The sequence below is a fragment of the Odontesthes bonariensis genome, chromosome 2 (assembly GCF_027942865.1).
Source record: "Odontesthes bonariensis isolate fOdoBon6 chromosome 2, fOdoBon6.hap1, whole genome shotgun sequence".
Classification (NCBI taxonomy): Eukaryota; Metazoa; Chordata; class Actinopteri; order Atheriniformes; family Atherinopsidae; genus Odontesthes; species Odontesthes bonariensis.
This window is the reverse complement of record NC_134507.1, coordinates 17,944,778-18,172,011: the sequence shown is the minus strand read 5'-3', so window position 1 is coordinate 18,172,011 and position 227,234 is coordinate 17,944,778. Positions and strand designations below refer to the sequence as shown.

The following is a 227,234-nucleotide window of genomic DNA, read 5'->3' as shown; positions in this document are numbered from 1 at the left end:
AGCACAACATGCAAGGTAATACACACTTTTACACGTGGCCAGTAGATAAAGATGATGACCAGGGCTTGTTTTACATTAAATCCATCTTGGCAGTAAATACGATTATATTTCAGGCATAAAATCCAATATACAAGTAATATGTAGCATATGACACTGGATCAGGGTTTTGATATATGTTCTTTCTCTGATTATAACTGAATGTGACAGTTTCATATACTGCAATATCATAGACTCCAAACTGGTAACTTTAACGTTGCTTTGTCAGTTGATGCTAAATTAAATAGCCAAGAGTCACAAAGTGAAAGCCATCTAAACCAAAGTCGAATGTGCAGGTTTGCTTGAGGATGACTTAGAGTCATATATGAGAAATGAAGGGAATGCCAGGTTACTTAGTATGACGTGAATCTATTTATATTTCTGGCATCCGGTCAAACACTTCAGTGCTATTGCATATACACAGATGTGAGATTATACTCCATATATACTCCACATACACTTTCAGCATTGAAAAGGGGTACTTAGTCAATAGCAAAAAAATAAGTGACAGGATTGACACTTCCAGTGATAAAGGCCTGTGATAAGCTGTCATTATATTGTTTATTACACGGCACATTAATTTGCAATTAAGTCAGATAATGACTCCATTTGCACATCATTTTCACACATAATGGAGGTGAAGCCTTTAAATACGCTGGCAAAGCTGAAGAGATTGGGCTAAATTTGTTTCCTTTTGCTAAATGCGTACGGTGAGAAGCACAAGGCGCTCAAATTATCTCTAGTTCCAACTTTTCTGCCACCCGAGGAACCTTTTTTTGAGCTAATTTTTAGGTGAATGAAAATACTGAACCAATGTTGTTTTACATAATCTTGTTATATAACATCTGATTTCTTCATTCGTAGACATGATGAAAAACAGCAGGGGGCGTTCAAAAACTTGGACTTTTTGCAGACCAGTAACTAGAAGAATAAACATCAATAGTGAACAAACATCTATTATAAGGGATCATCCTTTTCATAAAAAGAAATTACTCACAATTGTTCAAAAGTGCATTTATTAAAGTCATTATTTTGGCACTTCAGTTATCATAACTGGTCAAATAGTTGACATAAAACAAGAGTGAGCATCTAAGAAAAAAGAGAATTATGTAAATTTACTGCCCAGCAGAAATTCAAATGCTATCATGTTTAACAGAGCAGTTCTATTTAGAAGAGTAAGTTTTCATATGACTTTAAAGAAATGAATAAATATCATTTTCACTGACATAAGGGAAGTTTGAATTTTGTGAAGAAAAAAAAAATCTGGTTTAAAAAGTAGTAATAAAAGAGCTCAACATAAATGCTTTTCACTTTAAGGGTAATACTGATAATCAGAGATGCTCACACTTTGTTTCATTAGGACAATATTACAAAATTAGATGGATAAAAATACATAAAGATGACATACAATATAAAGATATATATATATATATATATATGTAAAAAAAACATGCAGCACCAAAATGAGACTAACACAAAGCAGCTTTGGCAAAAACAGTTTTTCTTTAAGAAAAGGAGGAGAAAAAGGTTAATTTCAACAGCTCAAGGCATCGTCGATATAATGAATCACTTCGGACATGCAGTAAGCTTAAAATTCTTAAAAAGTGTTCAAAAATGACATTATAAACAAATAGAAAAGGGTTCAAGGAGCAGACACATGAGGACAACTTTCAAGTTAAAGGTTACTGATGGAGAAAATCATTCAGTCATTCTTCTGCACTCTGGTGCTCTCTTTGGCTTTGTTTCCAAGTCTCAACATGTTAATGCAAAGTCTCAAGATCTTCATCATGTAGACTCATTTTACTAGATGCCTTGTTTAATTTCTTAGTCACATTTGATCTGGCTGCTTGTTTTGGTGAAGGTACCAGGTTAGCCTTATTCACAAAATAAAAGCATTAGTTAGAGTAGTCTTTACATACATGTTCAGAGTACTGCCAGCTCCAAACACGAGTGCTAGTGCTTTTTCTCGAGGTAATTTGAGGGCACCCATCCTTTCCTTGGTCTACCATTGTCCAGAACCTTGCAGTACCACCAGCCATTGGGGTTTTTATCAAGAACCTCTAGATTTGTACCCTCGGGAAATCCCATGGTCTCCTCATCACCATGATAATCTGCGATGGACACGTACACCTCTTTGAGGTTATTATGGATGATGTGGGGCTTGGGTTTCACTGTGGATATAGGGGGGGAATTCTTCTGAGAGCTGAGGCCCAGCGATTCAGAGCTACCGGTACCAGATCTATTCCTATTTGGCAGTGCTATGTTGTTTGGTGCCAGGCTGCGAGGCACAGTGCCGAAAGAGGCATTGCGTCGCACTGTGGGGCTTGCGCGAGGATGGTCCGTTGAGTTGAGGGACTCGTTTCTCCTGAGAGATCCAATGGGACTGGGACCGTCTCTGATTGGGGCTGAGATGAAGACGGATTGAGGTCTGACAACCTGCTGCTGTTTGGTGCTGTTCTGCTTCAATGAGCTGAACAAGCTGGTAGGTTTGGAGAGTCCACCCGGAGGCTTGGAAGGGATGGGTGGCATGACCTTCTTTAGGTTCTGGTTGATGTTGTTCAAGACGCGCACCCTTTGTTCATTCTTCTCCAGGCTATTAGACTTGCTGAGGCTTCCAGGTTTAGTCGGGGTGCCATCAGATTCGGACTCAGCCATGTCCTCTTGTTGCCGGACAGCCTCCAGGTAGTAAGTTGGAGCCCAACCCTCTGCATCTCTCCAGCGAATGTACCACCAACCACTTTCCTGCTTCTCCAGCACTTCCACCTCTACTCCAGCAGGGAAGCTGAGCTCAGATTCTTGGACTTTCTCATATGCATCTGTAGTGCGATATAGGTTACAGCCTTCCATATCAGAATCACCCCGGCTGCCTTTAGAGTAGATAGAGGAGAGATCAGATGTGCTCTGAGATGAGAAGGAGTCCTCGGAGGAAATTACTGAAGCTGTCTCTGAGTCCTCACCTTTAGATTTGGTTCCGTTCTTTAGCTGACCTGTTGGCCGCAGCTGTCTTCTCAATGTGCTAATATCCATCTTCTCTGCACTGGATGCCTTGGCTAGCTGTGGTTTGGGCCTCACTACTGGCCTTTGCTTGGAGGAAGACTTGGTGGAAGATGATGCCTTGCCCTCCTCTTGGTCTTTCTTAAATCTTGACAGATCTGGCGTGGACTCAGTGGAGGGAGATTTGGGACTGGATGCCTCCTCAGCTTTGCCTGAAAACGGGGTCCCGTTCAAGTCTATCTTAAGCCTGTTACCTGCAGGTCTCCATCCACTTGATGTTGGGTTTGCAATCTTGCCAGTTTCTGACGAGACACTTGTCTTGGAGGAGTTTGAGTCCTTGCTGTACTGCCTCTCTGGGGTCTCCCTGAAGGGACGGAAGCCATCATTCTCATAGATACACTCCTCTTCTCCCTCTGCCTCCACCTCTGCTTCATGGCAATCCTCAAAGGACTCACCAACCTTAAAGGAGGCACTGTGAAGTGATGAAGCTGGAGAAGGCTTGGGGGACAAATGAGACCCCCTCTCAGTGGAAGTGTCCTCATTTTTTCCATCAACCAGGGAAATCTCTCCCCGAAGGAACTCAAACTCAGACTCCAAGTCCAAATCGCCAATGGCAGGAACATCATACTCTGGCTCTTCATACACAGGCCTCCCAGGAGATACAGGAGACTCTGGGGCCTCTGATCCTGGGCTGCTGGGAGTAGCAGTCTCCACTGAGTCCTGTTTTTTGACAGGAGGAGCTGGAGGGGGAACTTTTGGGCGGCATAGAGTGCTTGTTCTTCGATTTAAGTTGGGCTTTTTACGTTTATCAATATAGGAGCAGGGAGCCCAGCCCTCCTTCTCTCCAATATGGACATACCACCATCCACCAGAATTCTTCTCAATAACCTGAAGTACACAAATTACAAGTCAGCTTAGGTCTTTAGTATAACCCTTTTAATCTTTACATATATTTATATATACATATATTTAATCTGATATAGAATTCCTCTTGGAAAAAGCAGAACCGTTGCTGAGCTTGAATGAGTAAACTGTTGCAGCAAGAGTTATGTGCTTTGTGCCAAAGTTTATCATTAAAATTTGTCTTAATGTTGACCTTAAAAAGAGTACTTACCTCTGCTTTCTGTCCTCCATTGAAACTGATGCCATCAGATATACAAGACTGGAAATCTGCAATGGTGTAATACTCTGCTTCAACTGCAGGGGGCTCTGGAGGGGAGGGCAGCTGAAATCCCTGAGTGAAAATGAGAGGACACATAAATACAGGTAAGTGTCAAAGATTAAACAAATTCCAACTTTTTTGATCTGTGAGAAAGTTGTGTTTTGCATTTCCCTTCTTTAGTACTCTATTCATCATCTGAGGTCTTTCTTTTAGTTCTTATAGATAGTCAATAAAAGTAGTTTGAATTAAATGCACCATTCAAATGAGCTACAACTGTAAAATGGCGCTCACAAGTTGATAAAACCGTATTTTTAAAAATATAGTTTCTTCCAGCATAGTAACTAGAAATGGAACAGATTTGTATGAATTGGTATATTTACTAAAGTAAAGAAATCCCTATGGTTATCTACTTAATAGGAAAACATTGTGTGTTATTTTGCTTTTAATGTCCTTGTATTTGCTTGCAGTTTGCTTCTCAACCATGAACTAACACAGAGCTGTTTAAATTCTCCACAAGCTGTTGAGATGATCTTAAGCCACCAGTAAAAACAATTGAGTGGCTGAATTCCGTGAGGGAAGGAAAGATGGCTGAAATGTATAGCACTCTTACCAGGGTTGCATCTCTCCGAGGAGGGGGTTTTTGCCTGAGGACAGGAGAGCCTGTTGTAGATAGAGGATATTTATAAGAAATATAAAATAACCTCTCCACACAGACATATATTGAAGTTATTACTCAAGAAAGTAAAACCTTGACAAAGTCACGACTCACCAATTTCAACCTGATGTGGGGCTATGCGGGCTACAGCCGGTGTTGCAGGCTCTGGTTTGCTTTTTCCATCTTGCAGGACATTAACTGGACTGGAGTCAGTGCAGGGGATTGGCAGGCTGATCTCCCTCCTGGTGACCTGGGGACTCTCTGGGACACCTTCAGTCTGGACATCCTTCTCACTCAAGGCCTTCTTGTTAAGCAGGTTGCTGATCTCCATGATGTTTCCGATGATCTCCACTGGGCCTGTTACAGTCTTCTTTCGAGGGGAAAAGTCATCCTTCGCCTTCTTCAGGTAAGAGGCTGGAGCCCACCCTTCCTTATCCTGGTATCTGCGAGACACGACAGAATGTTAAAAATCAACAACTTTTTGTGATGAAAGCAGCAAAAAATATCCAAAGCAAGCAAACAGAGGCATACCTGATAAACCACCAGCCTTCTAGGTTCTTTTGAATCACTTCCACAATTACCCCTTTCTCAAAAGCAATTTCATCTTTGCCCTGGCTGGAGTAAGGCTGCACTGTTACGTACTTCTCTTCTGCCAGAGGAGAGAAAGATAGCAAAAACTTATCTTCGGAAAAAAAACAACAGAAAGAGAAAATGGTGAATATACTATGTGATCATACTGCAGTATTTTGCTCCACTTTCATGATATAATACAAGAGAAGATGTCTATCTCTCTTTAACTGGATCTGACTTCTGGCATTTGATTCAGCTGCCAGATGTGCAAGTAGGTGTGCTGTGTGCATGTGTTCAAATGTTTTTTGGCTAACGGGATTTGACTGTAATTTTTTTATTAAGCCAAGAAAACTTTATATTGCAGTGAATAGCTAGCTAGACATCATTAAGACTTGCCTTTAAAAAATATATCTTCTGCCATCCAAGCAGAATAAATTTATCTGGTATTACACAGATGGGATGCACTTTATATTCGGTAATTGTTTAGCAATGTATTGCATAACAAAAAAAAAAACAATTACACATTAAAACTGGCAATGCATTGTAACACCACTGTATTCTGAGCTCCAGTCTGACTTCCAACACAAATAAAGACCACTAGGCGTGCACTGGTGATGGAAAATAAATAAAAGACATATACACATCTCTACATTCAAAGCACTGCTGTTTGTTCCTATCAGCCAATGAGATATGTCAATGGGAGTGAAGAGGGGGCAAAAAAAATCAAATAAAGTTGATAAAAATTGCAAAAACAAAACAGATATCCTCTTTCTTCTTTTCGTTATGATCCCCCACAGCTTGGTAAGGACACACTGTGTGTGGACAGAAGAAATTGGAACACCAAAAGGTTCTCATATCAACTAAAGCTGAACTTAACACATGTTGCATAAAGTGAAGATTTTGTCACCCAAAACATAAATTTAACATACCGTACATACATTTTCTTTCTAATTTCTAATTATCTTCTCACTCTCTCCACTTATTTCTTGTCACCTTTATCCAATCAGAATACAACCACACATACCTCAAAATGTAAAAATTTCTCAGCCATATTATCAGTCACTCTAACAGAACTTGATTTGATACTAAGGATATTATGGACACTGAAGAACATGGAACATGCCAACAGTGTGACAGGGACCAAAGTCATTGTTTCCTGTCATTATGGCAATTCATGTCTAAACACTAAGAGCAAAGGGAGAGGAGGAATGTTCAAAAAGGGGAAGAGCACATAAAAAAAGTGCTGTTCTGTGGCAACATTGTGGCAAATTATCCCAATTTTCCTTTTCTCCACCCATTTCCATGGTTGTGTACGAGCTGAATGATTGTGGGATAGTAAATTGCTTCACATGCATAAACTCTATGGGTACGTGATATTTCTATAAGCTTTTATTATCCCTTTGCCCGGGTCTTCCGGGCTCTTTGTGTCAAGGTTGGCAGATGGTTTTCCTCTAACCAAACTTTTCCAAACAACATCCAGTAGTGGGATGAAGGGAAATTCTGAATCAAATGTCATGTTAACCACAACATGCATTGCCTGAAACAGTGTTTCGAACATGTGGAGTCAGCAAAATAGAAATCACAAACACAAAGGAGAATTTCTGTCACAGGATGGAAACAACACTGTCTGTACTCCAGAGAGCAGTTTGCACTGCCAAGAGCAAAGTTTGGCATATCCTCACTTCTCTGTCAGTGATCCAAATGCATCTCCTGGGCACAAAACCTTGTGCCCTCATAAGGAGAACATGTGCAAGTTAGTGAATGTGATTTTTCTTGCTAGCTAAGTGAAAAAGGCTCTTTGTTTATCAGTCAGTATTGGTTGCTATCTGCACCACAGCAGGATAAATGTCTGTTTCGGCTAAAACACATACTCATTAGAAATCTACATACATGCTTCATTTCCTCATAAAATGTAAAATATGGCTCTAAAATGCAGCCTTAGGCATTCCAAAGTCTATTACGCAACTACTTTCAGATGAATGGGTCGTGATTTTCTTTTCTTTCTTTCTTTCTGTGATTCTGAGAATACTGGTTTTGGATCACACTCTCCAACTATAATGGAAACAGTTACATTTGGGCAATTTTGTAACATAATTTGAGATTATCATCAATAATTGACGTATATAAAGTTGCTGATTTGACCTTTACTTTCCAGGCTCTTTTTATATTAACATTAATTAGTGGTTAGTTAAATGGGCTTGCTGAAAGACAACATGGGATGCAAGAGGGTACAAACATGTGCGTGTGGAGAGGGACAAACTGAGTGATATGATCGGAGAGGATAAATGAGACGGTGTGAGGAGAAAATCGACACACAAAAGGGGAGGGGGGAAACAAAAGTGAGGCATCATTTATGTCAGTTCACCTCGGCTCTGCTGCCGGCTGATGACACCTCCCAGCGTCCATCTCCGGTCCAGCCTCTTCAGATGAGCCTTATGTCGCTTAGTAACTGACACACACACACGCACACACACACATGGGGACCATATGACAACAAACAAACAAACAAACATGGAGGCATGATGAGCAAGCATAAATGTTAAACAAACACACAGCACATAAATGACATGGATCCAACCAACAAAGCCCCATTATTAGCTACATGAAGGACATAAAAACAAGACCACAGAACAAAACATGGTGGACAGTTAGAGTGGATGGATCGAGGTTACAGAGGATGTGTTAAACCAAGACATCTTATCTGAGGCTTGTAATTAGGATGTTGTTAGAATGGTTTTCTCATCCTGTTATGTTTGAGCATCTGGGACACACATTGCTGCAGCAGGAATGCTATCCAATTAACAGAGCAGCTGAGAGCACCACCTGTTGGTGTTGTGCACCTCAGAGGGCCCATATTTCCTCAGGTTCTGTTGATAAAACGGGGGAAATGGAAATCAGTTATGCCACCTGGGAAAACTTGTGTCCTGCCACCTGGTTGATGAGCTCCTCTCCTTGATTTTCAACAACAGAAATAACAAACAGTATCTGAAACTCTGATTAACATGAATGACTCTAAGTAGTTGTTTATGGGATTAAAACTGAAAAGAAAGTCACCCCTTAGATATTACAAAGTACTGGAAATTCAAAGGAATAGTCATTTGTGAATGGCTTCTTGCTTAGCGGAGAATATCTTATAAATAGGAAACAACAGTGAGCACCCAGTTAGCTTACTCTTACAAAGAAAAGAAAAAGAAAAATAAATAAATAAATAAAATAAATAAATCACTGCCTTCCTAATAAACATGTTCTACTTTATTAATGTACGCATTAAGTAAGACATTTTGAGCCTTTGACAGGCAGATTTGTTGGAGAAACCCAAGTAAGCACATCACTTCAGAGCAGCTTAACTGATGTAACCTTATACTAGTGTCATGCTTATCGTATCCTTATATAGACATTATATGCCCCTGCCAGGAAGCACATTTTCCAAAAACTATACATCTATTTTACATAAAGTATCAACAAAATAAGGATTGAAGCTGTCAGAGTTTTTGACATGTCTCCGTTTTGTTTTAGCTGTCTGAAAGAAACATCCAAATTCCAGTTTTCCCAGAAATCTGTTCTTTTTTTCCATTGACAATGCAATTCCACAAACTGCTGAAGAACTGACAAAGGGATGCTTTATGAGATTCATGCCATTCCCATGACTGACGAGTCACATAAACACCAATTACACTGACAGATTGTCTTTCCCAAAAACCCCAGGCAGTTAGCTCAGCTATCACACTCCAGCTACCTCCAACAGAACAGAGTAGATAGGTGTACTGAGTGTAGACCTTGGGCAAGTGTGTATGTGTGTGTAGGTATTCATTGGTGATATGTAAACTTTTGATATATTTTGTTGATAAAAAGGCATTCAGTGAGTCCAAACAAAGAAAATTGGGCATTTCGACATCCAAGAAAACGCTATCACTGTTTATCCTCATCTATTGTCTCATCCTTGAGTCATAAGATGTACAACACCAGAGGAATCCCTGGTACCATAGTTACAGAGTTTGTTTGGAAGTGTAATACTTGACTGTATATTTTCCATGCCTCCAGTTTGTAGGCCTTTCATTAACACAATGCTGATTAAATCTCAACAAATATGCTGCACTTTGATGCCTGTCAAAATGTTCGGACTGATTGTCTCACACCAGCTGAGCTTTGTTGGTTTCAGATTGAAGTGTTTTCTGCACCAACATTAAAAAGGAGATGAGGCTTGGTAACTGCACGACTCAGCGCACGACACGGCTATCAAGATGATTGGACGCCGTTTTTAGCTTTACACGACAGTTTTATATTCTGGCAAACCAAAGTCTGGATTAGTGTGTTTGCCATCAGGGTTTGCGATTCCCCTCCAGCCAGCTAACAAAAAACTTAACATCAACACTTATCAATCTGCGCTTAGCAACAATCTGTAATTATATGCAGACATCGCATGAAACATTATAACTCCCATCAGACCTTGCTTTTTTTAACTATAACTGTAATTCAAACAGCATGAAATATTCTGTTTTATTCAACACTGCCGAGATGAAAACACATGCCTCTTTCATGAGCTCACTCCATGGTGGTCATATCACTACATAGTCCACTGTGACTTTCCTGTACACAGCATTACTGTACAGCACATCACTTCAGACATTGTGGTTTGCTCTCTCCTGGCACTCTTTGCTGTTTACTCAGGTCTGAATCTATACTCTGTTAAAGCATGCTTATAATGGCAGGCAGACAGAGAGAGGTGTTCACAGCGGCTGGGCCTCAGCTGTCAGCGTAGGCCGGCTGTGGTGAAGCAGGGCTGAGTTTTCCCCATTTTGTCACAGATCAAAGGCTTAGTTTTGAGGGAAGAGGTGGTATCTGTGTGGGTATATAACACAGTGTGTGAGGTCGTGTTTCTGGGCGTGTAGGTGTGTGGATGGGTAGACACAGGAGAGTTTGAAGTGGCTTACCTTCCCCCACTTTGGAGGCCCCAAGCTCCAAGTCATCCCGTGTGCCGCTGTGGGAGTTGAGATAGGTAGCGGGGACCCAACCCTGCTCCTCTGCCGTGCTGACAAACCACCAACCTGTGAAAGCACATAATAACTTTAAGTTTAAGGAATAAAATGTCTTCATAGGTCAAAGTCAGATGAGCATAGATCTTCATGTCTTGCTTATACCACAATTAAATAATTGCATCTTTGTTTTTAGTCATTGAGCTCTTATTTGCATCTTAAATCACAAGAATGACCTAACAATGACCACGAACATCAGAAACCTCCTCAATCTCCCATCAGGATGTATAATCACATTCAGGACCAAGAACATCAGAGGGAACCCGTGATGAAGTCTTGTTTAAATCTGCATTTCATCAGGGTAATGAACAAATTTCAGTGGGCAGGACACTGCGGAAGTGCTTTAACTGGCCAAAATTTCCATTTGAAGTGTTTAATATGGTCTGAACTGGTCTCTTTTAGCAATACAACTTTCCTCTAACAGCTTTTTTAAAAAAAAAGTGTCAGCTGGAGAGGAAAACAGTAACGTTTCACTTTAAAATCAGACCCAAGACTGTATGTGTGATAATCTTAAGATCTTAGCTCTGTGCTAAACGGGCACCTTATCTCAGCATTATCAACTAAAGCTAGGTATTCACAGTGCAACTTTGAGCAGTCCAGGCCAGAAGAGTAATGACAAAATTGGCAATATCTTTTGGTATGTCTCACATCTTTGTCTTAGAGAATCAAAAAAGAAACATTGAGAGTGTCTTGTGCCAAAAAATTGACTCAATTCTGGTTAGTCAGAAATCTAAAATGGCCATCTGTTAATCTGACTGAGACCACAACCAAAGTCTGGTAAGCAACCAAAAGGAATGTGGCCGCATCAAAGAGGACAAAGCAGAACAATAAATAACTGAGATACAGCAGCCATGCATAGAAGCCCACTATGCAGTAGGTATTATCAATAAACAGTCTACACCAGTGTCCTGCAAATGTGAATTAGAACCTGCATGTTCAATACACTAGTTAGGAACAGCCTTCAAATACTTGCCATAACTATTATGCTAAAATAAGGAAACAAAAGGGTTGAAAAGGCCCAAAATATGTTGCCAAAACCATTTTTAGCTTAAGAATAGCAATTAATGACTGTTTATTTTGACTCTCTGGGACATTACAATAAATGTGGAAGTTGGGGTTGTAAAAAAAAAAAAAGTCTTATTGTCAATCTAACTATATATTTAACTATAATTCACAAAATGAGTATTATCCCATATTAAAGAAGATGCCAAATGACTGATTTATACCATAAACATACTGTATCCAAGGAATTAAGTGGGAAGTTGAGTAACTTTCTCATAAACTTCAGTGCAATCTATTTTGTCGACCCCTGTGTACAATTACAAGCAATTACAATTTAAAGCACACCGGCTTCACCTTTTAGACCACGTCCATTCTTTGTTTTAACTCAATGAGCATACACAGATCAAACATTTTTGTAAATTTATCATATCCATGTCCTGTGGTGATTTCTGAAATCTCACCATCTGCAGGCATGGTAAATCAAAGCTGTGTCAGCTCTCTGCAGGAGACCTCAGAGACAAAGCTGGCAAAAAAGCTGTTCTATATGTCATATGCCACACACACTCTATTTGTTGTGGTAACAGGAATACAATATGGCAAGCAGCTGTGCGGACAACCAATAAAGAGAATAGGGTTATTCCATAACAGTTCCACAGCTGGTCCAAACCTCCAGTATTCACTTTTCAATGAAAGTGCGGTGTTATGAGGCAGTGTGGTTGCACACAGTTGATAGAAAAAAGGAAAATAAAAAATTACAATAAGAACAGATGGAAGGAAGATGTATTCACTTCAATTTATTGATTTAAGGGTATGATTTGGAGGTTGGTCATTTTTCTCACATGGTTTCATGTAGTTATGGTAACAAAAACTTTTTGGTTTTAGCAATTTCACGATCAAATGAGTTACATAACTGACTTGGATTGACTTCACGGCTATTTTTGTGTGCCTGTCCACCAAATTAAAATGGAATTTTGAAGAACCACTGAAATTCTGTTGACAGACTAATGAATGTCTTTCTTAGTGGGAGCAAAAACAAAGAAAATCTTCCCAGAACTCTCTGTAGCTTTCACATAGTCTGTGTGATTCATGTGAAGTGTTATTTATTTAACTAATGAACTCGCTAAGCTACAGAACATAAAAACCATGATCAGCTGTACAAGTTGGGCTTTTTAGCATAGAGTTAGGGTGGGTCCAGATAGGACCATGTTGTTTGGCTCTGAGCAGCACTGGCTAACACTCAGATGTAACAAGCCATGTAATGTGCTCAGTCTTTGAACCAAAGCTCTGGCTTGAACAAAAGCTCCATGCTAATAAATCAGACTCAAACTGTATGCCCCAGGACACAAAACATTGTCCACAGCACTCAGTACAAAAGAACTTCAAATACTAATTCTCTCCGCAATGTAGTTGAAACATTCTGAGGGGATGAGCACTATCTTTACTTTGATTTTAATTAGAGTGACATCCTAATTTTAAATCATATTAAACTTAATGGCATCAAAATTGTGCAATTGCTCATTAGGTCAATGAAACATTTAATTAAATCTGATGTATTTCATGGCTAATGGAGGGCAACATCAGCTCTGTTCATGCTACATCGAATTAAATCGACCATTTTAGAGAAAGATGAAATTATTAAAAAGTGTAGAGTCAACTCAGTGCAAAGCTGTACTCTCACACAGACATTCCAACTGAAGGGAAATGTCACATTCACTTAACAAATTGACACTGGATAGAAATATAAGCAAATATAAGAATAAGGTGAAGGAGTGTGTTTAATTGAGAGCACTTGGCTGAAAGTCTGGATATAAATACAAAACAAAGACATGTGGTCACCTAAAAAGACCTGAGCAAATATATGATGTTACTAATGGCAGGGGAGGTTTCACCTATATTTTTCAACCATCCCTCCATATGGCAAGTGCTTAGACTGAGTTCACTGTACCTCAAAAGAAGCAATAAAAGCACCTTAAAAGTGCACGCATATTACGCAAGTGCTGATTTCCTGAGCACTGGAGGTTTATGTCAGACAGATTGCAGTTGTATGAAGTGTAGGGAAAGAAAACAGTGCTTCCAATCTTTCATCGTGTGCATTCACGCACAGAATGACTGCTCCACAGTCAGCAAAAAAAAATCATCAAAATACAGCTTTCAGAAACCATGGGGTGGACAGGAGCTCAATAAGGTTATACGTTAAGCTTTACAATTAAAATGAAGCACACCTTTTATTGCCATAAGCTATGCTTGATGTTACAATAAAACTTTTGGAATATTTCTCCATCAGAGCTAGGAAGAGAATGTTTTCCTTAACTTTTGCCTGGCATCATCATTTGAGAGGGTTAATATTTGGACATTCTTTACAAACACAAACCCTCAACTGAGGTCATCACAAAAGAAACAGCTGTTTTGTGGGTCTCCCGCTGCCAAGACAGCAATTTTTGCTGAATTACACAACCCTGACGTCTTGATGAAATCACTTTGGTAAGCCTGCGTGGATCTCTGGACTTTGTTAACCTTCACATTACAGTCGTATGTTTGACCCATATGGCTTCGGTATCGGCTTCTCACACTCCAGAGAATTTATTACTCACCAGATTTTAAGTCTGCAGTCTTTACTATCAGACAAAGGACTGCATAGTATATAACATCGCAAATACATCAAATGAGCTCACACTAATAAAAACCAACTGAGAAAAAGTGGTGGATTCAGCTGCTGAGAGGTGAAACGGCAGATAATGGAAATTAGATTAAGAGAGTTATGTGTCGTCCGTTCCTTCCTTCTGATTATCTGTACAGATGTGGGTGAAAACGGAAGCATACATAATGTCTGGAAACGTAGTATGTGTGAGAGTTTTTGCAAGACTACATCTATCAACGCAAATGTCTGATTCTGATCCACCAACGGCTTTGGTTCCCACAGCAGAGAAAACATTCATGCATTTCAAAGTTGTCAGAAAGTTACAACTGCAACTTTATCTGTGCTTGCTTCTTCTTTTCTTTTTTTACAATTCTTTTTTTTCTATTTCATTTTGGATTATCTCTATGTACCCATGCCTTGCTACAAAAATAAAAATTGGGAAGCTGCTATAGTTTCATCTTAAAAACAGACAAAATTATTCAACATCCTGACCAAATCTAGAAGCTTTCAAAGCATTTGAACACAATCTATTTTTGTATCCCCCATCGTTTTGGGGTCAGAGTTTACAGAAGAACAATAGCTAAACCCAGAAACCCTCAAAATAAAAATCATGACCGCAGACATTAAACTCAAATATCACAGCCTCTGAAAAGAGGAAAGCAGATGGTTTGTCTTTACAATGGGGTTGCACTGCTCTACAAGAACAACAAGAACAACTGGATGTTTAAAGGAGAGGTCAAGTTACAATTAAGTTTATACTCCAGCTGCCTGCTCTGGGGTGCAAAACTTTGCTCAAATTACAAGTTCCATCAATGTTTGAGCCCAATTATTTCCCAATTTTTATAAAAAAAGAAAAAAATGACCTAATTCAGGAGAGGAAACAGGAAAATCCAAATGCTTACAATTGACATTTGGGAAGTTGTCAATACAAATCTCATCTCTATCTATATCTAACATGACTCCAAAAACCATCTACACTGAAACGGTTTAAACTTACTTCAAACTTGTACTTAAAGATGAATTGTGCATTTACATCATCTTGAGAAGCTCAGACCATAAACTGGAAAGACAGTAGACTTCATGATGCATTTCAAGTGTTCCTCCTAAACTCAGAAATTAATATCTGGCACCAACAAACAACTCTTCAAAAAATGCTTATTTATCTCATAAATTTCTAAGTCCATAAATTAGTAATCATCATGTTGCTATTAGTTGGATTCACGCCATCAGTGTGCTGGTGGTCCTTTTAAAAGAAATCAACAATCAAATAGGTAATAGGCCTAAAGATAAATATTTTTGTCCATGGGTTTCAAATATCGCTCGCCAGCGCCACCCTCTTGTTCAAGGGTCTGGCCTTCAACTGGTTAAAAAGAATAGCACACCAAAAATAGTAATGAGGTGCTGATAAGTGGAAACATTCAAAATGAAAAACACTGCATTTGTCATTGCTTTCTTTTCCTTTCAGTGCGGAACTTTTTAATAATAACATCAAAGCAATGTAAAAACTGAGATGTTTGGACTTATTTCTAAAGCTGATATTACATTTCTAGCAATTATAGAGAGAGTGGAGTGCTAGAAGAGGGTGCAGGCTGTAGCTTTATTCTGATTAGACAGTTCATTATTTTTGTGTCCTCACCAGAGGGCTAATTATCACAATAATAAAATCAGTTTTTTACGTAACTTTGATCAAATCACCTTCAAAATTGATTGCGTAGAAGAAGAAAAAAACAGTTCTAAGGTTATTTGTTTAGAAAATATAGGGGATTTCCTGGTCATACGCTTCCTTCAGACTCACAGTCTCACATAACCTACAGTATATTCTAGCCCTGCAAACACAGATATTGAGAGCAGACAATATTTTTTAAGACCTAGTTGTCTCTCATACAGTATCTGCCATCTGGAAACTCCATCAGCTTTAAGACCCATGCTTCATTTTTACTGTAATCAGCAACAGATTCTCAGCTGCAACAAAGTCACTGGATTTATGCAACTTTGGGTTTTTTCCTAAGTCGAGTGGAAAACCAGTAAAACAAAACTGCAACTTACTAAGATAATCAATCACGTCTGATACCCACACAATGGTATGCATGACGGAGTGTGACACCATCGTGTCCTCTAACGTTCCTCGCAACTAACTGTGACACAATTAGGCTTGAAACTGTAATGGAATTACTCCTCCATCTACTATGACTATGAGAATCACAGATTCAGCATATGAAGAAGTTCTTTTTTTTCATGACCTGAAATGATGAGGAATGCAGAGGCTCAGCAGTCCTGCAGATATCCGACACCACTGTTGAGTAGAGCAGGAGAAAACCTTATTCATTTCCAGCTCCTGTATTTATTAACAGTAGATCTTGTATCAAAGCACAAGGGGGCAAGGCATCCAGCCCAATACACACGCCTTCAGTTTTCACAACGCACTGGGGTTCAATTACCTGGGTGGCTCTGGTAAGGGCGGGGGGGAGGTCAAAAACGGCACAAAACAACTTTTAAGAGCTAATGTTGACCCAAGGAACAACCTTCACTCCCTCCCAGCCTCTGAAAGGATCCCCTCATGGTCTTAACGACGCCGCAACCCACGGCTCATGTCTCTAAGCTCCACTGATTTGGAGACACAGCAGTCCTTGAGTGTCTGACAGCCCACCCCTTAAAATGCGGGTTCAACTCAATGGTCAATTCTTATGTGAGACAGAAGTATCTTTTTGCCTCCACTGACTGATTTCTGCTATTATTACCACTTTTACCACTACTTAAATCCTCGTATCGCTCCTTTAATCATCTCCCGTGCCCCTACATAATGCAGTGTAACTTAACAGTGGACACTTGTGTTGAAATGCCTCTTTGGAACCTCCCATTTGTTTTTTTTTCATACCTAAAATACAAGGTTAATTTCTTGAGATGGTCATTCGTGCTTCCTATGTTAGGCTGAAAGAATGTGAAGGATGGGGATTACTCTGAGTGGATAATGTGTCTTCCATCTGCTGCTGTAACGTCTGCTAAAAAAAGAAAAAAAGACATTTAACGCTTGGCAAGCTTTCCGTATAATGTCTTCGGTGGTTCGTTGAAAAGAATTATAGGGTTTTTCCTCTATTATACAAGGAAACATGTTCTTGCTGAAACTGCACATACCAAACTGGTAAACTGAAGGTTCAAGCAAAAGCAGCACTTGAAGCATAACGTTGACGCTGCCTTTTATTCTCCTCCACATAGGACACAGAAAAACTGTGGTAAACAGTCACTTTTGTGCTTTAAAGAGAGCATATTTTGGAAAAATCTTTTTTGGTGTGTGCTATCAGCTAAAAAACAAAGCCAAATTACTAGATTTGGATCTTCAGATTTGTAGAGTAAACACATGTCACTCTACAAGGTTATCCAGTCCCTCCCTCTTTATATCCGCTTAAATTCAATTTAAGATAATGCTGCATATGCTGTATCTTAGAAGTGGGACAGTTAAACTCTTTTGCTCTAGCTTTTTAGCTTAGTTATCAACATCAAGTCTCATCATTGTGAGAATGCATTAAGCATTCTCACTATTACATTCCTGTTTCTCTTTATTATTATTCCGTATTATTATTCCGCCGATTTTTGGCATTCAACTACTCCAGCATACTTTCAGCTATTTCAACAAATTTGGTATCAAAATGTTCAGCTCTTTCAGCTCTTGATGGGAAATATTTTTTGGTGTTTCTAACTTTTCAACTTTTTAAGATATTAAGCTTTTTGTTCAACTTTTTTCCCCATTAAAAGTAATGGTAAATCTTCAAATCCTTTCAAATCCTTCAAAACTTAACTAGTTCAGCATACTTTCAGCTAGAGACACCATTCAAATTTTAAAATGTTCATAAGACATTCAGCTATTACAAAATGTTTCATCTTTTAAAAATATTCGGCCAATTTTGAAATATGACAGTTTAAAAAATATGAAAATTAAGTTCTTCAAATCCTTCTCTTCAAATCCTTTCAAATCCTTCAAATCCTTCAAATCCTTTCAAATCGTAACTAGTTCAGCATACTTTCAGCTAGAGACACCATTCAAATTTTAAAATGTTCATAAGACATTCAGCTATTACAAAATGTCTCATCTTTTAAAAATATTCGGCCAATTTTGAAATATGACAGTTTAAAAAATATGAAAATTAAGTTCCTTCTTGGATTTTAGAGTGAGACATTCAGCAGTGCTGATAAGTTTCAACTTTTCAAACAAATTACTATAACTTTCATACAGTTTAACTGAGAGAAACAAATTATATCTTAAAATGTAGGAAAACCTGTCCTCTTTCAGCCAATGTAACTCCTAAAGAGCTCACATGGACAGATTTTGAACTATGAGCCTTTAAGCTTGAACAACTTCTCAAATTCTGAGGAAATCTGCCATTTTTGAATCAGCTTCAAGTGTTTCAAACTGCTTCCATTTAAATACAATTCACTCCACAGATGTAAAACTACTTTGCTAAGTTCCTCTAAGCCTTCTGCTTCTAATGGTGGTAAAATTATTTTTCTAGCTGCTCAACTTTTCTCACAAGATGTATTTGAAGTCAGTGTTCGGCGTCATTTCTCTCCCGCGATCGGCGGGCGGCCGTCTCATCTCTCCATATATGTTGTGTGTGTTCAACCTGCTTCGATTTAAATATAGTTGACTCCACAGATGTAAAACTACTTTGCTAAGTTCCTCTAAGCCTTCTGCTTCTAACGGTGTTAAAATGATCTTTCTAGCTATTCAACTTTTCTCACAAAACGTGTTTGAAGACAGTCTGCGCCTCAGATTTGTCCCGCGGCTGCAGCAGCTTTGCTCTGTGTCTGTCTATGTAGTCTTTAAATATGTTATATGTACTTCTTGTTTAACAGAACGAAATGGCTTAATGATAACACTACCGCCGTTTCGTGCGTGCGGCCGGGGTTCAATCCCCAGCATGTCAGCTCAAAACTAAAAAAAAAAATTTTGTAACTATTTAAGCATACTTTCAGCCATTTCAATTGTTTCTAGCTCGAAATCATTACACTTTCATCTTTTAAATGTCATTTCAACTTCAAACTCCTGTTTCTTCTCAGCCTTTTTTAGCTATAGCTCTTTCAGCTTTTAGCTTCTTTTAGCTTCTTTAGCTGTTTTAGCCTTTTTTAGCTTCTTTAGCTAACTTCTAACTCTAACTCTTTAGCTCCTTCAGCTGCTAGCTTCTTCAGCTCCTTCAGCTGCTAGCTTCTTCAGCTCCTTCAGCTGCTAGCTTCTTCAGCTCCTTCAGCTGCTAGCTCCTTTAGCTCCTTCAGCTCCTTTAGCTCCTTTAGCTCCTTTAGCTTCTTTAGCTTCTTCAGCTTTAGCTTCTTCAGCTCCTTTAGCTTTAGCTTCTTCAGCTCCTTTAGCTTTAGCTTCTTCAGCTCCTTTAGCTTTAGCTTCTTCAGCTCCTTCAGCTTTAGCTTCTTCAGCTGTTTTAGCTTTTTAAGATATTTTAGCATGGTAATTCAGCTCTTGCATTCTCACAGCTGTTTCGCAGGAACAGCTCTTTCTAGTTAATTATGTTGTTCACTTGACTTAATATAAATGAGCTAATAATGCCTTACCAGTACTTTATTTAATGTTTTGTATCCCAACCAGAATATCTGAATATCTCTAATTGGCATTCTTTCATTTTTTCATTTTTTACCAGTCGGAAGGTGGGAATTTTGATTTCCCATTTGTCTGGGAATATGCACCACCTGCACAGCACCAGTAGCAGCTTTTATTAAAAACAAAGATCAGTGAAATGTCGTCCAAACAAGCAAGAGTTCTATCGTTCGCCACTAACAACTTAAAACATCAAGTACTGGAGTCCAGAGTTTATGGAGCCGATATGTGATTATGATGATATAGGGATTATTATGCAAGTAGTTACGTTCTGCGGTGTGTTTGAACAACTTGAGCTGTTTAACATTTGACTGGTGTTGACAGACTGTGCCTAAAAGTGGGATTGATAGCTTACCAGCAGCCCATGGTCCGACTGAAGACGGGGAAAATTTCAGTATTTGAGACTGTTTATTCTATTTCAGTTTGGTGTGTGGTCTGAGCTTTCAGGCTATTTACTGTATATTCTCTCATACCATAATAATGTGGGCTAAGGGTCATTAAATACGAAAGGTCTAAAACAAGGCAAACCGGGGCAGAGTAAAGTCAAGTTAGTCACTTCACATCCTAAAATGATCTATATGAAAAAAGTAGTGTCTCTCTGTGTTATTTTGGCCAGAGCATGTCACAGACATTTTATTAAGATATGAAGGGAATTGTGTCACCTTGTGTAAAAGGGCATAACATGTCTCCTTTAAATTATCTACAATGTGCCTTGTATTAAAGCATCACAACACACCATTTGGTGCTTCAGAAAGAAGTAATTCATCATTCTAATAAGCTGTGCAGGTTGAATGTGAAGCCATATGGTGCATCCCAGAGGAGACAATAAATACTATAGACTGCTATCTTAAAAGACTGGAAGGAGAAACACAGGTTCTCTTTGCCGAGGTCATGTTCTTCCTGATATTTACGGCGCAGCATTTTGAGCTAAATGGTAGCCCCCGAAATGCAAACAGTGTCACAATAACTCGCATGCTGTAGTTCAGCATATATAATACTTTGTTCACCATCATGTGTACACGCCTGCACCATGCCAACGTTTAGCATGTGAACATGCCGACATTCACTAATGTAAAATAAACAACACTAAAGTGAAGTTTTGTAGGTTTTCTGTCATTAAAACAAAATGATGTGCTCGTGATGAACAAATACACGAGTTAACTGAACATTAAGTTTGTACCAAATGTACATGGCAACCTGTCAGATACTAAGACCAAAACACATCAAGAGATCAGATTTTGGAGAGCATGGATATCTAACAAATATTGTATTTATTTATTCATTTATTATGTTTCGTTCCAAATCTACAGCACAGCCTCAAAGCAGGGATGTAATCCAACGTTGCCAGGTTTATGAAGCGCTATCACAAGCCTTGAAAAGTGGCTGTGAAATAAGTAAAGAATATGACTTTCATCCATTGGGTTAGGTTTAATGTCTTTTTGCATAATTTTTTTCTTTTTTTTTTTATCTTAGATTTAGGCTACAAATCAATCAGAAGAGGTTTAAAAAAACATCCGAACCCTCGTAAAATGTCCTTCAAATGTTAAAAAGCGAAAGGTTAGAGAGAAAAATCACCTACAATCTACAAATGGCGCAAAACATGCCAGAAACAGCACTGTGCCACAATCTCGAGCCATCCCTCATTTCTTTATATTTTGCTTTCAATGAGCCAAACTTTCCTGTTCTCCAGGCTTTCTGAAGGACTCTCATTTTCTGTGAACACTTGCTGCTTTTTCACTCCTCTTCCGTTCAGTCCTTGTAACCGACTATTTTCAATGACTTGTTGAGTTTTTTGGTTTTGAACACTTACCGATTAATCATTCAAGCACAAAGAGGGAACCTAACTCAAGGAAAGAACAAGCGTTGCATCTACACATAACAGACTACCAAGCAAAGAACTCATTTTATCTTCAGGAACTTTGTTACTAGCAGCCAAAGAGACACAATTTGTTCCCATTTCTTTAGTTGCATCAACGAGAAATGCCAAAGATAACACAGTTTGACAGACATAAAACAGTATTTTGCACCAAGGTGATCCCCAAAGAGCTATTAGCTGAAAAAATATCAAGTGGAGTACAAAAGAAGAAATGGCTGGTTTAAAAAAAACTACCTACAGCAGATTGACATTGAAGGATTTTGTTCTCTTAAGGACATCATTTTCAGACAAAGGGATGCATCTGGACCTTCAGTTGATCCATCTACTGTTCATTGAAGCTTCATCATAAATGGTCTCCATGAAAGGGCGGCTGTCAACAAGCCGTTCTTATGGAAGGGAAACAGGCAGAATGAGCTGAGGGATGCCAATTGACACAAGAACTGGACTGAAAATCAGTGGCAACTGGGCCTATGGAGGGATGAATACTCGCCAGAGTCTGGACCTCAACATGACTGAAGCAATGTGAGATCATCTTGACATAGAACGGAACAAAAGGCAGCCAACATCTAGTAAGAGCTTTGGAGTGTCCCTCAAGAAGCCTGGACAACTATTCCTGAAGACTTCTTAAAGAAATTACAACAAAGTTTGTCTAAGAGAGTTCAGGCTGTGTTGAAGAATAATTAGAATCATTGGAATAGTACAAACTCTGTTTTTGCTTAACATACTGTATTTCCATTTATGTTTGCACTTTTCAATAAATGGATGCACCTATTACCTGTTGTCCTAAATTAGGGTTGGCTGAAGACTTCTGCAAATGTATAGCATACATTATGCCCTAATAATTCGATGCAAGACCAGTTACAAAACCAGTCTACGATCAAAGCAGAGGACCGACTGACCAGTTTTGCATTAGAGCCACATGTGCTTGCTAATATACAAAGAGCACAAACTGACTGAAATGGACTATTTATCAAGATCTGGATCATGCTTGCTATTGTACAAAGATACAATTCTATTGATTGTGTAAAATTTTACTGGGATGATATTTTTAAGATTAGCATTTGGTTTGTGTTCTTGCAGTGAACTTTAGAACATAAATAATCCCTCCGGCTAAGCTTAGCCTTAAAAACATCTTGCCCTTGCATAAAAAAATTATATAATAATTAATGGACGCATTATCTTAGTGGTACATTTATTTCATGTGAAGCTTAAGTGCTCATCCTGCATATTCATCAGGGCACGTTGACAGCCATAATTGTTTAATCTGCCGGTTGACTTCAGCAAGACAGTAAAAAAATTAAATAAAAATCTGCAGAATATCCATGTTACCTGCTGGCTTCTCTCAGAAGCTTTGACAAAATATGAATCATTACTGCTTGCAAAAACAAAAGGCAAATTGTGGTGAGAGAGGGTTCAAGCTGTTCCTTAAATCTCACTCACTCTCCACCCAGTTTACATAAGCTGGGTGGAGTGGTGGAGATACAAGCATACTATAACTACAGCACTGTACGTGATGCCAGGACATTTTGAGGGAGAGGAAGGGAATGACAGTGTGAGCTGACCCATCGAAGGCAGACAGAGACAAACAGGCACTTCTAAAGTTCATTTGGTAAATTCTAATTTGTATGGGCTGATCTTACCTTAGAACAGACATTAACACTTGATTGAGTCAACACAGAAAAACTTTAACAAAAAGGTTTAGGACAAAATGCCAAACACTGACTTTGAGATGGATAAAAAATGGCTGCAATTACAGCATTATTTCAACAAGTATGTGCAAATTATTTTTTCCTTTCCGGTATTCTCAATTAAGGGGCAAAGTTGAAACCACTGAATATAAAGCATCTGAAATGACTGAGTGAGATTCTAGCTTGATTTTACTTAACATCCCTCCAATACAGTGTAAACTGAGGAGGCATCCTGGAGGATCTATTAAGCCATTATAATGAACCAACCTCTCTGAACCTTTGGCAGGAAATTGCTTTTTCCATTTTCTCCCTGAGTTTCTTCATGCACAATCTGACTCCTGAGCCAGCATCTCCCCCTGGCAAACGCTCATAAAACAGACAGATGATAAAGCCTCAGAAGGAGTGGGGACAAATTCAATAATTAAAAAAAGAATATTTAACTGCAGCACATTGTTTTACTGGGTAAACGTTTTCATACCACTCCATTAGACTAAGCCTTTAGTTTTCATTGATGTCGGTTACATAGTAGCACCAGTGTTTTAGGAGTATCATTTCACAGAAACTGAAGACTACAGCAGATCATCCAGCTTTCCCTGGTCTACCGTGTTGATATACCACAACCGCACCTACTTTAAACCCAACAAACCATCGAGCTGTATAAACTACTGAAACAAAGACCACAACACAAACTGTATCTTCAAGCCAGTGCAACGGAAAATACTTGCTTGGCTCGGGAGAGCAGGCTGGAAAAGTGGAGAAAGCCGAGCTCGCTTATAGCTCTGACCTAGATTTGCTGATCTGTCAAAGGCATATATTATCTGATCCAAGGTAAGGGAAAGTTGATAACTGCACTGGGCAGCGGCCACAGCCAATGTCTGTGGTACAGTAGCTTTTACAGCAGGACTTCTGTTGAAGGCCTTGGGTCATGGCAAAAGTAATGCAGAGCTTTAGTTTTCCATTTCTAGATCTGTCACTGTTATACCCCTCGTACTTTTACACCTCTGTGCAAAAACCTTAGATAAACACATGGTTCTTAACACAAAATCAAATGACAGAATACAGCAATTTTCCACTCAGTACATCCAAATATTATGCAGGGAGACCCATGGTGGTTTAAATCTGCACAGCCTGAAAATCCATACAGCCCTTTTATCAAATGAGGTAGACACTTTTAGTACCTCCACTTCAGCATATGCACTATGCGACTGTGTAATACACAGATCAATCTGTCAGAAACCATTAAAAGGTTTGTACTTATCCTGCAAGGAAATGGATGCTAAATCAAATAAGTTTTGAAGTCATCTTAGCACACACCTGGACTTGTTAGTATTGGCAGTGAGATATGGAGGGATGTCCCCCAGCCAAATGGAGCAGTTTCTTCTGACTTCCATTGCAAACGGTCTGCGATTTCAGCTAAATGCTAGCAGTGCTGCTGGACACAACATTAGCAAAATGTCTGGAAAGGGGTTGTATTTATTTCTGCTAAAGTGTCAGTGTGTAATAAAACTGTCAAATAGCTTCAGGATGCATTATTAAAACCTTGCAGTCTAATGTTTTGCTTTCTAGAAACTCACAAGACACCGAGCCAAATTATAGATGAATGAGCTTAGCAATAACAACATGAAGGAAATCATAAATCTGCAAAGAGATTTGCACGAGGTCCACGCAGATCAACTGCTACAACTTTGCACAGTGGTCAGCCGAAACACATAATTGAAGGGGCCTCTTCTTAAAATCACAGAGCTGTGCAGTTCAAATTCATGGAGGACAGAACTCATATAAGGCCCCTGATAAAAGGGACTTCAAGGTGTTGGAAAATCTGCTTCACTGTGGCTCCCCATTGGGCTGAAATTCTACTGGAGCAGGATGGAAAAACAAATACATGAACCCTCGGGCAGGGCACGTGACACTTCAAAGCGTTCTGACTCCTTGGACCCTCTTCCTTTAGGCCAGTGTGGCACTCACACCCATTGAGAAACCCAAGTCAAACTGCCTTCCTGGTCATCATTTCCTCCTCCATCTCTCTTTCCCCTTCCTCCCCCTGAAGAACACATGAGTCCCATTACCGTTTTACTGTCTCAGCACACCATTAAAGCTAAAATGTCAGACCTTGTTACTGGATTATACCTTCCCAGTCACTCTTGTGCTCCATATGATGAATTTCTTTTAAGAAAAGGTACTCAGACAGGTGCTTAGATCTGACTGTTGGTGCTTTTTGAGAACACTAGGTTTTCATCTTTCCAACATTTTAAATGTAGATTTTACATAATGTATTTAATTTACAAAAAAATCCATTCAGTGTTCATATGTGTGGACCTGTGTGCATGCATGCAACTTATTTCCTACATAAAATGAAGTTGTGTGTTATATGCAGGAGACAAAAACATTAAAAATTGTTCATTTGAATCACATAAACCCTTAAAAACTGTTTGGCCCCGTCTGCAAACTGTTTCCAGAGGTCAAACAGCTGACTAAGGACTTTCTGCAGCTGGCATTTGTAAACCCGGCGTGTCCTGTTGGCTTTCCATTAAAGTGAGGTGGAATAATTAATACAAGTCTGGAAGACATTCCTCTTGCTGGAGGCAACATTCTGGCCCCCAGCCTAAACCAACAGTTGGAAAAAACAGGGCTGACTGGAGGCCAAAGCGAGCCTCCAGATGGGGCTAAGTAACAACTACCAAGCCTTGTACAAAAGAGGTGAAAGGGTTGAGTTTGGGGAAAGGGCAAAACTGTTTAAGGAGGACTGAATCATGTGCGAGGCTGTGTGCGCCTCACATACATGTAGCATGCATGCTGCTTATTGTTTTGATTACTCACCACTCTCGCTCTTTTCAATGACGTCAACAACCTCGCCTGCTTGGAGACTGATTTCTGCAGGCTCTTGTTTCTCGTAATTGGCCACCACCACATACTGTTCCAGGAGCATAGGGTCCGAAGCATCCAGACCTGGAGTTGATGGAAAAAAACATGCTGTCAGCCAGCTGCCAGCCATAGGTCCACGAGAACGACTGTTGGGCACTCGTTGTGCCATAGGCCACTTTGTCTGTAGGGCTCAGCCAATCACAATAATCACAGGGATCAGTGCATCTTCCCCAGAGTCTAGCCATAGAGCTGCATCCCTCTCCAGCCCAACATCAAGGGCAATGGAGATGCTGAAAATCTTAAAAAAAAAAAAAAAGACTTTCCCTCCAAAGAGTGAAGGATCAAGCTGTCAAGTGCAGAAAATCCATTCTATTTTACTAAAGTGACATCATCCTTATTGTCAAACAAAGTCATGTTCAGGTAAAGAGGTAAACAGTTTGAAGACGAGCAGCAACGAGCGAGCAGAAGACAGACGGGTGAACTACAGCTAGCTGAGGACAGGACAGTAAAGTCGAAGAAAGAAAAAGTTCCCCTGGAAAATAAACCATCTGCTAAAAAGCCTCCTTCTCCTCAGTTGGGGCTGGAGCTGGAGGAAGAGTAGGGGGTTGTGTACGCCAATCATAAGAGTCGGCACTCTGGGCCTTAAATAGAACCAGATGAAGGGGCTGGAGCTGTGCTCAGAGGGATGGCCCTGTGTCTCTATGAAACACTAGAGCTCTGACTACAGCGTGCAGCCCAGCCAATGGAACTCTTCCTCTCTGTACTTCACTAAGTTAACCATTTAAAAACCAGCAGTGACTTAGTTTTTCACTTGGTTTGTGCAGGAATTGCTAACTGGGTCAATACCCATCCCCTCACCAGCTTTCAGATCACAAACAAACAACAGGAGTGACCTCTTAAGAAAGAAACATGTGTTTTTTATTTGTGAAGGCATCTAAAGAACGTTTGGTGCCCAGTTTATTGCAAACCTCCACAACACTTTTCTCCCCTCCTCAAGAGTCAGGCTTTATTAACTGAGGCTGGCTGAAGCCTTAATCATGCAAAATCCTTAAAATAAGCATAGCTGAATGAACCGAAGCAGATCTAACAAGTGTCAGCTGGAATCCAGACACAAACCAGCTGATGCCAAGTTCACACATTAACAAGAGCTTCTGCTAACCATTGAGTTCAAAGCTGTTTGCACACTTTAGTTTCTCTCTGTGTACCTTGATACCACTGCTACAGCTACTATGTACCTTTATGTGAAGTTTGAATAACAAGCAAAGATCTACAAACATTGTTGAGATCTCAATCTCAGACATGGCCAAAGAGAGGCTAAATGCTTTCAGTCACTGCTAACAATTTACTACAAGGTAAGGTTAAACATGTGAGCTTTTTAGTCGTAATCAGCAAATATTTCCAGCAAAAAGAAGAAAAACAAAACCCCCATACACATTTTTTCAAATGGGTATAAACAGCCTCTGGGAAGAGTAATTGTTTTATTCTGGGAAAGGAAAGTGAGATCAATTGAGCCCAATAAATTTGGGGATTTGGGCTGGAATAAAGAATGACTGAGAAGGTTTCATTCGGCTGCCATTACTTCAAAGAGATGACCCAGAGACAGTCCCCCAGACAAGAGATTACTCCAAATATAAATAAAATTTTGCCTTCAATTTGGGAACAACATCTGAAGTGTCAAACGGCTAATAACTCAAAAAGTTTTCTACACCAACTTCATCTCATATGCTAAAATTGCCAAACAGACAGGATTACTGTGGTTGGGCTGTGGTTTTATCAGGCCTTATCTATGCAAGATGTTTTGTTAAACCACAAAATTGGGTGCAGAAATGACAGAAAGAACATTATTTAAACATTGCCTTCTTGTTGTTTAATAAATTACATGATAGCAATTACTTTATCTGGAATGAAAATCATATTAATTTTGACAGTTTTAATAGATGTGCATGGTTGAATAGCTTGTTGTAAAACACAGATGAATTAACCCTTAACAGGTACACAAGATGAGTGACTCGGTCCCTGTTAAGCTGTTTTTATTCATACATGCAAAAAGGTATTTTTGAGTATTTCCACATTTCAGGTCAGTGAACATATAAGTCAGCAAGCATTATCTCATAAAGGTATGACCTCTGTCAAATGACGTAAATGCAGCTTTCTAAAACATATAATTAACAACTGCTGCGCCTGAGCAGTAAACACGAGACCCGAGGTGAGTGAGTAAAGACTTTGTCAGCAAAGTCAATCGGCCTGAAAAACAAAAGCTAATATTTCAGCGTCATTCAGGAAATTAAGTGTTTTCCAACAGCAGGAAGACGGAGCCTGAACAAGGAGAGCATGTGTGAGAAAAATGAGGGGAAACAGAATGCAAGTCTAATTTCAAACAAGAGCTTCAGCACTTCATTTAGTCCCTACCTGAAAAAAAAACTTGAGATTCCTGAGCAAACACATGGAAAAATAACCAAAAAATTATGAATGAAATAATCAAACATCCAGCTTCCAGCTCCAGTGAAATCTTGCGGATCTAGAAAAAAATATCCAAACGCTTTACCAACTCTTGGTGTAAGTGAAGGAGTACTAAGTTTATCTTTCAGGGTTGTGGGCTACTTCTGAGGAAATAAGTCGAGAAGCACGTGTATGTCAACGCGAAAAGTATTAGTGTTGAAATGCATTTTGTATTGGTGTCCATCACATTAGTGCTATTAGCCACTTTCAGTGTTTCTCTCCCTTCGTTCAGATTTGTACATGTGTTTCCAGCTCTCAGATATCCTAACCCTATCCAGCCCCCAGCCCCTCCCGCACTCACCCATCATCAGCTCCTTCCAGAGATGATGACAGTTGGGAACCTTGCAATAACTCATCAGTAAGAGGAGGAAACCAGCAAGTCAAGTCAACTCATTTATACACAGACTTTCTTTCTATTGTTAAAAGATTTTGCAGGGTTCTACTGGACAGCAAATACTGTAATTGGCACCAGGTTTTATATTTTAGTGTTACATTTTAAGCTCTGAAGTGACTTCATGAGAGCAGAACTTGGCTGAGAGGAGTAAAATTTGGCAAAGTGCAACGCCTTTATTTGGTTTGCTGCGGCAGATGTGCAGCTGGATTAGAAGGGATGCAGAATTGTTCTTCAATGTAGTACAGATGTAATCATGTCACTGAATCAGTATGTAGCCCTGAGGGGGAGAAGAGTCAGACCAAAAAGTAAATACCACCAAACTCATCTTACTGTAAGATTTCATTTTACTAGGTTGAAGAATGTGTTCAATATCCTCATGAAATCTGCTGATTATCTCACATTCAAGGTCTCTAACAATGTGTATATGTATATAACGTGTAATAATGAAAAAACTAGCTGAAGTGAAGTTTGGAATAATGGGAAATTTGCTTCCTATAATTGTCTTTCTTGCCTTTATTAGCTCATTGCCACCTTTCATGAAACATGAAAGCAAGCTTAAAAGGCAACTTGGACTCTTATCCTGCCCTTCTGTGTTTATGTGATAATAACACAATTCTCTCTGACCTCTGGAGTTTTACACTTGCATACTGTCAACATCTACCCCCTACTGCACATGTTGTATAACCCTTACTCCACATACTTACTGTACATACATTGTACCAATATTTCCAATCCAGTTTTATACTTTATTTCATCTCATCTTTCTTACTCTTTCTGTCTAATATTGTCTTGCACAATCGCACTAAGACAAAGTCTTTGAATGTGTACACTTACTTGACGACAAACAATTTCTGATTCTGCTTCTGACTGTGTGCATACACCACAGAAGCAAAACTGGGACTTCTAAAAGAGTACAGGGTACCTTTAACTTCAGCAGAAGCACATATAACAAAACAGTATCTGTTCTAAACACTGTTTTGAGCAGGAACCTTAAGCTCTGCCTCCAGAGTGGGAGTCCACTGTGACAAATGGTCACTTATCAGAAACAGAGCAGCCTGTACTGGGTCTGCTCTGTGCGGCAGAGGGGTGGAGCTTCCACACAACCAGACTTCAGTGGTAACTTAGGGGGGGAACCTCTACATTGACTGTAGCTGACATGAAATTAACTTTTAGGCAACATTTCATCACAACATTCAATTGTGGGTTTGTGCTAACCCACATGTGAATCTCTCAGGTTCAGTGAGACTGCAGTCGTAAGTCCAAGCATTAAATAGCAAAGATAGAGAAGCTGCTGAAACAGTGTTTGATTGTTAGAGAGCTGATTTTCCTTAATGATTTGCAATGCCAGTTTAAAATCTTATCCATCTGGAAACCCAAACAAGCACACAGACCTTTCGACCCCCCCCTCTGCCCACAACAACGATGCATAACCACATACAGTACACACACTGTACTGAACATGCTGCTGGCCCCCAAGAGACCTGCAGCGCAAATAAAGACAGCAAGTCTGCACACTTTGACACACTCCCTCGGTCTGTGCGCTGACATGGTTTCCACTTGCCACGTAAACCTCCTCCTCCTCTCCAGCTGCTTTTCACATGCACTACACCCCCGAGCGCTGCATTTCTTTTCCTCTCCTACCCAATTTCCAAAAGTCTTCTGCTCATCTGGCTTTCCGTTTGAATACAGATAAGAGGCAATGGTTTGAAGTTGATAAGAAGCTCCTGAACCTCAGTGTCATACAACGTCAGCAGCAGCTAATCCTGTTTACTTTTAAGATCGTCATGACAGCACGTCCTTTCATCAGTCACTGTCATCTGAAAGTGATTTACACTAATAAGCTAAGTATCAGCAGTCAATCATGACAGCTCCCTTATATGTTCGAGAGGAGATAGCCCGCCTTTCTATGAACCATAAGTAGATAGTGCCTTGGCTGTGATGTGCAGTGAATTATAGACTGCTTCAACTATGTGGGGCTCAAGTTTGGGTCACAAACAATAAATGAGACACAGTTCTGAATTTGATCAAAAAAGTATAAAGAGCCACAGTTCAGGAACACAGCACCCTTTTAAAACAGCTCTCACACTTCTTAAACAACTTTTAGCAGTTCTCCGGAAAGAAAGACAAATCACCACAACGAGCAGGAAAACGGCAGTGTCATGAACACAAAGGCAATAACAAAACCAAAAGCAAGTGATCAGCTGTGAGTGAGCCTGTAATGTCCCTCTGCTTGCCAGGTAAACATCATCAAACCTCTAACCACACCGGTTTTGTGGTGAAAGGCTACATTCTCCGTTTTGGGGCAGGGGCTCAGCAAACTCTTATGGGAGACCAGAACCATGTAATTATGGAACCCATAAGCTGCAACTACAGCATAAATTCACCACAGACTCACTGCACTTTATCTGCTGTCCTGCTTTAAAAGTGAAATACCAGCCTTTAACCACTAATGTCCATCATGGGGACTATGGTGAAGGTTTCTAGATCAAGTATGGAGAGCTTGTTCAGAATGAGCTTAATGTTAACATTAAATTATCAGGAGTACTAGGCATGTAGCGTATCATCATTGTTTTTATTGGTAGGCTTCATGGAGGGGCTGAGGAACTACATAACTATTAAAACATTTTCTGTAATATCCAAACTCAGAATCAAACTGCAAGAGCTATGCATGAAAATGACAATATGACAAATTGTCCATGCATTTTAATTTAAGTGGGAGCAAGTCTAATTTCTTGCTCAGACTGAATGTAGGCTACAAAACGAGTGGACACACACACACACACACACACACACACACACACACACACACACTGCTGAAATAAGACAATTTTTCCATTTCACTATGTGGCTGGAATTTTCTGTTACATAAAGCCTCAATACCATGGAACACATTACTTTGGAGTCTTATTTCTTTTGGTGACAACCCCTGCACAGCTTCTTCCCAGAGAAGATCACCCAAAGGATATTTGCTTACAGATCATTTACTGATACTTTCAGAACCCAGCTTTGAAGAACATGATTGTGACAGAGTGCAGGAAGGATGGCCATTGAGACTTAACATCTGATTGCAGGACAAGTGTGTAATTTAGTAATGCATACGGGTATTCTAAGACTGCATGCACGCAAGTGCACACACATATAAATACAGAAAAACTGCACAGCTGTTAACTAAACCCCTCTCATACTTTTCCGGCTGCCTCCTACGCTCATATCCCCATGCTCAGCTGAGTCACTCGGTCTCTTTTGCACTCTAACACACACATATAAACACATCAACATGAACCCAAAAGCCAACGCTGGCAGTGTAAATGCAGAGACCCAAACAGGTGTTCTTGTCCCCCTAACACTGTTTTCTTAACGATTTCATAATAATGCACAAGTGTTAGGGAAGGACGTGTGAAAATGTACCTATGACATCATGATGGAGTTCACTTAAGAAAAAAGAAAACAAAATCAGTGCTGTAGATACATTTCTGTTGGATAATCATCTTCCATGGAAATGTATCTTCTGCTTATTTTGTGGTGAGCTATTTGTTTTTTTCATAAAAGGGAGGCAGTGACTACACATGACTTTGTCCAAACAAGAGTCAAAAACTGAACATGTTCATGAGATATGTAACAATGAAAGGCTGGCAATCTCCTCATGTGAGAAGCTGAAACCAAATATTTTGTTTAAAGATTCCTGTTTAAAGGAATGACAGAAATCACAAACAGATTATCACAAGAGTTGTAGCATTCATTTTGTGTTCACTAAATCGTTAAATAAGTGACCAAACTTTGCAGCTAGATTCCAGATATTCCTTTTCCTTCCCAAAAACAGAGGGTTATTGTTTATACAAAGAGAGACACTTTTTTTTCTTTCTATTTTTAAACTTTTAGTCTTCAACCCAGCCAATACTGCCATCTTGTCCTTATGCAGACACTTTGATAAGCAAAACTGGTGGAGTTCTCCTTTGGGTTTCATTAGTTTCGTGCAACTGTTTGAAAAATTATAGAATTAGTCATTTTCTCTGTTTGGAGCGACACTAGATATCACATTATCATTCAAGTAAACCGTAAAAACACTGAAGATACAGTACAATAAGTGTGTCAAACTGAAGTGTTGAATGAAATTAAAAGATTTTCTTACCTGACTTACGTTTACCAGAGCTCCCACAGTCTCTGCAAAAGAAACAACACCAGAGCAACATGGTCAGGGCAGGTGTTTGTCCAAGCGAGGTCAGAGCATTGATACGACTTGATCAATCTGGTAGCTGGGTAAGGCTGAATCTCTGAGACCATCCAAATGCAGTTGGCACACGACTGCCAGCCAAACCCTCACTGAGAATGCATGCAGAACTTGACCCACGACCAGAGGGAGGGGGACAGGGTGGGACACATACGGGCGAGTGCCACAGCAAGCATGTCAAGAACAGTAATAAAGCAAACCATCAGCTCTTTTGACTAATATACTGTCATGTGTGTAAATATCCGTTCAAATGGAGAACATGAGTGTGATGCAGCTGCCTGTGTTTAACAGAACGGCATTTAGTGACATGACAACAGTATCATATCTCCCTGTTAAGTCTCATTCATGTGTAGATGTGAAAGGCCTCTTTCTTAAGCTCGGACTGTGGCAAAATGCTGACAGAGAGATCATTCGTGTCAAAGAACTTGCCCTATGCTTTGACACTCATTAAATCACAGAGCAGCAGCGAGCTTCCCACTCGCTGGGCTCACATTTGCCGTCCACATCTGCATGTGGCTAAAAGCACTGACCTTCATCAGCAGTGCATGGATATTCAGACAAATGGACATTTCAGAAAATGCATACAGACAGACAAAACAAACCAACTAGGAAAACAGACACAGCATTTAGAACAATGCAGAAAACACAACCTAATACTTAGGAAAACTAAAAGCAGCAAAAACTGCATTGAGAATGCTACATGGGGTACTTGTTGCCATGGCGACTCAATAAATAGTGTTCCATGACTTGCTCGTGACTCTTAAGATGCTGCTCGCTGCACTATCAGGGCCACTGCATGCTGACCGCAAGCACATCATTTGTCTAATTTAACATTTAAAATTCAGCTCCATTCATCAATCATGAATTCAATCATGAAAGATTCATCAATCTTGTCAAAAACAAAAAATGAATACATGATAAATACATCTTCAATTACTCATTAAGTTGATGTCACTTAAATCTGATCTATCATCCCTAATCTTCTATGATGCAGGTGCGTCAATGAGAAGACTCAAGCTTGAGGGCCTTGTGTGGGCTGTTTGCTTTTCCTCGTTGAGTTAACCGAGCAGCAAACAGAGACAACTGAGAAGCTCAGGTTTGACACAGCTTGGAACAGACCCCTGGCTCTCTGGGGAGGCCAGCAGAAGGAGTGGAGCCATGACCAGTCATGGATATGATCACATGGTTGGATAAATTGTCTTCAACGGTCGCCAGCTTACAGTCTGTTCATCAACTTCAGTTCACAAAAAAAAAAGAAAATAAATAATAATATTTTTGCCATTTCTAATAGAGATTATTTCACCCTGTGGTACAAACATATTTTTTGACATTTGATTTGTTCTTAGAAGACTATAACAAAAATTTAAATGCACATGACTAGGTCTATATGCAGATGTCTTAATCAATACTATCCCGATAAATCAAATCAAATCAAATTTATTTATATAGCACATTTCATGTATAAACAATTCAAAGTGCTTGAGTGATAAAGACTACTATGACGAGATACTGTCATGTAAAGAGCATTTTGTGATTAACCAAACCCCAATAAGGCCATATTCAGGTAAAGGTAAGCAGGAATCACTATAAGCTAAGTGAAGTGTGCTGATCCTACTCACATTATCTTAACATGTATAGAGGGTTTGCATCAACATCACTGTTTTAACTAAACACGCACCCTGAGGAGCAAGGCATTCAACATGGCTGCCGTTGCTAGTTAGACTACAAATAGTGAATATCCTCTTAAATTAGGGGCTGTTGGGTTTGACAGGGAACATTGCAACTTACTGAGGAATTTGTTGACCACTGACATTAACATCTGTGAAGATATCAGGTTTTTTTTTATGTTTATATGCATCTCATTCATATGCTTGGAAAACTCAGGAAATTCACAAAGCCTGAAAGTATACAAAAGCCTTGATGGCTGAACATATGTCAAGGCAGGTTTTGTCAGCAAAATTATATTTGGAGAAAATATATAATGTCAACCAAATTCTGTACTAATTTCATACTTAAAGTGTATCGGTAATGTTGCAATGATCAACATTTAAACCTCATACATAATGCAGACCTAAGAGAGAGCCGCTGCACCCATTTTCACACATATTACAACTGGGAGATACTAAATAGCTTTTGTAAGTTTATCAAAATATTTCACACTAATGACTTTTATTAAAAAAAGACCTACTGATAATCTACGATTGTGAGCAGGGATTGCATGAGTCAACTGCACAACAGATCTTCTCCATTTTAGATGTGCTTTTGAGCAGCAGGATGGCAGCGGGCAAAAACAGGACATCATTTTGGGGGGTGTTTTGAGGGGTATGGATAAAACAAAGGCTTTCGATGGGCACAAATCATGCAATGGCGCACAGGAACGAAACATGGACATGACTCATTCATCAACAAGGCTCTGGAACGTGTACATGGGAATATGAATGGAATAGCCAATGTACAGTTCATTGAAACACTTCAGCCGGAATACTGTCTTTTTTTAAATATGATCAGTACTTTAAGTATCTTCACAAAAGACACTGAAGAGAAATAAGCAGGCATTATAGAAATGTGAATTTATCAAGCTAAATAACAATTTTTGGTGCAAAGTGCAGAATAAAGTGACTTATAGGGGCTTAAATAGTTGATTACACCAAGCCCGGCAGTCTTAAAGAAAAGACAACAGTGACCTCGACAAAAAAGTCCCACTCCAGAACCAGTGTTTGGTTTGCCCCTTCTGGGCTACCGTAATAAACTGGCCATGTAACAAGATGGAGCAGAAGGCCCAGCGCTTTTTGGGTTTTTTTTGGGATAAAAACTGCTCCTCGTAAAGTCATGAACAGGCAACAATTCTTATTTTCATGTATTTCTACACTAATCAAAACATAGTAATGAATACTTTCTTGCACGTCTACCAAGACCAACATTAAGCAAAACATTTTCATAAATAAATGTGATCCTCTGTTACTTAAGATTAATCAGATTTTGGCGCAACACTTCTCTGTTTCCAGATGTACGAGCGAATACAAGACAGCTGCATTAGAAGCATAAACGATACTCTTAATTTATTGTAGAAATAAAACAACCGTGAACACATTATTAAATTAGACCGCGGCAAAGTAGGAACAAAGTTGATATTGGATGTTCAAGCAAAATTCATACGGTCTAAAAATAATCGCAACTCAGCATCAATATGAATTTCATAATGTCAGAAAACAGGGTAAGACCAGCTTTTAACTAATTTAAGATCATAGCTTTAGGTGAACAAATCAAATATGTAATGGGTTTCAAAAAGAAAAATTCGCACATTATGGCAAGCACCTCAAACAAAATCTGTTTGGGGCGAAGATGAAAATGAGGTTTTGGGAGAAGTGACAAAGACAAAGTAGATGCTTGACCTGCTCTGCTTGCTCATGACCCTCAGCACAGAGGTGGAGTTATATTCCTCCCAAGAGGAGAATGAGGACACAGCTCTGGCTCTGTGGGCTTACCTCCTATCACTATAAAATCTAAAAGTTAAGAAGAAGATGCAAAAAATAACGTTGTCAACTTAACCCTAAATTGACTAAATTGACAATAGACACAAACAGAAGTTCTTTAAAATATATAGTTTGGTTTCCTCATGTCCATGGCAGAAGATGTATATACCATACTGTACACATGCACAGCAACTGAACACATCATTAAAAATCCAAGCCCATGAGAATCCATCTTAATCCTGACCTGAGAGTAACCATCTGTTTGCACATAACTAGAGCTCACCCTTTGTAGGTGGGCTTGTTAGAAAAGGAATGTGTGAGATATTAGTCCTTCTCTCACATTTTTCAGCCAAGTCAGAGGACTTCAGTATCTGCCCTACTCCATGTCTGCATTACACAGACACTGCATGACCTGCAATTTACCTCTGCAGGGGTAACCTCTAAATCTGCGGTCAACAGGCCAGCATCCTTGAGCAGCAAATCATTATGATAAAGCAGTTTTGTGCGAAAGGTAATGGTGCTGCTACAAGAGTACACATAACCCCAGTAAACTCATGCATACTAGGCCAAATCTCCTGTAAAACTTGGCCATGATTACACACTGATGTCAGTGTAAAAGAATGTTTGTTTGACCACATATCAACCACTAATAACTTCTCTCGTGCTGAAACACCGATGTCAAATTAAGCTTTAGGCTGCAAAGAAAAGACTTCCAGACAAAAAAAGTGCCATTCATACGACCTTGAATGCATTAATGTGTAGCAGTGTTAATCACATGGTGTTAACGCATTCACAATGAGGAGACTCATTCCTCATTTTAGGACAAAAAGCAGGTTCCCACATTAAACATTAAGCATAATACTAATACTTGGGTTTCAGTAGAGATCAATTTAGGGTCAGACATGTAACCATGATAATTAAGATTAAAATAGATCTCCTATGAAGGTAAAGCAGTCCAAAATCATGTGTGCATGCATGAGTTTTATTCACATGGCGGGAATCTTGCACCAACAGCAGGATCATATGGTTTGGATGGGAGCTTCAAAGGGTAGACTGCACTTTTAACCAGATTATTTTAATTGAATTCTGGGGAAAAATGCATCTTGCAACGATTAAATGTCCCACACGGTCTGTTATGTGAATCTAACAAAGGAAAAAATCTACAACTTAAAGAACGAGTGCTTTAAACTGTTGAATGAACTTAGACACTGTGGCGGTCGATCCTTTTCTTGCTTGGTTAGATTGGTCTTCAGCTGCAGAGCCTTGATATCATCATTATGAACTTGTTTGAAATTGCTGCTTGTGGCGCAGACTTGTTGTACGAGTCATGTGCAGATAATCTGAACAAATTTGAGAATGACATTTTCATTAACTGTACATTGAGTAATTTACCAGACGCTTTTATCCAAAGCGACAACATTTAAGCTGCAGTGCAGTAAGAAACCCTGATCTACACACTGAGGGCCTAATTAGTTTAAATCTGTCTGACTAACAGAGTGTAAGTATAACATGTACAGAATTGCAAGTAAGAGCAGATTAGATGTGTTGGGAGAGGAGGCGTTCTCTGGAGAAAAGTCTTCAAAATATTCTTGAAGGTAGAGAAGGACGCCCTGTACTCTGATAACTTGGTAGCCATTAGTACCACTAATGAGAAACGTCTGGATTGAGACTGCTGTGTGCACAGGGATGGCTGTACCAGACGACGTTCCTGAGAGGAATGGGGTAGCTGGGTGCAGACCCAGATCACATATGACACAGAGGCTGACTAAAATAAAATAAATAGCTGAGAAAAACTTAAAGCAAAAGAACATCGCCCCCCTGGCTTGCCAGTTTACTTTGTTTAGTTTGCCTTTTTTCAATCTAATCCTTTTTACTGGCATATCACAGCAGCTTAATCAGTCTGTACAACATCACTGCTGCAGCTGTAATATTGTTAAATCCAGCAACATTGGTACTCTCATGTCTTCTTGTCCCTCTCTTAGATAAATCAAGGACCGCTTTGTTTAAGAAAGACTGTTTCTAACACTTAGTATCAAATTTTATTTTCAATAGTTGTGTCTTTATCACCTAACTCTATGGTATCTAACAGAAGAACTTGAAATTCACAGTCAATTATTTTGGAAAAACTTGTGAAAACACATAGGCAGCTCCCACATGAAGATTGGAGCCTTCCTTGTGATTTTTTTAATGCTATGGGTTAGTATACAGTTCATATACTACACTGCTGCTGAATAACAGAGTCAATGAACCAAAGCTCCTCAAATAAATGGGACGTTAGTAGAAATGCATCGATTGAGATGAAATATGAACAAAGAAAAAAAAAAATTATAAACTGATATGATAAGCTGAAAAATGGAGAATATGGACGTTATGCTCATGTTGACTGGATTTAACGATTCTCTTTTCCTTTGCCCCATAGACTGGCCTCAAAACCGGGCATGGTTTCCAGGCTGAACACTGTTGCTCAATAGTTTGTTAGTTAGATATAAAAAATGTAGGGGACATTTCTCCATTTGGATGAATAAAGCTTTTTATTAGTGTTAACACGGTATGAAACAAACAAACAAACAAACAAAAAAAAAAAAAAATCACACTGCAGATTTGGCAGCAAAATGTGTTTTTCATTAAGCAAGGATAAACACACGGGTTGGCACTGAATGCATGTCTAATCTGTGCCAAACACCCTGAAGGCAACTGATGTCAAAATGATGGGCCAAATCCCTGCACTGCAAAGAAAACTAATATAAAGTTCCAGCGCTGCTTTATGACCAAACTACAATAGCAGAGTTACAAGAATCATTGATGACTAAAACTTCCACATGCCGTCATGACCATCTATTTGATGACACCTCTGATGGCTGTAGCGCTTTGGAGACTACAACTTTATCAAGAAGACAACATCACTTTGAATAAACTGCTCAAAAACTGTGCAAAAGCCTTCAGTGGCGAAAAACAAGAATTAGTTTTGCTTAAGACTTTCCCTGCAACAATGGTCTTTGAATCATTTGAGTAAATTCAGCTGTTGACTTCAATCAGATACCTAAATTATATCAATATATACTCTAGTCAACACTTAGTTACAGTTATCTAAAAACAATTCCTCCAGCCCTAATGATTAACTATCCAAAAGGTAAAAAGGAACTATTTCTTACACGGAGTCCATCACAAAGCCACACTGAACTTTTGGCCTTTATTCATCTGTTTGTTATCAATGTCTAAAATCCTAATCAGGCTTGAAAAGAAGAGCAAGTTTTTTTTTTTCCCAATTTGTGTTTCTGCTCACTCTCTGAGCAATTTAGTTTGCACAATAAGAGCGCAGAAGCTCCGCTTCATACCAAAGGCACGTTATGTTTAAATTCCCAAAAATGAGGAAAAACATCCTCAGCTTTAAAAAGCCTGTTGCGAGGCTCCCTCTTGTGGTGGAGCAGCATGAGACCAATCTATTTTTATTATTATTACGGTATATTATATGTGACGTCTGTTGAACGTTAGATGGCAGTGTTACACGAGGACTCTGACAACAACAGAGCTCAACCTACAGGGATTGAATAATGACGTGAGCTTAAATGCATAAAGCTTGCAACGTAAAAAAAAAAGTCCAGCTGAAGTGGCCCAGATCCAAAAGGCAGTGTGTGGGTGGGATGGCTTTTAGACTTCAACATCCCACTTTAAGCTGCACGGGACCGTCTCCGAGGCTGCAGGGGACCCTCTCTTTGAAGAGGGATTAACATGCATGGGTATTGAAGGTCAGAGGTGGCCGCTCAACAGGTTGCACACACTTTTTTCTACCTCAGTGTGCAAGCAAGACACAGCTTTTAAAGAGTAGAAACAGAAAAAAATCCCATAAAAGAGTAAGCTCAGCCAGCCTGTACTGTAATTACTCCCACTCTGACTTTGAACTGAATATGACAAATGGCTGGAATGAGGATCTTATCTGCCCTGAGACTTGAACTCGCTGCATCTCATGACACCACTGATCCTTCCTCATTTGTTCTGGCATCAGATGTCACCTCCCTGAAATCTTTATTAATAAAACACAGTGCTTCTCAACCAGTATCAATCAATCATCTCAGACACAGCTAAGCCTGCAGATCAGGGCAGGTCAGCAGCACAAATGAAAGGTCCCAGCTGCTGAACCACACAAACACAGACAGTGTTTACAACCCACCAGAGGGCAATGTTTGATATCTCGCAGCTCATATGACAGAGGGGATGCTAATGCTCAATAACAACTTGTGTTTTCTAGAACGTAGCTCCAGTTACTCACTCTGTGGGAGGGTTGAGGTCCTCTGAGTTGGTTTCAAAGAACTTAAGGACCTCCTCACTTTGGGAAATGTGGGAGGGAAGCTTCATCAGAGCCTGTTGGCGAGAAGGAAGGGAGAAAGCAACTGGGTGCAACATAAACACATTCGACAGATTGCATTTATGTTTAGAAACATTTCCATTATACTTGGAGAGGAGTATCAGGTATGTAAAAGTTTGTGCGGTGAGATCAGAGGACAAGGCGGAGATGTAAAGGGTGTGGAGGGGAAGGAAGAAGACTCTGGGCTCAGGGAGAGGGTTAAAACAAAGGAAAACACACAGGGGCGATTTATTGAAAGAACCAGCTTGAGTCCACTGCGGGAGATTCTGAAAAGAAACTCACAGAAACAACATCTAAAAGAAAGGTTCACAACAAATCCCAACTAAATGAAAACTGCTGCTTCACTTGGCAACCCACCTGCCCAACATTCCCTTCTCATCCCCAGTGAATGTAAGACGGGCAGGTCTGCGCTTACTACTAAACTTTACTGTAAATCTGCTGATTCATTCTTACCCCTGCATGCCCCAGTTCCTTTGTTTCCTTAGCAGGCTGCCTATTTAGGTTGGTGACAGGAAATTGACCAGGGCAGATAGAGCAGTTGCTTTCCTGTTGAGGCTGGTGTTGGGAGATAAATCCTGAAGCCTGCCTTGAAAATACTGCGGCAAATATTCAAGACGCATAAAGTGCTCTTCCAATCAAGAAAACTATAAGAGGCCTGTCCTAAAAGTGCTGGACACAAACTGAAAAAAAAAAAGAACATTTGTGAGGACTTTATAAGACATTTAGAGTTCTGGCTTACTTTGCAGTAATTATCCAGGTGCTTGAGTCTTTTGACAGCAACATCTCGGATGTGACTGCGGCGAAACAAGACTTTACCTTAAGAGAAACACAGCAAGGTCAGTAGACTCAACCTCAAAAAAAGGAAACATTATAGTCTTAGCTCATTAAAGTTGCTGATGGGATGTAGATGCATTACCGATAAATCGAAACTTCTGCTTCGTGTAGGACTGTACAGCTTTTTTCAACTGCGTGTTTTTTTAAAGTCTCTTAAAAAATGTTGGCCTTTAGTCAACTGCTACAAATCAAGATGTTGCGTGTGATGCCAGTCAAACTGTCAAACCTATTGGTGCCGTCTTTGATATCACCGTCTTTGCTGTCTAGCTATGCCAAAGAAGGGAAATTTGGAAAAACTTCTAAGACAAATCTTGAATGACGTAGAAAGACAATAACCAGAAAGAAGAGTTGTAATTGTAATTGGTAAAATGCGGTTACAGCTAAGACTTGGAAACTATTTACTGGGTGAAACCAAATGAAGGAGGGTTTTTTTGCTTTTTGCCAGATTGACTTTTCAGTTTCACAGGAGGACATGTTGGGAAATGTTGCGACATCGTACATGTGAGTCCTCCATAAAATGTGTGACTCAAAAAGAATAATACAATCAAAAAATGTCTTTAGTTACGATAACATCAGTGGAAATGTGCAGCATTCCCAATCATCCAGGTTAGCTGACTGTGCTACAAAGCTAGCACAAGTCTTTTTTCCAGAACTGATAGGGCTTAAAATAGGGGGGAAAAAGTCATTAAAAAATCCACCAAAAACACATTTTCTGGTGCCCACATTTGATAAAACTCCTAAGTCACAAAAGTTCATCCCATTTTTTTGGTGGCTTCAGATGGTTGGCATCATGACACTAAAGCCTTTCCCCCAATTTTTTTAATTACTGGACACTAGTGTTGGGTTTTAAGATCAATATATATGACCTTTATGAGGATAAAAGTAAGCCATCTGTTGCCACACCCCAACACCTTATGAACAAGTTAAAAGGAGTCTCTGTGATGTTAAAAGCCTAATCTATAATGTCCATAGGCTATTGAGTATGTTTATTCTTTTTAAGTGTCATTTAATCAAAATCTTAGGTTACCTCTCCCACATAAACCAACTCTTTGTTGTCAACCACATTTGGTTAGTTGGGCTGTGCTCAGCCTAAGTGAGACTTTTTTTATTAAGGGACACATTAATGGGAACAAAGAGGAACCCCTCCACTAATTGCTCTTTCCTTAAACACTACTTTCAGGCTACGGCTACACGAAAACGAAACGAGGTTTTTTTTGAAAACGGGTTCGAAAATTCTTGCGACCACACGGAAACGCGCTGCTGGTCCAGACGAAAACGATGACACGAGGCAGTACACACGCCGCTGTGTCACGCCACGCAGTGAGACAATAGAGAAGTGTTAAAATTGGCTCCCAGCGTCAACGTGTGACTGACGCAAAAACGTTTTAGCTGTAACAATGGAAACGAAACGAGGCCGTTTTCAAACTTTCCCACTCTGGAACCCGTTTTCAAAAACTATCGTTTTGGGGTAGTGGGAACGCCGGCTCCGTGTGGCCGCGACAGCGAAACGATAAGAAAAAGTATCGTTTACAGTGAAAAACGTTTCCGTGTAGCCGCAGCCTCAGACTCACCAAGGACTGAACTCTAACAGTATCTAATAGCATGAATCCCACTAAACAGCTCCCTTTTATGAAGTTTTGCTGTGTGAGGGAATACAGCTCACCCCATGTATGACTTAAAGAGAGATCAAATCAGACTCGAGCAGCTCTGCTTGTCTAACAAAGGATCTCTTCACTACTCTCCTCTGCTCTGGCCCACAATGAGTTTATCAGATTAGACAAATCTCCCACTGAAAAACCTCCTACTGACATGACTGGCCACAAATTGATTTGGCCTGAGTGGAATATGGAAGCTGATAAAACAATGCAAAGTGGTAGGCCGTGCTATGGAATGTGGAGGAGTACCAACAAATAGCAGTTGTGCATGAAAATGTCTTGCGGGGCTCCTAAGCATTGCAGTCTTTTGAATTATTCTAAAACAGATGGTGATACTGACAATGGTTACAGGGTATAGTGTGTTTAGTGGTTATCACCTGGCAAAAAAGGAATGATTCTCTTTTTGGGGTCCTTCTGTCCTCCCTCAATTGGGAATTTGTCGAGGATTCGCATCTATAAACGCGACGGAGAGAGAAAAGAGTGTTCAGAAACATCTCAGAAACATCCTCTTTAGCACCCCAAAAATGTGCATTCCACAATAATAAGCCTTAACTGTCTTTTATCTTGTGTTTATGAGGCGGAGCTAACAGAAAAAGACAAACAGAAGCCATTGTGAACTTTCAGTTGACCTCATTGTTACAGTACATGTATTCAACAGAGTGTAATTACATGTCATCTGAAAAGTCACACAGCTAGAAAACAGCCTCACTTTGATCACTGGAGCAGCAGACAGGGCAACATCCCCCACACTTATCTGAAAAAAGCCCTTAAAAGAAAGCCATTTAAGGAGCTCTATAAGCCACCGGGATAGATAATGGATAATTAGCACTTTGACGTTAACACTTGATACATCTGTCCATTAACTGGATCGATCTCTTGAGAGATTAGGTACAAGGCTGGACAGCGAAAAAAAAACAGCATGCAGTGTAAAGTCTTTAATGTTGCCAGCATGTATCCGCTCAGACATGTATGCGTCCATCCTTTGTGTACCATATGCTTCACATTATGCATGATGTATGACTATGTTTTGGTGAGTTCTGAAAAAAAAAAAAAAATTGCAAATGTATCAAGTATGCATCTGTATCACAGACAAGAGTTTCTAGTTTCCTTTTTCAATAAATTACACCCATATCATGAATGCACATGAGAGCATCCTACAGTGTCAGCGGGCTTGAAATCCAGATGTTGCCCCGCCTTGATCGTTTAGCCTTGCCTTGTTCCAGATGTGCTCTGTCAAACGGCGAAAAGAGTGCGAGCGTCAAGCTAAAGCACTCTCAGCTGGGAGGAGGGGAACAGGAGACAAGTCTCTATCTAAGTTGAGCCAAAAAAGAACCAGGTGGACAAACAGAATCCAATTTGGTGGGTGACGTTGGATCCAGTCTGTCTGGACCTGTAGGAGTTGTTTGTAGGACTTTTGAAGTAAGGGGTGGTTTTGTTTCCCATCCTGTGGTTCTTTTTTTTCTAATCTCATCTGCTGCCTTTGCTAAATCTCAAATTTTCTCTCAGAGCATGCCATTTCCCCCTCCTCTGAACTATGCACAGCTAGCAAGAAGTGGTTTTCTTTGAAAAAAACAAGTCATCTTTATTGTGTTTTAAAGGGAAGGCAAAGGGCTGAGCACACAGAGTCAAAACAAACAGTCTTGGTAAACCAAACCTGCACAGTGGGTTTCAGTAGTAAGAAATCTGATCTTACCAAGATTAGAGTCTTGTTCTTTTAAAACTGAGAGGGCAAGAATTGAAATATGTACACAAACCAGAATGTTTTTCTTTAGGATACGTTGACAAAAACACAGTTTTATAGCAAGGGCTGCAATTTCCAAAAAATCCCAGTTGTTATAACAGTACATTGGCAACTGTATTGTTTATATGACACACCAAAGTGCACACTCAGCTTCACAGCTGAGTGTAGCCGGACACTCCCTCCAAGATGGGAAATTCACTTGGTGCTGACAGTAAGGCTTCTCCTCCAGAAGTGAGGATGACATCACCCCACAGGACCTGCCTGCGAATGTTCACAGCCCCACAGGACAGGTGTAAAAGCTATTTCTATGGCAACAGCCAAACAACTTGGAACCAAACTCTGCAAGAAAACATTTCGCAAATCTTTCATTCTGAGAATGCAGGGGCCACAGAAGCCGTAATTAATCCATATTTCTCTCCTAGAGTCTGTCCAGGAAAACTCAGAAGTGCATTAAGCTGCAGGCTGCCCGCAGGGAAAATAAACATGTTCTTGCAGAAACAGGTGCTATGATGTAATCACATTTCCCTGTCCTGCTCCAAGAGGTTGATAATAACTGTAGTGAATAAATTCCTGAAGATGGGAACGGCATAAATTAAGGAAAAATAGTAAAAGCAAAACAGCTTCTGTAACAGTAGTGATGATCAGTTGAAGCTTTTTTACTTAACTGCACTCACATGAGAAATGAGGGAGGAGCAGACTACAAGAGACCACACTGTGAAGCAGACAAAGAAATGGTTCTGTGTGGAATCTCAGACATGGGGAAGTTAGGAGGAATGTTCGAGTGGGAAAGCTATCTGATTCCATTGCGGGGTTGAGTTTTGACACCTACTTGATGGTTGTTTACTGCAGAGAGATTGTTGTGCAACAATCCTTCAGAAACAGGGGACATTTATTTGGGATCCAGATGAATAGTAAAAAAAAAGACTGCTCCTGTAGTTTTTTTCTGAGCACTTTTCTTTGACCATGCTTAAAAACATTACAAGATTAAGCAAAGATAATCCAAAAAAGGGATTAAGATACTTCTCTGTTTTGTTCCAATTGTGCTGTTTCGTGGAGGATATATTTATGTAATAATATGATATGCAATATAACTTCATTGTTTCATTATGTAGGTTGATTAAGTAAAAAATAAAGAAAAAAGCAGGCTGCCTTAACTTAAACTTGATTAAACTTGATTAAACTTGATTTTGAAAACGGACGTTTATTGTGCTTTTACGGACCTTTCTAGACATGCGCATGACTTGCCGTTCTGAAGCAGGTTGAGAAGAATCAAAATTAGGCAAATACTGGAGACAGCAGTAAACATCAAAAAAGCGGTGAGGGGGGTTCTAAAACATTGCAGACGACTCAGAAAAGAGGCTTAATGTTGAAAATACCGGAGTTCTCCTTTAATGCTTTTAAATGTATTTTTTTCTCTGCTACATGTAAACAAACTTAAAACATGTTACTGTACTGCAAACAGACAAAGAGCAAAGGGATAGAAGAAAATGGTAGGTGTCAGTTGACAGACATAAAAACAAAAGCTTAGTGTGCCTTTGGAGGACACAAGTCTTAGATTACAGGCATTAGAAAAGTGAGGCCAGAGGTTGGCTGTAATGGTTCATTATTACTGAAATAATATGAAGACATGATGCTATGAAATAAGTAGCTATAGTTGTCTTTTCCGAACCTCAAATTTCTTTGTTTAAATCTATGGCTCCAAAGTTGTTCATTACCCAAAACCTTGACCTTTTTTGAGCTCAAACTTCTTCTTTATTTGTCTTAGCGTGATTTCAACTGCATTGTTCTATAAAAAGTAAATCTCTTCGACTTAATTGTTTGATTGTTTTGAGGACCATCCATGTTTTATCAACTGTCAATGGGAAGCTGCTTATCGAAGTCTTTCTTTTGACGGCAGCTAAATGAAACATGAATCCTGAATTTTCTTGCTGGCATGCTTCACTGTAGACATATAAATGTCTACGTTCATTTAAGCACAAATATAACATTTTATCCCCTTAACTATTTTGTATGGACAGCTGCAGACTGTTGTTCTTCACGGATTACCATGGCCAGACAAACACACCTGGGCAGCAGGGATCTATGGATAAGACTAATGTTTACATAGACAGGAGAGAAGCTCTGTTTCAATCAAACAGAGCAGGGCTGAATTTTCCTGGCTATTAGCAAGAGACCAGAGAACAAAGGGTTTCCTGCACCAGCCCACTGGAGCCACAGGGCTGTAGAGAGCAGTCTGGCTGAGAGGGATATCAGACAAGAGCTAGAGACAACCTTTTACAAGGAAACTATGTGATAAAGTGTCAATTCATCTAGGTTTAAACCCCTCACACTGTTTTTAAGACTATGTTAAAGTTTAGATTTGCTTTCTTGCCAACAAAAAAGCTGTACACTAGAGTCTTTGTTTAAAAAAAATGCAGATATTTCTCTCAATGCTTTAGGAGTCAAAGTTCCCATGCTACATTCTACATTCTGGCTGAGGTCATGTTTTTCCTTGCCTCTGCTGACTGGATTTCCCCCCATTTCCATATTTACAAGCTGTCATCTTAAATGAGACCTTTCATGAAACGCACTGCTTGCAGCAGCTGAGCAGATAGAAGTGACCAAAAGGTCACACTGACCTCATAGGATATAATGTGGCAGTATGATGAAGACATATGAAGGCGATTCCTGAAAGAAAATGTCAAACTTTATGGCTTTTGAGCAACTTCCTGAGCTGATATGAATTACACTTGTAAAAGCATTGTGTTACTTTGCCTGTGTACCATACCTGCAAATCAAAGAACTTGCTGTATCTCCGGTAGATGACATGGGAAGTGGAGTCTGAGTAAGTGACATTGATCAGGTACACCTGTGGAAAGCAAAGACAAGAAAAGAGATGGTTTGGAACAAAGCATCTTTGTCAAAGACACTGCAGTACCACTATAACCCTTATTACTTAACTTCAAAGGTTCACAGAGGTCAAACAAACTCATTAGGTTCCTCTGTTTAAGTCACACATTGGAAAGCTATCAGGTCATTAAAGCCATTCCTGATGAATTACATCACATTTGAGCGTGAGTGCATTTAACTGAGGGTGGTTTATACTTATTCCCCTTCATCCACCCATCCATCCATCCATCCATCCATCCATTTTCCTCCACCCCCTCCAGCCCTTCTGGGGGGACACCGAGTGATTTCCAAGCCAACTGAGTTACAGTCTCTCTGGTAGGTCCCAGGTCTGCCCCGATGCCTCTCCCCGGTAGGACAAGTCACCAGGGTAGATGTCCAGAAGGCATCCTGACCAGATGCCCTACCTACCTCAACTGGCTCCTTTTTTATGTGGAGGAGCAGTGACTCTACTCCAGGCCAAAGAGCTGGTCCAATGTTCCAAGACCAGGACAAAAACCACATTGAATCTGAGGTTCAACTACCTGCCAGACTTTCTCTCCAGGACCCCGGAATAGATTTTCAAGGCAGGCTGAGAAGTGTGATCCCCCTGTAGTTGGAACACACCCTTAGGTTCCCTTTTTAAAGAGAAGGACCACCACCATGGTTTGCCAGTTCTGAGACACTGTCCAAGACCTCCATGCAATGTTGCACAGGCGTGCCGAACAATACAGCCCAACAACAGGGTAGGTCTCATTAGTAGAAACTCTGCCCATCACAACAACAATTTTGTAGGGAAAACTGCCTACACAAGCTGAAACTTAAACAGGACTAACACTTCCAGAGTCATTGCCATCTAACAAATCCAACATAACTGCCTTTCCCAAAATAAAGCTTTAATTTACCTCAACAAACAACCAAGCATGCCCAGAGGTTCAGAAACTGACAGCTGAATCTAATACTCCGTGGACATGTTTGGCACCGAGTGTTTACGAAAGTAGCTTTTACACATATGGTGGCAAGCTGCAAGGAGATCAGGTTTGAAATGCAATCTTTTGTTCTGCAAACACTTTACTGTAAAATGAGCATGCAGTGAGGAAAACAAGTTCTCCATCGGCTCGCTAATGTGATACAGACAGCCTCATCAAACATTCTGAATTTAGACAATTCTTGTGAAGATAAATCCCTGAGAAACCATGAACCATGTTTATTTTTTGTGACCATATAAGATATTTCACAGATAATCTACTAATCATTCTGAAGTAATATCTTGATAAGAGGGGGAAGTAATTGAGGGGGTTTCAGTGAACATGCCTGATACACCAGAGGCTTTAAAAGTTTTATGTAAAAGAATTACACTCTTTACTAGGGATTCAAAACAAGTAACCTGAGCACAACAAATGAATGCACATTTGTGACTCTGTGTGGGAAGAGCTGCATTAAATTACCATGACTGTTAGTCAAAACTCTGCCGGCAAATTTTTCTTCCAAATATTTCAGTCTGTATAAACGTGGGTGTTAAATACAGTGTGTAAACAGGAGTTTAGATACATTGCTTCTACTGTTCTATAGCTCATGTGCTGCAAGTCTGTGGAAGGAAGTGACACTTGAACAGTGGGAACAGAGGACAAAGGGCTGCTTCTTTCCTCTCTCAAACAGGACATGCATTTCCATTTGCTTAGCTCATAGATAATTACATTTTATTTTTTTCTTCCTTCATAGGGACTTCCCAGTGGAACCTCTCATCCGGCTTTAATCCCAAGAGAAAAAGTCTGTGCCATGAGTTTAGTGGCCTTGGGGAGTCTCCGTCAGGAGGAGATGGACGATGCAATTGATCTTAACTCTCAGGTTAATTATTTCAATTGAAGCTGATGGACTAATTGATTTTTGCAGTCCCGCTGAGACATGTCTCATGGCTCACTGCATCTGAACACTCAAATCAGTAAGGTGACACCATAGCAGGACAAAGGAATAAAACTAGTTTGGGGCCATACAATTAGTTGTAGCCACAGTAGTGCTTTATGCTCAATGCAAATTTTAGAATGCCAACATGTACACAGTGACAACATTAACATGATGCTTAGAGTAATCGTAAAAGTAGCAAGTTAGCTTGATGGAATTCTTAACCGATATCAAACACAAAATTCAATTTAGAATGGTCGTACACCAAAATAGTGGACAAACTGAAATATTGAGTTGATGAGGGAAAATTCGCCATGTTAAACTTTATGATTGTTGAGTTATGCCACGATCATCAAATTACTGTCTATTGCCAGCAGTTGTCACCATATGTTCCGCCATCCATCCATTTTCTATACCCGCTTAATCCAATTTAGAGTTGCAGGGAGGGCTGGAGCCTATCCAAGCTGTCATTGGGCGAGAGGCAGGGTACACCCTGGACTTCACACGGCCACATAGAGACAAATTAAACAAACAACCATCCACGCTCACACTCACGTCTAGGGTCAATTTAGAGCCACCAATTAAACTAACATGCATGTTTTTGGATGGCGGGAGGAAGCCGGAGCACCCGGAGAGAACCCACGCATAAACGGAGAACGAGAACATGAAAACGCCCCAGCCGGGACAGTGGTAACCACTACACAACCGAGCAGCCGTCACCATATGTATCATTGTAAATTATTCTTAGACTTTTAGTCTCAATAGATTAACATATATAGAAAAGTGTAACAATTCTGTTTATTTATTTAGTTTAGTTTAGTCTTTGTTAGACCCAATCTATAGGAAGTGTAACACAGAAGGGTGAATTAGGAACTCTTGTAATAACACGCATCAGATTTTACATTTCTATTGGACAATAGAGCTGTGAGATCAAGTACTGATGAAAACAAATGACTGTTTAACAACTGCTCAAAATGCTGTTATCACAACTGAAGCAAGTTTCTCAGAAGAACTGGAATTTTTTAGCAATGAACCTGCACATTTCCTGCTATTCTTGTTTTGCTCTCCACTATCAATGCTAAATTAGAATATATAAATGTACACACACTTTATATATACACACATATATATTAGTGATGCTCCGATCGATCGGCTGCCAATCATGATCGGCCGATAATGCCCAAAAATAGCCTGATCGGCGATCGGAAAAATACGCCGATCAAAAAACCGATCACGTGACGTAAATTACTAGCGACCACTTTCTAATGTGGTACGTGACGTGTGTACAGAACGGAACAGGCAAAACCTCTACAGTGCATCTCGACAACATGACCTCTCCTGTTTGGAATTTCTTCAAAGTGTGTCAGAAAGATGTGAAACTTACTGCGGTCACGCCATCTGCGCTTCGGAGAGGCACGGTCGCGCTAGCTACACTTGAAAATCGAGTGCCCGTTTACATCGCATTGTACGGTAAAGCCAGAGTGGTGTAAAAAGATTTTAAAAGTATTACTCTATAGCTCTGGGTAATGCGTGTGAGCAGATTTATGGTGCATTCAAGTGCACCCCGTAAACTCAGAAATCTATATCGAAGTTGATCTTTCATTTGTTGGAATACATACAACCTGTCATTACTTGGATGTTTTTTTACTACATTCTTTTTAATGATTAAAACAAAATGATAGAACAAAATTATTCAAGAATATTCAGAATCCAACTCATTTCTGCATAGTCAGATTTGAAAACTTCATTTAGAACCAAATCAAAATGTTCTCTGCCGACTCCACCAGATTCTTGTTCTACATGTCCACAGCTACCTCTGTGGTGATTTTCAAGTCATTTCACTGCATCATTGTTTAATAATCTGATGCTGAAATCATACCCAGTGGATGATGTATTTGGGCAGATTAAAATATTAATAGAAAATAAAAAAAACAATTGTTTTCTGCAAACTCCACCAGATTCTTGTTCTACATGTCCCCAGCTACCTCTGGCGGTTTAATTTCTATAAATGGTGCGCTCTCTGCTAGATGAAAGACATGGAAATGTCCGATTCCTTCCGTGATCGGCAAAGATCGGCAATTGGGCAGATCATGATTTTGGTGATCGGTGATCGGTCCAAAAAAATGCTGATCGGAGCATCACTAATATATATATGCATATATAGGGCATTGGATATTTCAACTCGTGCTACTTTGAAACATTAACAGTTGTACTCGTCATAAATGGTATGATACAGCTCATCACTGCTATCACAACTGATACAAGTTTCCCAGAAAGATACCAGCTCTTCACCAGTCAATCTGCATGTTTCCTGTTCTATCTGATTTCCTCTCCATTATCTATGCTAAATGTAACTGAAGGAAAAGCAGTTTCATTATTTGGGCCTGAGTCACTTAACTCCACAAGCCGCAGTCATCTTTCCTGCAATCTCACAGTCAATCAAAGGGAGAACCATAAGAAGTTCTTTTGGACTCTCAACATGATCAGGTAATTATTGCAGACTATTAAATCTTATTTATGTGAGTTTTCATTGCTCTAAAAACTAAACATTAATATATTCTTTATGACTTATCCTTTGTGTTAGCTCTATTCATTGTCTTCAGATTAGCTTCCCAACTACATTTAGATTACATGTAAATTTTTTAACCCTTTTTTGTTTCTTTTAGTTTTTGCTTGTTTATTATATACATTTTGGTGTAGAAATTTAAACATGCCATCAAGGCTGGAGTTAACTTTAACAATTTTTAAAAAGGGCCAAATGCGTGTTAACGTAATTTCTTTCATGACGTGCAGGGAGCAAAACCCTTGATCCTAAAATTGACATTCATTCATTCATTTTTTTATGAAAATTACTTAAATTTGGATGACATTTTCAATCAACAAGGAAAAACTATGCCAATGTCAGGGACAATTTCTAATGATGTATTTTATTTACACCTAAATATCCAGTATTGACGTTTGATATTCACTTATTTAGCCTCAATGGTTTGATTTGTAATGATGTGAATGAATTATTTAATGAATGAAAATTGGACAAAGAAAGAGACATTTTACTGTTCATGCACATTCTGACTGGGATCAGTTTTGGAACCTACGTCCTTAGTGTTTACCTTACTAGTTTTCACTTTGTTACAGCACATTATGCCGACTGAATGATCTCATTTTAACAACAGTTTAATTTTTCTCACTGCAGATATTCAAGGGTGATAAACATTGCCTCAACATTCTTGCTGTTGGGAGCCCTTTACGCTGTTTTTTACAACGGTAGAGACAACATTGAGTTAAAAAGCTTCTTCATCGGTTGCCAAAAAGACGTAGGATTTGAAGGAAACAATGGCAGTTCCTCACATGATGTGTCCTCACTGCCAAGATGCCAACAAAACATGAATGCTTCCAACATTTTAGGCTTTGGCTCTCTTTCTCGTGATATTCAAGACTTTCTCTACTATCGCCACTGTCGCCATTTCCCCATGATACTGGACCTCCCTGACAAATGCGGATCATCTGATGAGCCAGAAGACATCTTCCTTTTGATCGTCATTAAAAGCTCACCGGCGAACTTTGAGCGCAGAGAATTGCTGCGCAAAACATGGGCTAAAGAGAGGCAACACAGGGGGTTGTCGATACGAAGGATCTTCATCTCAGGAACATTAGGTACTGGTTTTGAGAGGAAGAAAAATAACAAGATCCTTGCACTCGAGCATCAGGAGCACAACGACATCCTCCAGTGGGACTTCAATGATTCGTTTTTCAACCTCACTCTGAAGCAGATACTCTTTCTCGAATGGATGGAAAGACATTGTCTGCATGCTCGTTTCCTGCTAAATGGTGACGATGACGTGTTTGCCCACACAGACAACATAGTTGAGTATCTCCAAAGCCTCAGGCACAACAACACAAGCAAGCATCTCTTTACTGGCCATTTGATCACAAATGCGAATCCCATTAGATGGGCACAAAGCAAGTATTTCGCTCCAGTTCAGGTGCATGAGCCAAACCATTACCCACCCTACTGCGGTGGTGGAGGCTACCTTTTGTCAGGCTACACAGCTTTAGTCATTTACATAAAGTCCATGTCCATTCCCATTTTTCATATTGATGACGTGTACATGGGAATGTGTTTGGAAGCTGCGAAACTTGTACCTGAATCCCATCCAGGTGTGAAAACACTAGATAACGTCATACCCTCCAAACAAGAAGATAAATTTGATCCTTGTTATGTTAAACAACAGCTCCTGATTCACAAATTCTCTCCCATCGACTTGTATGTTACATGGCATAAACTACATAGCCCCAGACTGCAATGTAATGTCACAGTTTAAAGGTGGTAAAATGGCTTTGATGGCTCATGAAAAGGCTTTTAACTGTTTTGCTGCCATTTCTCATTAGTTGTCAATTGGTCTTTTCTTCCCTCCCTTTTAATATTGTCTAATCTTCGTGGCTGAACTGTCAGCCAGAAACACAGTGACAGTGTGCTTCTTATGGCAGCAGCCGGATGTAACAGAAACATGTAACATGGGAAATACTTCCATACAGGATATGATAAAGATAGTGTCACTGGGTAGTAAAGTCAGTCTTGAGTGTTACATATGTGTCTAACCACGTCCACGTTTGCGTTGCAGAGGAGTAGACCCAACTGACACCAACTCTTAAAACCTTTCTTAGCATAAACTGCGTCTTTTGTTTGTTTATTTCTTTAGTCTTGTGAAGCATTTAATCACATCAGCAGTCAGACATGAGTTTCACACTTCAGACGACAGCTCACTCTCACTTCTCATCTCTCTTTGTTATTGCACTTACAAACATGAATAACATGCCCTTCATGTGAGCGTGATGTAAAGACCATAAATCAAGCACTTGCTCGAGAAAAAGGCAGCAGGCCCAGTTCATATAGCCAATTAGAAGACTTAATAGTAAATAAACATGTCTGTCACACTTTTGTCTGCCCAGATGCTGGTTAAGTCTTCAAAAATTACTGGTGGCTTGTAAGCAACAATCCAAGCATCCGCTTTTTCTCCCACTGTCAGGACCCAGCCTGCAGGCAGAAAGATGCTTGTTCATCTGAAACTACAGGGAGCATTTCAGATATTTACAATAACCTTTCTCATTCCTTTTAAAACTAATGTAAACGTGCTGATAGTTTTTGTTTTTTTCATCTAAAACTAATTGTAGTAGTAGGTCTTTCTTGTGCTTTAAGCTGAGTGCAATCACAATACTGACCAAAACAATGGCAATATGAATGTGTAACAGGTCACTATGGTCACATCCCAACAGCCTTACAGTTACTTCTGAAGGAAACATTAGGTTTTCAAGAGTGCGTTAATTAATTAACATATGAGAAAATGTGCCCAGGGTTAAGGTTATATTTTCAATGCAATCTAGTTGGTACATTGTTCTCTATTTTATATATATATATTCAGGTTGATTGACTTGCTTTTATTTTGCTATTGAAAAATATTTGTGAATGTAACCTAAAGTAAACACTGACATTTTCATTGTTTTAAAAAGACAAAGGATCAAGTTAGATGCCACTCATCCACTCAAAGCCACCGCTAACTTTCGGGGCGGATCAAGAGAAAAATCTTACAAATCACCAAAGTCATTCGGAGTTCATCGAAGTTTATCCAAGAACACATCACAAAGACAACAGGAGTAAGCGACTTACATAGTGTTTGGAGGGGTTCCTCCTCTTTTGCACGTCCACCACATTAACGTCAAGGACAGTGCGGAACTGCATCTTGACGGACCGAATAGAGTTTGCACCAAAAAAAGAAAAAAAAAAGGCTACAAGAAATTATGTTTACCCATGAAAATCTAAGCGTAAAAGAGAGGCAAAAGCGTTGGACTCGTGCGCACACCGAAAACAAATGTTAAGCGGATGAGGCGGGGGGCAGATAATCCTATCAGACACTGGGAGCATCCATGAATTGATGGGGTCAAAATGGTTTCTTGGAGCTTCTGAACTCTTTTTGAGACATGACAACGCAAAAGTACTGCCGTTTTACTCAGACTTCTCCTCCCTGATAAGGGGCTGCGCCGCTGCTGCTCAGAGCAGAGGGGCAGGCGGCCGCGCACAGGGCGGTCCCTCCTCAGCACACCGGACACACTTCACTGGACCCTTCAAGAAGGGGTGAACTCAGACAGTTTTGTGTGGGACCACTTTTATTTCTCATGTGGAACCGAATGTGGATTAACTTGCAAACGCTATTGTGGCTTTCACTGTCATCCCCATTTCCCCCTGAAAGCATTTTTTCTTTTAAAGCAAGCACATGATCCAACAGACATGCCTCAGGGTTCCTCTCAAATATGCACATTTCTAACTTTAACCGGACATTTGCTTAAAGGACTCTGCTGCTCTCTGGTGGAGGAGATGCGAGCAGGAAGTTAAGCACGACACTAACGTTCAGATACTTTCCCCCCACATGGTGGCGCTGCACAACATTTTGGATCATTGTGCAGAGAGATCGGGGGGGGGGGGGGGGGGGTGCGTTTATGGCTGTGCAGTTCTGCAATGTTTCAGTATTTCATTTGATGTCGCGATGGCATTTCCAAAGTTGTGTGCAGGAGATAAAACCGACGGAAACTGGGGGAAAATACAAAAGTCTTTCAATTTCCCTCCAAAACTCATAATCCCCCTTGAAATAGAATGGTATTCTAGATTTGGATTTGGTGAATTATGTTTCTTTTCAAGATAGTCTTTCAACTGAAAAAACTAAAACAAAGACCACACTGGACCACGAGTCACAGGGGCAATAAACACAGCACATTTACAAATCGCATTAATGTAGGGTTTGTATCTAAATAGAATAAAGCCCTCAACAATGTCAGTGATAACAACTGCCATGGGGAAGATCTTTTGCCACACAATTTGACATTGTCCCTTGATAAAATTGCTGAACATTGCTGGACCTTGTGAAAATAGGCACAAATTTTTATTTTTGGTAAATCATTTTCTATTGCATTGTACCTTTTCTTGAGATTTTCTGCTGGTGATTTTCACTGATTTCTGAAACATTTTCTTATAGTTTGGTTGCTATGCTTCTGGGATTATTTCTGCTTGTGATTCTGGCAATTGTTCACATCTGTTATGATGCATAACAATGGAGGCAGGGAAGTTGTTAACCTGTTGGAGCAGCTTACTGAGCTTAGTCAAGCAATGCCTGGAATAAGACCAATAATGGGGTTCAAGAGGAGACGTCTAGGATACAGAGCAGGAACAAAATGGAGAAAAGGTGGAAAGAGGGTTAAACCATTTCCTCCTTTGATCATCGTGTAAGTGTGAGATCGCTGACAGATAAAATGGAGACGCTTGGACCCCTGATGAGGACACAGCAGGACTATTAGGAAGGCAATGTTAGTTTTTCATCGAAACATGGCTGCAGGAACAACTCGAACACCTCTCGACTCAGCTTAAAGTCTATACGTGCAGAAAGAGAGATGTTGAATTGTTTGGTGTGAGTTCCTGTCCATGTTGTCTCCTGAGAGAGTTCACCTGTTTTACCTCCCAGTGCTGCATGTGTGCTCATCAGCTACAAAAAAATATATATACCCTAACCTACTGATGGTGACCACTTAAGATGGTCTTTATAAGATGCCAGAAGCTAAAAGTGGTTGGAAATCACTGGTTTAAGATTCAACATTGTGATGTTTTTCTTTTTCTTTGCTGTGTTTGTTTGTTTGTGTTGTAATTTAAAAAGTTCGCTACATTATTCATTGTAAATGAGCATTGTGATAATATTGTATTGATTGTATTGTATTATTGTGAAAAGAGCACTTTTAAAACAAAGAGAGTTAAATTCTGTAATATAAAACTGAAACAAACCCGGGGCAGTAAAGTAACATAAAATGAATGTTAAACACAACGGGTGAAATTTGTAACAGTGATTTAGAGGGTTGAGTCTTTTATAATGGCAGATCTTGTATAAATTAACTGATTGACAGATTGGAATCATCCACTGCGATCACCTGTAATCCTTGAAATCAGATTATATTTACCGGATTACATATGATATTTCATTGTTTGCCTTAAATTAGTTGATGGATTTGGAAACTTGTTGGAAATGTGAAAATAAAACGACAACCAAACTGCGTCATCTGAGCCTGATTAATTACTGTAAATTGGGCGGATTGATCACTGACACGGTAACACATGGGTATAAAACGGGGTGAAACACGAAAAAAGAATAAACAATTTTCTATTCACTCCTCCTCATTACGACATTAGAAAAAAAAAGTAGCATGCGTGATAGAGACGAAGGAAGGAGCTGAGCACGTCCTGCTGAGGACGGAGATTCAGGAAACTGACGCAGATGCGTCAAGCCAGCCAGTAAAAGAGCAATATCAGCGGAAACAAGCCCATCTATTCTCCGAAATAAAGGCGCCCAGTCTCTTGTTTCGTCACAGCAACGCGAATATAATCCAGTAATGCATCTTTGAGTTTGAAGAATTTAATGGCGACAAATAGCGAATGAGACCGACGTGTAAACCGCTGTTATTCTTGACAAAGTTTCTTCTCCCAAACAATTAATCCTCAAACATCGCAAACACGCGGACAAAGTCTCTCTTAACACTTTCCCGAGGCTAAAAACATAAAGCTGATATCACGCAGTAGCTTTATTTCAGTTGAATGTAAGTTTCGTTCGTTCACTGACGTTTAAAAGTGAATTGAAAGTTGCTTAAAAGGTGATTAAAAGCGTCTCGCGTGGTCGTTTATTCTGAAATTCCAACGGAAATTGGTATGTCCGCGCGCGTTAGCTTGATGCTATTCCGCTAACTTCTAGTGTGATCAGCCAACAAAACATAGGTCTGTTTTGTTTTCCTAGTAACGTTAGAAGATAAAATGTCGTGTCGGGTGCGATGATATAGTCAGTATTTTCCGTTTGAAATGATTTCCGTTTGTATTGAACGGAAACGCTAACTCCTCTCCTCTCCTCCTCCGCCTGCGTCCAATGAAGGCTGCTAGCTGTGATGTGACTGTGAAGAACTGCCGTCGAGGGAAGTTATAATTGACATTATCGCAGCTGAATGGCTACAATATCGGCCCGCCAGCATTCATTTAACGCCTGCATGGCCTTTTCCGCTGGACGTTTGAGCTCCGTGAGCAGGTGAAACCGCTATATTTTCTTGGCGGAAATAACCGAGGAGACCGCATCCACAGCACCGTAGTTCATCTCCGGAAAAAAAGGATGTCATTTTTCAATTTTCGGAAGATATTCAAGTTTGGGCCCGATAAAAAGAAGAAGCAGTATGAACATGTACACAGAGATGTAAATCCAGAGGACATATGGGACATTATTGGGGAGCTGGGAGATGGAGCTTTTGGCAAAGTGTACAAGGTAAGTTAATATGTTACGCTATATCCGCCCTCTAGTTTTCTAACCCATTTCTTAAGACACTCGCTTCCATTGTGTTGCATGTTGTTGCACAGAGGTCATGAGATGTAACGTGGACATGACAACAGCGATGGCACAGCTCGTGTCCAGGCCACAGTCTCTAGCCGAGGCCAGCAACTTGGATTTTCCTTGGCAAGTAACGCTGCGACAGTTCGCTGCTATTCTTGCACCGATTACTACAAATCTCGTCCCGTTTAGTGCGTGTAAAGAACATTGATCAGAGGGAGGCAGCCTAAACTTGCCAAGGAAGTGCGTCAGGGGCGTTTCTCATTTTTGGGGTTTAAAACGGGCCCTCTTGCCTACATAGGTTGCCAGGTTTTAAACAATATGTCACCCAGTTGCTCATGCCGTTGGTAAAACTATTGAAGGTGTGGTTCATTGCCACAAAAATAAGCAAATCATCGAAAATGTTGGAAAGTGCAATGTTAAAGTTGGCTCTCGGGTATCAGAGGACACACAACAGTTGGGAAAACAGTGCAGGTGTTCATAGAAGTCACTCCCCGTGCAAAAAGCTATAGGCTTTGTTTAGGAATTAGTTTGTTGAAACCATACACTGTTGCAGGTGCATGGGTGTGTATGCAAATGTATTGCTGTGGTCACAGCTCACATTCAATATCTTTTTGTAGTTTTACTAACACACAGGCTTTTATTTTTATGTTACCAGAACCACGAATAGGCTCTTTTAACATTTTTCTACTCATTTGAAAGACTGTAGTATGTGTGTTTTTGTTAGATATCCATGTAAAACCACCTGTGATCTCTGCTAACTTACTGTCCCAGGGTCACTTTTTCTTCCACTCTGAGAGCACACTTTGAATAGGTCATTGTTAAAAATTGTTGTCGCTCCGGCGGAGGTTGAATGCAATCTCTCTCTTCCATTATTTTCAGACCAGCTCTTTGGATGAGCTCTAAGAAAACATGTTAGGGGTACAGCACAATATATGGCCATCTTTGGAGTTGGGGAAATTTGTTTGCATTAACCTAAACACAAAGGTCCATGTTCTCATGTCTTGAATCATTTGTGTTGTTAACCCACGTTAAACAGTTTCCATCTGTGTGCACAACGTGCACAGTTCCTTCCTGTCTGGAACTCCTCTGATTGAATAATACCGTTAATGGCCTGTGTAAATCTTCATTTGCCTTCATTGGTTTCCCATTTGTTTGATCGTCTTGTTAGCTGGTTTGCTAACTCTGAGGGAAATCGGATGACCTTCTTGTTTTTCTCTGTTTAAGCCGTAAAGTAAACTAATATACAATACACCTGACATTGTACTCTGTTCCCACATGCAGAGATATGCAGAATAGATGCCTTCATGAGGTCACATTGCTATGAACTCGCACCACAATACATGCAGTCATTTCACATGGTTTTGATGGCTACATCCTTTAGGTGCGGTGGTAAAGTGTGAATCTTTTAAAAGTGAGGCAAGGAGAGGGAAAAGAGACCGAAGGCTCTATTGTACCTTTAAATAGTGAGGAAATGTGGCATTTTAAGGATCTAACACATACTACTCTGATAACTCTGTTTACACAGTGAGTCATTTCACATACCGGTGCTTGTAATATTGTGCTTGTGCTGTTCTATGAGGAATACGTGCTGTGTCCACGATGACTAAAGGCCACTGGATTTTCACCAACAGGCAAATCATGGCATCATGAAACTAACAGTTGTATGTATTAGGGATGGTCTGTGACAGGGACATCAGCCAGTACAAAGAGAAAGGGAGTGTGTCAGGTCAGTGTGTAAATATAGGATCTGACACAGCACTTAGTGTTAACACTCCCTCTTGTTTCTTTTTCCCCAACTCCATGACATTGTGTCTGTATCCATAAACATTAAGTCCACAACTAGCCCTTAGATAAACTTTACAGCTACTCATTTCATGATGTCTCTGTCATTTTAGTATCTTCACTCCACCCTAAGTTTGTTTGGGGGATTTGGTGGTGAGAGTATATGTGACAAATCGTAGGTAATTTAGTGAAATCTCCTCATACGTGACCCTGCTGTAGGTGTAACGAAGTTAGAGGAAAGAGAAGACGTGAAAGGGGGGAAAACAAGAGGAGGAAGTGAGCAAGTTTCACAAGATGAGCTTTTGATAGAGGAGGTAGGAAGATGATTGGTCGTTTTTAAAAATGTTTCGACTTAAAACGGATATTCTTACACCTTCAAACAATGTAAACAAGAGTTGCTGGTCTGTGGCCCCCTCAAGCAATGTCAGAAATATATTGTCCAACATATCCAGTTGATACAATCTCCATTTTATTTGTGTTTCTTTCAGGCCCAAAACAAGCAAAATGGGACTCTCGCAGCTGCTAAGGTTATTGACACAAAAACAGAAGATGAATTGGAGGACTACATGGTCGAGATTGACATTTTGGCCTCATGCGACCACCATCACATTGTCAAGCTGCTGGATGCCTTCTATTTTGAAGGCAAACTTTGGGTAAGTAAACCAGTGGCTGACTGAGACAAGTTTTTTTTTTCTCTCGCTCATGTATGGCGGTTTATTTCAAGGCAATGAGACAAAGAGGCAGGGGACCAGAAACGCATGGAGACTAACAAATTCATCACAAGCTTTAGTGTGTTAATAGTCCCCATTTTCACCTTAAACCCTGATTATAAATCATAAGAAGTGAAAGTGGTTCAGTAATGATGACAAAAACATAGAATTATCTGACCCCACTCCAACCTCTGTGTACTCATCCAGCTGTCTGGAGACATGGTCAGTAGATCTCATTGTGTGCACTAAGAGGCCCCAGAGCAATTAGGTCCAGGCAGGTGGTGTCATGTGACCACCCCTTGTGGACTGGCCACAACTGTAGGAAGATAATGGAGTGGTTTTGGTGGCTGGAGAAAGTGTCTGTGAATAATTCAGAGCTCCATGCAGGTCATACCTTTGCCCCCTGTCCTTAAGATGAATGAGTACCTGCCTCTGCTTTGCAGGCGTCAGGAGTTAATGTACGTTCTCTGCCCTTTTTTTTTCTGTAAAGGAAACTATTTAGCAAACAAAGCAAATATTTTGCTTGCAGCAATATTTGGATTGTGCACAGTTATCGGAATTAGCAAGAAGCTGTTGAGAGCTGCTATCCAGGACAGGAATAACCACTTTGTTGCTTCTCATTGTTTGAATCCTTAAATAGAGGACGGTGCTCAACCGTACCTTGTATTTTGTTTGTTTAAACAATCTAGTTGTCATTTATATAAATGCTAACCTACTTTACATCTCAATATCAGTTGTAGAAAATCTTATGTTCATTTAATGCACCCTGCCCTCGTGTAGTCGGCTCTATTTTTTTGGAAATAGGCGAATATGTGACCCTTGAAGTAAATTAATCTGATATCAGTAGGTCTGAGTGTCTTTACGGTGTTGTTCATACCACTGTCGTGTATTAGATTAACATATAATCACGGCATTTAGTTTAAGTGATAGATTATGCACACTTTTACCCTGCAGTTGGTAAAAAATGTGAGGGGACCACTAGCATACCTCTCAAAGTATTTCTCCTCATGTGTTCATTTGATACAAATACAGTGCATTTAAGTACTGTATGAGTTCATAAAGCAGTTGTTTCTCAGCCTTCCAGGAAATAAATAAAAATAAAAAAATACCTGGCTTTGTCTTCTTATTCTACTGTAATGCCAAAGGAAGAAATATTGTTTTCTTTAGAAAGTCTGCTGAAACAGCTGAGATTTGAGTCAAGTGTACATATACAGCATGCAAAAAAAACTATTTACTCTCTAAAAACATATCCCTTCCTGTAACGCTGCTGACCATCACAGCCCATCTTTAGTCTGCAGCAAGAACCAATGCCAATGTTTCAGTCTAACGACGGCTGAAATAAAGAACGGGAAACGTGTCTGTAAAGTATACTCAGTGGGGCTGTTTAGAGCCTGATTGATTGTCTCCCTGGAATGTCTCCAAAGTGCAATCATTATCATAGAAAGGGTCGTTTATGTCTTTTCAATAAAGGCCACGTTGTTTACCTACCTTGGATAACACAAGTTATTGCACAAAGAAAATAATGTGCTCTGGCAGTTAAAATGAGGCTTCATTTGCGTTGCCATTTTACATGTTGCCCTTGTTTATTTCTCAGATTCTGATCGAGTTCTGTGCCGGTGGTGCGGTGGACGCCATCATGCTGGGTAAGTCCCTCATTCGCTGAACAGAACAGGAAAAACAACATAAAGTTCAGGGTTTTTTTTTTTTCTTTTTTGCTCCATCCTTTAGTGCCAATTCTTTTTATTCCATCATAAAGCCTCCACTGTGGGATTTTTCTTTTTCCTTTTCCTCTGTTTGAGGGGCCATTCCAACTGTATAATTATTGTAGCTCGGGTTTCAAGGAGTGGTTAGGCCACTTCTGTGGCCTGTATTTTCTGTCTTGTTTTGGAAGCCTAAAGAAACACCTCTTATATGTAAATGAAGCCTAAAGAAACACCTCTTATATGTAAATAACCCTGACAAAAATACCACCTAATTCACTCTTGAATGTAGGTGCATTGCACTCTGTGCTCTGACTCAATGAGATTTGTAGAGTCGTGTATACTGGATGACGTAAGGGTGGAGTTTGTCCTGCAGTTGCTATTGGTTACCATTAAGAAATCACATTTGATGTTAATCTGTCCAGATGGCCATGTCTCAGTTTACTGTGTGCGTTATTATTAACAGAACTGGAGAGACCCCTGACTGAGCCCCAGATCCGGGTGGTGTGTAAGCAGACCTTGGAGGCACTGATTTACCTCCACGAGATCAAAGTCATCCACAGAGATTTGAAAGCTGGGAACATTCTCCTCTCCTTGGAAGGGGATGTAAAATTAGGTAAAACTCTTCTATTTTTTTTTTCTTTCAGTTCAGTCTCTTCACAACCAGACTGTGGACGCTGTTTGAGAAGTGTACAGCTTGGAGCTTATTTACCGCGAATCTGTATGAAGTTTAAAAATCATCGTTTGCTCTGTATGAAACATGTACCTTTAACTGCCACTTACCTTCCGGAGTCGATGATACAGTGAATTGGTTACATCATTATCCACGAGTAAAGTGTGCAGTAGCATCCATAGCTGCCGGCTCCCTGATGATTCATGTTCAGTAGGCAGAGGGTCACGATGGAGCCTGGCAAACAATAATTATCAAGAAATTCACCGGGGACATTGATGGATTTCTTTTCTCCCTCTAAGATGTAGATGCTTTAAGGCAGAAAAAAAGGTCAAAACACTTGGCTGAAATAGCTGCACAGCTTACAGATTTGCTGGTTTGTGATGGCCCTTGAGAATTTTTTGAAAGGAAAATAAATGAGGCTTTTCTGCTCACTTTTAAGGTTCACATTTAAAAGCTTAAAGTTGGCTCAGTAATTACTGTGTTGGTTGCTTGTGTTGTTTGTGTTGATTTCACTATTTAACTCGGAGCCGCCTTTAAGCTTAGCTGGATTAGGTGATGAAAAGAATCACTATTCATTTCTACTTTCAGCTGACTTTGGGGTGTCTGCTAAAAATACTACGACGATACAGCGGAGAGACTCTTTCATAGGAACTCCATATTGGTGAGTCACACAGCCTGAATATAAGAAGGTATTCCATCTGATAATTGTCTTGGCGCCTCCTGCAGCAGCACCGCAGGTGGGATAATGGAAAAGGTCTCATTCAGCTTTTTGAATGCACTTGGGTATCGGATGACTGAATACGAACTAAATAAGTCTTTAATTTTCATGATAACATTTTTACTTTTTTTTTTTTTTTTCAAATTATTTTTATTAAAAGGGATCTGAGGCCTTGAAAAAAGAGCTTTTATTCTAAATGCACATTCACTTGGGGCCCAGAAATCCACATTATGCAATTACACACCCGCTTACTGAGTGAATTTTGCAGGATGGCTCCTGAGGTGGTGATGTGCGAAACGTCCAAAGACCGTCCGTACGACTACAAGGCCGACATCTGGTCCCTCGGGGTAACCCTCATAGAGCTGGCACAGATTGAACCACCAAACCACGAGATGAATCCTATGAGAGTGCTACTGAAAATAGCCAAGTCCGAGCCACCCACTCTCATGCATCCCTCGCGCTGGTGAGATAGTGCGCCACTGATAACTTGAGAGGTTACAGACTGGAGATAAGGTTATGCGGAGTGTTTAATGTGGGGGAGCAGGATGAATTGTTAGTGTTTAACTGAGTGGCTGCAGGGGGAAGAAAGTCTTTATTTCGGGTCCAAAATCCCAGGCCCAGAGATGCCTTTTAATGTTTTATGGCTAACAAACGGATTTGTGAATTTTATTTTGAAAGGTCACCGGAATTCAACGATTTTTTGCGGAAGGCACTTGACAAGAATGTGGACAACAGGTGTAGCGCAGCACAGCTTCTACAGGTGAGCTGTCCCACTTTACTTACCCACTGGGGTCACAGTCCAAAGCCACCTGAGCATTCTTCATAGTAGTCAAGTGAAATAATGTCATTTATTTTGAGTATTTAACACTTTTGCCTATTGAGTTTTATTTATTTCAGAAAGATCAAGATTACTATTATATGCTGATGCGCTGTGTCCTCTTCTGTACATGTAGCATCCTTTTGTTACGTCGGTAACTGATAGCAAACCTCTCAGAGAGCTCATAGCTGAGGCCAAAGCTGAAGTCTACGAGGAGATTGAAGATGGCAAAGAAGAAGAGGATGAAGAGGAGCCCGACACACCTGTGGTGAGTAGTTTTATAGTTTGTATGTGTGTATCAAGCATCAGGTATCTAAACAGTTATATTTATATTTCCTGCCTATTTGAAGTTTCAGTGTGTCGCATTTAGTAGTGATATTAATAAGAATGCCCTCATTTGTGTAGAACCACGTTTAAAAAGAATACCTTAGAATGAGCCATTATTTATATCTGCAGAAGGTGTAAGTCCACACTCTTGTCACTGTAGGCCTGAAACAGACCAGATGCTGGCCATAGTGAGGGCCTTTTCCATTGTTCTTGTTGTTAGCTGCTTTGCTGCTCAACATAGTTAAATCATAGACACTACTTCATTTAAGGGAATAGCTGGGGATGTTTTTTGTTTTTTTTTAAAGATCATTGTTGTGAACTTTTCTATCACTTTCTGTTTTCATAACTGTTGGTTCAGGCGGCTCCGGGGCACAAGCGTGCACCATCAGATGTCAGTGTGGCCAGCTCAGAGGATGACAAAGTCCCACCAACGCCCTCCACACTCGAATCTGTTTCAGAAAAGACGGAAGCCGAGCCTGCTGAGGACCGGATCAGTGATAAGCTGTCTGATGAGGGACTTGGAACAAGCGAAGTCGATAAGACTGAGGAGGAGAAACTCAATGAGGTGTCTGATGCCAGTAATGAGGGCCCGGCTTCTGGACTAATTGAGACTAGTAAGGACTTTACCTCAGGAGATTTTACCCAGTCTAAACCAGAAGGAGATGAAGCAGAAAATGCTCCTGGTGAGTCTGTAGTATCGGAGCCAGCCGAACCTTTAGATACAGGCGAATCCCAAGAACTTGTCACAGGTCACACAGAAAAGGAGGAACAGGAAATACAGGAAAAGGAAACGGGAGATGAAGTTACCCAAGTGATAGAAGAACAAAAAGAGCCAGAGGAGGTGAAGCAAGATGAAGAAGTATATGCAGAAGAATCTGTGATATCACAAGAAAAAGAAGAAGATACACCAGCAACCATAGAGCCTCCATCAAAAGAAGTTCCACAGGTAGAGGAAGAGAGCAAAGAACCAGATGAGGAGATGTCCCAACACAAAGGGACAGAGGACAGATCAGAAGATATGGCAAATGGCATAGATGAAAACATGGATGCAGAGAAATTAGAATCAACTGTGATGGACACAAATGGAGATACAGACACAAAGTCAAGCATGGATGAGTCCTCTGCTGGGGTTCTACTAGAAAACCTGACCATAGAAAGTCAGTCAGAGGAAAAGCCAAAGGATGAAGCATCTGAAGAGCCAGAGCAGCCTCAGCAAGAGAATCGGTCCATAGAAGAGGTTGAACTGCAAGAACAAACACCAGCCGAATCCAATGGAGTCAGCGATGAAGTCAAAGACACACCTGAGGTTTTAGAACAAATGGCTGCATCTAATGATGTCCCTGTGAAGGAAGATCAGGAGAAAGCAGCTCATACGGATGAGAGCATCTCCCAAGACGCCTTCTCTGTCCAAGAGAGTGAAACAGATTCCGAAACGAAGACGGAGCACGGAAGCCCTGCTGTGATCAAGTCCGACGCGGAGAAGGATTCTGACTCTGGGAGCAGCTCCGCTGCCGATAGCAACAGCCTTGACCTCAATCTGTCCATCTCCAGCTTCCTGTCCAAAAGCAAAGACGGGGGCTCTGTGTCTGTGCAGGTAAACCAGTCTGTTCCAAGATTGCATCTTCTGTTATTGAATAAAGAGCACCACTATCATGCTCTCGCTCTCTAAAACATCCGTATTATTTTGGCAGGAGTCAAAAGTTCAGAAGAAGACTATGAAGAAGACTCGCAAGTTCATGGTTGACGGCGTGGAGGTCAGTGTGACGACGTCAAAGATAGTGACTGACAACGAAATCAAGAATGAGGAGATGAGGTTTCTGAGGTACGTCTGTGTCCAATCTGCTTGACACACTCTTTGTCTAAATATGGGATGTGACCCATTTAACATGCTTGCCTTAAATAGTTCATGTTCAATTCACATCTCCCACTGCCTTTTACAAATGCCAGATGGGTTATCTGCCATGATTAATGCTGCATTATGCCTGTCATCTTCCATGTTGCCTTTTAAAGACATGAGACCAGCTGCCCTGGCTCTTTATGCTCGTGTTGTTTCGAATACTTTTTGGTTCACGACATTTAGTTAAAGAAATAGATGGGAGACTAGAATATTCAATGCAGGAAAAGACTTCTCTTCAATAGAATATGAATGAGACGCTAATATGAGAATGAATCATTTTTTTTCCTGTATTAGAGGGGGAGAAAATCCTATCATTTCTGTATGAAGTGTTGCATTTTGGATTAGTAAATACGGTGGTACCTTGACAACGCTGTCGATGTGGTTTCTTTAGGCGGCAGGAGTTGAGGGAGCTGCGCCTACTTCAAAAAGAAGAGCAAAGGGCCCAGCAGCAGCTGAGCAACAAGCTGCAGCAGCAGAGAGAGCAGATCTACCGGCGCTTTGAACAGGAAACTACTGTGAGTCATTTTGTACCACCCAGTGGTGTGATGGGTGTACATTGTTTTTTTTTTGTTTGTTTTTTTTTGATAACTCCTTGAAAATGAGCTCCCTCAGCTCTAAGCCTATCTGAATCTAATCAAGGACATTTAACGAGAAAAACAAATCTCTTTAATTCTCTAATACTGTCTATGGGTTGAAGAAAAGCATATTTTAGTATCTTTTTGATCCTAAGATACTAAACACCTGCAGCCACCTTGTGTCTCTCGATTTATTTTTATTTATTTATTTTTTTACAGGCCAAGAAGCGTCAATATGACCAAGAAGTGGAGAATCTTGAGAAGAAGCAGAAGCAGACCATTGAGCGACTGGAACAGGATCACACCAGCCGACTCCGAGACGAAGCCAAACGCATCAAAGCCGACCAAGACAAGGAGCTCTCCAAGTTCCAGAACATGCTGAAGAACAGGAAGAAAGAGGTATGGTGTATGGTGCATGACTGTTTCTGAATGGACGTGCCCTCAGTTGTCCGATTGACCGTGTCTTTGGGAGCATCTGCATGTTGTTTACAAGCTGTTGAACCGTGCATGTGTTCAACAGCTTACTTCCTTTCTTCTGCTAAACTGAATCCATCTACTTCTGCGCCCTGCTGCTCTGCCTTGTACCGTGCAAATGAGGGCAACAAATAGGCTGTATTATCTTTCTCCTCAATTCTGTTAGCTATATGTTGTCGTATCAATCATTCATCTGCCCTAAGGCCTCTGCTTCCCTCCAAAGAACTGTTTTGCTGCCAGAATCTATTTGTTATTTTAGAGAACTATTTAATAAAAGTTCAAGCTTTGGCTGAGCAAACTCTAACATTCTTGCTCTGTCTTTATAAGCCTTCTTTAGCCTTTTCTCTGCTCCTTGGCCACTTTTAAAAGCTTTGCTTGGGGGCTTTAGGTATGCTTCTAACTGTTAAAGTGTTCTGTATGCAGCTGTTTTTAAAGGCAGTTGACCTGATTGGCTTTTGTGGTGCATAGTGAGTGCTTGGTGGTTGTTGTGGTGATTTCTGAGCCAGTTATTTATCTTATAGTATTGTACAAAAAAACAGCTTTGTATTGTAGAGTTTACTTTAAGCCTCAGCTATGCATTTTGTTGCTCTAAAGATACAAAAATAAGCAATTTACCTAGTGATGATTATGTGTCTTTTTTTTTTTTTTTTTTGTCTGTAAACTGATATATTCACTGTTGAAAATGTATTCAAACTGTGTGTTGAACTAACCGTGTCTCTTGTATGAGTGTGTGAGGTGGCTTTGGTCATGGGATGGCCCACTTTGTATGATCTCTCTGAGAGGTGTTGGTGTGGGAGGAGGTCTTTGGGTCAAATAATACAGGCCTTGCATCAGAGTAACTGAAATGGAAATGTGTCTGAGGAAGTAGTGCAACAATTAGATGATGAAAGGAAATAAACAAACGGATGTTTTCAATGTTTTGAATATATAACATTTTTTCTTCTTTTAAACAGTTAAGATCAAGTGCCGAATCAGTTAATGGAGAAAAATAATCAAATGAATCCTTAATGAAAGTAAATTAGCTTAAGTCCTTGATAAGTCGAGAAGTCTATTTATTTTTGTTTACCTGCTTTAAGTCGATGTGTATTTAAAATAAAAACTCAGATGCTTCTGCAATCTCCAGGTCAGCCAAACCATTCCAACTCAGTTACTCTGCTTTTTTTTAAATTTTTCTTTCTTTTTTTTTTTTTTTAATTCATCTTAAAAGTCCAAATAATCATGTTCTTGGCTGTGGGACCTAATTGAATCTAAAGCAGTGAAGGTGAAGCTGCTTTTGAGACTAACATTTTCTGCCATGCACCGATCGAATCCCTCTTTTAACACGGATCTAACTCGTGCAGGTGGAGCTGACGGCTTCAACGTGCTCCGAAAAAATGTAAACTTTTTTGAAGGAACGTAGAAAAGCGGGCCCTGGAAATAGAGCATGCTGACATTAAGTCCGTCGGTGGCTGGTTGTCTCTTTCCTCTCAGTGGGTCTTGCATGTCTCCCACTGTTGTTGGATGGCTTTGTTAGGTTTTTCAGAAAATACAGCACCAACCGGTCTCTGCATACTCACACACTATAGGTCAAACAGGAAGTTGGACAGTCACCCAAACACATGCGAAAAGAGCTCATGAAACGTTTAAAGGAGGACCTGTCGCTCCTTGAGTCTGCAGAGGTAAAGTGTTACCTTTTCTTTCTGTGAAAGTCCAAGGTGGGACTTTCTCTGTCCCTTTCTCTCTTTTCCCTCTGCCTTCGACCTGCTTCAAATGAACACAAAAACACAGTGAACATCTGTGCCTATAACTGCCCCCGATGTGCTCCCTTCCGAGTTGTATTCACTTGGTCAGTTATCCTAGATTTTCAATTGGTTGTGGGGAAAGATGCACCGCACTGAGCTGAATGGCTTTATGGCCATATTGGATTCACAGAATAGTGTCATTATTAGATAGCTGGTGGTGTATTCATGAGATTCAGTTAAAAGAATTGTTCATTTCTTCAGGTTTATCCATGGAAATACAAGGCTTTGGCCAACTCCTGAACACGCTAAGCCAGCCGGAAGTATAAACAGTAGAAGAAGCTCGATCAGACTGCCATGGCGCCGGCAGACCCCAGTAGATGTAGATGTTGACCAGCATATACTAACTCTAACAGGGTAGATTCATTCTTTAAGTCAATATTTTAAGCACAGGTGGAACAAATTGAATGTCTGCAACTTTCCTCAGATTCGAATATTTGCAGTTTATCCAAGTCCTCCATGAGAATAAAAAAAAAAAAAACAACTTCAAGTTTAAACGTGATCATTACCCAATATATGACATCATTTTAGAAGCATTGTGAAGACTTGACAATTTAGGAGTAAATAACCCCACCACCCTAACCCTAAGTCTTGAATACAACTACAATTCTCATCTTTGACTTTCTTACTGTTGCTCACTTTATGTCATTGTACACCTGTGAGAGGAAGTCACCCAGTGTAGGCTGCGTTGGAGATGGTGACTCATCAGTGTCTGCTCTCAGTCTCGCAGATAACTCGGAGCACACTATAATGTTATCGAGTTATTCCAGACATAACTTTTGTCTCCACAGGAGACGTCCGTACTTGGAGTCCTCCACCGAGCTTTTTCCTCTTGTACCTCTTTTCTATGAATAAGACATAAACCATGTAAACAAATCTGTTGCTCTCTTAACACTCTGAGCCAGTAGCATGGGGGGGGGGGGGGGGGGAATGCTCTTTTACATGCTGGATTCAAGTGAAATGTTCAAACTATGAGCTGCTTTCAAGCATGTCTTGACGATCTGAGTATTAATAACTAATTTGATGGCTTTGCCCCTAACATTCAGCCAGATCTGCGCTGTGCGCCCTAAACTCACTGACATTCCCAAAGAGGAAAGCCCATTTGTTTGATAACTGAGGGAGAATAAGGTGTGAGTGCTGGTGTTGTTTGTTTTTGTGGGTGTGTGAGAGATCCTCAGCCTGCTGAGTGCTGTCTGTCCCTGATCAGGGCGAGTGTGCTCTCCTCCGCAGGCAGTGGCCCAGGTTATGATACAGTCTTTTCAGTTATCCTCATGCGCACTCTTCAACGCTCAGATGCAGGATGTAAGTGCCCCCTCCCCCTCCTCCTCCACTCACCCCGTTTCTCTTCGTCTCTGGCCCATACTTAAATGTGTGTTAAGTTAAGTGACAGGTTCGTTTGTAGTGGTTCACTTCTACTTTAAGAACTGCACATGTAAGCATGGGCAGCGTTGGGCCTTTTTTTTTTTTTTTTTTTTTGTATCACTTTGAGTGTTCTCATTGTATTTGTGGAGTTGTCCTTTCCTCCTCTCCTGCTCAGTATTTTTCCTCCATCTGCTCTGTGTATTTTCTATGGTATAAATCTTGTCTGCATAAAACTAAGATTGAGTCTGGGATGTTCTGTTGTGGTGAAGCTGTTGATTCACCTCTGTCCAGATCCATGTTTGTACCTAAGGTCCAGTTTCATACAGACTGCCTTATAACAATGGCTGAATGTCACTTGTATTGTCCACATATGGTGTCGCACTTTAAACCATCTTCATTTGGATTCTGCAGTGAGACAGAAAATGTAAATTAGACTGGTTGTATTGGAGATTCAGCTGTAATACAACACAGATTATACGTGCATAGAGAAGAGCGAACAAGCAAATGATGGTAAGTGCTGGCAGTAGGAAGAATTAGTACATAAAAATGATACTATCCTAATTATTAGAAGACTGAGATGTGAATTTAGCGCCATATAATCCAGCCTTGCTGAGTAATTATAAGATCAGTTATTCTTCTAATTGTTATTCTCGACTTATTTCCATCCCACTTTGCGATCAGAGACGGTGGATGTTTGAATTAAGTTTAAAAATTGTAACACCCACGGTAATTAGTCATGCACGATGCAGGCTGGGCTTCGAACAACGTGAATGTTTACGTAGATTACTGTCCTAAATAACAGTGACTATGAATCTTCATCGAACCTTTCCTTCTTTCTTCACTTCCATTGTGGATCCTTGTCCTTCATGATCTCAGAGTGTCTCCTCTTCTGAGCCCAGTCAGTGGCGTGACACCTAGTGCTCTGTGTCGTACTGAGTTTGAAGTGGATGACTAAATGACATCGTTTCACCTCAGGCACTTTTGATATGCGTTTGTGCGTTGACATTTTATCGTGCTTTTCGTTGTTGGCTCTTTGCTGTCCCTCTTCAAAATGTGTAACGTTTCACCAGGCCGCTCCTCACTCTGCTCCTCTTCTCTCCGGCTCCTCAGGAGCAGGAGTTCCTACAGAAGCAGCAGCAAGAGCTGGACGGAGCTCTAAAGAAAATCATCCAGCAGCATAAACTGGAGATAGCCACCATTGAGAGAGACTGCCTCAACCACAAACAGCAGCTAATGAGAGGTAGGAGATGGAGAGAACTCCTGGGAAAAATTAAATCTAGGCCACGGCTTTTATTAGCTGATATGGTATAAAACAATTTTATAGACATGCAATTCATCACAGGGGATATAATATAGTTTTGTCTTTTTATTTGCGGGTATCCTTGAATACGAAAGCTGGCAAAAAGCAAAACAAGGTGATGTCTTTACATCACAGCTGAAGGCATTTCGTCTTTTGTCAGTCTTTGTTTCTGGGGGGGGGACAGTTTCCTTTCACTCTTGATTCTCTGTAAGTAGGGGAAGTGTTTGTCAGGGGTGACTCTGACCTTCAACCTGAGAATACAGTCGTTCTGATTCAGTGGACACGTTACAGCCTGTCCAACTTGCTCTCAGTGTTTTTGTTTTCATCCCTACATGGCTCACCAGCTAACATACGTGTACATGTCTGCTAACCAACACATCTATGTTTTTGTGTGCCTTCACATGTATTTTGCAGCTCGAGAGGCAGCCATGTGGGAGTTGGAGGAGCGCCACCTGCAGGAGAAGCACCAGCTGCTGAAGCAGCAGCTGAAAGACCAGTACTTCATGCAGAGGCACCAACTGCTGAAGAGACACGATAAAGTAAGGCTTACCAAAGATATTTGCATGGCGTAATTTCAATAACCCACGCTAAACGCAAAGCTCCTGTGTGTTTTATAGGAGATGGAGCAGATGCAGCGCTACAATCAGCGTTTGATAGAGGAGCTGAAGAACAAACAGACTCAAGAGAGGGTTCGCCTGCCCAAGATCCAGCGCAGCGATGCCAAGACTCGCATGGCCATGTTCAAGAAGAGCCTCCGCATCACCGCCACTGCAGCTGTCACCCCAGAGCAGGAGCGAGAACGAATAAAACAGGTGCACACACTGTGGGCTAACGTTCTTTTATCATTTAGTCTCGTCAGTTAAAGGAGAAGTGACTGAACATGTATCACATTTGCTTAGCAACTCTGTCACATTGGCTTACGGTCACCCCTACTGTTGGATCTTCCCACTGCAAATAGTTCTTTTAATTAATCCAGTCTGTCTGGATCTCAGGCCAGTAACTTTCCAGTCACCGTTTTACAAGCTTCGTTGGTTTCATCAACCTCAAAAGGTTATTTCAGTTTAGTTTTCTTCAGAGAGGACTTATTAAACATTATAAAAAAGCAGCAAGAAGTGTTCTACAATACTTTGCAGTCATAAAACAGATGTGTGACACAGAGATACTGAAAAGTGTGAGCATGTTGTATAGACAGGCAGCATGCTGTTTGAAGTATCTCAGTATGTCTTCTGCTTAGCACTTCTTGTGGCATGATCAGACCACCTATCAAAATACAGCTCTTTTGTGAAAACAAGAAATCACTTCAGGACTTTGTTTGCTGTCGTATTGCGCAGGAACTGCTGTCACAGCTGTTTGTTGTGTTTTGTCTGTGTGGTCCAGTTTGCTGCACAGGAGGAAAAGAGGCAGAAGAACGAGCGACTCCATCAACACCAGAAACATGAGAACCAGATGAGAGACCTGCAGCTGCACTGTGACTCAAACATCAGGGAGCTGCAGCAGCTGCAGGTGGGGCTGAAACACTGCATAATTTAACCTTATTCGCTCTTGTACTCTTTCGTATCAATGTTCCATGGTAAGTGTTGAATTAGGAGATGATAAGGTGTCATTATTTGACAGCAGAGGATTTCTTATGAGGCAACAAGTGCATAATATCGCTCCAACTACAGCAGCCTCAGTGGCCGATTGATCAAAGCTTTTTTTACCGGTACTAATACGTTTTACGGAGCTCACTCGGTAATGTTTAGTTGGAATTATATGAAGTTTGTTTTCAGAAAATGCCATTTCATCTTTGAGGTTGGCTGATGCTGATCTCTATGTAACTATTGAGTTACAATAAGTTATGCCGTGACATCATCCATTTTGACACCAGGCATAAAAAAAAGAACGATACTATACATTACTGAGTAAATGCAGCACGCTGTCTGAAGCGTGTAACGTTCAAACTAAGCTGATGTAAACATGGCAGAACATCGTGCTGCTCGTCTTGCTTCTTGTTGTTGTTTTAATTAAGTCTAGCTGATGTTGCAGATGTTAATACTCTGCCACAGTGCTCCTCTTACATCGGCTGACCTTAGAGCAGTACACACTCACAAGCTGTCCGTGCTAGCTCAGTAGCATTTTCAGCCTCGTTGAGCCTGACATTAAGCTTCATTTACAGCACGTCTCAGTGTTTCAGTATGACCTGAGGATTGCTGCTGCTCTCGCTAACGGGAGCTAAAGTTGGTAGCGGATGATCCGAAATGGATGCAACACACCCAGTTATCTAGATGATAAAGAGAAGGGAGTGACCCTTAGAAGCTCGCCAGAAGAAAATAGGAAGAAAATGAAAGACGTCACGGAAATGTCGAAATTATGAGAAGCAAACATTTTTTTTTTGGTTTGTATGTCACAGTGCATGATTCATGAATCCCGATGGCGCTGTTTACCGCCGTTTTCTTTCAGAACGAGAAATGCCACCTTTTAATCGAGCATGAGACCCAGAAGCTGAAGGAGCTGGATGAGGAACACAGCCAGGAGATAAAGGAGTGGAGAGAGAAGCTCAGACCCAGGAAGAAGGTTTTTTTTTTTTTTTTTTCTGTCCCTTTCCCTTTTGACTGTGATAAGTACTTTTCTTTACAAATTGTTTTCAACATAATCTGAACTTTGTGGTCACCCTGAAGCGTGTGGCTCAGTTGTTTGTATCTTCTGCCCCCTGCAGGCGTTAGAGGAGGAGTTCACGCGGAAGCTCCAGGAGCAGGAGGTCTTCTTCAAGATGAGCGGTGAATCTGAATGCCTTAACCCCACCACCCAGAGCAGAGTATCCAAATTTTACCCCATCCCAAATCTGCACAACTCTGGTTTATAGCCTGGTGTGTGTGTGTGTGTGTGTGCGTTTGTGTGTGCGTGCTACAAAATGGACTCCTGTCAAACATGTCTGTGTACACCGACTCCATCTGGTGGAGTCACATTATCTTTTTCTTTTCAGTGTTACTGCTAAACATGAAAATGTCTGCTTTGCTTTGATTCCACCATCAGTGAGACTGATGTGCCTACACACCGGTAACTCAATGAATCGAGTCTGATGTAATTTGCACTTTTTTTTGAGCATCTTCAGAGTTCAAAAGTCTGCAGTTGGTGGCTGAGGTCGGTCATGCTTGCCTGATTATTGTTAGCACAGCCTTTTACCGTGTAAATGATCTCCAGTGCCTCATACGTTCCTTTTTTGTTCAGCATTTAAGGCTCTTTCCTGTGGTTTTTGAGCAGCTTGCAGTACACACGGAGCCCCACCCCCGGACTGTTTTGCACGCAAATAACAGGTTGTGATTTCTGCTCATAATCACAAGATATTCAGAGATTTTGTTTTGTTTTTGTTTCATTTTACATAAGCTGGTGATTAAGTCGTCACTGAGAATCAGTTTGACTGCATGTGAAGTAGGTCTTACAGAAGAGTCAAAAGAAAACAGACCGTTGTTGTCAGACTGTGTCGTCCTCTGTGCGCCGTGTCTTATGTCGTCATGGGAGTCAAAAACAGCATCGTAGGGCTGTGCGCTCAAATGAAATAGAATATACTATGTAGTGTGCTCCGTACATATGAAGTTTAATCAAATACTGTGCTTACCAAGAGTTTTACCATCTTTAGCGACAGATGAACAATAATATATGTATTTATTTAGCACATAATGTCATTTCAATGCTGTAACCCCACCCCCACCTGTTCAGATAAACACAGGTGACTTGTTACATTTTGGAGAATCGTTCCAGTGCTTAAAACAAATCCCTTTGCTTCATGAATAACTTTGTGTGGCACTCTTGCGGACAGAATGACTCCTTTTTGTAAAGCATGACTTCTACAGGAATGTAAAGCTTGTTGATTTGCACTGTTTTTGCCACAAGAGCTAAAGAGAAGAATATGCAGTATTGAACCACGGAGAACGAAAACTCATGGAGCCGTTTCAGCATTTTGGCCTGCTTTAGTTTGCTTTTTTTTTTTCCCACAAATGATTCGAACATTTTCAATGAAGCCCTTACTATTTCACAAGCGCACCTGGCTTTCAAGCCTTTATCCCTCTCATATGCTGTGATTGCTCGTCTTGGGAAGCTCGAGTTCTTGTTGTATACATTTCAGTGTCTTAGGAGGGGGAAGCCTTCAGCTGTATTTCACAACGTTGGTTCATTTTGCCACCGATTGTCACCAGAGCAAGTTGTAGTTTCTGTATGTGGCCATTAACATCGACAAGAGTTTTGTCATGAATGCTGGATTTTTTTATTAGAGCTCTCGGCAACCTCCTCGTGTGAACACACCGTCTGATTAATGCATTTTTTTTTTTTTTTTTTCAACATGTCATCCTACCATCATGAACAATCTTGTTATATGCATTTTTGATGTCAGGTCAAATGTATTTAATGCATCTTTATAAACTGATTTTTTTTTTTTTTTTTTTTTCTTGTAAATAAAATATTGACTGTTCGTTCGACGTCTTGTGTGACGCTGTTCTGAGATCAAATTAGTCATGAAATCGTCAAGACCCGAGTGTCTAAAAATAGTTTTATTTTTGTGTCTTTCAAATATGACGATCAAACATGGAGTTCAATCGTGTAAAACAGAATCTGGGAACATCTTTTTATGATTAAATCTTTTTCCAACACTTAAAGTCATACAGAAAATATCAAATTCAGTGCTCTTTTACATCAAAAAATGTACAACTAAATCAGTCATGTCTTACGATCATCTGAGTCACTGTCTCTCAATCACACAAATAGACCATATATCAACAAACCTTTTCGGTAAATCTTAACACTCCCACACACCGTTTACATTGATGCTTTATGTATTCAGAGACTTAATTGTTGTGTAATTTGTATGGGATGAATGCACAATGGACACTTTTAAGACTTATCTAGTCCTTAAAACAATATAACCCTCAAAATGACAGCAAATATAAAAAAAAAATTTAAAAGTACACCAGATGCTCAGTTAAAAAATATGTGATGAAAATAAAAGCTCTGTCTACTTATTGCTTGAATATTCTCTTGATCAAAGAGCTGCCCCCCCCGGAAAAATGAAAGCAAGTCTCTTAACTCAGCAAAGTAAACATTTTAAGCCCCACCCCCCCAAAGATCAAGTCCGTGTCACAAAAACACTGACCAGCAGCTCCACTTCTTCTGTTGTAGAGAGACTAATGCGTTTTTATTTTCTTTTACTGATTTTTGTCTACAAAAGGCAACAATAAAGAGCATTACTGACCACTTACGTTGGTACAGTTACAAACGGTTTGAAAGAGAGAGAAAAAAAAGTGAAGCTGAAATGAAATCCATGGACATGATCCAGTGGTGCGTTAGCCCCTCAGCCACCGTTAGCCTGAGGGTGATGTTGCTGACCATGACGTGCCACTTTTTCTGCAGCGGATGAAAAGAATGATGCAGCATAACAAAGAGTTACATTATTTTATTTATTTTTTTGTAGTCTGATGTAATTTAACTGAGGTTACCTGCTTCCCTCTGCTGCCTGTATTGAGACTGGACAAGGAATGAGCCCGGTGCTCCAGGTAAACCTGTCCGACCTGGCTCACCTGTAATCACACACATCTCTTAGCTCGTGATCCATTAAAACATGCTCACTGAAAAAAAAAAAAGCAGTGTTGTGTCGGCTCATTTGAAACGCACCCTTTTCTCCTCTGGGTCCTGGGTACCCTCTCTCTCCCTTTGGTCCCGGGCCTCCTGGAGGGCCAGGGATGGTGCCGTAAGCTGTGCGAGAGCAAACCCGGTCAGCCGAGGTAGAGCAACAATTTCCAGCCACACAAGTTCGAGGCAATATGTTTCTATTGTTGATGCGGCGTGTGGGAAAACTATAATTATGTGTCCTTACTCCTAAAGAACTCCATGAGGTCAGCTGTGATATTGCCGTAGGACCCGATGACGCGGCTGTAACCGGGTGGTCCGGGAGGCCCAGGCGGACCAGCGGGGCCTTGAATCGCTCGCACGTTCATCCTCAAAGGACTGTCAACCAGATACTCCTGCAGCAGGCCCTGATCTGCAGGATGGTTCGCAGAAAGCACGCATGCGGTCATGTCAAAGAAATTCAGAAATCATACACATGCCGACTTTCATCGGTTTAGGAAAGAGGGGGAAGTTCTCTGATCTTTAACTTGATTCCTTTCATAGCTTCATCAAAACTCTGAAAATTAGATGTAACATGCTGGTTTCCTGCACGGCAAACTCACAGAGTCAATACAAGACAAACTATGCTTGTGTAACGTAAAAAAAAGTCTCTACATTAGGCAGCTGTGTTCTACTCACTCTTGATGTAGTCTGTAACTTTCATGGCAACGCTGGAGTAGTCCATTGTTTCAGCGAGCTTGCTGAGATCAATATCTCTCTGCTGAGAGCCGTAGTGGGAGCTCTGGCCCTGCTGAGAGGAGCTCTGGCCCTGCTGAGAGGAGCTCTGGCCCTGCTGAGAGGAGCTCTGGCCCTGCTGAGAGGAGCTCTGGCCCTGCTGAGAGGAGCTCTGGCCCTGGTAAGAGGAGCTCTGGCCCTGCTGAGAGGAGGTCAGGCTTTGCGTGTAGCCCTGGACGTAACCTGGCTCTCCGCGTTCTCCCTTCTCACCCCTTGGACCAGGAGGTCCTGGAGGGCCCACAATGGTCCGTCGAATACCGTCACCTGAGGGATACAATTAGCTCGTAATGTTTCCGTCGCGTTTGAACTCTTAACATTTATCACAGATACCGATCCCGTGTCTGTGTGTGGGCAGTTAGGGTCTTACTGGTCAGATACTCTTGAATTTCTGTGCGAATACTCTCCCGAGGGAAGCTTCCTCTATAGGAGACTGTTCCAGTGTAAGTGCCCGGGGGACCCTGCGGTCCCTGTGGACCTGGAGGACCAGGAAGACCTCTGAACCCGGAACCTGAAAGAGTGCAGACCAACATGAGCAGATTTTGTGGAACCCCAATTGTGCTAATGCAGGTAAGTAGCAGTAATTATGAAGAAGACAAAGACGCCCCCTGAAAATCGTGCTTTTTGCCATCTGGACAAGAAGGGGTGAACAGTTCGGATTATAAGGATCGAGAGAAGCTCTTTACTTCCTGTCAATGACTTCAAGCAAGTACAAGCGAAATGCAGTTTCTTTGCTGCAGGACTATGTCTACAAGGAATTTACATCCGTTTTGCTTTATATATTTATACATTATAAAGGAAAACATTTAAAAAGGCGATTCTTGTTTGACTGAGATTTTTCCCACTGTGGCTGGAATTACTGGGATCTGTGGTCTATGAATGATAAGCTTCTCCTGTGTTAGACTCACCCTGCAGGTATCGCTGTATATCCTCAAAGCTGTAGCCACGACCTCCCGCCCCCAGCACGGTGGCGGTGGAGACTCCCGGTGGTCCCTGAGGGCCAGGAGGTCCAGGTAGGCCTGGGCCACCCGGAGGACCAGGGGGGCCATGATGTACAGCGGAACGGATCCATGTGCGGAACTCTGGGCCTACGCGGATGAAGATATGAGGGAGGTCATGAGTTAGTGGCCTTTGACAAAGTGTTTCACAGCAGGAGAAGCAAGGTTGGTGTCTATTGATGAGAAAACCGAAAGATCTCACTTCTGATCAACGCAGAATAGTCTATTGAGGTCACAACACCAGAGCCTCCTGCACCAGGAAGCCCCGGAGGCCCAGAGGGACCTTGTGGCCCGGGTGGACCCCTGGCGAGCCCTCTCTCTGAAAAAAAATCACAATAAACCGATGGATTGGCGCCACTTTCAGGCACCACTTCCGCGGTTAGCGTCTTTTCACCTTGACCTGTATTTACCATTCATGAAGTTGATGACAACCGTGGCGACCTCCTCTATTCTGTAATTGCCTGAAGATCCTGATGATGTCCCTGGTGGTCCCGGTGGTCCTTGTGGCCCTGGCGGTCCTAACAAATACCTCCTCACATCGTCTCCTAGACAGATCACGGCGGAGACACACATTGTAGGCGCAGTCCACTCAGTGAAAGACACTTTCATACGACATAAGACAGAGAGCTAAAAACTCACTCTGAAGCAGGGCGATGAGAGCATTGACTGTCAGGGATCCAGAGGCGGGTCCGGGAGGACCAGGTGGTCCCGGAAGGCCCTGAACGCCAAAGCTTAGGCCGGAATCTGAACCTAAAATTACACACAAACACAATAAAGGTGGCTACAGTCTCTACTTAATACCCCATAGGTGTGCACCAATCCCGCTCATTCAATCGTGTAAATCCTCACGTCGCAGATATGCAATGATACGAGCAGAGATGTCCTCTAGAGACCCTGAGAAGCTTCCAGGGAGTCCTGGAGGCCCAGGTGGACCTGGAGGGCCTTGAGAGACACTCTGTCTGAATCTACCTGCACAGCACAAACAAAAACACGTTAAGAACCTGTTCTCCCCCCCCCCGGAAATCCCTAACCCTCCTTCAGAAAGACTCTTACTCAGATAGTCTGACATGTACTGCTGCATTTCCGTGGAAGAGGAGAAGGAACCTGGCACACCAGGAGGACCAGGGGGGCCTGCGGGACCAGGAGGGCCTGAGGTGACCGAGACTGCGCCTGTGAAAAAATGTGACAGTTAGGACCCTGAGGAGGACACTTTGACTTTTACAGGAAGAAAACACACTCGACTTTGTGAATAACATTTAAGAGTGTTTGGGGTTGATAGTTATGGCTTTCTCTACCTCTTGAAACGCCTGGAATCCCAGGAGCTCCAGTGTCCCCTTAAACATGAAATACAACACAAGTATGACCATCACGTGAGGCATGCAGGCAGTGAGAGTTAACGGGAATCCTAGTTTTCAGGTTCACCTTTGACCCCCGGCAGTCCTGGAGGCCCTGGTTGACCTGGTGGTCCGGCGATCCCACTTCCTCCATAACTCTGCACTGTAAGAATGAACCAAATGAACGCGTAAACTTGATGGTATCTCACGTGTTACTCTGTAACGTAACTGCAATGGGATGGTTTGCGTTTGGTTCAAATGAAGGCCTGACCTCTCTCAGAGCTTCCTGGTCTTCCTGGAGTTCCCGGTGTGCCTGGTTGGCCCTGTAGACCTGAGATATATAAAGAAGTTATTTATTCAGGCCATGAAGGAGATTCTCAACCATTTGTCCATCCACAAATGAAGGAAAAGTACCTTGGTATCCACGTGGTCCAGGAGAACCTAAAATAAGGATTGAGACGTCATGATAAAGTTGTAATAAAAGCAAACGAGGAATGCAGAGAGAGAGTATTACACTGTTCCATCACCTGTTGATCCTTTAGCCCCGGGCAGTCCGGGAGGTCCTGGTGGTCCCGAATAAAATGTTCCTGTAAGTGGAGCAGTGCTCATTGTAATCGTGTTAACGCATTCTGCAAAGCAGCTACTAATAACATGTCAAACCCAAACAAAACAAAAAAGCTTTGATCATACCACCGCTCGATGCAAAGCTAGAGTCTCCTTTGTCTCCTTTAGGCCCTGGTCTTCCATAGCCTGGAGAGCAAGAAGACAATAGATGACTTTGATAGAATGAAAACAAAAACACTGTGGGATCCAGTCGCCTCTGAATAAATGCTTGAAATAGACACTAGCCTGGCTGGCCTGGAGGTCCGGGCGGTCCTGGAGGTCCTTGTCTTGAATCACCTATGATGAAAGCATTTTCACAACAGTGAGAAACACATTCTTTTTTGTTTTTTTTTCTTTTAAATCTTCTGTAGAAGGCGATTCAAAGATGGTGTCAAATAATCCTGAATGAATGTGTTGACTGATCACATTACAACAGAGCAGGCTGTGTCATATTCACCTGGACGACCGGGAGGCCCGGGTGGGCCGGGTGGGCCGGGCCATGCTGAGGCTCCATGTTCACTAAACTGACCTAAAACAGAAAGAAATACGTTTAACGTTTAGTCACGAACTCTTTGTGTTGAAGCAGCCGGATGATGGGACAGTTTTCTTGTGCGGGCTGTTGAGCTAACAGAGACCCAGTTTAGCTTTTGCTCTTGAAGTGCATTTCAGGCATCTGTAACCCATAATGTCGGTTTCTAGACATAACAAAATGTCAGCTGGATCCAAACCGTGGTCATCAATCCAAGATGATGAGGACACGCAGACTAAGAGAACGCAGTAGTTTAAAGTTAACTAACTACTGTGTGTCAGTTAGACAGCAACACGTGCTCAAATAACCGAGAACACCTAAAACTGTAACTAGAACTACAGCGATGCAGTTGGAGCCGTCTGTCTTTCAGCAACACGGGGGAGAGGATTTGAACCTGGCTGAATTTTGATTGGCTGCAAAAAAAAAAAGAAAAATGCTCATTTAAAAAAAAAAAAAAAAAAAAAAAAAAATGTGTTTAACAAATTGCCTTGAAAGTGGTCCGATTCGCACCGTTAATGCCATCATCCACTTGATTGGAACGACATTTAAAAGCACCTTCTTCAGTTGTTACAGTTATTGCTCTTTGAGTAGACGGCCCTCAAAGCTCCAGCATTGGCGACCGAGAGCTCACGCCAGATCATCCGAAAATCATCCAAAGCACTCACTCTCTGCTGTGGACGAGCTTATCCTCTCACTGGTTCTGACAGTTATTCCAGGTTCTCCCTGGTCTCCCTTATATCCTCTGTCACCTTTAGGACCTGCGAACAAACAAAGCACAAAGTCTGTCAGCCTCTGTGGGTCACGGAGTCAATCTAAAAGCCACAATTTGGGAGGAATAAAAGCACAGTGACCCACCAGTTGAGCCGGGCAGACCAGCAGGGCCAATGGGACCTGAGGAGGTAAAACAAAAAAATAACAGTTTGAGGTTGGCGGAATCATTCAGAGTTCATTTGTATGATGATATCAGGAGTCAGACCTGATAATCCTGGAGGTCCTGCAGGGCCGGGGGGACCAGCAGGCCCAGGTGGTCCTGGGATGCCAACCGAAGTGGAGCCGGCTGGAAATTGAAAGAAATCTTTAACTGTCATCTCAGTAATGGTTTGTTAAAACACAAGTTTTAAGCATCATATTCCCTTACCTGCGTTGATGATTCTTCCTGCCTGACCGGGCTCACCTTAAACCCACAAATGCATGACAGAGATTGAGATTAATTATCAGCAACAAAATGGAAAATGTTGTGTTCTGAACACAGAAGGCGCTGTACCTTTAGCTCCAGGTTGACCTGGATTCCCTGCAATCCCTAAGAACAAGGTGAAGACACGTCGTCAGTGTGGAGAGCGTTAAACAGAGAACTAAAATAAAAGTATGACGACAGCATTTTGAATGAGTGTCACATCAATAGCAGAATCCTACCTGGTCGTCCTTGAAGCCCAGGCGCTCCTGCATAGTGAGACACATCATGAATATATTTGAAAGACTTACAATGATGTTAATGTACCTAAAGATGCATTAAAGTAACTTCACCTGGAGGTCCAGAATCTCCAGGAGGCCCAGTAGCACCTAAGAGTCCAAAATAAAAAAACAGAATTTATGAAGATTTGTGGATTGAATGACAGAAAAGGCTGGTTTCTAGTACGACTGTCACGTATTTTTAAATGTTGTAATAATAGTATTTTTTTTAAAGCATCTGTTTAACGTTGAATTATTTACCTCTTGATCCTTTCGCACCTTCTTGTCCTGATGGCAGAAAGCAGAAAATAAATCCACAAGATACCGACAGCCAATAGAGGCTTTACACTCAGACTCAGCTCTGTAGCACCATGATGGAGGATGTCATTTTATACAATCAGGCTTTATATTATCACTCAACATTAACTAATCCAGAAAAAGTATTTAAAAAAAAGCAAAAACAAATACAAAAAACTTTGCTTAAGACTTTATAAAAAATATTATATTCAGTGATAATCTTTTCATGATTTTTTCAAAAGATGGCTGAAACATGTTGTTTCGATCCCGCTCGTCGCTGTAATTAAGCTCAGATCATATTAAGGACATAGTTCAACATTTGGAACTGTTTATAGTCTGGCACAAAGAGACAAACTGAGAATCAATTCATTTGACCATATGCGACGGATTCTGTGACTCACCCATGGATCCTCTGGAGCCTTTCTCTCCAGCTGACCCAGGCAGACCTTGAAGACCAGGGTCACCTAAGAAAAGGAAGAGCTTTAATAAGAAAACCGAGACAGACTGCACGGTTTTACAGCAAGCCAGTTTGACCACTACAAAAGCAGCTTAATTCACCTTGTAGACCTCTGGCACCCTTTTCACCAGGTTCTCCTACAATAAACAGTTAATGAAGGTGGTTAAAAATATTCACTGATCCCACGAGTCCCGTAAAAAACCTGATTGAGTTGCAGCAAACCTTTGAGTCCTTGGAATCCAGCAAGCCCCCTGTCGCCTGCAGAGTGAGGGGAGTGACTGTGATCAATTCAATCCGAGAAATCAACTGCGATTTTCTTTGTATTAAGCAAGTTAAGAAAGTCTGTGTAAAACCCACCTTTAGCCCCGGGTAGTCCTGCCTCGCCTTGGAAACCCCGAGGACCCGGTTCACCTAGCAAAACAAGATTGAAGGCAAAGAACCGCTTATAGAAGTTTCAGCCAGTGCCACAAAATTTGAAATAGATCTAGAAACAGAATGCTTCTATGTAGGGCTGGGTGAGTTAACTCGTTATTATCGCGTTAACTAGTTAATTGTTTAACACTGACAAATATTTCATCGCGCATTAACGCAGGTTTTATTATTTATTTTATTATTGTAAAAGTCTGTTGCTCAGAGGCTTTTATTTTGTAAAAGTCTGTTGCTCACAGGCTTTTATTTTGTAAAAGTCTGTTGCTCACAAGCTTTTATTTTGTAAAAGTCAGTTGCTGTCTGCTGCGGAACCGGAAAAGAAAGTAATCGGCGGATCCACCAAACATGGAGAAGGGTACGGAACTTTTACTCGTCCATTTTCAAATTTAAAGTTCTTCCAGACGGCGGAGTCGACAGAACCAAAGTCATCTGTAAACTCTGCCAAGTTGAATCGTCTTATCACCGTAGTTTAGTTCCAGTCTAAAATATCACTTAAAGGCAAAACACACAACTGATAGCAGCAAGTCATTCAAGGAAACAGACAGTGGAGCGAGGCTTCTACATAAAAACTACAGAAAGATGCTAAAGTTAAAAGTGTGTTTGCACAACAAATGTTATGGCACTTTCATTCCTATGGCAGCACATTTAAAATAAAACTAAATGCTAAAACCTATACACTACTTTTGGATTCATTTTTGGATTTTGCGTACAAATGCGATTAATCGTGATTAATCAGGGAAATCATGTGATTAATTAGATTAAAAATTTCAATCGTTGCCCAGCCCGACTTCTATGTGAAATAGAGAAACGTACCTGGCGGTCCGAGAAGCCCAGGAAGACCTTGTGCACCTACGAGCAACAACAACAAAGAAATGATCAGTCACAGCAACATCCGGGTGGTTTTAGTAACCATGCACACCGATACAAGCAAACCTCATTTCCAGAAAAGTTGGGACATGCTATAAAGAGCTGAAACTGTCGTTTGTTAAGTCATTTAAACAACTTAAATGACCAGCTTCATTGCCGGATACTCAAAATATAAAATATATTGATTAAGTGGTGACAGGTGAGGGTGTCAGGAAAAGAGGTTTTTCCCGCCTTACAGCAAGATGAAGTTTAAAGTCTTGTTTTTACAAAGTTAGACTTTTCTCAGTGGATGAAAGCCAAGGAATGGAAAGTACTTTTGGATGCTCGTGATCTTCCAGGCAGGAATGAATGAAAAACCATCAAGCCAGCATATTCAGTGCAGCCAGATGAGCTCGAGAGCACCTTGGAAAACAAATTCTCTGAGTACAAGCTGATCTCAGATGGACAAAAAGACAGAGGACATGTGTTATGTGGTCGGATTAGTCCATGCTTCGGTGTGTAGACATGGGTCTGCCTGCAGTTCAGGGTTTGTCTCCCATGTTGAAAATGTAGGTATAAGAGGTAATATCAGACATCACCTGTGGACTGCTGAGCAGCTGACATGTTGTATTTAGGAAGAACGGACAGATTACTCTGGAAAAACTGCAGCAATTAGTATCCTCAGTTTCCCAAATAATGAAAAAGTGGAACTAGGAAGTCGAGTGATAGTAACAAAACCGTCAACATGCCTTCGGTCCCAACTTTTTGTGTGTGGTGCTGCCATCAAATTTTGAATTTCTATATATGTTCAAATTACAATGAAGTTGCTCAATAAAGACAATGGAAATTTTTTTTTTTTGGACTTGTGAATGAAAGGCTCAGATTGCTTGACGAATTGCAGCTTTAAGCTTTCAAGAATTTTTAGAACATTCCTCAACTTTTCTGGAAATAAGGTTTAAAGATGGAAAAAAAAGGCTTACACAAAAGCAAATTCTACATTTTATAGACAGTGATGTTTCATTATCCTGAAAGGTTAGTGAAATAACGGGAAGCAGAAGAAGCCCTGTTTTTTTCCACTAAGGCTGGATTCACAAACTGACTATGCTGTCACCTGGTGCTTTCTTTGGGTGATGCACCATGCAGTCAAAGATTTCCAGTTTTTACATGTTCTTTTTTTCTAACACTCTCAGATCTGACGCTTCATTCAAAAACAGCCTCAAAAACCTCAGGGTTTCGGGGGGCGCTTAATACTTACAATGTCTCCACCTCTGAATTAACCCTAAATCAATTTGAAAGGTCAAACCTTCAGCTTGTTACTGAGTTGGACCTCACATTCATCCTTTTTAAAAAATGAACCAAGTGTCTCTTGAAGATGTTGATGCAACATGTGCAACATTCCTGGCTTGAAAAGTAAAACGATGTATATGTCGTTCCAGGACACAGTGGGTTAAATGTGTGATGTATCATCACTGATCTCACCTTTTGGTCCAGCAGGGCCGGTAGGTCCCACAGATCCAGGAACCCCAGATTCTCCCACGGCACCTACACAAGCCAAACACAAGACCTTGCAGTGATATATTGTTTCTGAGTCGAGATAAAAAAAAAATGTTACTCGCATTGCTCAGAGCTCTGCCACATCTGTAAGGCTGAAATGTACCTTTGTCGCCTTTCAATCCAAGACCTGATGGTCCCGGCTCACCTCTGGGCCCAACTTGGCCCTCACGGCCCCTGATACCAGGTTGCCCCTCTGTTCCATGTTCACCTAATCAGACATTTTACATACAGACTTACTCACTCTGCATCAACCAAAGTGTAGCATCACGTATTCTGAACTGAGGCACCCTCTGTACCTTGACTTCCTTTCTGTCCTTTAGGACCCTCGGGGCCAGAATGTCCCATCCCACCTGGTGCACCTGAAGTCAAAGGTGACAGTCAGGAAAAGGATTTCAATAGGTCACTAAACTGCAACAAGTAAAACATAAAGCACGGCTGATGATTCGAGGAAAATGGCTTCTCACCAGGACTCCCAGGGAAACCAGGATCTCCTGTGAGAGGTGACACAAAACAACACCCGATTATGGTCAGAGCAGAATTCCACTTTCTGAATAAGACTTCAAAGTGATCAATTGTTTTGTTTCCTAACCTTTAAATCCAGGGTCCCCTGAAAAGAATACAAAAATGAACAATTGAAACACATTCCATCTTCATAAACATATAAACGATATTTGTTTAAATTTGAGTAAAAAAAGTATTACCTCTGGGTCCAGGCAGTCCCCTTTCTCCCTTCACTGAGGATGCTAGAACAGCTGAGGGAGAAACGATTTGTTTGTGAAGAGGAACATACTGTGCGCGCACATGTGTGTGTGTGTGTGTGTGTGTGTGTGTGTGTGTGTGTGTGTGTGTGTGTGTGTGTGTGTGTGCATGTGTGTATATACCTCTGAATTCCTGTGAATGCATTTCAGATTTTAACACCTGCCGGATGCTCATCTGAAGAACAGTATCATCTACGTATCTTCCACTCTCGGCGGTCCAGAAGGTGGTGCCGCCACCGAAGCCTGTACCACCGGCACCACCGCTGGAACTGGTACCAGTACCACCGGCACCACCGCTGAAGCCAGTACCAGTGCTGCCGAAGCCTGTACCACCGGCACCACCGCTGGAACTGGTACCAGTACCACCGGCACCGCCATTGAAACCAGTACCAGTGCTGCCACCGAAGCCAGTACCACTGGCACCACCTCTGGAACTGGTACCAGTGCTGCCAACCTTTCCGCCGCTGCCACTAAAGCTGGTGCCGGATCCTGTGGCACCACCTGCACCACCTGCACCACCGAGACCTACAGTGCCATCAACGCTGCCCTTGCCATCAGTGGTGCTGCCAGCACCAGCAGCGATGCCGATTTGTGTTCCAGAGCTCGAGTCTCCTCCATCTCCACCTCCTTTTGCCACGACGACTGTGGTCTCTTTGCTGGTACCTCCGCCGCCCACATAGGTGACGTCATTAGAGCCTGACCACTGACCGGTGCGAGCAGAGGCAATCGCGGCCGCAGACTCTAGGGTGGAAACCTTGTTCTTCAGCCTCCTCACGTCTTCAGCTGGAAAAAGAAAAAAAAAGGGTTTTAATCTGGATCTGGACAAAGCAAACACAGTATTCTCCACAAGTTAAGGATATAGGAATCATCTCCTACAAACTGTTTTAACATAAAGAAAAATTATTTTTGTTGATGTAAAGCACTGTATTGTTGCATTTATTCCTATCTTTAATACCGTATTATGTTCCCAAACAAAACTCTATAGATTTTCTTAGATACATCTACAAAGATTAATCTTTTTGTGTAGCTTAATCATTCTACAATTAATAGGATTCACTGCAATATATAATCCATGAAAAATATAGTACAGTAGTTATTTCAAACAAAATGACTATACAAGTCTATGTGATCACCAACATAATTTAATTTCCTAATGCGCAATCTAATGTTAATTATACTTTATAAAAGAATGGGTATATATCCATGGTGAATAAATGTGAACACTAATGACTGAACTGAATTGCAAATGAAAACAATCATGATTTTTGTCCCAGACTGAGCAGAACTCCCTCCTCAAGTAAGTTGAGAAGCTGTTTTAAATTTTTTCACATGTCCACACAATACCACAGCTAAATGAACCCCAGAGGGACTAGAAACTGGTCAGCGTAGGCAAGAAAACATGTCAGCCACACCACGCTGGTTGCACAGATGTGAGCCATATGTTACCATGGTTCATCGGGAAAAGATTCGCTTCGTCCACCTGCAGAACAGATTTCACCTGCATCATAAACTGCAGCCACAGTCGTTGGAAAGCACAACACACCTGAAACTGGAAGAACTGTGAAGACTCGAGACTTTCTGTTTTACTTAAGTGCTCTCTGTTTTATTCTAGTAAATGCCTGGAGTAGAAAATATTATCACTGATTTCCATTAACAACCAGCAAAATAAAAATAGTGCATTTCTTAGTTTAAAATCCTCCCTAATAATAGGAATCGTGAATTGTTTTTACATCTAAATCGAGCAGAAAGACTCAGTCCATCCACTGATCCACAAGATTCTCACCAAACAGCTAAAGCTTCATGATTTGTCCCTTCTGATCCCTTCTGCCTTGACTGGAATACTTTGATATTTCTAAACATGTAGAAATATAATAGCTCTGATGCATCAAATGGAACTACGTTCATGATCTTCATGGGGATATTTGGAGGTTTCCTCATGATGAAAATTGCCTGAAAATTTTAAGACCCACAAGCTCACAAACTGTTGACACTCATTTGATCATTTTCCTGTTCACTGTCACTAAAAAAAGTCCAACAGAAACCTTAAGATATACAGATATCAATCTACAGAAGACCAGTATATCTGACTAAACTGATCCTGAAGGTAAATGTACTGCGAAGAATCTGAAGTGTGAGTTTTGCCATATGTGTGTGTTTCAGTTCCCATCTGCTGATCGGGCTTTTGAAGCTTATACACTTAAAATCAAAGATTTTATAGATCTATTTTCAAGTTCTTGTTATCACATTTCATCGGTAGAAATCCACTTAAACAACTCTCTCGCAGCAGGGAAAATCTGATGTCATCAGGCAACAATTTCCAAAGCTGCTGCGAAGACAATGAATGCCAGACTTCATGGGAGTCAGAGTCCACGGGATCAGATTTCAAGAGAGAGGAGTATAGTCACTGTTTCACAACACTGTGAAATAACGCCCACAAGACACCTCGTGGTGGAGCACTACCAGCCTCCTAACTGCAGAGGGGCTGTGTTTTGGGACATAATTGTTTTCCCCATGATTGGAAATCCTCAGGTCAATCTTACCCAGTGCGATCAGGCCAAAGAGGAGTCCCAGCAGAAGCAGGGCGAGGAGCAGCAGACCGAGCAGCCACTTCCACCAGGAGCAACAGGCGTCAGAGCAGCAGCAGAATCCTCCACCACCGAAGACGCCGCTGTCCCTGCGAATCTCTGAAAACAGACAATTAAACTCTCACACCAAAACACTGAAAATTCCACCACCAAAACAAAGTTGTTGTTTTTTTTTTTTACTATCAACTGATCTTCATATATCCTTTTCTCAAATTCTGACATATCAAAAAGTACAGAAACACTCCCACTGGAGCTTTGCACAGCTGAAGTTTATGACATTATGACTTGTTTTGAAATTGTGTAATGAACTTTCACCATGAAAATGGTTGCAGGTTAATATCTGTTTAATTATTGATCATCTAATAGCGGCATAAATCAGTTGAAAATACCTGCATAAGTGGATTTGTCTTTCATGACAACTCCAGATGATCCATCTGATGGAAAAACAAATCAGTGTCACTGATTTACGGTCACAACAGGTGTGATTTACAAAGGTGTTTTTGGTGTCCACTCACAGTAGGAGTTGCCCGTCTCCGACTTTATTGGGACCGTGTCAATGTAGCTGGAAATGAACTTCTCCTTCTTTAATGAATCTCCCGACAGCGAACCTGTTAAATTAGATATGTTGTCACCATTACACATTTTTTTTCTCTTGTGTTTAAGACCTGAAATAAAACAATAAAAAAAGAATAACCCACAATGACATCCCCGGGGCACAGTGCCTAGTTACACAAGAGAAACTTTAGTGTCCAGAAGGGGGCAGTGAGTTTGTCACTCACCTCCTCCGACATGAACACCGCTGCTGGTGAACTGTTTCCCGCTGTCTTTAGCCAAAATGAGCGTTTCTGTGTCCCTCTTGGCTGGAGCATTCTCCTTTTCAGAGACCATGAACTTGTAGTCTCTCTTATAGGCATCATCACTTTGTGATCTCGTTGCTGACAGAAAACACATCCAGGAGATACACGATAATCTATGTTATACATTTGCTTCACAGCTTTTTAGCAGATATGAGGAAAATAAAACTGTTCCAGACTTACCTGTAGAGATTCCAGAGCTGATGACACCAGTGCCATTTGACACATTCTTCTGAACACCATATCCTGTAACTACAAACACATTCTCCTAAATAAATAGATATAGAAATAATGTAGTAACTAAAGTAAATCTCTGGGGGAAAAAAATGCCGTTTCAATTTAATACTGCTTGAGAAATATTTGATACTACCCAGACCTGCAGTCGTACCTCCGAGGTTGGCATTTATGTTGGCGCCACTGGTAGTAAGCACGGCGCCAGAGGTGGGTGCCAGATTATTCTGAAAGCCGTAAACTTCAAACAGAGAAAAAAAGTCTCAAAAAAAGACGGTTTCTCAGCTATCCAACATTATTTTAACATTTGTAACACTCAACAACAGTTGAATAACTGAACCTGGAACTTTGTTTTTGTTTCCAAAGAGGTATCAGATAAAAAAAAATGTGGATTTTGCTCATTTAAACTGTTGGGTGTGTATCATGTAACTTGATACTAAAGATGTCTATCAATGGAAAACATCTGTCAAAATGAATTATGCTCTTAACAAATATTTTCATTACTTCACAGCAACTCACGATGAGTCGACAGTTTGACTACTCAGATTCAACAACATGGACCTCAGGATGTGTTTTACCACTCTGTGCTAAAAGTGGTGACGCCTGTGTTCAGCCTAAAGCCGATCACTTGGCTTATAACATGCTACGGAGGTTCGTTCAGTTGCACGTTTTTTTTTTCTGTCAGTCAGTGTGTTTGTGTATTCACTGTCACAGGTCACATTCAGGGACGTCTGGTCTCACCTGACAGGGATGAGGGCGAAGTGAGAATAATCGGCGAGGAGCCTCCCGGCATGTTGTTGGTGCCGACCTGGCTGACCTGGTAGGTGTGGCTGCCGGTGTTGCCAGCGACAACAGTCGTGGAGGAGGAGGGCAGCGTGGTGGTGGACCAGGAGAAAGAGGGAAATGCGGAGTCCAGCGTATCATACTGCCCAGATCTCGCGTTGGCGTCATACTGCCCTGATCTCACGGTGGCGTCATACTGCCCTGATCTCACGGTGGCGTCATACTGCCCTGATCTCACGGTGGCGTCATACTGCCCTGATCTCAGACTCATATCATAGTGTCCCGATTTCAGACCAGTGTCATACTGACCTGATTTCAGACTACCATCATACTGGCTCGATTTGATACCAGCATCATATTGGCCTGAGTTTAGCATGACATCATACTGGCCAGTTTGGACACCAGTATCACGCACACCAGATGTCATATTTGTGTCATACAGGCCGGATATATCAATGGTGTTGAACCCAGTTGATCGCACACCAGAGCCATACAGAGTTGATGCTGCCAGGGATGAAAGACACAAAGATAAATATCAAGGAAGTGTCCCATGCTCAGTTTGTCTACCGCTGATGTACTAATAATCACACAATGAGTCCAGAGCAATGAATCTGAAAGACTAAATTCCTGAAAAAAGGTCACTTTACAGCAATAAAAGTTGTAAAAGTTATATTTAAACATTCCAAAATTGAAATTTTTCTTAATGTACAATTCCGTATACAACATTCACTGTCCTAGAACTTACACGGCTACATTTGTAACAACAAATTAGATGGTTGGAGCATCTTTCTATAGTTTTTTTCTTACTTTTTTTACTTATTTTTCTTACGTTAAATTAACAGATACGTTGTGTCTTTTCACTTATTGCATTAAAAAAACCTTGAAATGTCTTAAATTTACAACGTTTTCAAAAATTAAACACAAACATTTCTGTAACTAATCAAAATGTTCTTCCTCCTATGCTTAATAAATTGTGTTTAAATTCCTAAAGACCACCTGTTAGACCACCTCCTATTGACATTTTCTAGATTTCAGAGCCGTATGCTTAGCAATGTCAGTGCAGAACATGAGAATCCTCTCAGACCACGTTTCACCACTTGGGATGGAGACAAAGTGTCTATGAATGCACAGCATGCACATATGTGCGACTCTAGTAACCTAATATACCTGACTGAGTGGCCACTGAGATGGTCTTGGTCTCCACGCCGGCCATTTTAGGGACCGGCAGGGTGATGGAGGTACTCGAGGAGCGAGTGGGGCTGACACTGCTGGAGCGTCCCTTCAGCAGCTTCTTCACATCATCCAGCTCTGCCCCTGCCAAAGTCACACAAACAATCCTCACAAAAACTCAACAGAAATCAGGAAAAAAATAAATAGATAAAAAAACAACTGACAGCAGTATGTAAGGCACCGATCTTATGTTTGTTACACAGCAAACATGAGATCAGTGCCTTTAAATTCTTGGTTTTTGTGTTCAATACATTTAGGAAAATTGATTTTATTGTTAACGGTTAGAAAATTTAAATATATATCTCTTAGCGAGTTGTCTGTTATTATCCATATTCATAATTGCATCAGTATCATAATATACTGAATTAAGATACTGAATAAAATAGTTCAGTATCTTAAGACACTAAACTATGTGATTCAGATAATCTGATATACAGTAATACAAAGATGAAAGCTAAAATGACAGTGACGAAAAATCTGCAAAGCTAATTAGCTTTGGCTGGAGTTTATCTTTTTAGGTGTTCTGGATTTATTTTGGTTATGTCTTTTAAATGACTCCTTTTTCTCTCTCTCTGCTAAATACAGAAATTAAGTGATACCGACTCATAAGTGGCAGCTAGTGGAATATTAGTAGAAAGTGAAGCTTTCCTGTGGGGCTTTCCCACACACTGGATTTAACTGAGTAGTTAGCTGTGGACAAGTAAACAAAACTATAAGTGTTATAAATGATGAAAACACTGAGAATACGAGCTTTAATAGCTAAAATTTCTCTTTTGATTCTTTTTTATGTTATGTGTTGTTTGTTGCTCTCACACCTAGATCCTTTGGGGGAAAACCATTCTTTCCACCAACACAAACAATGCAACGTCCCATTCTGAGACCCAATTTTACTAGAGGGTACAGAATAACTTACATAATGTGAATTAAATAACAGTAGTTACTGACTTTAATCAACAGGGGGAGCAATGAGAATCTCTACAACTTTGACGCTCCCCTATTTTGCTTCAAAAGCTGGAGTGACTCATGTGTGCCGTTGCTGGCACCGCAAACGTGCTCTTTAACTTCTTCCACACATGGTCTCTATGTAGGTAGATGCATGGTCATCAGTGTTTAAACCGCACTCTTTCTGTATTTGCTGATGTATATCTTCTGTTTTGGAAAACTAGAGCACATGTGTTCCTAATTGAAATTTCAAGGAATGTGAGAGGTGGAATGTGACTTTGTCATATGCTGGGTTTTAAGCCAAAGCGTTTGACAAGCAACATAATTCAAAAGACACACATCCCGCAGGAAAAATCTTCCATAATCCATGTGGCTCTTTGAATGAAAGCTCAAAAAAGAAAAAAAAACTTTGCTGCTTTGTGAGTTATTGCATAACGAGAGCAAAAAGAATCAGTGTCTCCGGTGGTCTTACATCTTCCTGCACTGGGGGAGGCACTTTGTAATCTGGCTCTGATCTCACTCTCTGGAAAAAAAATCACAACACACACAATGGACAAAGGAACCCTGGTTCAATAAAAAAGCATGCCAGGACAATTCAGAGTCAGATGGTGCAGAAATAATGAAGGGAGGAGGAGAAGAATAATTCAGTACCTCTGCTTTCGCTCCTCCCTCTTGAGGTGCTGGAGCCTGAAGGGAAGAAAAAAGAAAGTAAACATTAGTAGTGTAACTCTATAGGTTAAAGTTTGAGAAAGTTAGTCTGCAGTGAGAAAGTATGTCATTCTATAAAGCCATCATGCTCACTCACAGTAGTTTCCATAATCTTTGCGTGTAAATTCTGGTGAGGAATTAGCACTGGAACTGCCTATAAAAAAAAAAAACAATAGTTAGCCCCTTAAGCTGGGCCAGTTTCCTTCACGTTTTCAAGCTTCTCTTTTAGGCACTTCTGATGCCAACTGCTTGTTTTGTTGCCAGGATCTCACCGTCGTAACCTCCTGAGCGGCTGGATATGGTCTTTCTTTCCCGGAAAGCTGGCGACAGGCCTCCTGATGAGCCAGCAGTCTGCACTCTTCTGGCATTGCCCGACGAGCTGGACCGGACCTTTGACACAGAGCTCACGAGATAACTGCCCCCACCTCTTCCTCTTCCTCCTCCTCCACTTCCATAGCCCTCTCCATCTATGTAGCTTCCCCCTCCTTCGCCTCCTCCTGAGGAGTCTCCTCCCAGGTAGATTCCTGAGGAGGAGCTGTAGCTACCGGTGTTCACACCGACAGAGGCTGGAGGGACAATGGAAAAATTTATATATGTATATTTGCTTCAGAGTCACTTGAAAGTTATTTGAAATTGGTAACTAAGTTGTTTTATTCAGGCACAGACCTAACATAAGCCTTTCCAATTTGTGAATCTACCCCACTAAATTCCAGAGTTAAATACGACACATTTTACTGCAAAAACAGCTGGAAGTGCATTAAACTGATGCACGGGTTTCTCAAAATGTGTGTACCATCAAATATTCATCTTAATAGCCACACTAAAATAGCATAAAATACTCACATCTGACTAGATGACAACTTTCAAATATTGACATTTTTACATGAAAACTGACTTAAAGTATATCAAATGCCTTAGTCACGCCTCTCAAATGAATGCAGACTTTTCCTGTAAGATGATGTGGAGCAAAGGCATGGAGTGACGTGAACAGATTACTGCGTAAGGAAAGTACAAGTTCCTTATCTGTGCCCACATTTAGTCTCTGGCACTCGTAAAATAGAATGAAATAGATCCATCTCATCTAGTAGCCACAATTGATACTTAAACATCAGCGCATAGGAAATAATCAAGAGTACAAAATACCATCCACTGTATCTAACTTTACTTGTAATGGAGTATTTCTACAATGTGATACTTCCGTTTCAAAATGCTTCCTTCATAGCTGCCTGCAAGTGCTTGAAAACTTCTCTGATGGACAAACCCAGAACTCTTTCTTTCTGCTGGGGGTTAAATATACAACATCCTCAAACTTTGTCCGAAGACAAACCCGCAACTTCCCAATTTTTGGCCCACGAGTGGAAAGTTGCCCTCACATGAAGAGAAGTAAGTTCCACTGCTGTTCTGGGTCAAGACATTCTTCTCCAAGCCCAGCCCTCCACCACTGCTGGACATATTCCTGTGACTTGATCCACTGGTTCCCTCTAGCAACGAGAAGACACACAGCAAAACAAGGAGAAGCCGTTACTCATCGGGTACTTCCTTTGAAACGGGTCGGGCTATAATTACCGCATTATGGTTTTAGTTTTTACTGACAACAATTAGGATACGCTTGACTGGGAGGAAAGAGACTCACTTGGTGGAAGAGAAGTCACTCTGGTTGTGGAGCTTACAGTTTCTGTCACGACTGATAAAAGACAGACAATTATCACCCTGTGCTTCATGTTTATTTTCATTTCTGCATCATCCTCCCTTCTATGGACATGCATCATGCTAATAATCCAGGGATGGCTTTTGCTCGCCCAGATGTGAGTTAATGTTACACAGTTTTCACCCCCTCAGTGCTGCACCAGAAACGTCAGCACCGCTAACTGATAAAGAAGTTTTGTACAGTAAATATGACGAGATGTTATTCAACACAATGTTATGGATCCTTTATAGGACACCAGAGATGTCAGTGTCTGTGTTGACATGTTGGTATTTATCCTCCTCCAGGAGGAAGACCCTCTAAAGAACTATTTAACCTCTTTCATGTCAGTTGCTCAGTATTTTTTACAAATTCATGAGCTCAGATTTATGTGGACAGAGAAAAACACTTCAGCAATGAGTCAGTTTCGCAAGAGACTTTTTAAACAGTGAGAGAATGGCAGCATCTCAATAATGACTTAATAACATTACTATTTGCATACTTAAAGGCTGACGGTGTAAATTAGAAAGAGGCTCATATCTTCTTATTTATCAACTTCACTTATGATTTCCATGTTAACTCTAAAATTATAACTTTTCTATTATCAATACCCGAGGTTGCTGGCAATAAATTAATAATAAACTACTAAAACAACCATTAGATCCATCTTATAAACCCGTATTAAAACACGAGCCACAATAAAGTAAGGTTAGAAGTCCCGAATGCTGGGTTAAATTACAAAGTATTTTATCTGCACTCTTCACTTATAATTGAATTAATTCATGATTATTTTTTTTTATGTTTTAATGATTTTATTTGCCTTCTTGTGATTTTATGTAGCTGTAAAGCACTTTGAATTGCCTTGTGTACGAATTGTGCTCTACCATTAACTTGCCTTGCCTAAATGTGTCACTTTAGTGAGATTAACTGATCACATCAGGTTCAAATCCTGTTAAAATGAAAAATATCGCACAAAAAACCTAACGAGCAAAAATGATCAATCAAAACATTTTTTTTTTCTGGGTAATGTGACTGTTTTTATTCTTGCTGATGAAAAAGGCCTCCTTCCATAATTAGCTCTCTTGGTTTTCCTCATCATGAGGTATAAAGGTGGCGTGCCATCTGAACCACCTCCCATATGATTCAGAAAAGTTCAAGGGGATCTTCGTGCGAAAATTGGACATAATTCTTTTTACTAATTCTTACGCCAGACAAGGCTTTCTCTCCAAGCTGACATCTATCCCTTCAGATGGGTGGCGTACTCGCCACATCTGAGAGTGTATGTGAATCCGCTTCACGTAACAGCGTCAGAGACATTATGATAAGCCCTGTGCAGATGTCCCTGTACTCAGCATTTTGCCATGACAGCGGGGAGATGATTTGTAGCACAGATGCACGAAATCTCACCTTCTGTAGATGCAGATGTGCCGCGCAAGTACTGAATGTGTCTTCCAAGAAGACTAAAAGGGGGCGCTATAACACACACACCTACAGGTTTCTGGTGCCCACAGTCTTCTGACAAATACGGGCTGAAAGTTAATGATAAGTCGGTGTAAATGATGGCTGCAGATAACTGATAAAAACGCCCTTCTTGTCGCAGGACGCATTTGGTTCTCCTGCGGCGGGCTGTTAAAATTTTACTGGCTTCGGTTATAGATAATGTACATTCCCTTTAAATTTCATGCTGCCTCTTTGCTTCTGTCCACCTTCCTTTTAGGGACTTCTGTCTGTTTCACAATCAAGGCTAGACCTGCTTGTGCTTCTGCCGTCAACTCTGGAAAAGCCTCCAAGGAAAGCTCACCGCAATCAGTGCATAAGAAGAATCTCAAAACTTATGAAACTATTTTTTTTTTCATGATCTGTAATTATCATGTCTGTCTCTTCTGAAAAGCATATTGTAACTACTGGTTTGAAAAGTGCCATATCAATTAAGTTTACTGGCTTCCATTTAGAGGTGACAGATAAAAGAAGCAGAGAGACTGATTATATGTTTCTCACAGATAGCATCAAATGTATAATCAGGGTTGGATTGACCTCTTTGTCCATCCCTGCGAGAGAAGTCTTGAGGGCTCGATGAGCTGCACATTGACATAGCTACTGGAGAAAAAACCCGGAGGCTGACTTGCACACTGAGAGGTGGAAACTGATACCATTGAAGGCATGCGTGTTAGTAAGGAACCCATAAAAAAAAGACAAAAACCATCACCAAGATGAAGGACTCCACTCATTTTATAAAAACTATATTCCATTTTACATCAGAAAAAAAGTTTCCATCTTTTGTAATGAGGCTGAGATGTTGTTTTTATTGAACATGTGTTTCTGCTGAGGTTCTTCATGTTTATCTCGATGCTTTGCATTCCTAAGCAAAATTATATTCACCAGACATGTTTCAGTGGTGGCTATCTCTCAAGTAAAAGCTAACCTGTCCACACGTGCACAGCTACAAACTTGAAACAGTGGGGGGGGGGGCGTGCAAGCTAGCGCTTTGTAGCAGCTTTGTCTCTTTGCAATTGGAAAACTTGACGGATAACTCAAGAAGTCTCACCCTTTTCTCCTGAGAACTCCATGTGCCTTGTTAACTCGTCCATCCCATCTTATCTGGTGAGATGATAATAAAAAAACAAAAAGAAGAAAAAAAACAGAAAAATCACCATGGTCATGCATGTTCTGTGTCAGCTATTTGTTCCTTAAGTGTGAAAAATGACATTTTAGCAACGGGGAACAAGCAAAGATCTGTGTCTGAATGATTTGGGTTAAAGACCAAGCTGCATGTTCACTGCTCTCAATTGAAATTTCATCCCACTCAACACAGAAAAATGTCAGCACATCGGTCACATGACCATACTCTAAAAGCCACAATCTAATGCTTTAGTGGATCTTTCCTCGAGTGACCTTTTTGGTGAGTTTTACTGCGACAGGCCCCTAAAACAGCTCCACCCTAACAAGCACCTCTTATGACACATTTTCCTCTCATGTGAAACGTGGATACCACAATAAAGAAATGAAGGATCATCTATATATTTCAGCAGGCTTTGTGTTTACTTTTGCTTCTTTGGAGACCAAAATAACAAAGGAACAAAAGGAGGCACAGCTCTGAAAAGACCATCCTCCTACCACACCCTGTCCAACAAGTCCATTTTTTATCAGCTTGTGCTTTATTTACAGCCCACTTTATCTGACATTTAAAAATAACTAAGCAGAGACACATTTTTCTTGTAACACGTGATGCTAAAAACCTAATTTCTCACCTGAAAATTGAAAAAAAAAAAACTAAAAATTGACCCTTTATAAGCTTTGTGGAAACTCCTTCTTATCATCTCATGAAAGCTTCCACAAAGTTAGCCTTCCTTCTGCAGCATGTAACTGATCTGAACAGTAATTATCAAGGGTTGATGACAAAAAAAGCCTGAAGAGTCCCGCAGTATATTTAGATGGATGTAAATAGCACGGCAAAAGTAGCTGTAAAACTATCCTGAGATCCCTGTAGCAGAAAAATGATCCCCAAAAAAAACCCCGGCTGGATTTTACACACACAAGTCGAGAAGTAGTTTAAGACAATGACTGCAGAGAGCTTTAAGCGATTGCAGCTTAAGAAACCAACTTGAAAGCCCATCACCAAACTCCCTGGGTGCAGTTGTTAGCCCACAGATGCGGCAGCCAGGTGCGAGGAAACGTCCGCAACATCCAGCTTGAGCAACTTTCAAGCAAAACAAGCACACAAACAGGTCCCCAGGTGGTTCTAGAGCACTGGAGCTATAGGCTACTATTAAAGTCCATACCTTCTGCCAATTAGAGCAAGTGTGGATGAAATTCCTCTCAGGATATGGAGCGACTGATCCACAACAGGAACAATGCGTTAATGTGAAGCTGACGCGCAGAGCGTGCAGGGATGTTCTCAAAGTCCTCGGTCCTTTTGTGCCTTCTCACTAAACTTTCCCAGGCGAGTCAAAACAGAGATTTAGGATCCGGTCCCAGCCGCGCCCACCAGAGCCGCAGCTTGGCAGCCAGGTGTGGTAAAAGTTTGATACAGAAAAGAAATCAGCGCCTGAGGGAACCAATTAAGTGTTCATTCTCGGCCCTGCAGACACAGATAGTCAAAAAGGAAACGAACTCCTCCTCTTGCTGCTACTGCTGCTCTCTGCTTCAGTTACCACTTTTTGAAACGGTCAAAGTTTTGGGAGGAGGTGGAAAAGGAGTGATCTGGGAGGTGGGATCTCTTCTTGAACTTTCTCCCTTTTGGACGGGACTGCAACCATTTCAGGTTCTGTTGATCTATTGTGCGCTATGAATCCATGCTGATGTTACTGGAACGCATCTGGTGCACACATTGGGAGGAGAAACACAGCTTTTTGATCTAAAAGCTATGGTTTCGGTCAGTGTGTCATTATATAACCAGTCAGTATTTCACAACATGAAGTCAAAAGAAGCAGTCACATCTCAGTATGCACGACAAAGTAACTTTAACTGACTGTATTTTGTGCAGATGTTGCAGGGTCGGCGTCCTAACCTCCTCTGATCAGTTCTTATTGTTTTCATGTGACTCTTATATTCTTCAAAAGCTTCAGCATGAGCCGCTGTGCACCACATACACACTCCCAAATGAGAAGACACGAGCTGTGTGTAACTCTGTGTTCATAATAAAAGCTCTCATTTGCATTTCTGCAATTTTGGGCCAAATTAGATGCTTTATTCCTCCACATGGCAGCCGCAAGCGTCCTCAGGTTCCTTCACCCACCACACCCTGCGCAGACATCCACCCACCCAGCATGACTCACAGCCAGTATGACTCTAATCTGCTCAAATGATGGAAAGCAAATGGCCCCAAGGACAGAGAAACGGAGGAGGAGCTGCCCCGCTCACATCCATGTGAGAGCTTGAATAATGGCAGAGCTTAACGGAAAGCAACAGATTCCAGGATGGTAAAAAAAAAAAAAAAATAGAAAAATCAAAACAGGAGCTGACCGGCTTGTGCAGCCTTTTGAAACACACTAATTCTTGTGCTGCAGACAAGAGCCTCTCCAGATAAGGTCTCATTATTTCTGCAGAACGGGAGGGCAGCAGTTTCCACAGTGTTTACACTCAGTTCAGCATGTTAAACTCTCGTTCATTACTCAAAATAATGGGACTTGCACACGTGATTCATTATGAATCTCAACGGCAGAGTGTTACAAGCAAACAATCTGTTCTGTAAACCTGACACCACACTCATTCTGGTTTAACGACAGCGCTGATGGAGTAGATCCTGTTCTTAATTGTGGGTTCTGAAGGATTCTGCACTTTTAGCTGAAAGATGAAATATCTGCAGACATATCGTCACTCTGGCTTTTTTTCTAGTTAACAGGGAAGCAAGAAAGACCCTTTCTAACAGACTGGAGGGGCTTTGAACTGGATTGTTGGACATTTCCATACAAATCTCATTTCCAGGAAAGTTGGCAGAATCTTAAGGCTGTAATTTGGTCATTTGTTTGAACCTTCATCTAAAAGACACAAATGATTATTTCCGGTGTCCTCACAGACCAACTCATTAAGAAAATATAAAACAATTTACAATTTGATGGCAACAGCACACTCAAGAGAAGTTGAGAAAGAGGCAAAATATGTAAAAAGGCTGAAAGGTTTGTAGAATACAAGTAACAACGTTGTGGAAGATTCTACAATTGGCAGATTAACTGAGAGATGAGCGTGTCGGGACTGAATAAAAGGAGCGTCCAATACAGGCTTAATCTTTCCAAACAGTGATGGGTCATGTCTCACCACTATGTCTCAAACTCCATCAGAATTTCAAAAAAGTTCCAAAAAGATTGCTTAATGCAAGGTAGTAAAGAACTGCTGTTCCACATCAACGGAGCATAATTTTGAGAAAATATTTCTGGGGACATCTCAGTTAGCATCAGATGTTGGATGGGTGGGATCATTGAGCCCCTCGGGCTGCATGAGAAACCATTAGGGCACCATGATCAATACAGCCACATGAGTTCAGAAGTATCTTGGAAAAGACAAAAAGACAGTGGACACATGTTCACTGGTCAGAGTCCACTGAGTCCACGATTCAACTGCTTTGGGGAAAACGGGTGTTGGCTTCTGTATGCCAAAGATAAGACAGAACAGGCCTCAAACTTTAGATTTCTTCACATTTTCTAAATACAACGGAGTTGGTCAGTGAACACACTGAAAATCGTTTCCTTTCTATGTGTATCTGTTAAATAAAGGTTCGAACAAATTTACAAATGACATATTTGAGTTTTTCTTTCTTTCTTTTATGAAATTTAAAATTTCAAGAAGTTGGATTTGTGTTTTCTAAAGATATACAGCTTAGCTTAATCTTTCCAAGGATGTCATACTTTGTTATAAGCTACGTTGGCAAACATGTCTGCTAATATAAATACATTCCAGGAGGGCACCACTGTGGGTACTTGGCTGTGAGAAAGTGCGGGCAAGCCCTTGAGGGAGCTTAACATTTATTTTTAAACCCCATTTAAAGTTGATTTTGTTCGCAAAACAAGACAACTGATTTTATTTGTTGGTCATTATCAAGCAGGAAAAAAACAAAAAAGAAAAAAAAAATCACATATTCTCAAATTCAAGCTGACTCTTTGGTTTTTATGTTTATGAATTGTGTGAATTTTTCTTTTTTTTTTAAGGTTTTTAAACATGCGATCAGATGTCTCCAACTGTGTTGTGATGGACCTTTTTTCCTCATTTAGTAGAACTTACAATTGGCTCATTTAGAAAAAAAACTAGTATATCATTAAAAAAAGAGTCTAATCTGTTCCAGACTTACCAACGAGGAACATTGAGGCCACACTGGCACAAAGAGCTTCATCACAAAAAAAAAAAACCCACATCTGTTTGGCATTGTTTTCTTTGTTTGTTTTTCTCAAAATTCAAAGAAATTATATTTGAAAAAGGAGTGCAAGTTATGATTGATGTTGTTAGCATAATTACTTACCTCCCTGACCATAACAGAAGACTCATTTAAGAGATGTTCAGTGACCACGATCATCCAGCTGGCACAACAATCATCAGGCAACATGTCAAACTGTTATTTTGAAACCACTTTATTTTTAAGCCGCAATTTACAAGCTCTTATCCAAAGCCAACATTTTGCTATCTCACAAGAGAGAAGGACAAGTATAAGTCATACAGCTGAGCCCCACACAAAAAGAAGCTATAAGTTACTACATAAGCAACACCTGCACTTTTCCATCAGTGGCATGTCGACGTGCCTGCTGAGGGAGGAAAAGAAAACATAAAAACCCCCCAAAATAGACACCAAGTGGCCTAAAAAAGCTCCAGGATCGCTGCATGTCTGTTGTCTTTAGTCACGTGTTTGCATTCGTTAGGAATGCGTCCTCTTAAAAACATTATCATCTGAAGCAGGTGCTGTAGGCTATTATTAGTGATGTTATGGCTGTGTCTTGTAGACAGGTCTTATGATGAACTATATTACTTATGTAAAACTGAAAGATGAAAAAATAAAAAAAATAAATGTTAAAGTGTTAACAGATGAGTTGCAGGGCTGAAACTTTACTGGATGATTTCCAACATAATGGTAGCAGGTATTTAATGGAAATCAAAATAACCTACTAACTCAAAATGCAAACCACCTTTTCAGCCGAACAAAGACAAGTGGTTCTTTCGTAGCTTGTTTCTTTCATCATAAAATGGTGGAACAACAGTCTCCAATCCTCCAGAATGTTACAAAACTATCCAAACCAGAATTAAAGAGGCTGGGCCAAGGAAGCATCTCACAGAGAACAAGTAATCTGCACAAACTGTGTAAAGAAGGTACACTCATGAATGCCAAATTGGGTTTTTTATGAAAGTTCTGGCACCCTTGCTGTCTCACATAGCCTCTAGATTCTATAAACCCCTATCAGTTCCTTCATAAATATTTCTGAGTAGAGAGCAAAGTATTTAAAGTGAACTTTTTTATAGTTGAAAAAAAAAGAAAAGAGAAAAGAGAAAAAAAGGCGCACACCAAATGGCCTGCTGACTCACACATAGTAATTATACTCAACCCTGAGCTCTACAAGATTCAACCATATAAAATGTAAAAAGAATCCCCAGTTCCCTGGGGTGTGTAGCATCCCACTGCCAAGTGCTGATGTTCAGGCCCAGGCAGGCAAGTTCAGAAGCCCATTTTACATGTTTGCACTTTTCTTTTCGTGGTTACAGAGAAACACCAGTCAGTGCAAAAATAGTGAGATATCACGCACAAGTGTGAAAAGAATCTTAAACTGTGGGTGTTATAAATAAGTCTCTTAAAGGAGATGAATCAGCTGATGAGAAGAGGTGAATCACTGTATGACTCAACCCTAGTAACAAGGCCAACAAGTAACACTAGACATGTCCACAGGCCCATAAAAGTACCACTTTTACTTTTTTTTTTACTTCATGCCTCACTTGAGCTTTTGAATTTCTCCATTCAGCTGTTGTCCATTGTCCGGTCCAAAATTCACAAGATTTAAACATTTACTTGCATTTATTTGTGTCAGTCCCAACTTTTTTTTTTTTTCAAAGACAGGTAAGCTAACATTTCTTTATCTCAATCAGTATCATCATACAACTTTCCCAATGAATCCTTTATGTTAAAACAAAAACAAATTGTTCTACAGGTGGTCTTGGTTTCATAGTAAGTAAGTAAGTAAGTAAGTGAGTAAGTAAGTAAGTAAGTAATTTTTATTTATAGAGCACGTTTAAAACAGTTTCCACTGACCAAAGTGCTGTACATATGATATGGCTAAAAAAATAGAAAAATAAAAGCAAATCAGAACAAGCAAAATATAGAAGCAAACACAAAGAGAGTAAGAAAGACAAATACAGAAATACAATTGACAAATAGACAGCACTAACAAATAAATAGCAACAGAACAGAAGACACTTGAATATAAAGAGAGGAGAGAGATGGAAAGCTAGGAAGCAGGGAAAGCCAGGGAGTATAGGTGGGTCTTCATGCTTGAATATACAAATTAAGTCATATTTAGATCTAGTTTTTAAAGGAATATCTTGAAGTATCGGGATACATTAAAAAAAATTGTGTTTTTGAGAATAAGATATTCTGTAAATATCTTAGCTGTGAATGAGCTATGAACAAATCTCTGTAAAACACCTTGGAATGTAAGAGCTGCTGAAAAAGACGTTTTTGACATGAGAAGACAGCCTTCCAAGATTTATTCTGCACTTTTTTTTTTTTACTTTCAGTTTCTTATTTATTTTCTAGAAGAAAACATGAAAAATCTCAAGCACCACTAAAGTGTTCATACAATTGATGAATTTTCTGAATTATTGTCTGTTATTTCAACTGATTTTAACCATTTTATCTTGACCGGGGATTTTAACATTCACATAGATAATATGACGGATGGTAATGCCAAAGAATTTTCTTCTGTGCTGGAAATGTTTGGTTTGTGGCAACATGTAACAGAACCTACCCACCATAGAGGTCACATTCTGGACCTGGTCATTTCTAAAGGTGTTGATATTTCTTCTGTTGTGGTTATTCATTTGGCCTTGTCTGACCATTTTTGTATTTTATTTGATTTATTGATCACTCAGAATGTTCAAACAACCAGCTTCTCAGTTAAGAAGAGTTACATTAATGACAAAACAAGTGTTCAGTTTAGGGAGGCCATAGCTATGTTACCAACAATGAGCGCAGAGTCGGTTGAAGGAATGCTGGATCATTTTAACTTGAAAATTTTGAATGTAATGGAAGCTGTTGCACAGATAAGAATTAAGAGTACTTTGAGCAAACAGAAAACACAGTGGAGAAACAACACTACGGTCAAAAACCTGAAAAGAGAATGCAGGAAAGCTGAAAGTAAGTGGAGGAAAACAAAGCTTCAGATTCACTATGAACTATACAAACAAAGCCTGCGTAGTTATAACAATGAGCTGTGCAAGGCCAGACAGCTGCATTTATCTGAAATCATTAATAAGAATGTCAACAATTCTCGAACTCTGTTTGCTATGGTTGAAAAACTCACAAATCCTCCTAAACAGTCAAACCCAGAACTCCTCCCCACAGAGAAATGCAACGAATTTGCCAACTTTTTTTAGCCAAAAAATCAAAACAATTAGACAAAACATTCACGCCACACAGACAAACAAGAAAACTAATCTGTGTCTAAAACCTAGAAATAACTCTGACGTTATGTCACAATTTAATATTGTTGATTTAAAAATCTTAGAGGAAACAGTTCAGCATCTGAAATCAACAACTTGCACTCTGGACATAATACCATCCGACTTTTTAAAAACTGTTTTTACCTCAGTAGAAAGTGATCTCCTACAAATAGTTAACAGCTCACTGGCATCAGGCATTTTTCCCAAGTTACTAAAGACAGCTGCCATTAAGCCACTCCTAAAGAAGAGAACTCTAGACGCCTCTTTGATGAACAACTACAGACCTGTCTCTAATCTCTCTTTTATATCCAAGATTATTGAGAAAGTTGTATTTAACCAGCTCAATGACTTTCTGAATGAAAGAGGAAATCTTGATAACTTTCAATCAGGAAAGTCCCCCAGGGGTCAATTCTTGGACCTCTTCTGTTTAACTTGTATATGCTCCCTTTGGGTCAGATATTGCAGAACTTTAACATCAATTATCACAGTTATGCAAACGATACACAACTTTATGTGTCTCTGTCACCGGATGACTGCAGCCCAACAGACGTACTGTGTCAGTGTCTGGGGGAAGTAAAAAGCTGGATGAGAGAGAATTTTCTACAATAAAAGTTGGGGTATGAGATCTTGGAAAAAAGGTTCCTCCAAGCCATATTTTTGAAAATACACAACCTTGCCTCTCCCTTCAACCCTCAAAACCTCGCCTTCAAAACACATGAACGAGTCACGAGTCTGTGAACGCGGAGGGGGGAGGGGGGCTGACAGTTGATTGGCGTGTTAGAATCCAATAGAAGTAACTCTCATCATTACTTCTATTGGTCAGACATTTCCTCTTGCTACACCCTCTACAATGGACTAAAATATAAAACATTTTATCCAAACATTCTATTTTAGTGGGTGCAATGGGGTCGTGAGGAGGTTTTCAGACAATATGATAAAAAATGCTCCAGAAAACATCACAGACCCCACCTTTAAATGAAGACAAAACTGAGATCATTCTGTTTGGTAGCAAAGAGAAGAGGGTCAGCGTTGGTAAATATCTTGAGACTCAGGACCTTACAATCACTGACCAGGTTCGTAACCTCGGAGTGTTGATAGACTCAGATCTGACTTTCAGCAGCCACATCAAAGCTGTCACCAAGGCAGCTTTTTATCATCTCAGAAACATCAACAGAATTAAAGGTTTCCTCTCCCAAAAACACCAGGAGAAACTCATCCATGCATTCATCTCCAGTAGACTCCAGTAGAGTCTAGTTTTTACCCGGACTAAGAGATCTAAACACATCACACCAGTTTTGAAATCTTTACACTGGCTTCCAGTCAGTCACAGAATAGATTTTAAAAGCCTGCTGATGGTTTACAAATCCCAGAACGGTTTAGGCCCAAAATACGTCTGTGATATGTTCAGAGAATATAAACCCAGCAGAGCTCTTAGATCCAAGGACTCAGGTCAGCTGGTCCAGTCCAGAGTCCAGACTAAACACGGAGAAGCAGCATTTAGCTGTTATGCTGCCAACAAGTGGAACAAACTGCCAGTGGAGATTAAACTTTCACCAAATGTAGACATTTTTAAATCCAGGTTAAAGACATTTATTTTCTGCACGGTATTTTTGAACTTATCTAGATGGTTGCTTGTTTTTAAATTCATTTAAATTATTTTATTTGTTTCTCTTTATATTCTTTTATGTATTTTAATGCTTCTTACACTCCCTGCTGCAATGCTTTTATTTTATGTGATGCACTTTGAACTGTTTTGTACATGAAATGTGCTATACAAATAAATTTGACTTTGACTTTGATAGATATAACTTTACAAAGGCGAGAAGTGAGATATGTTGCAGCCGTGTAAATACAATGTGCGATTGAGAAACAGCGTTTACAGAAACAAAAACTACAACCCCCAAGATGCAACTCGGTCAAACCTGATCAAATTCTGTCCAATCACTGACATTCGAGGCTTCGAACCGCAAAAATACGGAAAAACAAAAACTTCAAACTTCGGTGTCAGTTTTGTGGGAACGGTCGGCCGCTCTTCAGAGCCCACAGGTAGTTTTATCAACACTTTTCCGATTAAACTTTTGTTTTTTTAAATGTTTTCCTCTAGACATTTTGACTGGCTAATTTAACGCTAGGCTAATATTACCTCTGAAACAATTGGGTCTGCAGCAAAACAACAACAACTACTTTGCGACAGATTACTGCAGGTTTGACCGATGGAGATCACTCCCAAAGCAGCCAAAATAAAACCTGAGCATTCTTCACCTTGTGATTCAGTCGAATCAAGCCCCTCTGAGTTCAAAGTAGAAAAGGTAAGTATTGTTTGCCCAAATCAAATATGCCAGTTACCGGGATTTAAACCGGAATATCAAATCAAAACTACAAACAGCTGATTTTTATCCACTCTCTAAGACTCTCAGTTATCCGTAGCGTTTGCTATCTGTGATTGATTTCCCCCTGTCGTCCCACAGCATCATCAGAAGCTGAGCTCATCGCTGAGGGAGAGGCTTAAGAGAACCCGGCGCTCCTTCATCTCGCCCCTCTCTGTGGCCAAACGCCTTTGTGTGGATGATGTGGAGGAGGATGGTCAGCAAGTCTCGGGAGACTCCCATGAGACTACCTGGAATCATCCAGGCACCACACACAGGGCTGATGCAAACAGAAATGAAGTCAGATCAGGGAGTGACACGTTTTCTGGACACGTCCACGAGCCAGAAGAGTTTGCACAACAGCTAAAGAAGGAGGTTAAGGAAAAAACAGAAGTCCTCCGCAGACTCAAGATGGTCAAAATGTACAGAAGCAAGGTATCGGCCACATCTAAACTGTAATAAGATTCACTTTGGATGAACTGGATTGAAAATGATAATTTAATATATATTTCTCCCTAGAATGATTTAACTCGACTTCAAACCTTGATCGACAAGTGGCGGAGTTGTGCTCAGGCTGCGCTGTATGAGCTTCAGTCAGATGTCCCCATAGATGGACAAAAGGCCAACCTGTCCGAGCTGATTGACCTCTTTGGCCTGGATGACGGCATTCTGCACTTCGACCGCACAGAGGAGGATTTCGCCATGTCATAATAACTTTTGAAACGTGCAACAGTTTACAAAAGTGCTACAGAGGAGTAAATCGCATCTCAAATATTTTGCATGAACTCATTATTTTATTTGTTGTTGCCACGGTTCTTATTCACAAAAGAGGTACATGTTATGTTCTGTTAATTTGCCAAGAGATGTATAAATAAAATGGTGGTATATCTGTTGAGGGGTAGGTTTCACTCAGCTGTGTTTCAGCTGATCAAGTGAGGGGAAGTTCCTCACTGTCAGATGCCCAAGTTCTGTCCAGAGGGCATCTATGTCATCCGACTGTGCTCGGGCAAAGTCCTCCAAGTCCCTCCTCTGAACGATCTCCTGGTAGCGCTCTCCTCTTCTAGCTGTCTCATTTTCCTCAGTAGCTAGACACCAACAGAGAAGCATTATCAGCCAGAAGAGGAAGAAAACATCACCCCGCAGGGTGTATATTTAGAGCTGAAATGACTGTTTTCACTACCTGCTGCCTCACAGATGTGTCTCAGCTCGGCCACAGTCACCTGCATATCAGGGAGCTGCTCTCCTAAGGTAGCATTCTTCTCAGCTTTCATGACCGCCTGCTTGTTGATCCTTTCAATCTTTTTCACGCGATGCTGCATGCTCTTTTGATGAGTCTAAAATTGAAAATACGTTTGTGATCCGAAGAGCTGAGTGTTCAGAGTATACGTCACAGCACCGACTGACGAGATCACTATGATCACTGTTCTGTCACCTTTTTCATCAAAGCTATGCTTTTCTCCAAAAGGGCAACCTTCTCAGACATGCGGCTGTTTTGATCCGTCTTGCTGCGAGACTGGAAGGAAAAGAGAACAATTGAAGAGACAACTGAGGGGAAGAAAAAAAAAAAAAAGAGGAGCAGCAACGTATTTTGCTAACAAGAGTTTTCTTTTTGTCAATAGTCTGCATCTTTTGATGACGGATCCCAAAACAAACATGGCAAAACCATCGTAATCATCATAAAAATGCTCTGGATCACTCAGGGTGGGTTTATTTATATTCAAAGCTCTTCTCGCTCAAGGTTTTTGGGGCTTAAACAATGCCAGGAAGCCTCGCCACAGCAGGGATACCTGAACCTTTTGCCAGAGGAAACTGGCACAATGCCCCCCAGAGAGAACTAGCATACCAGCCTACAGTACAAACACACATCAATAGATGACTCGGGTGACCTGTGTTTTCTTTTTTCGACCACTTCACCTTTATCTCATGAAACATTTGCCTTTTTTTTATAATGCTTTATATTTTGAGAGTGTAATGATCTGCAGCCGAAAGCCAAGATATGATTAAACCGCCAGCCTTAGATTTGCTGTCAAATAAATCAGAGGACATTTTGTTTTTCTTCTAAATTTGGCTGCTTAAACATGACAAAAGATGTTAAAAGGGAATCAATTAAACAGACTTAAAAGGTGTTTTTACCAGACTGCGTACGGCTAAGAGGCTTAAATGTATTTTTTTTTTAAAAAGGGTGGAGACGCAACATGAACTAGGTGTGACTCTCCCACAAAAGATTATCTATCTGCGCCGGAGAATGGCAACAATGTTTTTGTTGGCAAAACACTGACGCTGCCAAAACCAGATCGCCCACCCTGATATCACACACAGACATTTGGCAAGGTGCGCTAGCAGGATGGATTTTTCGCTTCAAATGCAGAGGTTTCACATCGTTCAAAGCTGATGCAGAACTTTCTGAAAGTTCTCACACGTATTTATCATGTCAGAAATATTCACCGTGAGCCCAGCCAGTATTTATCAAAAAAGTCATAATATGTTAGAAACCCGAATTACAGTCATATCCTGCTGATCCTCTGAGAGTCGTAACATCTTGATGCCCCTCATCTTGTCGTTGAGGTCCTCTATCTTGTTCTTCATCACCTTGTGCTCCCACTCCAGCTGGATTATGCTCTTACGAACTTCTTTGCGCCCCTCCATTAAGGCCACCTTCTCTCCTGCAAGACTCTGATCATGTAGATGATTATTCTTTGCATTTGCCTCATTGTGGCACTTTTATGAAGAAGAAAGTCATCTTGCAATGCTGCATTTACGCTTTGATTGAGAAGAATAAGGAGTACCTGTGTGTCTGGTCACAGAGACTTACCCTGATGATTCCTCTGAGCTTGTCCACCACACTCCTGTGGTAAAGGATGAAGTCGGTTTCTGCGGTGTCAGCTGTCAGGTCTATGGTGGACACCTCCACCTGTCCCTGTTTGAGTATGACCTGGACCATGGTGTTTTTCAGGTGACAGTTCTTCTTCTTATGCAGACTACGGTGGAAGAGACCATTAGATGTACCATTCCTCTATAGAGACATGCAGGACAATTGCTGCACTTTTGTTTCACAATTAACTAACTCATTCAGTGAGAATTTCACACTTCAGCAGTGGATTTGTAGTTCAGTCTCTCGGATCATGATGCATTCACTATATTTCAAGTGCAAATTTCTTTTGCTTTTGGCGTTGTTATCATCAGTACTTTCAATCATTTGTCATATATTTGAGAAAGAAGCGAGATCGTTCACTTTTATGTTCTTACTAGGAACTTTCACGGGCGCTCTTAAATGTTTTGCGAGCCAGAAGTTGGACATTCTGATTTTCCAATTGTCACTGAATTCTCCATCAGTGTCTCTGCCATGAGTAAAAAAAAACCTTTTAACTTTGGCGAAAAGTAAATACTTCAAACCTTTTCAATTTAAACAAAAGACAGAGGAAGGGACAGATAGTGAAGTCCAGGGCCTGTGAGGCTGATATGTGACAGAGCAATTACGATGTAATCTTTGACTGGACTATAAAAACCTGCCGGGTGACTGTATTTTAACAACTTGGGCCTAGTCAATGTCTGATTCACAACAGGATTGTGTCAAAAACAGGGATCAGTACCAACTTTCCTGTGCAGATGAGAGACGTTCAAGTATTTGAGAATATAATTGCCAGTCAAATAATACTCTTTCAGACTGGTGTTTGGGAACTTAGGCTTGGGTGTGTGCTAGTGTGAGCTCTCAGGCTGTTTACAGTATAATTTGTCTTGTGGTAATGCTTCGAAGGTTATTGAATATTACAAATACCAAAGCAGCATACCACATGGAAGAGAGGGTTGGAGCGGAGAGTGAGTCACTCCACGCACAGAAAAAAGGTCAATGTAAGTGGATGTGTACATTCATTGTGGAAAGGGTGTTGTTGTGTAGTCTTACTGTGACATTTTAACAAAATCAGGTCAAATACATTTCATCAAGACCACCAACTTTTGACAAAAGGTCATTATGTGTCCCCTTAAAGAATACATATATGAACTGTGGCTCTGTTTTTAATTATGAGTGCTTGTATTCAGAGGGAACAACGTCAGAGTCGTACCTCTCAAGTGCTTCAGAGAGGTTTTTAATTTCTTGCTGCACAGCATTATCTTCATCTCTCCTCCTCTGCAGGAATGCTTGCATCTCAGCAAGAATCAAAGCTTTCATTTTTACCTGCAAAGGATATACCCAAGGCTAAGTGGATAACTGAAAAAACACAGAACGAAATACATACAGAAATATGACGTTTCCTAAATCTGTTTAATAGCTGGGCTGCTGAGAATTACAGTCATCCTGTCCAATCAGAGGGAAATAGGATCTCTGTCATTTGTAATCTTTAACCTCTTTGTTTTCTTACCTTTTGTTCACTCTGTACTTTTGCTCTGCGTATGAGACAAAATCTCTCCCAGACGGACGGGTTCAGGACCTCTGGCATGTTTTCTGGAGCATCCAGCTCCTCCATGGCCTTGAGCATTTGGTTGAGTGCATCCGGGGCCAGAGAACTGCACAGACAATTCTCTCTCGACAAGTTGGTTACGTTGTTGGTCTGGGTCCTTATCTTTTGAACCCTGAGGCATAAAAAAAAAAATCTTCTCCAAAAACTGCTGCGTGATGGAAAGACTTGTGTGAGGACCGCTGTTGAATGGTAAGAATGACAAACCTGGGTCTACGTTTGAACAACCTGTAGAGGTTATCAACCAGATGGTTTGGTAAATCAAAAAACTCCCTCCTGAAGTCTTTGTCAAGAACCTTGGGAAACACTGTTTGTATTAAATCTTATGCACAATTATTACAGTCATGATTTTTTTACACCATTGTATCAGCAGGCCTACTTTGTCGTCACCGACAACGCAGTCATACTCCTCATGAAACAGTTTGACCTCGTCTTCGTGTCTCTTCACCTCCGCCCCAGTTTCACGCTGTTAGATAAATGAATGTCAATAAGATGACAGCGGTACTGGAAATAGGACCTGCCTATCTTGGGGCCTTGCAGGTATTTGCTCTGCACATTTTCACTCTCTGAAAACATGCCTGGGCAATGGGAACACGTGTTAGAGTTACCACAAACACTGCAGTCCCAAATTCTGAGATTGGCAGTAATAAAATTCCAACTGTGCACAAGTTCTCTGACCTTGTATAACAACGTCTTTTCAAGTTTGAGCCTGAGCTCCACCTCGTGATTTCTCATGTCCTCTTCTGTGATCACCGAATCAACAAGATAGGCAATCTTGAGCTCTTCCTGTAAATCAACCAAAAATAACATGAAACGGTATTTTCAGTGGAGTTAGCCATATGTGTGTGTGTGTGTGTGTGTGTGTGTGTGTACCCGTGCGCTGCACCACCTGGTATATAGCGACTGTACATTTAACTTTCTTCTCCAACAGCGTTGTCGCTCTCTCATCAAACCTCTCGGTTGCATCTTTGGTGGAGTCCTGCAGTCTTTTCATTTCAATTTCCAGTGACTGCAATATGACAGAGTTCAGAGATCAATTATACCGATCATAAAATGAAGTCAATAATAATAATAATGACTCAAATAGAACTTTGAATGCATCTTCTGTGATACCCTTTTGTGTTGCTCCTTCTCCTCGTTGAGGTCTTTGGTTTTCTTTTCATACTCCTTGAAGACCTTTTTCTCCTCTTCACTCCAGTGAACGTTAGGTTTGCTCAAAACAAACTCAGGCAGAGGTATTTCCTGTGGAGTAAATTCAATAGAAGCTAAGTCCTCGTCATGCTGACTCGTCTAATTCAGGCGACACAGCCGAGAAAAGAATTCAAATTAAAAAAGAGAAGAAAAAAAAGCGGGGGGGGGGGGGACTTGACATCATTAGCTTAAATTAGAAGAAAACTTTGAAGAATTAACACCATATTAGTGGGTCATCAGTGCCATTTTGTGTCCATCACAAAAAATTACTTGTGTGGGATTGATTACATTATAAACATACCTCAACCAAAATATCAAACAAAATATGGGCACCAGGGTTAGAATTAATGTGAGTTTTCATTTTCGATTAATCTTCAGTTTGTCTTCTCAATGAACAGTTTAACAAATTCTATAAAATACCTAAACACTGTGGGGAAAAAACAAAACAACCACTTTGAACGACAGCTTGGACAGAGGTGCTAAAGTGTAGTGATATTCACATCAACATAATAGCACATGATGCTGAAACAAAAGATTGTTTGATATTGCCCCCTGATGAATGACGTCATTAATTACCAAAATAATTATTTTTTTGTTGATCGATCAATGAACTCATTTCTATGAGTACAACTCTATTTCAGAGCGATTTATTTTTGCAGACCTTTTTTAAGCCTGCTGATTTTTTTTGAGCAGGATACTCCATGATCTAATAGCTATGCCATCAATATCTTCAGTTCAACAATTGTGTAAGAAATTATGTTTGTTTGTTTCTTTTTTTATATAGATTAATCTATTACCACAATCACGTAGTAATAGAGGAACTACATTGTAATTTTTTACCATTTTCAAGATGTCCACTTTTTTAACTTCAAGCTCTCCTTCCATCATGTCATCCAAAGCCCTTTCTCTGACGTCATCCCCCTGCAACAGAAAGACAAAAAGCCATCAGTACAAAACACTGACCTACCTTTATTTACACTTTCATATGTAGAAGACATATGACATATAAGACATATATTCTATTGCTTTTAACAGAGACTGCTAAATGCTCTCTCACTGTTGTCAGTGACAATCATAAAGATGCTACTTGTATGTGAAGCTTTTTGAAGAATTTACTAATGGTGACCGAGACCGAAAGAAAAGCTAAAGCATTTATCACTGGAGCATACTTGGGCAGCAAGGCGACTCTGCTCCTCCAACTTCCTCCTCTCCTCCTCCTTTTGCTGCTCCGGGGTGAGGTGCTTCTCTGCTTTAATCTAAAGTGGAACAAAGGCGATACCTCGGGATGATAATCACATACTGCCTCACATTTCAGTGCAAAAGCAACAAACAAGCAAACCGCGAAGTGAACTGGTTGGACGGGACATGAGCGCAGTGACCTCAGAGTTGTCCACAGTGAGAAGCCTCTCTGGCCACTCGTCGTCGGTCAGGCTGGGTTCCCACAGTTCCTGATTCATGTCCAGATCCATCATGATCTCCCTGATGTGTTTGTTCCTGTCCCTGATGCGTTTGAGCTCCTGCACCTTCAGCCGATGCAGGGCTTCAAACTCAGTGTTGAAAGCCGTCTTGATGCGATAAATCACATCCTGCGTTTGGACATAAGCGAAAGACGCAATAATTATGATTGTATAACCGTGAATGATGGGGTCGGGACTGGTTTAAATTTTTACTTGCATTACTTTCTAATTGCATCATAATTACACTTTTGGTTCTCACCTGTAGCAGAATTATCTGGTTGATCCTCTGCTCTGATGTTTGAAGAATGAACTGATCATAGACATAAGGATTTGAATATCCTAACTGAGCTGAGAAGCTTCCTGTCAGAGTATCGCTCTCTGACCCATGGCCTTCCTCCCCCTGCTCTTTATCTTGTGTGCTGGAACTTTTCTTCAGGCTGCTCAGCTGCAGGTTAAAGACAGGGAAATACAAGTGTGTTGGCTAAAACACCAGCACTGAATCTGCGGCTAGAAGATAATAAACTTTATGAAAAGGATATTGCGCAGAAGGAAAATATTGCAGCTACTTGCTTTTAGCCACACAGCTATAAATCTTGAAAAGTTTCGACACTGCTGGACTGGCTTGTGTTCAAGCATTTCAAAAAGTCCCAGCAGTAAAAGGGCAGATGAAGAACTGAGATTCAAAGCATCAAATTATTTTCCTGCAGTAAACTTGTTTTGACTTGAATGGTTTGCCATAAAATGTACTTCCAGATAGTGGAAAAGCAAGTGGCAGCATTGCCATAGCTTTCAGAAAACAGTGCACTGCTGCATTTCTGCTTCTCATTCAAAACGGTAAACACGGGTTTAATTGCTTCTAACTCCTCACATGTGCTTCGATTTGCTGTGTCAAGATCTAAACCAGCATTTTTGCTTACGGTGCAGGCAGCCTTTTCAAAATTCCTTATATTCTGAACTCTGTGGAGGTCCTCCAGCTCTTTCTCCGTTCGCTCTTTCAGAGGGTAGTTCTGCACCGCCAGTTCAGAGTGAAAGGCCTGTGGTAAACAGCCACGAGTGATTCAGAGCCAACAAACAAACTAAGAAAATATATCACTCATTTGGAGCCAGCTTCTAAGCCATCTTACCTTGATGGCTCGGCCTTTGACCATAACAGAATCCCAGCATTCTCTCTTTAGGACATCACGGAGGTAACATTTCTCCACAATTTCCTGTTCAATTTCTGCTCTCACCTGCGCAGCGAGAGAACATGAAGGGCCGCTTTGAGGCGCTATTTAAGATCGATTGCATTCATGCCTGATTGTGTCTGCAGTACCTTTGCGACTTCCTGCTCCACCATGGCCTCAAATCTCCTCTGCTCCTCCACATCCAGATTGAACTGCTCTTCTGGGAGGTTCTCATTTTCACGGAGCATCTTCTGGATCTGAAAGTGTGGGAACCAAAAGTTTTAACACCTCTCCCTGTGTTTTACACGACTTAAGTATAAATGCAACTTATTTGTTCAATCAAAGTTAAACGCCAATAGGTAAAACCAACTTAATGCGGACTTTTATTCCTGTTGTTATTTTGGGGTGCTGCCAGGTTTTCTGTATGTCTGCTATGGTTACCTTTTCCTGCTCAAGAACCCAGGAGGGCCCTCCTGTGAACGGGTTGAAATAATGAACAAATGTCATAAAACCCACTCACGGTGTCACGTAACTCTCTGACGGTTTCCTTCATGATTTTCTTTGTCTCGAAATAGTGCTCGTTGTCTTCTTTTACAACCTGCTGACAATATACAAGTGGAAAGTCTGAAAGTCTAATCTTTAGGAATCACAGCACCTTTGCCAAGCTTCAGTTAGTTAAAATGGAAAAAAAATGAGCAAACAAACAGGGATATCAATCAATCTGCTATGACAGGATGCATTGTGGCAGAAAAGCAGGATGGATTATGCTCTTTTAGCATGCGTCACATGACCGGCAACATGTTTGACTGATGTTAATCTTTATCAGATGGTTTTTTTTCAGGTAAGAACATTCTGACAAATTTCTACAAATGCTTGTCTGCCTTGTGGCAATGCACAAATCGCTAATTGCTTTCTTGTCTCACGCTAAATGTAAATAAATCAAGCGGCATCATAAAGCAAACGCGTGCCAAAAACAAACACAGCTTTTTTCAGGACTAGATTCCACGCACAGGTAGAAAGGCAGCTTTCCTGGTACTCATTCTGCAACATCACCGAGAAACAAGAGAAACATCTCTACGCAAATAACAACATCCACGTCTCATGCTGCCGCAGCCACAAATATCAACGCTCATCACCGACCGCTTCTCGCCTGCATTCCAGCCATGTTGGGTGTGAGGGTGGGCCCCACAGCAGGCTACTGTAACTCTCATCCTGCTCCGTCACATCCACACATGTCCCTCCGCTGGCCTGCAGAGTGTTACGGACACACGGAGATAAAGACTGTTAAATGTGTTTGGTTTGACCTTTTGTTACATGCATGAAGTACAAGAACATATCACATTTAATTATGTAATAATGATAAAAGATTTGAGAAGAGAAAATTGTTAATAATTTGCAATACCAACATATATGCTGTCCTGTACAGCCAGAGTAATAATAATACAATAATAAGAAATTAGGTTTTTTTACTGTGTGGTTATACTACAATTTTTTCTCTCTATCATAGTAGCAGTGGGGTGTGATTAGAACTCAGAACAACTAATAGCTCTGAAAGTACATTACAACATACATAGATTATTCAGTTTTGGACAGGTTTACTAAATTAAATGAGCATTTGCTATGGTTGAAGGGTACTGTTAGATATTTGAGAGCAGAAAAATACAGCATAGTTTATGTATTGTTATGTCATGTTTATTTACAGACCAACAGAATGAGACAGCAGAGACTTAACTTTTTTTTTTTTTACCTCACTTCCATCTGTTTTTTCACTGTCACCTGGAGACCCTTGGCCCCATATAGGCAAATCAATGAGGAAGGGGTTTTCACTGTTGAATACCTTCTTCAAGGAATGAGCCACAGACTGACTATACCGAGTAGGTTTATCAACCTTTCTAGCATCCACAGATTTAATTCTGTATGGAGAAAAGAAGTCAAAATGTACAATAAATATGTGACGGTACTTGTCCCTGTAAAGGGCCAACAATAGCGATGCATGAATAGGCTGTTTTTCTTTCCCCATCAGTAGTACTCAGCTCCACGTTCACTTGTTCAAACAGAAATGTGGTAACAGGGACATTTTCATGGAATTTATCGTTAAGATTAAAATAGGGCCTCACCAAACATATAATTTAAATTCACATAACACGTTAAGCCAGTAGATTGGAAACACAGAAAAGCAACAAAAAAACAATTCCTGGAATTTTCGAAATAGCAGTAATGTGAGATTGGTGACAAGGTTTTTAAACCTAAAAGAGTGTGAGAGCAGGCGTGGAGGAGGCAGATGTGGAATGTGTGTGGGATGTTATTCAGAGGGAAGATGAGAATTTTATTAGATCTTTGTTTTCTTGCACATTGCGGTCACGGTTCCCCATGAACCTCAAAGTGCCACCCACTGGACTTTCAGTTGTATTTGTTTACTTTTGTTCCCCACGGCTTGTGGAAGTAGAGCGAAGACCAGCGTTCACTCTACGTCAAACTGCAGGTGCGACACACTACTGTGAGCAACAGTTCCCTCTGCTGTTGACGGCTGTGTATTATGTAAGCATGATGGAGCGCTTTACCTGAGATGACTGCACACAAGAGAGCCATCGTTGTAGCCAGCAGTGAGAAGTGTGTGACCATCTGCGGAGAAGGACACACTCCGAACTCCCCCAAGCCGGCACGAGTGACACTGCAGCTCCATGTACTGGTCCTGCAGAAGCAGAAACAGCATCATGAATCACGCCACAGGAAATGAGATGACAGAAAACAGAACGATTCCTTTTCCTTCTTCTTCCTTCTTTTGGAACTGTGGCATGGGCGGATTTAAGGGCGTGGTGATAAAGTGTGTAACACAGTGATTATGATTAACTGATTAAGATTGTCGACAAAAAAGAAAGAAAATAAAAAAAGAACCAGAATAATCATTCACCATGGAGGCAGTTTTTCTAATGCGCAGTAAGCCATCTCGGCCTACAGAGGCCAACCATAAGCAGTGAGGAGACAGAGAAAGGGAGACGGGGCCCAGCGGGTGACCCTTCACTTCCTGCTCTGGCTTTAACTGGAGCACACTTTGGCTCGAGACGCTGTCTGTGTCCTGAGAGGACAAAGCAAAGTGAGAGATAATGGTTTCATATATGTTAATGTGAAGATTAATACTTGATTGTGACTATGTATAAGAAGGAAGAAAATATAAGACCTCAGGCAGCCGAAATCGCTGAAGGGTCTTATTTCTGTGGCAGTACGCAAAGACTTCACTGACTCCAAGAACGCAGGATGTGAGTGGACGAGGCACTTTATATCTGAACACTTTGAGGACGTGAGCAGACAGACAGCCGTGGCGGTCTACAGAATCCGGACCTGCAGGACAGCAGAGGCACGTGGTAACGTCTGATGAGAGACTGATGAACTGCCTCTCTAGAAGCTGGTCTTGTCAAGTTTGTTTGGAGAATAAATGTTCTGGATCATATTTTTCTATAAACATTCAAATACACATTAAGAATTATTATCACAGGTGATTTTAAGCACTTATCAGCTTTGCTACATGCCAAGTTGACCTTAAAACACACTAGGGTCGACATTTCCTGTTGCACAACTTCTGTGTGGTGTAACTCACAACTGTGGTCACACCCTCATCTTGTGTGTTTGCCCATACTTCAACAGATTTATCTGTGTCATTGTTGTTCGGATAAGTTTTCAAGACTGCAGTTTAAAAAGGGAGTGTGTTCCTCGAAAGTGCCAAGTCATGCTTCTCTGTCTGTATTAGTGACCATGTATGTAAACATCAAAAACATCATCTTTAAAAAGTGTCATTTTAAACACCTTTAATCACTTATGCGAATGATTTTGATTTTGGTTGTGCTTTTTGGAAACCAACATGAAGTCCACCGTAAAGACATTTCGATGGACCAGTGTGGAGGCCCAGTAAAAGGCAACTGTATTAAACACCACTACAGATTTGTTTAACTCATGTAGAGGGTAAGTAGAGGAAACTACAAGACATAAACATGAAAGAAAACTTTGAGTTAGCTTAAATTCGATTACTCATCCCAATCAATCGCCTTGCAAATATTTTCTAGTCCTAAGAAGATGACTCAGCACCGCTCAGATGCTAAGTTAATCTTTCTCTTTTGATGAGCACTTTGTCATTCCTCCTGCGTACATCTGTCTAAATCTGCAAAGTCATGCTGATTAGTGGGATTGGTGTTAGTATTGAGATCCTCCTCTTGCCTCTTGGACATATTTCCAATTAGAAAGTTGTGACACAGCAAAATATTAGCTTCTGTTCAACCAGTGCGGTTTTAAAAAAAAAGAAGCATTTTCAATTTCAAATTTCCTTTAACGATCTTGAGAATAAATGGGGAATCCATAGACTATCAGTGTTGTACCTGTAAGGTTTCTTGCAGGCAGGGAGAGCACTGTGAGCTGGCTACCATCCTCATTTTTGGTCTCATGACCAGCACATAAGACAAGGACTTTCACCTCTTCGCGGTCCCTGAGACACTGAGTTGAAAGGGACAAAATGCGTCCAGGAAACACTGGAAAAGGAATCCACACGTCATAAAACTTTTATGTAATTGGTTGTTTCTTTTTCTTTTTTATAAATCAAGTAACCATTGCTGACCTTTGTGTTAATAAAAGTGGTGATTTAGTTTCTAACAGAACACATTACCATATGAATCTTTTGAGCGAGTAGAAAAAAAATATTCACCTGTGTGTCCTATGACTGAAAAGCTCATAGATGGCTTTGCATTTAGTACAAAGACATGTAAATCTGAGCCACTGGTGAGAAGGTAGTGCCCCTCTTGATCAAAACTGTAAAAAGGACACCTTCATTTACTTTTCTGACCTGGAACAACAGTTTTCCTCTGTGCTTCTTGTTCATAAATGTATGATGAGATTTTGTCACAAGTCAGTGTTAAACTGAGACTCCATGGTGCTGCAGGGATAAGGGATACTTGCACTAAGTGATCCACCGCAGTGTGGTAGAGATGAACCTGGTGCACCAGACGAGGCTGCTCCTCCTTGTTCAGGTCAATGAAGAAGACATCTCCCGAAGCCGTTCCAACGGCTGCATAATGTGCAATAGGACAGCAGGCCAGACTTGTTACCTAAACAGACACATATTTATGCATTTACACGGTTTAAGTTCACTTCTGTTCCAATAAATGTGAATGTTTAACGAGCTTAAAGTAATTTTCTCCTGCATGGAAGATTTGCTCCATGTGTTGACAATCTGACCTCAGCTTGAAGACACAGGGACCCGAGGCAGGTGCCGTCTGAGGACCACAGCTGTAATTCTCCAGAGTCTCTTAATGACTGCACCCAGTAAAAACACAGACATTTCTGTTTGGTGACTTAAATTACACATGCAGTCACAGGACACTTTAATTCTTGAGCAACATGAACGCTTTACCACACATATGTTCCTGTCAGTGTGCAATGGAGCAGCTGTCAAAAAGTCGCCACTTCGAACATCCAGGACCTTTTCAGTCACGTCTGACAGGGTTGGGTTGAGCATGTAGATCTGCCCCTGAGGAACAAGAGGCACCTTAGATTTAGCTTTACTCACCAGTGCCTCGTATTCACTGCAGCACATTTAAGTACTTACTGTATTGGAAGAAAGAAGTAATGTTTCATTGTCAGGGGACTGCATCACAGTCATGACAGGCCTTTCTAACTGCCATGTTTGTGTGACGTTGATCTGAGTCCCTTTGATCTCCAGACGGCGAACCACACTCTCCTGCAACACAATAGTATATCAAAGTGCTTTTAACCGAGGATGCAAATGCCTGAAGCCGTCATGCAGATGATGGCAGGTGCCTGGGCATGTACCTTTCCTACCACGAAGAGACCATTTGTATTAAGGGTTAAAGCTTGAAAGTTGCACTGTCCGAGTTCGGGGTTGGCACCAGCAGCTGAACAGAAGTGAAACAAAAATGACAATGTCTTCATCTGTCAAATATGGTTAGACAACTAACATGTGGCAGAACATGAGTTCTCAGTGACTTTCATAAATCTACCACTTCCCGGTGTCCTAATTTGGATGTCAGCTTACTTGTGGGGTTGAACAGGACAGCGACAGAGAGGCTCTCGGGATCAACGAGGAGCAGGAAGCCCTCTGCACAGCCCACATAGAGCTCTGATGTGGCCGTCCAACAGATGGCAGAAGGAGTCACTGTGGTTCTCGCGGAGAGTGCAGTCTCCACATCGGAAAGATTTACATCTTGTTTTTTAGATAAATCACCAAAACAAACATAATATATTCTCCAAGGGCATTATCTTTTTTACACATAATAGTGAGACAATACCACAACGCCCGGAGCTGTGTCTCCTCTGAGCCCTGAGATGGCTGATGGAGGCACTTCTGGTACATAATACGGCAGTTTGTTGCTGAGATTGTGAGGAGTGGGTGGACATCTCTCAACAAAGGTACCATCAGTTGCTGGAAGCTGTATTACTCTACATGACAAATATACACACGAAAAACAACTTAATAATACCTGATATATCTGGAGTCTACGTGCCCTTTCAGTCACCAAAGCATTTAGAGTTTATTGATTTTTCTTTTTTAAAATGGAAACAATTTAATATTATATAGTTGAAATTTCTAAAGAAGATATCATGTCCATATAATATTGTAGATTTTGTGTGCCCTTTACCTTGGCTTCAGGACATGAAAGCTGACACTCTTCTCAATATGCCAGACAGTGAGAGTTGTTGTGCCTAAAGCACAAAGCTGGAGCCAGTTCAAAGGGTTGAACACCAGAGAAATTACATCCGTTCCAGCTTGTGGATGTGTACAAATTGGCTCCGCATTTTCCCAGTTCCTGCATCACACAGTCTTAATTACTGAAGCTGGCCTCCATGAATAAACATTGTGTAAGATACAGTAGTGTTAGGCTTTCAGTGGCTTACCATACTGTGATAGTGTAGTCGGGAAGAGAAGAGCAACAGCCCAAATAAGGACCACCATCACTTAATGCCAGAGATGTGTAGTCCAGTTGTGCTGTTCCTGCAAAAACACAACTAACGGTGACCACATGGAATATTTGTGAGAAAATCACTATAATCATGGCTGAAGCTACCTACCTTTCAATTCGTTCTTTAACTGAACCTCTGGGAAAATGTACACAAATATAGATGGGGATAGTTTTTGCTCAGAGAAAGCAAAAATCCCACTGTTGCCATTAGCTGTCAGTGCACCAATGTCTCGGGCAGGACCCCGAAACACACTTTGCGTTTTAGTCTCCAGGTTCAGGAAACAGATATGATTCCCACAAGTATAGCATACTGTTTGATTACCGACAAACTCGATATTCTTGTTCGTAAAACCCTGAATCCATCTAGTGGGGGGAAAAAATTAACAATAAAACTATTGAACATTTATGAATAACTGTATAAAGGTTGAGGCTGAAATCAAAATGATACACAAGTAATCGCAGACTTACTTGATTTCTAAACTTTCAATTTCCTCCATTTTGAGACGTTAATGTGGCTAGATACTAATACAGTTAGGTATTTTTCAAGAACACAACAGAGAAAAACGGACAGGCGAGTCATTTCGTATCCATAGTAACCACAAAACTCCCAAGAAACCATCCCCTTACGCCATTGGCTGATACTTTGTGACACATCCCACGCCGGAAGTAGCGTTTAAAATAAATAGTACGTCCAAATTTCCTTGTGCACTCCAACCTTCTAGGTTTATTTCCAACACGTTTCTATCACTGCAGGTACTATCTGAAGTGTAAACATGTCTACTGAAAAGTCTTTCGCCAAAGGTAAGACTCGGCTAAATGAAAAGCTGTCTATAATTGGCTTTTTCCCTGTCATTTCTTTTTGCTACGATTATGCTATGATTAGCACTACGTATTCTCCTTTTCGTAACTTCATGACTTAGTTTATAATGACCAAGTTAATAATTATGTACCTTTAAAGGATGGCAATACTCATGATAATAAAAAGTTGCAGAATGTTTTTAACTACTCATGCATTTTCTTCCGCCTTGAGTTATTGCGACGTATGAGGACTACAATGGTGTAGTTTTGCAACGTCATGGTTTTCAAGTAGCCTATGTTCTTCTTTCCATCCCATTAAGCTTTAAATTGAGACCACCAGAGCATTGCAAACAATAGTCAACTCCTTTTCTAATATTAAGAACTTATCATTGATGGAAAAGAATTAAGTAGCTTTGTGAAACTATTTCTACACACTGTGGACGTAATAAACGTAACGTAATAAAAGCGTTGAGAATATAGCGCCACGTTGTGAAAAGTACGAAAGTATTGCGATTTCATTCGAAAGACTGCTTATAGTGTGTTACCGTGCGTGGTATTTGTCATGCAACAAAAGTAGTATGTTGTGATCGATGGAATTGGGGCTCAGTCATTACATATTAGGCATAGTCAGTCTTCTGATGGTTATCTCGTTAATTTTTTTTTTTTGTTTGCTTATAAATATTTAGAAAAGGTGACGTGGTCAAAATGTCTGCCAAAAGCTAATAAAATATTATCAATTCAAATATTGACTAAGAGTGTTGGAGGGAAAAACATTTTACATTCAAACGGCAGGAACACCACCAAAAAATTGAAGACACTTAAGTGGAGAACTTCACACTTGGGTACAGCACTCCGCTGTAATGCATGATGCTGTCATGAGAAAGTGTTTAAAACCACTTTGATGATATTATGAGTCACTTATTAAGTGAAAATATTTGTGTCACTACAGGGAACGTTGTAACTTAACTGTGATTGTAAAGGGTGAAAGGACAAGTCGAAACAAGTCATGCTGTCAAATAGAACTGAAGTGTCGCAGCAAAGTGGTGCAACAATGTCTTTGATGTAGAATTATTTTATTACGATTGACTTGATATGTTCCAACATATCATGAGTTATTATTAGGCAATAGTTGTAGAATAAATATCTTGTTTCTGTCTGGGTAGTTTAACCTCTAACCATGCGTCATATGCACAAAATGATGTTTTTTAGATTCATGGGTTTTTTTTTTTCCCCCCCAACTCAACATGGTTTACATGGTCTGTCATGAAAAACTATTTCAGGTATCTGTTAACTGTTTGGTGTATTTATCTTTCCAGGAAGTCCTGCGCCTGCTCCAGTCCCCAAGGACTGCATCAGGCTTTACAGCATGAGATTCTGCCCTTTTGCCCAGAGGACCAGATTGGTGCTTAACGCCAAAGGAATCAAGTAAAAAAAGCTTTTTATTATGAATATATTTAGACGCACCATCTCTGATACCAAAACTCGAAGCACCTGTAATCCTTGCATAGAAAAATGGCTGAACGACATTTTGTGTTTCAGGCACGACACCATCAACATCAACCTGAAAGACAAACCTGATTGGTTCCTTGAGAAAAACCCTCTCGGGCTTGTCCCAACTCTGGAGACACCTGCTGGTGAAGTTATATACGAGTCACCCATCACCTGTGAGTACCTGGAGGAAGTGTACCCCGAGAAGAAGCTGCTTCCGTCCTCTCCTTTTGGCAAAGCTCAACAGAAAATGATGCTGGAGCACTTTTCCAAAGTATGTTTATGTTTCATGAAAATTATTAATCTGGATCTTGTGGGTTTTTTTGTGCGCTTGTCTAATGCATCTTACCACCAAACAAAAAAACATTGACGTCACTCTTTTGTTGCAGGTAACGCCATACTACTACAAGATCACAGCAGGGAGGAGGAGTGGGGAGGATGTCTCAGGACTGGAAGCTGAGCTGAAAGAGAAGTTCGCCAAATTAAATGAGGCAGGTTGCAAAGTGGTGGGGTATTGAGTGGTCATGTATGTGTGGCTGTACCTGGAGTGTGTACAGTATTCTACACAACTCTGATTTCATTGTGAATTTTTCAGGATCTGGTGAAAAAGAAGACGAAGTTCTTTGGTGGTGATTCTGTCACGATGATCGACTACATGATGTGGCCATTTTTTGAGAGGATTGAGCTCTTGGAGCTTAAAAAGTGAGTGATACTCTGAGGATATGAAGAAATAAATATGTTTTTTTATTTCAGGAAGCAGTTCAATACACTTGAGGTCATTTAAGAAGAACAAACTATACAATTGAGAAAGTAGTAACAATTCAAGAGCAGGGAACATCACAGGAACAGCTGTGCTGTCATAACATCTGGAACAAGTCACTACAACCCAAGAAGTAAACCGAGTAGAAATAACCATTCCTCAAATATTAATGCACTAAGAACATTTAGAAATGTTCACTCATTCTTCCCTTTGCATCACTTCATGTTACACTTGGTGCATACAAAGCATGTTTAAGGTATCTTCTCGGGTTTTCCATCACGTTCAATTCAAAGGACTGTGAGGGCAACCACTAGAGCGTCAGCTTTTATTTTGGACATGCATATTCACCCCAACCTACTGACTGCTGGCCAGTTGATTTGCGTACAGTGCAGTATTGACAGTATGTGTGTGAGAGGTCATGTCCCATAAACTGCAATTAAAAAAAAAAAAAAAAAAAAAAATCCTTGTTGAGACGTACATTTGCAAATTGCTGGCTATGTTGATATCTGAATATCTCATTAAAAAAAAAAATAAATCAACAAGTCTCCATTTTTAACATCCAAACGGGATACGCTATCTCTATGATCTATACTAATTTAGAGATATTGTCATATTTGAAATATAAGTGGGATATTACTTGCACATGCACTGTCTTGTTGTAGAACTCATGTTTTTTTTTAATTGGATGTTTCTTTTTATTCTCTGGAGCCCATCCCTCTCATGCAGCTGGCTGCTACACGTTCCCAAAGCTGAACATTTCCACCCCGAGGACGAATAATGGGCCAAATGGTCTTTAGCCACTTCTTTTTTCCCCCTTCCATTTCTACATGATTGTGGCAGAATAGTTAAGCCCTTGTGTCCACAGCACTTTTCAAAATGACTCTGGCTTTTCCAGAGGTTGCTTTAAACATGTCAGACACTGACACTTTCCTTTAAGGAGTCCCGCGTCAGCTGCTTTCTGCAGGTCAGCTTGGGATTTCTCCCTTTGCTTTCTACACAAAGGGGTTTTTTGTTTTACCTGAAAGTTTTCCTGCTCGTGATCTTTTACTGAACATTAACTTGAATTCCTTAATAACATTTCAAAATGGAAATTAGCTGAGCTTTGATCATTCTCTTTGTCGGAATTGTCATGCGGTTGTTAGAAGTTGTCGGCTGGCAACTAACAAGATAATGAATTTGCTCGTGGAAAGATACAAAAAGACCCGACATGGTCTATAACTGCTATATTCCTGATCTTGAGTAACGTAAGTGTAATAACATTTGAGGAAAGTCTTTTTTTTTCTTTTCTGTCAGCATCAGGAGTTTTCTTTACTACTTTTCAATTGAGCATAATATGTGATTTGTCCCATTAATTATTGTATTCCCTTTGTCATTTCAGCCCTCTCAACGACACACCTGAGCTGAAGAAGTGGACAGAGTGCATGCTGGAGGACCCGGCTGTTAAAGCCACCATGTTCGGTGCAGACACCTACAAAGCCTTTTATAAGACTGTCGCTGACGGGAAGCCAGACTATGACTTTGGCCTGTAGAAAATTCTGACCTAATGCCTTTAACCGTCCTTTTTATAATCGAGTCAGGTCTCTAAAACTCTGTAAGAAGCAGGGACATTTAGGGGAAGGAAAAAAAAAAGTATTTGTTTGATAAGTAAGAGATATTTCTATTCATAATCAGTGAAATGTTTCAAATGTCAGAAATGGAATTAAATAAAATAATCCTTGAACTTGGTGTGTTTTCAGTTATCTGTGTCACATGATGGACTGTGGGGAAAAATAAAACTTATAATGTCTGGCCTGAAACTGAATTTCTGTTTGTGTTTAAAAAAAAAAAAAAAAAACATAAAAATTGCACGTTTCACCTGCAGAATATATAGGGTGGTCCAATTTAATGAACTGGAGTTCCACAATAGATCTAACAATAACACTGGAAATTTTACAGGTTTTAAAAAAAAAAAAGGAAAAGTTCTAACAAACAATTAAATTAACTTTCAACACTGAACATTACAACCATGAATAGCTGCCGTCAGATGTTCTGTGGTCCCTGTTTGGACCAGTTCAGTCCCAGAGGTATTAGTAAAAGCATCATCCCTCATGTACAGAAGAGTTGGATCCTATTCTTAAATGGTAAAAACTTGTTTGGCCAAAAGTAAAACCACTAAAAGTCTAGATATCAGCCTAAACTGAAATAACAGCTGCTCCCCAACTATTTCTATGAACACTGATAAAAGAAATAACTCGACTAAGAGCGAAGCCAGCGCTCAAAAACTTTCCTCTGGGCTGTGGCGTAAACCTCCATTTGATAAGTAAGGTGTGTATTCTTGTATGAGCACAGTAGCATTTCTCAACATCTCCTGGAAATGCCTGACTGTTGCTGCATAAAGCTCCCTCTGCAACACCAGCGGCCTGAACAGATTGATGGGCTCTGCTTTGCGAATTATCTCAGGAACTTGGACATCCTCTGGCACTTTACCGTTCCCGATAAGAGCATGGTGGAGTCTTTTCTCCTGGAGGCTCTTCTGCAGGAAGCTGAGTACATCCTGAAGCCTGAGCTCCAAACTCTCGGCTCCCCATGCGGTGGTCCTTTTGCTCAGCAGCAAGTGCAACAGAGCAGTCTTTAAGTGGTAGCTCGTGAGGGCACTTTTTCCCGTCAGCCCTGACTGCTTTCTGTGTAGGAAAGTAACAATCTGGAGGCAGTGTAAATGACAGGAATTTTGTGGTAGGCATTTGGCAAAATGTTTAAGCAAATTCCTCTCATAGACGGCCAAGGAGAGATGCCAGTATGGGTCCGGGCAACTGTCGCAATCTGATGGAAAGTGTGAGACAAAAAAAGCATCGGTATCGTCCAGCTGAACCACCGGGATGATGTTCAGTACGATGACTTTCCCTGAGCGAAATCGGATCTTCAGAGCACCAGCAGCGTCAAGTTTACGAAAAGTGACCTCAAAGTCGTATTTGTGAGAGATGCATCCCCATGCTTTGGTTACGGAGATCTGAAACCACCTCATGACTTGATCTTTGGCCAAGAAGTGTGTGTTCTTGGAGCAGAGCAGTTCGTCAGGAGTGTGGCTCACTTTGGTTGCATCATGCCTGCTGTGCAACAGACAAAGCATGTCCTCTCCCAGGTTAGCAGAGCCGCACAGGCAGCCCTCTTCATTCTCCCCAAACTTGGTCACCTTTATCTTGCCGCAGCCCTGCATGTCTGGAGGCAAGTCACTGGAGGGGCTGCACCACAGATGGTACTGAAAAGAGTGTGGATCTGGGGGAGCGAAAGGCACTATAAGGTCACACATGAGTGGCTTGCACACTGTCCAAGACTCAAACATGCTTCCAATCCCTACAAAGTCTCCGACTTCCATGTCTTCCTCCCTGTCACACATGCTCCGGAGCGACTCCAGCAAGTCATCAGCGAAACCCTCGACAAACTCCCTCACCCTCCAGTTTTCATGGGCTGAACTGTAGGTGCATTTGTCACAGAAGTTCCTCAGGATATCCTTGTCTAGTGCCATCATCCTGGGGCTGATGGATCCGCTCTCTGAAATGACATCTTCATCCTCAACTGGGCGGATTTCTGTGTCAGCAGGATCAACCCTGCTCATCTCGATGGCGAAGAATATCACAAAAGACACAGCACTCCAAAAGTACCAACTATAACCTTCATCAGAGCTGGTTTCCTCCTGCTTGGAATCCAACTGAGAGAGTTCTTTCTCCAGCTTGGCTTGCTCCATTTCCAGCCTCTCCTCGTGCTCCCGCATGCGAGCCATCAGCTCCTCGTCCTGCTCCGGGAGTGTGGTGTTTTCTTGAGGGAAGAGCGAGGGGTGGTTTAATATGGCAGCGGCCACCACCATGCACACCCGTGCAATGGCCCCTTGCATCTTCAGCTGGTTTCTAACATACACGACCAAGAGCCTCAAAGATGCCCAGACAGCTGCGTATCAGACCCTGAAACAGAAACATGAAGATTTTTCATGAGAAAATATGAATAGAAAATTCTGTAAACGAAAAAAAAAAGAAAAAGAAAGTGCACCACCCACTGCAACAAGCACAGGCTGTACCTCTAAATATAGAGGCAGTGTGCTGGGTGACGCACTTGTCCGCTATCAGAGTTTGCAGCACAGGAGGAAGGAAGATTGAACCCTGTAGCAGAGTATCGCCCGTCTCTTACAACCTATTCAGCTACCGCACATTGTGCCTTCTAACATTCACATCCTGCTTGCATTTTATCCTACAGAAGAACTTTGGTTTCTTCAAAAACAATGTTGAAAACACGCCGACTTATTATCTTCCTTACTGGACGTCATCAGATAACCAAGTAGTAATGCAATATAGTGTAGAAAAGAGGAAGTTACATCAGTCTCTTGCTTATGTTTCAGGCCTAAACTAGAATTCAAACCCTGTGCTGGTGTCTCAGGTTGTGCTGAAAACAAATAGACAACTGCTTGAAGCTAAAAGCAAAATCCTAGCAGGAATGTTCCGGAGAGGATGGGCTATAACACTCAAACTATCATCACTATAATGCTGAAGATAAAGTAATAAAATACAATAAGCATGGGACTTTCTTGGGCACACAAGAAAAGGGAAGTACGCGTGCATCGTATGAGCTCACAGAAACATCATGAGATGATGAGCTGTTCCCTGTTAGACTGAGGCTTGAAAATGACAGCTGTAATGGAGGATGTGAGGCCAGAAAAATCAGGGAAACTTCCCATGACTTACTCTCTGGGAAGCTTTCCAACACTTACATGGATCCCTCCGTCCAAACAAACAATGAATCAGACGAGACGCCTGAGATGGAGATTCTTAATTCCTTAAGGTTTCATGTTGTCACAGCATAGTGAAATAAAAACTACCCTCCAAAAGATTTACCAAACATTTATATACATAAGGATTGACTGCCAGACTGGAGGGAGTAGTCAAACTCCCTACTTGAGCTGAACTGCCAATGAAATTGCACAACAATGTTACAGCACAGCTTTGAAATAGTACGTAAGCTACACACACAAAAAGTATTTTCAACAAAATGTACTCTGTATGACATATTCTGAAAGTTTTAAGAAAAACGCCAGTGTGAACTGGGACATAAATCCCAAGAATCTCTTAAATTAACATATCAAAGAATATCTTCTGCTGAAAATGACATCACTTTGACAGGACAAGTAGTTTTTTTTTCTAAAAACTGAGTACATAAGCAGGTAGCTTGGTTTTAAGTTTTGCTTTATGAATAAATGTGTATTCCAGGGTGTTTGGGTTATCCCAGTGTGACGTAGCTGTGTCCCGGTACGGTGACGTAGGGACGCCAACGGCCAGCTCCTCTGTTGTCTTAGCAACAAAATATAGAGCCGCTCGTAACGACGGAAATGTGGCGCGACAAACAAACAGTTTTCAAGGATAATGAGTCACCAAACAACCCGGTAAAGCTAACAGACTGTCCACTGTGTTGTTGGATGCTGCGTGGAGCTTCACAACAACAGAGAGCAGCTCAGAAAGCGCCCCCTGGAGAGACGTCTTACATAATTTAGGCGACTTAACAGCATGTTTAGCAGCAGATGTTAGGCTACTGCCTGCCAGCCTACAAGCTCAGAGATAGCTACAGGCTGCATCATGAAGACAAAATGGATAACCTTACCTGTGCGGAGTGTCGGTGAAAGTTCATGACGGTGAAGTTCGTGTGGCGGGCCATCCGGGTAAAGGCAGCCTGGACAACTCGGGGCCGGTTTCACACACACTGTGTGACTTTCTGTCTATGGTGAAAAGCGCCTCTTCTCATCATTTCCTGACTGCTCCACCCATGTTGAGAAAAGACCGCCCAGAAGGCCTTCTTAGCTCACTAAAATAGGGACTTCTGAGACGTGAGGAGACATTTTCTTGTCTTCACATTTCATTAGTGACGTCGTGCAATTCCAAAAGTTTGCTCGATTGCCACAATTAGTTGGTTTCTGTGTATATAGGCTTTTGCATTAAACTACTGTCGACTCTTACAAGGAGAACAGCTTGTGCATGTTTCACCAAGTGCAGTCACTGCAAGGGCTATATGGGCTGAAATCAATGTGTTTGCACTGCAGTATTCCCACAGGGGCAACTAAATATAGATATATTTAGTATAGAGGCACTATTCGTGGAAGCTCTACATTCCCTGAGCACAAGAGCAATAGATGCTGGGGTCTACCACACCAGACAGGACCCCAGGTGTAGGCTGTGCAGATGTGTAAGATGCAGACAGGTAAGACATGACATGAAACATGACATGACATAACCAAGTGCTGGGAATAGTGCACAGGAACATCTTTAATGAGTATGGGTTGGAAGTCCCAAAGTCAAAGTGGGAGATGCCTCCTAAGGTAGTAAAGAATGACAGAGCTAAGATCGTGCGGGACTTCCAGATCCAGACTGACGAGACTGAACACAAGAAGCACAAAATATACCGAGGGATGAAGGAGGTTGACAAGATGTGGGACATGAAGGCAGCAGTGATGCCAGTGGCAATCGGAGGGCTCTAACGCCCAAATTATTACATTTTGCATTCTTGTAATGGTGTTTCAGGTTTGATTAACGTTGTTTTAGTTATCCAACACATATAGCCTACCTGGGACATCTTATCTGTATAATTAAATGAACACATTTGCATTGCTTTAAGTGTAAAATTTGTAAAGCTCTCAACAACACTTGTTTCACAGTATCAACTATTTTCAATTGTAAAAAAAAGAAAAAGTTTCTGACATTTTATTTACATTATAATTAATATCTTTTTGTTTTCTGATATTCTGTTGTCTTGAAATTGAATCCAGAACATGAGATGATCAACAGCTTCAGGAAGGAAGTCAGAAAGGTAAATACTGAGAAAGACTAGGAAGTAGGTCTGCAGTATATAGATACATATATATGTATATAAAAATGTCCAATCACCACATACTTCATATACAGCATATGAATATAATGATGTCAGTTTTCAACAAGAGCATTCAAAGTGTTGGAACAGGCACATACAGTATCTCCAGAGGTTACAGTGAAGCTACGGCGCACGTCTAAAGTGCTTTTGAATGTGTTTTATTAATAAGGAAATCTTCGCAACGGGCATCAAAAATGAACCATTTGATAAAATTAGTATATTTGGTGTATTTGGCTAAAAAGATTATGAGGAAAAAAGACGAGACAGAAGATCAAAAAGTCCGCATGTTTAAAAAAAAAAAAAAAAAAAAAAAAAAAAAAAAAAGACAATGCACGATACAACAAGTCTTCGATTAATTTCTGCTCTCAGTACAACACACAAGCCGTGGAAGTGCATTCCCAAATTCATGAATGAGACATTTCTTCCAGCCCTTTACGCGATTACATTAAAGGATAACTGCGGTATTTTCAACATTAAGCCTCTTTTCTGAGTCGTCTGCAATGTTTTAGAACCCCCCTCACCGCTTTTTTGATGTTTACTGCTGTCTCCGGTATTTGCCTAATTTCTCAACCTGCTTCAGAATGGCAAGTCATGCCCATGTCTAGAAAGGTCCGTAAAAGCACCATAAACGTCCGTTTTCAAAATCATCAACTCACCGGAGTGGTTACTGGTGTGCACTGGTAATCCATATCAAATTTTGTTGCGAAAAGTTGCTTCTGTCGTGTTTTATTTGGCAGCTCGTTCATGCTCGCACTATTTTCTTAGCCACCTCACAGCCGTGGATAAACGTCCGCTCAGCAGTTGAATCTGACTTGCTATACTCCACACCACTTGATGGTTTCGGTGGCAGAGTAATATCAATGAACATCCAGTCTTCAATAGAACTCAATGGGATTTACAAAATTTCAAATAAAAACACGACAGAAGCAACTTTTCGCAACGAAATTCTAAAACTTCGAAAACATTGCAGACGACTCAGAAAAGAGGCTTAATGTTGAAAATACAGCAGTTCTCCTTTAATAGATGAGTAAACTGGAAAGAAAACAGTCACGTTAAACTGTCAATTTAGTTCAGGAAAAGACAGAAACACACATTACAGACACATAAAAGCTTAAAAACAGACACAATCTCACCATGTAAACATCAACCCGAATATCTAAAACTATTTCATACATCAAACAACATTGCAAATACTTAAAAAGTGCTCAATTAGACACATTTATGACTGACCAGAACTGTTGCGTGACAATATTTCTATGACATGCTCAGCTTTGGCCTTTTTTCCACTGCTTTCAAGCATCCGGATCAACTTCTGAGAGGCACCCCTGCCCTGCCTCTCCATCCACTCCTTCAGCAGCTGCATAGTCTGCTCTTGAACGTTACCCGGGTGGCTCAGCTGGCAATTATCAATGGTCCCATTTGGTATGTTACTACGCAAAGCTATATCCCGCATGACTGGCCACCCGAGCGTTTCTACAATGTCAGGCAGGTGAGGCTCAAGTTCCACATCTGGAGCTGACGTGGAAGGAAAGAAAACTTGTTAGGCACAAAAAAAAAAAAAAAAACTAATCGGGTTGAAGCTCAGATGAACAGATCATCAGTTCAGTTTTTCTTACCTGTAAGAGGCTGCATCTCCTGTGAAATAGAAGCACACTGAATGTTAATTTTCGACCACACAGCTACAAAACAGTACAGAGTTTGCAAAAGCTTTACGACACCACTGACACAGAGGCGCAAGAACACAGACGGTTTCAGAAAAACTGACCTGTACCTCCCACATAAAGGGGCAGCTTGGCAAAGGTTAGAGGAAAGACAGACAGTTGTTTATATTTATGCTCATTTGCACATATATGTTTGTGTGTGTGTTTTTGTGTGGACAAATCAACAAAACACGGGACGAAGGCTTAACATCTCAACAGGCACGAGTTGGTCAAGCAAGTTAACTTACCACATCAGGTCCGCTGCCGCCCCCTCCGTTGACCTCATGTCGTCTATTCCCTTTATGAGAACGTAAACCATAGGAAAACATGATTTGCGATTTAAACACGAACCTTAAATCGAACTGTCAGAGCGAGAAATGAATGGCTTTAGTGAAAACTAAACCAGGATCTTGTCTCACACGTTTAGTCATACAGAAGTAGAAATACTTACCCCATTTTCCCTTTTTCAAGAGCAGAACGACAACAACAGCAGCGACAGCAGCGACAGCAACAAGGACTCCAAAAGTGATGCCGATAATTTTGCCGACTTCAGGAGCTTCAGAAAAAGAAGAAGACCGTGATGTTTTCATCATGAACACACAGGATCTGTGTTCACAAATATCGTCATGAGGTAAAACTAAGCTATATCATACCGGGACTTTCATCACTGCAGACTGTGTTGTTGGTAGCATTGCAGGCCTGTTTAACGCCCGCAGGACCGCACCTGGAAGCAAATTTAAAAAAAAAAAAACAAGCACGGGTGAGAAAGAGCACAAACATCTGTCAGTTTTTAAAAGGATGCCAGTACTTCTTGAGGACAAGTCAGTACAGAAGCTGCACACAACTTATGAAGAAGTCCAGTGTGTCAGAAAGCGGAGCTTGGGGAAGAGCTGTTGGGCGCCCATATTTGAAGGAGCAGTACTTACGTCTTACACGGGTGGCAGAGTGTACAGGTTTCTGCGTCACCACTGCAGTAGTGACCTTTCTTACATCGACACTTGGCGTTCGCGGCGCGGGTGCAAGGTTCAGCCACTTCTAAATTAGCTGAAAGGACAGTGCCGTCACAGAGCTGTCAGGAGAGCTGAACTTTTCCAACTTTCCTCGATAAACAAAGATACTGGAAACATTAATTGACATTTCATTTGCACTGCACTATCAGGATTCAATTTTTTTGTTTTTTTTAAAAAGGCTGAGTGAAAAATTCTCTGTCATTGGTTATTGGTGCTCTTGAACATAATGAAAGCATCATTAATGCCTTTAACAACACCTGTGCTTTTCCTTCAAGGAGACAAAAGGCCTGCTGTAGAAAAAGGATTTCTTTTTTATTATTATTCACAAAGTTTTGGTCATTTTTGTTAGTTGCAAATACCATTGGGGTGTGAGCAGGAGGTGCAGGGCTCACAGGTCTCCTGTTTATTTGGATGACTGTTGTATGTGCCATCCTCACAGGGAGCGCACTTTCTATCACCTGCAGTCGTGGTGCAGTGGTATACGAGCCGCTCACCTGGATACACATGAATCAAGAGGCAGGAGAAAATCTGTTAATAGTGTGTGTGGGAACATGTTTCGAGTGGGCTGGAAACAAACTGGGGGAAATGAGAGCTGGAGGAACTCAGACCAGGTGAATTTGTTCAAAAGTGCTGATCCAGGTTGAGTTTGGAACGGAAAAAAAAAAAAGGTACGAGGCGCACCTTTGTCACCCTGTTTCTGACGTTTCTTTCTTTCTAACTACGTCTTAACTGCTCACATCCATGTGTGGACTTTCTGTAGCTTTCTTATCATGTTGCATCCCTGAGAGAAACCCATCCACAAAGGACCCTGATGCATGTCCCCTCACATGTCTGTGCCACAGAGCCTCTTGTTGACCAAAAGTGTTACACATCACAAAACCACACAGATGAACTGGGTAACCAAGTTAAAACAAAGACTTGCAAAAAAAACAGGAAATGTCACCTAAAACTGTTAGTGTACAACATCATAACTTAACACTACATGTCCCCCAGATGTAATACATGTCTTAAATGACCTTTCTACGTATGTCAAGTGACCTATTGAAATGACATCTGATATATAGAGTAAAGGGAAGAGACCAATGCTCTTAACTTTTCTATTTAAATTTCACATGTTTACCTGCTCCACATAGGCAACAATTCCTGTTCCCGTGTTGGTAGTCACCATCTACACACGTCTCTCTTCTGTTACGGGACGTTCCATTACCTGAAACCGGTCGGTTTCTCACTTCGGACTGGGACAAGTGAGATGAGACGGCCCTTAGAAAGAGAAAACGAAACAAAGTTATTCAGTATGGCTGCCAAAAACGTCAAATATCGTCGAAATTTCATGTTGCCGTTTTAACAACTGCATTTTTGGAAAACTTCTCATCCACTAACCCCACCCAAGAGACAAAAAAAGGGTTAGAACAACAACAACAAACCCAGAAACTTTTGTCTACTAATCTGTGGACATAGTGTTGAGTGTGTTTGCTTGTTGTGTCGGTTTGATGATGACATGAGAGGTTGGTGTTTAAAAGTGTGTGTGTGTGTGTGTGTGTGTGTGTGTGTGTGTGTGCGTCAATGAATAGCTGGTTAATTAAAAGTGGTTGAGAAATGGTTTTTCTGTGGTTTTTATTACTGTTGGAGAAAAAAGATGAGAAAGTGAAATGCTTACACAGCTTCCGGCTTTGGAAAGTTTCTTTCATTAAAGCTGTGTGTCTCTGTAAACAGAGACTGAGCGAAACAGTTTTAGCTAGTTTTTCTTTCTTTCTTTTTTAGCTCGCCGGTGTTGTGCTTGGTAACGACCACCTTTTGGCACGACACCTGTCGAACATCTCAACTTTCGTCACACTAAAGCACAAGACCCCAAACTCGTTCTAGCTAGAAAAAGTCATCTCTAATTAATTCAAAGGAATATATCGAGTGTGTGAGGCAGCACCTCAGAGGGGCGCAGCATGAGATAACCAAGCGCCTACTAAGCCCACAAACTTTACTCATGTCAGTAACGTGGTTTTACTTACCATGACACGTCGGGTACAAATAGGACATAGAGGATAAACCACACAGAGAGCTTGCTAAAGTTAGCCTCCATCTTCGCTGTCACGTTATATACTACCGTGCCATTTACAGAAACCGCCCGTAAGGGAGCACACGGGGATTTCCGGTGTGTTTTTTGTTTCGTTTTCTTTCTTTCTTTTCGTTTCACGTCGCCGTCACAGAGCTGCGCACGCAGGCATATATTTTGTGTTTGCTTACATTACGACCCGCGAATAAGAAGTCGCAAAGCAGCCCTGAGCAGAGGCCAGTTTGTCTGCTTTGTGTTTTTTTTGGAGGGGAAAAACCAAACTAATCGCTGTAATGGACTCAGGTCCTCTCATTCTCAGAATGTACTCGATTTATTTGTAATTCTCACATCATTTTCACATAGATTTTTACAAACATATTGCTTTTGAAATTAGAAACACGTACAAAACCCACCCATAGTATTGGAAAATGTCTTGTTTTTTTTACATTTGTTCTGTAATCATATTGTTAATGATGAAATAACGTTTCTGTAGTTTTTGCAGATGCTTAGTTCAATGTGTACCACTAGGTGGAGCTATTGCTCCTTTTGCCTTTTGTGATGGCTGCTGGTGGGGTGGTCAAATTACAGTTTAAATAATTCAGGACAAAAGACACTTTTATTACTTTTAACAGCAGAGGTTGAAAGCCAGAATACCAGGAAAGGATTGGCAGAGTTGATTAAGAGTAGATCAAATTCGTAATAATGGTAAACCCCTCCTCAAAGTGCATAAAATACCTTTTTGAGTCGTGATCATTATCAAATGCATTCACAGCATCCATACGTTTTGGGTTTCAGACATGAGAAAAGTTGTGAAAGTAAAGCAAAGTCTAATGTATGCCATGTGGGGATAATCAGTTACCTATTGGTTGTTATTGCCTGTACAGGAAATAGGACAAACAGAGCTGAGATGATACAGGCGAGCGAAGCTTTGCAGAGCTGGAGAGAGATGAAACGTTGATATTATTCTAACAAAGGCGTCTTTGATCTGTAAAAGCTCTTTAAGACTGAACTTATGAAGCTCTGAATGTGCTGTAGTTCATTTTTACAGCATGAAAACCCACTCTGAGTAGCCCTAAGGAATTCTCAGTGTCAACCCATATTGTCAAAAAAAAAGAAGAAAAGAGCCATGTCTGTTTGTTGTAGTTATTTGCAAAAATATATTTGAACAAAAGTATGAAAAAAGTGTTTCCTCCGAGTAATGAGACTTAACCTGAAAAGGAACTCTTGTGGGATTTGGAATCTTTTTGCGTGTGCATCAAATTTCAGCCCCTTGCGGTCCCTGTGAAATCCCAGAGTGAAATCCTTACTTCCTTACCAATCTGCTGACTGCTCAGTGGCCCGTATACAGCGCAAAATGAACACTCACCGGTGGTAAAAGACAGCTCTGATTTCTTTTTTCACACAAGGAGCCAGGTTGGAGGAAAGGTTGGTTGAGTGGAGGAGTATGAACTGTGTGGATTCCTCTGGTGCCACTGTGATGTTGACATTGTTTTTACACTGGTGGTGTATACATTTCAAGTCAAGTGGTTCCCTCATCAGATCAATTTCCTTTTAGTTGTTTCGCACAAAAACATTTGTAAATACCAGGAGTCCTGTCAGTCTTAGCTTAAGTCTTAGTCTTAACATGCCAGGAGACATGAAAAACATCATAGTAATCCCATTTCTGTACGCTGATATATTAATATGCTAGAGTGACTATAAACTCTCAGGCATTTGGGAAATATTTTAGCTATTCTCAGAGTTACAGAAAAAAGCTCCTATTTGCTGAAAAACCATTATATTTTCCTTAAATTCATCTGAAACATGACCTACACCTAAAGTTGCTGTCGCTCTCAGTTTGAAAAAGGTTGCAAAGGTCACAAAACTGTCCTTAACAAAGAAGAAGAACCTTATTGCAGCTGTGAAACATGGTGGTGGTTGTGTCGTAATACGGGCCTGTTTTGTGAGATCTGGGCCAATGGCTTGCTGTCACTGATGGCTAAATTAGTTACAACACACTGTACGGGAAAATGGGCATTTGCTTAATCTTAAGAGAAAGTAGGTCATGCAGCCATGCAAGGATGGACAAGTCAAAGCCTGACTTTCAAATGGTAGAACAGGACATGCTGCCATGGAGTTCATGTGAGGAAACTCTCCAGTAAGCCAGAGCTGGAGATGTTCTGTAAGAAAGAGTTGGCTAAAATTCCTCAAAGCTGATATGCGGGACAAGAGCTACTGGAGCAATGATGTTGCTGTTATTTCTGCAGAAATGGGTCACACCAGATTCTGAAAGCAAAACAGTGATGAATATGAGTGAGCATGAAAAATAAATGACAAAGTATAATATTTCTGTCATATTTGTTTAATTGGGCTCTGTTTATTGGATTTCCGAAGTTGAAACTTTTGGTGCACTGGGTTTTTTTCCACTTCGTGATAATGTATTTTTCTATCAAAGCCAGATGTGTAACCTGGATAAATTATACATGATAAAAAAAAAATGATCATGCAGTACTTTTTTAAATTTGGAAAAGTACACCTGACAGTCTTCCTCTGTCTTTTAGGATAAGTAGATGAGCTGGTCCTAAATGCAAAAAACAACCCATGCATCTGTTACTAGTAGACCACAGTTGAAGCATCACTCTCTTCCTGCCTGCTGTATTGCTACAAAAAGCAAATAGCTGTAAAACCACCACCACCAGAGAGCTGCTGCTCGTAGATTTCTGCTTTGTGGAGCACCATTATCATCCGTGGCCAATGTGTTCCGCTTCCCCGTCGCCCCCAGGTCATATGCAGAGTAAGGCAGAGTAATAGCTCCGCTGAGATGGAGAGGAGGGGAGAAAATAAAATACAAGAAGACAATGATTTTGTTGTTAGGAGGAAGCTGCTGGAAGGGGCTGTGTTGCAAGGCATCCCCAGAGACACAGACGAAGAGCGAGGAGATGATTCAGGGGAGGTGGCAGGTAACAGATCCTCTCTTTGACTAAGAGACAGAGAGGAGACTCTTGCAGTTGTCTGTGTGCTGAAGTTCATTACTGCTGTGTGTTTCATAATGTAGTTACAATGCCCTCAGTCTTCTTCTGGAAAATTAGGTCACAAGAGTGTTAACTCGGAATTACAAGTAAAGCAACAAGTTTTTCCTGATTTTGTATTGCGTGCACCTCAGTGTCATCTCCTATACTAGTTGCAGTATCTCCCCTGATGCATTTGGAAATGTTGGAACGTCACACACATTGTGAAAGAGGGCTTCCGATTTTGTTTTCACTGACTTGAGGTTGAACTTCTTTAAATTAAACTGTATGGCCTCTTGTAAGGAAAAATAGCTGCTTGGCCTGCAGACAGTTATCATAATCTAATAATGTGCCTAATGTGAGTTTGAAATCTAACTTTGCTCTGCTCTCTCAGTTCAGACTTGCTATACTGCTGTCACTTTGAGTTGCAAATAGAATTCCTGAGACAGTTTTCTTTCTTCAAGTAATCTAAAAAAAAAAAAAAACAGCATTCTTTAAACTTGAAAACCAAGACTCAAAAGTTGTGCACCTTTGATATTTTGTTCTCGTGTCGAGATGCTGAAGTCAGGATTTCTTGGGACATCTTGAAAGGGTAAATAAATGGGAAAAAAAATGCAAGTCACTAACTTCTTGTGTGTCTTGTAAACTGTGTCCAGTATATACATAACTGGGACTGGGAGGACAAACCTGATGCTTCTTCTCACACAGAACAGGAAGAGAGTAATGCTGCTCTTCAACTACAGGAAATAACCTTGCTGCTGATGACGCAGGTCTCACGGGAAAGCTCAGCAGAGTTCAATAGATCTGAAGCATACTGTACACTCTATACATGCATGAGCGGCAGGGCTGTGCAACGTTTTGCAGAGCTCACACACGCACACTCATACATTTGTTTTTTGTGCTGTTTTCTGCCGCACAATAAAAATGTGTTCTCCAAATCGTCAAACACAATTACAGTATCTCCCTGCTTTTCACTCCCTCAGCACCAGCTTACAAACATAGGCAAAGACTAGATGAAAAGACGTAAATCTGTAAAGCTGCCACTTGATGATAAGTCTTTGCAGAGAGATTTCCCCCAGCAACACGTCCAGTGGTCTGCCTAATTAGAGCCCAGAGTATCTGCGGGCAGAGGAGTCTGAGTCTGCACATGGAAGGGGGATTTGGCCAGGAGCATTCATGCATTGGGATGTCTGGTGGGAAGACAATACGGAAGAGTGTAGATTGGATGTCTTGTTTCCAGAGGAAAGACAGGAATAATGCTGGTTGAAAACCCCCGAGAGATGGATTTATTGGGACTGTTCGAATTGGAAAAATCCGGTTAGGGGCTCAATCAAAACAGAACAGCAGCATGGAGAAACTGAGCTGAGTCTGTTTGCGAGGCCAAACTGACTTAAAGCCTGCATGTCCTGTCCTTAACCTGTTATCTTTGCCCTCAGGCAGAGCTCCTTCACTCACTTATCCTCTGTCTAAAACATCATATGAAAGGACAGTGTCCAATTCCTTTCACAACAACTGCTTTGGCATTTCTGTGGCCGTCACCATGTTTGTGGTCTTTATACTTCCTAAACTTTGTGGTTTGGAATGTAATATTGGTCTAACTCCCAACCAGTGCTACCTAGTCACTTCTGCAGTTGCAATTAGGGGTTAGGGGTTAGGAAATCTGGCACAGTATTAAAACGTCTGCAAGTTGAAGTGGATGGTGTAATTGTGGCTTTAATTATGTCTTTACAAGGGCAGTTCCCAATAGGTGGGATGTACAGTTACTGGAGTTTCGGTGTTGGAAGCTAACATAAAAAAGGGCAAACATGGCTTTGGTAGGGCAAAACAATGATACCTTGGCAACTCAGTCAAGGCATGTTCCAAATGTTGGGTCTTGAGGGTTATGCAGTGGGGAGTACAAACCAAAAGTAGTCTAAGGAAAAACCAGTGAGCCTGGGGTCTCGAGTGGGGAGCAAAGGCACTTTGAAGAAGCGCTGTAGCACAAATTGCTGAAAACTTTAGCTTGGCGTGACATAAAGGTGTCAGCACACACAGTTCATCACAGCTTGCTGCTGCGTCCCTACTGTGTCCACACCTACCCCCCCTTCACTGCAGAAAGCACCTGTAATTGGCACTTGAGTATCAGAACTGAACCACGAATGGACATAGTGCCCATTATTGTGTGGAGTGCAGCTTTAAAGTCCCATGTTCGATGTTTTGCCTAATGTCAACTTGGTCCTCTAAAATCAGAAGACACATGATGGCGGATCTGACTCAAGCCACACTCTGAGCTACACACCCTTTAGCACGCCCATAGTTGACTTAAAATGGGCCCATAAATCATAACGTAGATGTGAATTTAACAAATAACACCATAAAATCCATAAGAAAATCTTTACTGAAGTAATAAATCAAATGACAAGCTGCTACCTAAATACAAACTAACTTTGTGCCATTAGACAGACTGCAGACATCTTTGTATTGGATTCATTGTTGAGACGAGAGGCAAGACAAAAGTCCATCTCTTTTTGTCCAGTCGGGGATAAGATGGTCTGATCTGATGAGTCACTTTATATGGATAACCGGGTGTATGTGCGTGTGTCATTTATCTGGAGTGCAGAGTACATTTATCAACTTTCTGTGTTATAACTCCAACGAGATTGGAAAATTGTTAGAAATCCCACACAGTGAACTGGATCTGCAACAAATACAACAAATGTTTATCCCTGGTCTGTCACCTAATGTTCCACCACATGCACGGTTTATTTGAAAAGCTTTACACACAAGCCAACAAACATTATCTTGAGGGCACATTTAGAGAAAACATTTACACATTTAAACATAAAAACGCTTGCCATGAAACTTTCCTTATTCTCACCCACACAGAAAATGTGTAATGAACCATGCACACACACACACACACACACACACACACACACACACACACGCACGCACTCTACCCGCAGTACATGAACTCAGCTATCACCTCTCACCCACCAGCCTGGAAAATATTAACCTTTTCATCTCATGTCACTTTTCCATTTAACTTCATGCACCACGCTCACATGCCTGCAGACACATGCCACTTTGCACATTATGAACTGGTGTAAGTGCACACAGATTCATGCTTGCAAGCACTCAGGAGACACACAAGCAGCTGCAGTTATCTCAGAGGAACTTCAGAGAATTCAGGGAGTGGAGAGTCATTTTGTTAAAGAGGACCAAACTGCAGGAAATGAGAATCATTGACCCTCCCTTGTGACCAAATTTACAATCTGTGCCTGAAATCAGTTGGAGGAAGAAAGAAAACAGAGAAAGTTAGCTGGAGAAGGAAATGTTTGACTGTCTATAAATAGAAGACCCGCGTTTGAAATGATACTGAAAGGCATGCAGACATTTATTGTTCAGCTCATATTGCTCCATGTTTATCACCCAGAATGATTGGAAGAAGCTTTCAAGTCCTGCTTTGAATCTAGATTTAAATTCTGACAATAGCAGATTTAAAACTAGAGGAGGTGACAGTTTATGAATATGAGAACATGCACAGTGTTCTATGTGAATTATCTCACATTTACACTGGCCAGGTTTTAGTGCAGGATGAGTATCTGAAGCAGAGACGTCGAAATGAAGCTGTTAACTATCAGAACAAATACTGTATTTGCCAAAAAAAGGAAAAATGTTGCATTTACGTCAAGCATAGAAGCTCCTTGTATGCAGTACGGAAAAAAAATCTCTCGTAGCTCAGCAGTCTGCTCTGTGCACAAAATGACTGCAGTCAGACAAAGAGGATTTAAAGTTGCCTGCCAGTGCTCTGTGAACCTTTTTTTTAAGATTTTTTTTTTATTACAACCAAGAGTGACTACAGGAGACTGTGTTCAGGCGTGAGGCATTAACGAAAACAATATACAGTATATGGTGAGCATGAAGGGAAGAAGCGTTTTGCATTGAAGAGATGCATGGGGCCTCATTCATAATTCAGAAGCATCGCAGCGATTTGAAAGAGGAGGACGCATCTGTCTGCATTACGCCAGCGTTGCCTCTGCCTTGCATCACCCTCCCGGGAGGTTCGTTTTCGAGAGTTTAATACGCTCCCTATCAGTTGCGCTCTGGCTGTAGTCTAATTTCAGCCTCAGATAAGAGCCTTTATTTGTCACCCAGCTCCTTTGGCCCGTCACGCAGCCTAGAAGTGCCTCCTCAGTCTGACATATTTTAAAGTACGTTGACTGGATGAGCTGCTTTTTGTCTATATGTTACTCGTGGCGGTTAAGTGTGCAGGATCACAAGTAAGAACATTATAAACCCTCAATGCTAACTCAAAACCCATCCCCCACACACATATAGCTGTCTCCCCACACAAAGAGAGGCGCATGTGCCTTATTACACACACACACACACACACACAGCTGGCTGCTGGTCTGTCTGACCTAGTTTATTTCTGTAGGCTTCTCTAATGGAATGGAGGGAGCACGGTGTATTATTTGACTGTATCTGATTTGCATTTCTGCCCTGTCACTGGCAGATGGCACCAGAGGTCGCGAGCAGAGCTTTTTGGTTTTCTCACACACAACACATACTGCACGTACACACAGACACAAACAAACACGCATGAACGCTAAACTTGTCATTTAAAAACTTCAAATGATCAGGACCGCCAGGTTACAACAGGTTCAAATGTTTGTACGTACAGACGTGGATACGCTACATGTCACAGAGTTGTGCGCACACGCAGGCGCACGCAATCTTGTGTTGTACACGAAGTACACTTCCATACATGCTTGCATGCATGCAGAGGGTTGGAGAGCACGGTGTTCTGAACTGTAGCGCTTGGTTTACACCCTCTGCTCTTGCACTATTCATGCTTAATAGGAAGGAAGTGATGAATCACGCTCACTTATTTGTGGTAGTGGTGAGTGCTCAAGCACAGATACGGCCTCTGCTCTCTCTCTCTCTCTCTGTCACACACACGCACACACTTTCTCTAGAGAGAGAGAGAGAGAAATCAGAGAGGAAGTTAACAGACATGAAACCTCAGAGATTTGTCATTTTCTATCTGATGGGAGTCTCTGTCATGGTTCAAATCATCAAGAGACTTGAAATTAGGTTTATTATAACATTGCAATGGTGTTTTTACGTCACCGGCTTCACGTCAGACATCACACGTTTTGTTTGTTGCATTAAATCTGGATAAATCTGCAGATAAACCCTGAGAATAAAAAACCCATTTGCTTCAGGTATGACTTCTTGTCTTGTTCTGTTTGACTTGAACTGAAGCTGCCACAAAAAGATCATTACATTCAGCCGGTAGAGATGGGGTGTATAAGTGTGCTCACAATTTATGTGGCTGCACTGACATTTATTTAGCTGTTTTTAACATTATGACCACAGGACCTGATAGCAGAGTATCACGTAATGTTTCCAGCTTTAAAGAATGCTTCTCAATATACAGGTGCTGCTGTGCGCACACATACAATATGATGTATTTCCGCACACACGAGCCAATGGCCTTTATTTGTAGACAGGAAATATCAGGGTGTGCTCTCGCTCTCATTCTCTCTTTCACACACAAAAGTAACTGGTATTTAAGGGTGTGGGGGACATTTTCCATGCGGTTTGAGTGGTTAAGCCTTGCAATTGTATAAAAAAAAAGTTTTTTTTTTTAAATTGTGCTCAACATGAAGAAACAAATGGATCAAATAGAGAGGTGGTAACAATTAGTTGGTGTAGGCCTATTGGAGAAAAAAAAATTTAATTGAAAAGAAATAAATCATTTAGCTAATTAATAAAAGCCTTGTCACATTAGAAAAGTTTTTGTTGAAACTAACTGACATGTAATAGTTTTACTGCCTGAGTTCGAAATCAAGGCCGCCATTCAAACAGGATGGCAGCTGCTCGTGTTAAATTCCCAATTCATCTATCCTATGTCTCCCGCTTCTATAATTTTCCTTGACATGGCCAACTCCTCTCTGATTCATCCCTCAGGTCTCAAATGTATTGTGGTGAAGCGCCGTCAAATGTACTGCGCTTTTATATCCGTTTCCTCTCCCGTTGCTCGCTTTTACCCCTCTGTCCATTTTTTTACCAGAGGTCAACTTCCAGTTCAGTGTGGATGCAATCTAAATTATTTATATTTCACATTAAACATGAATGAACAAGTTTTTCTAAAAGAAAAATATTGTAAATTATACAGAGAAGTTTGGTCTTGGTGAAATACTTCATAAATGCAGGGCAGAAGGGAGTTCTTCAAGCTTACAATGTGGCCTCCTGCTGCTTTTATAAGCAATAGTAAAGACTAGTCATTAACTCAAGGGGAGGTAAATGTGTGGCTGGTGCTTTATGCGAAAAAAAACCTGACCAAAACTCTGTGTTCCAACTAGCTTTTAACCTACCAACCTTTTAGGTTCATGTGCCTTTTATTCAGCTGTGACTCTTCTCACTTTAGGTGTTATATTTGACAGTCAAAGGGAGTCATTTTTACCTCAAAAACCTGTTAGCTATGCAACAGTTTCGGCCTCTCCTGTCTTGCTTAATAACCTGAAATGGGTGCAAGTGGAACTGACATAAGCCTGTGTGTTTTTCTGTTATTGTCTGTGGCAGTGAACATGTGCTGTGTGTGTGTGTGTGTGTGGATGCTGTGGGTGAGCACAGCCAAGGTTCATGCCATAGATGTGGATGATACGCGTGTGCCTGCTGTGGGTTCTCATTTGATGGCTGCTATCAATGTTTGTTTGGGGTTAAAAGCCCGTGTCTCTGTGGTTGTTAGAGGGGGTCATCTAAACCGGATCTAAAGCAGAATCGCTTGAGAGGCAGAAGCATAATCTGTTGCTGGCTTTGTGCTCCCAGATTAGAGTGATGTTTTGAACCTTTCTCACAGCCACAATATGCCTTTGCCTCCCTCCCTGCTACTCAGTATCGGTGTGTGACAGCAGATCCACACGGCCGGGTTCAAGAAAAGGACACCTTCCTCGCTATTTAAGAAACGGGGAGCTTTAGCATATTATCTGAGACGACGCATGCATGTTCTATTCATCTATTAATTTGCCATCAGCGTGGTGCAGCTATAGCGTATCTTCTCCACTGTTTGAGGGGAAACAGCTGCTAATCCTAATCCCCTGTCTCCCCCCCACGGGATTCTGTCAAATCACAGGCCCTTTAAAAAGCTCTGGCTGGCTGGTTTCAGGGCTGGTTGAGTAGCTTGCTGACTGGCAGGCTTAAAATGAGAGGATGGACCACACTAACCTACTCCCATGACTGACATCTACTAGCCCTTCCAAAAAGTATGTCATTTGTTTGTACAAGTATGCACATACACACACCAGATATCTCCACTGCTTCTCTGCAGGCACCGTCCAATATGGCGAAAATAGCTTTACTCATAAACATTTGCAGATGAGTAGTTTACAGGTATGTCAGATGGTTTAAATAAATGCATACCATGCTGTAAAACAGATTAGAAAAGGGAATCTGTTGGTTTACACAAGAGGTTCTGAAAAAACAACCTTTGACACTCTGTGGTGAAACTATCAGGAAAAACTGGAGCTCAAGCTGCCCTGTGTGTGGCCGCCATTTTCTTATCCTGTCCCTAGACTTCTGAGAATAGCTTGATGTTCTGGGAAATACTTGCTTGTTAGCCTAGCTTATCATAAACAGGATAATAAAGTTGTCAAGAAAACATGCAGAAGTCACTACTTCTGGCCATTTTTACACTTTGCTTTTTTGTCAGACGTGTTGGTAGATGTTCCTTACTGTTTAATGGAGCCAGCTTTCCATTGTCATAGTCATTCTTAAGCTAACTTGCTTTATTGTCATATTTAAGCATTTCTTAAAATGAGCTACATTTCAACTGCAGGAACTTTGAAAGAGCTCTTTCCAGCATATTGTCCACTACCGCAGCAGGACCCTTTTGCCAAGCAAAACATCTATTTTTCCTCCAAAAATGACCCTAGCCCTCTTACAGGTACTTTTCATGTAAAGGCTGAATATTTCTTATAGATCAAGTACTCCCATTGTGTTATCTTCTGCCTTTCTGTCCCAGTCATCTTACTGTTGATATTGACAGTCGCTTCTCTTTTAGCCTGAACTGCAAACGTAACATATAGTATGTGGTGGTTTTAAAAGCAGCCGTTTGTTAAAGCTGAGTGACAGTCTCGAAATGCCTTGGGGGACCTCGAGTTGACACAAAGTCTAAATGGGTTGATTTTCAGTCTGAATATCTGCTGTATTTTGGTGTCTGACAAAAGAAACAGAAAAATATGTGAATGCAAGTCATTTCTTTGGAAACTCTGCTTTATTGATTTACACTTTGGCTTAACTGTTTTTACAAAAACATGGATGCAGGATGTACCAAGTGGTTATTCTTTGTTGTTATCGGCTTCCTTTTCTGTTCACTGGATGGGAGCTTGTATGGGGCACCAGGGCCAGTTTGAGTCTTGTTGACTGTATGCATGCAGGAATGATTTGACTTCACAGTAGCTTAAAAAGCAAACAGCCGGAGGTCTGAAGCAATTATTAAGATCCATGAAAAAAAGTACCTGGAGCTAAAAGTACTACATGTTCTTTTGGTTAAAACGCAGCGAATTGTGACAATTCTTTCAAGTATGTCCTTCAGCAAAACACTCAGTCCCACGCTCTTGATATGCTTATATACAGACATACCTGTATTTAAACTAAGCAGAGTAAATGGCCGGATAGAGAAGTTCCATAGTTCATCAGGGTAAACTGAAATCCTTGGTGTGAGGCCAACATCACTTCACACTCTAAATCAAGACTTAAAAAAAAAAAAAAAAAGACTTGACACACCCGTTCCCTTTTAAATGAAAAGTGGAACTCATAAGCAATAAAACCTAAATTGCTCACTTTAGTACACTCAGGGGTTTTGCCGCTACAGTCTTAATTGCTTTGGTAGCTAATGGCAGCTAATGATTGCAAACTTTTGATGAATATTGTGCTGCAACAGGCATTACTCTGTGATTTTGCAGTTACGCCTCTTGAGAAAGTTTTAAATTCTGAAACCTGAAGTTTCACCACATTATTTCTATTGAAGGTCCTCCTCCCAACTTTTAACTGCATCTTGCCTAGAAAGTGGATTCTAAAGTTAAAACATTTTTGTACCAAGACAGAATTAGCAAATAAGCTAGAATTGCATGTGGAGACCATAGTGATATAGATCCAGAACTATATTACTTCTTCCTTCCTGATCAACCACTCCAATAAGGTTAATCAAATTCCTTGTAGTTTTTGTGCAATTTTGATGGCTTACAATGAATGTATCTTTGACCAAAGGTATCTTAGTGTTTCCCTGCTGCTCCACACAGGGAGGATCATTGTTGATGTTTGCTACAGTCACATGCCTCTTAAATATCATAATTAACATCCATAAACTATATAAAAGAAGAAGTTTATGAAGAGGTCTGAATAGTGAAGTCTATGTAGAAGTGCCTTAAAGTTAAACAGCACTTACGGTCATCGGATACTGGTTCCAAATACTCACTTTCAGTTTACTGGGGGTTCTTTTTCAAAGCATCCCTGAAATTAATTAGATATTACAGACGGCTTTAAAGAGGCACCTCGGTTTGACAATATATTTGACAACGTTTCGACTGATGCTGTCATCATATGGCGGTGCAGTGTCCATTAACAGTTCAGTTGCATTTGTTACTTTGATACAGTCGATTATTCATATCCTATCATTTTGTTGGGCAGATGTTGTTCCAGTTTTTCTCTCCATCCTCTTGGGAGGTCACTTTTGGCTCCAATAAAACATGATGGCTGTGTTCAAATGTTGAACTCAAAGTGTCAAAACATCAGCCCTCAGACTTATTGCCAGTGTCACAGTTTGCTCCATCCTTTTCTGATATAAAGTCTGCGTTAATATTTATTTTCATAGGCACGCATAGCTAAGCATTATAACGTGCACCAATGGGCTGAAAGACTGAAAGTGGGATTTCTGGAGCATTAAAGGTATGAATCAATACAAATCGAAACAAAAATTCTTATTCAAATCCACTCTCAAACTGTATCACATTTGATTTTCTTACAAATCTCACACTCCTTGAGGAACCTAAAGCTGCTTCGCCTTTATGAAACTCTGAAGTAACCATCACTTTCCGGCACAGACACTAATATCTGCCTCGTCCATCAGCCATCAGTCTTTTCAGATAATGACTCTCAGCTGGGATCGACACCGAGGCTGAGCAAGGAGCATCAGCAGCCACTTGCGTCTTCCTCCCTTGTTCTTGGTATATACGAATGAGACGGGGATGAGGAGCACGCGGGTGACTGTCAGTTATCAGCATGAGGATTAGGGACTGTCATCAGCAGCCATATGCCTCATATTACCCTCCTGATGACACTAGATGGAGAAAGGGAAAGGAGTGAGTGAGGAGGAGGCTTGGAGGAAGGATTAAGATTCCAGAGTAAAAGTCAGGTAGAGAACAGAGCATGTCAAAGTAAATTCTGTTAAATGCACAGACTCCGGCAGGTGAACCCAAGTTTTCACATGCTCAGAACTTCACTCAGGGATACAAGCCCTGCAGCGCTTGTCACAAGAGCACTTCTCACTGCTGGGTTCCCAAGCTAAGCACAATGCTAGTTCCTGTTGAAAGAAAGTGTACGTGTGAATGTCCTCTGTTCTCTGCAAAAGCTCATGGTAAAGCTGATATGCTCCTTCCATGTTTTTTTGCCTCTGGCTGTGCATGTTGGATTTAATTCAGTGCAACAGACACGTGTGTGCTCTTCATTGATCACATAGAAAGCATTTGCGTGAGTGAGTGAGTGAGTGTGTGTGTGTGTTGAGGAAGGGGAGGGGTCAGTGGTGACAGCAATACAGTAAGTGTTTCCATGTGCTTCTCGTATTCTCGTTTAAACACACACAGAGACTGACAAAACATGCTGGCATATCCATGTCAACAAAAACTCTCCATCATATACAAAAACAGAGCTCGTGTGACTCATTAGGTGACTCAGGCCTTGACAGTAAAAATAACATCTGAAAACATTTACCGTACATTCATTAACAGTTGGTCCAAGTCATGATGAGAAGCACTTTAATAGATTTCCATCAATTGGTTGCTGTTACCTGCCAAATTAACCCCATGCTGCTGCGTACGCACAGCATTTGTGTTTCGAACTTCTCCTCCTCCCTCCTTCTTCTTTCCAATTCCACTTCCTCATTCACCGTAGTTCCTGTGTGCGATTGCCAAGCTATTTCAGTGTGTTCACACAAAAAAGAGAAACTATGCCGAGGATTTGCTGGGACGAGGACCGAGTTCACAGCAGAAAGTAATGAGTACATGAGTCCCAGTTCAAATGTATTCTTCAAGATATTTTTCAAAAATTTATGCCGTTTTGGGTGGATGGTTTAACATTTCCAAGTAATGAAGAATCTTGTCGAAAAACTATGCTTGTAAATGGAAAGGTTGACACAAGCCGATAAAAGGAGTTTTTGTTTAATGCCCTTATCTCACTCAAAGAAAATCTGGATAGGATTTTAAATGCAGAGGATGAATTAAATAAATAAATAAATAAATAAATAAATAAATAAATAAATAAATAAAATAAAATAAAATAAAATATATATATATATATATATATATATATATATATATAGGTAATCAGAGCAACTTGTGTCACAAGTGAAATACTTCCATATTTGCATCATTATGCTGGCAAGCCTGATTAAGCGAGTTTTCCCTCGTAGGCAGCCACAGCAGACCACCATGAAGAGGAGGGAAGCAGCATGTAAAAAGACCATATGTGTGAGCAGGAGTGTGGGCACAGAGAAATGATATGTCTGTGGTCCGGCCAGGGCTCGTGTTAGATTGTTGGAGGCAGAGTCTGACTTTGTTTCTGTGGTAGTATATACTGTGCGCATTTGTGAGTGCACTGGTCCACATGTGTGGGTGTGTGCACTTTTTCCACAGGCTGTCACTCGCACCGCTGCAGAGTCTTTGGTAACTTACAGTGCCTGTGTGAGAGTACATGTATGTGTGTGTGTGTGTGTGTGCGTTTAAGCTTTTGTTTAATTTCTACTTCCTGTTTTATTCTTGGCCTAATCCAAACGCAACACAGCTGTGCAGTGAGCCAGAGAAAGAGAGCTTGGGGGATGGGTTGCCAGGTCCTGGTGAGTGCAGCCATGCTCTACAACTGCTACCAACAGATGGAAGAGGAAATGGGGTTACCAGCATCCAGCTTATCTTCTTTTTTTTTTTGTAGGCCAGACTGACCCCCTACACACTCCCCACCATCTCATTTGGTCATAATCGCATTTTGGTGTTAGGTCTTCTCCTTTATACAGTAGATTGATAGACAGACCACAGACGGCCATACAGGCAAAATGAGAGAAAAACGAGTGTAGTTACGAAAGATCAGTTGTCACAGTCGTGAAATACAGTATGTTCATGATGTCAAATGCTTGACATACACAGCCAGAAAGTCCTTGTAATAACATTTTCTCTGACTCACAGAGAAAGTGTGTTACGTATTACAGCACCCCTGTGAAAGTCTGTACACCCTCAGATGGCGCTCTGGCTAAAATCTGCACTAACGCATAGGAGCTGAATCACTAACTCACCGCAGTCGAGACCGTGGGCTAGTTCTGAATATGACTATTCACTATCACTGCGCTTACAGTACTTTACACCTGGTTGTTGCTGTATATACAGCCTCTATTTGGGTGATAGGCTGAATCTCGTATTGAACTTCCTGTACTCCTAAATTTCTTTGATGTGTTGACAACACATGTGATCGATATCCACATCCAGCCATAGTTTCATCTGTCACAGCCAAGCAGCTGAAAATGATATTCTCAACGGGACTTTTCGGGGGTTGCACGGTCATGCGAGTTTTGACTAAATGAGTTAACTTATAAGCCTGGTCACGTAAGCTAAACATAAAATATTTGGCATGATGTCTGACTGCCATAGGCTGGAAATTAGCAGCTAACTAGATCCTCAATCAGCTCCTGGAGATTCCCTCATTCATTCATTCAGTCATTGTAAACCAGTATTAGCAGGACTGAGTGGCAGGGCTCTTTACACACTATTGGTTGCAACAAGCTACATGCAGAACAGTAATGATAGCTCGTTAGCTTAGCTCTCCTCACTAAAGGGCCAAAATTCTCTCTCAGCTTTATAAAAAAAAAAAGAAAGTACAAAGTCTGATATTCAACACAGCATTTTGGATCCATCTTGTCAAGACAGCAAGATATTGTTCAACAGCACAGATCACCATGTATACATTTGACAGAATTGAACATGGAGATATTGCATTGCTTGAGGATATGAATCATAGTGACTCTTGAAATTAACTGAAATTTCTAGGCGTGATCAGGCATTTAGTGCCTCGACTATCTTTCAAAGCAGTAACTGTCTTTCAGCTTTACTATCAAAGACTTATTAGAACTTATTAGAATATAAACTTGCCGCTGAAATTTCGCTTAGTTTCTCATAACACAAATTAATATTGAAATATCATGATCAGATACATTTTGGTTATGTCTAAATTTAGGCCGTCTTATTTCCATGTTATCGTTGGGTTTTCAAAGTCAACCAGAAAATTCGAAATGCAACAGATGTGATTTTCACTCATCTGGCTCTGCAAGGATTTGTGCCACACCTTAAACAGCGTATTGCATTTTTTTTTTGACGGGTATGTAATGCCGTACAACCCACAGACTTACTGAAGGGAAATGAATGCTTCAAATTAGCAAACATTTTCTTTGGATCACCTTTCTCATCTCATGAAATGATGCGGACAAATTCACCTTTAAAAAGACCCGAAGCTCAACACACAAAAGAAGCTCTATATATATATATATATATATATATATATATATATATATATATATATATATATATATATATATATATACACACACACACACACACACACACACACACACATTTAGATGAACATTTCAGCTGCTGTAGAGTTTGTGTAAGTGACAAAGAGGGCAAAGTAGACTCTGAAACTCTGGCTCTTCTGAGGGCAGGCCTCTTCGGCTATGTGTGCCTGTGGAGAGCCGAGGCATCTCTCTGGTCTCTCTAAACCCAGCACAGCACATTCATTATTAATCTAGCCGTCTCACCCTCCTTCTCAGTTCAGCCAATTACAGCTGGGCCCCTGCGACTGCTGCCTGTCTCATTTGACGCTGCGCTGGTTGGCTTTGATGTCTCTATCAACACGAAAGAGCTGGGGACTGAGTCTTAATAGAGCAGAAGGGGATTATGTGACTGCCAGCCTCTGGGGGTGGAACATTTTAAAAATATATATATTTATATGTTTAATTCATACTTTATTTTATTATCAGACTTTGGGCCATGCTTTTGCCACTCTCAGCTCTTCTATCACAGCGACATGGTTGTTAATCCTGTTACTCTTTCATTTGGGGAGTCGCAGAAGCTTCCAAGCAGAGCAGGCTCGTCTACCCGAGGCCTCGCACTCCTCCCTCCAAGACTGGTAGCCTTTCCTTCCTCTCCTCATTGCAAGAAGAGAACGCCTTGAATAACCAGCAGCTACTGCTTTACATGGAATGCTGATACTTTAGTATGACTTCAGGCTGCTTCCAACTCCAAAATATTTGTTTCTTTTTCCAGAAGTCAGTGATTCAACACAAATTCAAGAAATAGAAAATGTGCTGTCAGGTAGCGAAATTATTATTATTATTTTTAAATGGCTGAAATCGTGTTTTTACTTCAATTACCAGTCACATTTCCACGCATTTTCCAGCAACACAGATAGCAAGTTGAGTCAGCGCTGTTTGTTTAAAGTGGGCTTTACGCCCTCAGTTGAACTTTTATTAACAATCCTTCCATCACTTCCCTACCTCAGGTACCAATGACTATTTGCAGCTCTGACCTTTAAAAGCAGGAAGTTACTGTTAAAAGAGCACGAACAGCTGCAACGACAACCTGCTTTACTGCATTTTTTCCTCACCGAGCACATAGCCCGTGAACATTTCCCTTCCCTATGCACAGCTCACAGTCTCATGCATGTTCAAAATCAAATTACAGAGTCTGTGTGCCATCACTCAAAAGTCATAACTCAAGTTGATAACGATTGTGTCAAGTTAAAGACTGTGCAGGCCTCTCGCCGCTTTACGGCAACTGCATTCATTTTCGCTCTGCATGATTTCCATTAACAGACCAGCGGATGAAGTGCATTACATAAACCTCTGATGCAATTTTCTGAGGGTGACTCAAAGCGCCGGCTAACCCAGAGCAGACCACGCATCTCAAAGCTCGTTCCTTTAAGAAACGACACCATTGCATACGTTCATTAGGGATGGACGCCAATTCCAAAACATGCGAATCCCCACCGTCCCTTAAATGGAGCGTTGACATTATTGCAAACACCGGTTGCCCTGCTGTTTTGTGTATTATATTTTTATTATCTTAGGATAAAAAAAACATTAACAATTACATGGGATGCCTTTTTCTGCATAATTTAACGTATACACAGTGGGAACAGGAATGGCAATGCTTTAGACATCATCACAGCCTCTTCATAACCCCGCCCACCCCCAACCCCACTGCCCGCATGCAGTTTGCACTGCACAAAGGCCAAAAGTCACATGAGACAGCCTGCAAAGAGCACAAGAAGCATTCACAGTAAAGGAATATAGGAAGGAAGATAGGATGGAGGGAGAGCAAAAGATGAGGGAGAAGGGTGAGGGGGGCGGGGGGAGAAGAGAGGGAGTGAAACAAAGTGACTGCAGCACTGGCCTTGGTTTAGACAGGAGAAGGAGCAGCATAGTCCTAGTATTTCATTCTAACTTCTCCCACACTTCAACTCCCGTCTCCTGATTGTGGTACTCTTTCCATTGTCTTTGACACAAAAAAAGTTTGCTTATATATGCATGTATATATGTATATACATATATGTATGTATATATATATAAACACATCTTTATAGCTACAGCACCTTTTCCCATGGGGCAACAGTGTCAATACCTTGCACATGGTACATGGCCGTGCCAAAGAAAGAAAAGAACAAAAAAAACAAACAATATATTGGTCAGGATATTTATCTTTTTTTCCCTAAAATTGGCATTTGACATGATGATATTCTATTGCCGTCTGGGGGAGGGAAGGGACAAAGGTTCATCTTTCTGAGTTTATATTCAAGTTTTCTCCTTTTTTCGGGTGTATAATTTCTTCTTTTCCTGCTTAAAAAGAGTTCACACTTTTGTGATTTGCGTGTGCTGCTCTTCATCAAAAGGTTCATTTTCTGGATCAGAGTCAGTGGTGTCAGAGTATCGATAATGGTCTGGCTCATTGTCGCTAACGTCCGGGGTGACAGATGTCGAAGTGCTAGCCTCAGAATTCGGAGGCTCCTCCACGGTTTTCGTAAAATACAACTTCACCTGGAAATCAAGACAACCGAGGTCATTAAGACATTCAGAATCGAGCCTCAACTCAACATCATCTTGAGTAACATTAATCTTAGTTCAAATTAGCGGCTCGTTCATCTACTAAAGACATATTAATCCGAATAAATCCAAATCCCATCACTCAATGCTTACCTTGAAGTTTGGTGAGAAGTAGCGGTTTGCTTTATCTTTATTGGCCTTGTCCAGGTCATTTTTAGTGAGCGTCAGGATGAGGTAATCCCTCTCGCTCTCCCAGTAGCTGTCCCTGCACTCGGATCTCTGCGGCTGTCTCACCGGCTGGTTCGGCAGTCCTTTCCCCGGCTGGTTCAGCACTTCGTTCGGCTGCCTCACCAGCTGGTTCGGCGGCCCTTTCCCCGGCTGGTTCTGCACCTCGTTCGGCGGCCCTTTCCCCGGCTGGTTCTGCACCTCGTTCGGCGGCCCTTTCCCCGGCTGGTTCTGCACCTCGTTCGGCTGCCCTTTCCCCGGCTGGTTCTGCACCTCGTTCTGCACCTGGTCCTTACCTGGCTCCACATCTCCCAGCACGCCCTTTCCTCTTTCCTGCTGGCTCTCTCCGATGTTCACCGCCCCGTTTTCTATCGTTTCCCCGCTCTCCTCTGGTCCAGGGATGAAGAAAGTGTTCACCCAGAAGTGAAACATTTTGTCCTAGAGGTGCAGAGATGACGACAAAGGAAAGGAAACAAAAAAATACCAAAACAAAACATGAGAAAATGAGTATCCAACAGCACTTTTTAGGCTTATGATTAAATTTCCTTAGTCTTGCAGGCCAAGTCCAATTATATTCCTCTTTTTTTTCTTAAATTGTCAACAAACACTGAGATAAACTCAAACCAGCCACGCATTAGTCAGCCTCAACATTTTCCAAACTTGTCTGCGCACTCAGCCCCAACCCTTTTTGTTTCTTGTAAAGATGTAGATCTTGAGTTACTCACAAATATAGTTTCAATTTAAGAAAGAAAAAAAAAAAAGGCACAGGAAGTCCTTAAAACAACCACCCATTTCAGGAGGCCTGGAGCCAGTGTAGTTTTTAAGCAAACGTCATTCAAACATGAGTAAATAGTGCAGAGAAAACGTGACATTATAAGGCTTTATTGGCACCCGGTTAAAAGGGAAAATCCTCAGTCAGATGTCGAGTTATCGTTCTCCAACCTTGCAGATATCATGATGTGCATCAACTGAAGTAAGCTACTTATTTCAGAAACTTGAAAAGACCGCAAACTAACCTTCTTCATCATCTTATTCTGTTTATGGAAGAACTCCACTTTGATGTCTCCGCAAACTGGCAGCGGCTGGGGGAACTCAAAAAACATGTGCTTGTCCTCGCGCCGTGTGTGAGAGGGGTTTGACGTGTGAATCTTGACTTTCAGCTGGTACACCACAAACTGGGGATCTGCGGAAAGTGTTGATGTTGCACAGGGATGAGGGGCGAGATTGCGAGATTAGTTAAAGGGAAGAGATAGAAGACCAGAAGGAAAGCAAGGGGGTAAGACAGGATATCGGTGTTATTACACGAATTGGACAGCACACTACCACTTCCACCCATTGATTAAGTCCAAAAAGTGACAAAAAACATGATATAAAAATTAAAGGGGAGAAAGGGAAAGTAGCAGACCACAACATGTTATATCCAAAGAGACCCAAAACCAAAGACTCAGGACCCTATTCTGATAAACAGTGGTTTGGTCTTGGACCAGCGCAACACATTGCATATATAAGAATTTTAACCCTCTTCTTCCTGTGTCAGGGTGTGCCGGTGTGCGTGTGTGCTGGTGATGACTTCATATGCCTCCAAGCTGTTCTTATCCTGCTAGGCAACATGTCTACCTTACACTGCTCCTTCCTGATGGATCTCTGGGGCCATATAAAAAGCAAGTGAGTGAAATAATAATGGATGAAAGGCTCATTTACCCCAATGCCAATTCCCTTTCTTGAAGCCCTGTGGGGTCGGCTCGCTCCTGTTTTTAAAGGTACTGTCCCCTTAGAGAGAGAAAGGAGATTATCACAAGCAGGACATGGCTGGCCCGTCAGGGGCTCGACAGCACAGCAGGCACAAACACAAGATATGTACAGTTTTTCTTTTTTTTGCATCTACATGGCTTATCTGAAACAACAACAACAACAACATACAGGGCATGGCTTTAAAGGGGAGGTGTGCAATTTAAACTTGGTGCTGGTCGTGAGACTCACAACCGAGAGGGAACAAGTGGGGAACTTGAGGCAGCAAAAAATAAATAAAAAAATCTAAGCGCTCACCAATCTCTCTTGTATTGTGAGTGAATTTAATAAAAAAAAAATAAATAAAAAAAGATATGCTATATTAAAGTTTTTAAGCAAAATGATCAAAACTAGCTGCTTTTTTTGTTTTACTGCTGTGGTGAGCGACAATTTGGGTGTGTGCACAAGTATGGAGACGTCAAACTCAGAATAGGGCCTTTTTTTGTAAAGGAAGAGTTAGTAAAACAAAAAAAGATCAATACAGGCAGGGCCTTTGAGCAGTCAGATGTTAGAGTGATAAAGCCACAGAAGGGGGGGGAGGGTGTCTTTTCTGACCAACAGCTAAAAATGAACTAGTTTAGTTAGAAGGAGAGCGTGACAGACACATTTAAGCAGATGAGCACAATTATCTGACAATAATAGTCACAATAGAAGACGATTAAACTGCTCAAACATCAGAAAACACACGGAATTAACATGAAAACACGTTTCTGCTGCGAGGCGGACATTTCGCCAAAACCATGCAAGTTCAGTTTTTTGTCAAGTCACACTCTGGGTTGGGCATGTGTTACTTCGCCACCGAAACATGGGACCACAAGAGTAAGTGTTAGCGTACAGAGAATTTTACAGCAGTCATATCAATCAAGTTCAGAGCAAACAAGCAGTGATATGTACATACTCATAACCAATGCACTGAAACCTACTTCTAAGCTCTTGCACATGACCATAATATCCAATTCCTCTTTTAACTTTCAGCTACTTCCTGGTTAGGACTAAGTAAAGCAAACAAAACTCCGGCTCACGTTAATGCTACCCTATGGTCTCTGGTGCAAATGTGCTGTTCACTTCCCGGGTTGCTGCACTCTAAACGGTGCACTTTGCTCCAAATATAACAACCAGTCAAATGCACCCGATTCAACAGGTGTTTAAGCAAGGAAAGAATAAGTCGACCTTGTGTGAGGAGCTACTTGATGGCTTAATCAATACGAAGCTGCCCTTGTCTGTCAAAGGTCCAAAAGTACAGGAGCAAATTCAGCAATATTTGACTGTGTTTTACAGCCCCGGCACAGGACGACTCAAACGACCCGCTCTGCACAAACTGCAGCGTGGGTGATACAGTGCAGCACACATCCAAAGCGCTGGGTCCATTTGAACAGCGGCGTGCATGCCTACGCCCTAAGTTTGGAGTTGAATTTGAACATGACTCACTGCAGGTGCCCCCGCTGAACATGGGGAGAGTCTCGAACACCATTTTGTGGAAGAGCAGCGCCACCGGCTTGTACTCTAGCTGGTTCTTCAGTAGGTAGCTGTAGTAGTAGACATAGCGGCGCTGGCTCGGGATTGTTACTCCCTGCAACAAAGACAACAAATGCTCAGGGATGCAGAGGTGCCGGCTCATGACATCTGCAACAAGCAGGCTGCAAAGCACGAAACACAATACTATCTTTAGGTCTGTTAATAATTTGTCAAATCAGGATGCTGGCCACATTTACAACCTGCGTGACGACAGCAATGCTTGCAATCCTGAAAGCATTTTCATGTCTAAATGCGTTTTGCTTGCAACTAGAGCTGAAATGAGTCAACAACTATGAAGGCAGTCAGAGGAAAAATGCCAAATATTTTCAAAGACCAGCAATTTTTATTAAAAAGATAGATATATATATATATATATATATATATATATATATATATATATATAGATATTTTAGACTTATTCTAAAAACTAAAAATATCAACAAACCAGAAAGAAAATCAACAGCTGCTGCAAATTTCTGCTCTCACCTTCTTGTCCCTTGTCCTGACTTCGCCGTAAAAGTCAAGTGCTTCCTGGGCCTCCAAGAATTTGCCACGATGGAGGAGATAAGCGCAGATCATGACTCCGGTGCGGCCCTTCCCAGCCTTGCAGTGGATGGCCGCCACGTGATTGTCATCCTCGCTGAGCCAATGGTCCAGGTCTTCACAAAACGGCTTAATCAGCTCCAGCTGAGGAGGGTTGTGGTCTTCAAAAGGGTACTGTGCAACTGCGGCGAGATGGGACGCAGACCCACGCAAAGTTGTAAAGAGAACGGGGCACAGAGCAGGGGGACACCGTGAGGACAGAGCATATTTTGGGATATTTTAACGACTTTGTGTGTCATCAGGCTTTTCGATCTACAGTGTTTTTATGAGAAAGCTGTAAAGCGGCCTACCTCTGCAGTTAAATTTGGCAGCATCGTAGTGTCTTTCTGCGCAGCTGAAACAGGGGGGGAACAAACTCCAGTTAGCCATCGCACAGAGGAAGTTAGTAAGTAAACAATGGCCAGATCAGATACCAAGAGTATGAGGAGCACTTACAGGTTGTAGATTTTGTAATGGTTTTTATGCTTTGAATCCAAAAACCTGTGCGTAGGAGAGAAGAATCAGTGCATCAATATCCGATCAACTGCCAGATCAAAATGAGTAGACAAAAATGGGAAAATAAAGCTTTTTCCCCTGATACATCTGTACGAGTCCACACTCACCGTACTACATCGTCTATGTTGTTTCTGTACACGCCTTCAAGTCTCTCTGCTGGAAAGCCCATAGCAATGATGTTTGGGTAGATATCTGTTCGTAGAGGTCAAGGAATTGTACAGAGCATCCTTGTGGAAGTCAGCAAAGCATTAAGATGCTTCATATAAAAAAAAAAAAGCAGGTTAACCAGTGCATTATACAACTGTCACAAGTAATTTAAAGACAACTTTGCAAAGGCAGCAAAATTCCAAGAATGCGGAGATGCAGCAAAAACAAAAAAAACCTGTTTCGGTCAATACCAAAATGAGGCTGTCGCTGTAGTTATGGATAGATGGGAACACATAGGAGAGCCGCTGATCAGTGTGTGTGTGTGTGTGTGTGTGTGTGTGTGTGTGTGTGTGTGTGTGTGTGTGCGATAGAGTTTGCATGTTGTAACAGATGGCCTTGACAGTGAGAGGCAGGCAGTGAGGACAGGAGTAACAGCACTCCTGCTTCAGCCAGGCCCACATGTGGGTGCACGAGGAGTCTCCGCTCCCTGACCCGAGTGTATTTTTGGAGCTCAGTTATATTGGGATGATTGCAAATGTTCGGCTTATCTGTCTTTTGAGCTCAGCCGGACCAATTTGAATATCTGCAAGATTGGATGCATGCGACATGTCGTCACAGAGGTAGAGTTCCAAACAAAAACTGCTTTGTGTTACGGCTTGTGAGCTCCCATACACTAAGAGACAAAAACGGAAAGCAGCATTTATGGTTACACAAGTTTGCTGCTAGTCCTCGCCTGCCATTAGAGTTGCCTTAGCTCATCAAACGGGACTCAGAAATTTCAGCACAGTGCACTACTGGAATACGCTGTGACAAATTTCACGCCGACATACATAAAATCTTAAAAGCGCACATCAGTTTCGTGTTGCAGTGAGAAGAATAATTTAGTTGGCATGCATGTCTCTTAGGCCTGGCTGCAACGCCTACCTGCATCTGCTTGTCGCCATAAGCTGTGGGATTTCACACTTCAACCACCGACTAAAGGGCAACCTTTTCTTATACTTCCTGTGCCACGGTGTCAGAGATAGAAAAGCGGAATATTTCTAATTGGATGTGTCTGCTTCATTCAGGGCCGACCTCGTTTTCCAGAGTCAGTTCACTATTTATAAAAGGGTCCGAAAATTTTAAATACAAGCATCCGACGGCTCTGGTGGGGAAAAAAAAAGTGCAGCAGGCGGGTGCCTCTGCGCAATCTTTGCTAGTTTGCACATAGAAGCACCTGCGCATGCAAAAACACAAGGACGGCCCTCTTCATGCAACACTCGATGTACACACACACGGTTCATTGTTTAATCAGCAAACCTGCAAATTCAGAGAAATGCTGGCATTCAGAACAAGCAGCTGAGGTCAACTGTGCGATTAGATTAATCTTTGTACATCGCAAACAAATTTGGCTGCAAAAGAAGGGGGGGGGGCAGTTTAACATATCCCAAAGAAAAGGAATTCAATATGTTCCCTCATGAAGCTGAAAGTGCTTGATTTCAACAAGCCCAACAGCAAATGTGCAATATTATTTGCATACAGCCAAGCTTTCCTGAGGCTCAACAAAGATGTCTATCTGTATATGCTGAGCCATAATCCCACACATTGACGCTTCAAATAACTAATTAGGTTCCAAATGCAATTTTTAGTCACTTAATGGGCTACTCTAACCCTTGCAGATTAAAGCAAAAAAACAAAAAGCTTCCAAACTCCCTAGAGAGTCGCAGCCCAAGGCATGAGGGGCTCCGTCTCTGCAGCTGGAGGAAATGCATATGCAGGACCCCCGATGGAAGCTCCAGTAGGAGAAAGGGGAAAAAAATAGAACATTTCTGCTGCTTTAGGCACGCCTTTTCTTTAAAGCCAGCCCTGCCTGAGCTCTATGCATATGCCAAATCCACAACTGCGAGGAAAAGAAGGGGGGGGGAGTGGGAACCGGCAAGCACTAAGTGAGGAGGAGGTGGGGAGGACAGGAAAGGAGGAGAGCACAGGAAAGGGGGCAAGCAGAGGGAGGGAGAATTAGAGTGGGAGTAGTAAAGAAAAAGAGCAAAGGAGAGGTGGTGGGTTGAGAGGGTAAGAGAGGGAGAGAGCACTCAGACAGCAAAGCAGATACAAGATCACTGGCAACTCTATTTTAAGGGCAATTCCCAGAACTGTGATACGGCGTTACATAACTGCAGTGAGCCCATATTGTTTTTGGACACCGTGCCAAAAATGATAAAACGAGATAGTTTGAAAGGGCCCACATCTGAATGAGAGGAGACCTCAAGCCAAAGAGAGATGCCACTTTTGAGCGCACACACTCCCCCTTCACACCTGCACAAAGCTGCAGAGGCACACCACAGGGTCCTGCCACACAGAGGTGAAATCAGACTTACCGCTATAAAACCAGGTGAAAAACATTTTATCAAACATGCTGATGTTGAGCTGTGTATGCAGCAAGGCCCATGATTCAGTCAATTTTACACAGACCTTGTTCAAAGCAACTAGCAACCTTTTACTTTAATAAAAAAAAATAAAAAATACTCCTCAGAGCGAACGTAAAGTTAACACAATATACATGACTACATCTGACCATCATTATAGCTATTGATCAACCTGCCAAACAGCTCCCGTTAGCCTTTGTTTCATATTAATAATCTGATCAATGCTGTCCGAAAACAACAGAACGTCACAATTTCTCAGGGGCCGGGCTGTATCTTTAAAGTTTTGCCCAACCATGCTATTTTTCATCCTCAGATTCCACTGAGAAATCCCATCAAACATTCACATTTTGGGAAAAAAAAAAAAAAAAAAAAAAAAAATGGATGTGGGGAATTTCTTTGCATCGAAATCCACACAAGATAACCATAAATAAAATGTTGCAGTTCGTTTTGAGCAATCTATCGGTCGATAACATCTAGTGTGACATTTTGACAAGAAGTCAGCAGGGCACATCCATGACCCGCTCTCACCACGTCACACATTAAATTATGCATTTAGTAGGCCACAGTACACCATGTCGGTTGCTAATCTAGTTTATCACCATCCAAATAGAGAAGACTTCCATCTTTAGTGCCTGGTATAATGCAACAGTGAACCAGGCCAACTACAATCTGGTGACCTTACATGGTAAATCTTAGATATGCACATTAGGGAGAGGAGAGTATTGACTAGCTGAAATCCTTCAATGAACACTCACACTTTGAGGACCCAAGTGAAAGCAGCAGGACTGAGCTGACTTTTTTTTTTTGGCCATTTGCACGATTCTGTCATAATGAACCACCAGAAATCCACCCTTTTGTTGGAGATCAGCCTATTCTATTTAAGATTGACCAAGATATGAAAGATATTCTGAGAATACCAGACATAATCATCGTGCCTTGGGCGCCAAACGATGAGAGCTAAAAGAAAGAGAGAAAAAAAAAAAAAGAGAAAAAAAAAAGGGACTACATGCCACTGACAATTTCACAACCTCAAGCCAGTCCACCACTGTGCAACGGATATGCAACTTAAATGTCCCGTCGTTAATAAAGCACACACACAAACCGGTGTCCAGCTGAACGGGAGTTCCCCTGCATGATGTGACATTTATGCTTGCTGCTTTGACAGATCCACCATCTTTCAAACATGCAGGTGACAGCAAAGCTACGCTGTCTGACCAACTAGCCGACAGCTAACTTAAGCAGCAAAGGAAGCTAACCAACCTCACGTTACTCCACTGACATTTCTGGTTCCAGCTCTCCTGGTCAATGAAACTATGACATGTTGCTGCTCAATGCCCCGACTGCTGTAAAATATGTAACACAGGAAAGGATACACGTTAAGTCCAGGTCGAAACCATCCTCTTGGTATCTCCTTTTGTTCCGACTGACAATTTCTTTTATAATCGCAGCCATTGTAGCAGGTGACAGGAGTCTATGTGGGATAAATGTTGAAAACAGCTTTGTCTAGTATTGGCTGTCCGTTCGTTTATGTCGCAGTCAGTGCTCTCCGTCGCCGGCTGCACAATTTTGCAGGTCCTCGAAGAGATGTGCTAGCCCGCAGAGCTAGCAGTGGCTGTCGTTAGGATTAGAAAGGCTTCCTCTGGATCATAAAGACGGGCCCTGCTCTGCTCCTCCGTGCAGGCCCGACTTTCCCAATCCCGCAATTCGTTTTGCAAACACCCCCGAATAAAATACATGCAGTAGTCCTCAGAAAAAAAACCTCTAAGATGGCAAACACGTTCCAAGCGATGGCTCAATGGTAGCTGCCGCGATTGACAGCAGGAGGCTGGAGAACCCACCGGCTCTCAAAACCCTAAGACGTAGCTAGCACAGCTAGCTAGCAACAATCGCTAACGCTACCTCTTTCTTCGATCCAAAAACCTCCTAACGATTCAACATTGTCATCGAATGATTGCCAAGAACTCATCTGTAAAAAAGTGACAGGCTCCACCTTAAATGTATATAGACTATACAAAGATTAGAAATCTGCACAGGCTCGTTTGACAGTTCCGTCCCGGGGAATCATCTTCTTTTCTCGCTCCTCTCGCTCCAGCTGAACTCTCAGGCTCCCATCATGGCCTCCACCGAAGGAAAAAAAGAAGGTAGAGCAGGCTGGGATTTTAGAACAAATATCCTGCCGCCGTCACTGTATAGTCCCGAAGAATGGTTAAAAACTGTTGGCTCAAGATCCTCTAATATTGCTTCAACAATTCTTTTTAGAAGGTGTTAACCAGACGCCCACATGTGTAATTGTTTCAACACTAACAGAACTATACAATCGTGCTATTTCGTGCTTCTGGCGGAAGGATAACGTGTGGCCGCATGCAACGCTCCCTTCTGTCAAAGTGGTCACGTGTGATTGTAATTAGGGAAGTTTCCAACATAATGTCACTTTTCGTGGTTTTAACTGTCACATGAGGCTTCTTGCAAATGCATCGTTGTAACCGATAGATTATTCGAGGGTTATTTTGCAGAAGTTCGGAATATCGCAGCTTCTGTGTTGTTCTCTTCATACAATTTGCTAAATTCCATCCAACAGTACAATAACCTTCTACTGTCAGGCATAAGGTAATGTTTTTGTAGTGGAATGCAGTTCATTAGATTTTCAAAACATAAAATCTTAATCGAACTAAATATTGAGAATATGTAATCTTATTCTAAAAAGGTGACGATAAAAAAATGGAAAAAAACTTTTCTCCCTGAATTAAAAAAACATACAACATTTTGACCTCAAATACAACGCATATTCGGTCTTTGTAGTTATTCAAAGTCACCCGCTCAAAAACAGTTATCATCACAAACTATATCTGAGGCATGAGTTGGGATGCTTTTTCTTTAATTTCTGCTGTTTTCATTATATGGCAACACGAAGGTCGTGTAACGCAAAAAGAAGCCCTTACTAAAAATGTTCCTTTTACATTTTCAGTCAAGATAAAACTTAGTTAAAACCTAAAACTCAAGTTACAATTTAAAAATAAAAATAAAAAACTGGTATCATGAGAACCGAAGAATCTATACTGCTGCATGGACAGCATTGAGCTGATCAAATCAAATTATGAAGAACAGGTGCTTAGGCTTTACAGCACCATATTCTATATGCATACTCTAAATGAAACAAAATGTAACTGTGATTAGACAGAACATCTTTGCAAATGCGTGAGTAATCTTATCTGATTTGAGTTACTGATTTCTGTGATATTATTTCTCAATCCAGTCATACAATCTTCATGACATACATTCCACTATTATGCCATTCCCCTACCCTAATTATATTAATTAACATAATTTAAAAAATAAATCATAGTTTCTTTAAAACTGGCCATTTAGCCGACTAAAAGTTCATTAGTAAACAGTTGATTATCTGTTAATTGTTCCAAATTGTTCGAGTGGTGGATATGAAACATCCATCCATAACTATAACCCAATAAACATCAGTCTAACAATGGATTACCATTCATTTAAAGAAAAAAAAAAGAAACAACAGAACTCGCACAACAGACTTTACCCATTGCTGAACACCCGAGGTAAAACATGATGTGTGCTTTTACACGTCACAGTTGACAGGCGTATATTCTGAATACATGTGAACAGAAATGTGTAAGTATGACACGACATGTTGGATGTTCACAACTTGGAAATTTTATAAAGTACTGAGGGTAGGTCGAATTAGGAATCTGCTTCTTACAGGGGAGAATGCCTCTCCTCATAGAAACACTGATAAAGTCAGGTAAGTCCACGCAATGGACCTACCTGACAGATAATGAGGAGCAAAAATAGTCAGGCCTCGAAATTCACTTAATCATCTGAGCGTTATTTGAGAACATGCCAGGTACTCTATATACACTGTTATAAATCGTCTAGCGGGCAAGGACAATCTTGAGCCAAAACCAGGGGTTTTTCGGTACAAATGTGCACTAGATGTTCGTTTATTTCTTTCTTTTTCACCAGCACATTATCAGAGCTAAATGTGACAGCAGCTCGTCCTAAATCTATCGAGAAGTGAAACTGCTCAGGTTTAACATGCAAGGAAACATGACTGTTACTGAGTCTTGTTTTAATAGTTGAAATTGTTACGATTAGTACAGTTAATGAGCTGAACTGCCATCTCACAAACCCAAGTGAGTTCTTTTTCCAATATTTTTCAGTTTTCTTTCTGTACCAGTTCTTGCCAGCAGATGACAGCATTGTGCTTCTGATGTAATTCAGCCCACCTTCAATCTCAATCTAATAGCATGTGCCTTATGCAAACAGATATTTCATGCCAGTAATATTGCATAACCAGTAGCACACGAACAAAACGAGATTGAGTCATCTTAAAGTTAAAAAGAAAAAAAAAAAAAACTTAAATTCACACTATTCCAGAGTCAAGCTGTCACCAATGATTTATAGTGACAAATGATTTCCTTTATTACTGCAGTTTACACATGAAATCTTTCTAGAACTGCTGGTTTTCATTACAATAATGCACAGGCCCACACACTAACCAAAGAGACATCTCAGTTAAACATCAGCAACTTACATTTTAGAATGAGAATAAAGAGAGAGGCACTTTCACATTACAAAAACAACCATACATCTCACACAAGTAGACATTGTATGCAGGGATAAAATTACAAAGTAACTTTCATTTGGGTCATGTAAATAAACTGGCAGGTTACAATGCTATAAAAGTAAAATCTTCTGTTTTTTTTCATCCTTTAACCTTCAAACATCACAAGTAAATATCATATATCACATGTGTGCTCCTAAACTTGTAGAAATAAAAACAGAATTTTAAGTCAACTTTAAATTATTAAAATACATAGTTTAAGTTAATATGTATATAAACACATTATGGATTTATACATTTTATTGCTTTATAGGAATGTAAAAATGCTTTGACTTATTTAGAGCTTTAGACTTTCAAATTTGACAAAAGGTGAAACCTCCACCCCTTCTAGAGTGACTCATTATTAATAGAAATCAGAGTCTATCCCACCTAAAAATACTTCAAAAGTTAAAAAAAATGTGTACTTTTACAACCAACTTCATTATTTCATAATGTTCAGATGGCAGGCGAGCTTATTGTCGGTCACTTGTTCTTCTGAAGAGAGGTATGGTACTCCACCAACACCTTCCAGGCCTTTGGGGCCATGAAACCGTCGGGAGGGTTCTCTCCGTTCTGAGCCAAGTTCCTTATCCTGGTACCAGAGATGAACTCGAACTCAGAATGACTGAGAGATTAAAGAATTGGGGAGGGCAGAATGGGGTAGGAAAGGATGGGTTATTAGAAGCCAGACACACAAGACCCCTGGATTTTTGGAGCAGGGTCACGTGTCATGGAAGGTTGCTATATTATCACTGCAGTTTTATAACAAAATACCAGAAAATCCCTCTTTACTCACCACTCTGGGCTGTAAAAGTCCATAGCCTTCTTAGTCTTGTTGTAAGCAGCAACTCTGAAGGGGATGATCTCCACAGAAGTGAGGCCCGGGGCCATGGTGAGTACCTTTCCTCCATGTGTGGGCTCATACAAGTCCTGCTTAGTCTCTGGATGAGGCATGCCCGCAGGGTCCCGGCCAACAATGTAAAAGTTTGCTCCAGCAATCATCCTCGCTCTACAGTGCCACTGAACCTGGAAGACAAGCAAGCCGATGTTCAGTCACGAGTGGTTCTGCAGAGCGATCATAACCTCTTACTGAGCCATGACTCCTTACCTCTGTGGGTCCAGCATACATCATAGGAGAGGGGAAAATGGCAACAACAGTGCTGGCAGGATCCAAGATGCCTTCCTCTAAGACAGCAGCATGCTGCCTCATCCTCCAATCTAGAGGAACATCGTCATCTTTGGTCCATCCACCGAGTGGGTGAAGTAGGAGAACTGGATTTTTGTATCCTCGCTCCAGCAGACGCCGCTTGGTGTCCTGCATAAGCAGGGCATGACCATTGTGGACCGGATTACGCAGCTGGAATGCGAATACCGCATCTAAGAAGAACCATAAACAAAGCTCACATAACAACTCTACTTGTCAAAATAGCATCAGTAACACAGTATTGGAGCTGCTGTGTTTTAATTACTGTCACAGCAAACATGCTTATCATGCCCTTCCCGTAACTTAAATGGGTTTGGTTCATAAGTTTGCCATCACAATTGCTTGCAGTTTGTGTTACAGGACTGTATTTTTATTTTTTTTTTTACTGTTAACAAATACAATATAATGAAAAGTCAAAAACCAACAGTCAGTTGATCCTCTTAACAAGTATTGTGTGAGTAGCTTATCGCTTTACCCCACAGAGCTCTGCTGAAGTGTACTGATGTTTTGCATTGAGGGACATAGTTACCATGATTATGAAGGCTTTTGTTTGTATTGGGTCAACGCAAAAACTATTAAATAATCACAACACACAAAATCTGCAAAATTAGTAATAAAAAAAAAAAAAGAAAAGAAGAGAAAAAATGTAGAGTATTTTTAAATCATTAAGCACCTCAGTGTTTGCACAGCTGAGAGGGTGTGGTAGTAGGAAACTATTCAGACAAACTGTTGGTTTTCACCTTTCCTTTGAAAGTTGTTCATAATAAGAAAATATATACTTCTCTCAGCCATAAACCAAATCTTCAATAAAACTCAGTATTGAAAAGCAAAATTTGCTAAAACACAAACTGCTTCGTGGTAAAAATGAAGAAACAATCTTAAAAACTGCGCTCATGTCAAAAGTGAGTGAGGGAGATCGAAATCAGGTGATGATATTTAGTCCTTCATTGTTGTGTGATACTCAGTGATTTCATAGAACACATCACAGACACCATGCAGCTTTGAAGTTACCATTTCACTTTTTCATCTTGTCCTTTGTCAAGTTTTTCTGAAAGACAAACGATGCATTGCTAAATACACTGCCCTCGTGATTGATTTTCTTCACCAGCTGCAATGGATATTTTATTGTGAAACAGAACTGATTGATTCAAACCAGCAGGTGCTGACACAACAACTATCGTTAATTTGCGGAATGGTAATTAAATAATTTTTTTTAACCTCCAGCGTTACTTTTAAAGTAATGCTCGTGCCTACATCATGTTTTTCCTTGTGGGAGATGGGACTTTTCACCTTGGGTAGCTAGAAAATGTTACTTTCTTATGTGTAGTGTGAGAGGGTCTTTTTTTAAGCCACACGTGTTCTACTAACCCTACCCAACTACTTCAGATGCCTGCATCTAAATAGGTTGTTTATAAGGCTAAATAGCATCAGAGCAAAGGTGAAGAAAGAAGGTAAAACAAAATTAAGTGTGAAAAGTAATTGTTCCAAACTCCAAAGGAGACAATAGCCCCTTTCACACTGCGACCCGCTACCAAATTGCACCTTCGACCCACGTCGAGCAATGTGAACGCTTGGCGTGTTGGTGACCCGTGTCGCCTGAAGCCGAGTTCAGGGGGCGTTGCCTAGTGGCAGAGCGTCACACGAAACACATAAAATGCTGGGCGTGTACAATGACGTAGGCACAAGCCATGCGTCGAAGGTAGGGTTAAATACACCTGTCTGCATCAAATTTTTCAAACAAACGATGGCGGGACACCTTGAGATATCGTTTATGCAATTGTATATGTAGTTCATGGAGATGTTACTTTACGGTGCGTGGGAAACCGCGCTCTCCCATCTTTCTCGCCAGCCCTTCCAGCAGAGGTCCATCCTTCACCGTCCCCGAAATGTGGCGGAAAATAAGTCCTCTGTTCGGGGGCTGAGGAGCTCGCGGACCTCCTTGTCTCCCCAGTTGGCCATATTAAAAAATGTCTCCAACTTGATGTAGGCTAAAACAGAGTAAAACTTGTCCTCATCTGTCGCTGTTGTTTTGAATCAGCTGTCCATTCTGTCTTTTAAACTCCTCACGTCACACCCATGTCCGACCCGCGTCGATTGTGTTCACATCAAACTCGGCTCGGCAAAAAGACTAGGGTCCGACGCGGGTCGAAAGGCGAGTCGAGTTGACGCGGCAGCCCGGGTCGGCAGTGTGAACACAACAGCGGACACGCTAAATTCGCGAATTAAACGCGGGTTATTCGGCAGTGTGAAAGGGGCTACTGTCAGGTTTCTTAGTTGAAAGTGGACACCATCTCAAGAACAGCATTGGCTGCCTTGGCTTTCAACAAATTGTACGCCATTTTGCATTCACCTAACTGTTGCTCCTGTATTATATTCCTCATTTTCTAACCTGCTTGCATGGCTTTGAACTTCTGCCTGAGCTCCTGAGGAGTAAGGCGGTACTGGTCGAGTCCATCGTTCCATTTGATTCGCTCCAGCACCTCCAGGTCACCACCAACCAGCCAATCACCACCCTCCATAACCATCTGCACAATATAATAAACATAGTATGTTGATGCTTTTCTGTAACTGAGATATTTATATGTAACTGGGTATCATTGCAATATTATTCTTTGGAAATAAACAAAGTAAGAAAAGTAAGCAGTGTTATAGATACCAAAAGGATGTCGCTGTCTGCAAAAAGTAGACTTGAAAGTACTGTGTTGTGAAGACAAATGTTACCTTAATAAAAGGGTGCTGAGGACAGCTGGTGCCCCACTGTCTGGCGCAGCGTTCCTCCTTGCGGTGTGCGTAGAACTCTGGGTTCCTGAGAATGGCTACACGTGAACCCTGGTACTCCAGAGCTATAGCTGCACAGCCATCCAGCTCCTGTTTCGTCTCTGTGCTAACCGGCAGCACGATGGGCACAGACATGTTGATGGCCCCACCTGAGACAGAAACACAAAAAGAAAAGAAAACAAGCACAGCACACTTTAATCTACGGACTTACAGCAACTGCCAGGGCATATGATTGTGGAGAGGAATAACTTTAATATTTTACATATAAACACAGAGAAAGGTTTGAATACAGCATTTAAGAGTATTCTAAAACCAATCTACAATCGAGAAAAGAGTGAAATGGGTAAAGGGAAATAAAAACACTGCCTAAAAGAAATGGCTTCAATAGTTTACTAAAACTTAAGATAGTTGTTGGCTCAGGGAAGAGCATTCGTCTGCCAGTCGAAAGTTCATTGGAAGAATGGTTGTCTGCTAATAAGAACCTTGGTGATTCAATACATAAAACTCAGAGTACACATAGAAATGTCGTAGGGTAAAATACCAAACCCCACAGTGCTATCGATGTGTCCGTTGGTGTGCGTTTGATAGACTAAGACGTGCTGCATGTGTGTTGCTTGTAGTGTAAAAGAGATTTAAGAGGTCATGCAGACTAGAACAGATATATCTGGCACTGTCTCCAGATGACTGCAGTCCTATAGAGTCATTGTGCGACTGCTTAGAGCGAGTCAAAAAGTGGATGAACCAAAATTTCCTTCAGTTAAATCAAGAAAAAACTGAGTTCATTGTGTTTGGCAACAAAGAGAAGAGGTTTGCTGTCAGTAAACACCTTGAGTCACTGTCTCTAGAAACTAAAGACCAAGTCGTGCCTCGGCGTGCTGATAGACTCAGACCTGACCTTCAACAATCATATCAAATCAGTCACCAAATCAGCCTTTTATCAACTTAGGAACATATCCAGAATTAAGGGTTTCATGTCCCAAACAGATCAGGAGAAGCTGATTCATGCTTTCATCTCCAGCAGACTTGACTACTGAAATGGTCTTCTGACTGGACTCCCCCATAAGAGTCTCAAACAGCTGCAGCTCATTCAGAACGCCGCAGCCCGAGTTTTAACCAGAACAAAGAGATCAGATCACATCACCCCAGTTCTCAAGTCTTTACATTGGCTCCCGGTCAGATACAGAATAGATTTTAAAGTTCTGCTACTCGTCTACAAATCACGGAATGGTTTAAGTTCAGAATACATGAATGACATGCTAGCAGAGTATAAACCCAGCAGAGCTCTGAGATCTGCTGACTCAGGTCAGATAGTGGAGCCCAGAGTTCAAACTGGACCCAGTATAGTAGCTTTTAGCTGTTATGCTGCACACAACTGGAACAAACTACCAGCAGAACTGAAATCAGCCACAACTGTAAGCACTTTTAAATCCAGGTTAAAAACATTTCTCTTTCGGTGTGCTTATGGTTGAGTTTATATCTTTCTTTTTCCCCTCTTCTTTGATTGCTTTTAACTGTGTTTTTAATTTTTATTCTATTTTTTTTCTTTTTAAATTGCTGCTTTATGCTGTTCTTTTAAATGCCTTGTCTTTATGTAAAGCACATTGAGTTGCCTGTGGTATGAAATGCGCTATATAAATAAAGATGCCTTGCCTTGCCTAGAATAGAGGTTCCTAAGTACAGTCCAAATGCCATTGATGGTGGGAATAGAATACAGCTAAAACTATTGACCAGGTCGTTGAAGCAAGACAAAAATTTAGAAGATTGTTGTTTAATGGTATTTAAGTTTAGTTCTGAAAAATGACTATAAGCCAGGAAAAAAACCTTTAGGCTTTTCTGTAAATATAGGACAATGGATTGGTTAGGGTTAGGGTTAACCCTAACCCTATGGAACCCTGTGACCAATTAGTTAAAAAACAGTATTCCATCGCCATAAACTAGCTAAAGAACAATTGTTTTATTTATACCAAAATCACAAATCTTCACTTTTACACTAAATTCTGCTATATTTTAAAATAAATTGTTTTAGGTATGCAAAGTCTTAACAAACAAAATTTTTTTATGAGTGTTGTTGTAAGTGTTTGTGGGAGATTTTGATGCTTGTTGACTGATATTGGGGGCTCCCATTTAAAGCACAGCCATTTTCACAGTCATGATGGATGACAGAGTTCCATTCAGAGCCAACGTGTTCCTGGTCTTGGTTTTATTGAGCCCCACCATGGAAAAAACCCTCTCTGCATCAGCATTTCAGTGTGGCAGAACTAATACCAGTTTGGCAATTGTAGATAGCCTTATTGGGAATCTGTTCATACCAGTCACCTTTGAAAAAAATTAACCACGGAAGCCTAATTGCACTCCTACATATTTTTCATTTTTCATTAAGTTGCTCATGTCAAAGGGTGTGTGCTGAATATTTAGGCCTACTACTCCAACGAACACTTTAATCGGCAGGTAGGCTACTGGGCTTTTACAAGGAGTAGGAAAACTATAGTAACTAATAAAAGATTAAAATAAATGAAGATATGACCTGCTGAAGATCCTGACGGTTCTCTTCCACCTCCAGCTCGTCTACAACTTCTGCACGCATTCAGAGCATAATAGGTTATGTCCGCTGTGCATTCATGGGACGCGTGCTTGCAGCTTAAAGCTATTTCAGACCCGGCAACAAGAAATTCTGTTTTGTGATTGGCTGAGAAATTCTATTTTGTGATTTTCCGATGGGTTGCTAAATCAAGACAGCTGTACCAGAGCTATAGTTCTGAGCTGTACGAGCGCACAGTAACCTGCCATTGACTCGTTTATAGTATCGGCCGTTAGAATTTCTGTGCGACGAAGTTGATCATTTCTCAGCGTGAGAAATGACATGTGTGGCGTGTGAGCGTGTGAACTTGTTGAAATGCGTGTGTCTCACGCTCATTGCGTGAGACTTGAGAGCCCTGTGCATAACCATAGCAACAAGGTGGTTTACAACAGGGAGCAGCTGATTAACATTGGAAAAGCAGAAATAATTCGACAACTGAAGCCAGAAATCCCACTGGAATTGAAAAGGAGGCGTCGTGGATGCAGAGCAGGAGCAAAGAGGAGAGAAAGAAAGAAGAAGTTCAAACCATCTCTGCCATCCGTCATCATGGGCAATGTAAGATCGTTAGCTAACAAGTTGGATGAACTTCTAGCCTTGACAAGGACTCAGCAAGAATATCGGGAATGTAGCATTATGTGTTTTACTGAGACATGGCTGCAGGATCATATCCCCGACTCCAGCGTCTCTCTGCCGGGCTTCCTGACTGTACGAGCAGATCGAGATTTAAAGAGTAGCAGGAAAAGGAAAGGGGGTGGATTGGCAGTGCTTGTCAACAACAGATGGTGTCACCCAGGACATGTTACTGTGAAGAGTCGTCTCTGTAGTCCTGACATTGAACTATTGGCAGTAAGTTTTCGTCCATATTATTTGCCAAGAGAGTTCACCAGTGTTGTTTTGGTGGCTGTTTACATTCCACCCTCAGCTGTTGCCGACACTGCATGTGATGTCATCAGTTCCGTTGTTGCTCAGATACAGACACAACACCCCAATTCTTTTGTGGCAATATCTGGTGATTTTAATCATGCCTCACTCTCTGCTACACTGCCAACTTTTCAACAGTTTGTCAGCTGCTCTACCAGAGAAAACAAGACATTGTTTTCTCTGGTATGAATCCTTGACACAAATGTCAAGGATTCATACATTTCCAAATCAAGACCTCCCCTGGGTAAATCAGATCACAACCTTGTTTTTCTCTGTTCAGCATATAAACCCCTTGTCCAGAGACTACCTGTCACAAAAAGGACTGTTAGAAAGTGGTCACATGAAGCTGAAGAAGCCTTACAGGGTTGTTTTGATGCAACTGATTGGATTTCTCTTTGTAAGCCACATGGAGAGGACATTAATGCCATGACTGAGTGTGTGACTGACTATATAAACTTCTGTGTGGACAACACCATCCCCACCAGAACAGTGAGATGCTTCCCTAATAACAAACCCTGGATCACCAGTGAGCTAAAGGAACTATTGAACAAGAAAAAAAGAGCCTTTAGGGAGCGAGACAGGGAGTTACTGAGGAGTATACAGAAGCAGCTCAAAGTCAAGATCAGAGAGAGCAAGGAGGTGTATAGAAAGAAGCTTGAGAGTAAACTGCAGAGGAACAATATCAGAGATGTGTGGTCAGGAATGAAGAAGATCACAGGCCTCAAGCAGAGGGAGGATCGGATGGATGGAAGTCTGGACAGAGCAAATGAGCTGAACACATTCTTCAACAGGTTCAGTTCAGGAACAAGCTCACCATCCTCCCCTCCTGTTCCCATCCAAAGAGACATCCCACCCTCCTCTGACCCACAGCTTTCCTGTAACATCTCCACCTCCACCTCAGTCATGGATTCTTCTGCTTCCACTAGTTTGTCATCAACCCAATCAGGAGATGCTGCTGTCCCCTTTGCCTCCCCCTCCCACTTTTCTGTTTCTAGAAGTCAGGTGAAGAGGCAGTTGGAGAGACTGAAACGGAACAAGGCTGCAGGTCCAGATGGTGTCAGCCCCCGAGTCCTGAAGGCCTGTGCAGAGCAGCTCTGTGGGATTCTGCAACACCTTTTCAACCTTAGCTTGACCCAAGAGAAGGTACCACTGTTGTGGAAGACATCCTGTCTGGTTCCGGTACCAAAGAAAACCCACCCTTCAGACATCAATGACTACAGACCTGTTGCCCTGACATCCCACATCATGAAGGTCCTGGAGAGACTCCTGTTGACCCACCTGTGTAAGCAAACCAGCACATATCAGGACCCCCTGCAGTTTGCTTATCGCCATGGAGTTGGAGTTGAAGACGCTATCATACACCTGCTTCAACAAACCCACTGTCATCTGGACAAAGCAGGCAGCACTGTGAGGATCATGTTCTTTGATTTCTCCAGTGCATTTAACACAATCCAGCCTGATCTGCTTCGTCTGAAACTCCAGAAGACTCAGGTGGAGGCCTCAACAATCACCTGGATTAATGACTACCTGACAAACAGACCACAATTTGTCAGACTAACCAGGTGATCAGCAGCACAGGTGCACCACAGGGGACTGTACTCTCACCATTCCTTTTCACTCTGTACACTTCAGACTTCCAGTACAAGTCAGACTCCTGTCATCTACAGAAATATTCAGATGACTCTGCAGTTGTCGGGTGTATCAGAGATGGACAAGAAGCTGAGTACAGAGAGCTGGTGGACCGCTTTGTGGCATGGTGTGGGAACAATCATCTCATCTTGAATGTTAACAAAACAAAGGAGATGATTGTAGATTTCAGGAGAAACAGGGTCAGATCAAACCCTGTTTCCATCATGGGAGAAGAAGTGGAGGTGGTTGAGGAATATAAATACCTTGGTGTTCATGTGGACAACAGACTGGACTGGAGACACAACAGTGAAGCCATCTACAAGAAAGGACAGAGCAGACTGTACTTCTTGAGGAAGCTAAGGTCCTTCAAGGTTTGCAGCAAGATGTTGCAGATATTCTACAAGTCTGTTGTTGAGAGCGTCATTTCCTCTTGCGTCATCTGTTGGGGCAGCAGCATTAGAACCAGGGACCTAAAAAGACTCAACAACCTGATAAAGAAGGCTGGTTCTGTTCTGGGGACGACTGTGGAACCTCTGGAGACAATAATGCAAAGAAGGATTTTGCATAAAATCAAGAGAATTATGGACAACCCTGAACATCCTCTCCATGAGACTGTTATCGGAAAACAGAGTCTCTTCAGTCAAAGGCTTCTTCAGTTTGGATGCAAAACGGACCGCTACAGGAAATCATTCCTGCCCACAGCCATCAGCATCTATAATAACTCCTTGATTTAATTGAGCTACATCAACATTTAATTTCCCTCTGGGATAAATAAAGTATTTTTTAATTGAATTTGAATTGAATTAATGAATTAAACAAGAAATGCATTGTGTTTTACATTGTCATACACATTTTGTTGGAAAACTATGAAACAATAACAAAGAAAGTGTGGTGAGAAAATGTGATGTGTTTCTTTGAATATGATCTGATTATCAGCACAAGAATGATCAATTTGTGCAAGTTTGATTTGCTGAGAGTTACTAAATTGGACTGCAGGTGTGTTTGCGTGAAGGAAAATCAACCTGTACCGATGTAGCTCACATTTGACCCTCTGCAGGATGAAGTGTGTGCCGTTACGGGACTTGATGTGTGCACACAGACCATTTCAATAGTCTGACATAAAAATGTATTCATCTGTATCCGCTTTAAACCTCAATCTTCACTGTGCCATGGTTGACTTGAAGGCATAGCCCCGACAGGTTGTAAGAATAACTGAGATGAAAAGGCGGTTGTTTCTCACCGTCCAGCAGGTTGCCGAAGTGCAGGACCTGGAGGAACTCTCTTTCTCTCATAAAGCCCTTCAGAGGACTGGCCCAGCCCTCAGCCAAAACCTGCACCCACTGCAGATCCAACTGTGGACAGAGAATAATTACTCATCAAGAAAGACAATGATGCTGAAGACATTTAAGGTATGTCTCAAATTCAGGAAATCCATGGATTTAACTGTATGTGTGTGTTTGTGTGAGTTCTAAATGTACAAATATGAAAGAAATGGAACAAATAATGCTGGATAGTTGGCAAAGCCAGATGAACTTTCTTCACTCAGGGTATCATTCTGACGTGTCTCTTTTTGACACGCCTGAATTTAGCACAGAAATTAGTGAAATGATACATCGTGAGAGAGAGTTAAATTCAAAGATTGAGTGTTTGAGACAACACTCAACAAAAAAAACTAACAATCCTGGAGGCGGAGGCACTGGAGTGATGAATTACCTTGGTGATGCTGATGGTGGGCAGGGTGTTTGCATCAGCCGAAGCCAGATTCAGCTTGTTCTCTGGAACAAACAGCTCGTTCACCTCCTCCATGATCTCACCTGGCACAATATTCTACATACAAGTACAGAGCGAATTAACAGACACAAAATCATTCACAATTTTAAACAGTTCAATTTAGTGAATATTTCGAAACAAATGTATGCTTGCAGGCAAATCAAACTCCCGTTTTCTGGTTTCCCAGACTAAAGGCACAGAGCTTCCTGTCCTCTTTCTTCTTCTTTCTCTCCTTGAAACTTTGACATGTTTTCAATCAACCATGAAACGGTCTGCAGCAGACCACGAGATCAAAGTTACTATCAAGCGATTAATGTCATTTTACAGTGTGGCTGTTTAACAAGCTGTCCTAATGCTCTGAAATAAAGCGTTAATGCATCTTGAACGTTCAATGAAAGCACCGTGACGTTTTTTTCCCTTCCAGTTAAGACAGTTCATTTTACTTGCCAAAATCCATGTAACGTTTCCAGGGAACTGTGATTGTGACATGCCCTTCACGCAATTGCAGAAGTCTGGCCCCCCCATTTCTAACATCAGAAAATAACAATTCGACAGAAAGGGAAGCCAACTGTGACAAAGAATGAGTAAGCTTACTGTGCTTGTATATACATGTAAGGACTTCAGTTCTTGTTGTAAAAAAGAATCAAAGGTCTGTTTGTTTGCACATTTGTCATTCCACAGAGCTCCCTCTATTTTATACCAGCCAAAAATATCCTATCATCTGTTTGTTCTTCTGACTCTTTTGGTTTGAGCTCTACATTCACAATCCACAGCGCATGGATCTCTCAGTAGCTCACGCAAGTACTATATCTTTAATACACCTTGACATGACAAGTGTAGTACGGCAGCTTTAGAAAACATAGCCGTCATGCTGACGCTGCGGTATTTTAGCCAAGCCCCGCACAATCTAAATGATGGTGCTATAAAAATGTGTTAAAACATTTACTTTCTCAGCAAATTTTCCTCCAGCAGAGTTAGAGCCTTGGCAAACAGCAGCTGCGTCATTTCTTGCGTTTACGATTTGTTTGGAAATTAATTCCCATAACTGTACTCTAATTTGACAATCTATGGTCAGATTTGCACCCGTTGTTCTCAGTTCTCAGACTGTGACAAATACAAACAGTCGGCGCTGGCGCTGTAATGTGAACTCCTTCAGTCTCTCCAAACGGATCTGTAGCTCTTATGGATGTTTACAGTTTAAATAATCCCTGGCTGAAATGGCAGAGAACATATAAACGTTTAGATTCTTTATCATCTTTAAAAGATAATAAATCATTCACAGAAGAAGAAGTTGCTCTTTGTTGCTCAAGTAAAGTCAAGTGAGCATGCTTTCTTTTAATATTCTACAGCAAAAAGGGCTGTTCTGATCCTGTTCTTTTGACCTGTTTTACATACTGTAAAACTGTCAAATTATGAGACAGGCCTCATACGAGCGATTCAATTCGATTCAATTACACTTTATTAATCCCACAAGGGAAATTGTGTTGTTGCTGTATAAATTGTCATCAAAAGTATGCTATTGTTATGGTTAGATAACAAGATTGAATAAAATGAAAATGAGCTGACAAACATTTAGAGAGTTGAAGTGTGGCAGATGGAGGTGAGGTAGAAATCAATGGGTCGGGGTGTTGTTTTTGAAGCTTGGCAATAATTTAACTTAATAAATAAGCTGATAAGTATGCACACTGTGCCAAAAGGTAACGCAGGTGAACTCTCTCAGTGGATAAGATGAACAAACGAGCATTGTAATCACCCCTCCTTCACTGTTACCTATCTTTCTGTTCATAAAGCTTTAAAGCCGAGTAGAGAGGTAGAGTTGTTCCTGTAGCCATGTCTCAGAGAAAAAAATACTATAGTCCTCCTGATGTTCATGTTGCATCCTTGTCAGAGGTCCAGATTTGTCTATTTTATCTGCCAGTGATCTCATTCTTCCCATAATGATTAAGGGAGGAAATGGTTTAAATGTTTCTCTTTTCTTTATCTCTGTGCTTTGGAGTCTTATTTCAGGCAAAAAGAAAGCTCAATTAGCCACTCCCGCATGCAAACAAGTTTCCTGCTGCCGGGGTTATGCATTGTAACAGATAAAAAAAAAGTGACAGAATTACCAGGAATAATCATTCCAGCAGCATAGCCTCCAAACCAGCATAGGAAAGGGTTTTAAAAAATCTGCGTTTTCACAGAAAAGTCCAGAGCTCCTGGTTTGGCCCCATTTGAGAACAAGAACAATTATCAACGACACTTGGTCTTGTGTACTTATGCTTTAGTTTCTTTACGTTTTTTTTTATCTACTTTACATGTTTCCACAAATAAACACCATCTGATGATCCTGGTGTTCTCTGTCTGTGGTTGGCTGTTACAAACCTCTCCCTTCTCATGTTTGAGTTCTCACAGTCGGACATCCTGGATGAACAAGGAACCATACAAGCTTTTTCATTCTCAGGTTCTTAAAGTATTTGTTTTTTAGGGAGTCAGATAGTACACAGTAGCCCCTCCTTGACAATGCTGCACAGTTTTGTTTAAATGAGGATATATAGTGTTATTCTATGTACTGACGAATGTGGCGTATACAAATATGTATTAGCAGTAGACATCACAAAGGAACTGTGTGCTTTGGAACTAACATTAGTATGTACATAGAAAAGTATCCATGACCACAGAAAAATAAACTGACTCTGAAGAAGGCCTGTGTGAGAGACAACAGTGAGTCAATATACTGCAAATCTCGAAGGGAATTTGCAGGGAATGCTGGTTTGTCCCACCCACCTGATCCGTGAGCAGCTCCAACACTTGGTGGAGACATTCATTCACTGAGAGCTCTCCGGTTTTCAGAACAAGCTCTGGTGCCTCAGGACGCTCATAATCTGAGTCAATTCCAGTAAAACCTGAGAACAACATTACAACCGGTTAAAAAACAAAGACGAATGCATTTGATATATGCACATTTTTACGTAGGGTTTGGCAATCCTTGTGAGAGGAGGTGGCTGCATGTGAAACGCTGGGAGAAGGTTTGCTGTCTTGCCAAACATACCTTTAATCTCTCCAGCGCGAGCCTTCTTGTACAGTCCTTTCACGTCCCTGCTCTCACACACTTCAAGAGGAGCGTGGACGAACACTTCAAAAAAAGGTAGCCCAGCACTCAAATGGATTTTCCTGGCCTCATCACGATCCTGTTGAAGAAAAACAACATCAGTTTCACAAAAACTTAAATCAGACTCCTCAGTCTATCAGATTCTGCTTGATAGAGAATGTTTCCAGCTTCATGCACAAATTCGTGGCGGCGATGGTTAACGTTTTCTGACCTTGGTAAAAGGAGAGATGAAACTGGTGATGCACACGAGACCAGCATCAGCAAACAGTTTGGCCACCTCGGCAACACGCCGGATGTTCTCCTCGCGGTCCTCAGCAGAAAAGCCCAGATTCTTGTTCAGGCCATGACGAATGTTGTCTCCATCCAACGAGTAGCAAGGGATGGCGTGGGACACAAGATACTCTTCCAAAGCGAAACTAATGGTTGTCTTCCCAGCCCCAGACAAGCCTAGTGGGTAGAATTAACAGAACAGCAAATTAAACCTTGAATAATAGATGATTCCTACATGGCCAGAAAAATGAGTCGGGTGTGATGATTTAAAACTATGAACATTTACCAGTCAACCAGATGGTGCAGCCCCTGAAGCCTCCCCTGGTACCCACAACCTGTCCTCTCTTGCTTCGGGTGACATGGTGAGCCTGGTACACCACGTTGGTTGATCTGTTGAGATCCTGAAAGAGAAGAAAAGAGGCTCAGACAGATAAAGAATAAGGTTTTTTGGGGGGGGAATTACTAACAGCTGCATGAGAAAGTCCCACATCTGCTTTCTCTGCTCTGCTTCGTTTCTTCAGTCTCACGCCATCTTTCACCAACAGTGACACGAAGGAGAAACACAACTGGAAGGACACCGTTTTGAAGAAAATTATCCAAATTTTCACTAAAATGTAATGATCTCTCCCTCCTCCCATGCCCCACCTCTCTCCCACATTTCATGAAAACAGTTGGGCTGGATGGATTTAGCTGTCAGATGAACAGACAGCACAGACGACATTCCTTCATCGAAACAAAGAAAAATGTTGTCATGGGGACGTACATATGTGTCATATAACAAGTCATAATAGCTCACACAGCTGTGATGTCAGACTCATTTTACAGGCCATGAATGTGATGATGTGGACCAGGCTGGATAAATGAAGCATTGACTTCAAGAGGGGAGGGGTGTGGAAGGGAAGCAATGAAGGGATGGAGGGAGGGAGAGGATTGACCGGACAATGTCTCCAGTGTACTGCCTGCAGCTTGGCGATGATGTGGCAGTGCTCATGCTCCAACGTTGGCACCCATTCACCCTTCTTCTTTACATCCTGAGGCCCATAACCAGTCCAACTGGTGAAAGAGTAGTTTACCATTACTCCACCCAGATTTCTGAGTAAACAGAATTTTGGTCATCATCTGACAGCTTAAAGGAGCCTCCAATCACATACCAACACGGCCTCGATTCTAGCCATTACTGTGACACGTCACACATGCAGGTATATTTCAGTCAAGAATGGAGGACGGTTAATCCATGAATGTGGACTCTGTGAATGACCTTTTGATTAAGACAGTAAACAATATGCATGAGGAGTACAAAGCTGCACTATTCTCTCTAAGAGAGGACTTGCCTTCTCTCTTCCAACTCAGCCTCTCACTTACAACACACCACCTCTTATCTGACCCTTCCTCCTTTGCACTCCTTACTTTCACCACGATGCATTCTGTCAACAATCAAAATCAAGATGCTTTGCATTAATCCTTTATTCACAAGTTTTTTGTTGCAAAGGCTGGAGCTTCATATCGTCGACGTTATTTTATTTGAATCCCTTTCACACAACCTTTTCACTTTTGGAGAACGTGCTCAGCTCTTCTCGTGATCAGTCAGATGGAAATATTTATCCTCTTCAGCCTTCATCCTCTCTGTCAGGAAATCGCAACAGATAAAAGCAGAAATCCGTTGCCAAGGCTGATGCCCCTTTTCCTTTCCCTGCGCTCCACATTTCTTCTGGAGTTTTTATAATAATTCTGACCAGATAGACAGATTTAAAAAAGAAAGAAAACATATCACTGTCTCAGCTCCGTTATAGGAGTCATTTCAATCGAACATTTTGAACTTTCCCAAACTGAGACGAATCATGAACAGACTTTCCTTTTTTAATTAATTTTCTTGAATATCAGATTAGTCATCGGACAACAAAAGGGTTATAAATGATGGCATTTGTTTCCCAAAACACACTAAGACAGGTTTTTCCCAGGTACACAGTCACAAAGGGAACCAGAAAATATGAAGAAATGAAAGAATAACTCACACCAATCAGACATTTATCAACATAGTTGGTGACTAATTGTAATAATACCCACAGATACTATCCACTAAATCGGCGGAATGTCAGAGCTGAAACTGATGATTTCCTTGTTTTCCTTTGGTCACAGTGAGAATTTTACAACTTTAAACTCCTAAAAAGCCAAAACGATGGCAAACCTTAACCAAATAAGAATATTTTTTAGAAACTGGAGACACAAATCATGTCACAATTTTCCACTAAAAGCATCCCAGTTATTGGAATAGTTGTCAAAGAGGCTCCATGCGAGTCTAAATGGAGGAATCAGCATCCCAGTCTTTGCAATGGTGCGCATCTTGGGCGCAAAAGTTTGCGGGTGCACAGTGTGTGGCATTTCAGCAAATTCCTCTCACTTGTCACTATTACAAATCAGTTCATGCTGCCTGTATGACTCAGGATATTGCATGTTCTGTACGTTGTAGAAGTCTTGTGTAACGCCAGTCTGCCGTTTCTCAGTGGCTTCTTTCTCCGCCTCACAAGACACCCTGTGTGAGCCGTGGGTCAGATTAACATGGATATGTTCCGACTACAACTGGCCTATTCAGAGTCAAGGCAGAGTGTGTGGCCACCACACCTGGCTGTAAGGCTGGGGGTACATGAGAGTGAGCAAAAAAAAAAAAAAAAAACGAGCTTTAAAGCAACGTCCCGGGTTTACTTTAAGGTAATAAAAACAAACAGAAAAGATAGCAAATGAACGCTGTTTTCCCCGTGGCTTCAGCAGTAAGAGAAGCGTCCACAGTGGAAGCATTAATATGTGTTAATAAGACACTTATTATACGCGCGTTTAGGAGGAGTCGCCGGCGGCTCATCGCGACTTTGCTGCACTTGAGACAAAGATTTGATGGCTTACATGGTGACTATAAGCATTTCATGGATTTCTCTGTCCCCGTAATCTCCAGATCGACTTACCGTACGAAGCTTTTTCAATCCGGACATTTCGACGGGCCGCTGGACTCCGAGGCAAGGGCAACTTTACGCAGGCCTGGGTGTTCGGGACTTAAGCGAAGTTTTAACCCCCAAACTTTGGGCAAAGTTATTCGGGGGAGGCGAATGGAGGTTTAAAAGGGACTCTCAAGACACGTAGCATTGCACTGGCCCTGCCCCGGACACTCCCTCCTCCTCCTCCGTCTAATATTTTGCATAATTAGCCGTTTAACAGCCAATAATGGCTGTGAAGCCAAGTTTATACTGAGTTAATGATAAATGAAGGATCGCACAAATCCAGAAATAAGTAATGCGCACTAAAATAAACACAACAGTTTACAGAGTTTGCTCAAATGTAACTTGAAAACAAAAGCTCTGACGGTATATTCGGTATATTGTGAAATATGCCAAATGAGAGTGAGAAATGCAGTTTTGTGTCTTAAAACGCCCAATTTACCCGTTTTTTTTTTTTTTTCTGGAGGTGCTGAACACCTGTTACCATTTACATTTACAGGTAATAAGAAACTGAGTTCTGCCAGCATCTCTGCGTCAGACCTGCACCAATAAAAAATAAAAAAGTGCTTTCCAGGCCCGTGGTCGCATTGCAGACAATGAACTGGTGTTACAGAAAGAGACACAACACAACCAAAATGAAAGACAAAAGATGAACAAGCGAAGATATGCGACCAAGAGATGCAAAGTAAAGAGACAGGAAATGACCAAAACGGGACATCAGACAAAAACTGGAACACAAAGAAACCACAAAAAGAGGCATGTGTGACCACCAGAAACAAAACAAGAGAGACACAATAAGCAAAATTGTGTCTCTCCTCGTGCAAACTTGTGATTGTTTTGTGTCTCTTTCAGTTTGGCTGCATGAGTGGAGGAGTGATTTCCAAATCTATGCCCAAAGGCCATTGTTTTTTTAATCAGTGCATGGGGTTTAATTGTTGTAAATAATAACTCCAGAGACAGCCAGTGGAGCATCTTGGGGGCATTTATAAGAAACCTCCTTGTGGGGAAACTCTCTGGCAAATGGGAATCTTTTCAACGAGGCAGGTAAATGTTGTTAACCATTAAAAAAATAGGCTCTCTTGTTTCCAATAAGTCATCAAGCCGGCAGTGGAAAGTGGCATCAAGCCATCACTCGAGGGTTTTAAATAAACTAGATGTGAATTGATTAACTTGCTACTTCTAGGTAGTTTTTTTTTTTAAATCAGTGAATTGAAATGTAAAACTTGAGTAAGTGAGGTGTTACTGGTGAAAGTGTAGGAGATCAATTGGTTGAAGCAGTAATAGCTGGCAAGATGCTTGAATTTGGGAAGTGCTTCTGTGGTTAAAAAAAAAGACTGAAGAAAACAAAACAATATAAAATCTTTAGTTAAAACTCCAAGGTGTGGATTAGTGGAAACAAACCTTGCAAAAAATATAGAATATAGAAGTAAAAATACTATAATGGTCGAGGACCTGAGGTTTAACTACAAGGCTGGATCACGCTGTGTGATTAAGAGACACCACTTTTCAATACTGGAGCGAAAATACTTCCTTGTGGTTTAGTTAAGATTTAAGGTCGTGGTAAAAGGTGATAAATCGATAGTTTACATGAGAGAAACATTCAGACCATGATGTTCGCATTAGAAACCATTTTCACTGCATTTCGCAAATACAAAAGCACAATAAAGCTATCATGTTTCAGGACCTCTTTTCCAGAATCTGCCTAAGCGTCAGTGGGATTTGTGAACAGACGGCATTCAGTCTCAAAGTCACAACCGCGGAGCAGATGCTTGTAGTGCTCTCTGACATCTTGATAGAGCGGCATGGAAGCCTGCTGGTCGTTCAAACCGGGGAAAGCCACGGGCTTCTCGTTGAGCAGTGGCTGCAGTCTCAGGCCGTCCCGCCCACAGTCGTACAGCACCAGGAGCAGGTTAGCCGCATAAGGCAACATACAGCTGGTGCGGAAGGAGCGTTGGGTCTGTGAGGCGTAGTTGGTCGACATCAGGGTGTTGTTGTCCTTAAAGAATCCCAGGAGGGTAAGAAGCGGGAGGAGGGTCTCTGCGTGGCCCACTTGGACTGTCACGGCTTCAGTCACCGGCTGGTCTGACCTGGAAAACACAGCAGTGCAGTTTTACATGCAACACAAAATGTTTGTGAGTTATCCTGACAAAATACTGCAAGTTGCATGCCTGCAACGTCACCGTCTTCCGATACCTAACCGCCCAGCAATTTTTTTCGAACCTCACAGTCAGATACTGACAGGAAATTGTTATGTTTTGCACATCCTCATGGTAATCCTCATTTTTCAGACAGACGTTTGTTGACAAGTCTGATCTCAGAATAAACAATTATTAGACTAAACAACTGACTGGTGAAAAAAACTAAATCTGAAGGATTAGTCATTAATGGCTCTAAAAATGCGAATTTTGGTCTTGCATGTGATCAGAATCAGATTTGTTTGGGGGAATAATTCAATTTACATGAATTTCAGGACTCAGGTAGCAGCTGTAATTTAACAGCTTATCAACCTTAACAAGTTTGCCCAAAGTTTGTCGGAGTTCTTTGACTCTCTGCGTGGTTACTTGACATTTGATTCGTTGAAGAATACCAAAAGCTCCGAAGAGGAAAAGCAACGGGTTTTACCAAGAGCGACAGTGAACAAACAGAAATCGCTGGCAAAACAGATGACTGATTATACAAACATTGAAGGCCACGGAACAATTTTAATCTGTCCTTAGAAAGTCCTGTTGAGTATGGAAGTGCAGCTTGGCAGGTGTTTGACACCAGTGTTTACACAACTAAAAATATTTAGTTGCCCGCATTGTCATTGTTTTTCTGGCCTCGTTAGCCCTGTTAGTGTAAGTTCTTGCCAGGACACAAGCATGAATGTCTATGCATTGGTTTTAAATGCATTCCAGTTGCTTTCATGATATATTCTTCAGCCAGTGAAACGTGAGGTGATAGTAAATCATATAGGCTCGATGTTAGCTGTTACAAGATTTTAGTGTTTTGTCCAACTTACAATAAAGGGGACAAAAAAAAACAAAAAACATAAAGGTGAAATACAACAAATAATCCAACTGGAGAAGCTTAAAATTTGAAATATACAATATGTTTGCTCCATATAGGTCATAAAAATCAGTTAAGTGGTTATTTCAGGTCTGCTAGAAACATGTGTTTGATGTGAGCTCTTTAACACTGTAACTGCCTTCTGATGGGGTCAGAAAGTATTGAGCTATAGTCTTTTTCTAAATAACTTTACCGGCTTTTTTTCCCATGAGTTTCCACAAGTTATATTTGGTTTCTGTTCACACATTAAAAACAAATAAATATAGGAGCCCAATTTAAGTTTGACTTACTTGCTTTCGGCGACTGCTTGGTCCAGGCGACTGAACGCATCATGGAACAGAATACAGCTTGACTTGCTGTTAATGTCATGTCCATAGCCTCTTTTCCAGAATTGCTTCAGATCTATCGCATACTCCATCACCTATTGAACCAGATTTTACAAATCACTGGTCGTGAAGAATAGTTCATTACAATAAATACTGCAGGTAGTCGCCGTGCAAGGCTACTTGATCATCATGCAGGCCTTATTGTACACAAGGCACAAATCACTCTTTGTGGTGGGGACATTTCTCAATCAACAATAACTGGGTCAAAGCAGAGAAAGCCTGGAGCAGGCTTTCTCTGCTTCCTGTGCTTAATCATGAAACCAGAGACAATCTGGATTATATAGAATAATTAGAATAATGGCAATACCACAAAGCATCGAGCCAAGAGGAATTTTCTCTGGTGAGGGCTTTTCAATTTAGGTTGAAAAGCTCAACAAACAGAGAGGAATTATCAGCGGAATGGGTCTCTGTTGACATTACTCTCTATGTGACTCGATCATTCAGGACCGATGGTGTTGTTTCTTCTCATTGAATCTCACCTGCTTTTTTTCATTTTTTTTCTATACACTAAAATATCAGTTAAGGACAATTCAACCGCTGAGTTCCCTTCTAAGTTTGTTTGCTTCCCATTGTCCTGCTTTTTAAAGGCTAAAAAAGCCTGTTAACAAATTAACTTGGTTCCTACTAGAAATAAGAAAAACAGCCAATATGTGGCTTTGATGTGCATATGTCATATATCTACGCGCAGAATTAGTCGAACAGGGTTCCCTCAGGGGGAATTGTTCTCTTACACACCCTTTCAGGTGAACTAATGAGACTTTGCCAGAAACTAGCCTTACCTGTGCATCAACCTCATCAAAGAGATGGCACCATGGGGAGTTCACTGTCTTGATGGCAAACTCATAAGCGCACATGTAGAATGCAGCCTCTGCCATATCTGCAGGAGAAAGATTGTAACACAACATAATGAACACAATGAAACAAGACAGGTGAGAATGTCATCCGAAAAAAAGAGTATCAAGCATAGAGATAATACATCCTATGGACAGGGCTCAACTTTCAATAACAAAAAGCATCATCAGTAGTAGTTCTGCATAATGGAGTACTAAAACAGTCTTTTTTGCTTCTAAAAGCAAAAAAACAACAACCAAAAAGTAATTTTGTTTTCTGTCACACTCACTTAAAGGAATAAAGGGGTGCAGGGTGGTTGGGCAAGTTGAGCAGGAATTTTATGTGCATGTCAGACAAAATGAAAAGGTCACAAATGGAAGTCTTTGGACTTTAAATGAAACCACAAGAGAAGTTTTTGCTCAAAGTAATACTATGATTCAAGGTTAAATTTAAGAGACAAGGTCCCAGTTAAAACTGTAGGAAGCAACGAGTCTTAACAATATCATATTATTTCTGACATATTTCTGGGAAGTAACTTTATTGGTAAGATACAGTAAATGTAGTGGAATTTAAGGGCAGTTTTTTTTTGTATTGTATGTTTGAATGTATGAGGAATCGAAGTACCCAGAGTACCTCCGAATGAAATTAACGAAGCAGTTTTCGACGATTAGTTCACAAAAACAAAGCAGACAGTGACTAAAGCTCAGTGAAGAAAAACTTAGTGAAGGAAGCAAATATTGTAACATTAGACAAACAGCACCACCTTCTGTGCAAAAAAACACTGTAAAATAAGTCATGTGAGTCTCAAACTGAGGACTGTTTTTGCATCCATCCATTTTCTACACCCGCTTAATCCAACTCAGGGTGCTGGAGCCTATCCCAGCTGTCAGTGGGCGAGAGGCGGGGTACACCCTGGACAGGTCGTCAGTCCACCACAGGGCCACATGGAGACGAAGGACACAAACAACCATGCACGCTCACACTCACTCCCGTTTAGAGTCACCAGTGAACCTGACATGAATGTTTTTTTAGGACAGTGGGAGGAAGCCATAGTATCTGGAGAGGACCCACGCATGCAGAACATGCAAACTCCACACAGAAAGGCCCCAACCGGGATTCAAACCCGGAACCCTCTTGCTGTTAGGTGACAGTGCTCGCCACCAGACCACCAACCATCTATCTATCTATCTATCTATCTATCTATCTATCTATCTATCTATCTATCTATCTATCTATCTGTATATATGTACTTATACATATATAGTATATATATAGTATAATAGTATTGAAATAGTACACAATTCTACTGTGATTTCTGTGATGTGACCATCACGTCGTCCAAGCAGGTCAGTTGAACCTCAGGAAAAGTGAAATTATTGACAGGATTTTTAGAACAGTCAATCAAACAATTCAAATTAAAAAGTTTTTAAGGAAATTGTTGTCAAAAAAGTCAACTACGGTATGTATAACATCAATTATGTCCCTTAAAGGGACACTATGTAATAAATTAAGTCATTTATTAGCTCAAATCAACATATTCATTCATAAGTTAGTCCTCATTGGTGTAAAATGATCTCTGTCAAAAATCTCACTTATCCTCCTGAGTGAAGAATAACTTGTCTGTATCTACATAGAGCAGGTAAGCTCTATGGAGGCTGCCATGTCCTTCCGCTCTATGAAAAATGACGAAGTGCCGAGAGGGACATAAAGCACTTCGAATCGCGATTTCCCCACCAGGCCTACAAGCAGAAATGACGTCATTGTGACGTCATTTCCGCCAAATGGCTTACAGCCGCTAATGCTAAATAGATTTTATTCCTTGGCACATATGTCTTTGTGTTCATTAGCTTTCTTTTTGTAAGTGCATCATCTTCTTCTTTTTATTATTATTCCTATGCTCCCCCTGGATATCTTCTTTTTGGCGTTATGCTCACATTTGTAAACTGTTATTTTGTTGATTTACTAATAAAGTTTAAAAAAAAAAAAAAAAATGCTAAATAGATTTTATCTCGTAAATGATCCCACTAATAATGCATTGATTGTTACCAAACTTCTGCCGTAGTACACATAGGCTCTTAACTCACAAAACGAGGCATTAGAAAGTTTGTAAGTTTACCGGGAGTTTATTTACCGCTGCTAATGCTCCTATTGCTAACGCAGGCTAATGCTAACGCTGCGTCGACGTCACTTCCGGTAACTCCCGGAATATGACTAATTGCATTGCTTGCACACCAAAGGAGATGTTATGTTATCTGACATGTTATCTGTCATCTGTTTTCATAGTGTTGTTGTATGTGTGTTATGTAATCCTTTGTACTGTGTGTCTTGATTTCTTTTTGTTTGTATGGACCTTGAGTCTGAAGCTATAGCTTCTTGAATCTTGACACATTCCGCTTGCTGTAGTTCAAGAAGTTGCAGCGCACATTTGAAAACGTGAGGCGCTAGAGAGCAAATTCATTCAACTTTGCAAAATAAAATTGCACCACTAGATGGGGGAAGAAATTACATAGTGTCCCTTTAAACTTAAACAACCTCTACTATCCTGGGCTATATACCAAATTATGTAGCCCTTTTTTTTCATTTCTGGTGTTGCCCCCCAAAAGGTAAGAGGATTAATCAGTTTTGCTTCTTGTTAATGTTGTGGTAAAATATCGTCTTCACTTAAATGTATAGCCCTGTGTTTGCGGGCTGTGTGTCGCTGCAAAATCTAACAACTTTGTTGTTTCATTCATTCAGTTTCGTTAGTTTGAACTGTGCTCACATGGTGAATTTTCCCTCTACACCTGGCATCCGGTAATATTGCAACACAGAGGTCCCTTACAGTACTGCGCTAACTGCACTGGCGTAGAACTTAGAAGAAAACATGGCTTAACACACAATCGCTCTTCATTTTGTGTCGTTGAATCGGCCTAAAGCCTCTTCCACTGACCATCTGTGATGAGGTCGTACGGGACACCGAGGCGGTCTGCGATCTTCTGCTGGACCCTCTTCATCTCTGGCCCCTGCTTGAACTTGTCCACCTCTGTCAAAGCCGAGGGGTTCTTCTCAACCTCCTGTACGAACCTGTCGCACTGGTCAAAGAACCTCATGAGGGCATCATTCACCGCATGGTCAAACTCCATATCTGCATGGACAATAGGCAAGAGATTGAACAGAAAATGTGAGCCTTAACCCGCAGCTGTGGGCTGGAGCCTTATCATTGTGGTGATACCTTTAATGTTCCACAGCTCTGTCAGTCCAGCCTGGAAGGACAGGGTGCTGTTGATGCATCTGTGCTTTGAGCTGGTTATGAACTTGATGAGTCTACCACGAAGTTTTTCCTCTGAAATCATTGAGGGGAACAGCTTTGACAGCCTGATGGCTAGATGCTTGTGATCGTCCACACCTTTCTGGACGAGTCGGCCGTCCATTTCCTCAGTGTACCACATCTTCCACTGGGTCTGGATCTCTTGCAGCCAGCTGTGCTTGGCAGTGGCGCTGCTCCGGACCAGCTCGTAAAGCTTCTGCATCTTTTGGACATTTTTGGCCGTCGGGTACCTCGTCCCGTGTCTTATTATGGCGGTCAGGTGGATTTGGCGACATCGCGCAGACGGAGGCTTTAAAATCGATCTGTTTACAGCGAGTATGTCCTGTATGAGATACGGGTTCACTTCTTCATACCTCCCTTTGGTGCAGAAATATTTGGCGATTGCTGGTATATTTGGATCTCCCTCCGGAATCACATTGCTGTAACAGCAACTGAAAATGCCGATTACAGTAGTAGTGAGGAGAATAAAAACGAGTTTCCATAAAATGATCGGCATGATCCCCTTGGCTTGAACGTAACGTGCAGCCACCAAACTGAGTGACGTTGACCGTGTGGGACTGTCCAACCAATCAGTTAGAGGGGGATGTACGGAAGTCTTATGGGGTTATTCTCTTACGGTCAAAAACTCGATGTTTGGACGAATTTAAGCTTTTGAGAAATATCTAAATTAAGGCGAAGGTAGCAAACCCAGCCTATAATTATCATTTTATATCAGTGTAATTACAGTTGCATAAACAAAACCCCGCTGGGATGCTGTGTACAATTTTTAGTGATTTCAGGTCATTTGAAGCTTTCAGCTGTTTGAATGAAATAGACAAATACAGTAAAGACCGCGTTTTAACTGAGAGATGTTATTGTTGTTGGACAATTATCTATTTATTATTTAGCTCCTTTTGATTTCGTGCCAGCAAACCTTAAAGAAAAGAAGAACAAAAGCAAGGCCCGTTTACCACAGTTCTGAATCACCTCCACTCAGTGGCGGATCTAGGATATTTCTGAGTAAGGGGCCATTAAAGGAGAACTGTGGTATTTTCAACATTAAAGCTGCCTCGGCAACTTTTTTTTAGTCATATTAGCTTGAACTGTCATGGGATTCTGGAAGTAGAATATTAAATAGGCTGTTTAGGAAAAATCCCGAATTCTGTAGCTCCCTCTGAAGCCTGTAATCGTGCTTGCAAAAATCGAGCGCTCCCGGCTGTTTTTAACCAATCACGTTAGGTTTATTATTTATCTATTATCTGAGCAGAACAGTCACCAACCACGTCTTCCATGCTGAGCGTGAGTCTGCCCCCAGCTTATGTGCGCGCACACTGGTGTGAACTCACGTGGACAACCTCGTCCACAGAGGTGGAGGGGTTTGGGGCGCGGTTTGGAGCTTGTTAGAGGTTGGGGGAGGGATCTAAAAGTTGTATCAGTTCGAATTTTCCGACTTTAGACTCGGAATTTTGAAAACCTGCCGACGGCAGCTTTAAGTCTCATTTATGAATCGTCTGCAATGTTTTAGAACCCCCCTCACCGCTTTTTTTTATGTTTACTGCTGTCTCCGGTATTTGCCTAATTTTGATTCTTCTCAACCTGCTTCAGAATGGCAAGTCATGTGCATGTCCAAAAAGGTCCGTAAAAGCACCATAAACGTCCGTTTTCAAAATCATCAACTCACCGGAGTGGTTACTGGTGTGCTCTGGTAATCCATATCAAATTTCGTTGCAAAAAGTTGCTTCTGTCGTGTTTTATTTGACATTTTGTAAATCCCATTGAGTTGTATTGAAGACTGGATGTTCGTTGATATTACTCCACCGAACCCGGAAAGAGGAGATGTTTGTAGTTCTCTCGCACCGGAAATGCAAACCAGGATAATACACCTAGCAGCATTTCCGGTGCGAGAGAACTACAAACATCTCCTCTTTCCGGGTTCGGTGGCAGAGTAATATCAACGAACATCCAGTAGCCTGGGTGCCAGCCGAACTTAGCCCCGCCCATAAAATCTTTGGTAGGGAAGTTCAGTCTGGCTCTGCTCAGTTGGGAAATCATTATGCCCGACATGGAATCGGTCGACCCAATCAGATTGCCAGGGCGGACTTTATACGATGATGGACAGATGATCAACAGGGACATTATCGACTACGTCACTAAAGAGCGCTTGGTTTGACTTCGTTTGAAACAAACATGGCTGCCGCTGGAGAGCTAGGGTATGTTGATTCTGCCATCGAGTCTGTTCTACAGGATCTCCTTATTGCATTCATTTTGAAAGACGAACAGAGGAACACGATAAAGGCTTTTATCGATAGAAAAGATGTTTTTGCCGTCCTTCCTACAACAAGTGTGTGTCGCTTAATCTACGTCACATACTACGTTGTTCTGATTGGTTGTAGGTCTATCCAATTGAGCGAAGAGTCATTTTTTCTCCTGGTTCGGTTGAAACACGCCCCATACTCAAAACTCTATTGAGCGGTATCAGACTCACATTCTGACTAGAATCGTGAGTATGACGTAGTCAGGCTACCATTAAGGGGCCACAGTGTTCATAGAGGGGCCAAGTATTTGTCCAACACCCTTGCACACAATTCCCTGTTTTGGTAAGGTACTGTATATACATTTCACCATGTTCAAACACTTAATTAAACACGTAATTTAAAAAAAAAACTCCTAACCAATTTTACATGCATTTTTACTGTACATAGACAAAATGCTCTCAAACACACACAGCATGTGAGAAAATCCAGCATTTTATTTAATTTTTTAAAACCTTTTTACTTTTTCACAAATACTGTCAGTTCAAAACATCTCTCTCACAAACATACACAAAGTTGCATGTGGGTGACTACTGTACATTTCACTCTAAAACAGCATTATTCTTCGGTTTTTGTGACGGGAACTGAACTGGACAAAAGACAGATGAGTGACAGGACAGGGGCACGTCAGGGGGCCAATCAGATTTCAGCTGGGGCCAATGCCCCTAGAACCGCCCCTGCCTCCACTTTTAACAGAACCTAATGACACTCTGGAACTTGTGTTTCCCCATACTTTTTGGCTTGTAATAAAGTAATCAAATCAAGAAAAACCTATGAATTCTCAAGTCTCAGATTCTCTCTAGAAAAGGAAATAAGATAAAGCCCCTGTAACTGTCTGCCTAAACTTCAGTGGGATTTTTGAACAGCTGACATTCAGTCTCAAAGTCACACCCGTGGAGCAGATCTCTGTAGTGCTCTCTGACGTCCTGATAGAGCGGTATGGAGGCCTGCTGGTCAGTCAAACCAGGAAAATTCACAAGCTTCTCGTTGAGCATTGGCTGAAGTCTAAGGTCGCCTCCTCCACAGTCATAAAGCACCAGGAGAAAGTTAGCAGCATATGGCATAATGTTGCTAGTGCGGAAAGAGCGTTGCCTGTGAGTGCCATAGTTAGTTGATGTCAGGGCATCGCTGTCCTTGAAGAAGCCCAGCAGAGTAAGCAATGGCAGGAGAGTGTCTGCATGGCCGATCTGGACTGTCACAGCTTCAGTCACCTGCTGGCCCAACCTGGAACACACACAAAGAACAATTTGAAATGAAACACGTAACCCTGAACATGACTTTATAATACACATGAAGTGTCAACAAGGATAAATATGTAATAACTCAGACCCTGCACTTGGAGTGATGATTATAACTTCACGTACTTGTTCTCGGTGGCTGCCTTATTCAGCCGACTGAACAGGTCGTGAAAGAGGATACAGCTTGACTTGCTGTTAATATCATGACCGTAGCCTCTTTTCCAGAACTCCCTCAGGTCACTGGCGTACTCTATAACCTGTTGAACCAGATGCAACTGAAGTAGTCATAGTGTAAGATATATCGAACCGGTCTTATGAAAACACTTTTCAAACGTGAACAACCCAAAACAGCAATCTGCTAGCCTGACATTATTCAAAGGTTCAAGCAACCTGAGATTTCAGGTCATCTTACATACGGCATACAACAGAACACAAAACACTCTTTCTTAAAGGACCAAGTGTTTCTCAGTAAATGAATATGCAGCGAAGCAGAAAGAAAGGTGGTGGTTAGAGGAGACTGCTTTCTACTCCCTTCTTTAGAGACCTGTAGAAATACATCTGAAACATTTTTCTAATACTGATGGAGTCAATTGTTTCTGAGCAAATTGCTTAGCTCTGTTCTGTACCCTTTATGTTTATTAGGGCTGGGCAACGATTACAATTTTTAATCTAATTAATCACATGATTTCCCCGATTAATCACGATTTATCGCATTTGTACGCAAAATCCAAAAATTAATTCAAAAGTAGTATAGCCTTTAGCATTTAGTTTTATTTTAAATGTACTGCCATATAAATGAGAGTGCCATAACATTTGTTGTGGAAACACACTTTTAACATCAGCATCTTTATGTAGTTTTTATGTAGAAGCCTCGCTCCACTGTCTGTTTCCTTGAATGACTTGCTGCTATCAATTGTGTGTTTTGCCTTCAAGTGATATTTTAGACTGGAACTACTACGGTGATAAGACGATTCAACTTGGCTGAAAATGCAGGAGTTTTTTTTAAATTCATTTTGAAATACGTGCTTTTATGTTGAAACAAGTAAAACAGGAAGTAGTGCCGGTACTGCGTTCAAGTATTTAAAACATTACAACAATATTACTGGGCATGTATTGTTGTAATGTTTTAAATACTTGAACGCAGTTTTTCTAGAGAAGATAATTGTTTTGTATATGGGAGTATAGTCCATTGACTCTTTTGGGCTTTCACATGCGCGAGCATACCGACAACCGGTGAGTTACATGCTGTTTATAAAGTTGTTTTGTAACGTCCCCATGCCAGTAATGTGAGAACCATGCATATGGTTTTGATGGTAAGGCTTGTGACTTTATTGTCGGATGGTTTATAAAGTGGTGTGACGTTTCTGCAGTGTGCAAGTTGTTGTTTTACGTGGAAGGTTTAGCTCTTGCCCCTTAGCCACCACGTATTTGGCTAGCATGACAGGCTGCGCAAACAGCGCAATCGCTGCACAGGGAGCGCCGATTTGCACCTCTCTGTGTCCTACTGTCAGTATTTGACAACCTCTAGCAATGGGAATGTGCTTCAAATGCCCCGGAGTTCCCCTTTAAAGAATCCTAGTTTTTATCGTGAAGATTGCCTCTGGGAAATGACTTTATTGGTACCAGCAACAATGCTAAGAATGCTATTTCTTTAATGATTACAACAAATAATGTTGTCTTTGTTTACTTGAACATTTAGTTCTACGGTGTTGATGTGGCATTAATAAACATCTGTGAAAAGAACCGGAGTCTCGCATCCAATCAATGGGCGGCATATTGGCAGTGTTTACAGATGACTTTGGTTCTGTTGAGTCCACCGTCTGGAAGAACTTTAAAATGAAAACATACTTTTACAAAATAATAGCCTGTGAGCAACAGACTTTTACAATAATAAAACCTGCGTTAATGCGCGATAAAATATTTATCTGCGTTAAATAATTAACAAGTTTACGCAATAATAACTAGTTAATGTTTATTGATTCAATTGGTATCCGTGTTTTTATTGCCCTGCGGTCCGACCTCAGTACAGTACCTCACAGTATTTGATCAGCTGACGTGCTTGTGTGGTCAGCCAAGCTGACCAAACTTTGATACAAACCTAAGGAGAAAACTGTATTCAATAGACGTTTCTTTTCCTTTTGTTAATTCAGATAAATCCTACAAATAAATGAATTTGTCACGTTCAAAGCAATACTCACTGTACATTCTCTGCAAAACTTGCAGCGTTACATCATCTTTGAGAAGGTCCAGGTGTGAATAATATTACATCATTAATGTGTTATTGGACCTTTATCACAGGAGACAGGGTTGATAGATCAAGATAAAAAATATATAGTCGGGCGAGGTCAGCTTTTCTGATCTACAAGGATTTCAAGGCCACTGTGATCAACCTTTGAGGACCATAGCTGAAATGACGTGTGTAATTGTGAATATAGCAGACCACCAACACTCCTACCTTTGCATCATCCTCATCAAAGAGCTGACACCAGGGAGAGTTCACTGCCTTGATCGCAAACTCATAAGCACACAAGTTAAACGCAGAATCAGCCATAACTGCAAGAGAATTGTTAAGTGGTTTAGACACATAAGCCGTGCAAACTTTGATATGAAGAAGTAAAAAGAGGTAGCATCATCAAAAAAATTAACTAAAGAAACTTAAAGAGCAGAAAATACTATTGTAGTATCAGGTAACAGCACAGCTGCTCGGAAAGATCCAAGTCTTACCACTGAAGCACCTAGACAGACAGTTCCAACATTTCCAAACTCAAAATCATAATACGAAGGTTCAATAAAACCAGGTGCCATATTTCCACATGAGAAAAAAGTTCCACCTGATGTGAAACAGCATTACAGATTTTCTCATTTTATCTGATGAAAGGATTGTATTACCTATCAAATGAATAACATTGAAAGGATCAGTAGTTAATCAGCTTTTTTAGAAACTATTAACAGACCTGTGACACTTAAGAAAACCAGTCAAAAAGACCACTAAGAGCGTCTTCAACTATTATGATTCAGGCAAAACTATCACAACAAACTCAAAAGGTGGACATAACCATCTGTGATGAGGTTGTACGGGACACCGAGGCGGTCTGCGATCTTCTGCTGGACCCTCTTCATCTCTGGCCCCTGCTTGAACTTGTCCACCTCTGTCACAGCTGAGGGGTTCTTCTCAACCTCCTGTACGAACCTGGCGCACTGGTCAAAGAACCTCATGAGGGCATCATTCACCGCATGGTCAAACTCCATATCTGCATGGACAATAGGCAAGAGATTGAACAGAAAATGTGAGCCTTAACCCACAGCTGTGGGCTGGAGCCTTATCATTGTGGTGATACCTTTAATGTTCCACAGCTCTGTCAGTCCAGCCTGGAAGGACAGGGTGCTGTTGATGCATCTGTGCTTTGAGCTGGTTATGAACTTGATGAGTCCACCCCGAAGTTTTTCCTCTGAAATCATTGAGGGGAACAGCTTTGACAGCCTGATGGCTAGATGCTTGAGGTCGTCCACACCTTTCTGGACGAGTCGGCCGTCCATTTCCTCAGTGTACCACATCTTCCACTGGGTCTGGATCTCTTGCAGCCAACTTTGCTCACCGGTGGCATTATGCAGGATGATCTTGTACAGCTTCTGCATCTCCTTGATGTTTTTAGTTGTCGGGTATCTTGTGCCATGTCTAATTATAGCAGTCAGATGGATTTGTTGGCATTGTGCAGATGATGGCTGTAAAATAGATCTGTTTACTGCAAGTATGTTCTCTGTAAGAAACGGGTTCACTTCTTCATACCTCCCTTTCGTGTTGAAATACCTAGCGATTGCTGGTATACCGGGATCCCCCTCAAGCATCACATAATTACAAAAACAACACAAGATAATGAATAAATAAAAAGTAAAAGTCAGCATGATGCACCCGTGAAGAGCAGCTCTCGAAAACCAAAGCCATCTGCGTGACGGGGTCAGAGAGAGGACTGGGCAGAGTCCAGTCCAGTTTGTTTACTTTAACTTCCTCATAAAAGTAAAGCAAACATGCAACATGCGGCATAGTCCCTGCTTTACGAGCTGAAAAGTATGATAGGAAAAAGAGACAATGGACACAAATGTGGCCATATTGTCAGACTATATTCTTCTTATGATTCTTATCAATTATATAGTGTCACTATGAATAAGTTTTCTTTGTTGACAGTCTTGTTGGAAAACTCTTTGTTTAATATCCTCTCTTGATTACAACTCTGTGGATTGATGGCACATTTTCTCAAATATTCATCAAAACAGCTCCAGTAATTTAACTTTGGTTGCTGTCAGTTTAAGAAACTGCCACTCCACAGGCATTGTCCCCAACATCCATGTGATTTTAAAGAGGTATGTCAGCCTAGAAAGCCCCACAGTGTTCAGAGCTTTTAGCATCTCGGGACAAATTTCGTCCAACATGGTCAATTCCGATTCCATGTCCCCAACCTCCCCCAGCAGAAGAGAAAAATTCTCCCAGATATGTGAGTTGAAGATCTAGTGGACAGGAGCCTTCACCAGATGTTTCCATTTTACCCTCACTATTGGTTTGAGCTTATCAGGTCTTTCGGTGTTCCCCACCAATGGATCCAACTAATGACCAGGTGGTGATTTGCTGATACAGCTCTGTCACTCTCTTCACCGAGTGTCAAAGACCTGGTCGCAAGTCTGATGATACGACTATAAAACCGATCTTTGATCTTTGGCCTAAGGTGGCCTGATACAAGGTACACTTATAAACTACCTTGTGCTCGAACATGGTGTTCCTAATGGACAATTCATGTCTAGCAAGTCCAAAAACAAAACACCAGTCGTGTTCAGATCAGGGAGGCCGTTCCTCCCAATCACGCCTCTCTTGGTCACTCCGTCATTGCCCACATGGATATTGAAGTCCTCCAGAGGAATAATGGAATCCCCAGGTGGACCTCCCTCTACGACATCACCCAGAGACTCCAAGAAGGCCAGATAATTTGAGCTTGGTGCATATGCACAAACAACAGTCAGAACCTTCCCTCCTGCGATTTGCAGTAGGCAAGCCTATATCCCACAGGGAAGAACTCCAACACTGTGGTACTCAGCTGGGGATTTGTGAGTATCCCCACACCAACCAGATGACTCTATCCTTGGGCAACTCCAGGGTATGAGAGAGAGTCCTCTCCAGGAGTTTGGTTCCAGAGCACACACTGTGTGGAGGTTAGACCAACTATATCTAGTTAGTGCCGCTCCACCTCACACACCAGCTAAGGCTTTTACCCTCCCAGCGAGGGGACGTCTCATGTCCAAAGAGCCAGTTTGTGGATGCGTAGATGCCTAGACTCCCACCTACGCCTGCCGCCCACCTCGAATTCCCTCCCCTCGATTGGTGAGCCCACGTGGAAGTGGCATCCTGTTGCTTTTTTAGGCTGAGCTTGGCCACCAGGGACTCGCTGGCGAGCTCCCAACCAGGTCTGGCTCCAAAGGGGTGCCCCGGTTTCCCTTTTCTGGGCGAAGTGGCTAAATCTTTATGCTGGTGCCATTCCACTGAGGTCTTTGAATTCGTCTTAGTCTGACTGCTCCCCTGAAACCAATTTACCATCTAATTTAGTCTTAAGGATAAGAAAAGTCAGTGGGAATAAACAAAATAAAGAAACAATCAGCAGGAATTTCATGAATTGGTTATATTTTGCACTGTTAGACTACATCTGCATTGTTGCTTTGAACTAAAGTAGCCGAAAAGGACAACTATCAGCTGTGAAAGTGAAGTGAAGAAAAAATTAAAACACTTAAGTGAGTAAATCAAATTGGCCCTTCATGAACAAAGAAAATGCAGTGCTTGAGTAAAATTATGTTATATTCCACTATTTCTGACATGCCATTGCCAAGAGCAGGGATTTCTTGATTAGTTGTAAAAAAAAAATGGTCATACTGTCTGTAGCAACAGGAATGCACACATTATACAGATTACACCCTAAGAGATGAGTAATATGGATCCATTGACCCTCTGCTGACCCTAGATAGGGTCACATACCAGTTATGGTATGGTCACGCTTGAGGGATGCATGACCTGGAAAAGGCTAGACTGCAATCTCTTATCAACAATGACTTGTATCAGGGTGATTCGACTATGTACAGTACTATGTTCTTGTATATTAGAGTAGTTCCCCAAATTCACGATTGCTTGTTTTTTTTTTTGTTTGTTTGCTCTACTTGTCTACACTAAAACAAAAGTAAGCAAAATGTAAAGTTTCACATTATTTTCCCAAACCAGCGTGGTTTTGGATAGCCTAAATCTAATCAGTACACTATGACTGTAATTTGCTGCCAAAATTAATATCTCTATCATTATTTTCCCTTATTGCATATTGTGGTCTTCAACAGGGGGTCCGCGGAGGTACTGCAGGGGGGTCGCGAAATCTTTGGTTGATTAGACGATTTTTAATTTTTATTATTTTTTTTTCAAACAGTTTTTTCTCACAAATTGTGTGCAAACATGTGCCATCCACAGATGGTTTGAGGATTTATTGTCCCATCTACATGCATGTTTAAAATTAAAATCTGCGGATTATTTGAATAGCTCACTGTTGTATGCAAGATGTTTGTTTATAAATGGCAGTGGCACGGCCACCCTGTACCTTGCACATGTTTAAAATAAAAACATGAATATATTAACCTATGTATTATTTGAATAGCTTAGTATTTAATGTACAATAACAGAGTAGCTATGTTTATACACGGCACTAGGCACCGTTAAATATAAAACACAATTGTATGCCATATAAATAGTAGGGGTGTCCCTGCTCCAACTCTCCATCAGTTTGGGGGTCCCTGCCCTGAAAAACGTTGAAGACCCCTGATGTGCGCTATAAATGTGGTTCCAGCATGTAAATTGTAAAATATTTATGGTGTTCGCATTTTAACCAATAGGTGGCCTCAGATGAGTGAGTGGTCTGGTTCCTTGTAGTTGTCACTGGTGCTACATTCAAAGATCCTCGTATGCTTAATCTCAAAGATCTAAATTTTGAATATATCCACTCAGTGAAAAACAGAACATACCACGGATTGTACTTTGTGACGAAATAGTAGTTTGATTCGGAGTCACTTGTGTTGTTGATTTCAAATACGATGACAGTTTTTCGCTTTTGCTGTACGAGCACGACCTAAATCCTATATTTCCCATAGTTCTGCTGGTACCTGGAGGTGGCACTGGTGACATCGTTAAGGGAACTCCCCGCTTCTCCCACAGATGAAAACACAGCCCATAGAGGGACCTACAGTGGGGAGAGTCTTGCCACATTGCGGTGATAACCAGAATAATCCGAGAAGCCCGTTAACATTTCGACGACAAGGTAATTACACTGCACTTATCTTCACCACCATTTTGTGCAAAACACACCTAGCTATGTTTTGATGCATCTCAGATCTGCGTGCGGTTGAGTGGTTAAGGCTCAAGTCGTCCTAAGATAGCTGTTAATCTGTTATCTACAGGGCAACTCTTTAGATAAACACAGTCGTATTTTTTTTTATACGCCGAGGCGCTCTCATGAGCCTCACACGGTCACTTCTCAACGTTACATTTTAAACCTGTAACGTGGCGTCGGCTAACAAATGTTGCTCATTGGCCTTGGGTTGGAACATTTTATTAGCTGGAGACAAATCATCCCTCGTCATCGTTAATCCCGATCCAACGTGACTCAGAGAGGAGCTACAACCCGAGCTTTAACCCGAGCAAACTGTCGAGCAGATCGGTATGTTACTTTCTCTCGCAACGAGCCAACATATCACAGAAATTGTACTGCGGGTACATATGAGCGCAAGCTGGACTGTAATGTAGCCAACAGGCTAGCTAGCTGAAGTCCTTAAGACGCCAGCTTGGCTTTCTATTTTTAGTGGACCATAAGCTCTCCAACCGCACAATACAGGGGCTACCAAGGCGTCAGTGGGGATGGAAGTGGTGTTCACACCTACCCCGTCTGTGTTAACAGATTTTGATCTAACGCAGTCGAACAAGTGTGTATGTACAGTGGAGTGGTGTTGGGATCCTTTGGATAGTGATCAGGTTAATTGGGATGAACGTGGAACTAGTGACGTTTTCAGTGACTAAGTGATTACATATTTTTTAGTTTTTTTTCATTCCACATATTTCTGCATTGAACCTAGTTTCTCCTTTGTTTGGCTCGTTTTGTAATGCTAATTTTAGATCCATTTATAGTCCATGTATCTAAAATGATAGATAAACAACTCTTACTTTAAGAATGGACTCCTCTTTCGTTACACAAACTTTCTCAAAGGAAAAAAAAACAACGTCTATGAGCACACAGACACACCTGTGGTTATCTGTTTTAGGCCCAATGCAAACACTGATAGTGCAAAATGGATGTTGAAAATGCTTTTAGATCCATCTTCAGAGAAAAGAAATAAAGGTTTGCTGTATATGAACAAACGTGGACCATTTCTGAATTTTGTTTTTGGTAGACCAGTGCGTAATGAAAACAAAAACTGCCTTCATGCAGCTAAATGCACTAAATGCAGCTCCTACATTAAGTAGATTTTAGATTTGAAAATGAGAGTGAATCTGTGCAGACATTTTCGGCTGTTTCCTCTCTCCTCATTTTTAAGTATTAACCGAGAGTATAAAGGGTAGATAAACATTTGTTTTTGTTTGCAAGCCTCGGCAGAGTTGTGTTGGCCTCCGTTTGAGTTCTCTTGTTTGTTTTCGTTTCAAACAGACTGACCTGAGACGGCACGGTTTTCCACATCCTTTCTTCCTTTGAAGGTTGAAGGGGTAAACGTGACTGAAGACGCGTTCGAACGATTTAGTCTTTGGGAAAATAATGCATCTGGGTTCTCGGTCTGACATGCCGTGTGTGACTCCCAGGATCTATTTCTGCCACAAATGAATTCCTTCGCAGGCCGTCAAATACAAATCAGCGAAGAGTGACGGTGGTCAAAATGAACAGGGCGATGTCTGTGTAGGGAAACTGGTGAGAAAGCAACTCTTCACAGACACAAACAGTGTGTGACTGCTGGCGATGTCAAGAGGGCGAAATGTTAAATGGGGTTTATTGTTGCCATTGCATCCAGCCTTGTTGCAGATAAAGCTTCATTGCCAATGCAAATCATGTCAGACTTCCAGGGAGCAAGCAAAGGGGGGGGTTCTGATGAGCAAGGCAGAGCACCAGTGTTGGTCTTTGGGCGGAAACAATAAGCTGTCTGTAGACACAGCTATGAGCTGTGATTCAGCTCGGAAAACTGTCTGTTGACAACCACTGCATTGACCAAACAGTACCTTAGTTGTATCACGACTTCCCTTGGCCTGGAAAAAGCAAGGTCATCGTTTTTGTCTTCAGGGACCAGAAGAGTTTTGACATTAGCTGGTCTTCCTCAGTCACACTCTGGCCGCTCTATTCGCACATTCAAGTAAGGTGTAATGTTAAGAAGATCAAAGCAATATTGCCCAATCGTCTGCACACCTTCTGTAGAGCTTGAAGAAGAGCCCCCCCCCCCAAGCTGACACGCTTCAGTGAGATGCGTTGAGGCACTGAATATGTAGGACAGAGGAGCAGAGGAGGGCAACACACTCACAAGTAACATTCTGTTACGTGGCAGAATGAAAAGTCACGTTTGTGGCTTGTATTGTAAAAGACTTCGAGTGGTCTAAGTTAAACAAACACTAGGTTGTTATGACTCGTTATAACTAACTGACATTAGTCACACATCATTTTTTTTTTTCAACGGTTTCAACTGTGGAAATTTTGCAACCATAAATCAGATGTATGAGAGCATGGAAATAAAAAAGGTAATCCAAAGATAAAACAAAAGGGCAAAGTCATTTTTACCAAGAATTTGACTTTAATTTAGCCGTTTGACCAAAGTTTCCCACAGTCATCCTTTGCCCATGTGCTTATATCAGCTGTTGATGAGCGACGGTTCTTTGAACCGCGTCATCTTAGGGATCAGAAATCACTGGTGTCCAGTTTAGGATTGCACCCTTGCACCTTTTATGCGCTGGCATTCCTCACGATACCCAGAGCTGTTTAATGGTATCGTGCAATGTCGAGGGAGAAGTATGCAAACCCCATCCAAGCTCTCTTTGAGAAACGCTGTTTTGGAGCGTCCGTCTTTGTTCTTGCACGGGTTAGCCGTTCATACATACTGCTCCTGTGCAAATTCATGATCGCAGTCTGTTCACTTCACCTCTTTGAAGTAACCTCGTTACCAGCCCAAAGCGTCCGCCATCTCAACTTCTTTTTAGATCGTGTACCCGGTACGAAATGGTGGAATAGACGCATTTTGACAAGAGAGCCTCGTGTAGTGAGAAGAGGAGGGTAAAAATGACGGAGCAACTCAGAACTGAGCAGAAAGAGCCAATTTAAAAGTAAGGTGAAGGGATATACGGACCACAAGTATTTACAGAGTTATGTGTAAGGTGTTTTAGGGTAATCCTAAAAACACCCGGATAGTCCCTTCTTCACCACTTCAAATGGGAGTTTTTGAGCAGCGTACTCTCAAAGATTACTTGCCTCGATGTTATGGGGTGAGATGCTTGTTTGCCCTCCCCCTGTTATGTTTGAGCATCCGCTCTGTTGATCATAACCTAATCTGACCCTCTTTGCTTACGTTTTGCATCTCATTAGAGTGGAGACCAAAATGACACCGATACAAAGTCTGCATAAACTATAAAATGTAGGCTCGTCTCACAAAGCCTCGTTAAGACCTCTGAATTTCATGGGTGTTTCTGATGGTGTGGGTGGATCCCTCAATCAATCCATTAGTTTATTTTCTCAGTTACTGTTCAAAACATTCATAGGAAAGAAAGACTAATAGAAATAAGATGTATTAAAAATGATTTTACTTTTGTAATTGTTTGATCTTGTTCAGTGTGTATGAGCCTCAATACTGAAACTACCCGGTTATAATGCTGCTGCCCGGGGGGGCTTTAGCTGTACCAACCGGTGATAATTCGATCATAGGTTTTCCGTCAGAGAAGCAGTGTGTGATGGCCTTAAAACTGTCTCCGTGGTAAATTGAAACGCATGTCGCTTTACTGCTACTCGTATGATGTCCCAGTTTCACATGGCCTACAACAGCTTTTATAGATCTAGGCGAGCGGCGCTTCAGATTAGCCCATTTTTGTGTATTTCTGGAAGCACGTTGTGTCACAATATCAGATCAGATTTGATCAACAATGGGAAAAGAGGGTGATTGTGTAAGTGGAACAATCATCTTGCATAGAGGGTCTTGTGTTTGAATAAAAAAGACTTGGCTGTAACACAGACTGTAGGTAGATGTGGCACACACTCAATGTTTTGTGTATATAAGTTTGTATTTTGTACTGGATTATGCAGGTGCATGACGAGGGCAAGTGCACAAGGGTGGTGAGTGAGAGTGTTGGTTAGGAAGGAAAGAAAGTAGTGCGAGGTCCTCCTGTTCAGGCAAACTGATTGTCTTTTTTTGTCCTATTGTCAAACCTGGGTAAACCTTAGCCGGGTATTTCCCTGTCCTGACTTGTTTTGAGTAACTCTGTAATTGTACCATCATTTTTTCTGTATGCAGCTTTCTCTAGTTCCAGTGTCTCGGGACATTTGGTTTTCACGCGACTTAAGATACACAAAGGACGTTCTATTTCAGCCGTAAACCCAACACCCACGTATCCTTAATTGATATAGATTCTCTACGCTCCTTTTTTCTTTTCTTTTCTGTTCTTTTTTTTTAAATTTTTTTGTCTATGGATTTTGGACTGTTTTAAATCTCAAAACTCATGCAGTTGAAGAATATAGTTCTCACTTTACATCTTTAGATTTTCAACATGCTTGTCATGTACAAGAACTGACATATGCAGAAAAGGAGACAAGTCAACTGTCTTAAGATGAGGTTTAATTTTAAAGATGCATTTCAAAATAATTAAACCGATGCTAATGCTAATTAGGGAAAAATGCTAATTTTCCGGGTGTCCTGCTGTACTTGCCTCATTCTTTTATTTTTAAACCCATGTTTGTGGAGTGCCCGTAAACCTTTTCATTTTAGATGTTGATGTACGAAACTGAATGTGGACTAAATGCCATACAGCACACTAATTACTTCCGATTGACAAGGTTCCTGCATGCAACCCGAGTTGCTTTTCTCAAGTGTCTACATGGCGTGCAGTTGAACAGAGACGCGAGGCAATTTGTTGGTCTTCTGAGACTGTGTGGGTCTGACATCCTCGCCAATGACTCATAAAGCCACAGGTGGTGTATTTCTCATTAACAGCAAGCACTTTCAGGGACAGAAGTTTGTGTGCCATCCAGGGACGTATGTTCTGTCTCAATTTTACCCTTCACTAAGCACCTTGCTTTGTTAACGCACTGATTGGACATATTGTTCCATGACAGCAGGACAACACGGCTCTGTTTTAGTGGTTGTAGTGTTCCTCGCCATCGGAAACCTCATCGTATCCCAGTGTTTTCCTCAAATTGATGTGGTGATAGAATAGTACAGAAGTGTTGGAATATTTAAGATACTTGAACTGAATTATTTCGCTTAGAGAATGGAAACAATTAGTGTCTTGCTTGACATTTAACACAGGGATATAACAAACAGGCCTGGCCAGTTCTGAAGGCCTTCAGATCTTTACCTATGAGGAAGATCAGTGGTTTAGCAATGGCTTCATCCTGACATGCAGCGTCCACGCCCGCTTTTCTTTTCTTATGTGGCGTATTAAATACCGCTGGCTGACCTGAAACCCTTCCCGCTTCTTTTTTCTCGCTGGCCGTTAATCACCAGAGAAGAGAAAATCCTTTCAAATCCACAGCCATTAAAATTTGGCTTTCACAACACGCCTACGAGTACAAAGTTGTAGAGTTGGAGCATTTCTAACTTACTCACTCGACTGAAACCCTCTGCTGACATCTCTTTACGTAGCGTTAGCCACAGAAGCCTGTGATAGTGGCTCTGTAGCAAGCTCTTATGCTGCTGCCACTTGTTATCACAGGTTTTTAATGCATGGTGACAAACCTTGAAGTGCGAATACCACACCACTTTCGTTGAGGTCTCAAGCATGTTGCTTTGTTTATGAGCGTCATTATTTGTGTTCCGTCTCTGCTTGTATTTTGTTTCTGGTGTATTTTCTATTTTCTATGCCACACTGAGTTTTTATTTTTAGCGGCCTACAGTATTCCCACAGGAAGTGATAGTAATAGCAAGCTTTTGCATGATTTTTAAGTTTTACCGAAAGTTCCTGTTCTTGCCCGGTATAGTTGTTGTATGTGAAGCCCACTGCCTCACATACAAGAGATCTGAAGATATGAAATTGTATGAAATGACATCAAAGCAAAAATGTTTGCTTGCTGTTTTCCACGCTGTTGCATTGCATTTGTTTTTGTCTTCAGGAAATGCTAGATACGTCTAACATTTTTATTTTTTTCTTCTCCATTATTTCCTGCAGCAATGAGACATCTGTTGCTGGGTAACATTTTAAATAAAACGTAGGTGGCTTGAAGATGGCAAACCAATTCCGGTTCTAAAATGATCTGATAGATCTTATTAGGTGATATAGCTGTGTGCTCTGGTTGAAGACTACGATGATGCGTTGATTTCTACAGTGAACTGTAGAAAGACTTCAGTCTTTTCCATCCTTCAACCTTATTCTCATTAGTGTAGCAGATGGGGATGCCTTGAAGAAATGAAAAACAATGGATTAAACATTCACTCTGCTGTTTAGAAATTGGTCGTCAAAGGCCAATGTCACTGTGCCCCCTCGAAACAGGTTTCTAGCTATAATAACAGATGGAAACCCAGCTCTGAATGTGCACGGGACATTTATTTATTTATTTATTTAACCTTTATCTAACCAGGAAAAACCTCATTGAGATTAAAAAGCTATTTTTCAAGAGTGTTTTGGTTAAGACGGGCAGCAGTGCATTAAACAGTTTCAGGCAAATGTACATAAAAAAACGTGAAACAAGAAACACAGAATCAGGTCAAATTGAAATTGCCCATGAGATAAAAATTAAGTGCATCAGTCAAGACAATTGCAGCCAGATGTGTCTGCCTCCACGTCGCTCAACATCCTCTTACAAGAGTCAAGTGAAACCAGATCTTTAAGTTTCGGGTCTTTTTGTAGTTTATTGCAAGTAAATGGAGCCCGCCAACCCAAACTCCTTTTTTCCACCAGTTCAGTTCTGACTTTAGGAGCAGACAGTTTAAAAAAAAAAAAAAAAAGAAAAGAAAAAAGATCCCGAAACATATATTAAAGATATTAAAGAGTGTTGTTGATTGGCTCGCGAGATACTCGACTCCATTTCAGGAGCAAATCGGAAACATGGATGTGAACTCAAAGGATTGGTGGATGACGGAGGGCATAGAACGTTGAGGAGGCAATTCATTGTAGGTTTTTCCCTTTAGTCACAAAAAATGCTGCACATTCCAAACATTGTATTAATCAAACAGGCGAGATGAACTGCTTGTAGCACAGCATGTTGGACGTTTACACCGTAGTATTACATTTGCTCAAGGCATGTGGGGCATTTTTCATCACGTCTTTCCAGAGTGACTTTCTATTTCTTAGAAATAGCTGGCTCATAAAGCTTGTTGCAAGTACATTTCCTCCATTCCAACAGTGAAACCGAAATACTGAGTAATTCACAGGAACCTATAGAGTTAATTTTTAACACACCAGGTTGGCCAAGATAAGCAAATGCTGAGCCAAAATTGTCCACCTATGAGGTGTGTGTGTGTGTGTGTGTGTGTGTGTGTGTGTGTGTGTGTGTGTGTGTGTGTGTGTGTGTGTGTGTGTGTGTGTGTGTGTGTGTGTGTGTGTGTGTGTGTATGTGTATATACCGGTTGTAAAGGGATACAGGTGAGAGCGTGTCACTCACCCATTGTCGGTTTGTCTCAAAATATGAAAAAAAAACAACCTTTAAAGAGATACTACTTTTTCAAAACTGCGCACAAAGAGAACGACAAGAGTTTAGAAGACGTGTTTTAGGACAACAGTTAATTATGGGGTAGTACTGTTTTTGTTTGGCTCATATATTAGAAATGTGTGTGTGTAATTCTATGACTCTGTATGAATGTATCAGATACATTCAGGTTAATATCAAACACGTCGACGGCTGGAAATCTTGCGTATGTTTGACTACTTGGGCTCAAAAAGCAACGGCAAATATTTGCTAATCTCGTTTGTATTTGTCTCCTTTAATGCTGTGGTGGTTAACTCTCATAACACGTCAGACAGGATAGCCAAAAACATTGAGTGAGAAAGTGAGCTTCACAGTGCTTTTCTTCTGAGGAACATGTTATCATTTTAACTGGCTCCCTAAAGTTTGAACTATCCATAGTCATAGCTTTCATTAATCTGATGGTTACATTTTCTCTTTCCAGTCTCTTAACTGAACATTTTCCTTTGTTCTATATTAGAACATACTAATATGTCCAGTGTTGATGCCGACGGTGCTCTAAACTCCCTCCATGAAAGTGACAGCGGATTGAATTCAACGTTCGCCGCTGAAGCACCGTCCTGTTGTTCATTCAGCCCACAAAACGTTCCTGGTGCCTCACTGCGACCAGCTCAAGCACGGGTGTGTTACTGGGAAGGGCCCTCGCTTATTTCCGCTGCTCAACTTGAATTTTCAGTGATTGTGAAGGACTTTTTTTGTTGTTGTGATTGTTATAAATAAGGTGCCTGTTGCTGTCGACGACAAGAATCTGTTTTGCATGTGTAGACATTTGAATGTCAACCACATTTAGTTCTGTAGTTCTTACAATTTGACAAAGACTATTCACCTCTCCGGGAAATTTCAATCCTCCTCTGACGGCTGTTTTTGTTTTTTGAGTCTGTGGCGGAAACGAGATTGAACACCAGGAAGCCGTCGTGCAGCTACAGATATGGAGTGATATAAAATAAATTCAGAAGGTGCTGGCTGCAGATCACGCAGGCGCAGAAGACAGCGCGGTTGGTGACGGGTCAGGGACACGGGACTAGATTGTGTAGTGGTAAGATTGCCACCTTTTGTCTGGGTGACCTGGGTTCAAATCCCCTGCATGAAAGGTACTATCTCCAGTAGGGGTCCTTAGGCAAGACCCCCTTACCCTACCTGCCTACCTGTAAGTCGCTTTGGATAAAAGCATCTGCCAAATGCATAAACATAACCTTTTTTTTTTTCTCATAGGTGATTGTGCTTGGGCTGATAAAATAGCGATATTTAAAAAAAAAAAATGGTGCTTGTAGCAGAGCGACTTTGGTTTCGTACATTGTTTTGTTGACTGAATTGACTCTTGACCTCTCCGTGGTGGCCTCTCTAAGGCCTTAAAAAGCAGTGGTACAGTAAATGAGTCTCTTGGTTCTGCTTTTGGCTGGCTAAGCATGGATTGGCCATGGTGTGTTTATGTGCCTGTCAGCTTGACATATTGTTGTTCTTAGGTGGGATTGTTTTCTGGTAATGTCATAGATGTGTGGCCTTTTCCTAAGCCAACCACCCCCTTCCCTTCCTGCTGGCCCCACCAAACTTTGAGAGGGGAAAGATTTACTGGACAGGGTGGCAGTGGAATTATGCCGTTTTAAACTTCCTATGATGCAATCCCACTCATCACTTTTTCCAGAGACCACGGCCGATTCAGTTGCCTCCCCCGTTTCTCTGCTGTCAGTTTTAGCGGAGGAGAGGCATGTAAAGAGGCAGTAAGAGGGCGAGATGACATCAAACCTGGATCTAGATTAAGCTTCCTCTTAATATCGTCACGTGGTGTTTAATTTCTGTTTCACTGCTGCTTGTTGATGCCTCAGGAGGTCTAATGCTTTAGGAGTGACTCGTCATTCTGTCACACCGTGGTGTTGCTTATATAGAGTTCATATGGCACAGACTCATGCTTAAAGGAACTCTTTTTTTTTCCCCCTTCTCAGTCTACATGGAAAACTCCACAATGTCGAGGCAAAAAAAACAAAACAGCTTTTCAGACTGTTTTGCCGGTTATTAGGAAAAAAATGAAATATCCCATCTCCCATGTATATTCAAATCCATGGCTTTGTACTTGTTTAAAGCACCTTACCCAGCAACACCAGCCTCAGATCATTTAGGGATGAACCTACAAGCTTGGAGTCCTTTCGTTTGGAAAATATTCCCTTTTTTTTCCCCCCGACGGTTCAGCCACTTTTTTTTCGGGGACTGTCACTGCACAGCCATTTTTCCTTTTCTTCCTTTGGATGCCTATAGTTTAGGTCCGTACTCTTGCATGTTTACTCCCAGAGGTACTATTATATTTTCTTGGTAGTATACGTTTTGGTTCTCACTTTCCCTTTAATCTGACTCCTCTCCCAGCCTCCACATCATGACGCAAGCATTGTTCTGCTGTGGGTATGGTATTTATGAGGAGATGCTCGGTGCCTGGCTTGTGCGTAATGTCGTTGCTGTTTAATGGCTTATTAACTCTAAAGTGCAAAAAGCGAGAAGTTTGCTTTATGTCAAACTGTTTACGGTTCCTGATGCGGCAGGCCAATGCTTCACCCATTAAGCAAAGCATCGCTTAAAGTACTGAAGCACAGTGGCTACGTTTACCACATCTGCTCTTAATTGGAAAGATTATTATTTCATATGCATAGAAACTAAAGGCCGGGTTCTTTTGGAAAAGAAGTGTTTAATCTCACGAGGCAACATGTGATCTGCACAGTTATTGGAGTTCAAAAGGCGCTCAGAACACTGTCAGGCTGTCTGTCATAACAGTAGATAACTGTATGGACATAATCGCCCCCCTTTTCTTTAAAAAACAAAACTCTTAACTTCTTTTTATTCACAGGCTTAAGGTATACAAGGGTAATATAAATATTGAAATTGCAAAAGACAACTTGGACTGTTCTACAACTAACCAGCATGCACAGGCACAAAAGTGGAATGCAGCCCTCAATGATACCTCTAACTTTGACTCCGTTTACTGAGGTAGTCGTCAGATCATCTTTGCTTTAACAGTACTGCACGCAACAATCCTGCTTTCTTGTGTTTCATGGGTTTGAACTTCTGGGAGGAAAATGGAAGCTTTCAAGATCAGGCTCCTTTGTTTGGGGAGGAGTGCAATGTTTAATCTTGCTTGAACATTCACGACATTATAAGAATGATGTTTATCAACACCTTCCTCTGCTTCTGTTGTGCCGTGCTTGTGAACCGTGTTCTCCCGAGGCCCCGCTGTGCACAGTTCTGTTTTAATTCTCGTTGAAAAAGGGTTCACGAAGCCTACTTCACGGACACCAGGTGTTAGTTGATTATGAAACATAAAGACCGGCTGGGGGATATATGCACTTTCCACAGCTCGCTGGATCGAGTTGTAGCTAATAAAGAGCGCTCATGCGTGTACTCCCAAGTTTCTTTTTATTTTCCTCACATGCAGGTCTTTGCTTGACAAACAGAACATTGACGAAGCGCATACGGTCATAAAATCAAAGAATACAAATCACAATAAAACATTACATTCATTTACATGTAAGTTTGTTTTTTACTGGTACCCCCCCCCGTGCCTGTTCAGGTCAGTGAGATTATTTCTGAGCAGCAATCTTTAAGCTGATTCATAGGCCAAAGGTTGTTGGCACACAGCTGACTCAGTGACCGTTAATCTCCGATCTGTCTCAGTTATGAACTGTTAACAGTCTGAAGTAAGTGCAGTTCGTCACTGAGGTTCTCGTGATCTACACGTAACTCTGTTCGCCTTTGCTCTCTTTACAGTGTGTTCGGGTGCACAGCTGTTCTGTCACGTAGCTGCTGCAATAACCAGTGTGCTGTTTGCTCACCAGACCTCAGCGGGAATAAATGTGAAGCCTGGTGTTGTTGGACTTGTAAAGGACCCAGCTTATAGCCTGTTTCTTTTTTTTTTTTTTTTGGCCCTGTTTTGCTTGCCTGATTGAACAGGCCTTTGAACCGAAATGAGGTGAGATGAGGTACTGATGTGCAGTTTGTTGTCTTGCCAACTGTCCAGCTTGCCAGTGTATTTAGCTGCTGTTGGCCTGAGCCGAAGTGGCTGTGCTGGGGCAGGGCTGCTGGCCGACTGCCCTCTTGACAGGGGTGGGGCTGACTCACTGCTCGGCTCCGACCTTCACTCTGATTTATGAGTTCCTCCTTTCAGTCCATTTTCCTCCCATCCAGCCGGTAACTGCTTATCCATGTAGATCAGAGTCTGCCTCCTGCTGTACATGGTCCCTCCCCCACACAGAAAAACACAAACAGGACCACCCTGAGTTCACCGCTGACATCGCAGTGTATAAACAAACTAATGATGTAGCACATGTGAGCTTTTCTCCTTGTTCTTGACCGTTTTCTGAAGTTTGGTTGAAAGTGCACACTACGGCAGAGTTAAACCAAGATCTATGGGGAGAAATTGATTGGCTGGTATTCTCTTACATTGTAGGAATTTCTTTCAAATATTTTTCTTTTATCTTGAGTTAAGAGTTGACCGAGTGATGGTTGAGTTATGATTTTAGCCTAACCCTGCCCTTGACAGTTGACAGGCTAATCGGTCAAACTATAAAAGTTAATTTTCATCTACGTAGAGCCGTGTCTGTTCTGCTTAGCAGAAAGTTGTCCACTGCAAACCATATTTAGGTAATCAGAAAAAAACTCTTCCATTGCGGCTGCTGAAATGACCTTTTCCCTTTACTTGCATTATGAATCATGCATTTCATATGTGCTCAACAAAGAATGTGAGGGTGACTACAAGCCTAGAAATCTAGACGCCCCTAGCGGCCGCAAATGGAATTTGCTCCGGGGCTAGTCTAGTCACTTGTGGTCGTTTTGCAAGGTTTTTTTCAAAGGTTCAAAGGTTCAAAAGTTTTGCAAGTAGTCACCTAGCCTAGCAAGCCAGACTAGGTGACTACTTGAATGTACTTGCAATTTTGCACAATCATCACCAACCACCTTACTGCTGACTGCTACACAAAGACAGCTAATGTAGCGCACTACTGCACATTTATGTACATAGGTTATATTTCTATTTTATTTAAGTTATAATATTGTTGTTGCATGCTTATTTTATCTCATCTTTTATTATATTTGGACATCCAGTGCGGGCAGCAAAGCAAAGAATTTCATTGTACAGGGAAACACGTTTCTAACTGCACATATGACAATAAACCTTTGAATCTTAAATCTTGACCTCTCATTTTGATCATCTGTTTGTTTACACCCAATACTGTATTCCCCTTTATTCTAAGGCTGCCTTTTTTCACGCATAGATCCTGAATCTAACTGAATCTAACTTTTGGATGGTGTGTCACTATAGGATTAGCCTCTAAAATCAGTTTAGTCCATTTTAACTCCTCAAAACCAAATGCTGAATGTCCCATGCTAGTTAAGGAAAAATATTTTTATTAGTTTCAAATTTCCCCGAAAGGTCCATCTTTTTAAAAACTAAACAAAACTGATAAAAGATGCAGGTAGCAGGAGAGTTATTCTTACAATGTGACGTACCCTCACATTCTTTATAGGGGAAGAGAATTTGGATGTAGATATGTTTGCCAGTGCTGCATCATATGTCATAGCATTTTGTCTTTCCTGTAACAGGGCTGCAGACTGCTTGAAAAGCCGATGAAGTGAAGAAGACCTCCCTGATCAACCAACCCTGAGAGACCCTGCGGTCTTCATCACATTAGGAGGAGTCTGGGCTCCCTCTCGATGCAAGACACACCATGTGCCAAAACTGGAGACCTCTTACTGCTGCCCCATAGACAGTCAGTCCTCTTGTGAACTTTGCCCTTTATTCGGAGGTCCCTCCTCATCCTCCACATTGCCCACTGGCCAAGATGAAGAAGGTGGTGGCATGGTCAGCCGAGGATGTTTCTAACTGGCTGAGCAATGAGGGGATGCTAGAGTACATAGAAGCCCTCCATCAGACGGACGGACCTGCTCTTCTCGGACTCACTAAGGCAGATTTCCAGAAGCCTCCCCTCTCGCTGGTGTCATCTGATGGTGGCCAGCAGCTGTTGGAGCGTCTTGAGACACTTCGAATTGAGACCCATATTGAGGCTCACAAAAACGGTCACGCAAATGGGCATGTTATCGGGATGCCCAACGGCACTAGTAAGCCTCAGAGGAATGGCACACTGGGAAGGAAGGACCTCAAAATGGAGAGGATTCATATTCCCATGCCAATCGAAGCTACGCGCTCTTCATTCCCTACAGAGTGGGGGAAGACGGGCATAGCGTTCGTCTACGCAGTAGTTTGCTTTGTCACCACCACGGTTATCATTTCAGTGGTCCATGAAAGAGTTCCACCAAAAGAGCACACCCCACCTCTGCCTGATAAGTTCTTCGACCTGTTCGACAGGGTGGAGTGGGCCTTCTCCATCTGTGAGATTAATGGCATGCTGCTGGTGGGACTCTGGTTGATACAGTGGATTTCACTCAAGCACAGGTACAGTCACGATGTATCATTTAGGTGCGGCCTTTATTCAGCCATACAAATTTTGGTTCAAATTATGAGTTTTCTTGATGCACCTCTTTTTTTCTTTTTTCTTTTTTTTCCCTTCTCAGGTCAATTGTTGGGAGAAGATTCTTTTTCATTGTTGGAACACTCTATCTGTACCGGTGTATTACAATGTACATCACCACTCTACCAGTTCCTGGGATGCACTTTAAATGCTCTCCAAAGGTATGATATATATATATATATATATATATATATATATATACACACAATTTTATTTCTGTCCCATGGAAAATAATGTGCTGAATGTAAAGTAATAAAAGCTACTGAGGGCTCTGTATTGGCCATCAGTCCCCACGAAGTGAGGCTTTTGGAGGTATCTTCATTTAGTTTTTACGTAATATTGGAAACTTTCTGAAAGGACAGCGGCATATCTCTTGCGGCTTCCTTGCATCTGTGCAATGTTGTAAAATATTATCTGTAGTTTGTTTTGTTTTTCTCCTGGTCAAAATAGATAATTTCAGTCCTTTCAGTTGTGTAATATTTGCATTTAGAGTTTGTGGGGTTTTGCTCATGCGTGTGCTTGAACACAAACGGCCAGCAATATGCGTATTTACCTCCCTAAGGATAGGTCAAATGGAAATGAATCAAAGATTTGAAAGATTGCATCTCAATTTGAGTAGCTTGTTGCTTTTGTAGAGGAATTGGTGATTCAGAAAAAGAGGTTGTTGCAAAAAAAACAAAAAAAAAAACAAAACTTGAAATGGGGAAATTAGATCTCTTTACTTTACGTCTTACTTCTACCTTCAGCAGGCGTCACTGATGTTTCCTGTTTTAATTGCACTTGTGAAGTAACGCACGGCTTTCTTCTTGTTTCAGCTTCTCGGGAACTGGGAGGCACAGATGAGGAGAATAATGAAAATGATCGCTGGCGGAGGCTTATCCATCACAGGGTCCCACACCATGTGTGGAGATTACCTGTATAGCGGCCACACTGTCATGTTGACACTCACATACCTCTTCATCAAAGAGTGTAAGTTGCATTGTAGTTACACGAGAAACCTTCAGTCACATGACATCCCCAGTTTCCTACCTCAAAATGTGTCGTTCTATTTTTCATTTACTAATTTGTGCAGATTGTTTGGACAACCCCACGTGCCATAGACAATCAATGTGAAAGCCTAAATGTTCACTGTTGATTGTTGTAAGGGATGCTGGTGTTATTGATGAGATGCCGAAAGCACTAAAGCCGCTATAAGTTTGCTTTGGCAACATGTCTTGATGTTGTCAGGAAACATACGTGCAGAAATGGAGAGGAAGTGTTGCACAATCTGATGGTCTCTAGCCAGAAGGGTTTAGCATATGAAGACGTAGCAGAATTGCATCACCGCACTTTCTGTTCCTGTTTCCCCTCCTCATTCACTTCACAATGACTTAGCATATGGGTGATAGGTTGCAACATTTCGTTTGTCAGATTGTAAAGATCTGAATGTTTCTCCTTCTTCTTGCTCCGAGTTGAAATGTGCTCTCTCATTCTGCACTGTGTAACGACACTGCAATACTTTCCACTGAGTTTGTGCCAGCAAAGCGGATTGATACAGACCTGACACCTAGTGGTGAAAAAGGGAAAAGCTCTGAGTCAAAATCCTGCTCAAGCATTACATTGTGTACATTGTACAATTACACTGACTTTCCAAGTCAAATGCAAGCTGTAATGGCTAATAAACATGCAAAGTAGTCAGTGGAGCTAATACAATGAGTTTGATTGGTTTTTCTTCTGTCCTGATTGCCAGACTCTCCTAAGCGCTTCTGGTGGTACCACTGGATTTGCTGGAGTTTGAGTGCTGTTGGAATTTTCTGCATCCTTCTGGCCCATGACCACTACACTGTGGATGTGGTTGTGGCATACTTTATAACTACACGTCTCTTCTGGTGGTATCACACTATGGCCAACCAGCAGGTGAGTGCGCACGTTTTGACTGTTGCATAACCCCGATCAAACGGGAAGATCACAAAAATTGCAATGTTATTGTTTGTGAGCTGAAACAGTCGCAGAGCTAAAGTGTGCATTTTTGTCGGTAGTTTGGAATGACGAATCCACCTATTTTTTTATTTTTTTTTTGGGTCATTACGTGGTGTAACTTTGCATTCTTACTGGCATTAAATGATGTGATCTATTGGATTATCCATTTTTGTCGGGTGGCTTTAATTGTTTTGTTTTTTTCTCTTCTACAAATGGCGTCTGATTCCTCATTATATCCGGCCGCAGTAGTTCCTTTTGAAATACTTTGAGAAAAAAATGTTGCCATTACTTCAGATGGCGGGCGACACCGCGGGAGGTTTACGTTTCTGTCCTTGTGTTTCAGTCGCTAAAGGAGACGTCTCAGAGCAACCCATTCTCGCGAGTGTGGTGGTACAGACTGTTTCAGTACTTTGAGGAGAACGTGAGTGGCACAGTCCCTCGAAACTATCAGCTACCGGTTTCATGGCGAGCCTTGCAGTGGAACCGTGGCGTGAAGTACAGCAGGCTGGACATCCAGTGACCCGTGTCAGTTTAACGAAGGCAAGGACTTTGACTGAATTAAGTGCTGTTTTTACTCATGGAATATGGCACTGTATGATGTAGCGCTGTCCTTTCACCTCTACTAATAGACACGTGTCCAAATGGGTAGCACTGTGACCCATCTAGAAGTTTTTTTCCTCTCTTCATTCTTTCTCTCTTCTGGTAGTATTTATCAACACAGGGCACTAATTTATTTCTTTGCTTTGCTTTAGAAACAGATCTGTGGAACGTTTCAACGTGCTTCTAAGACTCAAGTTTTTGGTCACAACACGTACCTTTTTATCACGAAAAGTATTAATAATGTTTGTTTTTTTATCATTAGTGCAATTGGGGTCAATCAGATGCTTGTTCCAGAACCAAAATGCCATAAGCATTTTTTTTTCTTTATAGCAACTTCATTTTTGTAACTGTTCTTGCTAAAAATGAGCGAAAGGTGCAAAAAAAAAAAAAATATTTTTTCTAAATATTTCAAACTTTATTTTTCAAAAGCAAATGATGTCCGACAGAAGATTTTTTAGATTTTTATCTTTTTCAAGATGGATAACTGAGAGCATAAGAATCTAATGTGGTGTGACATTAGTCCAGTGCCTTTCTTAGCTTGATTGTAAATCAGTTCAAGTACTACATGTCTTGTGCGTCTCTGCTGCGGTACGACCCCGTGCTGCAACACGGTCACAGTCTTGCTCCTGTGAATGTATAAAAACGACTACGCCAGCCTTACCAGAAGATTGGTCTTCCCCAAACTGAGGAGCAGTGAGTGAAATGTCATGTTCGTTAACTGCTGCTTCATGATTGTCTCTGCGTACTTGGTTAATGCAGTCCTACAAGAAAGAAATGACTGTTAATTGTACTTTTTTTTCAATCTGTAACCAACACCAGCTATGTTTTTAAGCCAGATCTTTGAGGCTCCCTTGGGTAGTTTAACCAAGAAATGCTTTCTGAAAGCATTACTGCATAATTGGACATCGGTTGGGAAAATGTCTCCGAGGTGCAGAGATGAGAGTTGTTATGCTGGACCTGGACAAGTCTCATGCATCATTGCAGCATCTCTTGCTCGGGATATGACGAGCCCCTCTCTTATTCCCCACATGGAGTCGCTTTTTGATGTCAAAATTAACCTCATTACTGTCTTATGTCGTCACCTTTTTGGTGATGATGCTCAAAGGTAAAAATTCAAAGCGACACACGTGTTGAAGGTGCGAAAACTGGTGATGTATTTGGCCATAAATGTGCAAATATCTTTTTCCATGAATGTGAAAATGCGTCCATATTAATCCCAATCATGTGTTTGTTAACTTTTATGACTTTTTTTTTTTTTTTGTGTAGTTGACTGAAATGTTAAAGAGTATTACACTAGATTATGGATAGGGGAAGATTTGTAATAAAGAAATTTTAATTTGAAATTAATTCTAGCAACTCTGATGAAGAAGAAGTGCACGAATCTCTAGATTAAACGGCATTCATATGAACAACAGCAAGGATGCGGTTAAATACTTTAAAGTGTTGGAAGTCGTGAAAATCATATTGTTTTTAAAAGTGAACTTATCAAGGTCATAGCTTTCAATGCCAACAGGAGTCTTAATGTTTGAGACGGATTACAGTAAAGCCTCACCCTCCTTCCTGCAGCATTGTTCAATCATTTCACTTTCAATGAGAACGTCTTTTAAGAGCACAGCTCGTTCCCCCACTTAGAGCCATATTTGATTTTTGGTGGCGGTCTTGATCGAAAACAGCTCTCTAAATTTTGTTTTAGGACTGGGATAAGAATAAAGATTGTCTTTTAGTTTGCCAATTATGTTTGTTGTTATTCTTTTTTTTATGTTTGTGTATCTAAAGAAAACGAGTTTTCTTGTTAGGTTCCTTCTGTAAACTTGTCATCCACTTTATATGATTTTTGTGTGTAAACCAGATGTTTGTAAGATATGCTAAATAATTCTACTTGGGATTTTTTTTCAATAAAACATTTTACTATGAGGTATTTGTTTCATTGTCGTTTTCCTTTCTTCATGACACACTTTTTTTTTTTTTTAATTTCCCTAACATGTTAGACTCCTATTGTGTCATCTCATTGTGCCAAAAGGTGACGTCATGGCAGACCCACTAACGGCCAGCAGAGGGATGCATTGAATCAAATACACATGCAGTTATGAGCAGTACTGTGAGTTCTGGCCTCTCTCAAAAGGATTCTCCTGCACTCTACGTTTTTCCACTCAATTTTATCTCACAGTGTTATTTCTTTTGTTTGCTCATTAGGTTTCTTATTAACCTTTCAAACATGTTTTGTGCACAAGTATTCCAACAGCATCCCCTCATCTGTTTAGTGAGCCAGTTCGGTGAATTGAGCTCCAACACACGAGCTCTTTGTCACCAAAGGCAAGTCACAACAGAAGCCCATCAAGATTTTAAGTAACAAACGGTTGTTTCATAGTTCCGGAGGAACAGTGGGTTTGTATGACTCAGAGATGATGAATGAATTCCAATATAGTCACTCTCTTTGAGGTCTGTTTTTGGTCTGGACCGGCTCCTGAGGGAAACGGACGTCTCTTTAGCTGCTAAGTGTGTCACTGTGTTTAGCAGCTTGTTGCTATCTGTATCTGTCTGCAGTTTAGTGTTGACTAGCAAGCGCATTGCAGGGTGTTGGAGCGTTCTACCTGGAAATGTCTGCAGCTGAAAATGAAGTAATTGGAGGAAACCAGATCAGTGAAGTTGCAGCTGAACTGTAAGCTGAGACAGGATACAAAGATCTGTTTGATTTGGGTGATTTCAGGGAGCAGCTTCAGAATTTTGACACTGATACTGAGATTTCTAAAAAAGAGAATTGTGGTTAGATTTAATGTTGAAGTATTCAGTGAACACCTAATGCTGAATATTAGTATCTGAATTTGCAGCAGTCGGTGTTTGTCTGAATAAATCTGACTTAGAAGGTTTGTATGAGTGCATTTCAGTGGGACTAAACAATGTGAAATATCACCTCTTACTGATTCCCAACCGACGAGAATTGCAAAGATGCGTCAGGTTATTGTTGATAAAAGGTGTGAATGAAAATAAATGACAGTGCCATGTGTTGCTTTCCTCTGATTTAGCCCAGTTTACAGCAACATCTCTCTTAAGTTGAGGTACTTGTGCTTTTCCCTGTCACTAAATCTGAATATGAATATTATTCTTTTTGGGTAGCCCACTGCAGACAGGTGTGAGGTGAAGTGATGTGGTTAAAACATCCAAGGAACCACA

At 41.1% G+C, this 227,234-nt stretch overlaps 14 protein-coding genes across 24 annotated transcripts; 5 read left to right on the top strand and 9 right to left on the bottom strand.

Moving 5' to 3' along the window:
* Positions 1-1,035: 1,035 nt before the first annotated feature.
* On the bottom strand, positions 1,036-56,127 carry LOC142395073 (SH3 and PX domain-containing protein 2A-like). 3 transcript variants are annotated; one of them, XM_075478416.1, is made up of 14 exons: positions 55,735-56,127; positions 48,070-48,150; positions 43,939-44,014; positions 41,812-41,888; positions 40,977-41,068; positions 33,138-33,169; positions 26,071-26,199; positions 10,349-10,462; positions 7,783-7,866; positions 5,379-5,496; positions 4,962-5,290; positions 4,803-4,852; positions 4,145-4,264; positions 1,036-3,918 (listed from the first exon to the last, which is right to left on the bottom strand). In XM_075478416.1, exons 1-14 carry the CDS (start codon positions 55,804-55,806, stop codon positions 1,990-1,992), a joined length of 3,303 nt encoding a protein of 1,100 aa, XP_075334531.1. In that variant the 5' UTR covers positions 55,807-56,127; the 3' UTR covers positions 1,036-1,989. The 3 variants fall into 3 exon arrangements, with proteins under 3 accessions (XP_075334531.1, XP_075334532.1, XP_075334533.1); XM_075478417.1 differs by lacking the exon at positions 7,783-7,866 and having other exon boundaries at positions 55,735-56,126; XM_075478418.1 differs by lacking the exons at positions 41,812-41,888; positions 48,070-48,150; positions 55,735-56,127 and having other exon boundaries at positions 40,977-41,752; positions 43,939-43,990.
* On the top strand, positions 52,359-55,444 carry LOC142399998 (N-acetyllactosaminide beta-1,3-N-acetylglucosaminyltransferase 3-like). The gene is made up of 2 exons (XM_075484559.1): positions 52,359-52,556; positions 53,263-55,444. The coding sequence occupies exons 1-2, from the start codon at positions 52,411-52,413 to the stop codon at positions 54,389-54,391; spliced, it is 1,275 nt and encodes a 424-aa protein (XP_075340674.1). The 5' UTR covers positions 52,359-52,410; the 3' UTR covers positions 54,392-55,444.
* A 2,687-nt stretch (positions 56,128-58,814) lies between the features above and the next one.
* On the top strand, positions 58,815-78,034 carry slka (STE20-like kinase a). 3 transcript variants are annotated; one of them, XM_075478414.1, is made up of 19 exons: positions 58,815-59,404; positions 61,741-61,905; positions 63,557-63,605; positions 64,129-64,278; positions 64,924-64,996; positions 65,322-65,516; positions 65,732-65,813; positions 66,007-66,138; positions 66,556-67,791; positions 67,889-68,019; positions 68,486-68,609; positions 68,889-69,068; positions 72,152-72,223; positions 73,394-73,523; positions 73,998-74,122; positions 74,201-74,395; positions 74,961-75,086; positions 76,023-76,136; positions 76,279-78,034. In XM_075478414.1, the coding sequence occupies exons 1-19, from the start codon at positions 59,255-59,257 to the stop codon at positions 76,423-76,425; spliced, it is 3,576 nt and encodes a 1,191-aa protein (XP_075334529.1). In that variant the 5' UTR covers positions 58,815-59,254; the 3' UTR covers positions 76,426-78,034. The 3 variants fall into 3 exon arrangements, with proteins under 3 accessions (XP_075334529.1, XP_075334528.1, XP_075334530.1); XM_075478413.1 differs by lacking the exon at positions 72,152-72,223 and adding an exon at positions 70,709-70,801; XM_075478415.1 differs by lacking the exon at positions 72,152-72,223.
* Positions 78,035-78,091: 57 nt separating this feature from the next.
* col17a1b (collagen, type XVII, alpha 1b) lies at positions 78,092-102,435 on the bottom strand. Of its 3 annotated transcripts, none has more exons than XM_075478410.1 (56): positions 102,000-102,435; positions 100,766-100,818; positions 98,170-98,220; positions 97,910-98,017; positions 96,809-97,102; positions 96,634-96,690; positions 96,480-96,515; positions 96,301-96,351; positions 94,824-94,970; positions 93,615-94,160; positions 93,019-93,114; positions 92,826-92,894; positions 92,568-92,723; positions 92,304-92,396; positions 92,178-92,222; positions 91,744-91,887; positions 89,327-89,986; positions 89,147-89,197; positions 89,035-89,052; positions 88,910-88,936; positions 88,742-88,804; positions 88,549-88,653; positions 88,371-88,433; positions 86,859-86,894; positions 85,974-86,027; positions 85,839-85,874; positions 85,718-85,753; positions 85,561-85,623; positions 85,124-85,150; positions 84,938-84,973; positions 84,827-84,853; positions 84,678-84,713; positions 84,552-84,587; positions 84,390-84,470; positions 84,269-84,304; positions 84,079-84,171; positions 83,342-83,413; positions 83,131-83,181; positions 82,972-83,031; positions 82,809-82,868; positions 82,696-82,722; positions 82,553-82,612; positions 82,370-82,444; positions 82,243-82,281; positions 82,001-82,117; positions 81,797-81,916; positions 81,587-81,697; positions 81,358-81,492; positions 81,150-81,266; positions 80,858-81,037; positions 80,320-80,460; positions 79,857-80,216; positions 79,426-79,590; positions 79,224-79,304; positions 79,049-79,129; positions 78,092-78,956 (listed from the first exon to the last, which is right to left on the bottom strand). In XM_075478410.1, exons 2-56 carry the CDS (start codon positions 100,806-100,808, stop codon positions 78,904-78,906), a joined length of 5,625 nt encoding a protein of 1,874 aa, XP_075334525.1. In that variant the 5' UTR covers positions 100,809-100,818; positions 102,000-102,435; the 3' UTR covers positions 78,092-78,903. The 3 variants fall into 3 exon arrangements, with proteins under 3 accessions (XP_075334525.1, XP_075334526.1, XP_075334527.1); XM_075478411.1 differs by having other exon boundaries at positions 93,031-93,114; XM_075478412.1 differs by lacking the exon at positions 100,766-100,818.
* A 7,873-nt stretch (positions 102,436-110,308) lies between these two features.
* On the top strand, positions 110,309-111,607 carry sfr1 (SWI5-dependent homologous recombination repair protein 1). 2 transcript variants are annotated; one of them, XM_075478409.1, is made up of 4 exons: positions 110,309-110,394; positions 110,543-110,657; positions 110,817-111,149; positions 111,234-111,607. In XM_075478409.1, exons 2-4 carry the CDS (start codon positions 110,562-110,564, stop codon positions 111,423-111,425), a joined length of 621 nt encoding a protein of 206 aa, XP_075334524.1. In that variant the 5' UTR covers positions 110,309-110,394; positions 110,543-110,561; the 3' UTR covers positions 111,426-111,607. The 2 variants fall into 2 exon arrangements, with proteins under 2 accessions (XP_075334524.1, XP_075334523.1); XM_075478408.1 differs by having other exon boundaries at positions 110,515-110,657.
* Positions 111,406-126,510, bottom strand: cfap43 (cilia and flagella associated protein 43). Its single transcript, XM_075478407.1, has 38 exons — positions 126,410-126,510; positions 126,051-126,304; positions 125,877-125,973; positions 125,621-125,788; positions 125,270-125,420; positions 125,017-125,161; positions 124,794-124,876; positions 124,570-124,701; positions 124,375-124,491; positions 124,200-124,277; positions 123,921-124,069; positions 123,670-123,773; positions 123,347-123,496; positions 122,158-122,318; positions 121,891-122,055; positions 121,541-121,671; positions 120,727-120,892; positions 120,120-120,227; positions 119,500-119,577; positions 119,129-119,236; positions 118,941-119,045; positions 118,734-118,850; positions 118,076-118,261; positions 117,739-117,945; positions 117,529-117,615; positions 117,200-117,280; positions 116,282-116,410; positions 116,058-116,177; positions 115,847-115,954; positions 115,548-115,634; positions 115,376-115,464; positions 115,073-115,283; positions 114,776-114,888; positions 113,527-113,692; positions 113,217-113,387; positions 112,147-112,227; positions 111,895-112,048; positions 111,406-111,799 (listed from the first exon to the last, which is right to left on the bottom strand). The coding sequence occupies exons 1-38, from the start codon at positions 126,436-126,438 to the stop codon at positions 111,624-111,626; spliced, it is 4,962 nt and encodes a 1,653-aa protein (XP_075334522.1). The 5' UTR covers positions 126,439-126,510; the 3' UTR covers positions 111,406-111,623.
* An 85-nt stretch (positions 126,511-126,595) lies between these two features.
* Positions 126,596-130,711, top strand: LOC142394942 (glutathione S-transferase omega-1-like). Its single transcript, XM_075478405.1, has 6 exons — positions 126,596-126,742; positions 128,056-128,164; positions 128,279-128,501; positions 128,617-128,718; positions 128,823-128,929; positions 130,366-130,711. The coding sequence occupies exons 1-6, from the start codon at positions 126,715-126,717 to the stop codon at positions 130,514-130,516; spliced, it is 720 nt and encodes a 239-aa protein (XP_075334520.1). The 5' UTR covers positions 126,596-126,714; the 3' UTR covers positions 130,517-130,711.
* On the bottom strand, positions 128,948-134,769 carry itprip (inositol 1,4,5-trisphosphate receptor interacting protein). The gene is made up of 2 exons (XM_075478402.1): positions 134,607-134,769; positions 128,948-132,922 (listed from the first exon to the last, which is right to left on the bottom strand). The coding sequence occupies exon 2, from the start codon at positions 132,853-132,855 to the stop codon at positions 131,242-131,244; it is 1,614 nt and encodes a 537-aa protein (XP_075334517.1). The 5' UTR covers positions 132,856-132,922; positions 134,607-134,769; the 3' UTR covers positions 128,948-131,241.
* A 455-nt stretch (positions 134,770-135,224) lies between these two features.
* Positions 135,225-140,765, bottom strand: fas (Fas cell surface death receptor). Of its 2 annotated transcripts, XM_075478404.1 has the most exons (10): positions 140,580-140,765; positions 139,697-139,836; positions 138,936-139,070; positions 138,493-138,610; positions 138,220-138,290; positions 138,018-138,122; positions 137,815-137,864; positions 137,632-137,656; positions 137,483-137,501; positions 137,278-137,381 (listed from the first exon to the last, which is right to left on the bottom strand). In XM_075478404.1, the coding sequence occupies exons 1-10, from the start codon at positions 140,648-140,650 to the stop codon at positions 137,363-137,365; spliced, it is 753 nt and encodes a 250-aa protein (XP_075334519.1). In that variant the 5' UTR covers positions 140,651-140,765; the 3' UTR covers positions 137,278-137,362. The 2 variants fall into 2 exon arrangements, with proteins under 2 accessions (XP_075334518.1, XP_075334519.1); XM_075478403.1 differs by lacking the exon at positions 137,632-137,656 and having other exon boundaries at positions 135,225-137,381; positions 140,580-140,764.
* Positions 140,766-158,953: 18,188 nt separating this feature from the next.
* LOC142394874 (phosphatidylinositol 3,4,5-trisphosphate 3-phosphatase and dual-specificity protein phosphatase PTEN-like) lies at positions 158,954-169,418 on the bottom strand. Of its 2 annotated transcripts, XM_075478400.1 has the most exons (10): positions 168,504-169,416; positions 164,689-164,773; positions 164,522-164,566; positions 164,377-164,420; positions 163,970-164,208; positions 163,397-163,538; positions 161,882-161,950; positions 161,197-161,363; positions 160,109-160,618; positions 158,954-159,949 (listed from the first exon to the last, which is right to left on the bottom strand). In XM_075478400.1, exons 1-10 carry the CDS (start codon positions 168,580-168,582, stop codon positions 159,764-159,766), a joined length of 1,566 nt encoding a protein of 521 aa, XP_075334515.1. In that variant the 5' UTR covers positions 168,583-169,416; the 3' UTR covers positions 158,954-159,763. The 2 variants fall into 2 exon arrangements, with proteins under 2 accessions (XP_075334515.1, XP_075334516.1); XM_075478401.1 differs by lacking the exon at positions 161,882-161,950 and having other exon boundaries at positions 168,504-169,418.
* A 2,107-nt stretch (positions 169,419-171,525) lies between these two features.
* Positions 171,526-189,137, bottom strand: LOC142394858 (bifunctional 3'-phosphoadenosine 5'-phosphosulfate synthase 2-like). The gene is made up of 12 exons (XM_075478399.1): positions 188,950-189,137; positions 186,282-186,396; positions 185,937-186,172; positions 185,666-185,804; positions 185,401-185,519; positions 182,581-182,694; positions 182,108-182,219; positions 175,683-175,888; positions 175,351-175,486; positions 172,866-173,134; positions 172,554-172,783; positions 171,526-172,382 (listed from the first exon to the last, which is right to left on the bottom strand). The coding sequence occupies exons 1-12, from the start codon at positions 188,974-188,976 to the stop codon at positions 172,241-172,243; spliced, it is 1,845 nt and encodes a 614-aa protein (XP_075334514.1). The 5' UTR covers positions 188,977-189,137; the 3' UTR covers positions 171,526-172,240.
* Positions 189,138-190,325: 1,188 nt separating this feature from the next.
* On the bottom strand, positions 190,326-197,089 carry minpp1a (multiple inositol-polyphosphate phosphatase 1a). The gene is made up of 5 exons (XM_075484551.1): positions 196,456-197,089; positions 196,174-196,368; positions 193,193-193,290; positions 192,318-192,448; positions 190,326-191,066 (listed from the first exon to the last, which is right to left on the bottom strand). Exons 1-5 carry the CDS (start codon positions 197,045-197,047, stop codon positions 190,682-190,684), a joined length of 1,401 nt encoding a protein of 466 aa, XP_075340666.1. The 5' UTR covers positions 197,048-197,089; the 3' UTR covers positions 190,326-190,681.
* A 2,300-nt stretch (positions 197,090-199,389) lies between these two features.
* Positions 199,390-203,983, bottom strand: LOC142399978 (multiple inositol polyphosphate phosphatase 1-like). The gene is made up of 5 exons (XM_075484542.1): positions 203,419-203,983; positions 203,137-203,331; positions 202,536-202,633; positions 200,207-200,337; positions 199,390-200,066 (listed from the first exon to the last, which is right to left on the bottom strand). Exons 1-5 carry the CDS (start codon positions 203,981-203,983, stop codon positions 199,682-199,684), a joined length of 1,374 nt encoding a protein of 457 aa, XP_075340657.1. The 3' UTR covers positions 199,390-199,681.
* Positions 203,984-207,304: 3,321 nt separating this feature from the next.
* Positions 207,305-225,977, top strand: LOC142394832 (phosphatidylcholine:ceramide cholinephosphotransferase 1-like). 2 transcript variants are annotated; one of them, XM_075478397.1, is made up of 7 exons: positions 207,305-207,411; positions 220,579-221,428; positions 221,548-221,665; positions 222,320-222,473; positions 223,234-223,400; positions 223,807-224,003; positions 224,216-225,977. In XM_075478397.1, exons 2-6 carry the CDS (start codon positions 220,818-220,820, stop codon positions 223,981-223,983), a joined length of 1,227 nt encoding a protein of 408 aa, XP_075334512.1. In that variant the 5' UTR covers positions 207,305-207,411; positions 220,579-220,817; the 3' UTR covers positions 223,984-224,003; positions 224,216-225,977. The 2 variants fall into 2 exon arrangements, with proteins under 2 accessions (XP_075334512.1, XP_075334511.1); XM_075478396.1 differs by having other exon boundaries at positions 223,807-225,977.
* Positions 225,978-227,234: the final 1,257 nt, after the last annotated feature.

Coding starts and splice junctions, on each gene's coding strand:
- LOC142399998 (XM_075484559.1), top strand. CDS start 52,411: ATGCTAAATGTAACTGAAGGAAAAGCAGTTTCATTATTTGGGCCTGAG. Junction 52,557..53,262: donor TGGACTCTCAACATGATCAG/GTAATTATTGCA, acceptor TTCTCACTGCAG/ATATTCAAGGGTGATAAACA.
- LOC142395073 (XM_075478416.1), bottom strand. CDS start 55,806: ATGCAGTTCCGCACTGTCCTTGACGTTAATGTGGTGGACGTGCAAAAG. Junction 48,151..55,734: donor GGAACCCCTCCAAACACTAT/GTAAGTCGCTTA, acceptor TGCTTTCCACAG/GTGTACCTGATCAATGTCAC. Junction 5,497..7,782: donor CAGCCGGCAGCAGAGCCGAG/GTGAACTGACAT, acceptor CTCCTCTGGCAG/AAGAGAAGTACGTAACAGTG.
- slka (XM_075478413.1), top strand. CDS start 59,255: ATGTCATTTTTCAATTTTCGGAAGATATTCAAGTTTGGGCCCGATAAA. Junction 68,610..68,888: donor GCTTTGAACAGGAAACTACT/GTGAGTCATTTT, acceptor ATTTTTTTACAG/GCCAAGAAGCGTCAATATGA. Junction 73,524..73,997: donor CAAACAGCAGCTAATGAGAG/GTAGGAGATGGA, acceptor TGTATTTTGCAG/CTCGAGAGGCAGCCATGTGG.
- col17a1b (XM_075478410.1), bottom strand. CDS start 100,808: ATGGACGAGTTAACAAGGCACATGGAGTTCTCAGGAGAAAAGG. Junction 88,654..88,741: donor AGGACAGAAAGGAAGTCAAG/GTACAGAGGGTG, acceptor ATGTCTGATTAG/GTGAACATGGAACAGAGGGG. Junction 82,282..82,369: donor AGGACTGCCGGGGGTCAAAG/GTGAACCTGAAA, acceptor TTCATGTTTAAG/GGGACACTGGAGCTCCTGGG.
- sfr1 (XM_075478409.1), top strand. CDS start 110,562: ATGGAGATCACTCCCAAAGCAGCCAAAATAAAACCTGAGCATTCTTCA. Junction 110,658..110,816: donor CTGAGTTCAAAGTAGAAAAG/GTAAGTATTGTT, acceptor GTCGTCCCACAG/CATCATCAGAAGCTGAGCTC. Junction 111,150..111,233: donor TCAAAATGTACAGAAGCAAG/GTATCGGCCACA, acceptor ATTTCTCCCTAG/AATGATTTAACTCGACTTCA.
- cfap43 (XM_075478407.1), bottom strand. CDS start 126,438: ATGGAGGAAATTGAAAGTTTAGAAATCAA. Junction 125,162..125,269: donor ACACAGCTCCGGGCGTTGTG/GTATTGTCTCAC, acceptor TCCGATGTGGAG/ACTGCACTCTCCGCGAGAAC. Junction 122,319..123,346: donor GCCTGCAAGAAACCTTACAG/GTACAACACTGA, acceptor GCTGTCCTGCAG/GTCCGGATTCTGTAGACCGC.
- LOC142394942 (XM_075478405.1), top strand. CDS start 126,715: ATGTCTACTGAAAAGTCTTTCGCCAAAG. Junction 128,165..128,278: donor CTTAACGCCAAAGGAATCAA/GTAAAAAAAGCT, acceptor TTTGTGTTTCAG/GCACGACACCATCAACATCA. Junction 128,930..130,365: donor GAGCTCTTGGAGCTTAAAAA/GTGAGTGATACT, acceptor TTGTCATTTCAG/CCCTCTCAACGACACACCTG.
- itprip (XM_075478402.1), bottom strand. CDS start 132,855: ATGCAAGGGGCCATTGCACGGGTGTGCATGGTGGTGGCCGCTGCCATA.
- fas (XM_075478403.1), bottom strand. CDS start 140,650: ATGGAGGCTAACTTTAGCAAGCTCTCTGTGTGGTTTATCCTCTATGTC. Junction 138,123..138,219: donor CTGCAGTGATGAAAGTCCCG/GTATGATATAGC, acceptor CTTTTTCTGAAG/CTCCTGAAGTCGGCAAAATT. Junction 137,865..138,017: donor CTTGAAAAAGGGAAAATGGG/GTAAGTATTTCT, acceptor GTTCTCATAAAG/GGAATAGACGACATGAGGTC.
- LOC142394874 (XM_075478400.1), bottom strand. CDS start 168,582: ATGGCTGCGATTATAAAAGAAATTGTCAGTCGGAACAAAAGGAGATAC. Junction 164,421..164,521: donor CATTACAAAATCTACAACCT/GTAAGTGCTCCT, acceptor CCCCTGTTTCAG/CTGCGCAGAAAGACACTACG. Junction 160,619..161,196: donor AGAATAAGATGATGAAGAAG/GTTAGTTTGCGG, acceptor CTGCACCTCTAG/GACAAAATGTTTCACTTCTG.
- LOC142394858 (XM_075478399.1), bottom strand. CDS start 188,976: ATGTCCGGATTGAAAAAGCTTCGTACG. Junction 185,520..185,665: donor TCGCGCTGGAGAGATTAAAG/GTATGTTTGGCA, acceptor TGTTGTTCTCAG/GTTTTACTGGAATTGACTCA. Junction 172,784..172,865: donor TGTATGCTGGACCCACAGAG/GTAAGGAGTCAT, acceptor CTTGTCTTCCAG/GTTCAGTGGCACTGTAGAGC.
- minpp1a (XM_075484551.1), bottom strand. CDS start 197,047: ATGCCGATCATTTTATGGAAACTCGTTTTTATTCTCCTCACTACTACT. Junction 193,291..196,173: donor GTACGACCTCATCACAGATG/GTCAGTGGAAGA, acceptor TTTCTCCTGCAG/ATATGGCAGAGGCTGCATTC. Junction 191,067..192,317: donor CAAGCAGTCGCCGAAAGCAA/GTAAGTCAAACT, acceptor TGTGTTTTCCAG/GTCAGACCAGCCGGTGACTG.
- LOC142399978 (XM_075484542.1), bottom strand. CDS start 203,983: ATGCTGACTTTTACTTTTTATTTATTCATTATCTTGTGTTGTTTTTGT. Junction 203,332..203,418: donor AGAGCTGTGGAACATTAAAG/GTATCACCACAA, acceptor TTGTCCATGCAG/ATATGGAGTTTGACCATGCG. Junction 200,067..200,206: donor AAGGCAGCCACCGAGAACAA/GTACGTGAAGTT, acceptor TGTGTGTTCCAG/GTTGGGCCAGCAGGTGACTG.
- LOC142394832 (XM_075478397.1), top strand. CDS start 220,818: ATGAAGAAGGTGGTGGCATGGTCAGCCGAGGATGTTTCTAACTGGCTG. Junction 221,429..221,547: donor TGGATTTCACTCAAGCACAG/GTACAGTCACGA, acceptor TTCCCTTCTCAG/GTCAATTGTTGGGAGAAGAT. Junction 222,474..223,233: donor ATACCTCTTCATCAAAGAGT/GTAAGTTGCATT, acceptor CCTGATTGCCAG/ACTCTCCTAAGCGCTTCTGG.